The sequence below is a fragment of the Aotus nancymaae genome, unplaced genomic scaffold (assembly GCF_030222135.1).
Source record: "Aotus nancymaae isolate 86718 unplaced genomic scaffold, 86718_ANA_hifiasm-v0.15.2.pri h1tg000006l, whole genome shotgun sequence".
NCBI classification, from domain to species: domain Eukaryota; kingdom Metazoa; phylum Chordata; class Mammalia; order Primates; family Aotidae; genus Aotus; species Aotus nancymaae.
The window spans coordinates 26,072,724-26,361,081 of record NW_026988417.1 but is presented as its reverse complement, the minus strand read 5'-3'; the positions used below and the strand labels follow the sequence as shown (position 1 = coordinate 26,361,081).

The 288,358-nt window shown below is 39.4% G+C and overlaps 1 protein-coding gene and 1 pseudogene across 1 annotated transcript; one reads left to right on the top strand and one right to left on the bottom strand.

Annotated features, from left to right (window-relative positions):
- Positions 1–122,363: 122,363 nt before the first annotated feature.
- STIM2 (stromal interaction molecule 2) lies at positions 122,364–285,257 on the bottom strand. The gene is made up of 12 exons (XM_021668210.2): positions 284,739–285,257; positions 228,230–228,360; positions 192,719–192,833; positions 161,270–161,381; positions 157,434–157,549; positions 154,356–154,533; positions 153,640–153,817; positions 148,933–149,100; positions 147,781–147,881; positions 147,305–147,543; positions 128,589–128,862; positions 122,364–124,040 (listed from the first exon to the last, which is right to left on the bottom strand). Exons 1-12 carry the CDS (start codon positions 285,145–285,147, stop codon positions 123,563–123,565), a joined length of 2,499 nt encoding a protein of 832 aa, XP_021523885.2. The 5' UTR covers positions 285,148–285,257; the 3' UTR covers positions 122,364–123,562.
- On the top strand, positions 271,807–272,529 carry LOC105730914 (protein PIMREG-like; annotated as a pseudogene).
- Positions 285,258–288,358: the final 3,101 nt, after the last annotated feature.

Genomic DNA, 288,358 nt, shown 5'->3' with positions numbered 1-288,358 from the left:
GGATTTGCAAGAATAAATGATGAATATCAGAAAAGGAGTTATAAATATGTATATAAATACAAAATACCTTGTGCATATGTGTGTGTTTCCATTTTCTTAAACTATTAATTGTGTAAACCAAAATCAGTAACGTTGTTTTATGGGAGTTTTTAAATATATAGAAGTAAAATATATGATTCAAGATAGACAAAAAGATTCAGGGGCTATAAATGGAATTATAACATTGTAAGATTTTTACATCATTAATTAAATGGGATACTATTATTTGAAGGTAGCCTGTAATAAATTAAAGCTGTGTGTTGTAATTAAGAGCAACCACCAAAAAAAAAAAGAAAAAAATTACAAAACATCAATAGGGAAGATAAAATGGAAAACTTAAAAATACCTGTTTAACCCAAAATGTAGCAGGAAAGGAGAACAAAGAAACAGAAAATAGATTAGATAAATAGAATATAATTGTATTAATGACTGTATTAAATGTAAATGTATTAAACACTTCATGTAAAGTATAAAAATTGTACAGCTGGACACAAAAGGAAATCCAATTATACACTGTTGACAAGAAACATACTTCACATACAAAGGCTGGTATAGGCAAAAAGTAAGAGTGTGAGAAAAAATATACCATCCAAACACAAAGAACAAGAAAGCTGATGTGGCTTATTAATATAAAACAAAGTATATTCAAGAAAAAAAAAAAAAAAACAGAAATAGAGACATTTAGTAATCATAAAAAGTTAATTCTTTCAAAAAGATATATAATAATCTTGAATGTGTATGTAGCTAGTGACAGATTTTAAAATACATTGAACAAAATTTGACAAAACTAAAAGAATAGACAAACCCATAATCAAAGTTGGAGTTTTTATTTTGTTTTGTTTTTTGAGACGAAGTCTCCCGCTATTGCCCAGGCTGGAGTGTAGTGGCACAATATCGGCTTGCTCCAACCTCTGTCTTTTGGTTCAAGCAATTCTCCTGCCTCAGCCTCCAGAGTAGCTAGGACTACAGGCACGTGCCACCACCCCCAGCTAGTTTTTTTGTATTTTTAGTAGAGACGGGGTTTCACCATATTCTCCAGGCTGGTCTCGAACTCCTGACATCATGATCTGCCCGACTCGGCCTCCCAAAGTGCTGGGATTACAAGCATGAGCCACCGTGTCCAGCCAGCTGGAGGTTTTCATACCTGATAAAGAGGAAAAGAAGGGAATAAGATAAGGGGCCATGCCTCATGGAAAGCAGGGGTTCAGGGACATTGTACTTGGGATTATGATTTGCTTCCCAAAGGTACTTCATTTATTAATACATTGAAAATTAGCCACTCGTTTCTCTCTATTTCTTTCTTCCCTTCTTGTGGAAGTTTTCCATTCTGTTTTCCCTTCTTACAGCTTCTTGTTTCCCAGAAATCGCTTACAAGGAACATTCAGTTACCCACTGCTGCACTAGAAAGTTAGGCTTCTCCTGTGACATTCCACAGTGAATCCCTTCATCAACATCTAGATGTTACAAAATGAGGTGCCTCAGCAAGCTATGAAGAGAAAGAACGTTCTACCCTCTTCTGCTTTCTGCCACCTCACCACAACGACCAATCCTATCACCATCATCACAACTGACTCCTTCATGCCTTTAAGGCCACTTCAAAGAGGGACATCCTTGACCTCTTTCTCTAAAATATATATCCCCTTCCATGAGTATGCTTTTTCCAAAATAAAAATAATGTATCATTAATGAATTATCTGTGGGTGTTTTTTCCTCTCTTTCTCACCTAGACAGTAGTGTAGGATCTGGGACTACACTTGTCTTGTTCACTCCATTAAACTCTAGGAATGGGAATCCAAGACTAAGGGAAGCTATGCTTTTTGGCCAGCACCACACATCTAGAAAGTGACAACACCAGGATTCAGATACTGATTAGCCCAGTAGTTCTTCCCCAACATCCAACTACACGAACTTCTGCATGCCGATATGACCAATAAATTATTCAAGATTTCACGGAACTAAAAGAAATAGAAAAATTGATGATGTTTTAATGTTTTAATTTTCCTCAGTAGCGGGGAAAAGAAGAAAGTATGATGAGTAAATTCAAAGTAACCGGCTTAAAATACAACCCACAGCAGCGTTCCTTAAAAGTAATTCACTCAAGTTTCCTGAATGAGTCATTTTCCCACTCACCATTTTAATAGAGCGACACAAGCTACTGTAAAAACATAAATCCTGTAATCTCAGTGGCTTTACACAAGAGATGTTTATTTTTCATTCTTTTAAAGTATAAGATAGTGTTCCTAATTGATGAGCAACTCTCCTGCAAGTGGCAGTGTAGCAATCCATCTGCCTCAAGCCAAGAGAGAGAAAAGAACCTTAAATATCACACGTGGGAAACCTTTAAGGGGGAGGTCTGGAGATAGTATATATCAGCACTTCTCAAATTGTGACGTGCATTAGAATGACCAGGAAAACAATCATACAGATTCCTCAACCCAAGCCCCAGACATTTCTGTTCTCTAGGTCTGGGCCAGGACACAAGAATCTGCATTTCCAACAAGCTCCTAGGTGATGCTGGGCCTACTGTCTGGGAACCACAGATTGAATACCACTGGAATACATCAATTCTACTGACATTTTATTGGCTAGTGCTCAGTAATATGGCCACGATCAACTAAATATGGTCTAACTGTATGCTAAGAAAGAAGAGGAACTGGGTTTGATAAATAGCTGAACAGTCTCCCCTATATGTGATTTTTTTTTTTCGTTTCTTGAGACGGAGTCTTGCTCTGTCTCTAGGCTGGAGTGCAGTGGCGCAATCTCTGCTCACTGCAACCTCCGCCTCCTGGGTTCAAGCGATTCTTCCGCCTCAGCCTCCCAAGTAGCTGGGACCACAGGCGTGTGCTACCACGCCCGGCTATTTTTTTTCTATTTTTAGTACAGACGGGGTTTCACCATGCTGGCCAGGATTGTCTCGATCTCTTGACCTTGTGATCCGCCCGCCTCAGCCTCCCAAAGTGCTGGGGTTACAGGTGTGAGCCACCATATCGGGCCCCTATATGATTTTTTTTAAATTACTAACTTATCCAGGCAAGCAAGGAACCAGGAAAACAAACAAGAGAGATTAATAAATTAAAATTACAACTCCATCTTCCAGTCAATCTTTGACCTTGAATGAGATTTCTTGCTTAAAGAATCACAATTAAGAAAAGATCAATAGCTGTATTTTGAAACTCTGTCACGATATTCTAACAAATTAAGGCTAAGAATGAGAAAGGAAAACAAAAGACCAAGAAATGTGCACACACACACACACACACACACACACACACACACAAAAAAAAAAAAACACATGATATTAGCCAAAGAGAACCACATTTGTGTACCAGGATCTAGGCAAACCTACTCTTGCAAACAGAAATGCTAATGGGTCCTTAACTCTTGATAAAATATTAATAGTGCTATAAATACACTCACCTATCTCCAGGAGACTACATTTAATGCATATAACTCCCTGACCTTTAAGATTTTACTTATACTTATCAAGATGCCCTTAGAGTCCTTACTCTGTTCCCATTTAGCCATCGGTCATAGGATAACAATGTCCTGTGATATAAGTAATTGCTCAGAACAATCATTGCCCTCCAGGGTTCCTTTCTTTCCCAGAAAGATTGTGTCTCCGGGATTGGTGGGACTTAGAGAGGTTGTTTAGTCTCTTCTGGCCTTCTGGCTGAAATATACTTAAAAATTATTTCAGAAAATAGAAATCTGAACTTCACTCAGTAACCCTTTCCAGTTTTCATCCACTCTCCCTAACAAGGAATTCTGACTTAGTTTAACTTAAGTATCTCTCATTGCAGTGAATTCATTTTCCTCTCATTTTGCCCTCAGGGGAAATGAATATTTGGCTACCAGTATCATAAGTTCAAGAGATGGTCAAAGACTTAGGGATCCAATGCATAGATGAATTTTACTGAACTCCATACTATGTGACTCATCCTCAGCTTAGCACATGAAATAAAAAGCAGACTAGTCTATTATAGGAAGTTACTGTTAGTAATAAAGTATCAATAGTTTCAAATATTTTTTTTTCTTTTCTTTTCTTTTTTTTTTTTGATAGAATCTTGCTCTGTCACCCAGGCTGGAATGCAGTGGAGCCACCTTGGCTACCTGCAACTTCCACCTCCCCGGTTTAAGCAATTCTCCTGCCTCAGCCTCCCAAGCAGCTGGGATTACAGGCACTCACCACCATGCCTGGCTAATTTTTGTATTTTTATTAGAGATGGGGTTTCACCATGTTGGCCAGGCTGATCTTGAACTCCTGACCTCAGGTGAATCAGTCTCCCAAAGTGCTGGGATTATAGGTGTGAGCCACTAGGCTGGATATTCCATAGTTTCTCTGTAACTATGAACCTCAGAGTAGTGTAGTACAGACACAATGAGCAACAGTGAAGTCTCTTTTCCTAGGAATAAACCAAAATTAGATTCTCAGGATTAGGGGACATTCTCACAGTTATCTGGGAGCTGGTTGCAATAAAGTCATCCTCAGCACTCCCCCTAGTTCAGTGCCATTCACAATTCACTGAGTGCCACGTCAGGGCAAATGCTGAGCTATACTTTATGACTGATGTGGTTTGGCTGTGCACCCACCCAAATCTTATCTTAAATTGTTGCTTCCATAATTCCCATGTGTTGTGGGAGGGGCCTGGTGGGAGATAATTGAATCATGGGGGTAGTCTTCTCCATACTGTTCTCATGGTAGTGAATAAGTCTCACAAGATCTGATGGTTTTACAAAGGGCTTCCCCTTTTGCTTGGCTCTCATTCTCTCTTGCCTGCCGCCATGTAAGATGTGCCTTTCACCTTCCACCATGATTGTGAGGCCTCCCCATCCACATGGAACCATGAGTCCATTAAACTTCTTTTTCTTTGCAATTTACCCAGTCTCTGGTATGCCTTTATCAGCAGCATGAGAATGGACTAATACGATGACAGACAAAAATCAGGGCAAGACTTGGTTGCTGTCCTTCTGGAAACTAAGAGAGAAGCAGTCTATTTCAGGAATGGAATTACATTTCCCCTGCATGTCAAATCTCATTGGTTGGTGGTAGCTGTGCTAAGTGCTATGATGAGAATTATGAAGCTCGGTCTGTCAGTGAGAAAGCACCAGGACTAATTAGCAGTGTCTGCTCAGGTCACAGAATATGAAGGTGGCAGCATGTTTTCCAGGTGTTTTCCATCTCTATCTAGTATTTCAGATTGAGACTTTTCCCAGATAGAAGATTTTTTACCCTACCTACCACTTTCCATCATTGATGTTTCCTGCAGACAAAAATAAGATCCCAAAAAGAGGCCACTGGGTCTCCAGTACTTGGTTGTTTAGCCATTATCCTCCACTATCATCCCTGGGAAGGAAGCAAGGCTTCGTTACTTTCCTTTCTTCTCCCAAAAAGAACACTTGAGTCTCACAGAATCTGATCTTCCCCCATGTATGTTTGGTGTGATAATTCCTGAAACAAAAAGCGGGTACAAGGTGATATTACAAAAACAAACTCTCTCAATATCGAAGCGAGGATTTCTTTTTCTTTTTCCTTGAAGTTTTCTCACTCTGGCTCTACTCCCACAGAAGAGGCCTCTGTTGCTCTTCCTTTAAAAGTGTGACCTGAGAATGAACAAACATGTCTTTCCTGAGACAGCCTGATATTTTTATAAAGGGCTTTATTAACATCTGAAAGAGAAAAAGGAAATAATTACAAAAATGCAATGGTGGAAAAAATAGTTTGGTTTTTCAAAGCACAGGTCTATAATCCTAAGCATATAATAAATCTTAACTAAAAATAACCCCCCAAATTCCTCATCCTCAGGCTACTGCCCCCAAGTCCTCTAGCAAGGGCCATTGCCTGTCTCCCTTCCTATTTCCCAAAAGTGACCTTCCTGTCATCCTGACCCTAGGAAGCGGTACAAGAAAAACCTCCAACCTCTTCTCACAGTTCCCACCTCCTGTCTAGGGTCTTCCTCCTCAATTCCAGATCCTAGTCACATAACGAGGTGCTGAAATGTGTTCATGGCGGTGGTAATTGGCATTACCTGAGAGATAATTGCTCCTACCTTTGCCTGCTTTCACTGAATTCTGTAAAGATCAATTTGGTTGCATCATCCCTCCATCTCCCCACCTATACACATAAAGAAATTGTCTTACAAAAGTCTACCAAGTAGAATTTTATTATACTCTAACTTGTTGACCATGGCTTGGCAAGGGAAGCTCTGAGGGAAGAAGAGACTGAGGCTGGTCCAGGCTCAGTGGGAAAGAATGCAACGATCAATTAGCAATCTCTGTCATGAGTATGGGAAGTCCACTGGCATGATCCACAGATGTATTTAGCAGTCCCAGCTTGAATTGCATAATTATCATAACAGCAATCCAGAATTAGCAAATAAGAAACAGGCCATTCTTTCCTGCTGGCTGGCCCAAGAAGCATTCATTTAATCTGTGTGAGAATGAAGCTACAACAACCATGGAGGAGAATAATGCCAGTTTTGCAGTCTAATGATTAATCCACTGTTCTAAGTAGCTCTAGGCCTTTTCCATCATTCCTATTCTACTTTCAGCCAAAATATTGGTCATCTTTCAGAAAACTTAGACTTGTTCGCATGATATCTATATTCATCCTCTGTTGCTACATGGATATGTTGGGAATGCTGTGGTGATCACTTTCTTCAGCGTAATCAGGCCAGAACTGCTGTCACCAGGCAGCTACCTGAGCCACCTCGCTCTCTGAGTAAAATTGAGAACGGCTATTGGGCTTCAAAATGAAATGGAACCCATTGCAAGCTTATCTTCTTCTAGCTAAGTTATACATCCAATATAGAAATTAATCATAATTTCATAGATTAAGAAAAAGCGACTGTGTTAAGGAAAAAAAAACTTCTCTTCCTGAGTCCACAAGGGGAGTTGTTTCAAAGGCAGGAATTTCCCAGCGCCATACCTCCATCCACGCTCCCATCAGGGAATGTAAAGTTCTTTGTCTGACTTTCCCCATCGGGCTAGGTAGAAATTCCAGGTGAGCTTCTTTGTTCAGAAAGCCCGGGGAAAGCTCTGGGAGCAGGGTGCTCTGATTGTGGGCCGAGCAGCCAATCCAGTATCAGAGTTGAAGATCAACCACTCCAGAGGAAGTTTGTAAGAACTACTCTCATTGGACGAGAAAATGAATGGGACAGGAATAACTCCAGGGTTAAAAAACCCACTGCTCCTTACCTAAACGGATTCCTCCCTTGGATCACCTCCCACGGCAGCTGGGTGATCTCTCTCCCCACTCTCTCCCTCTCTCTCTCTCTCTCTCTCTCTCTCTCTCTCTCTCTCTTTCTCTCTCTCTCTCTCTCTCTCTCTTTCTCTGACTAATAAATCACTTCTTTGCTAAACTCTTTGGGTCCACGATATTTATTCAAATGGTAAGCTCACCGTGCCTCCAGAGTCCCTTCCCCCATTCTTGGGATAAGAGAGTTCAAGGACCTGGGCACATTGGATCGGATCGGAGAACTAAAAGCGTCTTTGGGATGCCATGCTCCCTCCCCTGGCTACAAAAGGACACTTGGTTTCACTCTAGGAACAAATATCCAGGAGTTAAAATGCAAGCACTCTCATAATGAGTATAAAATACAAGACAAGGGTCCTATATCTAGTCCACGCTTTTGCTCCTAAATTTGGCTCTCACATTGTATCAAATAGGAAAAAACAATGGGCTTGGCATGCTTATACATGAGAGGCAACCATATCAAAAAGACTGTAGGGGCCAGAAGTGGTGGCTCAAGCCTATAATCCCAACAATTCAGGGGGCTGAGGCAGGTGGATCACTTGAGCTCAGAGGTTTGAGACAAACCTGAGCAACACAGCAAAACCCTGTCTCTACAAAAAATACAAAGATTAGTAAGGTGTGATGGCACGTACCTGCAGTCCCAGCTACTCGGGAGGCTGAGGCAGGAGGATCGCTTTAGCCCAGGAGGTGGAGGTTGTAGTGAGCTAAGATCAAGACACTGTGTTCTAGCCTAGGTGACATAGGAAGACTCTGTCTCATTAAAAAAAAAAAAAAACATAGGAAATAAGGAAAAAGCATAGCAATAGAGAGAAAAAGGCAAAAAGTTATCTTGCAAATTGTTAAAACTCTCAGATAACAACAGATAATATGAAAATAAGAAATCAGGGATGTGTTATCCAGTATTTCTAGCATATATTGATACCTTATTAGCACCTTATTAAGATTCTCGTAGGAATTGCAAACTTTTCAGGATAAAAAATATTCCCATTTAATCTATACTGTAGAAAACGGCTAGGCACAAAGGAATGAAGGAAGCAAGTGTAAGGTTAAAGAATTTTGCTTCAGCATTGTGGCAAATTGTTGTCATTACTGGTTCCTGGGTTTCTGGTGAGACATTATAATTTAGAAATAAGGAAAATAAGATTGGAGTTTAGAACCTTAACCCCAATAAAAAGAAACCAGAAAAGAGATAGGCAAATTTATCTTAAAGAAATAGAATAATTCATGTAATTAACTCCCTTAATTCAGATTCCAGCTGAACAATCTTTTTATTGTGATTTCTTTCCCATGTCATCTGTAATGAGTTGAGTTGTATCTTCCAAGGAGATATTTGCAAGTTCTTATGCCTGGCACCTGTGGACACAACCTTATTTGGAAATAGGGTCTTTGCAGGTGTAACTAAAATAAAGCGGGGCATGGTGGCTCACGCCGGTAATCCCAGCACTTTGGGAGGCCAAGGCACGTGGATCACCTGAGGTCTAGAGTTTGAGAGCAGTTTGGCCAACATGGCAAAACCTTATCTCTACTTAAAACACAAAAAGTAGCCAGCATGTTGGTGGGCGCCTGTAATCCCAACTACTTGGGAGACTCAGGTAGCAGAATCACTTGAACCTGGGAGGCAAAGTTTGCAGTGAGCCAAGATCATACCACTGCACTCCAGCATGGGTGACAGAGAGACTCAGTCTCAAAAGATAAAAAATTAATTAATTAATTAATTAAAAATCTCCAGGTGAGATCATCCTTTGATTTAGGATGGGCCCTAATGCCAATGACTGGTATCTCCATAATAGAATGGAGATGGAAATTTGAGACCAGAGAGACACAGGAAAAAAAGGCCATGTAAAGCTAGAGGCAGAGGCTGGAGTTATGCTGTGATGAACCAAGAAATTTCAAGAGCCACTAGAAGCTGAAAGAGAAAGAAGGATCTCCCTTGGGGCCTTTGGAGGGAGTGTGATCCTGCCAACACCTTCAGTTTGGAGTTCTGGTCTCCGAAATTGTGAGAGAGAAAAAATCTATTGTTCTAAGTCACCAATTTTATGGCCATTTATTGTAGCAACCGTAGAAAACTAATGCACAGTCTGCTTTAAGGAAAAGATTTCCCTGGCTTAAGGACTCAAGCGTCTAGCCCTCAAACAGATAGGTTACCATTGTAAGTTTTTAAGTTGACATTCTATTTCTTTACAGTAATTTGTACACTTGGAATATTAGCAAAACAGGTTAAGTTATACTGCAGTGATAACCCCAAATCAAAGTGTCTTGACATGCTACATGCCCATCGAGGGTTGCCAGTAGATTGTGATCCACACAGTCACTCAAGAACTGAAAGTAGACCATCTTGTAGATGTGCCATGTGGAACACACAGCGTGCTGGAAGACAGCAGCAAAAGACAGTGTCGAATCCTAACAAGACAAGTAAGCTATGACAAGGTAGGGGAGAGCCATCGTTCTGAGGCTAATCACAGACAACCCACTGGCATGACATCCTGTTCCCAAATACCTCTTTCTGCAAATAGCCCCAATGGCACAACCTTATCTGCGCACCTTATCTGCACGTAGCTGCTCCAATACTACCCCATAAAACTTCCCTCCAGCCCGTCTCTTGGCAGACAGCTCCTTCTCTACCATGCTGCCCATTGCATCCTTGCAATATATTTTGTACTTTCTCTGATAAATCTGCCTTGATTTACTTACGACCGTATTGGTAAATTCTTTGACCACCTGCAATGCCGGGCCCAGCCCCAGTTGCACCCATGCAGAGAGCACATAGAAATTTCACACCAACTCACCAGATGTGGTGTCTCATACCTGTAATCCCAGAACTTTGGGAGGCCAAGGTAGGTGGATCACCTGAAGTCAGGAGTTTGAGACCAACCTGACCGACATGGAAAAACCCCATCTCTACTAAAAATACAAAATTAGTCAAGTGCGGTGGCGCATGTCTGTAATCCCACCTACTAGGGAGACTGAGGCAGGAAAATCACTTGAACTTGGGAGGCAGAGGTTGCAGTGAGCTGAGAACGCATCATTGCACTACAGCCTGGGCAACAAGAGCGAAATTCTGTCTGAAGGAAAAAAGAAAGAAAGAAAGAAATTTCACACCAACTCTTCTATCCCTTAACCCAGAAGAGAAATACAAAGTTTCTATTCAGAGTCCACCAACAAAAACTAGTCACAGGGCCCTGATTTATTGCAAGAGTAATGGTAAATGCATGGGAGTAAATAAAGTATTTTGTGAGCAAGACTTTTGTTACCACACTTATGAATCCACAAGGGTTACAAAAATGACTCTTCTCCCTGTAGACTCAAAAGGGAAGCTACTGAGATTGTAAGTTTGAAGTTTAGTCCTTGAACTGTGGCAAACCTCTTTTATGCTTCTTAGAGGTACACCAGGTGACTTTATCTGGGCCACATACTATCCTACTATATCAGCACTATGTGCAAAGAAAACATTTTAAAATTATTTTTAATGTCTACTGTACAAAAATACTGAAGAAGCTCTCTGAGGTCCAACCCAAGTCTAGCATTTTGTGACTAATTCCAGACTGACTGCAACTTCTGGCATCATGGTACAAAGGTGCAAGCCATTCCACCCCTACCTTCCTTTCAGATACTATAAAATTTTGAGGCCAGGTGAAGTGGCTCACGCCTATAATCCCAACACTCTGGGAGGCCTAGGTCAGGGGACTGCTTGACGCCAGGAATTCAAGACTAGTCTGGGCAACATAACAAGACACTGTCTCTACAAAAAAATGAAAATAAAAAAGTTAGCCAGATGTGGTGGTGTGCACCTGTAGTCTCAGCTACTTGGGAGCTGAGGCAGGATGATTGCTTGAGTCCAGGAGTTCGAGGCTGCAGTGAGCCATGATCCCACCACTGTACTGCAGCCTGGATGACAGAGCAAAACTCTGTCTCAACAAAAAAAGGATTCCCTGGAATTCTCAGGAGAGATGGTATCCTGGGACACTGAAATTTTTTTTAGTTGCAGGACCAAGACAAAGACCATAAAAAGAAATTTTATATATCAAACTTTTATTACACATTCTCCCTGAAATATCTATAGACCGTTGTAACTTACTAAGTGGAGCCATATAAACATTAAAACAAACTCTTTGATATTCTGAATCATGTAGCACCGAAGGTCATCATTCTTAACCAAACACTGTATTTGGAGTAGGATCAGCCCTCCCAAAGCAAGAGAAGACTTCACCCTGAGGGACTCAAATCACGGAACTGTTCAGATGTGTTCTCGCCTTCCAAAAATCATTTGGAATCACATCTATCCTATTTCATCCAGGTCTTAGGAGCCTGAATCCAATCCAAGTTTCCTTCTCACCATTTTCAAACAACAACGGCAAAATCTGGATCCCAATAATTACCACTGAGTATGATTTAGGGGGAAAAAAAAGTAAACAGTCTTCAAATTGCGATCTGCTGCAAATTCCAGCTGAGGTAAACAAGCTTCACAAACACAAACGTTTGCAGAAAATTCTTCCTGTGCTGGTAAAAAATGGTTTTAAATTGATGCAGGTGGTCCTGGTGAAATTCCAGCACAGCATTGGGTACTCCCTTAAGGGCATGCTCCCTTCCTGCTACTTAACTGTTATTTTTGTCTACAAATTAATAGATGCAGTTAACCCAGAGTTGGGATTTAACCAGCAAATGGGGGATTGGAACCTCAGTGATTGCTGCACCCAGGAGGGAAGCTAGGTTGCTCCCAGAAGCCCTGTCAGTTCCTTGTAAGGATGCCTTAAGTTCAGAAATAAATGTTTTTCCTTCCAAGGCAATTGGCCTGAAGGAAGAGCAAAGGAGAGCTCATTTACCCTACAGCAAACTATCCAAAGATGGTGGCACTTATTAGAAGAAATGTCGTGTCCTGTCACCAGCCTTGCACTGTGCTGCTGGCTACCCATTTAAAGCAGGGAATCTAGAGGCCTCTACTTTCTATCCTCATTCTATGGCATGATGGGACACCACAATGAACAAGGTCCCGAAGGCTGTTGCACAAAGCAGGGGAAACCAGATTCTGCCCCAAAAGGCTGGCTAAAGATGTGACGCTTATCTAGATCATTGATTAAAGAAAAACAAGTGGCCAGGCACGGTATATGGTCTTAATTTCCCAACCTCAAAATCTCTCACAACAAGATTTTCTGAACTTTAATTCTGAGTTTGATAAGGGATAATATTTACATTTATCAGGCTGGGCACGGTGGCTCATGCCTGTAATCTCAACACTTTGAGTGGCCAAGGCAGCTGGATCACCTGAGGTCAGGAGTTTGAGACCAGCCTGGCCAACATGGTGAAACCATATCTCTACTAAAAATATAAAAATTAGCCAGGCGTGGTGGTAGGTACCTGTAATCCCAGCTACTTGGGAGGCTGAAGCAAGAGAATTACTTGAACCCAGGAGGCGGAGGTTGCAGTGAGATGGTACCATTGCCCTCCAGCCTGAGTGACAGAGCAAGACTTCATCTCAAAAAAAAAAAAAGAGAAACAAGAGTGCTGCATGTGTCCATGGGTAACTTTCTCATGGTTAGTTTAGACTTGAAAACGAAGCTGTTAATACTAAAGGTTCTGAACAGACCTGCTTTCTCAAAACTTCTTAGTCCATATTGACTGAATGAAGATGAATGTGATGCTTTGTCTTAACAGACTCTATTGAGGGTTTGATAAATCCAAATGATAGCCTGAATTTTAATGATCCAGTTTAATCTATCAGTAAATGATTAACTACTACCTATTGTAATAGACTAGCCAGCATCCTTCACTGTTTTATAGAAACAACATCCCAAGTTTGTTCAGGGAAATCCTCCTTCCTTCAGTCTCATTTGACAAGTTTACAACAGTGGTTCCCAACCTTTTTGGCAACAGGGACCAGTTTCACGGAAGACAATTTTTCCATGGACCAGGGCAGTAGGGGTGGTTTGGGGATGATTTAAGTGCATTACATTTACTATGCACTTTATTTCTATTATTATTACATTGTAATATACAATAAAATAAATGAAATAATTATACAACTCACCATAATGTGGAATCAGTGGGAGCCCTGCACTTGTTTTCCTGCAACTACATGGTCCCATCTGAGGGTGATGAGAGACCATGACAGATCATCAGGCATTAGATTTTCATAAGGAGCACACTACCTAGATCCCTTGCATGCACCACTCACAATAGGGCTCACACTTCTATGCAAATCTAATGCCGCTACTGATCTGACAGGAGGCGGAGCTCAGGCTGTAATGTAAGTGATGTAGAGCAGCTGTAAATACAAATGAAGCTTCGCTTACTCACCACCCACCGCTCACCTCCTTCTGTGCAGCCCAGTTCCTACCAGGCCATGGACTGGTACTGGTCCATGGCCCTGGGCATTGGGTATTGTGGCCCTGGGCCCTGGTTTAGACAATATTAACCCCATACGTGGCCTGGCTAATGAGAACATTACATCCTTCAGCCGCCAGGATGGGCCAACATAAGCAATCCAACTAAAACCAATGACATTTGCTGGGAATACAGTGGAATAGAGAGAGAGAGAGAGTAAAACAGAGATAGGTTGTTTTGTCTTCTACTTTCTTGTCATCCAGAAGCCTGGATTAGTCAAGCCACGTTGCCACCCAAAGGGAGAGGCCTGAACTGAGTGACCATAGAGACAAACCAAGAGAAGTGGAACTCAAGGATGGAGAGAAACCAGGACCTGACAATCACTGGTGACATCATTTGAGCCCAAATCCAGCCATGTCTAAAGGTGAAGTCCCCAAAACTCTTCCATTAAGTCAATAAAATTCCTTTTTTTGAAGTTGTTTAAACATATTCAGATAGAAGGTTTTCGTTACTCCACATTGAATTAGTAAAACGTTGCATAAGTATGTGTTTAACACTGTAAAAGTAATTTTAAAATACAAAACACACAGGCTCTTCCAACAAGAAATTTGCATGCTAGTTAATAGAACACATATTATGGTACACAGGAGTAGACACTCATTGTTATGATTTAAACAACCTGCCACTCTGATAAGTGTTCAGAAAAATAGAGTCTGACAAGTTATTATAGTTCCATGGGGAAAGGAAGTGGGGTTACCCAAGGTCCTGTTTTTAATTCTGGCTATTGAGTACAAAAAGGACCCATTACAATGATGATTTGAGAGTCTTGTTAGAGCAGATTTAGAGACCTTGAAACCTCCACCCACCACCATCATTTCTTGCTTTATTGTTCAGAGTGCCTGAAGCTTTAGATTCTGAATTCTAAGTTCTTCAGGGTAAAGACCTGACATTGGAATCTCAGCTACACAAAGCACAAAGAATGTCAAAGATGCTATATAAATTATACACAGCAGCAGTGATGAGAGAAAAAGAGTTACAAAGAAATTGAGCTCCTCTGAGCTTTATGAAAATAATATTTCACATTGAAACCAGAAAATCTGGGAAACAGTTTGTACTACATAGAAGTGGAAAATTAGGAAGTTAAGATATGGGTTTTTCATATGTCATGATTAACTTAGGAATAGAAATTGGAAATTTATGATCTGGATTATTCTCCCTCAGTGAAATAATGCCTTCTGCTTATTTTTGTAAACTATATAGAAATTAATCTTTAGGTTAAAAGCCCAAATCCTTTCATGGAGCCATTTCTTCCCTTGGTGATCTATGAATTTAGAAAATTGATACATAAACTAATATATTAAGATGAAAACTATAAAACATTTTGAAAGTATTCAGAGTTTTGATGGATTTCAGAAAAAAATATATAATTACAAGGTTTTACAGGCATAGGAAATGGCACAAGCAAAAATAGAGGATCCTAAGCGATATTTACAAATGATAAACTAATGTGAGTTATAGACCAAAACTAATTGACATTGCCATCCTCTGAAGCTTTTCCTATTTTCTCTTCCATCTTCCCCACCAAAAAAGAGATTAAAATGCCCCATAATATAGATATCCAAAGGGCAATTACATGTGTTCTATAAAATGTCCAAGCTACCACTAGCTCTTTGTGACATCCAAAAATCCAGAAGGAAAAATTGATCATCAGACTTTTTAAAAATAACAGCTTTATTGAGATGTAATTCAGATGCACCTAAAGTTTACCCTTTTAAAGTTTACAACTCATTGGTTTATCATATAGTCACAAACTACTGAAACTGCCTCAGGAAAGTCTGTAAAAAGATTAGTTGTTTGTCCAATTCATTTAGGTTATCTAATTTGTTGTCATGCAATTGTTCATAGTATTTCATTATAAATCTTTTTCTGTAAATCAGTAGTGATTTCCTATTACTGTCCCTAATTCAGATAAGTTGAATCTTTTCTCTTTTTTCTTGGCCAGTCTAAAGTGTGTCAATTTAATTGATCTTTACAAATAACCAATCTTTCATTTCAGTGATTTTCTCTATTGTTTTTTCGTTCTTTCTTAATTTCTGCCCTGGTCTTTATTATTTCCTTCCTTCTGTTTGCTTCGGATTCAGTTTGCTTTTTTTTATACTTGCTTAAGTTAGAAAGTTAGGATATTGATTTGAAATCTTCATTTTTAATATAGGTAGTTAAAGCCATAAATTATGTTATAAGCACTGTTTAAGTTGCATCCCACAAGTTTTGGTATGTGTGTTTTTTGTTTTCATTCATTTCAAATTATTTTCTAATTCTCCTTGTGATTTATTCTTTGACCCATTAGTTATTTAGGAGTGTTTGGGTTAATTCCCACATATATGTAAACCCCCCAAATTTCCTTCTACTATTGATTTTATTTTGGTCAGCAAACATACTTAATATAATTTTAATCCTTTAAAATTTATTGAGGCTTATTTTATGGCCTAACATTTAGTCTGTTCTTGAGATAGTTCCACGTGCACTTGAGACAAATATGCATGTTGTTGTTATTGAGTGTGGTGCTCTATAAATGTCTGTTGAGTCTAATTGTAGTCTTGTTGAAATCTTTCATTTTCTTATTGATCTTAAGCCTGGTTGTTCTATCCATTATTAAGAATGGGTTATAAAATCCTCCAAATATTATTGTTAGATTGTCTAGTACTCCCTTTAATCCTATCAATTTTTGCTTCATGTAGTTTGGGTGCTCTGTTGTTAGGTGCATGTATGTTTATAATTAGTACATCTTCCTAATGAAAGTGCCTGATAATGTAGCCACTCTAGCACTCTTTTAAAGATTGTATGCATGGTATATATTTTTCATCCTTTTACTTTCAACCTATTTGTGTCTTTGATCCTAAAGTATGTCTCTTACAGACAGCATATATATGGATCACAGTGGTTTTGCCCAGTCTGCCAATGTCTGCCTTTAATTGGAGAGTTTAATCCATTTACATTTAATTAATTACTGATAATATAGGATTTATGTATGCCATTTGCCGAGGCAGGGGAGTTTTGTGTATTTTATGTCTGTTTTTGTTCCTCTATTCCTCTAATACTGCCTTTTTTGTGTTAAATAGATATTTTCTTGTATATTGTTTTAATTCACCTGTTGTTCCTTTTACTATATCTTAGAAGTTATTTTCTCAGTAGTTTTCATGAGAAATACAATTAACATCTTAAAACAGTCTAATCACATTAATACCAATCTAACTTTAATAGTATAGAAAAACTTTGCTTCAATACAGTCTCATTTTCTCCACTCTCCTTTGTAGGACAAGTCTGTTGGTGATACATTCTCTCAGTTTTTGTTTTTATTTTCTAGATATACCTTAACACCCCTTTTATTTGTGAAAAATAGTTTTGCTTGTTATAGAATTATTGATTGACAGGTGTTTTTTGTTCAACAGTTTAAATATGTCATTCCACTGCCTTCTGACCTCCACAGTTGTTAATCTTACTGAGGATCCCTTGAATATGATGAGTCACTTCTGTCTTGATATTTGCAAGATTCTTTGTCTTTTTTTTTTTTTTTGAAACAGAGGACAGGGTCTCTCTCTGTCACCCAGGCTGGAGTACAGTGGCATGGTCTTAGCTCACTGCAACCTCCACTTCCTGGGTTCAAGTGATTCTCATGTTTCAATCTCTTGTGTAGCTGGAACTACAGGCATGCACCACCACACCCAGATAATTTTTTTGTACTTTTAGTAGAGACAGGGTTTCACCATATTGACCAGGCTGGTCTTGAGCTCCTGGTCTCAAGTGATCCATCTGCCTCAACCTCCCAAAATGCTGGGATTGTAGGTGTGAGCCACTGTGTCTAGGCTCCTTATCTTTGTCTTTAGATGGTTTGACTATCATGTGTTTGTTGTAGATCTCTTCGGGTTTATGCTCTTGAAGTTTAATGAACTTCTTGAATGTATAAATTTTTATAAGATTTGGAAAGTTTTGGCCATTACTTCTTCAAACACTCTTTCTTCCCCTTTCTTTCTCTCCCCTCTCCTTCTAGACCTCCTACTATGCGTGCATTAATACATTTGATGATGTTCCTCGGGTATCTGAGGCTCTATTCATCTTTTTCTCTTTTTTTTTTTTTTTTTTTGAGACGGAGTTTTGCTCTTGTTACCCAGCCTGGAGTGCAATGGCATGATCTCGGCTCACCGCAACCTCCGCCTCCTGAGTTCAGGCAATTCTCCCGCCTCGGCCTCCCAAAGTGCTGGGATTACAGGGGCGAGCCACCGCGCACGGCCTCATCTTTTTTTCTTATCGTTTCTCAGACTGGATAGTCTCAATTTACTTGTCTTCAAGTTCATTTGTCCTTTCCTTGTTCTGTTCAAGTCTAGTACTTCTAATAAATTTTTCTTTTCAATTATTGTTCTCAACTCCAGAATTTCTATTTGGTTCCGTTTTGGAATTTCTCTCATGTTACTGATATTCCCTGTTTGATGAAGTATCATTCTCTACTTTCCTTTGGTTCTTCAGACACCAATAGCAGCAGAGGGCAGACAAATGCCTAGGCAGATGGGGCAGGTCCCTGGTGAAACCCTACCCTCAAGCCAAAAAACAATCAGAAGGCTGAAAGACTGGATGGCTGGTCCTGAATGAAACCCAGGACCCAGAGTGAGAACTTCTGTTTCTGTTTGCCTTCCCTTTTGTGATTGATTCTTTCTGAATAATGCCTTTCAACTAATTGAATGTTGCCTTTTCCAAGCTACCTATGGCCTGCCCTTCCCCTATTTTGAGCCCATAAAAGCCCAAGACTCAGTCACATTGGGGGGACTTTCCTGCCTTTGGGTGGGGGGACCATCTCCATGTTCCCTCTCCCCTGAAAGCTGTTTTGCCACTGAGACCCCTCACCTTGCTCACTCTTTGATTGTCAATGTATCCTCATTCTTCCTGGATACTAGACAAGAACTCAGGAACTAGTGCACAAACCAGTCTCAGCCTAGGTAGGCTAATTGGGCGGGGCACCTCCTGTAGCAGGTAGCATGCCCTAAGCAAGACCTCTGGCATTGCTGGCTGGAGGTCCCTGACTAGCAAAGGGATCGAGAAATATCCCACATCACTGTCAATCAATAAGAAAGGTTTTGTTACAATTGCATGATGAAAATAAAATAGCAATGACTTAACCTTCAAATTGTATATCTTATTCCATATCTAGAAGTAGGGTGAGGGAAGATCTATGGCCATCACACAGAGATCCAGGCTAATGGAGGTGATTTCGATATCGACACTATGTGGTAAAGTGAATCTCCCACTGGCTCTTTTTTTTTTTCCATAATGTGAAAGTAAGTTTATTAAGAAGGTAAAAGAATAAAGAATGGCTACAACATAGGCAGAGCAGCCCCCGCTGCTTCTTAAAGAGCTTGGATCTCATTGGCCCAAACAAATCACTTGACCATACCTAACTCTGAATGGATCAAAGGTGTGTAATTCTACCATATGACAGGAATAATAGAGAGGCCAGTTTATGAACAGTTAAAATGTCTATGACTGTGAGTCTTATCATTTTATTCTTTATCATTTTTAATTTAACAAGGATGATTTAGTGTTAAGTATAGATGTCATTTTTCAGAAGTCTGCTTAACAAGAAAACACAGAGACAAACTGCCTAGTAATATATTCAATTTTGGTCACCACTCAGTTTATTTCCCTAGAGAAATCTGGGAAAATAAATTCCTCTAGCAGAATTCTTGATTCCCCTGTTAGAGTTGGCAATGATGATAACTCTGGGGATATTGTGCCCCATGATATCATTTGGTGGGTAGGGGGAGGAGGCAGAGTTTCAGTGTCATTCTTAGTATCTATTCCTTCATTCAACAGACAATGATTGCTGGCACACACTAGTCTATTTCACTCATTTAAAAAACGTCCATGGCAGTCTATTATTTGGCAGATTCAGTTCTACAAACATGCATTAGCATCTGCAATGTACTAGAAACAAGCAATGCCAAGATGGATTCAATCCAACTCTACCCTGAGAAAAGTACACAGACCAACAGAAGGTAGTGGTCACTGGTTAACAGACTACAATACAAGGGTAGTGTTCGATAGTCAAGAATGCTCTCTCAGTAACTGGCCTTCCAGATCCATGGAAAGCCTCAGAGTGTCTGCCCTCCCACTCCTACCAAAACTACAGTAGATAAAATAGGTAATTTGGTAGGATAAAGTAATGGCCCCACTTCTAGGTCATTGATTCTCAAATTTTCATACATAACAGAATTACCTAGAAAAACTGGTATCAGTGTAGATTCTCAGGGCCCACCTCAAATGTTCAGATTCAGTTGATACAGTCTTTGCTGTCAGACCCATAGGTGACAGTTATGGATTTTATTGAGTCTTCCGAAAACTTCAAATGCTAAAGTTCTAACCTTCGATATTTCCATATGTGAGCTTATTTGGACATGAGATTGCTGCAAATATAATTAGCTAAGATGAATTGAGATTAGGGGTGGGCCCCAGTCCAATATGACTATTACCCTATGTATTACTCTGCTTGGGCCACCATAACAAAATACCACAGACTGAATAGCTCAAACAACAGAAGTGTGTTTCCTCACTGTCTTGATGCTGATGGTCCAAGATGAAGGTTAATTTACCATTAGCAGGCCTAGATTCCTCTGAAGCTTCTTTCAGTGGAGTCTTGTTCTCACTGGGTCCTCACGTGGCCATCTCTCCATGTGCCCACATCCCTCATGTCTTTCTGTGTGTCCAAGTTTCCTCACCATATAAGGATACCCATCAGATTGGACTAGGGCCCATCCTAACCTCATTTTAACCTAATCACCTCTTTAAAGGCCTTACCTCCACATACAGTCACATTCTAAGGTACCAAGGTTAGAGTTTCAACACATAGATTGGGCAGAAAAAGGGTAAACATAATACAGACTATACACCTCATAAAAAGGGAAAATTTAGACACAGACGCACACAGGGAGAATGCCATGTGATGAGGAAGGCAGAGATCTGGTGACATAGCCAAAGCCAAGGACACCAAAGCCTGCCAGTGATCCATCAGAAGCTGGGGGAGTGGCCTGAAACAGATTCGCCCTCATGCCCTCGGAGGGAGTCAACTCTTCCGACACCTGGATCTCAGACTTCTAGTTTCAGAACGGTGAGACAATCCATTTGTTTTCAGGCCACGTTTGTAGTCCTTTGTCACAGCAGCCCTAGCCAACTGATACACTCTCCTTTCCCGCCACAGTGAATGCCACCAGATAGCCTAATTAATAGTCCTGAATTTCTTTGCCTGAGAGCTTTCCCTGGCTGCCAGAGTTTGCTTTGCTCACCTGTGTATCAGGGCAGACAGGCTGGGGGATGAATGTTCCAGAAGCCACTTTCAACTAAGAAGTGATGGACGTTGGTGTTTAAACACCCCGGATCCCTGCTCCACAAGAGTCATAAATGTCGGAGGCACAGAGTTTCTCTAGGGTGTTAACCTTCAGTTGCCCCAGTCATAGGGGGCTTGATAACATACCTAAAATCAGCTGACTCATCTCTGTCCTCTTTCCCACTCCCCTACTGCTGTTTCCTTCACTGCCCCCACTTTACTCAATGCTGGCCTCAGGCTCTGTTCCTAGGGGTTGTAAATTAAGGTATCATTCTGAGCTGGGGCCTTGAGATTTGCATTTTAACAAGCCCCCTGTCACTGGAATGCAGGTAGTTTGTGGATCACAACTGGAGGCATACTGTTTCAGGAATCCAAGTTCTATCCCTGAAACCAGTGAGAGAAACCCAAGTCTACATAATTAGCTCCTATTGGTTCCTATTTGGCACAACCATTTTGCTGAATTGAGTTTTTATGTGACATCCTTGATCATTATAAGTGAAATAGCAATTAAAAACAAGTTCTCAATTCATCATAAAACTCTAAAAACAATTTCTCAATTCATTATAAAACTCACCATAGATATAAAACTCCTCCCCAGATTTTCTTTTTCTCCAAGAATTTTATACCAGGAAAAATTAAATTCCCTCTAAGGACCCAAAATGCTTCTCTGTAATAATGAGAGATATGGATTTGATCTTTTTCCCTTTTTGGCCTGGTGACCAGGAAGCTCTAAGGCAAATCAGATGCTCAGTGAGTGTAATTATGGAGCCCACATTCATATTTGCTTCTCATCTCTTTCACGTCTTACATTTCAATTTTACCTTGATTTCCTTTCTGAAAGAATCAAGGGAAAGGAAATAAAGCAAACATTAGCGTGTGAATGAAGAATATAAATTTTCTAAGGTTACCAAAGCACCAAGCCAAACAGCTTTTCCTCTACATTTTCGATGATGGCCTGTCTTCCAAGGACATTTTATGTGGAGCACTTCACTGGCAAAGAATACCTAGGTGAAAGGGACTCTGAGTCAAAATCATTAATGGCATTTGACCAGGGCCAGTACCCCAGTTACACCTATTTGGCCTCTAAATCTAAAAACATTCTATGCTAAAAAGATATGTCCAGGAAAAAAACAAGATTGATTCAGTCAATAGGAACCCCAAAGGGAAACTTTACCATTGCTGCAGAATTGTTGGTTGGGAAAGAAAGTACCCATGCACACTTCCTCTTGGGAAATCCCTGTTGAGAAGACAAGAGTTCTGTTTTCCTTTCAATTCAACTCCAGAGTGGCCCACTTCAAACTGCAGCTTTCCCTACTGAGTTACACTCCCCAAACCCAAATTCCTGCCAGCCCCATGGGGGCTTCAAAGAAACCTTAGAGGCGTTACTGTGCAGAGAACATGCTCAGTGGTACCCTAAAAGTGTCTCTCTGCATTAAGAGAGACATAGAGAAAAGACACAGGAACTGATACGCAAATAGAGACAGAGTATGCAAAGCACAGACTCATCTTCTCTAGCAGTTGTCTTTGCAGAAAGTTCAGCATATTGCAAAATGTTCAGGCACTCAACATTTTGAGTTTGAGACATAATTTATTATTTATTATTATTATTATTATTTTGAGATGGAGTCTTACTCTGTTGCCTAGGCTAGAGTGCAATGGCACGATCTCGGCTCACTGCAACCTCCGCCTCCCAGGTTCAAGTGATTCTCCTGCCTCAGCCTCCCGAGTAGCTGGGATTACAGTCCCCCGCCACCATGCCCAGCTAATTTTTGTATTTTTAGTAGAGACAAGTTTTCACCAGGTTGGCTAGGCTGGTCTCGAACTCCTGACCTCAGATGATACACCCGCCTCGGCCTCACAAAGTACAGGAATTACAGGCATGAGCCACCGTACCTCGTCTATTATTTAATTTTTTAAATGACATCCTCACAAGACAGATAAGTGAGAAGACCATTTTTATCTCAGAGGTGGACAAAAAGAACAGAGAAAGATTGTGACTTATTTGAAGTCACAAATGGCAAATGACTTAGGACTATTTATTCCCAACCGTTCCCTAACAACCTGCACCTCCTCCTGGGTTGGACAGGTTCTCAGTTGATATCATCACCACCCACACAACCTCTTTGGCTGAAACTCTCAGAGTCAAGCACAGCCCCTCCTGCTCCTTCCCCTCCTATATGAGCCGCCACCAATTGCTTCTGCCTACCGCAGAGTATGGGCCCCCCTCTCTGCTCTCTTGGCCATGACCTTGCTTCCTCATCAGTCATCAGGACATTCAGCTAATCAGGTGGTTTCCAATCCCTTCCATTTTGAGACCACATTTGCCATAATCTGAACTAAGGGACTAAGCAATTGTGTTAAAGGAAGGAGAGTGTTCCTTGCTCCAAAGGAACTTAGAGTTGCGAGGGGAAGACAGACAGAAAACTCCATTGTGTGAAAGTGCTATCACGGGGCCATGGGGCCACAGGGCACAGACATTCATTAATTCATTCATTGAACAAATACTTACCCAAACTTTGAACAAACTCTGTGCCAGACACCAGGCGAGGTGCTGGAGATCATCTGTGAGCAAGACCATCAAAGATCCTCTATCCATGGAGCTTGTACTTTCATGGAGGAGACAGACAGAAATATTGCATTGATGATAGACGATGAGATAAATGATAGATGAATAGAGAGAGAGTAATACAAATTGCTGTAAATAAAAATAAAGCCAGAGGGGTATCAGTGTAGGTTCTAACATAAACAGTGTAATTGAAGGAAGCCTCCCTGGAGACGGGATGGGAGCTGAGACTGAAGAAGTGAGGCAGTGCACCCAATACCTACACAAAAGCTTCCAGGCAGAGTGAACAGTCAGTACACAACCTGTGCAACGGGAATGTGCATTTCCCTCCAGCCAGAGCCAAAGCCCAGGAAAGCCTCATGGAGAAGACAAATGCAGGCTGACTTAAAGAATGAATGAAGCCGGGTGCTGTGGCTCGTGCCTGTAATCCCAGTACTTTGGGAGGCCAAGGTGGGTGGGTTGCCTGAGCTCAAGAGTTCAAGACCAGTCTGGGCAACATGGCAAAAACCCCTCTCTACTAAAAATAAAAAAAAATTAGCCAGGCATGTTGGTGCATGCCTGTAATCTCAGCTACTTGGGAGGCTGAGGCACAAGAAACACCTGAACCCCGAGAGGTGGAGGTTGCAGTGAGCCGAGATTGGGCCACTGCACTCCAGCCTAGGAAGACACAGCCAGACTCCGCCAAAAAAAAAAGAGTTGCCTCCAGATGGAACAGGACAAGGAGTGTCTAGCTGAGGGCAGACACAGACAAGCACAAAGCCAAGAAAAGGAGTGGTTTCTTCTGGGAGCTCCACATAGTTAGAAATATCTAGCCACCAAACAGCTTTGATCTGTGCCAGCAGCTTCCTACCCCATGAACTCTCCAGGCTTTTTGCCTCATCTTTGTTGAATTTGAGCCGTCTTTTTACACAAGCATTTCACTAAGGGAAGCTCTTTGAGATCAGAAGCTCCTATTAAAAGCTGGCCCACTCAGGCACCGCAGTGAAGGCTTTGGCGCATTTCCACACGCTGGACTGGCCTGAGGGTCCTGATGAGAAGAAAGTGGGTGGGAAAACCACAACCCTGGCCCACAGGTTCCCAGGGAGGTCCCCTGCAGCTTTCAGGGGTCTGGCTCTCCTTTCTGAGCATTAGCTCAGGATATGGTCTTGGATATTGCTTTGCTTCACTGACTTTTTTTGCAACACTAAGCACTGCCTCTGTTTCTCAGTCTGTTACACAAGGACCAAAAGTCTGTGCCTTCCACTTGCTTCTCAGAGCCCTGTAAGATGAATTATGCGTAGCCTATAAAGCCTGGTAAACTCCTCCAAGCACGGCTTTATGCAAATACGAGATTAAGCCTTCAGCAGCAGGCAAAAGGCCAGTTTTCATGTCTACATCAGCTCTCTTTATTATTTTTTTTTTTGCTGTAAAAGCAAATCCATCACTGTAGAATTCACAACTGGACGGGGGTAAAATTCCCAGTTTTACTTCCATATAATCCAGAAGTATATGGCTCACAGATCTATCACAGAGGAAGCCAGAAGAGGCCAGATTAAGCATCGTCAGGCAGAAGGAACACAGCAGGGGCAAGCACTAGGAGAAACAGCATTAAAAGAAAGACATAATGGCTGGGCCTCGTGGCTCATGCCTATAATCCCAACACATTGGGAGGCCAAGGCGGGTGGATCACTTGAGGTCAGGAGTTCGAGATCAGCCTGGCCAATATGGTGAAACCCCGTCTCTACTAAAAATACAAAAAATTAGCCGGGCATGGTGGCGAGTGCCTGTACTCCCAGCTACTCAGGAGGCTGAGGCAGGACAATCTCTTGAACTTGGAAGGCAGAAGTTGCAGTGAGTCGAGATCGCACCATTGCACTCCAGCCTAGACAACAAGAGTAAAACTTGGTCTCAAAAAAAAAAAAAAGTAATTAGGCCAGGCTGCAAGAGGAGAAGGGAAAGAAAGTAGGACACACAGCAGAGTTAGACAACCACCCCTACCAGGCTCTTATCCCGAGGATCAGGAGACTTAGAGGAAGCACCAGGAAAAAAACCAACAGCTCATTGCCTCATCTCATAAACAACTTCTGTGTGACCCCCTCCAATCCATGGAACCACTCGAGTCTGAGTCATCTTACTGAGAACTTGGGTGTCATCTATGGGTCTCCCTGTCTTCTCACAATCTAGGTAAGGAAGCTTATGAGGCACAAAGTAGGGCTTTAAAGATAACCCTCAAATACAAGTTAGCCAGGGGTGGTGTGGATGCCTGTAATCCCAGCTACTTGGGAAGCCGAGGCAGGAGAATCGGTTGAACCTGGGAGGCGGAGATTGCAGTGAGCCGAGGTCATGCCATTGCACTCCAGCCTGGGTGACAGAGCGAGACCTTGTCTCAAGAACTAAAAATAAATAAAAATAATAATAATAAATAAAAAGTTAAAGACAACCCTCAACTGACAAACAGGACTATTCTACCCATGAAGTAGCCAGAGCCAGACCGCACCTGTCCCCTGGGATGAGTTCTCCCACCAAGAGATGAGACTCCTGTGTCTCCAGTCGCCTCATCTGTTTCAGACCCACCCTTGGCTCCCTCCTCCCTGTTTACACGTGCCCTGTGGGACCCTTGACTTCTCAGCCAAGAACCATGTCTGGCACTGACCTCTGTATTCAGGCTTGTCATGTCTCTTGTGGAGGGAGGCATGCCAAATTCTGCCTCTCCAGTAACTACTGAGTCTTTTTTTTTTCTTTTTTTGTAGTTTAAGTTCTGGGGTACATGTGCAAAATGTGCAGGTTTGTTACATGGGTATACGCGTGGCATGGTGGCTTGCTGCATCTATCACCCTGCCATCTACATTAGGTATTTCTCCTAATGCTCTCCTTCCCTTAGTCCCCCACCCCCCGACAGGCCCCGGTATGTGATGCTCCCCTCCCTGTGTACATGTGTTCTCATTGTTCAACTCCCACTTATGAGTGAGAACATGTGGTGTTTGGTTTTCTGTTCTTGTGTCAGTTTGCTGAGAATGATGGTTTCCAGCTTTATCCATGTCCCTGCAAAGGACATGAACTCATCCGTTGGTATGGATGTGTAGTATTCCATGGTGTATATTTGCCACAATTTCTTTCTTTCTTTTTTTTTTTTTTTTTTGGTAATTATTCACATACATATTTTATTGCATGTTTTTAATTATGCTGCATTTACTCACATCTATAAATCATATATAGTATTATTTCTAATGTTTTAAATTTATATAAGCATTTTATTCTATTTATCTTCTATTTGTACATTTTATCACAAATTTGTGTTTTTAAGATTTTCCTGTACTATGTACAACTGTAGCTCATTCATATTACTGTTGTATCATATTTTAAGTCATGAATGCAATAATTTGTCCATTGTCATACTTTTAGGCATTTTGGGTGACTCCAAGTTTACCTTTTTTTTTTTGCATTTTAAGTTCTGGGGTACATGTGCAGATCTTGCAGGACTGTTGCATAGGTACACACACGCCATGGTGGTTTGCCGTTCCAACCTCCCGTCACCTACATCAGGGATTTCTCCCAGTGTCATCTCTCCCCAACCTTCCTGCCCCTCACTGTCCCTCCCCTAGCCCCTCACCCACCCCTAGTGTGTGATGTTCCCCTCTCTGTGTCCATGTGTTCTCATTGTTCAACACTCACCTATGAGTAAGAACATGCAGTGTTTGGTTTTCTGTTCTTGTGTAAGTTTGCTGAGAATGATGGTTTCCAGATTCATCCGTTTCCCTACAAAGGACACAAACTCATCATTTTTTATGGCTGCATAGTATTCCACAGTGTGTATGTGCCACATTTTCTTTGTCCAGTCCATCATTGATGGGCATTTTGGTTGGTTGCAGGTCTTTGCTACTGTAAACAGTGCCACAGTGAACATACGTGTGCATGTGTCTTTATAATAGAACCATTTATAATCCTTTGGGTGTATACCCAGTAATGGGATTGCTGGGTCAAATGGAATTTCTATTTCTAGATCCTTAAGGAATCACCACACTGTCTTCAACAATAGTTAAACTAATTTACTCTCCCACCAATAGGGTAAAAGTGTTCCTATTTCTCCACATCCTCTCCAGCATCTGTTTTCTCCAGTTTTTTTAATGATCGACATTCTAACTGGCGTGAGGTGGTATCTCAATGTGGTTTTGATTTGCATTTCTGTAATGACCAGTGATGATGAGCATTTTTTCATGTTTGTTGGCCTCATAAATGTCTTCTTTTGAAAAGTGTCTGTTCATATCCTTCTCCCACTTTTGAATGTGTTTGTTTGTTTTAGTTCTTTGTAGATTCTTGATATTAGCCCTTTGTCAGATGGGTAGGTTGCAAAATTTTTTTCCCATTCTGTTGGTTGCTGATTCACTCTAATGATTGTTTCTTTTGCTGTGCAGAAGCTCTGGAGTTTAATTAGATCCCATTTGTCTATCTTGGCTTTTGTTGCCATTGCCACATTTTCTTTATCTAGTCTATCATTGATGGGCATTTGGGTTGGTTCCAAGTCTTTGCTATTATGAACAGAGCCACAGTAAACATACTGTGCATGTGTCTTTATAATAGAATGATTTTTACTCCTTTGGTTATATACCCAGTAATGGGATTGCTGGTTCAAATGGTATTTCTAGTTCTAGATCCTTGAGGAATTGTCACACTGTCTTCCACAATGGTTAAACTAATTTACACTCCCACCAACAGCGTGTAAAAGTATTCCTAATTCTCCATATCCCCTCCAGCATCTGTTGTCTCCTGATTTTTTTAATGATCGCCATTCTAACTGGTGTGAGATGGTATCTCATTGTGGTTTTGATTTGTATTTCTCTAATGACCTGTGATGATGAACTTTTTTTCATATGTTTGTTGACTGCATAAATGTCTCCTTTTGAAAAGTGTCTGTTCATATTCTTTGCCCACTTTCTGATTGGGTTGTTTTTTTCTTGTAAATTTGTTTAAATTCTTCCACTTACTCTCATGCATTTAACAAATAGGCACACCACTCCTACCATGTGTCACACACAATCGTGAACATTAGGACTCAGGTGCACGAGCAGGAGAAGATTCCTCTCTCAGCTTAGCACTGGAGACAGGAGAATCGCCAATAGGAGAGGGGTAGTTGATGGGTGTCCAGACCACTTAAAACAGGTGGTCAAGGAAGGCCTCTCAGAAGAGGTGATATGTGAAAGATGAGCGAGAGCCGGCCATGCAGAGATGTGCGAGAAGAGAGATGGGGTGTGAGGGAGGACAGCCAGTTCAAAGGCCCTGGGGCAGAATCAAGCTACATTCAGAAACCAGGGAGAGCTGTGTGGCTGGAGCAGAGAGAAAGCGGGGAATTGGTAAGAGATGAAAGCAGAGAAGTTCCTCAGGCACCAGATATTCTAGGACCCTGTCGGCTACTGTAAGGATTGAGGGTTTCGTAAGTGAAATTGGCATTCAAAGGATTAAAACAAAGGAGTGATTTGTTCTGATTTGGGTGTATATTTCACAATCACTGTGGCTGCTATGTGGAGGGAACAAGAGGGAGAAGAGAGGTCTATAGCGGTAATCACAGGGTCCAGATGGGGAGACGATGGGTGTGGAGAGGGGGCAGCCGTGGAGATGGTGGTCCTTCCTACTGTTCACCTGCCTTCACACAGACCCTCCTCACTTCTTGCCCAGACTATTATAGCAGCTTCTGAATTCTTTATCCTTCCTCCCCAATCTCTCCCACATCAAATCAACTCTAGCACCACTACCTGGAAATGCATCCTAAATGACAGTTGTGACACCACTGCTGGATGTCTATGGAACCCCAGATTCACCTCCTCCTTATTTGCACATCACCATGACCCAATTTAATGAGAGGCACATGAGAACCTACAGGGCGGCCCCTCCCGGAAAACTATTGCTTTCCTGATATACACAGCAACAGGCTTGGCTGCTACGAGACCTTGGCCCAGTTTTTGCCTGTGGTACAGGCATCACGCCCGGAGGTGGCATGGCCACCTGTTAAGGATGGTGAAGCTCAAAGCTAGAGGAGACCTAGTTCCCAAGAGCATCTTGGAGCCTCTGGAACATCCCCTGGATAGCCTGCCTCTGAACTCTTTTTTTAGCTGAAGAAAATGAACCTCTATTTGTGTAAGCCACTGTAGTTGAATTTCTATTAAAAGCAGCTGAACACATTTTCTCAACAAAGCAAGGAGCTCAGGAAATGAATGCACGTGCAGCAATAGAATATGTTAGCCCCAAGCGTGTGGCTTGTAAAACAGAGGGAGAATGAGGTTCTGATGAGAGCTATGTCACTATCATGCAAGGATTTTCAGTAATACAAACTCTTAGTTTCTGTGGGGTAGTTGCTAGAACTCTACGATCTCCATATAGGCAGATGTGCTAATTAATAGAAGAACATTGAGCCAAGACCCAGTGACTCAGCTTCCCAGAGGAGCTTGTTCTGGACGCCCAGTTTCACTCCTCTAAACTCTGTGCATTGTGGGAGCATCCAGAGAGACCTCAGAATGTGAGCTCCGAAGCAGTCACCTAAAAACAAATCACGACTGGGCACAGTAACTCAGGAGTTCAAGACCAGCCTGGGCAATCTGGCGAAACCCCATCTCTACGAAAAAAATTAATAATTAGCCAGGTATGGTGGTGCATGCCTATAGTACCAGCTACTCAGGAGGCTGAGGCAGGAGGATCGCTAGAGTCTGGGAAGGTCAAGACTGTAATGAGCCAAGATTGTGCCACTGGGCAACAAAGTGAGATGCCGTCTCAAAAAAAACAAAAGACAAATCACTTCTGTGAATTGCTGGGTGTCAGAAAGCTAGATAGGATCTGGAGCAGAGACAATTCATTCTCCTATAATTGTAACAGGTAACCGTAACCATAACAGGTTCATTGCCTGAAGCACACAGCAAGTCCGTGCACCAAGACATCGAGTTGCAGCAAAGAGGTTTAATCATAGGGTCGCCAAACCAGGAGACAGGAGGAAACCTCAAGTGTCTCCTTGAGGACTTTGGGGCCAAAGGTTTTAAGGGTTTTGGAGTAGGCCAAAGTTGGAGATCTTTGATTGGTCTGAGAGTGCAGGGGTCAGTCACGGGACAAGGAGGTAAAGAAGCTATATTTTCATGCTTATTCGGCTCCTCTATGAAGGTCTTTAAACTGGTGGCAACAGCTGTTTTGCTGGAACTCAGGATCTGCTTAAGCAATTCTGAAACAAAAGGCTTAGGATTTTAACATCAGAAATCGTAGCTATAGACGCAACAGGGATGCAAATAGCCAGCATCTGGCATTAAGTGGCTTTCAGTTACACGGAAGTGGGTCAAGGTGCAGCCTGGTTAATGCTCACTTATAACTATATTTCTGTCCAGAATTCTTGTTAACTATGCGAGGACAGCTGCACTCCAAGATCCAAAAGAAACTCAGAGGTGGGGCCAGGGGCGTCCATGGAGGCCACCAGTCCACCTGAAGTGTAACATTACAGGCCCTGGGGTTGGGTCCAGGCACAGGTAAGCAGCATCGGAGAGGAGAGGCCCTGTAGTTGGAAGAGGAAAGGTTTCTCGGTAGGGAGGTGGCAGGGCATAGGAGTCACCAGGGAACTTGTTAAAATACAGATTCCAAGTCAGTTGGTCTGGAGTAAAGCCTGAGAATTGCTAACGAGCTCAGAGGATGCTGAAGCTGCTCAACAGGTGACCACACTTTGACTAATGAGGAGTAAGAACTCTGAATAGGGAGTGTGCCCTGTGGGTAGGACCAGGAAGCTACCAGGAGGTATGTGTGTGTGTGTTGTGCAGATGTGTGTGCTCATATTTTGATGACTGGGATGAGCAGGGAATCAGTAGGAATCAGATGAGTGAGAAATGGAGTTTAATACTGGGCAGGCTACCTATTGTTGACAACAAGAATTAAATCCTGTAAAAATATTTAAAGAAGTTTCTATTCTGAGCTGAATATGAGTGCCATTGCCCCATTTACAGTCCCAAGGGGTCCTGAAAACAATGTGTCCAAGGTGGATGGTTTACAACTTGATTTTATTCATTTTTGGGAGATATAAGATATCAACCAACACATGTGAGGTTGGGTCCAGAAAGGCAGGCTCACCTTTCCAGACTGAACCAACGTATACCTCACATGGTTTGGTAGGGGTGGGTAGGGAGGGATCGGACAGGTCACAGGTGTATTCACAGATCTAATTGGCAGTTGTTTGAAAGAGTTATTATTGGAAAAACCTGGAATCAATAGAAAGGTGTGTCTAGGGTAAGATAAGAAGTCGTGGAGACTGAGGTTCTTGTTACATACGTGAAGTCTCATAGGCAGCCACCCTCAGAGGCAATAGATGGCAAATGTTTCCTATTCAGACCACTGAAAGGTGCTAGACTCTAAGTTCTTTCAGGATTGGGAGGCCCTGGAAGGGGAAAGATCTAGTTACCTTAACAGATGCAAATTTTCTCCCACAGAACATGGTTCTGGAGGGCCATTTCAAAATACAGCAAAGAAACATCTGGGGATAACATAGTTTGATTTTCTTTTTTATCTGTCCCGTGATGTAATGCCAGAGTCAGGTTGGAAAGTAAGTCGTGTTATATAGGATTAAATAAAACTCATCGGATAAGATTTTATGGTTCATTGGGCATGACAAACCTTGGTCCCTCAGATAAGAATTCAGGCAAAAGACGAAAAGATCAGAGGTTAGTCTTCAATATGCAGAAACTCAAGACATTGCTGAAGATAGTCCCAGGACAAGAGATACCCTTAGGAGCCCTGCCCGGCCACCATCACTGCAGCTGTGAGCACTGCAGCACATGACCGGGGCCAGCATCCTCTTCAGAGTCTCAATCTGTGTGGCTGCAATACACAAACTAAAGAAGCTGTCAGTTTCTTCCCAGGCAGTTCAGGTCTTCCTATGCAGCTTGCTATGCAGCTGCCAGTTTCTTCCTATGCACTCAGTTCCAACTGTGGTGAACTGAAACTGAGGCTAGAACTGAGCAAGGTCTTTGGAGTTCTTCGATTTGACACAGAAAAAAATAAAAGACCCCAGAAAGGTCAATACATTCCTACAATAGCAAGCTGGCACTCCAGCCATGTTATCTAAATATAAAATGGGATTTGACCTCAGTTTGAATTCTAAGCCAGTAACGCCAGATTGTTTACCTTTATAACCAATGAAAACAATAAAGATATTTTCATCTGAAAGAATGTTTATTGCAGCACTGTTCACAATAGCAAAGACTTGGAATCAACCCAAATGCCTCTCAGTGATAGACTGGATAAAGAAACTGTGGCACATATACACCATTGGAATACTATGCAGCCTTAAAAAAAAGATGAGTTCATGTCCTTTGCAGGGACACAGATGAACCTGGAAACCATCATTCTCAGCAAACTGACACAAGAACAGAAAATCAAATACCGCATGTTCTCACTCATAAGTGGGTGTTGAACAATGGAACACACGGACACAAGGAGCGGGAACATCACACACTGGGGCCTGAGAGGTGGGGGCCTAGGGGAGGAATAGCAGGGGATGGGGGTATTGGGGAGGGACAGCATTAGGAGAAATACCTAATGTAGATGACGGGGTGATGGATGCAGCAAACCACTACCATAGCAGGTGTATGCCTATGTAACAAACCTACACAATCAGCACATGTATCCCAGAACTTAAAGTATAATAAATAAATTGAAAAGAAAGAGCGTAAAAATGTAGAAAGGGCCTGGCCTTCTGAAAATTGCTCTAGATTGACTGCAAAACCAAGCATGCTCACGTTTTTCCAAAACTTAACCTGTACCGGCAGCTCAAATACTTAAAGTCACAAGAATATTCTTCTTTGCTCTTAAATGTGGACGTGGTGGGGAGATGAGGAAGAAAAGGAGGCTGGATCTAGAGGAAATATAAAGGCTGGAGTGGATGTGTGCTCTCCTCTTTCAAGCTTGTTTGGAACTACGTGAAGAAAATGTCCTGGTCACCTCCATCACCCTCGGTTCTCATTTAAGCTGCACTGAGACTGTATTTTGAATAAACAGAGCACAAGAGCAGTGCTTTGGAAAGGGCTTCACAGAGATTGAATGCAGAGCAGAGAAAAGAGCCTAAAGCATGAAGATCTTGGGGCTCAGAATCAAACCTGAGCGTCCTAGGAAGCCTGTGTTTTCTTTCTCACAAGTTTCATTTTTCTTCTCGTCTCAAATTCTGATGTCCTCAGTTTGGGGTGGAAAGAGTAAATCTGGGAAGGACTGAGCCCCAGGAGGGAGCCCATTGCATCTGGTGCTGTCCCCAGCCCACCCCACATGCATACGAACCTCCAGCTCAGTCCACAGCAGCCCTGATTCTATCTTGCTGGCTGCCAGGAAGTCAACCCAGCGAGGCTGGAGACCACAAGTGCTATCTCCCTCCATATTTGTTCAGTAACTTTGCTCTGAGAGTCTCAGTGAAGGCCTTAGAATCTTGTATCTCAGGAGATACATGTAAAAGTTTTCTTAGGCTAGGCATGGTGGCTCACACCTGTAATCCCAGCACTTTGGGAGGACAAGGCAGGCAAATTGCTTAAGCCAGGAGACCAGCCCAGGCACCATGATGAAAACCTCTCTTTACAAAAAATACAAAGATTAGCAGGGTGTGGTGGTGCCTACCTATAGTCTCAGCTACTCAGGAGGCTGAGGCAGGAGGATTACTTGAGCCTGAGAATTCGAGGCTGCTGTGAGCCATGATCACACCACTGTATTCCAGCCTAGGTGACAGAGTGAGACCCTGTCTCAAAAAAAAAAATTAAGTGTCTTTATGAGCAAAATAAATTCCCTTTTATCCTTCTGATACGGTTTGGCTGCATCCCAATGTAAATATCATTTTGAATTGTAGCTCCCATAATTCCCCCATGTTGTGGGAGGAACTCTGTGGGAAATAATTGAATCATAGGGGCAGTTTCCCTCATACTGTTCCCATGGTAGTGAATAAGTCTCACGAGATCTGATGGTTTTATAAGGGGAAACCCCATTTGCTTGGTTCTCTCATTTCTCTCTTGCCTGCCACCATGTAACACATGCCTTTCACCTTGTGCCATGATTATGAGGCCTCCGCAGCCATGTGGAACTGTCTAAACCTGTTTTTCTTTATCAATTACCTAGTCTTGGGTATGTCTTTATCAGCAGCGTGACAACAGACTAATACACCTTCCCTCTTCACATTGGCATAAACCTACCTGCAGCCCTGTCAGCAGAAATCTCAGACAGACCAGAGCATGTCAGTGATTACAAAGAACAGCCAGTGAATTGCTGTTGCTCCAAGCCTCCAGGCCACCCCTTCCTGAGGGCTTCTCCTTCAGGATCCTGGGACTTACCCCCAGTCCACCAACCAAAGAGGCAGAGTGAGGCTTCCAGAACCTCAGGACCTGCTCTGGGGCTCCCATACCCATGCTCATCAGCAGGAGAACACAGTCTAGTGGAGAAGATAAACAAGCAGGAGGCTGAGGCAGGAGAATCACTTGAGCCGGGAGGCGGAGGTTGCAGTGAGCCGAGATCGTGCCACTGCACTCCAGCCTGGGTGACAGAGTGAGACTCGTCTCGAAAAAAAAGAAGATAAGTAAACAATTAGACTCAAAAACAGGAGCACAGGCCAACTGCCTCATGGGTGGGGCATGATAACTGGCTTTACCAAGGAGACACTTACTGACACCAGGCATGACTGGAAGCCACAGAGAATCAGTACCCCAGGCCAAGGGGGACAGCAGCAGAAAAGACCCGGAGGTGAGAAGGAGCAGACTCTGACAGCTTAAGAGGTGCAAGAAGCAAGATCGCAGGGCATCTGTTAAGAGTATTGTGAGGCAAAAAGACTAGGAAGGTGAGTGGGGGATAAATACTGCCCAGCCTGGGATGCAATGAGAATTCATTCAGGGATAGGAAGCTGGGGAGTGCGTTTTGATAAAATCACCCTTGCAGTGGAGTAGAAAATGGGCCAGAGGTACAAGAGGATGGAAGTAGAGAAGCTGGTGTAGGAATCGGGATAAGAAATGACAAGGTTCCCAATCTAAGGATGGACAGAGTGGGTGAAAGCCGACAGGGGAATTGCAGAAGAAGCAGAAAGGATGGGTGTCGCTGCTGAATGGAGAGGATAAGTGATATGTAGCAGTTCAAGGAAGGTGTCCAGATTTCTACCCGATCACATAGTGGATGAGATGCCACCTCCCAAGCCAGGATACCCCAGTGGGAAAGACGATGGCCAGTAATATATATGGAGGGGACAAGAGATCATGTAGCCACTGGCCCTCATGAGATGGCAGCCAGAGGAATTTTTAACAAATGAGCAAAAGATGACATCACTCCTATGTTAAAGTCCTACAACGGCCCCCTCTCCCTCAGAATAAGATCTAAGTCCTTTGTTCCCTTAACCATATAATCAGGTTCCCACATCTCTCTAACCTCAGTACCTATCCCCAGCTTACTGTTCTTCAGGGACACTGGCCTCTTTCTTTTCTTTACACCAAACTCATTCTTGTTCCTAAATACTTGTCGTTTGCTGTCCCTTTCCTATAATTTGTGTTTCTCCCTGAAGATACTGTATGTCCCATTCCCCCTCAGTATTCCTACAACTTGTCATCCAGAGCTCCTCCTAGTGGTCATCTTCCCAGAACCACTCTCTCTGGCCACATGACCTGAGGTTGCCGACCCACCTACAACCCATCCAGCTATCTGCTGCCACCTTTCTTCCTTTTCTTTATAGTCTGCATAACTATCTGAGATGATCTCAAGCATGCGTGATTGATTAGTCTTTTTCTAGTCTCCCCTACCGAGATGTAAGTACCATGAGGGCAAAGGCTGGGTCTGTCATTTTGCCCCGTACCCCTCAATGCCCAGAACAGTCCTGGCTTGTAGTAAATAGTAAATATCTCCGAATGAACGAAGGGACCCACGTGGGGCATGTGACCAGCCACAGTGTTTGGTTTTGACTTTGGGGGAATGCTGAGGGGTAATGGGATATACAGCATTATTAGTCAGGTTGCTAATAAGAAACAGACATCACACTCATGGGATGTTTGAGGTGAGCTTAGTAAAGAGACTCTTTACAAAGAGGTGTGCAGAATGGAGGAAATTTACAAGGGATGAGGAAGAACCCCAGCGTTAAGAACAGCCAGAAGCTGTAACTTTTCCTGGTGAAAGGCATAAGGGAGACAGTTCCTAGAACCCAGAGGTAGTTGTGGGCAACTGCAAGAGCTGGAAGCAAGCCACAGAGAAAGAGCCTGAGAAAGAACCTCATCCTCCCAGCACTGGTCTCCTGTTGGTGCCTCTCATTGGATGAATCCAACCGGAAGCCAAGGAGAAGAGAGCCCAGGTGATGAGGTTCCTACAGCTCAGCCTCCCAGGCAGAGAAGGTAGAAAAAACAAGTAGAATGTGGCTCTGAAGGACACAAGGGAGTAACCTGTGCATGGTTTGATCAGCACCATCAGAACACATACAATAGAGAAGGAGTGATTTACCAAAGTGAGGCTGGATAAACAAAAAAGCACTAACTTTCCACCATGCATACAGAGTGACAAAAAAGAGCCTCATTCTCCATCACCTCTTTCCTGTCCCTTTGGAGTCCAGCCTTCTCCTTCTTCCTGGAGCCCCTCCACTCCCACCCCCCACAGCTTTGCACTGTCCTTTGCTTGTCAGACATGGGAGCAGCACGGTGGCTGCAATCTGTAGAATCATGCTTTACATGTTGACATTGCCTTGGGTTGTGGTGCAGAATAAACTGGAGGCATAACAACAGATTGGTGCTCTGAAAATCTGGCTGAGCTCAAAAGCAGCAGGAAACAGAAGAAGAAGAGATTTGAATTTCATGCCTTTCATCAGCAGGGCCACGAGTTTTGAAAACGCAGAATTCTTAAAATGCTTACCTTGGAAATGACAGGACTCAAGCTTGGAATCCTCAGGAGGATTTGGCCTGCTCCGTGTGTTCCCCGCAGATCTGGGTATCTGCTTTTTCAGGACAGAGTTAAAGCTTGCAGACATGGGTGCACATATTCCGATGGTTTCGTTGAAGTTTTTTGTGTCATTTGATTCTTAGGCATCTAGTTGTGTGTTTTGTCACAGTCTCTACATCATAGGCATAATCAAGCATTACCTATTAAAATCTTTAAATGCAGTAGTGCTTAAAGTCCCCTTTCTTCATATAATAGAAACTTTGTGGAGGGGAGAATTGAAGGAAAAGTTTAAATTCCATCTTCCTCTTGTTTAAGGAGGCATACGCCCTGAGGAGATGAACGTCTTCTACCTTAGGAAGAGCTGGTGCATGAAAATATTCCTTTTTTCAGGACTTGCACTTGAATGAATGGCAGCAAGCCTGACCCCCAGAGCTTCAGGTGCTCAGGCGTTAGCATGTGCTGGGTTTCCTCATTGCTGTGAAGACACCTCCTTAATGGGAAGGCCCACCATTGAAGGATATCCGTTTTCTGCCCTTTACATCATTAAAAGCAAAGATCGATGCTGTGCTCTGGGAGGGATTTTGCAGGGCCAATCGGTGTCCCTGATAGATTAAGCAGCAGTGCCTGATAATCTAAAAGTTTTCTCTTTGCAGAGTCACCCTCAGGCTGTAGAAACAGCCTGGAGTTGGACTGGGAGAGCTATACTCAGGCCCTGAACAAGTGCTGGGCCCTGGGATAGCCCAGCTAGAGGCTGTGTGTGAACAGGTAAGAAGCAAAAATGGAAAGAGAGAAAATGAGAATACTGGGGTAGGGCGGTGGGGAAGAAAAGGAATCTGAAAAGAGAAGGGAATAAAGTGAAGATGAAAATAATGTGTCCACTGTCACTCATCTAGAAAGTAGGACAGGCAGGACTTAGATTCAAACCTGTGTCTATTTGACTCCAAAATCCATCTTCCTTCCTTTGTAACAAGAGAGGTACCACAGGCTATTCCCAGCATATGAAGGGTACTCTTATAAGCAGAATTCCCAGTTGATCTGTCTAGTTCTCCTGACTCCCACAAAAGCATTTTTAGTGTGAGCCAGACAACAGACTGGGTGTTTGAGGCCCAAAGATAAACAAGACATAGTTCTTACCCCTGAGGAATCCACAGTCCAGCAGAGAGGTAAATGTACCAACACATAACTGCATGCAAAAAATATAGTAAAAATAAGAACATAAACAAGTGTTAAATCCAAAAAATAAGAGATGGAGGAATAGCAATTGATCTAGAGAATATGGCAAAGATATATAAAGATGGGGATATTTGATCTGGGTTTCAAGAAATGGTTAGGAGTTTCAACAACAGACAATAGCAAGAAAAGATATTACCAGCAAAGGAAGAGTTATTGCAAAAGAGAAAAATGGAAAGAATATGTGGACATGATGAGGTGGCAGATGTGGTTCCATAAAAGCAGGAATGGCCCCAAAATAGAGAAACTGTCATAGAAAATAAGAAATTCCCCATTGCTGCAAAGGTTCAAGCCAAGTATAGACCGACTGGCCATTCAACAAAAGGGCATCATGGGAAATTCCGCTTAGATTCCTTGATGCTCCCTGCAGTGTTCCTGATTCCCTCTGTCTATGACTGAACCCTGGCTCACTCTGAAGTTGGAGTACGGTGCCCTGATGAAGTGCAGAGCCTTGAAATCAGACAGTCCTGAATTGGAACTTCAGCTCTTCACTTGAGTGGAGTTATGTGACTGAACCTCTCTGAGCCTCAGATTCTGCACCTGTGGACACTACCGCCTACCTCACCTGTTAGAATTAAATGAATTTGTGGTGTAGAGAGCTCAGTAGTGTCTGCAGTGGAATATGAGTTCACAATGAACAATGACACTGTTATTACAGCAAAAGGGGGTGATATGATTAGGCTTTGTGTCCCCACCCAAATCTCGTCTTGAATTGTAATTCCCATAATCCCCAAGTGTCAAGAGAGATGAAGTGCAGGTAGCTGAATCATGGGGCTGGTTTTCCCCATGCTGTTCTCGTGATAGTGAATTCTCATGAGATCTGATGGTTTTATAAGGCGTTCTTCCCTTCCTGCCAGCTTGTAAAGAGGTACCTTGCTTCCCCTTCACCTTCTGCCATGATGGTAAGTTTCTTGAGGCTTCCTCAGCCATGCTGAACTATGAGTCAATTTAGCCTCTTTCTTATGTAAACTTCCCAGTCTTGGGCAGCTCTTTATAGCAATATGAAAATGGACTGACACAGGCGGGAAACACCACTGAGGTAGAGTAGATAGCTTTGTCCTGCTTTATCCCCAAACTAAGATGCTCTTAGGTGCTGGGGTGGCAGTCACTGATAAGTAGGCACCATGGACAGGGCAAGGGAAGGGTCGAGGAGGGTGAGTAGTCTGAGTGTAGGGGTCAATCCTATCATTATGTAAAATTTTATATTTTGTTTCTTATAGATTATTTTTGCATTCATTTTGATCTTTTTAAATATTGCATTAATATATTATTTATATTGATTCTTGATCTTTTTTAGTGCTGTCTGAAATTTAGGCAAATGCTTCATTCCCCCAATCCGGCCCTAAGGTGGACCACCTACCCGTCCGCTCCCCAGGCCATTCCCTGATGCACCCTGAGACAGGCAGCCCACACAGCAGCCTGGCAGGTCTCAATCTTTGCTTTAAGATCCTCCTTCCCAGGACCCCGTTGCCCTGTACTGAGGGTCCCGTGATATCCAAAACTAAAGGAAAACAGCTCTTTAGTTTGTGTTAACACCTGACTTCACTTGGTTCATTGTTTTTCTTCTTTCTTTCTTTCTTTTTTGCCTCCCTTAATATGAATTTTGTAAAATAAAATTAAAAAAAAAAAAACTTCAGAATTGGAAGGTAGGAGCCTTCCACTCAAAAATCAGCCTGAATTGTGTCATTACTTTGAGGAACCAGAGGAGTGAATTGAAACTAATACATAAAATTTACATCACCTCCAAATGAATAGTCTTAATGCAATTTTTGCCAAGAGCCTATGCTCAGAGGGCTTGTTTCCCAGGTGTAAAGTGCAGCAGGCTTCTACTAAGCGATGGCCAGACATGTTTTGCAAAGTGTAGAAGACTTATTAAGTCTCCACGTTTGCAATTTCCTTAAGACCTGATCCTGCTGACTTCTCTCCCTCCGCACCAGGCCTAAACGATGTTGTTAAGTAATTCAGTTTGAAGAACTCTTATGGAGATCAACTTTACTAATGCACACACAGCATAATAGAGACTGAGTTACTGTGTAGAGAGGAATCTCTCTTTTTCTTTTTTTAAATCGGAGAACAAGAACAGGAATTACCGATCAGGCTGGAGCCGTAGCCTAGGGATGGCTTCCCTATGGATTAACATTTCCTGACTTTGCACTTTGCAGAAAGGTTACAACTATTTATGTTATGTGCAAGCTATGCATAGTAATTAGAACTTCCGCACAGCTTTATCCATGACACTTGGTGGAATTTCAATGCAGACATCAAAGGCCCTGAATTTCTGATGACAGTTGTCATTCAGAATTGGCAGCAAGAAGCTAGAAGAAGCCTACCCTTCTATCTGTCTCTGCATCACTCTTTCTCTCTCTCTTTATATACATATGCAATACATATTTTATATACTGTATATATACTTATGTTAGCATTCCAACATAGCTCCTATCATTCCAACGTAGTCTTGATTCCTTTCCCAATTAACCCTTCTGTTACACACTTTGAAATCTGAATGTACACAGTTGCATTGTGAAGTCTGCAACTTAGTGACCATTTGCAAGATAGAGATCTAGTTCAAAGGCAAACGTTGGTCAGATGTAATGACTTATTCAAAACGTGCAGTGGTAATAGAAAGCAGGCATCAACAAATGGCAAACTGTTAGAAACAAAGCACTTTAAAAGGTGTGGCCTTCATGCTTTTAAAAAGCATTTAAAAGATCATCTAGAAACTACTCAGGAAATCATTTTGGACAAAGACCAAGGGACTGCCTTGGTCTATTTGGGCTGCTTGAACAAAATGCCATGAACTGGGTGGCTTATAAACAATAAAATTTTGTTTCTCACAGTTCTGGAAGCTGGAAAATCCAAGATCAAGATACCAGGAGATTCAGTGTCTGGTGAGCCCCCATCATCTGCTTCATAGATAGCATCTTCTGGCTACAGCCTCACATAGTATAAAGGAAAAGGGTCTCTCTGGGAATCCCACTCATGAGGGTGAAGCCCTCATGACCTAATAACCTACTAAAGGCCCCACCTCCTAATACCATCCCTCTAGAGGTTAGGATCTCAGCATATTAATTTTGGGGAGACACAAACATTCAGGCCATAGCGGTGACCTGTGAAGTTCATGCACATTAAGCCCAGCAGTTTCTGATTATGTGAGCAATCAGACTAAGACCCTGTATATCTTCTGGAGTGCCCAAGTGTTCTATAGAAAATCTATTCTCTTAAAAGCCATGATTTTCCAGTAACAGAGCTTCCCCATTTATATGCCTCTGTGACTCAGGTTTTCCCAATATAATTTTGGCTATATATTAAGTGCATTTGCAGCTTGAGCCCATGAAAAAGTAGGACATCAGAGAAGCATTAGATCACCCGGGCTACTTCATACCACTTAGAAGATTAGTAATCTACAAGGACACACAAAACTTCTTTTAAAATGCCTTTTGCTTTCCGGCATCCAACTCGAAATAGATTTCCAGGAAGAGAAGATAAGGGGATGGGAAGCAGGATGAAAACTAACGTGAATGGGGCTCCATTAAGCATCACACACTTTCCTAGGCACTCACAGACCTTCTCACATACTGTAGGTCATGATAATTTGGAATAATCCACCTTTTTGCCTTTTTCTTTATATTCAGTGAAACCCCATTTACTGCAAAGCACCTTGTGTATCTCATTTTCATGACTCTTTGTACTAGTTTGGTTGCAAGTGACAGAATCTCCATTCAAATCAGTTTTGGCAAAAATGGAAATGTATTGGCTTTACTGCAAATACAAATTGAGACCACAGACACGGGGGAAGAGCAGGCATGCAGCCCAGTTTGATGACAACTAGAAAAGCCTGGAGATTGAATCTCATGAGGACTTTTTTTCCTAAATCTTCTCTCTTTTTTCCTTTCACTGTTGGTTTATTCTTCTTCAATGCACACTGCTATTCTCCTCATGTTAGGAAAGGGGGGACATGCCTTCCGCACCACCACCCCCCGCCACCCCCAAACACTTGAGAGTAACAACATATAGCTTCTACTTCAGGAGAGGGACTAACCAATGTCTCTTAAGACCAAAAATCCTGAAGAGAAGATTCATTGACCTAGCCTGGGTCAGGTGCCCAAAATGAGAGTTCAAGATGGACATGACCGTGTTGGTGGTCACCGTGGTGATGGGAGGTGAGCACTTGCCCGGGAGAAAGGGGATGGTGTGCATAAGTCCCCTCTGAGTTACCTCGACCCATCCAGAAAATCTCTCTCTCCACGGTAAATGCCTAGTTTTATTCCTAATACATGAAAGGCCTTCAGTAAATATTTGTTGAATGTCAAGGGTTAAAAAACTGAAAGCAGAAGAAAGGGAAATGAGCAGAACAGAGAAAATCCAGGGCTGACGATGATGCCAGTTCAAAGTAACATCTCTTTCCTGCGGGGGAGCTCGCTACCTACAAAAGTGCTGTTGAAAGCCCAAGGGGAAGTCACTCGAGGGTGTTCAGAAGGCGTGAGGATGCCTCTCCCCTCTGCTGACTCTCAGCTGGAGCAGACCCTCGGTCCATACCGATAAGACGCTCCAGCTGCCAGCGTTCCCAGGCTTATTTTATCTTCCCCCACAACAGTATTATTTTTTTCCTTTTAGCAGCTGGTACAAGAATCCTTCCCCCAGGGAGAGACCCAGTTTTGTCAGGCAAGTGCTTTGATCAACCCACGCAGGGGCTTGGGTCAGCTGGTGCTGGGATCAGAGGAGCAGGTGGGGCTGCTTCCCTTCTGAAAGGAGGGAGCGGGGGAGGATCAGAGGGAGGAGACAACAAGTCGTGGGCACATCCGAGGAAGCCTCAAAAGAAAAAGGCTCTAGTGGTGTGAGGTGCCTGGGCTCTGTATGTGAGCCCTCCCCATGACTCCCTGCATCCTTTACAAAACATCAGCAAGCCCCATTCACTCAGAAGGGTGGCCTTCTTGGAGAAGCCTGAGAAGGGAATAGATTCTATGTCAGAGTCAGAGCGGAACACACGAAGACTCTGACCGCGTGGGCAAAGAAGGCAGCACTTGGCTTAGGTTCCCAATACACAGATGTGAAAATGACCTGCATGCCACGCCACAGTGTGTACCTGCTGGGGCCCGTGCAGGGCACCACTGCAAGTGTCCGAGGTGAGGACAGCTGGCCTGTCCTTTGTGGTCCAGAGTTCTAACAAGTCCATCTGTGATGTCTAGTCCTTGTAAACAGGTCCCTGTTACTTTGCTGGGAGTTCTGACCTGAAGTCTTTGATCCTCTCCTCCTCTCTTTCTCTATTCTGTCTCTCTCCCTCTCTCCTATCTCCCTCTCTCCTCCAATCCACTGTGCTGTGACTTCCACCGTCTGTTTGCTCTTTATCCCACTGTTGTCTGGAAAACTCTTCTTTCTCCTTCAGATCTCTCTTTTTATTTTTTTAATGCAACAGAGTCTTGCTCAGTTGTCCAGGCTGGATTGCAGTGGCGCAATCTCTGCTCACTGCAACCTCCGCTGTCTGGGTTCAAGCGATTCTCCTGCCTCAACCTCCCGAGTAACTGGGATTACATCTGTGTGCCACCCTGCCTGACTCATTTTTGTATTTCTAGTAGAGACAGGATTTTACCATGTTGGCCAGGCTAGTCTCGAAGTCCTGACCTCAAGTGATCCGCCTGCCATGGCTTCCCAAAGTGCTGATTACAGGCTTGAGTCACTGCTCCCGAAACAGATCTTATCTTTAATGATCCTTTTTCTAGGGAGCCTTTCCCTACCTCCCCAAAGCTAAGTCCACGTTCCTTTTATGTGACCAGGGTCTCCTGGCTCATCTCAAACATCACCTTGACCCTGTTGAGTTATGATGGTTTACCTGCAAGTTATCTGCCTGTCTCTCCCACTAGACTATAAATGCAAGAAGGACAAGAGCTAGGTGTCTGTTTCGTTCACCATCCCATCCCTAGCCCTCTCCAAAGTACAGTGCCTGCCACATAGCAGGTGCTCAATAAATATTTGTTGAATGTGTTGAATAAATAACTAAATGAATGAGTCTCCGGGAAGACCACTAACAGCCAATTTGATCCCAGTCTAATCTCTCCAGATGGCTCCTCTCTCCTCCTCTGCCCCACGTCCTCCCACTGCTCCATATCAAAGGCATGGAGAGCCTACAGCTATGGCTCTGCCATCAATAAGTAACTCTTATGCTGCATCCCAATTGGAAGACTCCAAATAGCAGAACACCTGCCCCTAGAGTCCAAAGATCCCAACCAGGCAAGTGAGGCTAGGGAGAAGAGAAATACTGAGAAGAAACCCATTAATCTGCTAACTCCTATTATCCACCTGGCCACTATGACAATGACCAGGAAACAAATACATGGGCCCTGATGGCATCAAATATGTGCTCTCTCCAGGGCAGCTGTGTGAAACCATGGAAGCAATGGCAGAACCTTCTAGAAGCCTTTTCATTGTCCTGACTCTCTAAGCACGTGAAACAGACACAGTACGGTCCTTATATTCAAATTAGCTTGAACTCCCACTAAGAATAATGGACACACAGAAAGCCAAGGCACAACCACAAAAGACAACAGCAGAGAGAACGCTGTGAGCAGTTAAAGGCCACAGAAGAGAGGTCTCCTCCAAGAAGGGGCAGGGACCGTCCCCAGAGGACTTGGTAAACAGATGGCATCTGAAAAGCTGGATAGGATGGGCATGGTGTTGAAGAACATGAAGACACTACTCCTCAAATCTCATCAAAAAGGTAGCCGTGGGAAAACCAGAGCAGGCTTGAGGTGGGGAAAAGCCTCCTAGCTAGAACTAATCGTTCACAAAGGAAGAGGAGAAAAACCAAAAGCTTAGGAAGAACTCAGACCATGGAAGTCTGAGCTCCAGGTTCTAGAGTTTGCACCATAATCTCCAGGTACTAGAGAGCCTGGGAGAGCTGGAGAGGCATGTTTCCCTCAAAGTAGAGGCTGGGGACAATTAATCTGCCAATATGAAGGCAGTGTCAGAAGAGGGAGGCTCCGGCAGCAGAGGAGGCTGCAGCAGTGGGGTGAGGTCAGAAGGGACTCATCTCTTCCAGATCAATCTGGGCCATGAAGGCAAAGTAGGGAAGGAATGAAGTGAAGGGGAAGGAAGGCCAGGCTTGGGGGTGCATTGTGAGCCAAGAAGAATTTAGTTTATTTTTTTATTTTTATTTTTTGAGACAGAGTTTTGCTCTTGTTGCCCAAGCTGGAGGGCAGTGGTGTGACCTTGGTTCACTGCAACCTCTGTCTCCTGGGTTCAAGTGATTCTCCTGCCTTAGCCTCCTGAGTAGCTGGGATTATAGGCACATGTCACCAAACCTGGCTGATCTTTTTGTATTTTTAGTAGAGATGGAGTTTTACCATGTTAGTCAGACTGGTCTCGAACGCCTGACCTCAGATGATCCACCCATCTCAGTCTCCCAAAGCACTGGGATTACAGGCCTGAGCCACCGCACCCAGCCAAGAAGGATTTGGTTTTACCTGAAATATTTTAATCTTTTACAAGTAAAATGTATTTATGTGAAACTTAAGTGATTAAAAAGTGATAAAATAGTTTTAAAGGAACAAGGGAGATAATAAGAAAGAACTAAAGGAAGTTGAAACAAAAAGATTGAGGCCAAGCAGGAAGAAAGGAAGATGGGGAAGAAAGAAAATAAAGTATAATTCAGTCGATTCAGGAGGATTATTCATTCAGAAATATTTACTGGTGCCTTCTATTTGCCAAGTGCTCTTATAGGCAGTAGGGCAAAATAATAGGATAGAAAAAGCTCCTTCCCTCGTGGAATTTATATTTAATGGAGAAGACAGACAATAAATAAGTTGATGTGTAATTCCAAATAGTGATAAGTAATTTTTTAAAGTTAGCAGTATGAAAGGAGAGAGAATGTTCCTGCTGTCTATCTATTATTATATAAATATCAACCACCAAAGAGTGGCTTTTGATAATCATCATCCTTTGTTTTTCTCTTGATTCCACAGGTTGGGCAGGGCTGCGTGGGGACAGCCCATCTCTGCTCCACTCAGATCTCTGGGGCAGTGCTGAGGTTAGAGGCTGGAACCATCGGGAGCCTCATTCTCTCACCTGTCTGGAGTTGATGCTGGCTGGCAGCTGGCACCTGACATGGTACTGTTGGCTGGAACATCACATGGCCTCTCCATGTAACACAGGCTTCCTCACAATATGGTGGGTGAATCCCAAGCGCAAACATCCTAAGATAGATGAGAGACAGAGGGGCGGGAGCATGAGTGGCAGACTGACACTATGTTGCATCATCTAATCTAGCCTCAGGGGTCATCCAGCACCATTTCCATTCTCTTCTTAGAGGTGAGTCACTAAAGCTGGTCCATGGTGTATATATGCCACATTTTCCCTGTCCAGTCTATCATCGATGGGCATTTGGGTTCGTTCCAGGTCTTTGCCATTGTAAACTGTGCTGCAATGAACATTCGTGTGCATGTGTCCTTATAGTAGAACGATTTATAATCCTTTGAATATATACCCAGTAAAGGGATTGCTGGGCCAAATGAAATCTCTGTATACACCATGGAATATTATGCAGCCATCAAAAATGATGAGTTCGCATCCTTTGTAAGGACATGGATGAACCTGGAAACCATCATTCTCAGCAAACTGACACAAGAACACAAAATCAAACACCGCATGTTCTTACTCATAGGCGGGTGTTGAACAATGAGAACACAAGGACACAGGGAAGGGAGCACTACACACTGGGGTCTGTTGGGGGGAAATAGGGGAGGGACAGCGGTGAGTGGGGAGTTAGGGAGAGACAGCATGGGGAGAAATGCCAAATATAGGTGAAGGGGAGGAAGGCAGCAAATCACACTGCCACATGTGCACCTATGCAACAATCTTGCATGTTCTTCACATGTACCCCAAAACCTAAAATGCAATAAAAAATAAAAATAAAATAAAGCTGGTCCATATTCAAGAAGTGGAAAATTAGACTTCACCTTTTTGTAAAAGGAGTACTAAAGAATGTGTAGATGTCACAGACAGCAATGTGAGAGAATGGGATTTATAGTAGATGGTTAGTAAAGGGAACTCCAAAATCCCTATCAGTCAGGATTCTCCAGAAAAACAGAGCCAATAGGAAATTAGATAGATAGATAGCTACACAGATAGACTGATAGACAGATAGATAGCTATGATACACATATACGTATATGCACATGTGGGAAGTAGAAAAGTTCCTTTTTAAAGTTTCTTTTCTTGTTAAAAACTAAGGGTGCTAACAACTTTGTTAAGCCCTATCCTATGTAGCTGTTAGACATGCCATGCTTACAGGCACGTAGTACATTCTACGTCCGTGTACTTTAACCAAGATATCTGTGCTGGACGTGCTCACAGGTGAGTCCCAGCTCTCCATTGCTTTTACCAGTTTAGAAAAGTTTTAAGTTGTTAGCTAATTGGGTTTTGTGTAGATTGCAAGGTCTGGCTCCAGCCAATGGCGATCAGACACAGCAGTAAGGATGACCCCAAATGCGTAAGGGATACATTTGTCTGTTTTCCTTCATTCATTGTACTCTTGTGGCAAGATGGCTAGCAAGGATACCCTTCCTGCAGTCCAGGAAGTAAAAATTGCGTTGCTAAAAGGTCTTTTGTCTCAGTGCTAATTTTTCTTTGCAGCATTGAACATCTATTTCCAGCATCTATTCCCAACACACAGATATATGTAGACATGGATGTACAGTACATATTTAAGCCTATATGTGTATGTATATGTATATGCAGGCGTATGTATGTGTATGTGTGCATATATGTGTATATATAACGAGTTATATTTTAAGCAGTTGGCACAAGTAAATGTGGAAGCTGGCAAATCTGAAATTCATGGGTTAGGCCAGTAGACTGGAAACTCTGGAAGATTCTGGAAGGGGAGTCGTATGATCCACTTCACCCCATTTCAAGATGGTGCTGGCTGCCAGGGAGGGAGTATGCTGGAAGGATTGCCCAGAGTGAGCAGCTCCCAGTTCCAGGAGTGGGGAGGGATGGGGCGAAGCGGCAGCGTGCAGGACAGCCCTGAGCTTCCTGTGCCCTGATGGAGCATAGTCACCATGACACAGAAATGAAGAAATCCACCTGGGACTGGCCTAGGGATTCCGTCAGAGAAACATTAGTTTTGAAACAAAAACTGTACAATCCTCTAGAATAAAGCAGTGGGAATCCGGGCCTAAAGCTGGCCTACTGGCTCAGGGCTGCAGGTACGGTTCTCAAAGAAAGGCATGGCTTAGAGGTGGTGTCTGAAGCCATGAGGGTCTCAGGAAGGGAGAGGGGGAAGAGGGCACGTGACCTCCCAGACACCAGCTCCTTAGGATTATCTATTCACGGCCACAGACAGAGATTTTACGGGTTGAGGGAAGAAAAAGAAAACAGTCTGAGGAGAACACTTCTCTGTTCTCGGGCTCCTGAAAAGGTCACGCGTGTGATGAGGTATTAAAGGCAGACCGGGAGACAGTGGAGGGGCGAGCAGTAGGCAGGCATGCATTACTTATGAGACTCCACTGAAATGTAAATTGGGGTGAGTTTATTGGTTCCCTTGGTCTTAAATGGAATCATAAAGTATTCATTGGGTCCAGCGAAGGCCTTTCAGATCTGGAGCTCTGCAAGAAATATGTGGCATACTAAGGTTACATTAATAAAAAATAAATAAATCCGTGTCCGGGAAACTCGTGCTTGTGCACTATAAAACTGCCCATTCTGTAGATATTAATGTTTCATGTGTTTGTAAAAAGCAGTCGGCTTTGCCGACCTTAGCAACAAAAACGTCCTGCTCCTCGGTACTTAACATCTCAGCATGTCTCCTAAGTGCTCTGGTGGAGAACACGCAGGCCTGGGTGGGAAAAGAGAGTTGTGGGCAGCGCCTACTGGAGCCACATTAAAAAGCTGCTTCCCTAAGAGGAAACGTGCTGGCTCCCCCCTCACCCATCAGCCGCTGCAAAGTCAGACTCGCATGCCCACCTCCACAGACGACCGGCTCGCCGTGCTCGGGAGAAACAGTAAGAGGAGCTGGTATTCTCCACTGAATACGTAATGACTAGAAATCTGTTTAAAGAAAGGCACTCAAAAGATAACTGCTTCAAAACAAACAAGGTTTGCTTTATGGAAAAGATCTGATAAACATCCGACTCGGAGGAGCACAAATATTTCTTTTTCTTCAGACCACAAACACAACGCCACCTGTTTCCTAGACGTTTCTAGAAAGTTCACACCAATCGATGGGCATCATCGCTTTCCTAGGCACGTCCGATCGGCTGCACTTGGTAGCTGTGATGTTCTGCTTTTGGTCCCAACTCAGTGCAGAGGAATCTCTGCTTCCCCTAAGCTGATCTGCAGTCTGGAAACAGGCTGCCCACCAAGCCTTACGGAGTTACCTTTCACCCTGGGCGCCGTTTGGAACTAAATGGTAAAATCAGAATGGACAGGTACACAGAACAGAGCTGAACACTCAGGAAAGGAAACAGATACTTAAAGACAGCATCAGGTGGGAACAACAGATAGAGACAGACTTTCTCTCTCTCTCTCTCTTTCTCTCTCTCTCTCTCTCTCACTTCCTCACTCTCGGTGTCTCTCTCCACATTCTGAAACTCAGCAGATCCATTTTCATTCCGTCCATACTTCAGCACCCACTGACTGTGTCCCTGAAGTCATGGACCAAGCTCTCCCTAACAGAACAAGCCTTCTAGCTTTAGAAGTGCTGGGAGAAACCCCGGAGCCCTGCTTCTTATATGATAAGAGGAAGACAGGCTTAAGAAAGCTTTGCTTCTCACATCCAGTATTGTGGGGTCAATCATGTTCCCCCAAAAAATCCGTTGAAGTCTGAAGCCCTTGCACTTGTGAATATGACCTTATTTGGAAATAGAGTCTTTGGAGATGTAATCAAGTTAAGATGGGCTCGCCTTGGCTTAGAATGGGCCTTAAATCCAGTGACTGGTGTCATTGCCAGGAGAGAGAACTGGAGACACACAGACATACGTGGGAAAGACCAGGTAGAGATGGCGGCAGAGACTGGAGTGACGCTGCCACAAACCAACAAATGCCAAGGACAGCCTGCAACCACAAGAAGCTAGAAGAGACGAGGGAGGATTCTCCCCCAGAGCCTTCAGAGAAATGGTGGCTATGCCAACATCTAGATTTCGGAGTTTGGTCTTCTAAAACTGTAAGACAATACATGTCTGTCTCTGTAAGCCGCCCAGTTTGCAGCAGTGTGTTATGGAAGTCCTAGAACGCGAATATACCCAGGGGTACACGGGGGGAAGCTCAGGAATAAAAAAGAAATCCCTGAGGTCGGTGGCACAGATGAGAACACGGTGAACATGAAGACATTCACAACTGGCCCCAAGGAGGCCTCCTGTCAGGGCCACGCTGAGGTTACCAAGAAAGCCCATCCAGGCAGGATGTGCTCAGGACACATCTGTCCTCCCAAAATTTCCAGGCAGTGTCAGCCACAAGAAAGTGTCTCCAAGATCCTTACCAAGGCAACAGAACTGAGATGAGAGGAGCTGCCTGTCCAGGGAGGCCGGGGACAGGGAGGAGGCTCGAGCGCCGTGTCCCCAGGCAGCCACATCGCATAATGCTCTGCGCCAAGGAGGGGGGCTGACTGTCCCCAAATAGTTCCCCTCCAGCCTGCCACACAATTCTTGTTTATTTCTAAAGTGCCTCAGCTAAGAAGCACATAAACCACTCCCCACTGGTGGCATGACTCTTCCCCACTGGGACCCAGGGGCTGGAGCAGGGGCTAGCAGAGTAGACACTGCATAGTCATGTGCTGATGAACTGCTCAAGTGAAGGAATAAATGATTTGGTAAAAGCAGAGTGTGTGCCCATCCCCCACACCTGATCCCAGAAAGTTAAACGGAGGGGAATCGAGGGCTGTAGGAAGCCCAGCAGAGGAGGGGGCTTCTGGAAATGGTGGGTGGAAAAGGCACCTTGGAGGGAAGCTCTGAAATGCCAGGGTGACTTGGTGACCCAGACTTAGCTAACCCTCCATGCTACTCTCACCCCCTTCTTTTACGTGTTATGCCCAATTCCAAATTTTTCCAGCTGTCTATCACTTGCCTTGCTATTTTGGGCATCCAGGCCTTTGCACATACTATTCCCTGAGGCTGGAATGTTGTCCCTTTGCATTCTCCAAAACCACTGCTTGTCATCCCCTCTTCTAGGAAGCCCTCCTGGATAACCCCATCCAGTGCCTACTGCATGCCTTCTGTCATCTTGCACATCCCATGGTACTGCAGCAACCTGGGGCCTTCCAGGGCTCCCTCCTTAGCTCACCTCTATATCCTCAGAAAATGAGACAAACTCTAGGTCAATGTCTAACTGAACTGGGGCGGGTTGGGCTGGGATGGGACGTGATGGGACTGGATGGGACAGGATGGGACAAGACGGGACTGGACGGGACAAGACAGGATGGGATGGGACAGGATGGGATGGGACAGGATGAGAAGACGGGATGGGATGAGATGGGATAGGATGAGAAGGGACAGGACGGGACAGGACGGGATGGGACAGGACAGGATGGGATGGGTGTAGGGGGACTTGGAGAGGTGAGAGGGCAAGGATGAGGCAGTCCCAAAGAGGGGAAATACTGAATCAGGAATAGGCCATCAACCAAGACGGATTTGGGGTCTGAAGGGATTCTGCCTGGAATAAACCCAGTTTTGAGTCATCTGTGAATGCCCTCTAAAATAGAGTATGGACATATTTATTTAAGGAAGAAACTGAAGAAATGTGAATTGCCTTGTTTTTTACTCCAAAGTACTCCTGCCTTGGCTTCTGGGATCTGCTTTCCCCAGGCAGCCTCACGCTGGCCTGTGACAGCAAACAATCTTGTGGACAATTAACATCAGCCGTTCTAGAAAGTCAAACCATGACTTATTGGAATCAAGTCGGCCATTGGCTCACTGAAACAGACCTGCCTCCACCTCCTTTTGTCTCTTGAATGAATGAGCGAAGGAATGAATAGGGTTTATCATGGCAGGATAAATAATACTTGGCTCTAACAACAAGCATAACAGCGTGGAAACAGCGCAGGTTTTGGAGTCAGATGGGCCCAGTTTAATGTCTACCACTTCCTAGCTCTGTGACCTTCTGCAAATGGCTGCACCTCTGATGGGCCCCAGTCTCTCAGCCGCAATATAGTTGTTAGCAAGGACTAAAGATAATACGTAATTTTCCGGCACCTAACAGATGCTTCATGTCGAAAGTTTCCTTCCTCATTCCTGCATCCTCTCCTTCCTCTCTCCTTTGTTCCTTCCTTACAATCACTAACATTTGATAAACACCTGCCAGATGGCAAGCCTTGTGTGCAAGGGGCTTTCCTGTACATCATCTCATTTAATCATTGCTCGTATCCTTATGGGTGAAGGTTAAGGTTAAATACCTTTCTGCATTCGTTTTTTAGGGCTGTTGTAACAAAGTACCAGAAACCAGGTGCTTAAAATCACAGAAATTTATTATTTGACAGTCTGGAAGCTGCAAGTCCAAGATGAAGGTGTTGGCAGGGCTGCCTCCTTCTGAGCGCTGTGAGGGAGAATCTGTTCCATGTCTCTCCCCTCGCCTCTGCTGGCTTCTGGCATTCCTTCTCTTGTACATACATCACCCCAATCTCTGCCTTCACCTTCTCATGATGCTCCCATTGTCTGTGTCTATCTCTGTATATAAATTTCCCCTCTTTATAAAGAACACAATCATATTAGATTAGGGCCCTTCCTCATGATCTCATCTGAACTTGATCATCTGTTACCAAATAAAGCGACATTCACAGGTCCCAGGGCTTTAACGTCTTTCAGGGGACACAATTCGACCCATAACACCTCCCAAAAGGGAGAACCAAGGCTGGTGCTCGTATCCTTCTGTCTCTCCGCCTTTCTCCCCAGAATTGCCTTGGATTTAACTTTTCATGCAGAAGTTCAGGAAAAATGCAGTGTGAGCTCTCTCACCACAGCGAGACTGCTTAGGGGATAGCAGGTCAGATTGGAAAGAGAGCTTAAGTGTCTTCTAGCACGAGACTATCCTTTTGCAAATAAGGATATTGAAGTCTGAAGAGGGACAGTGACTTATCCAAGGTCACAATGCTGGATAGAAATGAGCCAGGGCCAGCTCTCAGGTGCCAGATTCCACCTGCAGACCTCCTTCTCTCCTCTGTAGAAAATTCCTCCACTAATCCCGCAGCAAGAAGCTGCTAGCTCCCATAGTAACGCTCCCCATTAGTGTTTAGAAATAAAACATTTCTTTTCTTTTTTCTTTTTTGGAGACAGAGTCTGGCTCTGTTGCCCAGGCTGAACTGCAATGGCGCTATCTTGGCTCACTGCAGCCCCCACCTCCAGGGTACAAGCGAGCCTCCTGAGTAGCTGAGGACAGGTGCGCATCACCACACCTGGCTAATTTTTGTATTTTTAGTAGAGACGGGGTTTCACCATGGTGGTCAGGCTGATCTCGAACTCCTGACTTTGTGATCCACCCAACTCAGCCTCCCAAAGTGTTCGGATTACAGGCGTGAGCCACCGCACCTGGCCGAAAGAAAACATTTCTTTAACATAAATTTCTGAATAAAAGCTTTAAACGCCGAGTGGCTTCAAATGACTGCAGTAAGCAAAGTGCCTGTTTCAACCAGACGAAGACACTATTATTATTATTATGATGATGATTCTAATCCTCGGATCAAAATTGTCAGCAAGTCCAAGAATGCCGCTTGTGTCCAGTTTGAAGAAAACAGGTGTAGAAAACTACCCACAGAAATTGAGTCACAGTTTCAGCTAAATGCATATTTAATTCCTTATGTATTTTTTATGCTTTGTTTTGTACCGGACTGTTTACCTAGTTAATGGTGAAGTGGAATGCATTGTCACCAAGTTGCTGGGGTTTATTTTTCTTACTCAGTCTTGAAGTGCCCCCTAGTGAAATGTTTTTACATTTAAAAAGCTGAAAATAAGATTTTCAAAAAGCTGAAGAACATTTTAGAAAGAAATGGAGACACAATCAGAGGCGGAGAGATGGCTTCTTTGTTTTAAGGGGATTTGAACATGATTATTTTACAATCTATTCCTGAGCCCTTTTCTATATGCACCCTCACGCGAGTTGCCTTGTAGACTCATCCCTGAGAAAGGAGGGTTTTACCTACAGAGCTCACAGCAGAGAAATCTTGCAAGCTGACTTGCAGCCAGGCAGAGCGGAGCAGCCAGCCCACCATAGACACTGTGACCACAAACGGGCCAGGGACTCCACCATCTTTCCCAAGAGGCATTACAAAACCTAGGCCAACATTAGGTTTGTGCATGAGCAATGTTAGGGAGCATCTTTTGATGCGAGGAAATCTGAGAGTCATTCTTTGGTCACTGCAAACCATGCGATGCTGTTTGTAATGAAAATGGCATTTGAAAGGGGAACTTGCAAAGGGAAGGGGAGAAGGGAGGGAGTGTATTGGAATTCTCTCTACTTTTTGCTCAATTTTGCTATTAACCTAAAATTGCTCTTTTAAAAAAGTGTGTTAATTTTTAAACAACATTTGATAGAGCAAACAAAACCCAAAGGAAGTGGTTTTTGTTTGTTTGTTTGTTTGAGATGGAGTCTTGCTCTGTTGCCCAGACTGGAGCGCAATGCCGTGATCTTGGCTCGCTGCAACCTCCGCCTCTCGGGTTCAAGTGATTCTCCTGACTCAGGAGAATTATAGGCGCCCACCACCATGCCCAGCTAATTTTTGCATGTTTTAGTAGAGTCAGGGTTTCACCATGTGGGTCAGCCTGGTCTCGAACTCCTGACCTCAAGTGATCTGCCTGCCTTGGCCTCCCAAAGTGCTGGGATTACAGGCATGAGCCACCATGCCCGACCCTAGGAAGTGGTCTTAGGCAACTAAACATCAGCTCCATCTAATGGATAGTTTGCAACCCTGACTATAAAAAATGTGCATTCCCAGGGCCCCCCTCCAGAGGTTCACATTTAATTGGTTTAGAGTGCAGCAGGCATTAGTCTTTCAAAAGCTCCCTCAAGCAAACTGATATGCAGCCTTGGTTGAGAAACATGGACCGAAATGAGGCCTCCTGCTCAGACACCAGGCTCTCACCTAGTCTCTTCTGGAATGTGATTTGGGTTCCCTTGTGGTCCTCCTCCTACAGGCAGGACAGGCCATGCAGAAGGGAAGGACATGCAGGACGCCCTGTCCCGTGAGCCCCTGTGGCAAGTCACTAATGTGGCTTCCCAGGTAAGCAGCTCACAGGAGGATTCAGCTGTCCACATCAACTCTAATCATCTGGGTAATTTTATAAATGGGGACGGGCCACAAAGCAGTTCTTCAGTGTGGGCTGTACCCCAACCAGAATGCAATGCTGGGGAGGGCAGTGTGCCTCCCAGGAAATGCCCCTGACACTGACGAGGCTGCCAGGAACAGCCTGGAGCCACAGCAGCACCACACAGGATGATTTCCTAGCCGTGCCTCTGTCCCCAGCGTGTCCTGGCCTCCATCTGTTCCATCACCAAGCTCTCAGGCCTGGGCATTCCCCTGGGTCTCTGCAGGAGGAAGGAGGAGAGGCTGGTGGGAAACCCTCCTGGTGACATCACATAAAAACAAGAGCTTCTCGGCAGTTCTCTCTTTTTCCCTTTTTAAGGAAAACTGCCATAGGATTCAGCTGTAGATTAAATGTGGGAACAAGCCAAGGGAATGTCCAAGGTCATACCACAAAAATGGTGGCACCTACCAATTTCAGCGGTTCCCAAACGCTGATGACCTTAAGAATCACCAGCAGCTCTTCAGAAAGAGTCCCAGATTCCTAGCCCCACGTAGAAATGCCAATTCAGTAGGTCTGGGCTGGTTTCCAAGGATCCATTCAATTGTTCAACAATATTTAGTAAGTTCCTACAATAAGTCAAGCTCTGTTTCTGGGTCTGAAAATATGGTATAGAACAAATTGCCTGGGTATTTTTCCTGAGCTTGGGGGCATGACACAGCACAAATAGCCCTTTGCTGTCATGGAGCTTACATTCTAGTGAATGCAATCTGCATTTTTAAACAGCCGTGTATGTGTTTTAGGTGCAGAAAGTTCCAGATCATGCTCTAAGAAGTGCTAATCATTCAACACGCTCACGTTACAGACTTGGAAGCTAAGAACTAGACAGGAAGGTAACTGACCATGAATTCCTCTATCCTGTCTGTAGGCCAGTTCTGCCAACACCAGCCCCTCCTCTTGGCCACACTGTCCAGAGCCATCCAAACACTCTGCAGATGAGATTTTTGTTTTGGTAACTCATTATTTCCGTATCAGAATCAAATAAAGGAAACACCTGCATTAGCTGCTAATCGTATATGTCTGAAAATCAAACGATCAACGGTATGATTGTCTTACCAGAGTCACACAGCAAATCAATGTCAGAGGTGCCAAGAATGTGAAGGGTTGTACTTCCTATCCTCTCTCAGGAGCACAATCCCTGCCCAGGCCGGCTACAGCCTTCCTCTGCTCTTAGGATCGCCACACTCATCACACTGTGGTGTGGGGCAGCAGTTCCTGTTCCTGAAAGGCTTCTGAAAAATGCTGATTCCCGTGCCTGTCCCAGCTGTTTCCAGGGCTGGGGCATAAGAATCTGTATTTTGGCCAGACATGATGGCTCATGGCTGTAATCCCAGAACTCTGGGAAGCCGAGGTGGGCGGACCACCTGAGGTTGGGAGTTCGAGACCAGCCTGACAAACATGGAGAAACCTCATCTCTACTAAAAATACAAAATTAGCCCGGCATGGTGGCATATGCCTGTAATCCCAGCTACTCGAGAGGCTGAGGCAGGAGAATCGCTTGAACCCGGGAGGCAGAGGTTGCAGTGAGACAAGATGATACCATTGCACTCCAGCCTGGAAAACAAGAGCAAAAAACCATCTCAAAAAAAAAAAAAAAAGAATCTGTATTTTATAAATGCTCCCTGGGTAGTTCAGATGTATTTAAAGGTGTGGAAACCACCAATATATGAGGCAAAGCACAAGATTGTATGTCAGAAAAATTCGGGGTCAAGCCCCAGTTCTGCCACCCATTGGCTGTGTGGCCAGGGATAAGTTGTTTGACTTCTCTGAAAGTCAGTTCCTTTATCTGTTAAACTGGAATAAATATACCTTCCCTCACAGAGTTGAGGATAAGGATGAAATTTAAGGGTATGTGCAGGTGTCTGGCTCAGGACCCCATGTGCAGTTGAGTGCAGTCAACAGCTACATTTATTGATAAACTGCAGCCCTGACTAGGCCTGGGAGTAGCTCAGAGTAAGGCTCTAGACCACTGATTTTGGGCAAGTTATTTAACGTCTCTGAAACTCAGCTTTCTCATCTTAAAATGAAGATGATGCTATTCATCATAATAAACAATTGAGTTGTTTGAGAATTACATGAAGGGTGAAGCAAATGTTGGCTGTTCTCATCACATCCCCCTTCTGTACCGTTGCTCATCCCGTTAACTCTTTCTTTAGTGTTTTGTTTTGTTCATTTTACTTTAAGTTCCAGGACACACGTGCAGAACATGCAGGTTTGTCACATAGGTATCCGTGTGCCATGGTGGTTTGCTGCACCTATTGACCCATCCTCTATGTTCCCTCCCCTCACCCCCGCCCCTCAGCAGGTCTCGGTGTGTGTTGTTTCTCTCCCTGTGTCCATGTGTTCTCATTGTTCAACTCCCATTTATGAGTGAGAACATGCGGTGTTTGGTTTTCTGTTCCTGTGTTAGTTTGCTGAGGATGACGGATGAAGCTGGAAGACATTAACTCTTTTTTAAAGCTTAATGATCATTCCACCACCTCTGTTTATCTAAGCCAGCTACAAGAAGCCATCAAGATGTAGCGGGCGAACCAGAGGCTAAGGAAGCCAAAAGTTCTGGGTTTGAAAAGGCACGGCCTTTGCAGTATGTGTCTTTGACTGTTTTCGTAACATCTCGGAACCTCAGTTTATATGCCGTCAGTGAAATGGGCATACAAAGTTCTCCAGACTTCAGGGATAACATTTCGATACGTGTCTAATGTAGTCTGAGTCCTCTGCTGTGGCTTTTTTGAGCTTCCTCTCCCATTGTGTTCCCAAGGGCCTGTAGGGAGCCTTTCCATGTTACAAAAGGCAGCCCTGCTACTGCTTAGCAGCCCACACTTCAGACCTCTGAGCGGACACCTCTGCTTCTCCCCTCTTGCTGTCATCTATAATCGCTTCTTCAAGCCACTGTCCTCTGCATTCTACTGTGTCCCGAGCATGAGACATCCCCTTTCTACTTTTCCTGCAAGCACCAGTAGCACAAGTTGTGGTGTTTTTGTCGTGACCAAAGGCCTGAGCAACACATCCAGAAGTCTCCATATTTAAAAAGACTGTCAATTTCAAGCAGGATTCTCAGCTGCCCCCGCCCACAGAATCCATCAGCCTTATCCCTTCTTGGGGACTCCACTGAGAAAGGAAAAGGGAGTAGAACTTCTTGGAGGATGGAGGGACAATGTCTACAGAGGCCTAGATGGTGGAGGATGGAGGGACAATGTCTACAGAGGCCTAGATGGTACAGGCTGGAGGGACAATGTCTACAGAGGCCTAGATGGTGGAGGATGGAGGGACTATGTCTACAGAGGCCTAGATGGTAGAGGATGGAGGGACAATGTCTAGAGAGGCCTAGATGGTGGAGCAACAGCCTAGAACACTCACCCTTTGATAGCTGATTCTGAGATTGCCACCCAAGGAAAAAGAGGGGTCTCTGCCCAGGAAAAGCAAAGTAAGGGGACCCAGAGAATGACCACTGCAGAGACCTTGTGGAGGAGGCCCAGTGGCCACATGGAAACCAAGACCTCGCTGCTATCAATCACCACTGGCACCACAGGCCCTGCTGTGGCTCTTGTTAAAGCAGGAGAGGCCAGAACCTTAGCCACTGACTGTCCAGCCAGAGTGACATCTGCCCATGCCACGGGTCTGCCTGGCATCATCCAAGACCCCAGGTGAATCCACAAGAAAACCCCAAGACACCTGAGAACACAAAGGTTGATGGGCAGAGACATTTAGCTGGGTAATGAGAGGACAGAAAGCCTCTCTACCTGTTTCAGGGGGAATTCTGCACCTCTATTAGCGGTTAGTGACATCCCTCTGTGTCTGGGGCCAGTTCTGCTCTTTCCTCACCCCACAGGGAGAAGCGTCATTGTTCTCTGACACTGGGCACCTGGCAGACAAGGGTTCCAGCCAGAACCAATGCGCTGCTTGGCAGAGGTGCTCAACCCCCTCTCAGGAGGCCCCTCTCAGGAGGGCCCTCGTTTCTGTAGGGTACTGGAATGGTGGATAAAAGACATCACACATTTGGCAAGACCTTTGGAACTGTGCATCCTACACAGTGAACCCTAACGTAAACTGTGGATTTTAGTTAATACTACTGTTAATATGGGTTCATCCACTGAAATGAACATCCCACACCAAGGTAAGAGGTTCACAGTAGGAGTGCCCGGGGCAGTGGCTCACACTGTTAATCCCAGCACTTTTGGAGGCCAAAAGTGAGGTTTGTTTGACCCCAGGAGTTCAAGACCAGCCTGAGCAACAAAGTGAGACTCCATATCTACAAAAAAAAAATAAAGCAAGAGGATCACTTGAGCCCAGGAGTTCAAGACCAGCCTGACCAACATGTGAGACCCCATCTCTACAAAAAGTCATGGTGCGCGGGGCATGGTGACACACACCTGTGGTCCTAGCTACTCAGGAGGCTGAGGTGGGCGGATACCTTGAGCCCAGAAGGTCGAAGCTGCAGTGATCCGTGAGCCGCCACTGCACTCCAGCCTATGTGACAGAGTGAGACCCTTCTCAAAAACAAGACAAAAATAACAGAGGGAACTGGAGAGGAGAGGGCACAGAGAATATGCTGCAATCTCTGTATTTTCTGCTCAATTTCTACAAACTTAAACTCTGTTAAATTTTAAAAAGTCAGGGAGTATTGGCCAGGCGAGCTTCCCTTGCAATGGAACGTATAGTCTTACCCATCAGAATAACAATCAGTTTAAATGTCAGCCAGGCAAATATATAATCATCCTGCACAGAAGAATGAAACCCCCCTGAGCAAATACACAGGTGTGGGCCCACCTGCTCCAGCCCTCCTGGGCCCCCAGCACAGTGGCCCCACAACCAGGCCACTAAGTCCAGGACCTGCGGCCACCCTGCACGCACTCCACCCCTGGGGTCAGAGAGGCCAGGCACCTCCTTAATCACCATGAGCAGTAAAATCTCCACTAAATGCTCAGTTTCAAGTGTAAATGAGCCAGCTGACAGGAGACCCCTGCCGGTGGGCACTTTGTATTACACCCCAGCTGTTCTCAAGGCTGGGAATGATTTACTCACAAAGGTGAATACTTTCTCTGAGGCTGCTTCCCGCCAGCTGCATTTCCCTGTGCCTGCCTCCAGATAAATGTGTACAGAAGATCGCAGCCAGAAAGCCTGCATGCCCCAGTGGGCGAGCCCCCATTAAATCTATCCAGGGCTGATGAAAACTACGTCTACCCACCCTGACTTAGTCAATTTGTCTGCTCTAGGGGGGAAAAATTACATGGAAAAGAATGGCCAATTTTAAGACAGAGGTTGCTTTTTCATTATGGTAAAACATTCAGTACAAAAGGGGTATTTATCACCCTTTGCTTACTGCATTCCACTCTGCTTGCTAAAAATAAGGAGCCAACGTTGTTCCCATTATCTTGCAGGAGGTTAGGTTTGCCTTAGCAAAGCTACCAGGGAGTTGAGTAGCATCCCCTCTTTATCGGGAACAAGGCTGAGGGAGTTTCTGTGCAGCGACCCAACCAGGCACCTTAACAAACACAAAATGACACCACAAGACAACAATGACCAAGCAGGAAGAAAGACTTTGGTGATTTTATAAAGATAAAAGCATCCGTAATGCAAAACTTGCCCTCTGCACAGAACACCAAAAGAAATATTTCTGGAAGATGCCTGTCCCCTCTGTGCCTCCAGATTACCCCCTTGCTCCCCACTCTCCCAATGCCTTGCACACATTCCAGGTGGGTATAGAATTCTCCACTCTCTGCTCACATACATGCCCTTATAAGAGAAATCAGTAGTGAGGCATTTACTACCACCTCCTCTCCCCATCCATGTCCAGGAAGAGCACTGCACCTCCCAGAAGGCCTGGCCCATAGAAGATGCTCAATAGGTATTTGTTGCCAGAGTAGAGAAGGGAGGAACAGTAGCAGAGAAAGGTGGGCAACTTGGGCTCCATATACAGGTAGGGAGTACGCAACTCTCTCCCTAAGCAATCTGGCCATGGCGACAGCCAGGGAAAAGTGATAGTGAGTAGGCGGCTAAGCTGACATGAGCAGGGCAGAAGAGGCACCACCCCCCACCTCCCGGCCCTTGGCCCCCGGCCACCAGGAATGTCAGCCACCCATCAGGAGGTGATGGCCAGTTGGCTGTTAAGCTGTTTCTCTAAAATAATTGGTTGCTGCCAGTGCCAGGGAAAGACAGTTTCCCAGTAGACAGAAAACACCTGAAGCTGGTGATCAGCAGCTTCGCAAAAAAGATCTCAGGAGTTGAGTGTGAGAGATGGGAAAGTTCTTCTTACAAGTTTATATCTTAGACTACAATATAAGGAGTTATAATCTCTTGCTCTATGGCCATTATCCACTATTAGCGTAAACATATACCCATGTATATGTATTCTCTAAATCAGCTACCTCTTAAATCAGCTACCTTGACTTGCTCCGGCATGTCTAAACAGAACTGGGCAAGCTCCAGACCCTGGTGCATGCCATTCCTTATTTGGAAACCCTCCTGACCTTCTCCTGACTAGCTTCCTCTTCTTCCTTGTCTTCTTCCTTGTCTTCTTTCCCCCTTATCTATTCAAGAAGTTTTCAAGTTTTTAGCCAATCAGGTCAAGCATAGAATGTGAGGTCCCATTCTGGCCAGTGGAAACTGGACACAGCGGTAGGGCGATTGCGTCAGGTTATGAAAGTTATAAATGTCCCCATCTCCCTTGTTCAGGTGTGCTCTCGTGGCAAGACTGCCTGGGAGTTGCACCCTTTCTGAAGGAAGAAAACTAGCCTTGCTGAGGGATCCATTGTCTCCGTGGGGATTCTTCCCAACGTTATGAACCCATTTCCAACACTGGGCAAGTGGGCTTAAGAATGCGCACTAAGAGGCAAAATGGCAGAGTGTAACTGGTACACGACCTTCCTCTGGCAACAATGAACTGGTAAGGGAAAAATGCCTCAAGTGAGCATGTACACAACTTCCGTAAACACATTGTGCATGTGGCCCCGCCCAAGCGCTGCAGGCCACCACGCCTGCAGACAGCCTGCTCCAAGGGAAGAATCAGTGGAGAAGAAACACAAATCCCAAAACCATGCCAATGCATAAAACCCCAAGTCAAGGGTGGGACGGAGCACTGGACTCGCTCACATCCATTGCCTACACCATCCTCTCCCAAGTGTACTTTGCTTCCTTTCATTCTTGCTCTAAAACTCGCTAATAAAATTTCACCCCTACTCTAAAACCTGCCTTGATCTCACCCTGCCGAATGTCCCTTGACCAAATTCTTTCCTCTGAGGAAACAAGAATCAAGCTGCTGCAGACCAGTCCATATTCGCTGCTGGTAACTGTGGAAAGGCAGATACAACCAAGAAGACTGATCTGGCCCGTGATCTCATACAATACAGCTCTCTACCTGTGGACTGCTGCCGGCTTTATAAGAAGATAAAGCAGCTACTAGCTGCAGTAATCGGTGCAGACCAGCAGATGGCCTCTAACAGTGAGCTTAAGAGGCATTCAGCCCTGATCAATTTTCTCAGGTGAATATATTAAAGGAAATGTCTAGAATTTGCAAAATATTCAAAACTGAAGTGATAGATACCAAGATCAATAATGACAAAAATAATAATTTTTATTGGTAGTAAAAGACCACCAGGAACACACTTGTGATTGGATCTGTCCAGTCATTGCAAAAAGGAAGACAACACACCACGGAGAACCAAGCACCATTTCAGCAAGACAATGAAAGAAAGGCCTGCTTTTAAGACTGAGGCTTGTACTGGGGGATGGTGAAAAGGTTTCGAGAAAGCCAGGCTTTGCTGTGGAGACAGCTGGAGGGAGCACTTGTGGAGCTCACAGCTCAGGGAATCCGGCTCACTGGAAGACTCAGATCTAATCACAGGAGTATGGAACACTGCCCCTTCCCCAACACCTTGCCACATCAATCTGCTGGAGAGTGTCAGGAAGTGGGAGTCATTCTGTGATTGGATATCCTTATCATTCTCATCCAGAAAGCAGGAAGAACAGGATTTGGTAGAGACACAACAATCATTCGCGTTGGCCATGAATGGGAATGATTGGTTGTTGATGGTGGTTTGGACAATGTCCTCACTCTGTCTGCTCTCAGTCTCGTCTTGGTCGTGATTTCTCAGGGTCTCAGCATGGCTGTGTTGTCTGCTGCTGCTGTTCTGTGAAATTGTCTGTTTACAGGGAGAAGACTGTGGCCCTGTTTGAGTGTCAGGCCAGCTTCTGGCTGTCAGGAGCTGCATTTTTGTTTCTCAGCACCACTAATTACTACCATTGAGTTATTCATTCAACAAGTATTTACTGAGAACCCACTATGTGCCAGGCACTTCTAGACACTAGGAACACAGGACCAAGAAGACTAACAAGGTCCCTGCCCTGTGGAGTCTGTAATCTGGTAGGGGAGATAAACAATTAATAATGAGCAAATAAGCATAGGTCAGTATCATGTAAAACTAAGTGCTCTAGAGGACAATAAGGCAGTATGGGACTAGACAGAGACAGAGACCATTGTCATGATCAGAGGAAGCCCCCAAGAGGATGACATTAGGCAGAGCCTAAATGAAGTAAAGCAGTCAACCATGAAAATACTAGGAAAAGCCATCTCAGCAGCAGAACAAACAAGAGCAGAAGGCCTGAGCATGGAGCGAATGTGGCACATCTGGAGAAAAGCAGTCACCAGTATGAGCAGAGGACGGTGAGACGGGGAGGGGGTAAGAGGTGAGGACTGGAGACACAGGGGGAGGCATGGGCTAGGTCGAGGCCTCAGCCAGAATTCTGACACTGCACTCAGGATCCCGCACAGCTGAGCCTTTTGTGACTTGCATCTTGTCACTCCCTGTTCTCAACTTCTAAAGATGTCCATCACAAATAAAGGTTGAATGGGGCAGGAAGTAGGGCAGGCTGGATTAACCAAAGTGCAAATTTTCTAAAGGAACTAAGAGAAGGTCCAGATGAAGTTTGTTGGGTTCAACTCTGAGCCCCACATTTAAGAAGGACAATGACGAACCAGAAGACAATCAATCAGGGAAGATGACTAGGGGTGTCACAGAGGAGTCTGAGAAATCAGATCACGTGAGAAACTTGTCCAGATGTTAGAGGCCTCTGAACCACAACAACTACGTCTTGAATAGGGGCTGGGTAAAATAAGACTAAGACCTGCTGGGCTGCATTCCCAGATGGTTAAGGCATTTTTAGTCACAAGATGAGGCAAGAGGTCAGCACGAGATACAGGTCATAAAGGCCTTGCTGATGAAAAGGTTGCAGGTTGCAGTAAAGAAGCCAGCCAAAACCCACCAAAATCAAGATGGCGACGGGAGTGACCTCTGGTTGTCCTCACTGCTACACTCCCACTAGCACCATAACAGTTTACAAATGTGATGGCAACGTCAGGGAGTTACCCTAGGTCTAAAAAGAGGAGGCATGAATAATCCACCCCTTGTTTAACATATCATCATGAAATAACCATTAAAATGGGCAACCGGCAGCCCTCGGGGCTGCTCTGTCTATGGAGTAGCCATTCTCTCATTCCTCTCCTTTCTTAATAAACTCACTTTCACTTTACTGTATGGACTCGCCCTCAATTCTTTTTTGCACAAGATCCAAGAACCCTCTGTTGGGGTCTGGATCGGGACTCCTTTCTGATTACACAAGTACCTGAGCCTACTTATTTTAAAAAGCAGAATGACCTGGGTGGTAAAAATGGAAACAATCTCTGATGCTGTGCAAGTAAGGAAGCCAGCGGACAGGAGAACCTCTTCTTTTGCATCTCACTGAAACTCTTGGCCAAAAGACACCTACACCTGTTGGGTATCAGTGGGACAACTAGCTTGAAAATCCTCTCTTATTCAGTCTCAACCAGCTATTATGATCTCCTCGTCCAGATATCAGAGAAACTACTTGAAGAAGTCCGTATTACTATAACAGCAAACCATGATTAAGCACTTGCACTATGGCAAAGCATGTTCTAAGCACCAGTCAAAAATCATTTGCTCTCTCCACTTTATGAGGTGAGTTCTTCTGCTGTCCCCATTTTAGAGACAAGAAAGCTGAGGCTTAGAGGAGTGATGACTTAGAAATAAGATATAGTTCCAGGATTTGAACCAAAGCTGTTGGATTCTGGGATTCTTATCCACAGCCACTAAGCGATACTGCTGCCCATAAGTGGAAGGAGAGTGTTAAATTTGGAGCCCCAGCGTAGCTAGCCATGGTCCCTTCACTCCTCCATGCTGCCTTCATGCCAAGTGACTAGCTAGTCATCATCTGATTCTAAGAATTCTAGAAAGGTTAGTAGTCAAGGAGAATGGGAATGGGAGACAGAAGAAGGAAAAGAAATTTAAAAAGAAAAATAGAGAAAAATAGCCCTGTATGGTTAGTGGTGGCGCAGGGCTGAATGGTGTTCCATGAGCGTGGGGTTTCCTTCAGGGATGATGGAAATATTCTAGAACTAACCAGTGGTGATGACTGTACAACATCGTGAATGTATAAAACACCACTGAATTGCACACTTGAAAATCGTTTCAATGATAAATGCTCTGTTGTGTGTATTTTATCACAATTTTTTTAAGCATAGCATGCACTCGTTACTGAGAACCTTTGAATTCCTGCCAAGTCCCTTCTTGCCCTGTAGTTCTTCTCCAGTTCCCTCCTTAGACTGCGAAAGAGGAGCAGTCGAGTCTTCATCAGGTTGCCTTCCACACTGTTTTAGTAGTCGCCAGTACCCTAGGAGAGTGGGCTAATGTGGGCTGGACAAATGCACAGAACAGGAGCCCTGGCTTTCTTCCTAAAATGTTTTGAATTTGCTTCTTCGCTTAATATGTCATGAGCGGTTTCTCCCATCCCTTTAATCTTTAATATCTGCATAATATTCCATTTCCGGTTATATCTTCATATGCCTTAATGTTCTCGTTGGTCCACTTTTGCAAATGCACTGCTGTGAACATCGTCATATATACATCTTCGTGCCCTCCTCTGGGTATTTTTTTTTCTGAGACAGAGTCTCGCTCTGTCACCCAGGCTGGAGTGCAATGGTGTGATCTCAGCTCACTGCAACCTCCCCCTCCTGGATTCAAGCGATTCTCCTGCCTCAGCCTCCCGAGTAGCTGGGACTACAGGCACCCTCCGCCACGCACGGCTAATTTTTGTATTTTTAGTAGAGATGGGGTTTCACCGTGTTAGCCAGGATGGTCTTGATCTGCTGACCTCATGACCCACCTCAGCCCCCCAAAGTTCTGGGATTACAGGTGTGAGCCCCCGCATCCAGCCTCCTCTGGATATTTTTAAGGCTCTTTTTAGTGTCCATAGAACAAGCCAATCTCCTTGGATTCTGTCATCAGTCTTCCCCAATTCCCACTCAACAAGGATCACAGGAGCTCACTTCCGCTTGCTGCACACAGCAGAAGATCCTGAGAGGTTTGTGCAGAATTTCCTCTCAGCCCTAGATCTTCGCTGACAAATATAGTCATTCTTTTAGAGGGCATGTATTGACCTCCATTTGCAATTTGAATCATTCATTTAGAAAGCATTTGCAGACATTGTTCTAGGACTTGGACATTAAACCAGGGTATGGGCAGCAAGGAAGGTAAACCCACTATTTAATCAAAGGGATTTAATCAGGGGTGGGGGGAAGAAAAACATTTTACTGGGAGCTCCCTAAGCTCACTGGACGTTTCTTTCTTTATAATAAATTCATCTGAGAATCGTATTTAGCCACGGTCATTTCTGAAGCTCTTTTTCTTTTAAAAAGAAAAAGGGAAGGGGATGTGTGTTTTATGCAATGAGATCGCTGCAGAAGGTTTGTATTCGTTTTGCTCAGCGCTAATCCCCACATTCAACCTCCACGCTGCTGTCGCTGAGTCAGCACCGTTCCTTTAAGTGACCTGATTCTGTAATTCCATTATTAATATCATGAAAATGGCTTTCCTCTACACTATTTTGTGCTATCAATGGAAAAACCACACTTCCAAAATGCATTAGCCGTTGCAGGCTCCGGCAGGATTATTTGCATCAATATAAACCGACTTAATCATCGGCCTATTTGAATAATCAGTCACGTGGCGCCCGCCCCTCTCCGGTGGCTCTGCGGCACCCGCCGCCGGGAAACGCGGAATTTCATTTGGGTCCCTTTCTTCTAAGCACTGCAGATTTTCCTGCTCGCTATCGCGGCAACATCTTACCATTTACTTTGCAATTTTTCCTCTCCTGACCTGACAGCGATGGAAGCCGGTTTCCAGCCCCCTCATCAGCGGGTCGGAGGTGGTAAATGGCATGTGTTAAAACCGATAAGCATAAGGAGAGAAAGAAACGTTCATTAGGAAAAATAACGAGTCCGGGCATCATAAATGTCAGAATAGCAAAGATGCCTCTTATTTTTCATAGCATTAAATTGCCCTTGCTATCTGAGGCCTTGAGCTAATACTTAACTGATTTACAATTTTCAAAACCAAAATGAAGGCAGAGGGGATCTGGGGCAGGGTGGAGGAGCAAATTAGACGCCGAGAGAGAGGCTTTTGATGCCTTCCGACCTATGCGTCTCTCCTTGCCTAAGCATCCCTGTATTGCTAGGGAATTCCCACAGACAATATTGTTGGCAATTATTACAAAATTAGGAGGTTGAAGGCTGGGGAGGTTAAAAAAAAAAAAAAAAAAAAAACAGGAGACAAAGAAATCTTTTTAAAATGCAAATCAGATCACTTTATTCCACTTAAAACCTTACTGCAAAGTCCCATCGCTGCCACAGTGGAATCCAAAGCTCTGCACAAGACCGCATGGGCTGCAAGATCAGAACCCACCTGCCTCTGTATTGCTCCACTGTCCGCCCTTCCACGGCCTCCACACCTCCTCTACGTTCCAGCCATGCTGGGCTTGCCTCCTGCCCTGGAGCTGTTTGCTCTCTTGGGCCTCTGTCTTTCTTTGGGCCTATCTGCCTGTCTACAATTTAGCAGGGGCTGACTCAGCCTTCTGCTTCCAGATGATGCCACTTCCTCTTATGCCTAAAGAAGAGGTGGTCACACCAATATTTTGAGCACCCTGTGAGTCCCCTTTGTAATATTCTCCACACTAACAAGTGTTCTCCCTCTGTAGTGGATGGAATGGTGGCTCCCAGAAAGATTTGTCCATGTCCTTACCTCTGGAACCTGATAATGTGACTCTATTTGGAAGAACAGTCTTTGCAGATGTTTCTCTTAAGGAACTCAAGATGAGATCATCCTGGATTATTGCAGTGGGCCCTAAACTCAATAAAGTGTCCTTATAAGCGACACACAGAGAGAAGAGGGCAAACACCATGTGAAGTCAGAGGCAGCGACTGGAATGATGCAATGACAGCCAAGGAATCTGGAGCACCAGAAGCTGGAAGAGGCAAGAGAGGATTCTCCCTAGAGCCTTCAGCAGATTAGCCTTGCTGACACCTTGATATTGGACTTCTGACGTCCAGAACTGTAAGCAAATGCATGTCTGCTGCTTTAAGCCTCCAAGTTTGTAGTAACTAACTTGGCAGCCACAGACAACTAATCTATCTCTCTTCCACAGACCATAAGCTCCCTGAGGTCAGGCTGTGTCTACACTGCTCACCAGTCCCTCCAAAGAGACTAGCACAGTTCCCAGCAAATAGAAGACCTCAATATATGTATGTTAAATCGATAGATGTGTGACATGGTAAAAGCCCCATAAAACTGCATACCTCAACCATACCTCGGCTTTCTGTTGAAACTGCTCTCTGTAACCCTAATGTGACAGGAAAGCAGTCCAAACCCACACCATCTTGGCCCCTGCGACTTGAAATAAGTAACTAAGGTCTGTAATTTCCACCCTACCCAGACAATGTGTAAACTAATGCTTATCTTGACTTCTGTGAACCACTCAAGTAACAATTGGAATATCCAAAGTCCCCTGGCCCTCGGAATGTCCGGAGCTCCTCACCCTCATCTCCGCCCAGGAGATGATTTATGGAATCCACTGGCCCTCGGAATGTCTGAAGCCCCTCATCCCCACCCCCGCCCCTCAGCCTCACCCCTGAGGTGGTTTACGGGCATAAAAGGTCTTGACACCCTCCTTTTGGGGCCACGGGTTAGAGAGAAGCGAGTCCTCCGTGGCCACCAGCAATAAACACCCTGCAATTTGGCATACTTTTGTCTTGGTGTTAACTTTCTATGCTCGCTCCAGTACAACAGATGGATGCATGAATGAATGAATGAATGAACGGTGGTAAAGTGCACAACAGTACAGGAAAAAATAATTTTCTTCAGTAGGCCTCTAGCCCATGCGTATCTAAGTAGAGTGATTGAGTACCCCAATGCAAAGAGCTATTTTGTTTGCTAGTGACAGAAACCTAAGCTATGGGACAGTGTCTTGAGAACAGAAATGCAGTCAGACCTCAGAGGACCCAGAAAGAGGAACTGGGAGCAGTGTTACTGCTCTAGCTCTCATCTCAGCACCACCCCACCCAAAAGACACACACAGCAGCTTCATCCTTCTCTCTTGCAACGTAAGTTTTTTTCTGCTTCTGCCTGGGAGAAACCACCAAGCAAACCTTGTCTTTGGGGCAATCCAACTACCCAAAAGGAGTGATTCTCTTTCTCCATCCCAATGTACATTCTCAGGGAAAAATCTCTGACCGGTTAAACTTAGGTCAAGTGTCCACCTTTTGTTAATCAGGGGCAAAGAAACAAACATGGCTGTAAGGAGTTGCCCGCCTTTGCAGTTCTTAAAACATTGAGAGACCGAGCAGGTTACGCAATAGACACCCTCTCCAGCTACTCTGAGCTTGTCCTGTATTGCAAATATCTGGGTGGCCTGATGTCTCTGGAGGCACCCCATCCTTCACGAGCCGGCAGCCTTGTGAACAGATGATCATTCGATACATGAGAGTAGACTGATAGCTTGTGTTCAGCCCTAACACACCCAGACTTGTACATGTTTCCTTTGAATAACTGCCAACCACAGCTGCACATGCAGTGTGGCCATGTTTCCTGGGAAATTTCAAGGAAGCTACACGCAGAGCCGCACCAGCCTGAGCAGGAACCGGAGGCTGTCCCCAAAGCTAGAAGATGATCTCGTCATGCACGGCACGCTCACTGCTAACTGCCCAGCGCAGAGTGCAAGAAACAGGACAGGACATGCTGGAAATGATGCCTCCCTGAGAAACGAAAGCCCCGACAGCCACTGCAAACGGCTAAGAGTGAAGTTAGTTTTCTTCTGTACAAGCTAGAGACTCAGGCTTCTGCAGATATGATTATACCATAGGGAAAAGCCACATTTAAAAAAATCCAGAATAAGAGAAAACTACTTAGGGGCATTTACCATAATGAAGCTACATTAAATTACAACAGACATCCTCTTGAAAGAACTTCGACAGATAAAAAGCCTCAACTGGCTGAGGCGGACTGAAAGTGTCAGAGCCAGAAATGTCAAAACCAAAAGGGAAACTAACAGGAATCTAATTCAGCGACCTCGCTGGACAGATGGTGAATTTCCAAGGGGATGAAAGAACTTGCCCTGTCTCGTGATAGCTAGTGAGAAAGCCCTGGTTAGAAGTTAGCTCTGCCAAGTCCCTAGTGGGTTCCATCATTGCCTCTCTTTCCCCGGACAACAGTAAGTAAAACCAAGAGAGAAGGTAACTAGAGTGTTAAAGCAAAGGAAGACCAAAAACCAGGAGAAAGCAAACACACTCATCCAAACAAACCCGAATGTAGTAGTCAGGAAATAACCTAGTTGTTCCCTCTGAAACCAGCCTGGGATGTGGTGTAAGTGTGCAGTGAAGAGCATCTAATCAATTGCCAATTGCTGGTACAGGGCAGGGCTCACTGCAGGCACACAACAAAGTCTCTCTTGAAAGGACAGCAGTCAGTTTACAGGAATATTCCATAAGGTCATTTTTCTCATCGCTTCTTTCACAAAACAACTATGTTCTTTCATGTGTGAAGACAAAGACTAACAAAATCTTACTAGAGGGAGGAGAGGCCAGCAGAGGGGGCTGTGAGGGAGTCCCCAAGCCATCCTCCCAGGATGCTGATTGTTGATGACCTTCCCAAAGAAGCTGTCAGGTCTACAGTGTGGAGAGTTGTTCTACGTTAGCTGAATTAACACATGAACACCCCCACCCCAAGCCTGTTCCGGCTGGTCATCGCCACTGGAATCATGGGTCAAGCTGAGCTAGCCAATAAGCTGAATGAGCCAGGCCTAGACATGAACTAAGAAATGTGTCTGTAGAAATTAATACATATTTTTTCACCAATGAAAATTTCTCCAGTCATCAAATCCATTTGGTACACGCTGAGCCTCTTCCCTTCCAATCCAAACTTCCGTCACTTCTCTTCTGATCAACTTCCCAGAGTGCAGCTGTGGTTTGGGGAGAACTTCAGAGAATCAGCTCCTCCCCAAAACCTAAACAGAACACAGGCTGAGCTCTCATGCCGAGTCACTGCATTTTGCCTGTCTACGGGTCAAGACTGCACGGATGGAGATGAGAAGGAGAAGCCACCACCGGGCCCTTTCTGTCTCATGTTGCAAAGACACTCAGGGTATTTGGGTGCCATGTGTGTGGAATAGGAAGGCGCCATTCGTGTTGTGCCCGCTGCTCTGGAAACAGCCCTCTTGCTTCTGTATCTTGCTCCTAAATTTCTAGGTCCCATTCTCTTGGCACCTTCTTTTTAATTAAAGGACTAAAGTTAATGAAGACCCTCAACATGGAAAGAGATAGGACCCCAAGGAAACAAAAAGAAAGCAGATGCATTTTGATGGGCAAGGAGAAGTAGGGCCAGAGGATGGGAGATTAGCAGGCACAGGAGGGAATGCTCACAAGAGAGTGGGAACAGACAGAGTTAACGGGGTTGAAGTTGTGAGTCTACCCCGAGGCAGACGGAAGAGTCTGGATGTCAGGAATCCTCTTCTGTCCTGTGCAGAATGGAGGTGATAATCTGTGAGGCCCACTGGGGCCCTGGAAGACCACACACAGGCAGAAAGATTCAGAGGAAAAGTGAATCTCACTTTCCTGCCATCCACAATAGGAAGGCAGAAGATGGTGCTAACTCCCACACAAGTTCCAGGCTGGGTTCCAGCAGCCATGACAGCTCAGATCCAGGACGACCACGCCTGACTCTTCCTTCCTGATCCTGGGCCGGACTACTGATCCCAGCTCTCCAGTCTGATAGTAACATTTTTCAAGGACTCTGTTGCCCTTCACTGTCCCCGGGCCTTGATTGGAATCACCATCCCCTAATGTCAACTTCTGGGCAGCAGAGGTTGAGGTATGGGTGCTTTAATGCCCAGAAGGCAGCTGGACTTCTTGTCCATGCAGGCACCTTCCCTCCTAGAACTCTGAAGGAGGAGGCAACATTGGCCAAACCCACCAAGCAATAGTTATAACCAACTCCCAGGAAAATGGGAGTGCCATTCCATGAATGGTTCTGTGATCCCTGGATCGATCAAAAAAAAAAAAAAAAAAACCCTTACTGAGTCTGTTTTCTTTCCTGCCAAATGAAAATAATAATAGATAGTACCTACCTCCTGTGACTTTTGTACATTTAAATGAGGTAATCCATGTAATCACTGAGCATACACATGCTCAGTGAATGCTGGGTATTATATAAAATGCTGTATCAGGCCAAGTGCAGTGGCCCACGCCTGTAATCCCAGCACTTAGGGAGGCTGAAGTGGGTAGATCACTTGAGGTCAGGAGTTCCAGACCAGCCTGGCCAAGGTGGCGAAACACCATCTCTACTAAAAATACAAAAAAATTAGCCGGACATGGTGGTGCATGCCTGTCATCCTAGCTACTCAGGAGGCTGAAGTGGGAGGATTGAGTGAACCTGGGAGGTGGAGGTTGCAGTGAGCCGAGATCACGCCATGCACTCCAGCCTGGGTGACAGAGTGAAACTCAATCTCAAAAAAAAAAATACTGTATCATTATCATTCACCTACAGTTGCATAAATAAGGATTTTCAAAAGATGCTCAGCGAATGAAGATGTGCTTCAAATAGACTTATGCCCCAGTCTATTCTTTTGGCAACTGGAATCTTCTCTCAGCTGATGCCTGTCCTCTTCAACACATGTGCCAATTAATGGCCCCAGCACCCTGGCTACATCAAGAGTGAATGCAGGCTTTTCACTAGATTGCCGTCTGGAGATTATCCTGCACATGGATGCACTCCGCCTTTCATTCATCTCTGACCCCCTTCCACGCTCACAAGCACAACAGCCATTTTAAAAAGAAAATAAATAAAAGGCTTTTAGAAGACAGAAAAAATGTCTCGTGTAATCCCCGTTCTAGTTTCATGATGCACTGATGCAGAGGACTGTACTGGAGCCCATGTTTAAGTCCATTTTTATCAAATTGTGCATTTGCTGTGTCTCTGTATTACCTAGCACACAAGGGTCTCTGTCCCGTAATAAAAGGTGCCCACACTTTTGTAGTTCAAGCCTGGGGATAGCAACCACTTTGTAAGCATCCAGGATCACTTAGGCATTCATTTATCTCCTTGCAAAATAGGTCCTTTGCACTTGTCACTTAAATCTGATTAGAATGGGAAATAAAAGAAAGCCGGGATTTAAATAGGCTAGTGAGCTTAAATGAGTTTCTATCGAACACACAAAATCATTAGCAAATGTGAATGTGATTGATGTAATATTGCATTAGGGCTGTTTTTAAAAGGATTCATTTTGCAGTGTTTATTTGTGGGAAGGCCGTTGGTCTCTTTCCCCACACATTTCCTCCTCGCTACCCACTTCAGTATTTGATTTGTTTTCCCTTTAAGATGTTGATACAAGACAAGCATCATTCATTCTAACTACCTTCCGTTAGGCCCCTGTGATGTGCCCTGACTGCGCCAACACTGAGATCCAGAAATGAAAACCTCATGAGACCTTCCTTACCAGGACAGTGGTGGAGTGTGCAGCTGTGCAAGCCAAGGGCTGGAATGCAGACATAGGGAAAATGTTCAGGGTTGCATACAAGAAAGAGTGTTGCTCATTTCAGAACCCTGAGAAGACATCACCGAGCACACATTTCAGAAGAGTTGTTAGGGATGAGGAGTTCACCAGGGAGAGAAGAGACCTTGGATGTGGAGGAAATAGTAGAGATTTGAAGGAGAGAAAGGGCTTAATGTTTTCATAGATGGAAATCCCAACAATAAGTCCAAGAGGAAAGCGATTCATGTAACGTATCAGGTAGGTTATTGACCGCAAGCAACAGAAAGCAATACCAGCAGTAAGTTGCTTAAACCATTAAGACCATTACTGTTTCTTTAAGAAACAATACGGGGTCTGTGGTTTCTACATGGTTCCAGGGTCCATTCTGTGGCTCAGCTGTCATCAGATACTCAGGCTCTGACAGTTCTTTTCTTTTCTTTTCTTCTACTGTGCTCAGCGCGTTGGCTCTCTGCCCTCTTGCTTTTAATTGCATTTGCCTTGCTGGTCACCCCCATGATTTCAAGATGGCTGCCACAGCTGCAGACATCACATCCTCACGCTAGTGTCCCAAGAAAAAAGGAAGTGGTGGAGCCAATAGAATTTTTTTAAATCAGAAAGTAAAAGCTTTCCCGAACCACGTCCTCCTCCTGCAACTGACTTCTTCTTAGGTCTAAAAATAGATCATTGTCCACTCCTTACAAATAAAGGGAGAAGAGATAAATGAGTATCTGGCAAAGGGAAATGGAAATACCATGACTGGATTGGATCAATCCTGATTTGTCCATAAGGAATGATGCATGTTTGGGTTGAAAACCAACAGCGCTGTTGAATTTATTGTGGAATGTCTAAGACATACAAAACAGTGTAAGGGATAACATAATAAACAGCTAGCCTAGTATTCATCGTGCAGCTTCAAAAATAATTCATTGCCAACATCCCCCATATAGGACCCTTCTAGATTCCTCCCCTGTTTCTTTCCTCCTAGGAAGAACCCCATCCTAATTTTAGAGATTCATCATTTATTTGCATTTATTCTTTTCTTCTGTCTCTCATTGCATAGCTCTCTCTCTCTTTCCACCTACCTATTGAGAGAGATAAAGATCTCTACTCAACTTACAGAACTTGCTCATGTATTGAACATTCATGTAGATATTATACTACAAATATTTATTTGCAAATTGCTTTCTTTGATCAACATTATGTCTGTGGAATTAGTCCACATTGCTTCATGTAAGCTCTAGTTCATTCTTCTTCACTGCTATATGGAATTCCATTGTAAATGAAGCATAATTTATTTCTCCTCCGAATGGATACTAGGAAGTTTCCAGTATTTCACTATTGTAAATCATACTTCTATGATTATTATTTTTCATGTTTCCTGACATATATGTGTTTGTATATATGTCTGTCTATATGTAGATATATGTATGGATATGCATATATATGTATATGAATGTATATATGTATGCATGCATATTGTATATATGAATTCATATCAGATATGTATCTAGAAGTATAATTCTTAGTAATAGTGTATGTATATTTTCAACTTTATTGGATGTTACCAAATTTTTCTCCAAAGTAGCTGTAACAATTTTTATTTCTAACAGCAATGGGTAAGAGGTTCCATTACCCTACATCCTAACTAAAACTTGGTACTATCAGACTTTTTAGTTTGAGTTTTTGTCAATCTCATGGTATGAAATACTGTCTAATTTTAGATTTATTTATTTATTTGTTTGTTTTTATTTATTTTTTTTTTGAGACAGCATCTTGCTCTGTCACTCAAGCTGGAGTGCAGTGTCACAATCTTTGCTCATCACAACCTCCACCTCCCGGGTTCAAGTGATTCTCCTGCCCCAGCCTCCCAAGTAGCTGGGATTACAAATGCACACCACCACGCTCAGCTAAATATTTTTGTATTTTTAGTAGCGAAGGGGTTTTGCCATGTCGGTAAGGCTGGCAAGAACTCCTGACCTCAGGCAATCCACCTGCCTCAGCCTCCCAAAGCGTTGGGATTATAGGCATGAGCCACCACCCTGGCCTAATTTTAGCTTTAATTTGCATTTTCCTTACTACTCAAAAGGTTACCCATCTTTTCATGCGATTATTAGCAATTGATGTTTCCACTTCAGCAAATTATCTCTGAACCATTTTGCCCATTTTAACTAGCCTGTTTGTCTTTTGCTTTTTGAATTTGAGAAGTTCTTTGTGTATTCTAGATATAATTCTTTATTTCTTCTTGTGAGTTATCTTTTTATTTTCTTAAAGGTTTTTGACAAACACATTTTGCTTTAATGCAAATCAAATTTTTCCATTTTTGCTGTGGTTTGCGGATTTGGAATATTATGAAATTCTTTTCAACATTAAGTTTACAAAGATGTTCTATTTTCTTGTAACCATACTTAAAGTTTCATATTTCAGTCTTTCCATAATTAGGTCTTTAAGCCACATTATGTTAGGGATCTCATTTGATTATTCTCCATATTAATAACCAATTGCCAAGAAGTAAAAAAATTACTGATTAATGCCCGGTTTCCCACTGATCTGAAATGCCCACCATGCATGCATGGAATTGTGTCTGGGCTCTCCCTCCTGTGCTAGTGACCCACTTACCTGTGCCAACACCCTTTATCTGTTCTCCAGCTTCACCTAGGTCTTGACATCTGGTAGGAAAACTCCCCATGCCTCATTCTTCTCCTTCATAGTTGTCTTGTCCAGGCGTGGGCATTAGCAGACTAGAATGTGCAGGCACCTGTTCCCATCCAGCTTCTTCCAGCAAGTCTTCACCATTCTGGCTTCTTTACCGTTTAACCCATTAAGAGCATCTCTTGGCTGGGTGCAGTGGCTCACACCTGTAATCCCAGCACTTTGGGAGGCCAAGGCAGGCAGATCATGAGATCAGGAGATCAAGATCATCATGGTCAACATGGTGAAACCCCTTCTCTACTAAAATACAAAAATTTATCCAGGTGTAGTGGCACGTGCCTGTAGTCCCAGCTACTTGGGAGGCTGAGGCACAGGAATCTCTTGAACTTGGGAGGCAGAGATTGCAGTAAGCTGAGATCGCGCCACTGCACTCCAGCCTGGCAACTGGCAACAGAGCAAGACTCTGTCTCAAAAAAAAAAAAAAAAGCATCTCTTACCTTTTCATTTGCACATTCAGAAAAAAGTGGATCGTTTTGTACTTCATAAAGCTGAAAGATTCGTTTCCCATTTGAAGCCCCATCTGAAGACCTATCCCATAAGCAGAATTGCATTTACCAGTACGCCAGTGTAGCAGTGAAACACGGCCTGAGCTCACTAGTGAGAATTCAGGAGGGTGGTCTGAATTCTCTCATGCTTAACTGCAGCATTTTTGCTGTGGTTTGCGAGTTTGGAATATTATGAAATTCTACAGAAGCCAAGCAAAGCCACGTGTAGGGGGACTTCAGGAAATCTGAGAGTCCAGTGAGCAGCAGGAAGGAATCGAGACTGAAGTGGAGGAGTTTTACTGTGACTCCATGTTTTTCGTCCTTCATCAAGGGCAAGCCCGAGCTCGGCCAGCACCCTCAATTCACTCTCTCCCCATTTCTTCTGTTACCTGATAGGACAAGATAGAACTTTTTGGCCCACCTCTTCCAGGCCTTCCCAGGATGTCCAATGTCTCAGGATCTAATTTAATGTACAGATTTTCTAATCCCAGCTCCCTCCCATTAATCTCTCTGTTCGATTCTCCTAAGCACCTCCTCACTTCTGTTGATGTATTTCTTATTTCTACTTGACATGTATTCATAAGCATCTTCAAAAATGTTTTAGGGGAAGGCATCATCTAGGTATATGCTCCATTTCAGAGAAGGCGCTGAGCGTCAGGGACATGAAGCAACACGTTCCAAGATTTGTGCTGTATCTGATGCTGGAATGTCCAGGCCAAGCTCTGTTCCTCTTCTTATGCATCCCTCTTCTCTCATTGCCCTTCTGGCCCAGGGAACTAAAACTCTTGTACTCTATTTGGCTGACAGGGACCTGCCATGCCCTTCTTTGCTGAGAGCTTTCCAGGAAACCACAGTGAAGCGGAACTTGACTTCAAAGAACAAGGAGCCTGTTGCCCCAGCTGTGCGGGGTGTGTGCATGTGTGCCCTGTGTACGCACTTTCATAATTAAGTGTGTGCCTGGAACTCTGCAGCAATGATGACCCCTCACGCCAATTCCCTTTTAATTCCTATGCCCTTAGCACTCCACCTAAGGCAAGGAGTTTTTTAAGCTTTTCAGGCAAGGAGGAAAAATCTTGACGCCAACTTAAAAGCTGTGTTCACCCAGCAGGAACCATCATTTTGCTATCAGTGCAGAGACTTGGCCTGATAAGCAGGGCCAGCCGCCCTGTCCAGAGTTCAGAAGCAAGAATTACGGAGTGTGTTAGCACAGGTGACAAGGGTCGCAGGGCAGGCTTGCTCAAAGACGGCAGATTCTCCCAAAGGGCAAGTAGGTCAAGCTGGTTGGAGCATGTTCATTCCAGCAAGGGCGGGGTGGTGCCTTCTTGTTCGTGTGTGTGCAAATGGTTATCAGGTTCCACAGCCCCGAGTTCCCTCTTCACATGTGCAGCTACTGTCAAGTCCAAAGGGCTTGGGGTGAGGCCCAGTAATTTGAATTTCTAGCCTGTTCCCAGGAGAGCTCTGGGAGATGCTACTGGAACATGAGCCACCCTGTGAGGACCACAGCTCCGATCAGTTCAATTAAACATGGTAAGCATCTCAAGTCTCATGATAGGTCTCAGGCTCCGTGGGGTCAGAGAAATAAATAAGACACAGTCCATTTCTCCAGGAGCCTCAAGAGTCAAACACCTCCCCTGTCTGTTTATGGGGTTGCTTCTTATGCTTTTGAGATAAGCCTGTGTTTCTAAATCCCAGCTAATCAAAAGAGCAATCCAGGAAGCTTGAAAATATACAGAAGCATAGGTTTCTTCCAAAAAATACAGAATTAGTACATTTGTGATGGAATCTTGGAATCCACATTTTCAACAAGCCCCCCAGATAAATTTCATGATAGTGACAATTTAAGACAGACAGTGCGATGTCTCATGCCTATAATCCCAGCACTTTGGGAGGCTGAGACAGGTGGATTGATTTGAGGTTAGGAGTTCGAGACCAGCCTGGGCAACATGGCAAAACCCCATCTCTACAAAAAAATTAGCCTAGCATAGTGGCTCACGGCTGTTGTCCCAGCTACTTGGGAGGCTGAGGCAGGAGAATTGCTTGAGCCTGGGAAGCAGAGGTTGCAGTGAGCCAAGATCGTGCCATTGTACTCTAGCTTAGGTCAATACCCTGTCTCAAAAACAAACACAAAAAAAAGACAGACTGAATTAAGTGTTTTTAAAAGCCCAGAACTCCTACAATGAGGAACGTCTTAAAGTAACCCTTTAGTACTCTCACTTCTGTTATCTATTACTTGGCATAAATTATTTCTAAAATAAGCTGACTCCTTCCCATAAAACATCTTGAATAAAGAGAGCTGGAATAACATGGAAAAGACAAAAAAAAAAAAAATGAGTGAGACCAAGGACAGGTAACTCTTAGCAGGCCTGGGCAGAAGGCACTTAGAATGGCGTCCACAGGCCACGAAGTAGATTGCAGATGGCCACAGCGCTCCTCCCCAAACGAGGTGAAGTCTACCCACCTCTTGAATCGGAGCTGTCCTTGTGACCTACTTTGAGCAATTGAATGTGACAGAAGGGACACTGGACAAGTTCCAATCCCAGGTCCCAACAGTTCTGACAGCTTCACTTTTTGCAGGACTTGAAAGGTGCTGTCACCCTGGGAACAAGGCCAAGCTAGCTGCTGGAAGATGAGTGAGACCTCATGAGGAAACTCCAGTCAGAAACCATCCTGATCCTTCCTAAGCCAGCAAGCCCAAGCCTCCAGCCATAAATGCTAGAGCAAGATGGACCAGACAAGCTGGAGCCCAGTCCAAATTACCCGCAGAGTCAGGAGCTAAATGGATGACCATTATTTCAAGCCACCAAGTTCTGGAGTGGTTGTTACATAGAGTAAGTTGACTAATACAGGAAGGAAGCCAGAGAATGCCAGGGCAACCCTGAAAACCAGTTCCATCACTGGACCATTTGTCTTGGGCCAGATCTAAGCATTGTGCCTGTTCTGTGTGATAAAGTCGCCCTCTGGTTCCCCCACTCCTTGCTTCCCCCAAAGTTTAAAGCTTTTCTCTGAGTAGTAACCCAGAAAACTCATCCTTCTAATACTCCAGGTTTGCTCATTGCCCCATTGCCCTAAACTCAGCCATAAGATTCAGGAGAGAAGGGAAACAGCAGCCATTCCACCACGTGCTTCAATTTCCATGTAAGAAAACAGAGCAGGTCTGTCCCCTGTATACATACCTCTATGTCCTACAGCATCTAGTGTATAACTGAACCCGCAAAGATTCTCCATGCAGTGGGGCATTCATGCTGAGCTAACTCTTAGCAAATGGGGTTGCTGCATAAGCAGGTGGCAAGGTGATATGGTACAGTAAGCAGTGGGCCAGGGATCTGGAAACCTGGGTTCCAGTCCTGTCTCTTATCTTTGGGCTCTCTGGATAGTTACTTATCCTCCCTGAATTCCAGATCTTCAATGGTTTTATTTGATCACCAACACATTTCTAGGGTACCATAGAACAGGACATGAATCTCAGGTAAGAGATGTGGGCCACAATTCTGGACAGGGCTGACTTTGTGTATGTGTAACTACCATGCAAGATCTCTATTGATTCCAGCAGGGATAGCACCATGTCCAAGAGACCAAGAAAGAGGCCAATGAGACGTAGGGTTCACTGGGGACTTATACACAATGTGGTCCAGGATCGGCGAGCTGGACAGAAAAACTGCTCCTGTTTGTAAAAAGCATGAAAGTTCTATGGCATTTTCACTTAGGAACCTCCACCTGGCAACCGCTATTTAACCCAAAACAAAGGGCCTCAATCCCCTGTCCAGCATGTGTTCCAAGGGATGGGCCCTAGGAGTTCAGATGTCCTTAAAAATAAGGAGTGAGTTTCTGGGTTGGCCACTCCCAGATTCCTTAGCTCAGAGCTCTGAGCACACATCCTTCTGAGACCATAGGGTCATTCTCAGGATATGCTTGAGTTATTGCTGTCAAGTGTGTCTGCCATACAGCCACCCCGGCAACTTGCACAGGGCTTCGGGCTCAGAAGATCCCCATACTCGGCTTAATACTCAATTGTTGCCATCTTATAATCTTAATAATTTTATCTCTGAACTTAGATTGGTTTTTTTGTTTGTTTGCTTTTTGAGATGGAGTTTCACTCTTGTTGTCCTGGCTGGAGTGCAATGGCGTGGTCTTGGCTCACTGCAACCTCCACCTCCCGGGTTCAAACGATCCTACTGTCACAGGAGCCCACCACCACACCCAGCTAATTTTTGTGTTTTTAGTAGAGACGGGGTTTCACCACGTTGGCCGTTGGCCAGGCTGGTCTCCAACTCCTGACCTCAGGTGATCCACCTGCCTCAGCCTCCCAAATTGCTGGGCGTCCACCGCCCCTGGCCTGAACTTGCGTTTTATAAGTGAGGTTTGAAGAGAGAGTAGAGCATGCACATGAGCCCAGGAAACACATGAAATATGCATATCTGCCTCTGTTCCTTGACAGCACATTTGCATACAGTGTTCACGGCTCCCTGTGAGCACAGAATTCAAGTGCATCCAAGGTGCGTGGCACTTCAGCAAAACTCAGGTCTATGACTGAATACGGGAGACACTGACAGCCCTCAGAAGTCATGCTTTCTGTTCAAAGCAGAATTTGCTTCAAGTGCAGAAGGAAAGCAATAGTGTTTTATGACACACGAAAAACCAAGGAGCTTGCCATGGGTTAAATTGTGTCCCTTGCTCCTCCAAAATTCTAAGGTTAAAGTCCTAACCTTGAGCACCTCTGAATGAAACCTTATTTGGAAATAGGATTTTTGCAGATTAAGGTGTAAGGTCTTTTAGGCTGACTGACGGCGCCATGGACTGACGACCCCCGTGACCCACATGTGCACCTCTGGAGGGCCTTCCGGAATTAGCAAACCTGAAGTAACTGGAAGACCATGAAAAGTAGAAGAACAATCAACCCCGTGGCACCTAATTTGAGATGTTCTTCTGTTGTTTCTTATTCGGCCCTCAACTGACAAGTCCAGTGGACTTTGTAACCAACCTTGGTCAACCTCATGACTCCAGACCCTACAACCCCCTCCCAGCTTGCAAACCTATGACCCCCTCCCAGCTTGCAAACCTATGACCCCCTCCCAGCTTGCAAAAAAACGCCCTAAACTGTAACTTCTGTAACTTTCCACTGCCTACCCCAAACCTACAAAACCAACTCCTATCCCACCGCCCTTCACTGACTCTCTGTTCGGACTCAGCCTGCCCGCACCTGGGTGAATAAACAGCCATGTTGCTCACACACGCCTGTGTGGGGAGTATCTTCATTCAGAGTGCATGTTTCAACAGGATAAATTCAATCAGGATGAGATCAAACCAGGATAGGAGGCACTAATGCCATATGGCTGGCCTTAGGAAAAGGGGTGGTGTGGGCCCAGCACACAGACAGGGAGAACTCCATGTGAAGATTAGAGTTATGCTACCACAAGCCAACGAACTACCACGAGCGAGGAGAGAGGCCTGGAAGATCCTTCCCTATCCCCTCCAGAGGGAGCAAGATCGTGCAAACACCTTGATCTCAGATTTCCAGCTTCCAGAATTGTCAGACAGTAAATTTCCGTTGTGTAAGCCACCCAGTTGTGACGCTTTGTTATGGCAGCCCCAGCAAACAGATGCAGAACTCACTACTTTTTCGTCCTCACATTACTTCCCTGTTAGTCAACCACTAATGCAGAAAATGATGACGCAGAAAAAAAGGGAAAGACATGAATCCCATAAATCCTCTTCCTTTCTGTCCTTCTTCATTCATCAGTAAGCAAAAGGCGGAGAGTGTTGGTAGAATGTGTATCTATTAAACAGTGAAACGGCCAGGCGCAGTGGCTCACACGGGCAATTCTAGTAATATGGGAGGCCGAGGTGGGTGGATCACTTGAGCCCAGGAGTTTGAGACCAGCCTGGGTGACACAGAGAGACCCCATCTCTACAAAAAAATCAAAAATTAGATGGGCATGGTGGCATGTGCCTGTGGTCACAGCTGTTCAGGACGCTGAGGCAGGAGGATCACTTGAGCCCAGAAAGTCAAGGCTGCAGTGAGCCGTGATCCCACTGCTGCTCTCCAACCTGGGCAATCAAGCGAGACCCTGTCTAAAAAAAAAAAAAAGTGAAATAAAAACAATTGAGTTAGTTTTGTACTGTATTTCTACTATACTGTTAAGAACAAAGTATATATGCATTTTACACGCTATGAATGAGTTATATAATTTTAGTGAGTCTGCATTCAAGTTAAATGCATTTAAAAGTGGCATTATACAATATAAAGATGAACACTGAAATTCATGTGAATAATGCAAATTTTAATTTTTCTTTCCTTAGAACAACATTGAAGAGCAAATATGAAACATTGTGACAAGTTGAAAAAGAGACGAGGGAAGACAGGAAAAAGCTTTTTCTATTTCACTACTTTTAACAGCTCGTTTGCCCTGCTTTTGAAAAGGGGGATCTGCGTTCCATTTGCACTAGGCTCTTCACATTATGTAGTCAAAAGCTGTAGGAGGGCTGCGTAGGGTGGTTCATGCCTGTAATCTCAGCACTTTGGGAGGCCAGGGTGGGCGGATCACCTGAGGTCAGAAGTTTGAGACCAGCCTGGCCAACATGACAAAACCCCGTCTCTACAACTAAAAATACAAAAGTTAGCCAGGCATACTGATTGGCGCTTGTAATCCCAGCTACTCAGGAGGCTGAGGCAGGAGAATCACTTGAACCCAGGAGACGGAGGTTACGGTGAGCCGAGATGGCACCTCTGCACTCCAGCCTGAGCAACAGAGCGAGACTCCATCTCAGGCGATCTAAACTTCGCTCTTCTCCAACTCATAAGTCTGGTTCTTTCTGATTTTACCTCTTAATAACTTACATTCACATAGAAAACATAAATGTCATATAATCACAATGCTCAGGTGTGCAAAAATTCACATTTTTTATTTTTCCATGACTGACACTTAGCTCTTTAGACTCCATTTACCATGTAATGATAGAGGAAAAGATTTCTGAAAACTCAAAGAAACTCAGTGACTTTGAAATTTGAGTTTGGTCAATTCAGGATAATCTCTTTTATTATTTACATGAATTTCACTGCTCATCTTTGTATTGTAAAATGCCACTTTTAAATGCAAATATAAGAGCATTTAACTTGGATGCAGAATCGCCAAAGTACAAAATTGTTCCCAAGGGAGAGATTACAATCTGAGATGAAATCCCTGGCCTCCCACATTTATTCGTGCTGATTTCTGTTGAGATCTACAATTCTAGTAAGTCTTTGGTGATCAGTCCTCCTACACTGCAGATGTAGCTGAAATGCTCACATCCCGGTCAGCACTCCAGTCCACCGGGGTCTTCTGCCTCCTTTCCTCACTCACTGTAGCAGTGTGTCTCAGCTTCTTGCTTCTCTTGACTCTGTTAGAGATTCAGGGGTTTGACTTAAGTCTTCCTAACCTGGACCAGGGGTTGGGAGACTATTGGCCAGGAGCCAAATCTGGCCCACTCCCTGCATTTGTAATAAAGTTTTAATGGAACACACTCATGCCCATTCATTTACATTTTGTCCATGGCTGCCTGCACTCTACAGCTAGCGTTGCAACTGAGACTGGAATACTTATCATCTGGCTCTTTACAGTAAAAGTTTGCTAGCCCATGACTTAGATACACTGGCTGTTATTTTACCTACTGTCACTTCTATGAAATAGCTACCATTTTCTTTAGGAAGCTTTCTGCCTCCTTGAGAAGCAAGACTTAAGTCCTTTTTTCTTGGCAGAATCCTACAGACTTCCAGGGTAAAACCATCCTCTCATCAACTGCAGGGACATTTCTCGATGTCCCAAGATGAAAAACCATCATTGCCTTAACCCAAGTGCCATTATCTCTGCCTGTCATCGATCACCAACAAGTCATCAGGGCTTTCTCACCACTTTGGACAAGAAAACTGACTTTACATCATTGTGCACTGGGCACTTGTATTAGTTATCTATCAATATATAATACATTCACCCCAAAAATTAGCAGCTCAGAAAAATGAACACTTATGATCTCACGGTTTCTCTGGGTGACGAATTTTGCATGACTTGGCTGGAGGCCTCTGGGCTCAGTTTCTCTCAAGAGATTCCAGTCGATCTGTTGTTGGCCCTGCCACCATCCTCTCAGGGCTACATTGGGTGAGCATCTGCTTTCGAGCCTATTAGCCAGTCTCAAAAGATCTGCTTCCAAACTCACTCACATATCCCTCTCCACAGGGGTGCCTCCTGACACAGCACTTGACTTCCCCCAGAGAGAGACAGACAGCTCCCAAGATGAAAGCCACAGTCTTTTTATACTCTACTCTTGATGTGATGTCCTATCACTTCTGCCATGTTCTGTTTGTTAGAAGAAAGTCAAAAGTCCAGTCCACACTCAAAGGAAGGGAGATTGAGCTCCCCTTCTAAAAGGGAGGAGTATCAAAGACGTGTGGGCGTGGTTTTAAACCACCACATCCCAGCACTCAGGCTCGTGACAAACTCTGGCCTCAAAACACCTTTTCCAAAAAAGCCTGGGCTATCAGGGCAACCGTGTCTGCCACTATCTCTAAAACTCCATTCAGAAACCTGTTTGAAAATCATTTGGGACATTTTTTTTCCCCTTTTTTGAGACAAAGTCTGGTTCTATCACCCTGGCTGGAGTGCTACGGCACAGTGTCGGATCACTGCAACTTCTGCCTCCTGGGCTCAAATCATCCTCTCACCTCAGCCTCCCAAGTAGCTGGGACTACAGGCGAGCACCACCATGCCTGGCTAATTTGTTGTTGTTGTTGTAGAGACGGTTTTTTTTTTTTTTTTTGCTTTGTTTTGTTTTTTGTAGAGATGGGGTTTCACCAAGTTGCCAAGGTTGGTCTCGAACTCATGAGCTCAAGCAATCGGCCCACCTCAGCCTCCCAAAATGTTGGGATTACAGGCATGAGCCACACATGCAGCCCATTTGGTAACTTCTTAACGCTCCCTTCTTCTCACTGTTCCCATAGAAGCAATGAATAGTTTGGTGGCAAAAAAGAAGAGCCAGCAAGAAAAACCTTGGTAATTATCTTCTATGGTATTTACTTGAAAAAGCATTTTGGATATCTAAAATCTATCTGCTCAGACAAAGAAATCAAGTGGATAAGATGAAATAAATGAATACAGGTAGCTATAGCAATGCACCATAAATTCTCCATGGTTCTAAGCACATGACTATTTGAGTAAACATTTAGATCCACATAAAAATATTAGCAAGCCAGTCTTTCAGAATAAGATCACTGGAAAGCATTAACTATCAAAGCCACTGCTCAAATAGAGTCCATCTTTTGCAAATATAGATATTTTCTTCTCTCTGGCAATTCCAGGGTCTTTGCTCAATCCCACAACAAGGACCCTGGAATTGTGAAACTTTCACAATGTCCAATTTTAAGATCCCAGCCATGATTAACACTAGAATCATCAAGAAGATTAAAAATATTTCTTCTCTTTCATCCTTCTAAGAATAAGCATAGAAGCAATAGCCGCTAATTCGTATGTGCCTGTCATCAGTTACTTTGCTGGGCACTTTACATATATTATCTCAAGTAATTCTCATCGTCACAACACCCTTGCCAGAGACATATTGCTATCTTGTTGGTTTTGTTTTTTTTTTTTTTTTCAGAATAGAAAAGCTCAGAGAAATTAATTTATTTTCCCCAGGTCATATGCTATAAAATAATGAAGCCAGATTTCAAACCCATGTCTATCTGACTCCTGATGAGGAAGGACACCTAAGCATCTAAGACCACCTCCCCCTTGACTTCCACATTGCATTTCAATAGGAGAAGTACAGGCTGCCAGACCGGGTGCCACCTTAATCACCCTCCTATAGATCGCAGGCATGGTATGGAGGAATCTTTCCGGAAGGCATTGTTTTTACTTAAACAGGATCAAACCCCCACCTAAGCTACATACCCCATATCTATTCCATGGCCCAAGACCCTGTCACTTGCAATTTCTGGAGTTGTAAGCCCAAGACCCTATCCCTTGTAATTTCTAGAGTTGTAAGCCTTTATAAGGGCAGGGATTTTCTTTGTTAGGGGGCTCAGCTATTTGGGGCATCCAGACCCACTGCAGCCCCCAGCTGAATAAATTACCACTTCCTTCTCAGTTTGGTGTTTGAGAAGTTTGTTTCAGGCCTTTCCTGCTTTACTGAGTCTATTCTCTTTACAGTATGACCACACAAGGAATAAACCTGATACGCACCTCTTCCTGGAACATCGGTCATATATGAAGATGAAGGGGAAATACTGTTTCCATATTAAAATAAATATCACTATATTATGTATAGGAAAAATTAAAAAGCACTGTTAAGATCAATTAAATGTCATGCTTTTGATCTGGGGTTTTGGACCACACATCAACATCTCTGAAAAGATTGATTTTCTCTTGGCTGCAGTCAAGGTTTCCTGCAAGAAAAGAAAGTGCAAGAAGCCCAGCACCCCACACCTCTCCCAAGTCAGTGAATAGCAGACTGAGAAGAATGTCAAGACACTACATAAAGTTTCTTGATTTTTCATTTTTAATGCTGTCTTAATTCCTCGTGGGACTTCCCCAACGCAGCAACAGCGAAGACTGTGCAAGGGAAGCAGATGATTGCTTTGCTCATTCCTGTCCCACCTTGCCCTCCTTGCCTTTGAGTTCTTATGCAATCCTACTGGGATCTTTCCAGGGGAATGAAACATTTTGATTTACTTGTTGATTTCAAAGGCAACTCCCTGGGAAATACCACCGCGATTGTGTTCAAATTCACCTGAGTAAAAGGTTTTTGCTTATTAGAAAACAATCTTTGCAACAGGAGCAAGCCATACATGAGATGCAGAGATCAGAAATGAGAGTCTTTCAGAAGGTTGCTAATAATTTCCTGAGATGTGCTAATGTGTCATATTTGACGGGAAAGTGAAGAGAGCAAAGTGGGGCCAACAGAAAGAGCACAACTCAATCACTTAGACCCCATTCACTGACAATTCAGACATACCTGAGCTAATAGACAACTGCCTGCCGTTTAGAGAGTGAGGATGTGTTAGAAACGCTGCAGGCGTGGTGGACTTCATCTATTCCTCATGACAACCACTGTGGGGAAAGAACAGCCATCCCCATTTTGCACATGAGGAAAATCATGTGTAAAAATGACGCAAGAGATCTGGGAATTTCCATAGGTCACTGAGCTAAAAAGTAGCAAGGCTGAGCCCCTAGTTGGTTCTGAGGGGCCATCAATCACAGAGGCCCCACTAGACCCCAGAAGGTCCTGTATTATAACTGTCATGGCGTTCTAATTTCTGATTTAAGTGGAAATCTTTCCCACCAGCGGCTCTCACACCCCTTGGAAGGACTGGGGAAGCAGAGGCCAGTGAAGCATCTGCTTGACTTCCTGAGCCCGTGAAGTGCCAGGGCCATGGAGAAGCAGCAGGCAGTCCCTGGTATTGTCCCCACCAGGGTGGTGTATCTTCACAGTAACATCCAATTCAGAGATAAATGCAGATTTGCTTTTCTAAACAGAATGCACTTACACCGACAGTCAGCTCAACTTCCCTTAGCAGCTGAACAAATTCTCAGAGAAAGCTACTGGCTACAGAGAAGCCTTTGTGATCACTTTCAGGTATTGTTTGGTGGGTGATTCCTGGAGACTCAGCCAGAAGCTACTGCAAACCTTATGCCAACCCCACGCTTCTGCTCGCAGTAACCCTGAAGGATGATAGCTTCACCTTTTCTTCTACTTTCCAGACCTCCTTCCAGTGCCTCTGATTGACTGAATATAACCCATCCAATTGACTGAATTTCCATATGCATGGAAAGGAATTGTGGGGAATATAAGGAGTCCCTGCTTCTTCCTTGCACTGCAGAAGAGAATGGACAAAGGGGTAGTAATGGTATTGAGCTGACCACAGCCAATGGTATTAATAAATAGCATATGCATCACCAACTTATTATCCCAATTTATAGACCTGGGACTATTAAAGGAGATTTTTTAAATGGTTGCTGTAAGGGTTGTTAGGTTCTTGCCAAGTTTAAAAGGAAGAAACTGAGGCCAGCACAAGAAGATCCAACGTGAAGAATTTATTCGACTCCCGGGAGAGGTTCTGCCGTCTGACAGGATGAGCCAGAGAAGTCGCACGGACTCCTCTCAGACGTGGGGTTTTATAGGGAGTGGAGGCGTTTGATTGGTTGTGCCCCAGGTGAGTGGGGACTGGATGGGACAAAATGCTAGGTGGGCAGTGGGGCTCGGATGGGACAAAATGCTATCAGGTAGGTCCTGGCAGGGCTTCTTTTCCGGGCTCCCGGTGAGGGGGGGGGGGTGTGTGTCCAAGCTCCTGGCCAGGGAAGGGGGGTGTCCGAGCTCCTGGCGAGGGAGGGGGGTGGTGTCTGAGCTCCCGGCGAGGGAGAGGAGGTGTCTGAACTCACGGCCAGGGAAGGGGGGTGTCCGAGCTCCTGGCGAGGGAGCGGGGGTGTCCGAGCTCCCGGCGAGGTGACCGGCCTTACAGTTGCCACCATTGTATCATTCATCTATGGCTGCATAAGAAACCACTCAAAAATGAGTGCCTAAAGCAACAACTGTTTACTTGGCTCACAGTTCTCAGGGTCAGCAATTCGGGCTGTGCTTAGCTGGTCCCTCTTGTGTGCCTGTGGTCGGCTTCCAATAAGTCAGGCGGCTCCATTTCTCGAGGCGCACGGCTGTTGGCTGGGGCAGTGGGGATACCAGGCCACATGTCTCTCATCTTCCAGAAGATTACGCAGGCTCGTTCCCATAGAAGCTGGCAGACTTCCAAGGATGTGAACAGAGGCTGCCAATCTTTTGAGGCCCAGGCTCAGAATTGCTATCAGGTCATGTTTGCCATCTTCTACGGCACAAAGTGAGTCACAAGGCCCACTCCACTTCAGAGGACAGAGAAACAGACTCTGCTCCCTGAAGGGAGAAGCCACAAAGCCACATTCCAATGGGGCGGCATTCACAGAGTGGAATCTCTGCAAGTTTTGCAAACATTTTGGGAAAAAGTATAAGTTCAACATGTTTTTCAAGCCCCTTGCAGGACTTTACTACCCTGAAATTGTTTATCAGTCTCCAAGAGGAAGGCGTATGTAGGGCCCCCGCAGCGTAGGTAGCCACAAAGCCCTTTTGGTTTGGGGCATCTTGTGGGCCAGTTGCTCTGGAAATCATCTCTGCAAAATACCACTCAGCCCCATCGTGAATTTCCAGTCTGAATCAAGGAAGAGGCGTATTTTCATCACTGAGGGGATGGAACGTCATCAATGGGGAACCCATTGCTGTGTGGAGGCGAATGCCTTGTTTTATAGCTGGGTAGAGTGGGGTAATCAAGTGCCATCTAGTACCTTAACCTTTGATTTCCAGCCTGGAAAGACCACAGCATGTGTTCAACAGCCTCCCCGAAGTCATTATTTCTTCTGAGCCAGCTGAATTGCTCGATAATAACAATTCTTTGCACTTATGGAATGCGTTTCCTCCAAGGAGTGCCAAGTAATTGAGAATCACTTATTAATTAATCCTCAGCCCGCACATGAAATGAGGATGGGTTATTACGCATCTTTAACAGATGTGTGAAGTGGGCAAAGGGAAACAAAATGACATTAAGCTTCTGTCCAAGGTCACTTTGTCGTCAAACTCACTGGACACGCTCCCAGCTCCACAGACCTCACTGGTCATTTTGGGTGCCTGGCTCACAGTGGCAGCAGAATTCCTCAGAGCTGGACTCCCACCATTTCAGCAAAGTCTGTGTTGACTGAATCAACCATGAGGATTTTGCTGTTTCATTTCATGGGGGGCCGGGGGCTTCATTTTTACTATTCTGCTTTTGAGTTTAGTGTTGATTTGAAAATCTAGTGTTAGATGTCCAAGAAGAGCTGGTTCTAATTGCACTGATCTTGGCACTTTGCTCACACAGACGTCACTTACTCGGGGAGAATGTACGCTCCCCAGGCTGAAACAGGACGCTGCTGCTCACACATGCGAGAGCGGGACTGAGAAAGGAGGAGGGAAGCATGTGCTGTCCCCACCAGGGCAGTGTATTTTCACAGGAGCATCCAGTTAGGAGATACATGCAGATTTGCGTTTCTGAACAGAATGCACCTACGCCAGCACGCAGCCCCACCGGGGTCCTCTGCCCTCAGCAGCTGAACAAATTCTCAGGGAAAGCCACCGACCGTGGAGGAGCCGTCTCGATCACTTTCAGTCCCTGTTTCCCGTCTGTTTTCAAAGGAGTTCTTCTCTAAATATGTGTTTTCCACACATACAAACCAAACCAACCTTGGCGGGTTTGTTTTTGTAAAGAGAAGAGAGAAACCGTCACATCGAAATAGCTACAAAGCCCATCGAAAACTTAGACTGTCTGAAGCAAATATCCCCCCATGGCCAGGTAATGAGAGCCAGGGCCAGCCTTCTGAGCTGCGCAAAACCAGCTGCAGCTACCCCTGGTGAATGAGAATAGGAGACAAAAAATTCCGGGGGTCAGTAAGAACTTAGTTCTTGCACATGATAACTTCCAGGGTCAACTCCAGGGAAGAAAATTGCGTAATGTTTAGAACTTGGAGAAACACTCTTGATTCAATGCAGTTTGAGTTGTGCAGAATTATGGAACTTCATCTGTCCTTCATTCATTCCCTCTTTCATCATATGTTTATTGAGCACATATTTTGCTGAAGGCCTTTGTTCTGGGGTCTTGGAGGATGTGCCCAAAGCCTACGCCCTTTAATGAAACATTCAATGAATTCCTTCTTTCTCTCTCTTCAGGCCTGTGTGCCATTTAGGCTCTGCCTGGGTACCTTATGAGTCCCGCTCTTGGCAGCTTAGGATGTAAATCAGAACTGTCTAGAAAGCAATCTAATTAAGGCTTCCTGGTGGACCCAAATGCCCCAGGTCTCAAAGGAAGAAGGCCACGATGGTGGAGCAGCAGTTAGAATAGGAGAGTCCCCGTGCATCCAGATCACGGCGTGTTGTAAGAGGAGATCTCAGGCAGAAAGGGGTACTAGAGGCCCAGAGGACAAGTGTGTCATTGTGCCTGAGGACTGGCCTGCAACTGGCAGCTGTCGGCCCGCATCGTGAGATTCCCACGGGACTACGCCAGCACCCTTTTGTGCTTTCTCTCGTTGTGAGCCACAACACTGCTTTTTTTTGTTCCTGGACCCTGAAATTAATCTTACATGTCTGTGTGTGACAGGTGGAAGTATGTCCTTACACATGTTTTAACTAATGACTCATTACTGGCTGAAATTTATCATCTTCAGCCCATCCTTGTCCCTCCCATCTGCCTTCACCTGCTAAATCCTCTTGATCATATTCCAAAGCCATATTTTACTGGTTTGAATCTCATCTCTGCCACTGCATGGCCATGGGTAAAAGACTTAACTTCTGAGTTTCACCGCTTGCATTTGATACCATTGTGAAAAAGGAATGAAATAACCTACATCAAGCACTTGGCACAGAGTTGACAGCCAGTAAATGCTAATTCTTTTTTATCCCCCTTCCAACTTCTTCCTCTGTGTTCCCACCGCGGTTTGCTCAACCAGCTATATTTGACTTAGGTTAGAGGCTGCTTTGTATAAAAGTTAGTGACAACCAGCCCTTTAAACTGATGATGAATAATTTAAAGGGAAGAAGAATCTATATTGACTATAAGGTAACAGAGATAGAAATAAAAGCACAGCCTTGGAATGGAGGCGGGGCGGGAATCGTAGCTGATTTGCATATGCACATTCACCAGGTAGTTAAACGCAGTCATTTGTTTATAACCCAGACCTGTAATTTTGAATATTTACAAAGCATTCATCAAATCCTACACAACCATATTTTAGAAGAAAATCTTCCAGGCATTGGCCACATAAGAAATTCACTCGATATTCCAAGGTACAAAGGTAGTTGATGGATGATGATAAAACAAATTGCTACCAAAAGGGGATATAGATGTGAAACCAAAGAACCCACTAGAGGATGAACATGTGACACTGATAAAGGGTTTGCTGGCTTCGGCTGGATTCTCGGGTGACTGCCAACGTCAGTGTATATGTAAGTTACTAAAATATGTACCACAGAGAGTGCAGAGTCTGACAGATACCTGAGAAACAGCAGCTCGTAGATAATGAATTAACACATACACCATTTAGAGACAGCTCCATTTTTTTCTGACCCATTTGGAAATGAATGATTAAAAAGGAGATCCGGTACGAAGTAAAGAGAAACGTCACCTCTTTACCAATGTTCTCTTTCAAGAATTCTTCCCAAATTTAGTGTGGTAATGACTTGTTAAAAATCAAGTGACCCAATATAAGACTTCAGTTATCTACTGAGTCTAAGTTTTCAAAGACCACACATTTTGTGAACCAAGTTGAAAAATATCTGTCCCTTATGCGCAAATAAGACTATTCGGGGAAAGCAATAAGGGAATAAAAAAATTTACATCTTGAATGTTTTTGCATCTTTAGCAGGCGGTTCCTGGTCTAAGTCACCAACCAAGTGCCTAAGCCTCAAAAGTACCAGAGAAGGACTAACTGGCACCTAAATTATCCATCAGCCACTCCCTGTAACTGGCTGGAGAAAAACCAGAAGCAAATCTTCAAATATCTTCCCACTCTGAGCTCTGCTCGGCACAACAGTATTGCTATAATTCCATGCTCTTAGGGGAAGAAATGTACCTTCATCTGTATTTTATTTTGAGCCAAATACACTTCGGGCAATCAAAAAGAGATGATTATTAATTGTCCCCACCCTGGCAATGTCTTGGGGCTTAATTAAGAACAGTAATGGCTCTGGCGATAGATAACATGTTAGAACTCTAAGTCAGCCCTAGCTTAAAAGCGTTCCCTCACCAAGCAGGAATCAGGAAAAATGGCGAGCCAGCAAGACAGGCCACAAGGTCACCAGGAAGCAACCTTTCAGTTGGGGGATGGTGATCACTTTCCAGTGGTGGGGGGAGGTGACCACCTTCCAGTTCTAAAGAGAGTGACCGGAAAAGCACGAATCAGCAGCTGTTTATCCACAGAGCTGTACTTACATATGACCAGGGAGACAGAGACATACAAATTACAGATATACTCACAGATGCAATACACACGCTCAGCAGTGTGAGCCACGATGAGGATATTCCTGTTGGTAAGATGAGTGGGCTACACACACACACACACACACACACACACACACAATGGATGCTTTCTGATCTGCTCTCATATGCACAGATCAGAAACATTTTCTTTAAAGAGATGTTCATAAATGAAGAAATGTGCTTTTTCTCCACAAATTTGGACCTCACTGACCTTCTGCATTGAAGGCCTGATATGACTAATCTGAGCTAACACAAGACTGCTCACGTTAAGGGTGTGTGCCAGCCTCAGTTCGGCCAACCTCCACATTTTTTGTAATAATAATAAATCCTCACATCATTGCAGCTCTACTTAGCATTCGGGGTGTCAAAATCCCCTGGGACCCTCAAACCCCCCGTCACTTATCACAGTGTAGTAGGGCAAACATAATAGGTTTCATTCAAACCAACTGCACAATTGGGAGATGGTTTTTAAATTTTATTCAGTAATGAGAGTGGTTTTATTGTTGCCGATACTGGAGGAATACAAATTGGCCAGATTTCTCCTCCATAAAAAAAAAAACCGGCATTACAGTCAGGAGGAATGTGAAGTTGAAAAGAAGACTTTTTCTCAAGATGTATGTGTAAATAAAGTTAAAGCACAAAACGGGGACACTGGACTCTTTAATACAGCTCTCTATTAGAAATATTTATACAAGCCTTTGAACCGAGCCCAACAATTCAGAGTTGATTCCATGCGGTGTTCGAAACATTTTATCAAATATTAAAAACCCCATTCCGCAGAGCAACGACCCTTTACATGCTGAAAAGGCAAAATAATATTTAAGCAAACTCCCCTTTCTTTTCCACCAACAGAAACTCGAGCACTTTTTTTCACCTTTTACATTTCCAGAAGAAACATCTTTTCCTTTGCTGCAGAATCCATCGGAAGCTGGCAACCTGGAAATGTTGATCGCACTCAGCCTGGATTCCTCCCACAGGATCTCAGGCTCTGAGCAGTGGCTGAGCACAATCTCAGGGCCTGGGCCAGATATGGAGGCGGCAACTTGTCTCCGTGGGCCTCCTGTCTCCTCTCCTGTCTCACTTGGTAAGAATGAGACAGGTGGGCTGGGCATGGTGGCTTAGCCTGTAATCCCAGTACTTTGAGAGGCAAGGCAGGAGGATCACTTGATGTCAGGAGTTGCAGACCAGCCTGGCCAACATAGTGAAACCTCATCTCTACTAAAAATACAAAAAGTAGGCTGGGCACAGTGGCTCACGCCTATAATCCTAGCACTTTGGGAGGCCGAGGTGGACAGATTGCCTGAGCTCAGGAGTTCTCGACCAGCCTGGTCAACATGGTGAAACCCTGTCTCTACTAAAAAAAAAAAAAAAAATACAAAAAAAAATTAGCCAGGTGTGACGGCATGCGCCTGTAATCCCAGCTACTCAGGAGGCTGAGGCAAGAGAATTGCTTGAACCTGGGAGGCAGAGGTTGCAGTGGGCCGAGATCACGCCACAGCACTCCAGCCTGGGTGACAGAGCGACTCTGTCCCCTAAAAAAGAGAATGAGACAGGGAACAATAGTGAAAGTCACTGTGGCCTGAGATGATCTGTGAAAGCTTTCTGAAGAAGGCAGGAATGTATAGCTGAGCCTAGAAGCAAAGGGAGTACATAGACAGCTGTTTGGAATTTCATGCCTTGCATATGCTATTCCCTATACTGAACGGCCTCTCTTCATTTCGTCTTCTCAGAAAACACCTACGTAAGTCTAAACTCAGGACATCTTTCCACTGACCTACCTCTCAGCCCAGCTCTTCTCCTCCTGTTCCCTCCAGCCATTCAACTTTTGAAAATTCTGCCGATGACACAGTGAGCATTTTGACAGGAGAGCTGGATTTCACGTGGGACTTCAGACCTGAGGTGAGATGAGAGTGTCTCCAGGTGGAAATAGAGAGCTGGTGCTTTTCATAACCAGTTCTCATTACCCAAGGGCTAGAGTGTTGAATGCTCTGTAGAAATGGTGGCTTGTCTTCAAATTTTTCTTGTAACTAGAAAAGTTGCCAGAATTTGAAATGTTCCACCAGCCTGGCCAACATGGTGAAACCTCATCTCTACTAAAAATACAAAAATTAGCCAGGCGTGGTGGCACATGCCTGTAGTCCCAGCTACTTGGGAGGCTGAGGCAGGAGAATTGCTTGAACCCAAGAGGCGGAGGTTACAGTGAGCCGAGATCACACCACTACTGCACTCCAGCCTGGGCGACAAAGTGAGACTGTGTCTCAAAAAAAAAAAAAAAAAAGAGAGAAGAATGTGGATATTTGTTTGCTTGAATTCAGAATCCATTTACCCGGAGTTGAGGCCTATGAAAACCGAACAGAAAGATCACCAGGCCTTGCCTGTCGGGGGAATCTTTGGAATGAGCGCTAATGGGGTAGAGCTGGGCGCTGCAGGCACTGAGCGGCCGGAGAAGTTCTGTCATGGAGACAGAGGTGGGTCCAGGAAGGCTTGGTGAGAGACACACAGACTCAGCATGTATCCTGAAGGATGCAGAGGGGGAGGGTGGTGGAGAGGAGGTGAGAAGGGCATCTGGAAAGGCCAGGAACAGTGTAGGTCAGTGCGATCCCTGATCAGGGGTGAGGCGCAGCCTGTGTGACAAGACTGGGCTGCTTCTCCATTTTGGCAGAGTGGGCCCCTGCTCTTGCTAACAGGGGAGATGAACGAGAGCAAAAGTTACCTGTGACATTTTTCCAGACATCAATACGGGTGTTGCCCACTTGAACCAGAGGCCAGACTCCAAGTAGGCTATGGGAAGAGGGGTATGGCCGCAGTGGAAGAATGGTAAAAACCCAGCGCCAGCCAATGGAACATGAGATTTTGGAGGTTTTTTTTCTTTTTGAGACAGTCTCACTCTGTTATCCAGGCTGGCGTGCAGTGGCACCCTCTCAGCTCACTGCACCCTCTGCCTGGTAGATTCAAGCAATTCTCCTCCCACAGCCTCCCAAGTAGCTGGGATTACAAATGTGCACCACCATGCCCGGCTAAGTTTTGTATTTTTATAAAGATGGAGTTTTATCATGTTGACCGGGCTGGTCTCGAACTCCTGATCTCAAGTGATCTGCCTGCCTTGGCCTCCAAAGTGCTGGGATTACAAGCGTGAGCCACCACACCCAGCCCATGGGATTTTATTGGATGCTGACATACAGGGGAGAGGGTCCAGTGGCCGTGTGCTGGACAAGATATCTGCCTTACCTACAGTAAATTGGTGCCGGGCTGCGCAGGAAAACAGCAGCTGCTTGCAAAAAGCACGCAGTTTATGTAGCATTTCCACTTAACACCTTCCCCCAGCAACCTCCACCTGGCAATCCTCATTCACCCCAAATCTCAGGGCCTGGATCCCCGTGTTCCATGGGATGGGCTGGGCACTCAGATGTTCCTGATAGACATGGAACGAATCTCCGAGTTCACCACTCCTGGATTCCCTAGCTTAGAACACACATTCAGGTGCATCCGCCATACAGAGTCCTTCTTAGGGTCTGCTGAAATTATTGGTATCACGTGCGCTTACCTAGGAGGAGTCAGGGCTCAGTAGAAGGAAGGCTGTCTTTCTCATAATAGAAGGGCCAGGTCATGGCAGACTTTGCACTGGGTTAAGTCGTTTTGATGAGCCCAAGAAGGCAGAGTGGTTTCCTCTCATGTGCCATTTTTTTTAACCAGGGCGTTTCAACCAATGGGTGTTTATTTTATTTTATTTTATACTTTAAGTTCTGGGGTACATGTGCAGAATGTGCAGGTTTGTTACCTAGGTATACACGTGTCATGGTGGTTTGCTGCATCCATCACCCCGACATCTACATGAGGTATTTCTCCTAATACTATCCCTCCCCAATCCCCCCACCCTCTGCTATCCCTCCCCTAACCCCCACCCCCTGGTATCCCTCACTTATGCCCCCCACCCTCAATAGGCCATGGTATGTGATGTTCCTCTCCCTGTGCCCATGTGTTCTGATTGTTCAACACCCACTTATGAGTGAGAACATGCAGTGTTTGGTTTTCTGTTCTTGTGTCAGTTTGCTGAGAATGATGGTTTCCAGCTGTATCCATGTCCCTGCAAAGGACATGAACTCATCCTTTTTTATGGCTGCATAATATTCCACGGTGTATATGTGCCACATTTTCTGTATCCAGTCTATCACTGATGGGCATTTGGGTCGTTCCAAGTCTTTGCTACTGTGAACAGTGCCGCAATAATCATACATGTGCATCACATGCCATTTCTGAGGGAATCATAGCACCTGCCTGGAGCGCTCTGCTGAGAAGGACTTCAGCTCCACAGAATGTCCTACAGACCTCTTTGAGAACAGCCCTGTGCCCCTGTCTGACTGCATTTCCCACTGCTGCACTCAGCTGAGCCCACCATGGAGAAAACTGGCCCAACAGTTAGCCCTACCCCTCAGTGGGGCCATCTTCACATTGACACAATACCAACCACGACATTTCCATCCCTGAGCAAGTTTATGCAGCACCTGTAACGCTTGAACCCTGACTGGGAGAGGCTCTTGTGGAGCTTTTCCAACTCTAACATTTGAGGATGGAATTCAGGTGATAAGAACAGGAAAGCTTAAATCCTACTTAGATGAGTCCAAGATGAAATTGACCAGCCCTTTTTTTTTTAGATGGAGTTTTGCTCTTGTTGCCCAGCTGCTGACGGTATGATCTCAGCTCACCATAACCTCGACCTCCTGGGTTCAAGCGATTCTCCTGCCTCAGCCTCCCGAGTAGCTGGGATTACAGGTATGCACCATCAAGCCCTGCTAATTTTTTATAGTTTCAATAGGGACAGGGTTTCTCCATGTTGGTCAGGCTGGTCTGGAATTCCAGACCTCAGGTGATCCACCCGCCTCGGCCTCCAACATGCTGGGATTACAGGTGTGAGCCATTACACCCATCTGACCGGGTTTCTCTAACACAGAACTGCAGGATCCCTGTTTCACACTGAGCTGTCAAGTGGATTAACCAGTACTCAAAAAGTGTTTCAAAACCCAAAGCACCACACCAAAGAATTCAACCAGTGAAATATTAGTGGGTTGTGCTGGAAGATAAAATTGAATACTTAGTATTTGTCAAATACCAAAGCAAATTATACCAAATAACTCAAAATGAAATATTTAATTAGCTGCTCTGAAACGGATTTCTTCTGAAACCATTAATCTCATTAACACACACAACTTCCCTTTCGCAGTACCTGCTTTGTTTTTGCATGAGGCTGACACGCAGCTCACATTTGTCTACTTGTGTATGTGGATATCTCTAAGAGCCTCCTCGTAATACAAACTGTGTTTCTGCTTCCTTGCTTCCCATATTTGTGGGTAACATTCATTATCCACAAAACAAAATAAAGAAATTGCTCCAAATGAGAGACTGTCAGTGTTTCCAACTGTACAGAGAAGGGGCTATTTTTCCAACGTGCACTGCAGATGTGGCAGCTGAATGCACGTGCACACGCAAATGCTAAATGAACAGCCCGCATAATCGTGACAATTATACGTTGCAATATGTTCTGTTTCTACTCATCAACTCGGGAAGTTCCAAGGAAGGGTAAAAAGTCTGTCGTTCTGTTCTCTTAAAAATTGCAACTTTGTGGACTCTACCTACTTACTAATAAATTTGACATTATTGAAAAAACACTGTAATAAATTTAGAAACAAAGATTATTCCCACTGAAAAATTATATAATTAACATTTTGAAAGCAGCCGGAACTGGGGAGTATTGGAGAGAATAACAATACAATGGTGCCATCTAGAGGAATCTAGGAGAAACTACAGCCCTGTTTTATTCTGATTGCTATCTTCCAAGTTGTAAAATCAACATAATAAAAGGGTTTGCTGGCTGGCATACGTGATAATGATGGAGAAGGGAGACTCACAGTTCCAAATAAGGTAATCCTTAAATCAGAGATCTCAAAATTTTTTCTTCATGTCCTTAAACCCTGAGGTGTCAGACAGGTTGAGGAGGGGCATGTTCACCCGAAAAAGAGGGGCAAACGCAGACCTCCACAAGACCTGCCAAAAACCTGAATGTATATGCAGCCAGGCTTAGGATTGCCTGGCTTTACTTTTTTTCTGCGTGTTTTTGGTTGGTTGTTTAAGGAAAGCTGAAAATGTGTGCATGTGTGTGAAATCTCCAGATATTTTAATTTGGCAACTTCTAGAAAATTTAACTGTGCAGTCTGAATAAAACATGTCTGAGGACCAGCTTTGGCTCAAAGACAGCCGGTTTATGATCCTTGGGATAGAAGGAAAAATATTGCCAGTGAATACTGACCAAATGAGAAAGGAAGAGAGAACCTAGGGGCTGCTTCCAGCGCAGAAGTGTGTCAAGTGATTGTGTGCCACACTGAAATGCCAGTCTAGTCAAGTGAGAAGACAAGATTCGAACACAGCATTAGCTCTAGCTGTCCTGCCCTCTGTAACTCATAGACCTGTGCAGTGTCAGACTTAATGAAAACGTGCACTGCCTGTGTGTGTGTGTGTGTGTGTGTGTGTGTGTGAGAGAGAGAGAGAGACGGAGTTTCACTCTTGTCCCCCAGGCTGGAGTGCAAGAACGCGATCTCGGCTCACTGCAACCTCCACCTCCTGGGTTCAAATGATTCTCCTGTCTCAGCCTCCCAGGTAGCTGGGAATACTGGTTCCTGCCACCATGCCAGGCTTTTTTATGGGGTTTCACCATGTTGGCCAGGCTGGTCTCGAACTCCTGACCTCAAGTAATCCGCCCATCTCAGCCTCCCAAAGTTCTGGGATTACAGGTGTGAGCCACCACACCCAGCCTGTGCACCATCTTCTATCTGCAAATGCAGTAAGCAGTTTTCCAACTCACCACGCATGCTGATTCATCAGTAAGTTAGGCCAGTCCTTTCTCCTAACCCTGGTTACAACTGAGAAATCTCCCCCAAGAGTTCTGAACCAGGTGATGGAAGACACAATGGGAGAGAAAGAGATGAGAAAAAAGCACTAAAATAATGTCAAAAGACAGAAATTACCAAAGACAGGGGCTGTTGTTCTGATGTTGTTTTAAATAATCACAGCAACGAACAAGGAAAAAAATAGTAACTAATGATGGTCCCAATGTCAAATAACCAAAGCAGACTTAAAGAAAAGTGATCCCAGGCCCCCTATATGTCTCTATTGAGTAAATACATTTTTGCAGATAGTAAACACAGCTCCAAGCACACTGAGATGTTGCATTGATTTGCACTTTCCAACTAACTTGCCCCATGGTGCTCCAGCTTGTTTTCCCTCTTGGTTAAATAACAAAAGGGTTATAACTGTCACAGGACAAAGAAAACCATGACATGTGCATCACAGTTTTTTTAGCTGATTCCAGATACTTCTGACAAACAGATTAAAGAAGGACATTTTAAATATGTGTATGGGAGAGACTGGGAGGAAAAGGGTCATGAGCGTGAGCAGTCGGGGAGGTGAGGGAGGTGCAGCCTCCCAACTCGCCTTTCTCTTTCTTGTTCTATTGTTTCAATGTATGAAAAAGGAGTATTGAAATGTACACTTGTAATTGTGGATTTGTCTGGTTCTTGCCTTAATTCTATGAGTTTTTGTTTCATGCATTTTGAAGCTCTGCTATCATGTACTTATTATATAAACACACATATTTAGGATGTTTGTGCACTGCTGGTGAATTAACCCTTTCCTCATTATGAAATGTCCCTCTTTATACAAAGTAATAGTCTTTGTTTTGAAGGCCACTTTGTGTGAAATTAACGTAAGCATACCAGCTTTCTTATGTCTACTATTTCGTGATATGTAATTTCCCCTCCTTTTTTATGTGTGTGTTTATACTTAAATTACATAATTTATGGGCTATACACTGTGGGTCTTACATTTTTATGCAGTCAGAAGATCTTTGCCTCTTGAAGGAAGAGTTTTGTCAGTTCACTTTAAGTAATTATTAATATGACTGGGTTTAGTAGTCTTATCTTACTATTTGTTTTGTGTTTTTCTAGTCTTTTTTCTTTTTTCTTTTTTTTGTCTGGCTCTGTCACCCAGGCTGGAGTGCAGTGGTGCAATCTCGGCTCACCGCAACCTCCATTCCTCAGGTTTAAGCAATTCTCCTGCCTCACCCTCCGGAGTAGCTGAGATTACAGGCACACACCACAGCACCTGGCTAGCTTTTCTATTTTTAGTAGAGACAGAGTTTCACCGTGTTGACCTGGCTGGTCTTGAACTCCTGACCTCACGATCTGCCCACCTTGGCCTCCCAAAGTGCTGGGATTACAGGCATGAGCCACTGTGCCCAGCCTTTCCAGTCTTCTTTGTTTGTTCTAGTTCCTTCATCTCTCCTTGCTTGTTTTCTTTTGAATTAACCAGAATTTTAATAGTCTATGTCTTCCATTTTGGTTTTAGCTATGTCTTGTTTTTTATAGTGGCTGCTCTAAAGAGTACATTTACCCTTACCTTATCTCACACTACAGAGTAATACTCCACTTCATGGGAAATGCAAGGTGCTTTCAAGAGTATAGTTTCGTTCTTGTCCCCTGAGCTATTATTGTCATACTTTATTCAACATATATTGTAAATTTCAAAATGCAACATTACCTTTGCTTCAAAGTATTATGTGTTTGTTAAAGAACCTGAGAAATAAGGCCGGGCACAGTGGCTCACTTCTTTAATCCCAGTACTTTGGGAGGCTGAGGCAGGAGGATCACTTGAGGCCATGAGTTCAAGACCAGCCCAGCCAATACAGCAAGACCCTGTCTTTAAAAGGAAAAAATTTCTTTTCATCTTCTGATTTGTCTCAATTTAAAAAAAGATAAAGAAAAAAGAAATTGAGAATAAAAGTCTTTGTTATATTTATCCATATATTTAAAATTTCCAGTGCTTTGCTTTACTTTCCATAGATCTGAGTTTTCACCTAATATCACTTCTTTGGAGGCTAAAGAACTTTTGTTGGCATTTTTCATAGTGTAGATCTGCTGGCAACACATTTTCTCAGCTTTTTAAAAATGGATCTGAAAATCTATTTTATTCTAATTTTTGAACGATATTCATGCTGGATGGATAAAGTTAGTGTGAAAACACCTGTCTTTGCTGACAGTTTTCCTTCTTCTTTCAATGTGTTTAAGTTCTTACACATCTTCTGTCCCTCATCGCTTCCCAGGAGAAAACATTTATCATATGCATCATTTTTCTCCTGTGTTGGGTTGTTTTTTCCTCGGCTTAGTTTAAGACTTTCTGTCTAAGTGGAGTTCTCTTTGTACTCATGTTGTTTGGGATTTACTGAGTGTCTTGGATGAATATTAATTTTTTTCTACCCAGTTTTGGGAATTTTCAGGCATTATTTTTTCAAGTATTTTTTCTGCCCATTCCTCTCCTTTCTCCCTTTCTTGAATCCCAGTTATGTGGAAGTTAGACAACTTAAGAATCTCACATGATGGCTGATTCTCTGTTCATTATTTTCATCTTACATCTTTTTTCTCTTTCTTCAGATGGAATAATTTTGATTGATCTCTCTTCAAGTTCACTGTACTTTTTCCTGTGAAGTCTCCAATCTGCTGTCAAACCCACCCAGTAAAGTCTTCATTTCTAACACCACACCTTTCAGTTACAGAATTTCCATTTGGTTCTTTTTATCATGCTCATTTCTCTACTGAGATTTCCCACCTGTTCACTTCTTGTGTCCGTTTTTTCCTTTTTATCCCTGAACATATTTGTAATGACAGTCTTAAGCTTTTGTCTTTACAATGTCTGAGTCGTATCAAACTCTGTTCCCATTGACTCGGTTTTGTTCCCTTGATCGTCGGTAATGTAATTCTAATTTCTTATATGTCTAGAAATGTTTTTGTTGTATGCTGGGCATTATGCGTGATACATTATGAAGAGTCTGGACTATGTTGTCTTCTTTAAAGAAGGTTAGTTTTGTTCTGCAAAACAGTCAGTTGGTAGCAAGTGTCCTTACTCTGGCTTGGTTTTATTCCTTCTTTAGGGTGGTTCTGTTTTATATATATTCCTAGTTCAGGACATTATTGCAGGAGTTGGTAAATATTGTCTGCACAGGACTAGGTAGTAAATCTTTTGGCTTTTGTGAGTCAAATATGGTCTCTGTCTCACTTTCCTGCTTCCTCTCCTTTTCCCCCCATCCTCTTCCTTCACCTTCTCCTGATGCTGCTCCTTCTAAAATGCAGAATTATTATTGGCCTGTGAGATGCACAAAAGTAAGCCCATAAGCCACATTTGGTCACAGTTTTCTGACCTCTACCCTGGAACATGATTCTACTCGTAGCATGTGGCCTTTATGAGGTCTGAAGTATTCACTGAAAACATTTCATCTTGGAATGTTGGATTGGCCAAAACTCCAATGTCTCACAATCCCATACAACCCCTAGCCAGTCAAAAGCTACTCCTGCTAAGCCTCATGAAGACTCACTCTGTGTATGTGCCACTTAGCCCTGAGCAAAGGACCCATAAGAAACCCACATGCTCCTCACCTGCACTGAAGTCCAAAAAATGCACCAGACAGAAAGCTACAGTGACTGTGTGGTTCACTTGATGTGTTTCTCTTCTCCCAAGGAACATGGTCTCGCATTACTTATTTTTCAGTGCTTGAAACTAACTTTCTCATAGTTATTGACCTCTTTTATGTTTGCTTATGGCAGATCACTTACTCTTATCAGAGCCAGAAATGGAAATCCCTATATGTTCTGCTTTGAACGGGTTGCATTTTAGTGACTCTGAAACCTACAAGAGGAGCTATATAGGAAGCAGATTATGAAGAATGGGTGGGATGTGTAAAATTTCAAATTGTTAGTACAGAACACTTGATATTACATCAAGGGGTAAAACTTCTCAGAGAAAACACACAGCTGGTAAGAGAAAAGGGTTAAGGACTGGACCAAGGGTAAACATAAAGATGAGAGCTACCTGAGACCTAAATGGGGAGAGCCGTCCTGTGGAAAAGAGCTCAGCCTTCCCTGGCTTATTTTTTTCTCCGAGATTTTACATTTTAGGAAAGTCCCAAAGAGTTGTCAGTGTCCTCACTGTCTGTAATATGTCCTTACCCTCAGGGGACATATTGATTCAAATCTTATAAACTAGTTATTCATAGCATCTTTGTAAATAATTTCACTCTCTTCCAATCTATATGATCAATTACTGTAATAAAAAAAAATGTCCCACCACCATTGCGTCCTCTCATCGACTTCTGGCTTTTCTCTCACACTTACTTGAAGATTCTGCTACAAGCTACAAGCTAAAAAGTAGTCTTTGAACAGACAGACATCCTCAGAACCTCAATGGAAAGGACGAGGTACTTTTACCCATCAATACTGTAAGTAATAGGCTCATTACTTAAATGAGTACAAACTTCCAAACTGATACCACTTAGACAACTACAGATTGCAGCAAGGGAGTGGGTCGGGATTTCCAGGGTGGAAGCAGCAACTGTGGAGAAGCAGAATGTAGTCTCAAGAGCCAGTCAGTGCGGTAATCATTGCATGAGACTGAATGAACTGACAAATGAATATAATTGTGGTTGTTTGTGATATTTTTACTTTACTTGTTGTGTATTAGCATTATTTTTAATATTCTATTTTATTACAGGCATACAGTGAACCCTTTCTTCTTTCTTCTTGACTTATCCCTAGCCTTTAAACTGAGGGTCACCAAACTACGGTCTGTGGGCTAAATTCAGCTCGCTACAGGTCAAATGCAGCCCATGACAGGCAAAATCCAGAGATGCCCACTTTTTACACATTGTCTTATGTCTGCTTTCATGTTACAATGGCAGATTTGAGCATAAATCTTGCATCAGACACCTATGGCCTACAAAACTGAAAACATTTATTATCTGGCCCTTTACAATAAAAGTTTGCTTACCCTATTTTAGACTATGTTTTTGCATGCTAAAATGAAATATTATTTAAATAATGTTTTATTCTCACTGACACCTCAAAATGCAGAGACAGAATTTTACATCTCTTTGCCTTTAAAAGCAAGGTAGTTTTTGCAAGAAGCCAATAAGAAGCTCTTGTTGTTGTTGTTGTTGTTAAGCTGAAGTCAGGAAAAAAAACACAATCATATAATCAAAGCCTTAAAGTGTTGTATTAGAATAAGTCTTATTTAAGCAGGTATGGCAAGCCCCCATTGAGAACAGGAGTTGTGCTTCATATGTGGAACCAAGGCTCACAGAGCCCTCCCAGGAGACTGGGCTATTCTGCGGCTTTTGGAGTTCTGGATGTTTAGGTAGAGGAGAGAATCACTTCCTAACAGACTAAGTACCTTAGCAAATTGGAAGTGGAAGGAGGAAGAGGCCAAGAAAATAAATTCATCAGCGTTTACAGGTACTCCAAGCAACACTGGTAGAAATGAATTTCTTGGGGTTGGTTTTCTAGCTTCAGAACATGTGCACAAATAAGAGTAATACAAAGTTCTCTGGAATAATGTAGCCTGTTGAAAGCACGACATTAGATTCCCTGTTAGTTCTTATGACAAAGGTTAATTTTTTGGCCTTATTAGTTGCTTAACAGTATATGACACTGGATTTGCTGACCATAGTTCAAGGAGATTTACATGTATTAACACTTCTTGCTGCATTGTCGATTAAACAGAACAAAATAAAATAACGGCTTTTAAGATCAAGAGTAATATTCAGGGATTATTTATGATCACAGAAGATGGCTGTTAGAAAAAGTGTTCAAGGAGGAAGAAAAATGGCAGCTAGGAGGCAGGACTATCAGCCCCCACTTGGACAGCTGGAACAGTGTGTGGAGACTCACATTGTGACCTTTTGCTCCAAGAACTACTGCAGGTACATACCAGGGAAACCAAAGTAATTCACAGACTTTTTGAAGGAAGCAGCTTGCTGCTGCAACCTCCATAAGATAGCCAAAAAACTATGAGTGCCCAAAGTGTGAGATGGGGAAGGCCTGCCTCCAAACACACATCCTTCCTGGAGGACCTGAAAATTCTAATCATGGGAGAAGGATTTAACTTTACCTAGAGCTGAAATAAACTTAGAGAGCCCAGTGAAATATAAAGGTAGACAAAGCAGTGAGAAGAGCCCTGTGGGCCCTCCCAGTCCCCAGGGAAGCCATTTCTGGCTGTTTCTCACAGGGGTCCTTGGGGAGGGCTGCCAGTAGAACTGAGGAAGGGCCACAGGCAGAAAGAAACTTCCAGATAAATTGTGTAATAATTTCATTAGCATGAACCTTCCTGGGCAGAAACTTCCAAGGCAGCAAACAGGAAGTGCAGATATGAACACAGAAACTAGTGGGGAAGGGTTGGGCCTGAAAGCCCTGCCTGCATTCTCAGTGGGGAGGCTTGTAGCCTGGGGTGAGATCTCAGCCCTGCTTTCCCTCTGCCTAGATATAAATTTGGTGCTGGTGGTGAGAGTCAGAATGGCCTTGCTGGCTGTGTGGGAACTGGGTGAGACCTATTACTGCTGGCTTTCCCCCACTTCCCTGGCAACCTGTATAACACAGCAAAGGCAGCCATAATCCTCCTGGGAACATCATAATCCTCCTGGGAACATAACTCCATTGGTCTGAGAACCACCCTCCCACCCCCAACAGTGGCCACAGCAAGCCCCACCCAAGGAAAGCTGAAGCTCAGGCACACCTATCCCTGCCCCCACCTGACGGTTTTTCTCTACGGCTGTGGTAGCTGAAGACAAAAGACATAATCTCTTGCCGGTTCTATGGCCCTGCCCATTACCTAAGAAACCTGAATACTTATCCAGGTGTTCTTAGGGCAAGCTTGTATCAGTTGATGCTGTCTTGAAAGCATCGCTTTCTGGCCTGAGGTCAACCAACCGCTAGCACAACCAGCATTTGAGAAAACCAGTGCATGAAACAAAACTACAACCAAGGACCCTCACAGAGTCCACTTCACTCCCCTGCAGGTGCTAATATCCATGGCTGAAAGACCCAAAGACGAATCACATCACAGGACTCTTTGCAGACACAGGGCCCTGTAGCTTTGCTGGGTGGTGGGCCCTGTAGCTTTGCTGGGTGGTAGACCCAGAAAGGCAGTAACAATCATTGCAGTCTGGTTTTCAGGAAGCCCCATCCCTGGTGGAAGAGGGAGAGTGCCACATCAAGGGACCACCCTATGGGACAAAAGAATCTGATCAGCAGCCCTTGAACACCAGATCTTTCCTCTGACATAGCCTACCTGAATGAAGAGGAAACAGAAAAACAAATCTGGTAATATGACAAAGCATAACACCCCCAAAAGATCAGACTAGCTCACCAGCAATGGATCCAAACCAAGAAACCTGAGTTACAATAAAAAGAATTCAGAAGGCTGTTTATTAAGCTTTTCATAGAGGAACTAGAGAAAGGTGAAAACCAATTTAAAGAAATTTTTTAAATAGTACAGAATATGGACCAAGAAAATCTCCAGAGAAATAAATAGCACCAATAAAAAAACAGTCACAACTTGTGGAAATAAAAGACACACTTAGAGAAATACAAAATACACTGGAAAGTTTCAACAATAGAATTGAACAAGTAGAAGAAAGAACTTCAGAGCTCAAAGACAAGTCTTTCAAATTAACCCAATATGACAAAGACAAAGAGAAAAGAATCAAAAGAAATTAACAAAGCCTCTAAAAATTTGGGATTATGTTAAATGACCAAACCTAAGAATAATTGGTGTTCCTGAGAAAGAAAAAAAAAAGTCTAGAAAACTTGTTTGAGGGAATGGTTGAGGAAAATTTCCCTGGTCTTACTAGAGAGCTAGACATCCAAATAGAAGCTCAAAGAACATCCAGGTAATTCATTGCAAAAAGATCATCACCTAGACACATAAGTCATTAGATCATCTAAAGTCAAGACAAAGGAAAGAATTTTAAAAGCTGCAAGGCAAAAGCGTCTGGTAATCTATAAAGGAAAACAGAAAACCTATCAGATTAACAGCAGATGTCTCAACAGAAACCCTACAAGCTAGGAGGGAACAGCATCCTATCTTTAGCCTTTTTAAACGAAACAATTATCATTTGTATCCAGCGAAACTAAGTTTCATAAATGAGGGAAAGATAAAGTATTTTTCAGCCAAACAAGTGCTGAGACAATTCACTACTACCAAGCTAGCACCACAAGATCTGCTAAAAGGAGTTCTAAATCTTGAAACAAAGCCTCAAAATACACCAAAATAGAACCTCCATAAAACATAAATCCCACAGGGCCTATAAAACAATAGCATAATGAAAAATAAAAAACAAGGTATTTGGGCAACAATTAGCACAATGAGCAGAATAGTACCTCACATCTCAATACCGTGTAGAATAGCAGAATGGATAAGAATTCACAGAAATTCACAAGTATCTGCTGTCTTCAAGAAACTCACCTAACACATAAGGACTCACATAAACTTAAGGTAAATAGAAACCTAAAGGTAAAAGTGGAAAAAGATATTCCATGCAAGTGGACACCAAAAGCAAGCAAGAGTAGCTATTCTTATTTCAGGCAAAAAAGACTTTAAAGCAACAACAGCTAAAAAAAACTCAAAGAGGGACATTATATAAAAGGACTAGTCTAACAGGAAAATATCACAATCCTAAATATATATGCACCGAATACTGAAGCTCCCAAATTTATAAAACAATTACCACTAGACCTAAGAAATGGGATAGATTGCCACATAGTAATAGTGGGGAACTTCACAATACTCCACTGACAGCACTAGGCAGGTCATCAAGACAGAAAGTCAATAAAGAAACAATGGACTTAAAGTATACCCTGAAACAAATGGACTTAAGAGATATTTACACAACATTCCACCCAACAACTGCAGAATATACATACATTCTATTCATCAGCACATACAACATCAGCATATGGTCTCCAAGATCGACCATATGATAGACCACAAAAACAAGTCTCAACAATTTAAGAAAATCAAAATTATATCAAGTACTCTCTCAGACCACAATGGAATAAAATTGAAAATCAACCCAAAAGGAACCCTCAAAACCATACAAATATGTGGAAATTAAATAATCTGCTCCTGAATGATCACTGGGTCAACAATCTTGAAATCAAAAAGGAAATTTAAAAACTTCCTTGAACTGAATGATAATAGTGACACAACCTATCGTAACCTCTGGGATACAGCAAAAGCAGAGCTAAAAGGAAAGTTCATACCATTAAATGCCTATATCACAAAATCTGAAAGAGCAAAAACAGGCAATCTAAGGTCACACCTCAAGGAACTAGAGAAACAAGAACAAACCAAGCCTAAACCAGCAAAAGAAAGGAAATAGCCAAAACCAGAGCAGAACTGAATGAAATTGAAACAAAAAATACAAAAGATAAATGAAATAAAAAGCTGGTTCTTTGAAAAGATAAATAAAATTGATAGACCATTAGTGAGATTAACCAAGAAGAGAAGACACAAGATCTAAATAAGCTCATTTAGAAATAAATGGGAGATATTACAACTGATACAATAGAAACATAAAACATCATTCAAGGCTACTATGAACACCTTTACATGCACAAACTAGAAAACCTAGAGAAGATGGATAAATTTCTGTAAATATACCACCCGCCTAGATTAAACCAGGAAGAAATAAAAACCCTGAACAGGTCAATAACAAGCAATAAGATTGAAATGGTAATAAAAAATTGCCAACAAAAAAATGTCCAGGACCAGATGCAGTAACAGCTGAATTCTATCAGACATTCAAGGAAGAATTTGTACTAATCCTATTGAAACTATTCCAAAAAATAGAAAAAGAGGAATCCTCCCTAAATCATTCTATGAAGCCAGTATCACACTAATACCAAAACCAAGAAAGGACTAACAAAAAGAAAAGAAGAAGAAAGAAAGAAAAGAAAACTACAGATGAATATCTTGGATAAACATAGATGCCAAAGTCTTCAACAAAATACTAGCTGAGTCCAACAGCATATCAAAAAGATAATCCACCATGATCAAGTGGGTTTCACAGCAGGAATGAAGGGATGGTTTAACATATGCAAGTCAATAAATGTGATACCCACATAAACAGAATCAAAAACAAAAATCAGATGATCATCTCAACAGACACAGAAAAAGCATTTGACAAAATCCAGCATCACTTTATGATTAAAACCTTCAGCAAAATCAGCATAGAAGGGACAAACCTTAAGGTAATAAAAGCCATCTATGACAAACCCACAGCCAATATTACACTGAACTGAAAAAAGTTGAAAGCATTCCCCCTGAGAACTGGAACAAGACAAGGATGCCCACTTTCACCACATGTATTCAACATAGTTCTGGAATTCCTAGCCACAGCAATCAGACAAGAGAAAGAAATAAAGGGCATTCAGATAGGTAAGGAAGAAGTCAAACTGTCACTGTTTACCAATGATATGATCACATACCCAGAAAACTCCAAACACTCATCTAAAAACTTCTAGAACTGTTAAATGAATTCAGCAAAGTTTCAGGATACAAAATCAAGGAACACAAATCAGTAGCACTGCTATACACCAACAGCAACCAAGCTGAGAATCCTATTAAGAAATCAATTCCTTTTATGATGGCTGCAAAATAAAATAAAATACTTAAAAAATATATCTAACCAAGGAGGTGAAAAACCTCTACAAGGAAAACTGCAAAACACTGTTGAAAGAAATCATAGATGATACAGACGAATGGAAACACACCCCATGCTCATGGATGGGTAGAATCAATATTGTGAAAATGACTATACTGCCAAAAGCAAGCTACAAATTCAACGCAGTTCCCATCAAAATACCATCATCATTTTTACAGAACTAGAAGAAACAACCCTAAAATTCATATGGAATTAAAAATGAGCCCGCATAGCCAAAGCAAGACTAAGCAAAAACAACAAAGCTGGAGGTATCACATTACCCAACTTCATGCTATACTATAAGGCGATACTCACAAAACAGCATGGTACTGGTATAAAAATAGGCACATATGGCTGAGTGCAGCGGCTCATGTCTGTAATCCCAGCATTGTGGGAGGCTGAGGTGAGTGGATCACCTGAGGGCATAAGTTCAAGACCAGCCTGGCCAACATGTTAAAAGCCAGTATCTACTAAAAATATAAAAAATAGCCTGGCATGGTGGTGGGCACCTGTAATCCCAGCTACTCAGGAGGCTGAGGCATGAGAATCTCTTGAATCCAGGAGGCAGAGGTTGCAGTGAGCCGAGATGTGCCAAAATCTCAGAAATCACCACTAAAGAACTTATCCATGTAAGCAAACACCACCTGTTCCTCCAAAACCTATGGAAATAAAAAATATATTTTAAAAAGAAATTGACATAGGAGCCTAACACCTGCCCCAAATTTGGAGTATAGACAGACATTGCGTATAGACAGGTGGAGAAATGGTTTTCTCTAAGTGGCTGTTTTCGTCTGAATTCAGGTTTCCTTTATTGAGCAGGGGACTTTGGCCTGTCTGCTAGGATTCATGGAGTAGTTCAAGTCTACATTTCATTCATAAAACTTGCAAGGTGCTTCATCTCAGAGAACTTTAGACTGGAATGAAGCCTATGAGGTCATACCTCTCCCTTACCCCGTGTCATCTTTTCATCTTTTGAAAGAACTTCCATTTAGTGGTCTCTGACCTAGAGTCACCTGTACTTTCTTCTAAGATCTTCCTGAAAACTGAAAAACAGCTGCAAAATCAACAGCAGTGGCAGCAACTTACCTTTCTCCTGTCCACATTGGTACCTGTTCGAACATTTTACTGAATAGCTCCATAGCTATCCTTTTATCTGAATTAATTTTTTATTTTCCTAAAAAAAGAAACAGTGTACAAAACCTGGAATTAAGCAAAAGAGATTTTTACATGTCCTTTTAGTGCTGTGTTGAACATAGTGTAGCAGGCCTGCCCGGAGTTCTGATTCGCTGGGAGTGTATGCCTTTATTTGAATTGTTATTTACTATTTAGGATATTTTTCAACTTTGGGATGGATGTTAATTGTAGAAAACTTATAGCAATATAAATTATTCTTAGTCAATAGGAAGGAAAATGAAACTCATCCCTGGAGAGATGTAAATGAAAATATTATAACCCCAAGGTTATGTTTTATTTTGTATGTAATTAAACTATCTATTCCCATGACTTTATATGCCCAGTCCTTTACATTTTCTTTAATTCAGCTTTACCATGCTGCTGGCCCCTTCATTAATGAGTTTAACGATTATTTGACACCAGTTCCCTTAAAAAAAACCTTGATACATAATCATTGGCTATCTTCCTAGATGATCAGATAAGATATGAAAGCAATGGAGTGAAGGTTATTTTTTTTAAGATAAAGATTTGAGCTTATTTCATAATGTGAAAAAAAGTCATGGAAAGAGAGATGTTAGAGAAACAGTAAATGAGACAATTAATGAGTCAAACCCCAGAAAGAGCAGGAGGGCAAAAAATTCAACACACAAATGGCTGGGTGACTCTTGATTACAAAAATAACTTTTCCTCTGATAATGAAGAAAGGAGGAAAGGCTGTCTATATGTTCACACACGCATACACACAATTTTGCAAGGTAAGGGCAAGAATGTGAAGACGTTCATACCAAAGGAGCAGTCTGTTCCTGAAATTGAGGGTTGGGTGGTGCAGTAGATGATTGGAAGAGATCGGATGGATTTGAATTCACTGATGGAAACAGAAAAAGGACCTTATTGGAATAACCTGGGAGTCACGGGTAAAAAGGGAGTTGGCTGTACTCATCTGTGGTGGGAAATCAGGGATGTGCAGGAGAAAGCCCAGGTGATTGCAATGATGTACTGTGGGATTGCGGTAGGTCAACGTAGGAAGGAAAGCCAGCTTGAGGCTACTGGACACAGAAAACGTGAGTGATATCAAGAATCCATAACAAGGCTGCAAAGGAGAAGTGGAAGCAAAGGAGTTGGCCCCCTGAAAGAGTAGGCAATTTTGGCCAAAAAGGCACAGGAAGAGGTTAGGGATAATGAGTCCTCAGGTAGACACTTGCAGAAGATGATAAGATTTCCATATGAGCATCATTGTTGTCTATCACTCAAGTAATACAAGGGTCTCAACTCAACCTCTCAAAAGACTTTGGATGCGATGCAAGAACAGGCTGGTAAATATGACTTCATTGAAGAACGTCAGTGTGCCATGGGGCTCTCACACACTGGTAAGGAGTAAAGAGTTCTTTTTTTGTAGAGTCAGCACTTGACATACCCGCCAAGACATTCCATGTGACACAGGGCAGAAGATCACAAGGAAGGGGAGAAGGGTCAGGAGACTTACTTACAAGGGAACCGCTTGAGAGGGACCCAGCACTGTGGTAAGCCTTTCTCAGACATCATCTCATGTAATGCCCACAGCAACAGTGAGGCAGCATTAGCATCCCTGCTTCATCCCTGAGAAAACAGGCTCTGAGAGGTAAGCTAGTTGTCCCATGTCATACGTAAGAAATACCAGAGCTCATGCTCACAGCTATCAGACTCTGAAGTCCATTTTCATAATTATTACAGCACATAATCCCCCCCAAAATAAGGAAACAGGATTCAGGAGAGGGAAAGAGGTGGGAAAAGGCACTTAACAATGTATCAAGATGAGCATTCAGGCACTTTGTCTTTTCCAAAGGGGGAGGAAAGCCCTAGGTACCGCTACAGAGGTGCCCTTTCATGTAGTAAAACTGTACCCATGTTCACAGGAAGAAACCAGATTTTTTAAAACTGAGAATCCATTAAACAAACATATACCAGGAATACAAAGGAAACCCAAGGCCTTGGTACCTGTTGTTCCTGACTGTTCCACTTCTGCCTGGGATGTTCTTTTCTAGGCATTTCCATGACTGTCCCTCACTTCCTTCCTCTCATTACTCAGATGCTACCATCTACTTAACATAGGTCTTCCCTGACCACCCAGGTTAAAGCTGAGACCCACTGTCTCCCCCATCTTGGGCACTCCCTATTCCCTTCATCTAACATATTGCATATTTTATTTATTTGTTTACAGTCTGCACTACTAGAATGTAAGCCCCATGGGTGCGGGGTTTTTTGTCTGTTTTGTTTACTATATTCCTGGCCTCTAGAAAGATTTCTGGCCCATGGTAGAAACACAGATATTTTAAAATTTATCTCAAGATCAAGCGAGTGACACCCCTCCATACACATGCACAGTCATGCACGCGCACACTCATACATGCACATGCACACACACTTGTCCTGAAGAGCAGTGTTCCTGGGTAAAGCTAGACGTGAGAACTTGGCTTGTGCTTGTAGCAGACATTTCTAACTCTTCTCAAAATCCACTCCCTTCTTCTTTCTTATCAGTGGAACCCTAATAGTGTTTGAGGGCAGAAGCATACAATCAATCAATGAATCAGTGCTAACCCGCTATATTTATCAGCTTCTCTAGCTGAAGATGACTACATGGCATCTCAGTTCTGGCCAATGAGCTGAAAAGTGAGGTTGTCGTGTAAGGCTTCCCAAAAAACTCTTTATAAGGGAATAGCATCCACTGGCACACACCGTCTGCCTTTGCCCTTCTTCCTGCCTGGCATGTGAATGTGATGTCAGCGGTTACCTTGGGCCATGAGGCAATTCAGGATGGGTAAGTCTGCTTCGTTGTGTTTTCTGTGACTTGCAGCTGAATGCAATCCTGTCAAAAACCCTGAGGTCAAAGTTGTGCTTTCCACTCTTCTCTCTTTAGCTCAAATGCCACTTTCTCAGCAAAGCCCATCCCCGCCTTCGGGTTAGGCCTCCTTTAAGTAGTCTCACAGCCCTGTGAACCCTTTTTTCATAGCACTAATAACAAGCTCGGTAATTTAAATTACTACTTATGGATTTGTTCCACAAAGTAGGGAAGAACTGTGCTTCTTGTATTGTTTGCCCTCCACACAGCACACTGTATTCTCTCACTATACAACTGTTGAAATAAGATCTAACAATATAAGAAATCACATTAATTACCAGATATGTAGTATAGCCATTAAATGCTGAGTGTGGGAGAGGTGATGGAGACCAACACTGGATAGGCAAAATCACTTGACTAAGCGAAAACCTGAAAGAAAGAATGTGTTCCTTCTATTGGGCCTATTCAGACATCACTCATCCTTCAGCATTCAGCTCTAAAAATATGTTTCTTCAAGAAAACATGCTGGACATACTAGTCACTTCATGCCACTTTGATCTCCTCGTTTCTTGGAATCCTCCTATAAGACAATGAAAATAGCATATATACAAGTGAAAATAACACTCACTTGTTTTGGGTAGTACTCTCGAACTGTTTTCTAATCATTGCATTTGTGATGGCCTTTAACAACCTGGGACTTGAAGGCAGCAACAGTGTCTGTTGTTCATTCATTCACCCATCAGGCATGCAATGTATTCAGTGCCTAAAATGCCGGTTCTTGGGAGTCTGAAGCTACACAAAGCCAAGTCTCTGCACTTATGTAGTGAAGACTATTGGGCAAACAAGTAAACAGGTCACTGCAATATGATGTGTCAAGTGCCACAATAAATACAGAAAATTCTGCACATTTAATGGCTTCAGCACATTCAGGACTAGCCTGGACAGCATGGAGAAACAGCTCTACAAAAAAGAAATACAAAAGAAACTGGGTATAACAGCACACACCTGCAGTCCCAGCTACTTGGGAGGCTGAGATGTGAGGATCATCTGAACACCTGGGGACGCTGAAGCTGCAGTGTATCATGATTGTGCCATTGCACTCCAGCCGAGGTGAGAGTGAGACCCTGTCTCAGAAAAAAAAGAAAAGAAAAAAAGGGAAATGGAAAGGGAAAGGAAATTCTGCACATTCACAGAAGTGGATCTCACCCAGGTTGGGGGCATGTATGGAAGGCTTCCTAGAGATATCTGAGTTAAATAAAGGTTTAGCATTAGTTGCCTAAGTAAGAAGAGGACATTCCAGGCAAAAGCAGCAGCCTGCCGTACTCCAGAAATTGCATGAAGTTCTATGTGACTGATTAGGCTATGTCCACAAAAGCCATGAGGCCAGAGGAGTAATCAGGGCACAGAACACCAAGGATCTTTGCTAGTCTTGGTTAAGTTTGTATTTTATCCCACAGGCAACAAAAGACATAGAAAAATTTTATTCAGAGAAAATCCACTGTGCAACTTAGAGAGCTCACCAATGAAAGGATGAAGCAGGTGGTGAGGCTGGGTTCAGTTAGCTTTTTGAAGTGAGTAATATGACAAATGGAATGCAAAGCCCCAGGGCGGTAAAGAAGTGGGGCATTCCCTGAGATATTCAGGAAGGAAATTGACAAGATTTGGTGAGTTGACAACAAATGCACCCTTCCCCTCCTCTCTCCTTCCCTCCCTTCTCAAGATCTCATGCCCAGGCCTTTTTATAGTTCATTTTCTTACCTTTAAGTCAAAGGCAACATCTAGTATAGCAGTTCACTATTGCACCCAGGCTTCCTTTTACACCCTTTCCCCCACCGCACACACAACACCCCTTTTAATTTCTTGTCATTGTAGTTTTTGCTACAGATACACATCTTGAATGATAACAGAAAGCTTTTTCGTGGAGAATAATCAAACAACAAAGCCACATTTCTTATTTTCGAAACATTTTCCAGTACCTTAGAGCTAGTGACCTTAAATTTCCTTAAAATCTGATGCCACCACACCCTAGAAGCCAGAGGTCTGTAGAAGTATTTCAGCAGTTGATATTTTCACACATGGGAAAATTAGCTTATGTTGATATTTTAGAGCTAAGATGCTTCCATTAAAGAGGTGGTGCTTACAGAGTACACAGAGGATGTTCTTAAGAATGAGGATTGCAACACTGGATGGCTGCTAATGATAGAACCAAATCAAATGAAGTAAATCTGAAGCAAGAGGTGAACTATTTTGATCCACATAAGATTTCTTAGAGTCCTACTTTTATAGGGAACTAGAACCTGGCAGGGCAAAACAGCACAATGTAGGAAGCGGAAGCTTGGCCATTGCTTCAGGGACTTGAGATTGAGAATGGCTGAGCCACTGTGACTTCCTGGGGCTGAGCAGCTCTCACCAGGTGGAGGTGAACTGCCCCCTTACCTTCAGCTCGCTGCTCTCCCTCACTCTTGGAGGTTGATGAAGATACTGCAACATATCCAGTACAAACTGGATCACCTGGATGCTGGAGACTCTGGCCATCAACACCACAACTCATGAGAGAACGTGAGGCATTTGTCTCAATCGCATCACACTAACTGGAAATCAAGATGTGAACTGAGGCTTCACCATCTCCTATCTGGGCCTGTAAGAAACACTGTTCTAGACAGGACCCTTTGAGAGCCACTTCAGAGACTCTGTAGGTACCCAGAAAAGCCCAATCACGGGACTAAGGTCAAATCCTAAAACTTGGCCCGATGCTCACTTGACATCAGCTGATTGAAGATAGCATCAGACCTACCCTGATAAATCTGAAGGGTAGTCTTTAAACAAAGCCTACCCTGTTCGAGAGCTGGGGACATGGGGAGGAAACTGTCTTTAATGAGTACTATCTGGGCTTACATGAGATTGCTCAAATGCAGTCTTTCTGGCAAACACTTTGCTCCAAATAAGCACCCTCACAGTTAATAGCAGGTGTTTCCCTGGAGCTCAGTAACTGCAAGCTCATTTGCTGGAACCAGACCATTGGTGAGTAGAAACCTTAAAACTAACTTGCGCTTGGTCCTATATGTTTCTGTCACAGCCAATCTCTCCATGTCCTTGACAAAACAGCGCCGTTAAATTATCCTTGATTTAATAAATTTATTTCTGAACTGTACAATCCCTCTCCCCGCCCCACCTGCCCAGCATTTACAACATTCGCTTTTCATTTCTATCACTCGCTCATTACAAGGACTTTTGACTGATCTGTTTCCTCTATTAGATACCAAGTTCCTTTAAAGCAGGCACCTGTCACCTTAGTCTTTATACCTAAGGCCTAGTATGTGATGGGGGCTATTAAACAATTTGCTGAATGAGTTAAGCAGATCCTATAGTCCCTTGTCTAATTTTTTGGGAAAATCCACCTTGACCATATAAACAAGGTGAAACTCTCCCATTCAAGACTCCAAATCAGGAGATCAATAAGACTAAAACTTAAATCTAGCTTTTTCCATTTACTTTTAAAATCAGTATGAAAAATACATGTATCATTTTCTGAAATCAATGGTTAGTAAATGAAGAATACAAGAATAGCTACATTTCAAAGACTATGTTAACTGTGTAAAAGACTTAGAGTAACAGTAGAATCCCAAGAACTTAATGGGGGAAAAAATAAATAATTCACTAAAATAAAAAATACATAAGGCTCAGAAAACGTGAAAGAACTTTCCAACCTTACTAGACATTATTTACCTATTAAATTAACAAAGTTTTAACCAAATGGTAATTCAAAAGGGTAATGGGAAGTCAAAGGGCACCCATATACATTGAAACATAGGATGGAGGGTGGTTATCAACAGTTATATGAATAAGAAACCTTAAAAAGTTATGTCCAAGGCATGTGAGACTACGTGTGTGTGTGTGTGTGTATATATATATACATACATATACACACCTATGTAAATATACATTAACATTTGAACTAAAAATCCTTATATTTTTCTGTAAAAAACTGTATGCCCTAGGAAATCAAAGTGTTGATTAGAATTTATGTAGTATGACTTAGAAATTAAGAACATGGCTCTATCACTAGCTATATAATCATCAGCAAGTTGACTTTTTGGGTTTAAGTTTCATCAGTAAGATGGTAATAATAATAAAAGTACCTACCTGATAGAGTTGGTGTAAAGATTAAATGAGAATATAGAGTGTAGAACGGTGCCTGGCATATACAGTGCTCAATAAATGTGAAATGCTCTTACTCCACATATCAGAAATTTAGAAACAGCCAAATGTTTAATGACAGAATACTTAAAAAGATTATGGTGAATCCATACAATAGCATATTATAATACAGTCATTAAAACGTTGTTCATGAAGTTTGTTGATGTTGGGATAATGCTTATATTAAGTGAAAAAGCATGATATAAAATTGAATATATAGCATGATTTCAATTATGTAAAATATACATCAATATGTAGAAAAAGATCTAGCAGAAAGCATACTAAAATATTAAAAGTGATTATTTGGGGTAGTAGTATTTGACCTGCTTCTATTTTCTTCTTTATACTTTTCTATCATCGATTTTTTTTTTTTTTTTTTTTACAGTAAGGAAAATATTACTTTTAAAGTCAGGAAAACACCATAATTTTAAAATGTCAAAATAAAGTAACAAAAGGGTAATTTTAAAAACTTATAGAAATGCCCAACTTTTCACATATAAATGATATAATACAGAAATTACTGTAGCTTTCCAAAACTCAATTATTTCCTGTTGAATTTACAAATGTGTATACTGTAGTAATGCAAAATAATTATCACAAGCAACATAAAGCAGTAAGTATCCCTTGGTTAAATCTGTTTATAAATGAGTGTCTGAAATTGAGCACAAACAATGCATGCGCTCCCTGACTGAGTACGGCCCACAGTCCCTTTGGCCAGCTGCCTCCGCTCTAAGCAGCAGTGCTGGCCCCCAGCTGGTTCTGCTGCAGACCTTCTTCCCTCTAACCCAGGAGCAGCAGTGGGCTTTGCTGGCAGCTCCTCCCATCTTCACTCCATGCTCCAGCAACTTTTCCCTTTTCTATTCCTCCAATTGCAAAGTTCTCATACTTTTTTTGCAATTTTCAAAGGGAAGAACTCCTGTCTGGTTATAAGAAAAAGGAGGATAAGGTTTTCCCTTCACTCTGAATGAACACTCTGGAACCCTTTTCAGTTCTTCATGCACAACTTTTCCCCTTCTTCAACAGCCTTCAACCCTGTGCTCCTAAACCCTACCTCTCAGGTTATCTTACTTTATTATTAGTACAAAACACGATGTTCATTTCAATCAATGTTTGTCCTTACGGCACTGAATCTAGTAAGTATATGAAAATCAGCCAATATAAATATCATTCAAGTTTTTAACAATAGTAATAGAGAATAAACAATCACAATTTACAGGAGACATCAGAAATTGTTCGGGTTCTTATTAAAGCATTTCTTTAAAGCAAATCTCAAAAGAAATTTCTTGTTTATCAGTTAGCATTTTCATCTAAACAGCACTGGGTTAGATATATATTTTAGCCATAATGCTGAAAAAGCATTCTAACTAATATGTATCAGCTGTTCACCCAAACATCTATCTGCACTGTGGTAACCAGATCATTTATGATTGCATATTTTTTAAGTGGTATAAGTAGAAACTCCCTAGATGTTAACGTATTTTGTTGCTATATGAAACTTAACTCTCTACTGTTTTTTTAACAGTAAAAGCTATCCTTATACAACCCACCAATTTAATGAACATCATACTTACAAATTAATACAACACAATCTAAATACACCATAAATTTATATTTGTTAATCTTGATATTAGAACATTTATACATTTCAAACTACATAAAAATATGACAAACAATATAAAATAGAAATCTGTTGACAACTTACATCCAAAACATCACTATTTCTTATATTGCAATTAAGCAAGAAGACAGCTTACACAGCTCTCCAGAAAACATATAGTGTTTTTTTGTGGAGTGTTATCAACAAAAATCAGCACAGTCCCACACAGTAATGTCTCCAATTTATTATCTTTTCCACAGTACAAATTTTTCACAAACCATAAATCCTTTGCAGTTATTCAAAGTTTGTAAACAATTGCCTGAATCCCCATATCCCCCCACCTCGGCTTAAGGTTGTGAATGTCTTAAGTCCTTCAATCAATTTTCAACTCTTCCACTTGCATAAGGAATCAAGAACCTTCTCTCTTTAAATTATTTATATTTTATCATACAGCCTGCAATGCAGTAAATCACAGTGAAAGCCCTGGGGAAACAAAACGATCTTTACAGCGGGACTTGAAACTTTACAATATTAAATGCAGTTAAAGAAGCTTCCCATAATAAAAGCGTGGGTTTTCATTTCCAGAAATCAAGTCAATTAGAAACCCTAGGTTCTACTTAAAAACCCATTTTGATCTAAAAATGAAAACAGTCCCCTATCCATAGTCATTTTATAAACTCTATACAGTTTCACTTGCAGAGATTTTTTTTTTCCAGTCTGGAAAACAGTAGTGCAATTAGTTTTACTTCTTTTAAGTTATTTAGTCCAGGATGTAAATAGCTCTGTGGAAAGATAAGAAGATGCTCTGGTAAACAAGAAATTTTTGCAAGCCCATGCTGGCTTACGAATCCATTAAAGTTTGTAAGTCCATAGTGGCTTTCAACAAAATGTTGTATATACATCACTAATAACAAAGCAGAAATAAATAGGCAGAAATGACTGTAAACTGTCTCATTTCAATGGTTTTTCAGTAATAACTGGCTTGATGAATTGATTATATATAGTCACTCAAATAAGCAGACAGTAGACAGTTGCCCTTCTGGACGTTCCACTATGGCATCCGGCCTGGAAAGTCCCAATGGAGTTACGTTCCTAAAATTAACAGAAACCAAAAAAAAGGTGGGGAGTGGAGGGTGGGGGATAAAAGTTTACAGATGCCACTTGAAAGGGATTCCATCAAGTCAGCCAGTTCACTTAGATTTCTTCTTAAAAAGGCTTTTGATTTTTGATGGTTTTTTGCTTTTCTCTCCATTATGGCAAAGGTCATGTGGGATGCTGCTTATTCTGGCAACACTTGGGGCTTCCTGAACTGGGTTACTGTCATTGCCAGCTGAGGAACATGATGTGTGGCGAGGTTTAGGCACCGGGATGCCACTGGAAAGCTGGTTCATGCTACAGGATTTCTCCAAAATGCCATTGTACACTTTGCTTGCAGGACTGAAGATCATACTCTTAGTTTCTGTCAGACCTACACAGTCGGGAGAACCCCAAGACACATCCACAGTTACAGGCGAATCCCCTCGGGAGGAATCCTCTAGGGACACCTCATCTCTTGATATCTTTCGCGGAGATAATGTTTGGTATATCTCGAGGCTTAAAGGAGGAGACTGTTTCCTTCCAATGGAAGAATTTAAAGAGTCACATTCTGAAGCTGTGTCTGGCACTTCCCTGAATGAAACACAAACAAAGGTAAAAATTTTAAATCAGTCTAATCTTAAGATTTCTAACAGACATTCTAAGTAAAACAACTTTCACTGCTCACTGAAATTTAAGAGAGAAATGATACAATTCTATATACATTTCAACAAAATTAGAACATTTCTTCTTTAAATAATATAGCTTCTCAAAACTCAATGTTTGATTTTTAACACAAACCATAATAATGAAATCTTACCACACAGACAAGTTATACCTTGTTTTTGGCAAATAAATTAAAATGTTTAGATTTTACAGGTAATTCAGCTACCATCTCAGCTACTTTTATGTTTTGTTTCAATACTAGTTTTCTAAGTCAGAGTTGACACTATTTTAAAAGATGAATTCTAGTCACTGCCTCTCCCTTTGTCATTAACTTGATGAACTATAGCTTTGTTAGGAAGGAAGAAATATACATTAAAGGAATTACACTAAAATGTAAGTTCTACCAAATTTAAAAGGAGGGCAGGGAATCGAGGTACATCAGAGTATGGCAGCAGAGGGGAAGGGCAAAATAGATGATGCTATTTTTAAAAAACAGACATTCAGTAAATTCTCACAGCATTCTTACTTTTGAATGTTTTCCTCCTTTTCTCCACAGTGGAAAAAAATTTCATAACCTCACAACCAGCATGTAGTAAATGCCATCAGCCATTCCTTCAAATCTCTGTCAAATCCACCATTCCTTATTACACCCCCAGCTACCATCCTTCCTCTGGAACCACCAAGAACTCACCTAAATTATTGCAACGGCTTCCAAATTGGTCTCCCTGCTTTCATTCTTGTTCTTCTCTCCTAGTTACTTCTCTACACAGCCATTAGCAATTTTTAAAAACTTGAGCAAAACACATCATTCACTTACTTACTTGAAACTTCCCAGTGCTTTCTCTCAAACTCAGAGTAAGATCCAAAGTCCTTGTCAAAGCCTACCAGGCCATGCACATACGGTCCCTGGCTATCTCCAACAGCACGCTCCCCTGTGTTCCTGTAATACGCCAACCTCAAGACCCCTCAGGGCCCTGCACCTGCTGTTCCCCCTGCTTGCTGTTTTCTACTCTCCATCTCCACAGGGCTTACTTCTCCAGGGCATGCAGGTTACTGCTGCCTCTCCTAGCCAACCTTATCTCCCCTAGCCACCTGTAAAACAGCATTCTCTTTCCTTTTACAACTGTCTTTGTTTGCCACCCCAAAACTTACCAAAACCTAAAATGATATTTTATATTAACTTGTTTATAGGCAGTATTCCCAGAAAAAAGGCAATTATTAAGGACAAGGAGCCTTATTAACTTCTGCATTCTCTGCACTAGAATAGTGGCAAACTCACTTTGGGTACTTCATAAAAATGTGTTGGACAAATGAATGGAAGGGTGGGTGAATGAATGAACGAACAGAATGAGATCTTAAGGAACAGGAATCACATCTTACTCACTCTTTTTTTTTGAGAGCTTCACCACTTAGTCTCATTCACTTTATGCACTGAGCCTGAGGTGAATACTAATACTGTTCACTCCATGAAAGGAAATGATTAAGAAGTGAAAGGAAGAGTCAAGGTAAAAGTGGCAAAAGAAATACAGTGTGAGAAGGAACAGAGAGAGCTGAAGGCAGAAGAGAAAGGCAAGAACACATATGATTATCATCCAGCAGCTGGAGCTAGGCCAGGGCCCTCTCTCACTTGTCTTGGCAGCTCATGTTATTGGCAAATGCACCTTTCATAGCAAGGACTAAATTCGTATTTACAGAATGAATAAACTGAATGATCTCTTACCTTATATGGCCTATGATTACTATCATTTTCATGTTATTGACGTACACATTTACAGGAGGTCTGGCATTTGCTTTTGATGAATATTCTATGTTAATACCATATTTTAGATAAAGACTGCTGAATTTAGTCAATTCTATGTACTTTACTCACACATCTATATGAAGATTGTCTTTACTACACTATAAGCTCCCCAAAGGTACAAATTCCCCTAAATAAAGACCTAAGTAATGGTTTCATAACATACACCTGCGTGTGCTGCATAATTCTCAAACGTTTTTACAATTCGATAATGGGTAGTGCTAATGGAAAGCAAGAAGCAGTTCAGATATGAGGAAATAATTAGACTCAGAAATTAATCACTGGTAGAGGCATTTCTGCAAAGCTTTTTTTTTTTGAATGGCTATCCATTAATTGAACAAATTGAACAGAATATATCACTGTTCCTAAAGCTATTCAGCTTCCAAAGTCAAAAGCTGATTTAGTTATAATTTTGTGAATTTATTTTCTTTTCTGTTGTGTGGCTTGGCTGTTTTTTTGTGTGTGAAATTCTAAGCTAGGCTAAAAATATTTTAAAAACTAGCCTCTAAACTCTAAACAATGTGTGAAAAGCATACTGATTTAAGTCAGAATACTTGGGTTCCTAAGCTGGTCCTACCATTAATCAGTTGTACAAGCCTCAGCAAATCATTTGATCTCTCGAGGTCTCAATTTTCCTATCTGTTAAAGTAAGAAAATTTGATTAATCATTAATGTTACCTTCTAGTTCTAACATTTGAATTCCGTAATGACAATAATCTAAAGCACTGCCTATTCTGCATAAGCAATCTGACTTGGATAATTATAATACAACTTCAAATTTTATTTTCTTGCAGAGTACATATTCTTTGGAAGCTTGAACTTAAATTATGTGTGCCACTTACGCTATATTTTCTATTTCTTTTTTCCCCAGAGTGACATGGAGTCGAATTCATACTTGTATAAGAAAACTCAAAGTGAGGTTTAAATGATCATATATTTGCATAAGGCACAGAATATTAAAAAATCAGTAAATATTCAATATTGTTATTTTGTAAGGATTCTGGTGGTTTAATAGAGGAGAGACTGAAAATGAAGAGGAAGAAAAGTTTTCCAAATTCAAATTCCTCTCTTATTTATGAGAGCTAGCTATTAATTTTTGACATTGCTATTGAAATGAGAACTGAATGTTCCATCAATGCAAAAAGTTTTATTAGACAGTGAAGCTCTCAAGTTTTTCTTCTCATTTCCAGAAACCACACAAGACCAGTACTGTCAGTAAAGTCATCTTGCTGGTGACTATGATCATACTGCAAAGACAGACGAAAAGCTAATCATAAAGTGTTAACCAAGCAAAGCTGTATCAGAGTCTCCAACTGCAATGAGGATACAAAACCTGCATTATCTCCTTAGGAATATGCTACACTGATCACTTGCAAATCATAACATTTTCTTTTACTACTAAATAATTATGAATGAAAAATGATTATCTGATAATAATGTCACCTAATGAGTCACATAATAGAGCGTGGACCACTCCCTTTGCTTCTCATAGAAGAGGGTAAAGCCTTTAGGGCCACATGGCTACTACGTGGCAATACCTGAAACTAACATTCAATACCACACTGCTTTTAAAGGGGAATGTGGTTTAAGAACAGAGCTCCTCAAAGTAACAGGTTTCATGGAGCATGGATGTCATTAAGTTGAACTGGAATACACTGCTGTAAGCCCATTTTGTTAAAAAAAAAAAAGTAAGTTATTAATATAATTTTATCCTTTTAAGTTCTGGACATTTTCTTAAAATTTTGGCATATGATACTGCTTGTGTGTTAGCAAGTACTAGCACATAACAGAATAAATCATTAAGTGGCAACAAATATCTTTAGGTCAGTCATATTTGGTATTTCTTTGTGTTCAAGTATATTTAAGCTCATACTTTTCTGTTTTACATATAAAATTGCTCTTAACAAGTTTATGATCTGACATCTGAGTCAACTGTGTCCAGTGACCTCTAAGCCGTTATATCTCAAAATATCTACCTACATGTCTGTGGTAGACAGAATCCAAAGATGGCTCCTAAATTTCCACCCCTTGGTGTACACACACCTTGTTCCAGTTATCCAATCAAACATAAATACAGATGCTGCTGTAAGAGGGATTCTGCAGATAAAATTAAGGCCCCAAACTAGGTGATCTTAATATAGCGAGATTATTATCCAGGTGAGCCTTTTAAATTTTAGTCTAGAGATCAGAGAGACGGAAGTCAGAGACTCAAAGCAAAGGAGGAATCTACAGCAGGGAAATTCTGTGTTGCCAGCTTTGAAGATGGAGATCCCGTGGCAAGGAACAGTGGACAGCCTCCAGGAACTGAGAGCAGCTGCTGTGCAGCTAGCTGACAGCAAGCACAGACAGGGGACCTCAGTCCTGGAGTCAAGGAAATGAAGTTCACCACAACCACGTGAGCTTTGAAGAACTGCAAGCTCCAGATGAGAATGCAGCACAGCCAACACCTTGATTTTAGCCTTGTAAGGCCCTGAGCAAAAAACCCAGCCACACCAGGCTTGGAATTCTGATGTACAGAACTAACAGCTAAAAAATGGGTGATGTCTGCAGCTGCAAAGTCTGTGGTAATATGATATGTAGCAACAGAAAAAGAAACAATGCACCACTCCCATCCCCCTCCTCACAGCTCACCCCCAACCCAGCCCCAACATGCCCTGTAGATTATTCACTGCCAATACCATTGCTTTTCAGCAGAGAAGTAAATGGCCTCCTCCTCCTCTTCATTTCGATAAAGCGCGGGGCAGCTTGACACTGAGAGGATATCTGGATCAGGGGAAGCCAAGGAGTGCGGTGTGTGCTGGGGGTGGTGAGGGTGCCGAGACTGTGATGAGTGGGGGGCGTGTGGAGGGAGCTGAGCTCGCTGAGGCTGAGGCGAGGACGGCACGATGCTGCGGCGTGAGCGGCACAGGCTGCTGCTTCTGGCTAATGATCCAGGCGGTTTAGCCATGGTCCCTGAAAAACATCAAGACAGAAAGATGCTCATGAATCCAGGGTTCCCTTTACAGTCACCACAAATACATACACAGAAGAGAACTGATATCACTAATATGTCACTATTTCACCTCTCTTTATTGAAGTTACTCTACAGTTATTACCATTCTCTACCACCTACACTGGGAGAGTTAAGAAATAGAAACAAAAAAGATAACAGGTTTAAAAAATAAACAGAAGTGAACATAAACACAAGGCTTTAACAGAAAATCTAAATGTTTTAACCAAAAAGGCTTAAAAATTTACCCAAGACAACAAATCTTTAAATTTAAAAATCAATACAGCATACTTATAAGAAACCTGTATTGTATCACAAATTTTTTTATGACTATTAACATGAAGACAGGACAACTATCAGAATAAAGTAGGCTGGACTTTTATCAATGGATATCTCTTGAAATATCACAAGTTATTTGAATGCCAATCAGTTTCAAATCAAAGAAATCACTTAAATACTCTATGCAGAGTGTCACAGCTGTTTAGGCAGATCTGAGACCAAAATTTGTTTCCTGAACACCAACTACTGTGGAACTACATAGAAGTCTTAGATCCTACTGTGTCTGCTACCAGTCTCAGTCAAGACTCATGTAGGTTGGTGAATAAACTTCCCCTACATCCTCAATGTCCTCACTAAATGGGCATTCCATTTCTTACTATTAAATGAATGAACATAGCTCACCCAATAACAACCTTCTCAAGTTGAAGCGTTTGCTCCTGCATGGTTCAGATGCTATAGCATCAGGACAGAAGGCGGGTGGCTTCACTCCCCACTTCTGTCTGCACACCCTTACTTCCACATCCTTTCATACAAATGCATTCTGCTGAAGTGAACACAATTAAGGGACATGACTGAATCTTCCACCTCTACTTCACTAGTCACTTCCCGAACATTCTCTCTCTTACCCATCCTTACAACCCCTCATCAACATGGGCAGCTTCACTTGTAAGACCTATCCAACACTTTGACCAATCAAGGTTTTCATCTCTTCTCCCCTGACCTTCACTTCTACTACACCACACACTCTCATGCCTTGACCTGCCATCATTCAGAACTGTTCTATTTTTGAATATAAGTCAAGGCTGGGCAGGGTGGTTCACATCTGTAATCCCAACACTTGGGAAGGTCAAGCAGGGAGAATCACTTGAAGTCGGGAGTTTAAGACCAGCCTGGGTAACATAGTGAGATCCTGTCTCAAAAAAACAATTTAAGTCAAGATATTAGACATTTAGATTCTGATCATGGTCCACCTTTCCAGTTCATACACTGTGTTTCTTCCACTTATCCATCCTACTGTCGACCCAAGCTCAAGGACTCAAGGATCTTACTCTATTGATTATTCCTTCTCTTGCCTTAATTGTCATCATCTGCCCTTCCCCTTCCCATAGCATTTAAAAGCAAATGCTGAAAAGACAAACGTAAAGAGCAAGCAAATAACAATAGAGCAACAAAAAGACCCTCTATCTCAGACTGATTTTCAGCTGACATATCTCTGCTCCTTTTCATGAAGAATTGTCTATGTTACTGTCTCTACTACATCATCTTCACTCATTCACCAAAGAAACTGTACAGTGCTTACTCACATATTCACAATTTCACTGAAACTATTCTCAACCAGATCATGATCTACCTCACAGCTGCTAAATTCAATCAGCACCTCAATACTTCCTGACATCTGACCAGCACCTGACAGTGATTATTACTTTGTCCTTTACTTGTCTTCTCTGAGCATATTCTCATCTCCTCTTTTACCCATCCCTTAACTGCTGGTCTTCTTCAAAGTTCTGTTCTAAACCTTGTTCTATTCTTGTTCCACTTAATTGTCCTGAGCAAGTTCATCCACTCTCATGACCTCAATGATCATTTGTAGTCTACAGAAGCCTAAATCTGTAACTTTAGGTTTAATCTTTCTCCTGAACTCTTATATCCAACTGTCCAATCAACACATGAATGTGCCACACATGCCCAAACTGAATTCAACATTTTCCTTCCCAAGCTCACTCCTCCTTCTGTTTCTTAGTTCAGCAAATAACATCACCACCTACCCAGTCATCAGAATTGCAGACACAGATATTCTTGACTCTTCCTCCTCTACCATAATCCACATCTAGTTAACCATAGGATTTCTACCTCTACCTCTCTAATATCTTTCAAATCTGTCTGCTCTCCTACACCCTCACTGCTGATGGATTATATTGAACTACGGTACCAGCATTATATTATAAAATCCTGACTTTCCCCCTCCAATTTATTCTCCACACTGCACCTGCAAGTTCCCTCTAAAATGGGAAAGGAAAATGAAGGTATATTGCTTAAAATCCTTAAAGTGAAACCCCTTACCACGGATCAGATTGCCCTCCTTACCCAGCCTCTGTTTTGGAGCTGGTGTCCCTCTGTTCTGTTGCAGGAATATTAGGAGTAGTATCTCTCTCAGCTCCTCAGAGGTATCACATTCTCTCTCATCTCCATGCCGCCGTTCCCCAACTCTCCCTTGACCTCCCATTTCAGGGTCTTTGCTTAAATGGCATTTGTTCCAGGAAGTTTTCCAATCCCTCCAAGTTTGAGGTCAGTGTTTTAGCTTGTGTCCATGAAGTAATACCACAGTATATTTCCCTGTTGCATAAGTTATCTCAATGTATGGCCCCACTAGACTCTAAGATCCATGAAAGCAATCACTGTGTAATCATGTTCAACTTTGCATCACAACACCAAACTATCATAGTGCTGGGTAAAAAGTACATGCTCAATAAACATCTACTCGGTAAATCAATGAATGATACTAACAGAAATAGCCACTGAAATAACATGATGAATTGAAACAAAGAAAAATAAAATAAAATTATAAGGCTTTTTCCAAAGACAAATAAACACAATATGAAAATATTTGTAATTTAGCTGACAAATAGAATTTTTTCTAACTTATTTATAACGATTCATAGATTAGAGAACTATAGGGTTTCTGGAAATCTTTAGTCTGTTTTCACTTTGCCAAAGAAGAAAATATGTCTTGTAAATACTAAAAAAAAAAAAAAAAAGGGGGGGTCCAATGTCACATAGAAAAATAAATTCTACAATTCTCAGCATATGTTGCAGTCATTTGAACAATCACCCATTATTTGGAATATGCAATAAAAGCAGCAAGAATCAGTCATGACTGTTAGTATGCTGGGAGAGAAATCAGGTCTGAAAGGAATCAGGATTCGCTACTTGGAAAAATGAATACTATTCACAGAGATTAAAAAAGATAGATTGCATAAGGAAGTTTTAAGAAGGAAGTAAATAGCTTATGTAAGAAAAATTCTAAGTAATGCAATAAAGAATATAATAAAGATAAGAATCAGTAAATTTGTCACATCTGTAAGTTGTTTACAACTTGACAATCTTTTCCAAAAATATCTTCTTACATATGCTGCCATCTCTTTTGCCTTAAAAAATCTGTCCATTAGAGTTATGTACACTTGGAATTGAGGGTTGTCCTTCCTCCTTGTTGCTTGAAGAAGTCCATATAGGGCTGAAAACAGTTGCAACATCACAAAACTTATGGAAGATTAAAAAGCAGTGCACTTTGGCCTTGTAACTAGTTATCCTTATGTAATGTGAATATGAATATCTTATAATACTTCCAGGCCATTAATTATTCCTAATGAAGATAAACATTCATTCACATCTGTGATTTATCCCAGTAGGTAAATGACACATTAAAGGTCACTGTATAGAAATCTATTCCTGGAATAACTTTTCATTCTAATATTAATAATTACCTATAGAAGCAGAGCAGTTTAATATGACCCTATATTTACAAATTATATTTTGTGATGTTTCTTATGGTGGAAAGGATAAAATTTTGTTTTCAATGAGGGATTTTCCTACTAACAACCACCAAATATAAACAATGTATGTACTTCTGGTTCTAACAACATGGCAGTCAAAGGCAACCTGATAACTATCTCCCAACTCTCAACAACACAGTTTAAATACCCTCAAACATTCTGATATAATGGATAAAATATAATTGTTCTAAACACATAGCTGAGTTTGTAAGAAAGAAGAGAAAATTCTCAGAGGTCAAAACGAAGACTAAAAGTAAATGGTAATGGGCCTGCGAGTGACCACTGTTATAGGAGGTTATCAGTCTCAGTAATCTATGGGTTTGGGGTTAGTTTGGGGATAAAACATTGGGCTTTGGGCCTACATTAGGTATTGGAATAGTAAGTGAGTGTTTTGGATAAAAAGCCTGGATAAGAAGGGCTACATTCCTCAGTGAAAGGGTATATTAGGGAAAAATTCTAACCAATGAGCAAGAAAATTTCTTTTATTTCAAGATTTCTAAATATAGGGATTTTAAAAGGCTTCTGTGAAAAACTCAGTACTGTGAGCCTATATCTCATATTAGCTTGGAGTGTAAGTTCATAATACCAGAAGGGTCTATGAAACTGTATTCCAAAAAGTTAACATAAAAAACTGGTCCTAACTTGGTGATATCCTTAATACTACTGCCAGAAGAAAAGAAAGGCCTTTAGAGGGGCACTTTACCACTCATACAGTATTTTTCAGGGTGGAATAATGCCAATCTCCTTAAAAATAGCTAAGTAGAAAATTATAAAACAGGAGAGAGAAAGCAAGCCACTATGCAAACACAAGAAACTGCTGTAACAATTTACCAAGAATATCAAATAAGGGGATTATCAAATGAAAACTAAAAAATCTGTTTTTTACATCATGATACTATATAACAATAAATTGAAAATATGACAAAAGAAAGCATTTTATGAAGAATCAAAGACAACTCATAGAAATGAAAAACAGTAATTAGAGTTAAAAATTCAAAGGATGTGTTAAACAAAACCAGAACTAAAGAAATAATTAGTAAGCTAGAAGGCAGATCTGAGAAAATGTCTCTAAATGCAGCACAGACAGATAAAAAGTCTACAAAAAGAAAGATTAAGAAACGTAGAAGACAAAAAAAGATGCAATACATAACTAACAAACTAATACTAGTCCTAATATTTCTACGTAACTAATATTCCAGGAAGAGTAAATAGAAAAAAGAAAAAAGAATATTCAAAGAGATAATGGCTAGTTTTTTTTTTTTTCAGAACTGATAAAAGACATATTTTCAGCAAATATCAGCAAAAAAACTCTTTAAATCCACACCCAATCATATTATAGGGAAACCACAGACAACAAAGACAATGAAAACATTTTTCAAGCAATCAGAGAAAAGGCAGCTCATCTACCTGAAACAAGTTGACTGACTACAAACCTCTCAACAGCAACAATGACAACCTCAAAATAACTGAGAAGTAATTACTCAAAACTAATTGTTAATCTGGAATTTAATATCCAGTTACATCATTACTCTAAAGTGAGGGTGAAAATAAAGATATTTTCAGGCAAAGGCTAAGAGAATTTATCACTCCTAGTTGCTCACTGAAATAGTTTTTATTGAAGAACATATTTTCAAGAAAAAAAAAGAACAAGCAAAATGCAATAAGAGAAATAAACACATAAGTATATCTAAATTATGACTGGATGAAACAACAAAAGCAGTTATTGTTTTGAGAGACATTCAAAACAAAACAAAATACTAGACAACGTTAACACATAATTTAAGATGGAAGAGCAGTGGCTAAAATTAAAGCCTCTTAAGATCCTGAATTATTCAAGAGAATGAGAGAAGATAAGAAGAGGTGTGAAAAACAGAAACCATAAAACAAGATTCCAGAGATAAATTCAAACAGATCAGCAAGGAGAGTAAATATATTTGGATTAAAATTGCCTTAGCTGGCAACAGATTCTCAAGTAGGATGCAAAATAAAACCAGTTACTGCTATTTCTTATAGAGATATATCTAGTGGCTAATAGTGGAAAAATTTAGAAATGAGGAAAATGAAAGAGATACACTAGGCAAATATTAATCAAAAGAAAGCTATTATAGGTATTTCAGTATCAGGTAGTATTAACTTAAAGGCAAAAAGTATTAGCCATAAAGCAGTGTCCACGTAACTATAAAAGGAACAGTTAACCTGTAAAGAAGATATTATACCTGAACTGGTATTCACCAAATAACTTGGTACAAACTACATAAAACAGAAATGGGTAGAATTGTAAGGAGAAACTGACCAATATAGGAGATTTTAACAAACATCTCTCTGCAACCGATAGAAGAACAAAAATGTGTAAGTATATAGAAGATTTTATCATAAGTAACACTTGATTTAACAGACTGTATAATACCTTGTAACCAACAATTAAGAAAATGTAATTTCCAGATATATACAGAACATTAAAATATATAACCAATAAATATTAAATCACAAAGCAAGTCTCAGGGAATAAAAAAAAAAAAGTCACATTGACACTATTCTCTAACCATGCGCAATTAGAAATCAATACGCAAAGATGTTTTTAAAAACCAACAGAGGTTTTTTCGGATCCAAGATGGCCGCTTAGGAGGAAGTCGGGATTGCAGCTCCGAGAGAAGGCGCAGAGGGTGAGTGGACGCCGCATTTCCAGACGGACATTTACTGCCCACAGACCAGGCGATTCACAGGAGGAAAAGCCCCACGGGTCGCCAGCACCGCTGGTTTGAGCGGAGTGGCCGCTCAGCCTACGCCCTGGAGCGGGGGGCAGTGGCTTCTTATGCAGAGCAAGAGAGACAGAGTTCCCTCTGAGCCAGAAAGGGGAGCTGAAGCAGGGAGCCAAGCCAGGAGACCCCCGGGCAAGGGAGCGCCAGGAATCTCAGAGCCGCTGCTTCGGCTGATGCAGCGGCACACAGGGCAGCGGATTTTAACTGCCCACAGACCAGGAGATTCACACGCGGTGAAGCTCCCTGGGTTCCCAGCGCCGCTGGTCGGACCGGAGCAGCCACTCGGCCTGCACGGGGGGCGGGGAGCAGTGGCTCCTTGAACAAAGTGAACGAGACTGTGTCCCCTCTGGGCCAGCAAGGGGAGCTGTGGCAAGGAGGCAAGCCAAGAGATTGCCGGACAAAGAGGGCCCCTCTGGAAACACGGCTGAACCCGGGACGGTCCAGCTCTGTGGGGGAGGGGCGTCCTCCATCGGGAAACACCCTGCAGTTCCGGGGCAATTTTCCGTAACCAAGACAACCCGCCACTACAGAGACTCCGTCACTACAGGGGCGGGCCAGCATAGCAGAAGCAGTTCTAACTACACCCACAGGACTGCAGGAAAGCTCACACGGAAGCTGGGCGGAGCCCACAGCAGCTCAGCGAAGCCTCTGCAGGCTGAGTGTGACTAGACTGCCACCTTGTGGGCAGGGAAAACGGTAGCAACACAGCTGAAAAACATAAAAGTGCTAAACCCCTGGGCCAGAACACCTGGGGAGAAGAAAAGGGGGTTTATGAGTTCAGCTGCTGCAGACTTAAAATTACCAAAATCAGAAAGACAGCAACTACAAAGTCAATAGGCGGATAAATCCACAAAGATGGGAAGAAACCAGCGCAAAAAGGATGAAAACACCCAAAACCAGAACACCTCTCCCCCTACAAGGCAGCATAACTCCTCACCAGCACGGGAACAAGACAGGACGGAGAATGAGTGTGATGAAATGACAGAATCAGTTTTCAGAAAATGGATAATAAGAAACTTCTGTGAGCTAAAAGAACATGTTCTAACCCAATGCAAAGAAACTAAGAACCTTGAAAAAAGACTTGATGAAATGCTAACGAGAATGGACAACTTAGAGAGGAATATGAATGAATTGATGGAGCTGAAAAACACAACACGAGAACTTCGCGAAGCATGTACAAGTTTCAACAGCAGAATTGACCAAGCAGAAGAAAGGATATCAGAAGTTGAAGATCAACTCAATGAAATAAAACGAGAAGGGAAGATTAGAGAAAACAAGGTAAAAAGGAATGAACAGAGTCAACAAGAAATATGGGACTACGTGAAAAGACCTAATCTACGTTTGATAGGTGTACCAGAATGTGATGAAGAGAATGCATCCAAGCTGGAAAATACTCTTCAGGATATTATCCAGGAAAACTTCCCCAACCTAGCAAGGCAGGCCAATATTCAAGTCCAGGAAATACAGAGAACACCACAAAGATATTTCTCTAGAAGAGCAACCCCAAGGCACATAATCGTCAGATTCACCAGGGTTGAAATGAAGGAGAAAATACTAAGGGCAGCCAGAGAGAAAGGTCGGGTTACCCACAAAGGGAAACCCATCAGACTCACAGCAGATCTCTCAGCAGAAACCCTACAGGCCAGAAGAGAGTGGGGGCCGATATTCAACATCCTTAAAGAAAAGAACTTTCAACCCAGAATTTCATATCCAGCCAAACTAAGCTTCATAAGTGAAGGAAAAATAAAATCCTTTGTGAACAAGCAAGTACTCACAGATTTCATCACCACCAGACCAGCTTTACAAGAGCTCCTGAAGGAGACACTACACATAGAAAAAAACAACCAGCACCAGCCACTCCAAAAACGCACGAAACGGTAAAGAGCAGCAACACAATGAAGAATCTGCATCAACCAATGGGCAAAACAGCCAGCTAGCATCAAAATGACAGGAGCAAACTCACACATAACAATATTAACCCTAAATGTAAATGGACTAAATGCCCCAATCAAAAGACACAGACTGGCAAATTGGATAAAAAGCCAAAACCCATCAGTGTGCTGTATCCAGGAAACCCACCTCACATGCAAGGATACACAAAGGCTCAAAATAAAGGGATGGAGGAAGATTTACCAAGCAAATGGAGAGCAAAAAAAAGCAGGAGTTGCAATTCTCATCTCTGATAAAATAGACTTTAAAGCAACAAAGATCAAAAGAGACAAAGAAGGACATTACATAATGGTAAAAGGATCAATACAACAAGAAGAGCTAACGATCCTAAATATATATGCACCTAATACAGGAGCACCCAGATACATAAGGCAAGTTCTTAAAGACTTACAAAGAGACATAGACTCCCACACATTAATAGTGGGAGACTTCAACACACCATTGTCAATATTAGACAGATCAACGAGACAGAAAATTAATAAGGATATCCAGGACTTGAACTCAGACCTGGAACAAGCAAACCTAATAGACATTTACAGAACTCTCCAGCCCAAATCCACAGAATATACATTCTTCTCAGCACCACATCACACCTACTCTAGAATTGACCACATAATTGGAAGTAAATCACTCCTCAGCAAATGCAAAAGAACGGAAACCATAACAAACAGTCTCTCAGACCACAGTGCAATCAAGTTAGAACTCAGAATTCAGAAACCAACCCAGAACCGCACATCCTCATGGAAACTGAACAACTTTCTCCTGAATGTTGACTGGATAAACACTGAAATGAAGGCAGAAATAAAGATGTTCTTCGAAACCAACGAGAATGAAGACACCACATACCAGAATCTCTGGGACACATTTAAAGCAGTCTCTAGAGGAAAATATATAGCAATAAGTGCCCACATGAGAAGAAAGGAGAGAACTAAAATTGACACCCTATCATCAAAATTGAAAGAGCTAGAGGAGCAAGATCAAAAAAACTCAAAACCTAGCAGAAGACAAGAAATAACTAAGATCAAAGCAGAAATGAAGGAGATAGAGACACGAAAAACCCTACAAAAAATCAATAAATCCAGGAGCTGGTTTTTTGAAAAGATCAACAAAATAGACAGACCACTAGCCAAACTAATAAAAAAGAAAAGAGAGAATAACCAAATAGATGCAATAAAAAATGATAAAGGGGCTATCACCACAGATGCCACAGAAATTCAAACCATCATCAGAGATTATTACAAACAACTCTATGCACATAAACTAGAAAACCTGGAAGAAATGGATAAATTCCTGGACAGTAGTCTCCTCCCATGCCTAAACCAGGAAGAAGTCGAAACCCTGAATAGACCAATAACAAGGTCTGAAGTTGAGGCAGCAATTAAGAGCCTACCACCCAAAAAAAGCCCAGGCCCAGATGGTTTCACAGCCGAATTCTACCAGACATACAAAGAGGAACTGGTACCATTCCTACTGAAACTATTCCAAATAATCCAAAAAGAGGGAATCTTTCCCAAATCATTTTATGAGACCAACATCATCCTAATACCAAAACCAGGCAGAGACTCAACAAGAAAAGAAAACTACAGGCCAATATCCATGATGAACATAGATGCAAAAATCTTCAATAAAATACTGGCAAGCCGATTACAACAGCACATCAAAAAGCTTATCCATCATGATCAAGTAGGATTCATCCCGGGGATGCAAGGCTGGTTCAATATACGCAAGTCTATAAATGTAATTCACCACATAAACAGAACCAAAAACAAAAACCACATGATTATCTCAATTGATGCAGAGAAGGCCTTCGACAAAATTCAACAGCCCTTTATGCTAAAAACCCTCAATAAACTAGGTATCGACGGAACGTATCTCAAAATAATAAAAGCTATTTATGACAAACCAACAGCCAATATCATACTGAATGGGCAAAAACTGGAAGCATTCCCTTTGAAATCTGGCACTAGACAAGGATGCCCTCTATCACCACTCCTATTCAATATAGTACTGGAAGTTCTAGCCAGAGCAATCAGGCAAGAAAAAGAAATAAAGGGTATTCGATTAGGAAAAGAGGAAGTCAAATTGTCTCTATTTGCAGACGACATGATTGTATATCTAGAAAACCCTATCGCCTCAGCCCAAAATCTCCTGAAACTGATAAGCAACTTCAGCAAAGTCTCAGGATACAAAATCAATGTGCAAAAATCACAAGCATTCCTATACACCAATAACAGACTTAAAGAGAGCCAAATCAAGAACAAACTGCCATTCACAATTGCTACAAAGAGAATAAAATACCTAGGAATACAACTAACAAGGAACGTAAAGGACCTCTTCAAGGAGAACTACAAATCACTGCTCAACGAAATAAGAGAGGACACAAACAGATGGAGAAACATTCCATGTTCATGGTTAGGAAGAATTAATATCGTGAAAATGGCCATACTGCCCAAAGTAATTTACAGATTCAACGCTATCCCCATCAAGCTACCAATGACCTTCCTCACAGAACTGGAAAAAACCACCTTAAACTTCATATGGAACCAAAAGAGAGCCCGCATAGCCAAGTCAATTCTAAGCAAAAAGAACAAAGTGGGAGGCATCACACTACCGGACATCAAACTCTACTACAAGGCTACAGTAATCAAAACAGCATGGTACTGGTACCAAAACAGAGATATAGACCAATGGAACAGAACAGAGGCATCAGAGGCGACACAACATATCTACAACCACCTGATCTTTGACAAACCTGAAAAAAACAAGCAATGGGGAAAGGATTCCCTGTTCAATAAGTGGTGTTGGGAAAACTGGCTAGCCATATGCAGAAAGCAGAAACTGGACCCCTTCCTGACACCTTACACTAAAATTGACTCCAGATGGATTAAAGACTTAAACATAAGATGTAACACCATAAAAACACTAGAAGGAAACCTAGGCAAAACCATTCAGGACATAGGCGTAGGCAAGGACTTTATGACCAAAACACCAAAAGCATTGGCAACAAAAGCCAAAATAGACAAATGGGACCTAATCAAACTCCACAGCTTTTGCACGGCAAAAGAAACAGTCAATAGAGTGAATTGGCAACCAACAGAATGGGAAAAAATTTTTGCAGCCTACCCGTCTGACAAAGGGCTGATATCCAGAATTTACAATGAACTAAAAAAGATTTACAAGAAAAAAACAAACAAGCCCATTCAAAAATGGGCGAAGGATATGAACAGATACTTTACAAAAGAAGACATACATGAGGCCAACAAACATATGAAAAAATGCTCATCATCACTGGTCATAAGAGAAATGCAAATCAAAACTACATTGAGATACCATCTCACGCCAGTTAGAATGGCGATCATTAAAAAATCTGGAGAAAACAGGCCGGGCGCGGTGGCTCAAGCCTGTAATCCCAGCACTTTGGGAGGCCGAGGCGGGTGGATCACGAGGTCAAGAGATCGAGACCATCTTGGTCAACATGGTGAAACCCCGTCTCTACTAATACAAAAAATTAGCTGGGCACGGTGGCGCGTGCCTGTAATCCCAGCTACTCAGGAGGCTGAGGCAGGAGAATTGCCTGAACCCAGGAGGCGGAGATTGCGGTGAGCCGAGATCGCGCCATTGCGCTCCAGCCTGGGTATCAAGAGCGAAACTCTGTCTCAAAAAAAAAAAAAAAAAAAAAAAAAAAAAAAATCTGGAGAAAACAGATGCTGGAGAGGATGTGGAGAAATAGGAACACTTTTACACTGTTGGTGGGAGTGTAAATTAGTTCAACCACTGTGGAAAACAGTGTGGCGATTCCTCAAGGACCTAGAAATAGAAATTCCATTTGACCCAGCAATCCCATTACTGGGTATATATCCAAAGGATTATAAATCGTTCTACTATAAGGACACATGCACACGAATATTCATTGCAGCACAGTTTACAATAGCAAAGACCTGGAACCAGCCCAAATGCCCATCGATGATAGACTGGACAGGAAAAATGTGGCACATATACACCATGGAATATTATGCAGCCATTAAAAAGGAGGAGTTCACATCCTTCGTAGGGACATGGATGAACCTGGAAACCATCATTCTCAGCAAACTGACACAAGAACACAAAATCAAACACCACATGTTCTCACTCATAGGTGGGTGTTGAACAAGGAGAACACATGGACACAGGGAGGGGAGCACTATACACGGGGGTCTGTTGGCGGGGAGGGGGGATAGTGGGGGGGTGGGGAGTTGGGGAGGGATAGCATGGGGAGAAATGCCAGATATAGGTGAAGGGGAGGGAGGCAGCAAATCATACTGCCACGTGTGCACCTGTGCAACAACCTTGCATGTTATTCACATGTACCCCAAAACCTAAAATGCAATAAAAAAAAATAAAAAAATAAAAAAAAAAAAAAAAAACCAACAGACAATAAGAAATCAACACAAACATGTATATTTGGAAATCAAAACATATACTTCCACCAGATAATTCATTTTTCAAGGAAGAGATGTGTTATTAATTGGAAATCTTTTAATATTTGATGATCATAATCAAATTAATATATCAAAACTTGTGGAGGTGGCTAAGGTGGTTCTTTTTTTTTTTTTTTTTGAGATGGAGTTTCGCTCTTGTTACCCAGGCTGGAGGCCAATGGCGCAATCTCGGCTCACCGCAACCTCCGCCTCCTGGGTTCAGGCAATTCTCCTGCCTCAGCCTCCTGAGTAGCTGGGATTACAGGCACGCGCCACCATGCCCAGCTAAGTTTTTGTATTTTTAGTAGATACGGGGTTTCACCATGTTGACAGGGATGGTCTCGATCTCTTGACCTCGTGATCCACCCGCCTCGGCCTCCCAAAGTGCTGGGATTACAGGCGTGAGCCACTGAGCCCGGACCTAAGGTGGTTTTTAAAGAGAAATTCATAGCCTTAAAATAAGAGAAAACAAAGACTCAAAATTCATGTGGGAGGTGTATAAATACTAAAACAAACAGGTAAAAAAGTAAACTCCAAGAAAGGAAATAAAAGGGCAGAAATAAACAGACAATATTAACAAAACGAACAGGCTTTTGGCAAGAGTGAAATAAAATAGACAAACTGCCAGACTGATGAAGGAGACAAGAGAAGGCATAGATAAGTAATCATTAGGAACAAAAAGATTTAAAAGATGTAACTGAGATTTTTAAAACCATATAAAATAGTATAAACACCTTTAAGCCAACAAATTTTAAATCTCAGATAAAACAGACAAGATTCTAGAAACATATAACTTAACAAATCTATACTGTTCATCATTAAAGAAATTAAATTAATACTATAGTTTAAAAATCTGCCTTTTGCCAAAACATAGCTACATCAAGGTCAATTCATAGGCAATAATCCATACCTTATACTATTTCAAGGTATAGAATAAAAATCATACCATTTATTGGGGTGATTATTATAGACCAGGGGTTGGTTCCAGGTGTTTTACAGGTTATTATTTAATTTAAATTTAAAAGTATCTCCACAATGTAAGCTACAACCTACAGAAAAGGAAGCTGAAACTCAGGAGAGTGCCTCCCACTCAGTGCCCTGAGTAAAAAGTTATACAATTACAACCAAAGTGCAGTAAAGAATCAAACCCAAGCAGTCTTGTTCCAGAATTCCACATCTTAACCACTACTTTATATCGCTGACTCTCTAAAGGTATAAAAGAATGGATTGAAAGAATTAGGAGTATAGTATTCCCCTCTAGTCTTGGCAGATACATTCCAAGACCCCAGTGGATGCCTGAAACCATGGATAATCCCAAACTCGATATTTACGAGTTTGGGATTATCCATGGTTTGTATGTATAGGTATGTATGTTTTTCCTATACATACACACCTATAATAAAGTTTAATTTATAAATTAAGCACAGTAAGATATTAACAATAACTGATAAAAACAATTATAATAATACACTGTAATAACAGTTATGTAAATGTGGTTTCCCCTAACCCCCACCTCAAAATATCTCATTGTACTGTACTCACGATTTTCAGACCACAGTTGACCACAGGTAACTTAGAAACCATGAAAAACAAAACCACATATATAGGTGGACGGGAACTACTCTTTGATTTATTTTATGATGCTAATATAATCTTGATACCAAAATCCAAGATAGTGTCAGGAAGAAAAATTACTGGCTAATCCAATGTGTGAATAAAGATGGAAAAATCTTAAATAACAAACCAAATCCAATTCATCATAAAAAATAGTATATTGTGACAAATACAGTTTCAATGACATTTAAAGGATTTATTTAAACAGATTAAAATCCAACAGAATAAAAAACAAATGATTACCTCAAAGTACAAAGAAAAATAATTTGGTAAAATTTAACATCCATTGATTAAAAAAAAAATTCTTAGCAAAACAGAAATAGAGATAACTTTCCTTAACTTAAAAGCAATCTACCAAAAACATAAAAAATAATACTTCCTGGTGATATTCTGGCAGCATTCTCTTTAAAGTCAGAAATGACAATCCCTATTGCCTGTAGTCACCACTTCCATTTAGTATTTTACCGGAGGTCTTATCTTGGGCAATAAACAGGAAAAAACTTACTAGTGTTATTATGAAAAATCCAAGGCTACCATAAAATACTTAAATAATGTTTCTGTATTTGGTATTCTGTATTCAGCCTACAAAGCATCAAGCAATGTGAAATATAGTTTTATAAGAAAGACAACATAAGTAACTACCAAAAATTTAAGGTATCTAAAAATTAGTAATTTTAAAAAAAACATGTAAGACCTGTACAGAGAAAATAAATTATCAATTTTATTTAAAGATATAAAAGATCTCAACAAATGGAATTAATAATTCTCCCCATATAAATTCATAAATTCAATAAAAAAACAATTTTTAACCCAATGGAAACTTTCATGGAATTTCATAAGCTGATCCTAAAATTCAGAAGAATAATTAGTTGAGTAGAAATTTTGAATTTGAATAATAAAGATTTGGTCTGATCAAATTATCAGTACTTTTTATAAAACTCTAGAAACTAAAGCAAAGTGGGGTCAGTGAAACAAAATGGAGAGCTAGAAGCATTTATGTGTCTATGGAGAAAAATGGTATTATTATAAGTCTCAAGGAATGAAGCTGGGACAACTGTTTACCCATATATTAAGAGATATATTTAGATTCCAACCTCACACTATGAACAAAAATAACTTTTAGGTGGATTAAAGGACTAATGGATTAAAGAACAACTTAAAAACTCTAAGGAGAGCAAATAATAATCTATCAACTTCTGAAAAATACAAAAAACACAAATCAGATTCACAATTTGCCATTAAAAAAGCCAAAGTCTAGAAGATATCTGCAACCCTCAAATAACCAGAAAATAGAAAGAACACTTCCACATCAGTATGGAATCTTTCAGGGATTCCACAGCAAGAACAAGTAACTCAGAGAGGAAGAAATCTGAACAACAAATGCCAATAAAGGAAACGGTACTCAACCTCAATGGTCATCAAGGAAATAAAAATTTTAGTAATAGTGAGGTATCATTTCAAACCCACTCTAGTTGCAAAACAAGTAAATCGGATTATTCCACATACTGGTGAGGATACAGGCACACAAGCACTCTTATAAAACAGTGGGTATGTAAATCATTTTGAGAGGAACTTATCAATGACTAGAAAAAGATGCCTTCCCAATGACCCAGCAGTCCATTTCTAGGTGTTCACACAGAGAAACTCTCAAAGTTATGCACAAGGAAATACAGGTAAAGATGCTGGTTGCACATTGTTTGTAAGGGGCAAGAAAGTAGAAAGAACCTATGTCAATAGAAAAATAGAAAAACTATGGATTTTTTAATACAATAAACAAACATATAAGTTATGGTTAATTCATTAAGCAGTGACTTTAATTCATCTCTACATAAGCACGAAAAATTTCTGAAATGTAACTTTTGAGCAAAAAGAGTTGTAAAATAATACCTAATTTGATAACATTTATGCAAATTTCTAAACACAAAAATTGTACATAATGCTATGGATATATATGTATGTAATAAAAGTGTAACAGGCTTTAGCATAAGTCACAACTTTAGAACAGTGGGGAAGGCGAGGCAATGTGGTTTAGGTATATTTGTAACAGTTTACTTCAGAGTAAAAGACAAATAAAAAAATGTTAAAATCTGTTTATCTTTTTGGTAGGTGGACATATGGTTTTCAGTCACTTTTAGTATGTGTGAAGGGCTTTATAAGAAAGTTTAAACAATTACCACATTCTCACCAAGGAAAGCATTTAGCAGATATTAACAAAAGTAATAGGAAAACAATGATCACCCATTCCCCTATCCACAGAGCTAACCATTGATATTTTCTGTGTTTTTTCTTTCCATATAATTAAACATAGACAATATTATTCTGTATATTGTTAAAACCTTTTACTTTGTTCTTAACATACTACAGGCATGTTTCTTTGTCATTATTTCAAACTTGTAAAATTTACACATATCCATGGTAAAAAAAATTTTTAAACTGCACAGGAGGATACAAAAATGAAGAGCCATCGTCCTTCCCTAGACTTCCATTGCCGAGAGTTTCCCATTCATCAGGTCCAGAAATTAGGCTTTTGTAACTTAGCAGAGTAGAGTACCTCTGTCGTGCCTCTGGGTGGAGGCAGAGCTCTCAAATTGTAATCTTTGGCGTGAGTTATTTTTTAGAGATAATACATTTGTTCACAGCATTTAGAAAACATTAAATTTAAAATCGACTCATGCTTTTTTCTTATTTAAAACTTTAAATTTGTCTGTATACTACAATCACTTAAAACTAGAATATTCACATTTAGTACAAGTGTTTCCTTTTAACAGACATATGGGTATCCACTCCGCCCCTGCCCCAAAAAGTGTTTTAAAAAAGCAAAGAAAAAAACTATTTAATCTAGAGAATGCACCTTCATGTACAATTCAGATATTAAACATGGCTTTTAAGAAGGAAATGCAACTTTTAAAAGCTACAGTTTTCCAACAAAACCATATACTTATGAATCAGTGTTGCATTTGGCAAGCTTAAGGGCATATAATTCAAATAAACAAACACAAACTGACAATATTCAAACTGCAGAGCCAGTCCAGATCTAGACATAACTTTGCAACTATCACTACCTTGCAGTGTGGAGCAAGTGAAATGAATGCAGTCCCACACTTCTAGTGTTCACTGTATTTACAATCTGTCCACTATTCCCTCCTCCTTTAGGAGTTGAGTGCCTCCTCACTCTCCTTGCATTAACTGTCTGCCGTCAAACCAGAGAAGTAAATCCAGCAAAATAATACAAGTACATATCTAGAGTGAGTTAGTGCAAGAGCTAGGATTCAAATCCTTGTTTACAAGATCTTCCCCTAATTTTTATTTTTACTATACATTAAGTAACTATTTAAAAGGATATTTTCCCTGAAAGCTCAGCACTTCATTCCCACACTGATTTGGCATTTATAGTATGCTATCTTTACTGTCAGTTATGTTTTTATGTGACTCCTCATTTCAATTTAATTATAAGCAATGTTTTAAAAGCAAAGTCTTATATTCAACACTTAACATAATGTTATATGTAACAGTTGCTCAAATAAACATTTAATAATTAAATTTATAAAGCACTCAGATTTCTTTAAACTGTGTGTATAAATACCTAACATAAATATATATAGACAAAGTATTTATATATGCATTCCATATGGTATTCTCAGTGAATATTTAAATTATTAACAAAAAGAAGAAAGAGAAAATGAAGAATAAATGAAATTTTTTTCATAGATTTCAAAGTACATGACTTCTAAAGGGACATGGGAGGAAATTACTTTAAAACCTGTACCAAGACTTTTTGTTGAACTAGCCACTTACCGGGAAATTGTGACACTATTGGGGGTGTGTCTTCATCTAAGTCATCAACTCCTCCAGCAATTGGATAGGGTGGAATGGAGACTCTGGGCATCACCACCCAGCTGTGATCAGAATAAAGGGAAGAGGTCAGGCTGGGGAGTCCTGAGTTATGGGCTATCTGAAAGCCACAGATCTTCTCAATTTGTTGCCAGCGAAAAAGTCGTTCTCGTAAACAAGTTGTCAACTCAGAGAGAGCTTTCCTGGAAAAGCCAATGAAGAAATTACTTACTGCATCAAAAAGTCTTTAAAAGGCAATACATGAACAGATTGTGGCAATTAACTAATTTCAGGAAGAAATAACTCACTCTTAAAACTAGCATAAATTATGTAATTACATAGTTAAATGATAAATTTAAATATGAATTATCTATAAATTACTCATTTCAACACAATAAACAATAAAGCAAATAAACAAATAGCTAAAATAACATTCTTACTTTGCTTCCAGAATTTTGTGGTCTACCTCATCTAGGGAGGAGCTGTGTGCAACGTGTAGAGTCCCAAAAACTGTGCTTCTCTTCTTTTTAATTTTTTCTGCCTAGAAACCGAAAAGGAATAAAATATCCTAGGTTTGAAAAAAATACAAACATTTTTGCATATATAAAATAATAAAGTTGGGCTGGGCGCAGTGGCTCACGCCTGTAGTCCCAGCACTTTGGGAGGCAGAGGTGGGCGGATCACGAGGTCAAGAGATAGAGACCATCCTGGCCAACATGGTGAAACTCCGTCTCTACTAAAAATACAAAAAAATTAGCTGGGCGTGGTAGTCCCAGCTACTCGGGAGGCTGAGGCAGAGGAACTGCTTGAACCCGGGAGGTGGAGGTTGCAGTGAGCCGAGGTCGCACCACTGTACTCCAGCCTGGTGCCTGGTGGTGGAGTGAAACTATGTCTCAAAAATAAATAAATAAATAAACAAACAAATAAATAAATAAATAATAAAGTTTATTTTGGTTTTGAACATATTAACAAATCAGAAAACCAGTAGAGAATTATTAGCCAAGATATCCCTGAATTCCAAAAAAGAAAACAGATGAAGGAAAAAACATGCTTTTCCAAGGCAATCGATGTAACCCAAAACTTTATTCTGGAGAATTTTTTTTCTTATTTCTATGGTTCAGGAAGACTTGAATCTTCTACTAAAAGTAACAGAAAAACATTAACAATATCCTACTAGAATGGTGCTAGTGCATGAATCGAACTTTTAAATATTTTTTGCTAGAATTCAGACTAAGACTTATTCTCATTCCACACAATTTAAGTGTCAAAATTAATTTCCAGTAACTACTAACCTGAATCAGATATGAAGCAGCAACCTAGAGGGAAAAAGCTCTGTATAAAACTTTGATAATGATAAAAAAGAATCTTTAAATCACTAAGGTCACTTTCAAAAGTATACACTTCTCTAGATACAGTAATTTTAATTTACAGCTTATGATTACTAGAGTCTATTTACACAGTAAGTTCCAGTTCAAAAAAAGAATCTGCAATAATAGAACTTTTATTTAGATCTGTGTACCCCAGTTGAGTAATTCCTCTAAGAAGGCAGCCTGAGGAACAAATTTAGTAAATTTTGAAATACAAGAGAGTACCTCATCTTTAGCAATAGCTAGTTGCATTTCAGCGTTTTGCCTTTTAATATTGTAGTACTGCACTTCTACTTCATGTGTTAACTGAAGCCATTTCTGAAGTGCATCTGGAACAGACCAGCTGCTTCTCAGTTCAAATTCTTTTTCAGCCTTTTTCAGAGCCATGCGAACCTAGAAGAAGAAAAGGAAGGAGGCAGGAAAGGAGAGAGAGAGGAAGAAAGGGTTAAAATATTTTTTAGTACCCCAACTAAAAGAAAAAGCTATTTTAATTATGCTTTTTGTAGACATCATTTTAAACTGCAAAATCTAATACAATATATTACTAGCATTAAAATTAAGGCTGAAATTTCATGTGCATCTTAAATCCACTAAGCAAAGTTGTGAAGCCAAGGTGGGTAGAGACAGCTTATTTATATCTTAAGTTGCAATATTTAGTTTTTTTATGTTATGAAAACCAGACTCACTGAGGGGGGAAAAAATCAAGTGGTATATACAAATCAAAACTGATGACACTTTTCCCATAATGCATATTTCATTTATGAAGTATTATATAAAGAAGTGTCCAAAATCAGGTGGATACATGTTCTACTCCTCCTAATGTTTCCAGAAGAGCCTACTGTAGCTCCTTCACTATATACTCATTTTTTAAAATTGTATTTTTCCGTAGTTTTTCATGACATCTTCTTTATGGCCAGTTATTTCTTACTGTTGCAAGTATATATGCCTATTATTGTCTGTTTTACCACTTCTGCTACAAAATTCACTGCTTTGAATATACCAGAAAGTAGCTAAGTGAACATCTGCAGACCATGTACAGATTTTGAGAAAACAGATTCTGAGTGAGAATCTACTTGATTTTTTTGATGAGAAACTATGCATAGTCTTCAATATAAGGATGTCATAGTATTTCTTCCACCTGTCCTTTAATGAAGACAGACAATAAACAGAGAAAAAACAAAAATGTTTGGTGGTTAGGTGATAAGTGCTAAGAAAAAGCATTGTTAAGGAAAGCCTCACTAAGGAAATGACATGGAAGGGAATAGATAATCCATTCTTGGAATGATTTACTTAAAAACTAGCAAGTGCTTTCAAACTAAAGCTGTGTAAAGATACAGGATGTAATTTATGAAATCGTGCACATACACTCACACTCAAGACCTTCAGGCAAAGCGATGAGTGAACTACGGAGCATCCTGCGTGCTGAGCACCACAATGCAGATTGGTTTTCCCCAAAGCTAACTAAGGAAGCTAAAGAGCAAAGGAATGTTTGATATGAACAAACCCAACTTATTTGAATAAACTTTATCGTTTGCCAGAATAAACTAACAAAAGTACTATACACAAACTTCTGATAAAGAAATAGAACAGCTGTCAGATAGTGTGAAAACAAAGAATTGTGTAGAAAAATCTCTTTTAAAATTCCAAAATTAAAAACGAAATCCACAAAGCAACAATAGGTGACAATTCAAAAAGACACATTAAAGTAAGGGGAAGAGCACTAACTCACTGAAAACAAATCCCAAGCAACATGTACCTACATGACTCACTGTTCAATGGCTTGGGACAATACTGTGTTTAATAAGTCGGTTGGGTAAGCTGTGTGGCGTCCCTGCTAATCTCTCAGGAAGAGAAAATTTAAGCTCAGGTTCCGTAACATGCAGACCTGCACAACACCACAAAATGCATGTCCGCAAGCCCTTGTTCTCACAAGATTTTAAAGCTAAAGTTTCTATACAATTTTCACTTCCAAGGAATTATACAGAGAATCTCAACAAAATTCATTCAAGTTATTCTCTTTAATCATAGATTCTCCTTAATGACATTTCCACAAACGTATTTCCCCTAAAAGAGCTCAGTGGAAACACTTTTAACATAAAAACTACTTATATATTTTTAGCATAAATTGAAGCTGAACAATGTTTAGATTGATTGCCAAATAATGACTCAAAATGACTTGTGGAAAGTCTGACCTTCCAGTAGTGGCTACTACTTAACTGTTTTCTCTGCTATTACTCATAAATGTTTCATTTGATTTAAATCTCAACCCTAAGTTTAAATAACGTTGTTTATAGGGGAATTAACACAGTTAAAATTGAGTAATTAACAGATTTTGCAAACAACAGATGTTTAAAATGTAATAATAATTTACATTATTTCTGTATCTCAGGAATAAAACAACAGTAAGTAAAAACATGATATCATAGAAAGAAACAGACTAAATATCTGAAAACTTGGTTTCTAGACCCAACTGCATTATTTATCATCTCTGTGACCTTCAGTAAGTTCTTAAGGCTTACACCAATAGGGGTACTATCACTTGTTCTAATTAAAGGCTTCCTGAAACTTTTTGTAAGAAACTAATTTGTGAAAAATATTTAAATCATACAAAATATAAAGTAGTATTATTAGTTACCCAAAAGTCTCCATTCTAGGAAAAATAACACTATATAAAAAACATACTAGATTTTCCTGACTTCTAAATTTATGTTGATTATTCTCCAGACAAAATACAGTAATTCTCTGAACTATGTGGCATTGTAGGTTATGTCATATTATACATGATTTCTCAGTTAAACTTACTTCTACAAGCAAAGCTTTTAATAGCAGTATGACAAAATACACACTATATTTAAATACAGACAAAATATAGTAATTCTCTGAACTGTGTGGAATTGTGGGTTATGTCACATTATATATCATTTCTCAGTTAAACTTATTTCTACAAGCAAAGCTTTTAATAGCAGTATGATAAGCCATAGACTTTGGAATATGACATGCAAAATCTTGCCTTTACCAGCAAATAGCTGTGGAACCCAAGGCAAGTTATCTAACCTCTCTACACAGCTCATCGGTAAATGAAGACAGTATCTGTGTGTTGTGAGGATTAAAATATATGAGCAAACCACTGGCAATGTGTGTAGCATACACTTCCAGCACACAGTAAGTCCTTAGAAATTCTTGTTTCTCATTAATATAATCATGCCAGATAGTGTTCTTCTTAAAATACCAATTTCCTTCCTTTAAATCACCTTTTATTGACCCAGGATCTAATGAGATTACATTTGTACCAATACATCATCTCTCGGAAACTTTAAGGTCTACTGAGGTGTGCATGGTCTCACTCCTAGAGCTTCAAGTTAGAATGTCCATAATTCTTAGACCCTTTTTTTAATATTGTCTCTTCTTCCTCACTGTGAGGCAGTCACCTGTGAAGTAATACCATCAGTTTACATCTCTGTAGAAGAATTCCAAACTACTGCTTTCTGATTTGCTCTTTCTTATCTACAAAGTTTAGAAAGACAGAAATATACCAGAACAAACCGAGAGTTGGACGTTTTGGTGGAAAAAAGCAAGGGGTTCTTAACAGAGTGTAAAGGGCATAATACCCAATTCTTGGATACAGTATAATTTCGACTAGGCCTTTTTTGTCAACTCCCTGATCCTTTGCCACATTCTGTGCTGATATCCTTTGTTAGATAAATGGGGCATGACTATAAAATATGCCTAAGAGTCCTTAGAGGGAAAAGATCCAAAAAACAGATGTCTGGGGGTGTGAGAGGAGTGGTTAACAGTTATAAAAAAGATGGCTATGTTCAGTCAGACAAATTCTTATAAATTGACCATCTTGAAGAAAACAGTAATGCATAGTACATCTTTCTCATGAGTTGGCCTTAAGTCATTCATCACTTAATTTGCATTTCTTATTTAGCATTCAATTAAGAAGGCAACAACAGTGCATAAAACAAAGTGGAGGCAGAATACCTAGGTTCTTGCCTCTGCTTTATAACTGAGTCACCTCTAATTTTGAGCAAGTTTTACAATCCTCATTTTGTTCTTCAGTTTCATCATCAGTAAAGAAAGCATCACAGTCAGAAGGAGGAGAGGGGACCACAGAAGTAGAGGTTAGAATGACGCACTTTGAAGACAGAGGAAGGGGCCATGAGCTGAGAAATGTGAGTGGCCTTTACCAGTGGAGAAGGCAAGGAAAACAGGTCCTCCCCTACAGCCTGCAGAGCGAATACAGTCCTGCAGCCTAGCCTTACCTCGCTCTGACCTCCAGATCTTTACAATGATAAATTTGTGTTTATTTAAACTGCAAAGTTTGTGGTATTTTTTTTTTTTACAGTAGGAATAGAAAACTAATGCATCTGCCTATAATTAAATTCTCCCAGAACCTCACCTTCTCTGAAGGACTCTGTGCAATGCCTAAATGCCTATATTCTATCTTAAGTAACTGAACAGGAAAAGCAGGTATTGGAAAGGACATCTTTTAGACAGCTTCAGAACTTTTAGCAGATTATGTTCTAAAACCATTTAACAGGATTCAATGGATGTTTAATAGAGATCCTTTATCTTTGCAGAAAAGTTCAACATTAGATATACTTTATCTTACTACATTATAGTCAGAAACTTCAACATATTACAGATGTTAAACAAACACCTTAAATTTACTCAAGACAATGAACATGGCAAGAGATAAGATTTCATGAATGAGTGAACATGATGGTAACTTTATCTTTCAGTTACTACCGTGTTATTTTGCTATATGAAGTTTGATCAACCCTAATAACATAAACAAATATTTCTTTTATCAACTGAGGAACAGTATACAATGGAACTAAATGTAGGAAATTGAAGAAAAACAGGACCTGGCTCCTCAGAGTGGCAATGTTAACATCCTTACAAATGATTTTTTTTTAATGTAAATACCTGTTCCAATTCCTGTTCTGCATACTGACGTCTACTCAATTCACATTCAGCTCCCTCCCTCAGCTCTCTCAGCCGACAAGCCTCCTCCTTTGCGTAATTGATTTCATCCATCATTTTGCGCTCTAAATTTTGCTTTTCTACAGCAACATTTCTGTTTTCTTCCTGTGCCTTTTCAAGCCTTATAGAACAATAAAAATAAAAATTCCTCAAAAAACTTCCAAAGGTTTTTTTTTTTAACAAAATAATGAATACTGTCAGGCAATTAAATACATATTTCAATCAGAAATCATAGCATTTTTCATTAGCCTTAAGCTTAGTTAATAAAAATATCAGGCAACTTACTATACAGCTATTTTGGTTATCATGGGCTCAAAAGACAGAGAAAGCAGAGAAGTATTCTTCCTCAAAAAGCTTTTTAAAACTTCCTAATTATTTAAATCAAGTTAAAAATAAAATGTAACTACATATCTAATTCCACTACATTTGACTTACCTCCCCTGTTCTTCTACTCATTTATTCCCAAGTATTTACATTTATAATAAATCTGTAATTATGACACAAACACACTTTTCTAAAAATGTGATATCAAATATGCATATATTACTGATGTGTAATAACCTAAATATAAGTGTTTAAGCACATGCCCATAAATTTTTTTACAAACTGTATTTGCCTACATAAATAACAAGATTTATGTTTTTTCTTTTTTTACATACCTCTCTTGTAAGTCCATTAGACTTTGCTCTGCAGTTTGTAGGCTCTCTAAATCTTTCATCATTTTTGCAACATGTTCTTTTGATGTCTTATTCTGCGTATAAGCAAACCAGCACCCTCCAACACCAATTACTATAGAAACTGTGAGGATAAAATCCTTCATCCAGTTATGAGGTGGGCCTATGAAGAGAATTATAGATGATTCAATTAATCTTTGAATATGACAGGCCCTCAATACAAAAAGACACTTTTAAGGTAGTATTTAAAACAAAACGAAAAATTGGAGATCTCTTTCTCATGCACAAGCTCTAGCCTTTTAAAAATTCTTTCTTCAAATAATGACAGTGCTTCTTATAACTCTTTGACATATGAGACTTATAGAAGGGCAGAGAAAAACCCATATGGACACACCATGGCCCTGCTGGTGGTAGAAGGAGTGGCCAAAGTCGTGGGGACCCTTGAAAAAGCAACGGCACCTCCAATCATGTGCTGCCAGAATGGTCCTTTGTGGGGTGAAGGGAGTCATCAAAAGTATCACCACCATCATTCCGACTCCCTTCCTTCAGTCAAGTCAGGCAGCTGTCACGTTTTTAGACACACCTACAAACCTGATCACTCACCAAAAAGTATTTTCCCAATTCGGTGAGGTTAATCAGTGGTTAATCTCAAGGTTGGTGATAATTCCTCACCCACCCCCAGCAGACATTTGACAATTTTGGGTTGTCTCAACTTGGGGGAGTGGTTACTGGCATCTAGTGGGCAGACACCAGAAATACTGCTGAACAACCTACAGTGCACAAGACAACTCCTCCCTGTGGCCCCTCTGCTGATAACAAAGACTTATCCAGGAACTATCCAGCCCAAAGAGTGACTAGTGCTAAGGCTGACAAAACCTGGGTTAAATAGTAGTAACAATTATCAATTTTAGGAGTTTATTTGCCAAAGATATGGGGGTTACTGGCATGATATTAATCCCCAGCCTTATGTCCAAAATAAAGAGTGGGGAGCCAAGGCCTATTTAGAAGCGATACTGTGTTTTGTATCACTGAAGGTAGTATCGCTTCTAAATAGGCCTTGGCTCCCCACTCTTTATCACTAAGGTAGTGATACAAATACAGAAATCACTATTCAAATTTCCTAATTTAGCCCCTCTGGAACAGAGACACATGATAGCTAATATATTATTTTAATGCTCCAAAGAGATACAGCTCACAGTGAAAGACCACCTAAATGCCCAGGCCCCTAGTAGAAACATATTTTGCAGTTTGGTGACATAAAGAGTCCTACAGACTGACAAGTCTGGGGTTTGGCTATGTTTATGTAGTGTGGTGTGATACGTAGCATGCTCTATGTCAGAGATGCTCAGTTATCCATATTGCCAGAGTGCACACCCTCACCCTTCCACCTGTAGTTGAAGAAATGTACTGCTGAAAGCTACAATCTCAAAAGGATTTTTTATTTCTGCCTCACACTGAGACGTTCAGCTCAGGTTCTACTTCAGCTATAAGCCCTATTCTCTGACTATAAATAACATTAAACAAATACGGTCTCACACTCAGTAATAAGCACCACAGACTGGAAAAGATTTTTAAAAAATAAACACTTTGAAAATGTATCTCTGTTCATTTGACAATGCTGGTTTTTAAAATAAATCTAATGTAAGTGTTCTGACTAAGGGGTACATTCACTCAATCATCTTAAGAAAAGCATATTTAAAAGGTAATATATGATTAACTTCTTAATTGGTTTATTTAAATATTTGTTTACAATCTTCTTTGAGACTAGCTTGATTTCTTTTCAAATGACTTGGTAATATAATTTTCGGGGCTTGGAAAGGGGTGAGATATGAGATTAATATGAATACTTCTGATCAAGTTGTAAACAGAAACAAATTCTATACTTTAATTCCTATTTTCACTAACCACTCACATGAGAAACATTGGACAGAATCCCACAGAAGACAATCCCCTATTGGAATCAGTCTAGAAGTGAGGACAAGGAAAAGGTTGGAAAGGGCATCATCTCTATGGAACGCTCGGCATTTCGGTAGTGTTCTATTTCCTGGGGTTTGTAATTTCCACCAACAGTGCATTTCCACCAGCTCTCATAAGGGGAGTTCCAGCTGTTTCACCAGCTGCTCTTTTAGCCCAAGCCAAAAAAGAACCATCAGTAAAGTCATAAAATCTATTCAACCAATTCTAGTAACCCTTTTTTAGAAGGGCCATTCCCAAGACAGTATCACAGAAACCTGAAAATCTCCTAACTCCAAGAATCCAGGGAGAATAAACATTAGTTTCCTACTTTATAATTTGTGGAAGCCATTTTTCTCATATTAATTTTGTTATTCTTTTTTGTCTTTTAAAAAATAAAACATAATTCATTTAAAATGTGTACTCTTCGAATACTTTCTTCCAAAGCTTTCTGAAATTTGAAATTAAATAAAACAAACATATTAAACATTTCTTCTGGGGAAAAATACTCCTGTCAAAGTAAATAATTATAAGGTTTATTTTCTTTACAAATATTGTGCAACACTTAAATATTTCTCTTCAAAACAATCAAATAACATTTTCTACTTTGTGCTTCTGCCAGTATATATAGTCTGTTACTTTATAAAGCTTCAAGTGAGTCTTTGCTTTCTATCTATATCTAAAAAACCCTTTTCTTGGTATTTGGTGAAACTGTTAGGATCTATTGCTTCATGCCATCATGATGGTCAGATTGTATTATTTTTTAAAAGATTCCTCAGTGAATATCCAATTATAGTAACGTCAACATTAAAACTACTTCAAAAATCTAAAGTTTTAAATCTAAAAATTCTAAATTAACAGCTAAGCATAGTTTTTCTTTTTTTAACAACTTCTTACATTAGTAACCAGCTTTAAAAATTTCACACTCAATGACAGAAAATCCTGTTCTATAAATCTTTTGTTTTAAGATAGTGTTACACTTCTATCACAGCTAATAGATGATTCTTCTTAGATGCCTACTACCTTTCTTATTTTTTTCTTTCCTTAAATAGCACAGAGATGATCAGAATATTCTTTTACATCATCTTCTGAGTGAGAGAGAATACTAACGTGTTATAGGTCCAAACAAAACCACATCCAATGCCTTGAGCTGAAGTTTTTGTCTGTGACTCCGGTCACTGATTTTCAACTGGGAGATCATAAATGAAGGTTCGTGCACTGCTATCCTGTTTATTTGAAAAATACATACATATATTAAATGAAAATATTTCTAGCATATAAATTTAAATATTTGAGCAACACATTTAATACTTTACATATTACTGATGATCACTGTTGGAGCTCATTCATGTGTGATTTAATAATTTGTTATGTTTCAAAAGCCTTTTCAATGCAAACTTTGCTGTAGAAAGACTCCTGTATGTTAATCATTTAATAGATACATTGAAAAGTTTCTGTTTTCTAAGGTTACTTTCTATTATGACTTACTATGATTTAGAAATTTATAAAGTTGAAAATATTTTATAATCATTAATTACTTCTGACATTTATTATCCTTTCACAAAAGATAATAAAATTGTAAGTAACTTACTTTAACATCTATAGCAGACTTTTAAAGTTTTCAATTTAGATCATATTGCTTTTCTTTAAAAATATCAAAAAATCTATACCTTTACATTCTAATGTTTAAACTGTCTAAAAATTAAACAAAGAACACCGAAGTCACAAGTGGGAAACAAAAGCCTTCACAGATTGAAGTAGGTAGTTAGAGGGATTTATACAGTAAGTAGTATGAAACCATTTCATTAGCTATGAAGAAAGCATGTAGGGGGCACAGGTAAAATGAGAAAATAAAATTACTTTATTATGGACTGTAAATACAAGCAGCCCAGTACTCACAATTAAGATTTCTTAACAACAAAGTATGATGCTAGTAAAGATTTTATTACACAAAGTATAATAATAATAATAAAATTAATAACAATGACAATAAAAACAAGCATATAATACATGCTGGGTTGTGTACCAATGGCTTAATACTTATAACAGTATTTCCATTTTATAGGTGAAGATACTTGTGAGAGGTTGAGTATCTTGCCTAGATATAATTAGTAATAGGTAAGGTAAGGATTTGAACCCAAATGTGTATGATTTCAAAGACTACTCTGAAACACAACATTTTGTGTAGAAAGATATCAGTACTCTCTAAGTATGGAGAAATTACAGGAACTCCTATGAGACTTCTATAAAACCTTAAAGAGCAAAGAATTCTAACATTCCCTCTCTAAAATGCCTTCCTTTATCTTCTCCACAGATACCTTTCCTATAATGCCTTCCTTACACCTTTAACATGACACTTACCAGACTTCATGAAGGCAAAGACTATGTCTTATCTCTGTATCCCCAAAGCCTAATGCAGTACTTGCCAAAAGTAGAAGCTTGAGAAACGTTTGTGTAATAGCTAAATGAACGCATAGATGGATGGATGGATGCATGAATTAACAGCAATACTATCAACAGACTAAGACAAGGAAACGTAGTAAAAATGAAAATATATAACAGAATTTTATGCAAGGTTCAGTATGAGTCCAGAGGTAAAAATAATTCCACCTGAGTGCGTTAGGGTGTCAGGGAAGGCCAAAAAGCCCTAGGCCTGAAAGAAATGAGGTGGTATGTGACAGGTGAAAAGAGCCTTAGTATAATCTTTGGTAGTAAAAATTAAAGAGTATAGAAAACACAGTAAAAGGTTTAAGATAACTGCTATAACCAACATAAAACTAACACAGTTTTGGCTACCTTTAGCAGATGTAAAGGGTTTTAATGTCACAGAAAAGAAATATCGTAATGAACTGTTGTAGGCCAACTACCTAGAATATGTAATACATTTTCTTATGCATTCTTGTAACTAGCTCTTATGTCTACAGATACCATACAAAGAGTTCTGGAACTTACATAATAATCGAAATTAACTGATATTGCCCCTTCGAGTTGACTCATCTAATTTCATTACTATATAACAGGGGCTTAAGGAAGAGTTAACTGTTTTCCTTTCTCCTCCACTAAAAAATGTTCCAATGGGCTGACCTGAGAACTGAACTTTTATATTTATAATGTTTTTCTATAGTAACCTGTGCACTATTTAAGGAGTTGATCTTGACAAGTACCTGATGTCTCCACAATTTTACCAGAATTGGAAGCATCTCTGATTAATCTTTACTGAACCAAAAGAAGTAAGTAGCTACAACACTGACTGTCAAAACACAGATCAGCCTATTTTATTTCATGTTGTTATATAAAGAAATTTCTCAAAAGACAACAAAAAAATTCCTATTGTTCTTCATACCCAGAGCAATATATATAAATCAAAAAACTCGAATCTCATTTTAATGTTCTACTCTGTTGTAACTTAGGAACTTGTTTTAATTAAAAGCAAGAACTATATTTTATTTAACATTTGTCTTCTTTCTAGTGTCTAGTTGTACCATGAACATAAAAGATATTCAGTAAGTACTTACTAAATTGACTCTTATTCCCATAATTTCATCATTCTAGTCATGCGTATAATAAAATCAGAAATACTAATGTTGATATTCAGAATACATTTAGGGGAGATTTGAAAACTTCCAACTTGATCCAAAATACAAACCACAAAGCAACAAAGGATACTTATTTAAATAGGTCATGTAAGGAAGTTGACTAGGGACACAATGTATATATTTCATTACATATAATGATTAGATTGTAAAAAACTGATTGGAGTCTTTTTTGATGTAGGAAATCATCCAAGGAAAAATAAAACTTAAGAAGCAATCTTGTAAGGGTAAAAAGTTCTGTAGAATCATTGCAAATTTTGACATTTAAATCCTTCAAGTTTATTAAGTTAATTAAATTAATTAGAAATTATAACTGTATATATTGTATAATTAGAAATCATATGATTAGAAATTATAATTGTATCATTTGCTATTTGCAACACACCTGCTTTCAAGAAATACATAATTCTATAATTTGAGACTATAACGATGTTAGATTGCATTTTCAATTTAATCAACAGTAAGTACTAAAATTGTATCTAGCACTCTATGAGAAGAAAAGCTTACAATCAAAACCAGAAGAGACAGATAAAGGCAATTAGGACAAAGATTAGCATGCTATTTGCAAACGATACAATTTAGATATAATTTAGAAAATAAAATTTAGAAAACAACTGGATTCAGACATCTAAGTGATAAACTGGCAACCTGGACTTTGCTATCAGACCTATCTGGGTTTAAATGCTGCCTTGGGCAAAATGTTTAACTTGTCTGTGACTTGGTTTTTTTTAACCTGTAAGATGGAAATGACAATATATGCCTCATTTTAATCATGAGGGTTAAATGAGATAATATAAAGTACTTCTATGTAACATAAATTTTATTTTTATTAGTTTCATTTTAAAAATTCAGGTATAACTTATAGACATCATAATTAGGTGGTTATTGTCATTTAAAAAGTAACAAGAAAGAGATGAACATTAATACATTCAAGAAGGTACGCCCATAAAAATGAATCAGTATCAAACAAGAAATTTTTTCTTAGGTTGGTCAAAAGTTGACCCTTTATGTTATTTACAGATACAGTTGATACTTTTCCTCATACCGAGGACAACATATATAAATCAAAACACTCTAATCTCATTTTAATGTTCTACTCTGTTTCAACTTGAGTATCACCTTCTGATACTCAAATTACGTTCCTTGGAAATATTTTTTTTCAAGAGCCTGATTATTTAGACAAGAAAAATTGATTAAAACTTGAAAATGCATACTTAAAAAAGATTAAATAATAGACATATTTCCTTTGTGACCTCAGACACAGAAGTAACTTGTAGACTCAGTACTAGAAAATGACATCTAGCATGTAATTCTCCCTGAGTGGAAAAATACATTTGCATAACGAAGATTCACCTGGGAAGTGTCGTTCCTTTGACATTATTGTCTCTAAAATTCTTCTCATATTGGGGTAATTCAACAAACTCTATCAACCACTGAAGAGTATCTTCAAGGGTCCAATTATGAACTGTAGGAGATAAAAGGGGAATGTGAATAAACACACCTGCTTTCAAGAAATACATAACTATAATTTCAGAGAATATAATGATGTTAGATTGCATTTTCAATTTAATCAACAGTAAGTACTAAAATTGTATCTAGCACTCTATGAGAACAAAGGCTTACAATCAAAAACAGAAGAGACAGATAAAAGCAATTAGGACAAAGATTAGCATGATTAATTCTAAAATAAACACCTATACAAAGTTTGTGCAGGATGAAATAATCTATCATTTCTCCGGTTGTAGAAAAATTACCAGATACATATTTGTTCAATCTTTCATTTAAATACTGTAATACTGAAAACATTATGAATACCAGATTCCATTCTAAGCACTAGGGATACGGCAGTGAACACAACAGATAAAGTCCTTGCCCTCATGGGACTTAAATTACTTTGGGTTTAGGGAGGGGCACTTAATGAAAGAAGAAAGAAGAGGAAGGGAAATTTCAGATAGTGATTAACTTAAGAAGGAAAGATGTCAGGGTAAGCCTCTCTAAGGAGTTGACCTCTGAGACCTAAAAACTGCAAGGGGCCACATTGTGAAGATTTGGGTGAAAAATATGCCAAAGAGAGAAAAAGGCTAGTAAAAAAAAAAAAGAAGAAGAAGACGACGACGACTTCAAATGGAACTAGCAGTGTTTGAGAAACTGGCAGAAAGTCAGAGAGGAGCTAGGTCTTGAAAGGCTTTCAAGAACTCTGGATAGTTTTCTAATTTCAATTAAAAAAAAGGAATAATCTATTTTTAGAATATTGTTCTTCAATGTGGAGAATGGATTGTGCACGATAAGACTGGAAATGGTCCAGCCTTATCGTGAAATACGGAGAAATAAGGAGACCACTCCTTACATAACTGCCTAGACAGGAAAGGGTTATTGTCTTAGCCTATGGTGGTAGTAGATAAGATGACAACAAGGAGTCAGATTCAGGATATATTCTCGGGATAATGCTATTAAGATGTGCTGATGAAATGGACAGCGGCTGGTAGCTAAATGAAAGCCAAAAGTACAGAGGGTGCTGCCATTAACTGAGATAGAAAAGAATGTGGACGAACAGATTGGGGAAAGGAGCAGGGCCAGGTGACAGAGCTCAAAAATTGTTTAAAGACATGTTATGTTTGAAGTATGTATATGACGTTTAAGTGTAGATAATACACTAGCAGTCAGATCTGCAAATCTGGAGCTTAGGAAAAAGTGAGGTTAGGAACAGAGGCTAGTGGGAAGTCATCAGCATACAGGTGATCTTCAGACTGAATGACATCAACCAGAAAAGACAGCTATTAATAGATTCCAGGAGATTGGACCTAAATCAAGAATAAAATGATAACTAGCAACTCTTCTCCTAGATACTTATTTTAAATTAAGTCCTTTGTATGCATTTTCTTCTTTAAGTCTTGAAAAAAAAAATTAGGAGATTCTAACATAATTATCTTTATTTTGGAAATTAAAAACTAAAAAGCGAACTGAACCAACAAAGTAAGAAGCAGGACTGGATTTAAGCTCAGGCAAACTGCACAGAACACACCTCTATACTACTCTGAAAGTAATAATACTAAATATCAGTAAAGATATAAACAAGCAGTTAAGCACTGGAAGCAGTTCAGAGGTTTCTGCTTATGAAGAGTAATGATGAGTTTAGGCAAAGAGAAAGATGCAAGTGTGCTTAAAAAATGAGAAGTTCTACACTGTCTGCATTTAATTTGAGGGTCTGGGAAAACACGATGCTTACAGACTACAGAAGAGGTCAAAGGAGAGTGAAGAAAATGTGAGCAATAAAAGCAGGTCTGGGAATCCATCTGTATATAAATAAATCTGAGAAAAATCTTTCTATAAGCACTGTGAATTCACACTTGCAAGCAAAGCTAGGTTTCCATCAATCTGCCTTTTTTATTAAGTGTTCTTTAGAGAAAAAGCTTAAACAAGCCACAAACAAAAACCAAAAACATTTAAAAACTAGATGTGGTCATTGATAGTTTTATACTGAAACAAAGCTTTGACTGTTCTCCCCTTTATGTGTTCCTATCATAAAACCTGGACATGAGCCTGAGGCTGCCATATCCATTTAACCAAATAACAGGATGTCAGTCGAAGGTTCAGGCCCTGGGTGTTTTCCACTGAATTTAGTACATTCAAAGTAGCCTTTTTACTCTTAAGTTTTTTCCTATTCAAGATGAACTGCATTGAGAATTGCCCTGTCCTGGCTGCCAAGAAACTCATGGTGCAGCTGCACCTCACACGCCCACATAAAATCCCCAGCCAAGAAAACAAGATAAGATTCTCTCTTTCTATGACTGTTCAACAGTGAAAATTCCTGATCTAAACACATCAAAGTCATCCCTCGATTCCGAATAAGCCAGTTTAGAAAGAAAAATCAAATAAAAAAGAACATATTAAAACTGCCCAAATCTCAGTAACACTCTACCTAGCAAATTAAAAATTGTAGTGGTCTTGACGACGAAGCTTTAAAACAAAATTCTAACAGAACAGTTCATTTTGGGGGGAGGTTCACTTCTCCTTTTGCTGTGGTTTCCCTGGTGATACTTAGTAAACACCTTCACTTCTCTTCTCATGGCCAGGACTTGCATTTTTTATTAGCCTTCTCTGCTCCAAATACTCTAGTTGTCTTTCAATTCTTAAGACAGATCATACTATGTCCTTCAGGGCCTCTGTATGTGCTGTTTGCTGAGTATAAGCTCCTTTTCTCTGTCTCTCTGCCTTTTTGTTTTATTAAACCTTCATATCTCAGCTAAAACTTTAATTCCTCAAGTGAGCCTGTCCGAACATTGCTATATAATCTTTTTCCCCCTTTTTTTTTGTAGCGACGGGGTCTTGCTATATTGCACAGGCTGATCTCCTGAACTCCTCAGCCTCGCAAAGTGCTGGGATTACAGGCATGAGCCACTGCACCCAGCCTCTGATTATTAATCCCTTGTTAGCTTTTATGCATAGCATTTAAATAACTGTAACTACTTATTTGTATGATTATTACTTCAACAACTGTTTATTTCAGTAAAGTATAAGTCTTCTACTCATCACTCTACTTAACCAAGTAACAGGATGTCACTTGGTATAAAGGTGCTCAACAAATTATTTGTTGGACGCTGCTGAATGTTTAATTAGTAAGTCTTATGAATATCTGTTTTTACATTTTAGTGGTGAGACAAACAAGGATTTGTACGTATAAGAAATTCTTTTTTAACATTTTTAAAATTTCAATAGCTTTTGTGGTACAAGTGATTTCTGGTTACATAAGAAATCCTTGAGGGTAAAAGAGTTAACTCATTTGAGAATTATCTGGTTCCTTATTACCTACCTCTCACTGGTCTTTTATACATATTGTTGCACTTCCATCAGAGGGCAAGCAGAGCAAGATACATCATTCCTTTTAAAGGTTTATTTCCCAATCTGCAGAGCTACAGAAATGCCAATCTCTAAAATGTTAACGTTTCTGTTTGAAATTGTGGCCAGTGCTATATATCAGTGTCTCAAAGTGATTTTTGGCAATTTAATTGAAGACCAATAAAAATAACTCTGGAATGGAAACAGATACTTTGATACACATATACAATGTGTGATGATCAAATCAGGGTAATTAGGATATCCATCACCGCAAAAATTTATCTTTTCTCTATGTTGGGACCATTATAATTCTCTTCCAGCTATTTGGAAATACACAATAAATTACTGTTAACTTTAATTTCCCTACTTTACTATCAAATCGTAGAACTTATTCCTTCCACCTAACTGTATTTTTGCACCCATTAACCAACTTCTCTTCATTCCCCTCTTCCCTTCCCAGCCCCTGGTAACCACCATTCTACTCTCTACTTCCATAAAATCCACTTTATTAGCTTCTACATCAGAGTGAGAACATGTGATATTTGTCTTTCTGTGCCTGGTTAATTCACTTAACATAATGACCTTCAGTTCCATTTTGCTGCAAATAATCAGATTTTATTCTTTTTTATGGCTGAATAATATTCCATTGTGTATATGTACCACATTTTCTTTTCCCATCAACCTGATGATGGACACTGTGGATGATTCCACATCTTGCCTATTGTGAATAGTGCTGCAGTAAACATCAGAAGGCAGGTATCATTTGAAACAATGATTTCCTCTCTTTTAGACATATATTCAGCAGTGGGACTGCTGAATCATATGTTAGCTCTATTTTTAGTTTTTTTGAGAAAACTCCATACTGTTTTCCATAAAAGCTGTAGTACTTTACATTCCTACCAACAATATATGAGTTCCCCTTTTTCCACATCTTCGACGGCATTTGTAATTTTTCATCTTTTTGATAATAGCCATTCAAACTAGGGTGTGGTGATAACTCACTGTAGTTTTGATTTGGATTTCCCTTATGATTAGTGATACTGAACATTTTTTCATCTACCTGTGGGCCACTGATATATCTTTATGCCTAACTCAGGTCTTTTGCCAATTTTTTACTTGTTTTTCTGCTATTGAGCTGTTTGAGTTTCTTATATATTCTGGTTATTAATCACTTGTCAGAAGGATAGTTTGCAAATATGTTCTCTCATCTCATAGGTTGTCCTTCACTTTGTTCATTGTTTCCTTTGCCATGCAGTAGCTCTTTAGCTTAATACAATCCTATTTGTCTGCTTTTGCTTTTGTTGCCTATGCTTTTGAGTTCTTAACCCAAAAAACTTTTTGTCCAGACCAATGCCCTGCAGCCTTTCCTATGTTTCCAGTAGTTTCAGATCTTACATTTCAGTCTTTAATCCATTTTTAGTTGATTTTTTTATATGGTGGACATCTAGATTCATTCTTCTGCATAGAGATATCCAGTTTTCCTAGCACCATTTATTAAAGAGGCCATTCTTTCCCCAATGTACATTCTGGGTGCCTTTGTTGAAAATGAGTTGGCTGAAAGTGTATGGATTTATTTCTGGGTTCTCTATTCTGTTCCACTGGCATATATGTTTGTTTTTATGCCAGTACCATGATGTTTTGGTTATTATTGTTTTGTAGTATTCTTTGAATTCAGGTAGTGTGATGCCTCCAGCTTTGTTCCTTTTGCTCAAGATGCTCTAGATATTCATGGTCTTTTGTGGTTCCATATGAATTTTAGTATTTTTTTTTCTATTTCTGTGAAGAATATAATTGATATTTTGATAGGGATTATATTAAATGTCAAAAGAGATGAAGTATTCCGATCCACGAGCATAAGGTATCTTTCCTTTTTTGTGTGTCCTCTTCAATTTCTTTAATCAGTGTTTCATAATTTTCCTTGCAAGGATTTTTCACCTCCTTGGTTAAATTTATTTCTAAGTATATTTTTTGGTACCTATTGTAAATAGGATTGCTTTCTTGATTTCTTTTTCAGATTGATCTCTGCTAATGTATAGAGATTTGTAGGTTGATTTTGTATCCTGCAACTTTACTAAATTCATTTATCAGTTCTAAGAGTTTTTTGGTGAAGTCTAGGTTTTCCAAATATAAGATCATGTCATCTTCAACCAAGAATAATTTGACTTCTTCCTTTTCAATTTGAATGTCTTGTATTTCTTTCTTTTGCTTAATTGCTCTGGCTACGATTTCTGGTATTACACTGAATAAAAGTGGTGAAAGTGGGCATCTTTGTCTTATTTCAGATCTTAATGGAAAGGCTTTCAATTTTTCCCCACTCAGCATGAAATACACAGCTTCTGGGCTTGTCCTATATGGCCTCCATTGTGTTGAGGTATGCTCCTTCTATACCTAATTTGTTCAAAGTTTTTATCATGAAGGGATGCTAAATTTATTCAATGCTTTTTCAGCATCTACTGAAAAGATCGTATGGTTTTTGACCTATGGATGTGATGTAGCACATTTATTGATTTGTGTGAACAGTCCTTGCATTTTAACACGTCAAATAATAAAATTGATGTAGACTGCCTTTAAAATTCATTTAAACTAGGCCAGGTGTGGTGGCTGTCTGTAATCCCAGCACTTTGGGAGACTGAGGCGGGCGGAACACCTGAGGTCAGGAGTTTGAGACCACCCTGGCCGACGTGGCAAAACTCTATCTCTACTATAAACACAAAAATTAGCCAGGTGTGGTGGTGCATGCCTGTAATCCCAGCTATTCAGAAGACTGAGGCAGGAGAATCTCTTGAACGCAGTAGGCAGAGGTTGCAGTGAGCCAAGACTGCACCAGTGCACTCCAGCCTGGGATACAGAGCAAGACTCTGTCCTTCCTCCAAAAAAAAATTTTTTTTTCATTTAAGCTGTTTCTATGATTCCATTATAACAAACAAAAGTTGGTATTAATAAAACATTGTTAACTAAAGTGTTAGCCTACAACGGTAGATTACAGAATACTGAGAGGGAAAGAATGGCCCTAAGAACTTTCAGGATAGCCATGAAAACTACTAACATTTATTAAGTGTTCATTAAATACCAGGAAATTTGCAAGCACTATTTCAAATGATCCTTGCAATAACCCTTTTAAGTAGATACTTTTATCATCACATTGAATCTAAAAGTTTATGGAGGCAAGGTTCTTAATTTGGTATAAAAGATTAGCAAATGGTCAAACCAAGTTTCAGACCAAACCTGTTTTTAGAGTTTTGATGTTAAAACATTGTGTTTGCAATGTTAAAATATTATGTAATTTTAAAAGCTTTCAGATATATAGTACTAACAGTAATATCAAAGTTAAATGTTATATATGAGCAATCTGCCACAGGCAATTACATTAATGGACTCAGGATTCTCCTAGAAATCAGGTATACACTGGGGCCTACTAAAGGCTCAGAGGGAGTAACGGAAAAGCTCAACAGAGCTATGTCAATTCTTCATCATGAAGGTGATTCCTACAACTTGCCAGAGGGGCTCTAATAGCCTGAAAGACAAGATTTCAAACAGCTAGGAAATTCAGAACTGCAGCACAGCTCTGGAACAAAGGAGATGGTGGGGGATAGGAGAGTGGGGACAGGATGGTGTGTGGAACCAAAATTCCAAGAGATGAGAGGGTATGGGGAGGAAGAATGTGGGGAAGGGCAGGACCATACATTTGTGGATTTTCACAGGAACAGAGGGTTCACCTTTTCATTATTCCTCACCCATGCTGCTGTCAAAAGGGCAACTTCTACAACAGAGAATGAGGTTCCTGATTCTGCACCCAAACAGTTTCCCTTTCTCCCCATCTACTTGCTACTTTTAGTCCCACCACCATGTCACTATTTTGGATCAGCACTTTAAAAAGGATGAAAACTGTGCCTAAGAGCAGAAAGCTTTTTGACAGCAGTGGGGTCCTAATCATGGGGAGAATGAAGGGATTGTAAGGGCTGAAAATAGCCACCAATAGAGAAGAAAGGCAACTGACTGTGGCCACCCAGCTGAAGCCGCCTTCCAAAAAAGACACAAGTCATGCATAGGTACATCCCAGTTATACAACTAGGTTATAAGTAGATGAAATACTCTAGCTGAAAGCAATCTCTTCCTCCCCTGAATTGCTATAGTGCTTAACTATTTCTACCAAATGGCACATCATATGGGCTGCCTTACTTCGCAACTATTTGCTTAAATCTTATGTTCCTACTATATTGCAAGCTGCTATAAGACAAGGACTGTAGAAAACACATCAAGTTGCCATTTAAGTATTAACTGAATAGTATAACTGACTTTTTTTCTTCCTTAAATCAAATAATCTGTTTTGTTTTGTTTTTAATTATCTATCTGCTACCCCATAATTGTGTGAAAGATAAACAATACTGTCTGCCTGATATCTCACTTTAAAGCAGCAGTGGTGAATCCTAGGCTCCGGAGAACCAAAAAGACTGTAACGAAGTGAGGTAACAATTTAAAGTTGTGTGGTTGACAGTGGTTTCAGAAGAGAGTTTGTGTGCCTTGCTTTAAGCAAACCTGATATAAACAAATCAGTATAAAAGATAAACTTTCAGGCGGATCACAAGGTCAGGAGTTCGAGACCAGCCTGGTCAACATAGTGAAACCCCATCTCTACTAAAAATATGAAAATTAGCAGGGTGTGGTGGCAGGCACCTGTAGTCCCAGCTACTCCGGAGGCTAAGGCAGGAGATTCACTTGAACCCCGGAGGCAGAGGTAGCAGTTATCCGAGATCATGCCATTGCACTCCAGCCTGGACAACAAGAGAGAAACTCCGTCTCAAAAAAAAAAAAAAAAAAAAAAGATAAACTTTAAAAGATTAAAATATATGTATTTACTTGTTCACCTATAAAAGGCAATCTTATAAAACTAATGTACCCAGAGCACTTAGCCATATGTCTGTATTAAGTTACAAGCCTAAAAATACAAAACAGCCTACTGAAGTACTACTACACAACTTTTTATTTGTTATGTTTAATATAAGTACATACTATCCAAAATATCTTTAAAGATGATCTGTGAAATCACCTAAATACTGTGGGGGAAGAAACTAACTTCTAATAATAAAGCATTTTTGTGTATGTAGAGACATGTTAATAGTAGTACTACTGAACATTTTGTGAGCACTTGGCAATTTCCAGTAACTGTGCTACATGCTTTACATAAATTATCTCATGAAACTCAAAAACCCTATGAAGCAGATATCAGATATAATATTATAATCCTTGGTTTATAGATCAGTAAGCTGAAGCTCAGAGAGTTTAAGCCACTTGTTCAAATTCACACACCAAGTAAGTAGTGGAAATAGGATTTAGAACCATGTCCACTGAGTTTAAAGCCCAACTCTTAACCATTTCCTGAGTTCTGAGAAAATCTCAAACCTCAAGATACAGCTGAATTCACCATCAGCTGTGGCAGACCTTGGATATAACAAACATACACATTACATTTATTCTGCTTTTCTTTCTTTCTTTCTTTCTTTTTTTTTTCTGAGATAAGAGTTTCACTCTCGTTGCCCAGGCTGGAGTGCAATGGCACCATCTCGGCTCACTGCAACCTCTGCCTTCTAGGTTAAAGTGATTCTCCTGCCTCAGCCTCCTAAGTAGCTAGAATTACAGGCATGTGCCACAACACCTGGCTAATTTTGTATTTTTAGTAAAGATGGGGTTTCTCCATGTTGGTCAGGCTGGTCTCGAACTCCCAATCTCAGGTAACCCACCCACCTTGGCCTCCCAAAGTGCTGGGACTACAGGAGTGAGCTACCGCGCCTGGCTTGCTTTTCATTTTTTAATAGCTTTCATATTACTTTTTTAAAACTGCTATATTCTAAATTTATAATTTAAAAACATTTGTAATGTCTTTCTTAATGTTAAGAATGCAACCGGCTTGTTAAAAGATTTTTTTTTTTTAATTAAAAAAAGCAACTGGCATAAAAGTTTCTTTGGGAAAATTAATGCATTTTAGGGAAATCAACTTCTGATATCCTGAGATAGGAGAGTAGAGTTAAAAACAGTACGGGGCTGGTCGTGGTGGCTCACACCTGTAATCCCAGCACTGTGGGAGGCCAAGGCGGGCAGATCACAAGGTCAAGAGATCGAGACCATCCTGGCCAACATGGTGAAACGCTGTCTCTACTAAAAATTCAAAAAACTGTCCGGGTGTGGTGGTGCCTGCCTATAGTCCCAGCTACTTGGGAGGCTGAGGCAGGAGAATTGCTTGAAACCTGAAAACGGAAGTTGCAGCAAGCAGGGATCGTGCCACTGCACTCCAGTCTGGTGATAGAGCAACACTCTGTCTCAAAAAAAAAAAAAACAACAACAGTACAGACTGTTGCAAACAGTATGTGTTACAAACACATACTGCCTTCTCTTAAAGCATAAAGACATCTTTATATGTACCAAAAGGTTTGGCAAGATGGTCAGGGAGAAGAAAGACTAAACATTATTAATAAAAGTAACTATATTAAAGTTGGCTATATGAAATGTTTTTAGAAGCTAAAAACTTATTAAGAGTTTGAAAATATTCATGTTATTGGAATGTTTATATAAAATATCATATTCTAAAACAACACAGGTATACACAAGTATTCACTACTTTTAAATCCAATTTCAACTGAGTTTTTCAAGTTACAAAAATCTCAATTTCTCTTTACACTGATACACGTAACTTATCATAGGAAAACTCAATTAACCTAAGGTTCAATATTGCAGGGATTTAAAAATAAGAATTTTTTAACTAATACAAAAGAAAGAAAATAACTTTTCAAATGTAGAAGTTGAGTAAGTGTGAGGCCTTTCACATTTCATCTGAACTCAACTGGTTTGATAGACTTTCTGGTGTCACTTCTGAACGAGACTTTAGATGCTCAGCTGCTCAGCCCAGTCAAGACAGGCTTATGTTTAGAACAGTGCCAGAATATGAGCTCCTCATTTGAACAGTGGTCAGCAAGGCATGTCTTTGTAACATGGACTAAATTCCTGCAACATGCTATATTTGGATACCTAAAGCCACACCCTGAACTTGAGTTCAGATATTGGTTGTACCAAAGAGAAATACAAACTTTTGCTCATGAGCTCCTTTTCTTTAATTATGCAAGAATTACACGTAATTTTTAGAGACACTAGGTAAATGCTGGCAAATGTCTGAACATTCAGAACTTAAAAATTACCAAGGTGTTTTGTTCCCACAGGGAACACTAAGGGAAGGCTTTATTACCTTTTCTATTATAAACTGCAATCTTATTATCAATAAAGCTAAGTATACTATCAATACCTAGTTCCATTAAGATGGTGAGAAATAACAAAGATATATATTAAAAGTAGAAATTGAAGGGTGGGTGTAGTGGCTCACATCTGTAATCCTAGCACCTTGGGAGGCAGAGGCAGGCAGATCACTTGAAGCCAGGAGTTCAAGACCAGCCAGGCCAACATGGTGAAACCCCATCTCTACTAAAAATACAAAGAAAAATTAGCTGGGTCTGGTGGCATGTACCTGTAATAGCAGCTACTCAGTAGGCTGAATCAAGAGAATCACTTGAGCCTGGGATGCGGAGGTTGCAGTAAGCCAAGATCGCACCATGGAACTCCAGCCTGGGTAACAGATGTGTGTAACTCCATCTCCAAAAAATTAAAAATTAAAAAAAAACTGGAGAAATGATGGGTCTCCAAATCATATGGCTGTCCTGAAGATTAACTGACCAAATGTATGTGAAAACAACTCTTATGAATGTATTCTACAAAGGGTAAATTATCATCATCATACAATAAATATGGGATCAGAATGGTTGTATATTCAAGGAAATTCAAGGAATATGCTTTCTTTATAAATGATTCAACAAAAGCAGTGGACTCAATGGCCATAAAAGAACTAAATAAATGTTGAATCAAGTTTTCCTTAACAACTCATTATGGGTGTCACTGAAAATATTTATCACTTTATACTCATCTTTCTTTTTCTTTTTTTTTTAAACACTGATCTGAGAAAAAAAAAGAGTATTTCCTGTCAAATGAAATTAAGTTCTTTAAGGGCAGAACTTCTTCATTTTGCATTCCCTTAGATGTTATACAATGTCAAAAATACAGAAGGCACTTAACAAACGTGGAATGGCAGATACATAGCAGGACCTCAATTAGTATTTACTGGATGAGTGAATGGATGACAACATGATTCTGTTAACCAAGACTGCAAAGGAAAATGTCACTTTCATTGATTCTTTTTAGAATCATTTCTAGACAAAACAACAAACTTTCAAAAGTATAACTAAGCTTCATAAAATGAAGAGGATGCTATTTTCCAAAGTATAACAATAAAGAAACTTTTCAATTATAGCTTTACAATTGTTTGCTTTAATTTTCTGCTTTTAACACTTTTTTCTCTTAGAATTTGAAAGTTTCTTCAAAAGATTTTCTGTTGGCAACTTGGAATTCCTTCATCCAGCAAATATTTACTGACCACACAGTAATTACTTTGGGCACTGGATTAAATAAATAAAACAGCAGAGTCAAGGAATTATTACCAAGACTACCAGAAAGCATGATGTAATAAAATGCATTAACTTTTAGAGGGAGTTCAACAAAAAAATGAATACAAAATCCTAGTTAACAAATACCTCCTTTATTATATTAAAGGCCAGCTAAAAATTGAGCTTTCAATTCTAGTTGCCAAACAACCTCCAGCTAAGAGGACACATTCAAAACTTGTAAACCTTGGTTTCTTCAAGAATAGAAAAATTTGCCAATTCCAATGGTAGAAATAATTGAAAAGAAACTCAGATATTTCTGTTTGATTGTCAATTACATATGATTTTTCCTAGTGCATTTAGAATTTAAAAAATAATAATTCAAACACTATTAGCTACATTTACCTAGTATATAACATTTTCCAACTTGGGCTTCAGCTGGTATACATAGTAGTGATTTAACTAATATTATTAGTGGCAAAAATAACTTTTAGGAAAAGTTTAACTATAGTACTGACACACTGGTTAAAGGAGCAAATTACTAAATAGGTGTCCCATTCATAAGAGACCTTTGTCAACAGCCAGAGAATTACATGAGAAAGGCAAAATATTAATAATGTGCTTCAGTAATCAAAACAAACTCACAAAGATGAACTCATTTACACCAACTCACTGGATAGTGTTCATTCGGATTTTTTCTACCAAGTATTTTTCATTCAGCTTTCAAATTCATTTCAGTATCTTTCAGTTGCCCAGAAGTAATCTGGTCCCATATGGGGATGAGACAGGCTAACAGTAGCCAGTGTCTATATAATATGGACAACAGAGTCACAGCCTTGTGAAGGCAGAGAACCACATAAGGCAGGCTCCTGAATGAGGTAGCAGCCCAGTGAGGTCAGGACCCTGGCTATATACAGAGGGATTGAGCAAATAAGTAAACATATTAAGATAATAGAGCCAAATTTTCACTGTCAGTGAAGGGAACTACATATAGAAAAAAGAGTCAAGCTAGAATTAACCCAATAGGGTTGGATTGAAATTGGACTTTACCAGATATCAGTGTGAATTTATCATTTTCAATACAAAAAAAAAAAAAAACAAACAAACAGAAATCTAAGGTGTGTGTATGTTTCTTAACTCTGTCCACTGAGGTCTGGGAACAATATCTCAGTAGCGATGACTATACCTAGTGCACAAATCTTGGTTTCTAAACACCACTTCAACTAAAAATAACTAGGACTCCTTGGAGAAATGGCTGTTTCCAGGATTGAGGCTAAGAAATAACACAATGAGCCTGGAACACCTTTTTGTGCCAAAAAGTAGGGAAGACCTCAAAAAATGATGGATATAGAAGGCTATATAAAAGAATAAAGTATATCCTTTGTCCTTATAAAAGAATATACAAGGATACAGAAGCCAGTTAGAAAAGGATATTTAAAAGGATATAGAGGCCAGTTAGAAAGAATATAAAAAGATAGAAGCCAGTTAGAAAGGCCTCCCATTAACTAAATTTGAGACAATTTGGGCATCAAAATAGTAACAACTGACTGAATAAAATAGGATATAAATGAATAAATGCAGAAGATCAATCTTTGAAGCAGTCATAAGATTTTGAAAATCAGTCTTTCTCTGATTCCTAGTTTCAAAATAATGTCTTGATTATCTCCCATCATCTTCACAGGGCACTCTGTTCAAATCTCTTCCTTATAGAATGCCAACTAATAAATAGAAGGAATGATGGAATTCAAAAAGTTACCATTTTGCAACAATCTGAGTAATAATTAAGTCAGGCAAAAAACATTTATAGATGCTAAAACTAAAAAGTGAAATGAGGAATTCTATTTTAAATAGACTATCGCGCCACAAAAATAAAAAGTATTAATTACACATTTGTTGGGTGTAGGGGAAATACCTTTATAGCTATGGAAACACAGCAGACACTATCTTCATCAAATGACAAAGATAACACCATTAGTAATAAGGCAAATGAAACCAAGCGCCACCCAAAATGATACGATAAAAAGAATCACTCCTGTGACAGTCCAGTCCAAAATGCATAACCTGGGTCTAACAATGTAAAAATATCAAACAAACCCTAATTTAGTTATTTACTACAAAAAATGATGTTTTTCAAGATTACTGGCCAACGTCATGAAAATCCAGGCAGTATTCTGGAATTGTTCCAGATTGAAGAGAACTACAGAGACAGGACAACTGGGTACAATGCATCATCCTGCATCCTCTGGCCATAAAAGGCCATTATTAGGGAAAATGGCAGCATTGGAATGGGAAGGGAGGGTATCTGGACAAAGTGCATATGGCAGTTCTTAGCTCTGGTCCTGCAACTTTTCTCTAAATTTGAAATCACTTTTAATTAAGAAATTAAAATTTTAAAAAGAAATCTTTCATTTCCTCTTCAATTATGTAGGTAGATAATTCTATTAATTGCTAGCTTTCTCCATTACTTTGTAGGTTGTGATTTTCTCCAAGAAAGTATGGCAGCATTTACCAACATTAACAACAGCAAACACTAGGCATTATTAGCTATCAAATACTGTTCTAAACTCTATATACTTGCTGACTCATTTAATCCTCAACACAACCCTAGAAGGTGGGGGGTACCATTATTGGCAAGATTTCAAAAATAGGGAAAGGTTAGGGACAGAGAGATCAAGTTATTTGTCCAATGTCACAAATCTAGTAAGTGTTATGTAGAGACTTGAATACAGGCAGTCAAGCTGTGTATTACTCACTTTTGGATTTTGTCTATCTGGGCAAGAATGGCTGTACCTTGAGGTTTCTCTAGGAGGTTTCTCTAGGTATTCGTATTTAAGAGACCTCAGAATCTACAAGTTTACTTGTTGCTGGATATTCATTTAGTTCAAACATCTTTTCGTGCCAGAAAGTAAGGAAGGGCTTCTTATCCACAATATTAGAAGTAAAGCTTCTAACATGTAAGCTCCTAAACCTACAAAATTGAAAAGCTTCTAATATGGATTTAAGATGTTTATCTAGCAAAAAATTAATAAAGCACTATAAAAGTATGATGCTTTTTGAAAACTAGCTTTTAAAGGAAAACTGATTCTTTTCTGCTTGCATTTGGGAATAACTGAAAATTTTAGTAGTCTTTTTAGAAACACAGTGATTACACTAAATTACTAAAACACTACATTAAATTACTTTTCTATTTCTCAACTTTTATGGGCTAGAGTTTACAACAATCTTCCCTCAACCTGTTTCAGAATATTTTTCTTTTCTAATTGTCTATTCAATAATTCCCATTTCTATTCCTTGGTTAAATCTTTGTTCTCTGTCAGTTTATTTATTTCCCAGATCCAGAGGCAGGATCTTGTTTTAACTTTTTTTTTTTTTCAGGCTCGCAGCTATGCCAATGAGGAAGAAAGTATTCCGCTTACTCTGGTCTAACAGTGTTGCAGACAAACCACCAAGTTTTTATCAAATAATTAAATTCAGAGTCCTTTTTAAATTATAAATTTCTCTTTCTTATATTTGATGTTATATGCAAACAAAATACTTTATTATCTAGGAAGTAATGATTATTTGTTTTAATGGAAGTTTTGACAAACAAGAAATAATCTCTAAATCCTGCCTAAATAATTTACTTGCAAAATAAACAAATTCTTATTCTAGAAGGCAAATATAAGACCTATTTGTAATTTATACATGCCTTTAGTCTACACTAAATACTGTGCCCATTTGGAACATTCTGCTCTTTGCATTCTATTAATTTAAAAAAAAGTGAGGCTGGGTCCAATGGCGCACATCTGTAACCCTAACACTTTGGGAGGCCAAGATGGGAGGACTGCTTAAGGCCAGGAGTTCAAGACCAGCCTGGTCAACATAGCAAGACCCACACCTCTATAAAAATGAAATAAAAAAGAAAAATGCAAAATGTTCATAATAACATCAAATGAATTTTCAAAAACATACTACCCATATCTTTCATTAACAAATATAGACAATGAAGACAGCACCATAAACTATAAAACTACCATTTCTTATAGCAGCTGAAGTCATATAAAAGTATTGCTTTTCCTGTATTTGATAATGCAAATTATTACCTATATCTACTTGTAATTTAATAAAACTCTTCATAATTCCATAAAGACATACCCTCCTAGATAATTTTATGGATGCCTTTATATGTTTTAATTACACTTGCTTTAAATGAGTATATGTAAATATACTCATTTAAATACATTCTCTAATTTAATTTGGCAAAAATTCACCAGTAACCCAAACAACAAGAACTGTAGTATAGTATGAAGACATGGCACTGCAAAATCCTTCCACATTCTTAAGCTTTATAGTAAAGTATAACAGTAGTTGGTATTCTTGGATATTACTATAGTGTGACAAATACTATTTGTCTTTTGAGGGCAGTTAGGTCATGTGTCAAGAATAATCTACTCCTCAAATCTACAGGTATTCAGAAAGCTTCTCTTTCTCAAGGTTTCCAAACTAACTCATCACAGACAGCGCCTACTTTTTGCTGTCTCAAATTCACTTTTCTCCTCTCCAATGACACTTTTTAAAATACTTATGTTTCATCTTTAACAGTATAGACATGTTTGGAGATTCTAGCTAAACTCAGTCAGGGTTTCAAAGTAAAAAGCACCAGGCTGTAGAGAAAATCTGTAATAGCCAGGAAGATTTTGGAAGTTTACAGTGGTGAGAGTTATATTAGCTCATTTCATCAAAATACCTAAATGGGATTTAATAAAATGTCTCTATTTAGGAAATGATACACTCAATTACTGTAAAATTCAGAGTGAGGCCAAAAGAGACCTTTAAGAAAATCCACTTATAGTCCAAAAGTTTTGAACTCGAAGTTCCAGGAACTTACAGATGTTCCGAAGGAGTAGCTATATTTAATATCACATGCCCCATGCTGCCAGATACCACCCACCCAACCTGGATCCTTTCAAATGTTTCTTCTACCTGCTCTTCTCAAAGTCTAGTGATTCTTGGTCATCAATCTGTACTGGTTGACTGTTAGGTTACTCCTTCTCTCTCTTCCTTCTTTGGAGACAAGACTCCTAATCACCTGGGGGAGGCAAATGGGGAAAGAAGTAATCATAGGACCCCATTCTGGAGGTCACAGCAACAGATCTAGATTTGGCCACATGACCTAAGCCAGTTACTTTCTGGCATTTCTCTAACTACAGCAGGCAGAGAAGACTCCTAGTTCTCTTTAGCCATGATCCTAGGAAAGCATAAGCCTACAATCGCCACCAGCCACAGAACTAGCCTCTAGGAAACACAGGAGAAGAAAACATCAAACTCCAGAAAGAAACAGAGAAACTCAGGACCTGGCCCAGGGTGGGTTATGGATTAAGCCCCTGACTATACATCAGCACTCTCCTATTAAATAGGGATAGTTTTTAAATTAAGGTAGTTTAATCTTCTCCTGTATCAACTGTTTCTTAACTGGCTCATTCCATATACATATATGATTTGTGTGTGTGTGTGTGTGTGTGTGTGTGTGTGTGTGTGTGTATGATTAAAATCTATCATTTAAAAAAAAATCCTTCACATCGTTATCTCCCTTCATGTATCAAGAGTCCCATTTTTTGACTCTTTAAAGTTAGCAATATTTATTGTCTTTACTTCCTGTTTAATCCATTCCAATTAGACTTTTACTTCCACCCCTACAGTGACTCTGTCTCTGTTAAGATCAACAACCTTAACTTAGACCTTGCCAAGGTCTCTGTTGTCATCTTAATCAGATTTCTGGAGCATCTGACATTGCTTTTCCCTTTTTCTTAAAATGCTTTCTTCACTAAGCATCTAGGTCCCCACATTCTCCTGGTTCTCCTCCTATCTCACTGGCCATTTCTTCCCAGCCTTCTCTCCAGGGTCCTTCTCTACTTCTTGATCTCACAGCACTCAGTCCTTCACTCTTTGCATCATGATCACAACCAGTATTTTTCAGCGTTTTCCCCCATTATTAACAACCTCCCCCTAGCCTGTTCAGATTTCTGGGTTTTTTTCCTAATTATCCCTATTCCCAAGAAATTACAATACCACATAAAATCAACTTTTATTCCTGTCCCTGCCTCCCACCAGTATACTGAATTCAATTCCACAGCAAATCCTGCCAGCTATTTCTTCAAAATCTGTCATGAATCAGACTTCCCAGCCACTTCCTTCTCACCAGATTACCAGCACCTCTCACCAGTTCACTGCGGAGCCCCAACAGGTCTCCTACTTCTACTCCTGACCCCTTCTCCTCAAGAGTCTAATATTCACAGTAATTATAATAATAACTTTGAAAGATCAATCATATTACTACTTTGCTCAAAACTCCTAAATGGAGTCATACTTGCAATATTATCCTTACAATAAATCTCATATTCCCTATTGGCCTACCAGGTCTTATGAGATCTGGCCCTGTCTATCTCCCTGATCCAATTTGTCTCCACGACTCTACCCATTCCTTACTACCTTCTAGCTACACGAGCCTTCTAACAGTCTCCTAAACACTTTAAGTTTATGCCAGCCATAAGCCTTGGCCTGGCTGTTCCCTAAACCTGGAATATACTTCACTTAGATTGTCCCCTGGGCTCACTCTCTAGTGCCACTCAGATCTATAGCCAAAAACCTCTTCTTGGGGGAGTCCTTCCTTGACCATATTATCTAGCCCTTGTTCCATCTGCTCACTAACTATACTGTTACCCTATTTATTTTTCACATAAATTACCTACACCAGCAGTTGTGTGAGTATATATTTAGCTACCACATACATACATGCAAACTTGTTCACTGTCTCTTTAAAAGAGCGTTACCTCCGTAAGGGCAGGACATCTATTTTATTCAATGTTCTATCCCCAAAGCCTAGAACAATGCCTGTCCTATTTCACAGGATGAATAATTTTTATTTTTTGAGACAGAGTTTCATTGTCACCCAGGCTGGAGTGCAGTGCTGTGATCTCAGCTCACTGCAACCTCTGCATCCCAGATTCAAGCAATCCTCGTGCCTCAGCCTCCCGAGTAACTGGAATTACAGGTGCACACCACCACATCTGGCTCATTTTTGTATTTTCAGTAGAGACAGGGTTTCATCATGTTGGCCAGGCTGGTCTCAAACTCCTGACCTCAAGTGATCTGCCTGCCTAGAACTCCCAAAGTGCTGGGATCACTATGTAAATTTTTTGTTATATATAAATAGAGAAAGCAGGTGAGTCTGATTTTTGTAACTTGGAATCAATCAAACCATTGGTGATCAAGTATCTTTACAATGAACTTCTCATTACTTGAGGTAATTTGAGTCTTCGTCTCTTGCCACTAAAAAAAAAAAAAAAGACTTAGACAAACTGCTCAAATTTTCAAATAAAGCTTTGTAGTAAAAAAGATCTATAATTTCAAGCCACTCAACAAAGCGTGTTGAACAATCAGTTATGCACAGGGATTTATTAAGCGTTTAGTTTTGTGATAAATTCAGCCTCTGTACTTAATATACTACAGTTTCATTAGAACCTAGAGTGATTACTCTTTTGGGCATTCTTGAAAACCACTCAAAGAATCCAGACACAGTCCTAAAGCATATATTCACTAACTTAAAACTTCACCTTCCCTCCTTCAAAAGCTTCCAGTTACACGTCTAAAAGACAATGCAGTCTAAGTTCATCAACAGATTCATGCAGTTGAGCATGCTCATTAAAAACAGATGAGAAATTTAGACAACTACCAAAGCAGATCAATCTTCAACTATCTCACACTGCAATCTGGGATATGCTTACCTTTGCTAAGGTCACAGGCTCTGGATCAGTGGGAATGCAGCTAGCACACAGAAACCTATTATTATTCATTGCAGCAGAGCTGTAGTACTATCATTAAAAGTCTCCCACAAAATACTTGGTACTGGTCAAAACAGGGAAAATAATGATGTTAGAATTCTATATGCTTACAATATATGATTCAGAAACTAAACAAATGCATAAGCCAATTTAAAAGTTAAGGAATCTCTTGGGCCTTCTCTAATTACTTGCCCCTCCATTACCATTTTCCCCATCCTGCCTCCATCCCCTTCCACAAAGTTCAACATTGTTCAACAAGGATTGTCACTCAAATTCATCACAGAAAATCAATTCTAAGAAGGATTTAAAAATTGCTATTGATATGCCTGTGAGTCACTGCCATCCAGCAATGGAGAATTATTCTATCAACAAATTTCTTGCCTGTCTGAGCCTGTTTTCTTATTAGCCTAACAAAAATCTTTTCAATCCATAAACTGACACAATTATCCATGAAGAAAAAGAAAGCTGACACGAAACAAAATAAGTAATAAGGCTGACATGAAACAAAATATATAATAAGACTACTTCTAATACATAGAAGGTGTTCAAAAAGTAATTGCTGAATCATATTGTAATATTCAACTTTAAAAATGTCAGTCCAGTGCTTCCCTTTTGTCTTTAAAGCAGCCCAGATCTACCAGTTCTTAAGAACACCTTCTACTTGATCAGACTACCCATTTATAACTACCATTACATTTCCCTCCATTTTCTTGTCTCTTTCTTAAATAGGGAGTTACCTACTGTTTCTACTTTGTGCATACTCATTCTCTTAAAGCCTTTCATTGTAGTGAAATACCCATAACACAAAATTTCCCATCTTAACCATTTTAAAGTATACAATCCAGTGGTATGAAGTATATTCATATTATTGTGCAACCATCACCACAGTCCATCTCCAAAATTCTTTTCATCTTATTACACAAAACTGAAATTCTGTGTCCATTCCACAACAACTCCCTGTTCTCTCCTCTCCACTGACTCTGGCAACCAACATTCTACTTTCTGCCTCTATGGTTCTGACTACTCTAAGTACCTCATGGAAGTGGAATCTCACAATATTTTTTGTGACATTAGCTTTTTTCACTTGGCACAATATCCTCAAGGTTTATCCATGTTGAGCATATATCACAATTTTCTTAATATTCCATTGTATGTATATGCCACATTTTGCTTATCTATTCATTCATCAATGGACACTTGGGTTGCTTCCACTTAAATCTTCCTCACGATTAGAGTGTGTGTGTGAGTGTGCATGTGTCACTCCATTTCCCATACCAATGTTTAATTTCTTGAAGGTTAATATTGATATTTTTGTTGTTGTTGTTGTTACAGGGTCTCAGTCTGTCATCCAGGCTGTAGCGCAGTAGCACAAACATGGCTCACTGCAGCTGCAACATTCTGAGCGCATGTGATCCTCCTACCTCAGCCTCCTGTGAAGTAGGGAATACACGTGCGTATTCCCAAGCCTGGCTAATTTCTTTATTTTTTGTAGAGATGGGGGTCTCATTTTATTGGCCAGGCTAGTCTTAAAACTACTGGCCTCAACTGATCTTTCTGCCTGTTGATAACGATTTTATTCTTGCCAAATCTAACTTTTTTTTTTTTCACATATCTCGTATTTCTCTGTATCAAGCTTCTAGCCACTTTTCATCTTTCCTCTCTCTAACCCCCACTGTGGGAGGAGAGAGGAGGGGGAGAAGGAAAGGGGAGAAAAGAAATCACTTATGAAGATGTACATAATGCAAAGAGAATAAAAGATGAAAGATGTTCCTGGACCATGAAGATAAAATGAAGTTGAGCTAAAGGCATTTAAGAAATATATTACAAATCTATTACAGTTAACTAAAATGCTAGTAACATTCAGTTAAATGGGGGGAAAAGACTCAAGTAAGCATAAGACTTGTCAGAAAAGAAAAAAAAATTGACCATCTTTGAAGACAATGTCATTCACAACAAACAAGTCCTTTATTCAAAAGTAGCAGAAATCAACTATTTGTTCCATGTAAAGTAGAATTTAATATAGCAACTCTCCTGCAATAGCATACATTTGAAAATCTAGAACTATTTCCTGAATCCCTCCTTCCCACCCCTTTCCCAAAACAAAACGGATAAAGGAAAAGGTAACACACATTCATGTGCAACTGATTTCCCACTACTAGGAAAAGGGAAGAATAATATGACGTTCAAAAAACGCTACTGTTTTCTAGATAGTCTATCACAGTGAAAACTGGACAGAACTTTCGGCACAAGGTTCTGTTACTGTACTCCAACTTTGAGGTACCCCTTGAGTCTGTAAACATAGCAGAGGAGAAATGTAGAATAATGCAGGTGTATAGAAAACCATAAGAAGGCAAACTTACAAACAGTCTTAGGTACTTCCTTAAATCATAAGAAAAGCTTCGTATCACACTGGAAAACGTGTTATGTGAGAAAAAATAAGGCTGAAAACACTTATTTCATGTGTTCCTACAGAATAAAAATTGTCAAATTTTCTACAGGACAGAGAGATGTGATTGGTAGTTGGTCTCTGCATCTTGTTCTGAGAGAGGGTCTCTATTTCAGAATAAAACCAAGAATAATCTATAAAGAAGGCAGGATTGTCTCAAAGTTAAGTATCTTCCACAAATTAAAAAGACATTATTAGTCCCAGCAAATCAGCATATGCAATGATCCAAAATCTCCAAAACTCAAGTGTACTTAAAAGAGGAAGAATTGACAATAACAAAACAGAAAGAGAAATAGAAAAAGAAGAAAATTAATAAAACCAAAACAGCCCTGATGGGTAGATTTGAAATGAAGGGAAAAGAGACACTAAATGCTAACTTAAGATCATGATTAAGAGTAATCAGCAACTTACTGTGATTGCTCTGAACTCATGTGGATTATTTTATGATAAAAAGAAAATCACCTGACAATCAAACTCTGTATGAAGCACAAAAATCAATTCTAACTAATGATTAATACAGAACAGTGTTTGCCAAATTTATAAATTTACCAAGAAAGACTTACATTATTTTTCTAGCAAAACCCATGTTAAGCTCCCTTAAATGCTGGTTGACAGAGTGAATGAGCAACATACTGGTGTCGCCTATTCTCTTCAAAGAAAAAACTCAGACTATAAAAGACCTTTTGTTAGTGGCACAAATGATGACATCTGTCATTCTGAAACTACACTCCACCTCAAGAATCGGCTTCCCTTGTATAAGCTGCTTTCTGTGAACAATTAAAAACTCAACCCCTCCACTGTAGCTATACCAAGAGCTTCTCCCAAAGCTAAAAGCACTGTAGGAAAGTTGAAAAGTGTTAAAACCTGATTTACTAAAATAGCACAGGTATTTGTAGCATATTAAGAGCCTTGTGTTTTTACAATGCACTATATTAAGTACAAACATCCTCCTAGCTATTAATCTAGCAGAGTGTCTCTCACTGAAGGAGTGACAAGAGATGAAAAGTAAATGTCCATTAACGCAGCTCCTCTGACTTTACTTGACTTCTGTAGGTAGATGGACGTGCTTTTCCTTTTATTATCCCACAGTGCCTTCTACATAATTTCAGTTACAGATTGTAGCACATCACTTAATTACTTATTAAAAGATCTTTCTCCAACAGACTGTGGACAGGTGGAGGACAGAGAACACATTCTTCATCTGTGAATCTTTCGTACCTAACAAGGGCTTGCTCATAATACGCATTTACTAGAAAATTTTTCTTGTATGAACCAGTTAAATAATCCCCCTCTTCAAACCCAGTGGGTCCAAAAATCACAGGGAGAAAGAAACTGGAATTCATTCTAAACACAGGGGAAAAGCTAACCTAAATTTCCCTTGAAAACACTGCTCAGAATTCATGTTTCATTCTTCCCACTCAGAGCCACATTATATTCAAGTCAATGCTAATGTTTCTGCCAATAGAGAATTTGTCTTCCTATAACTCTTCTATATTACAAGGCTGTCTAAAGCAAGAATCTGTAGTAGCTCTTAATACTTAATGCAATGATGCTAAAATACACTACCACCTCCCACACAATAAATATTGCTAATTGATAATTGCTAAAATAATATCCTTTTTTGCTATCAAGACAGACAAAAACCAAGCTTCCTTAATACAGTGCTCCAGGGAACCACTATGGATTGGTAAGCATTGGAATATGAGTGGAATCACACTTGCCACTCTTGGAGCTGCTCATCAGGTTTACACAGAGACTCACTATAGTCTGGTCTCCCTCTCTGACTCAATCTCCCAGTATTCTCCAACTCAGCTGCCTCTTCCAGCAATATGACTCTGCAATAACCCATAAATGTGCATGGTCACATTTACCTTACAAAAACAGTAAAAATAGATATCAGTTCATCACTTACTATGTGGTAGACAACTTTTACTTCCATTTAACAGATGACAGAACTAAGACATGAGATGGTTACATACTACATGTTAAGAGCAAAAGACAAAATTTTTAAAGCATTTATTATTATCTCATATACACTAAAAATGTATTATGTCTTGTACAAATTATTCTTATTTGAAGGATTTAGCATTTACAACTGGACTCATTTAATGTGCTAACTTGTATATCCCTCTCTCATTTCCACGAAAATTTTATCTCTCAAAGTCTTACTGAAGAGCCACCTCCCTAATGAAGCCTTCCCCATAATAAATCTGTCCATTCTCTTAGACTCCTACAATCGTGTCATTTATACAGTATTTAATCAAACCTTCTTGAATTGTTATTTAACATTTCATCTGCATACATGCAAAACATTGTTAAGCTCCTGCAGGAGAAAGGTTGTCTCTCATACTTCCTTATTTTCTACTAATGAGTGTGATACCTATTGTAAATATACAAATAAATATTTCATTGATGGATGCCACAAAGATAACACTACCTTATTATCTGCAAGGCTTACATTTTTAGTTACTCTTCTGATAATGCTGAACAATACACACTTATCTATTTACAGGTTTTTTATTCCAGTCACATCGTAACCAATATCATACACTTTAAAAAGCTGGTGGATTTTATCAACATTTAGAAATTCACTTATACTTTCATACCTAGAAGAAAAACCTTATGGATATAAAGGTTCTATATATTTTAAAAACATTTATAACCTCCCTTACTTTTAGGAATTTTATATCCATGGTCAGAAATTTTTTTCTTTATATTTCCTTTTATATAGTATTTATATTTTTGCTGTCCTAAACAGAAAGAAAATATTCTTGGTCATTTAGTCTCTGGCTATCCTTTAGGTACACTTGAAAATAACCAAAATAACCTATTAAGTGCCTATATCTTTTTTCTCTCAGACTTTTTCAGTTCCTTTAAATTTTTATTTCTTAAAAGAATAAATAAATAATCATTCACTTAAATTTCCAAATATCTATTCAATTTGTAAAGCCCAAAATTAAACAGTGACCTCAGGTAGGATAAGACTTGTGCTGAGCAGGATGGAAAGATTATCTCATGGCTGTCACATGTTATAATAACTAACCCATTGAGTTTTCATTTTAAAAACAGGGTATTACTTAATCAGTTTTTAATGCATTATAGTCCCTACATCTTCTAGATAATCAATAATTTTCTTTTTTTTTTTCTTTTTTATTTTTATTTATTTATTTTTTTATTGCATTTTAGGTTTTGGGGTACATGTGAAAAACATGCAAGGTTGTTGCATAGGTGCATACGTGGCAGTGTGATTTGCTGCCTTCCTCCCCTTCACCCATATCTGGCATTTCTCCCCATGCTATCCCTCCCCAACTCCCCACCCCCCCGCTGTCCCCCCCACTCCCCCACAACAGACCTCCGTGTATAGTGCTCCCCTCCCTGTGTCCATGTGTTCTCCTTGTTCAACACCCGCCTATGAGTGAGAACATGTGGTGTTTGATTTTGTGTTCTTGTGTCAGTTTGCTGAGAATGATGGTTTCCAGGTTCATCCATGTCCCTACAAAGGACGTGAACTCCTCGTTTTTAATGGCTGCATAATATTCCATGGTGTATATGTGCCACATTTTTCCTGTTCAGTCTATCATCGATGGGCATTTGGGCTGGTTCCAGGTCTTTGCTATTGTAAACTGTGCTGCAATGAACATTCGTGTGCATGTGTCCTTATAGTAGAACGATTTATAATCCTTTGGATATATGCCCAGTAATGGGATTGCTGGGTCAAATGGAATTTCTATTTCTAGGTCCTTGAGGAATCGCCACAGTTTTCCACAATGGTTGAACTAATTTACACTCCCACCAACAGTGTAAAAGTGTTCCTATTTCTCCACATCCTCTCCAGCATCTGTTGTCTCCAGATTTTTTAATGATCGCCATTCTAACTGGTGTGAGATGGTATCTCAATGTAGTTTTGATTTGCATTTCTCTAATGGCCAGTGATGATGAGCATTTTTTCATATGCTTGTTGGCCTCATGTATGTCTTCTTTTGTAAAGTATCTGTTCATATCCTTCGCCCACTTTTGAATGGGCTTGTTTGTTTTTTTCTTGTAAATCTTTTTTAGCTCGTTGTAAATTCTGGATATCAGCCCTTTGTCAGATGGGTAGGCTGCAAAAATTTTTTCCCATTCTGTTGGTTGCCGATTCACTCTATTGACTGTTTCTTTTGCTGTGCAGAAGCTGTGGAGTTTGATAATCAATAATTTTCTATCTACATTTTCCTTCATTAGGCATCTGGCTACTATTTAAGTACATTCAGTAATTCTCACAACGTATGCAGCTATCAAAATCTATCAGAAATCTAATACTAGTTTTTAAATGGCTTTCATTTGCATTAGACAGTTGCCATGTGCAACTTGACCAAGCATTCTCTATACACACACACACACACACAGAGTGCATTAAACTCTGTTGAAATTCTATTTGAGGTCAGGATCAACTTCTGCATAAAACAATTTTACTTTCTCGTAGTTGACAACATTCCAGAAAGATCTTGGGTACATTTCTCTGTCCAGAGTTTGCACACAATGATGGTATATATATAGCCTAATCTGTTCATTTTACCAATGAATATTGTGTGACTAAGTCAAAAACAGTATAAAACTTTAAATGTGGCTAAACTTTTTAGTTTATTTTACATTATTACTGAATAAGAAAATCAACCTTTACTAAGTGCCTAACAGGTGTTGCCAGAAATTATGCCACATACTTTTACTACATTACTCATTTATGTCGCACAAGAATTACATTTTATGTGAATTTTCAAAATGTGCCCAACGTCTCACTGTTCATAAATAAAAGAGCCAGAATGTAAAACTATATAGTTTGAAAGCCTACATACTCCCTATAGCATGCCACCTCCACTTTCACTTTTAGCAAATTTTCAGGTAACTAAAGAAGAAGGCTGGGCGGGGTGACTCCCACCTGTATCCAAGAGCTTTAGGAGGCCAAGGCAGGAGGATTGCTTGAGGCCAGGAGCTTGATACCAGACTGGACAGCATAGTAAGATCTTGTCCCAACAAAAAATAAAAAATAAGCCAGGCATGGTGATACATGCCTGTAGTCTCAACTACTCCAGTGGATCACTTGAGCCCAGGAATTTGAGGCTGCAGTGAGGCATGCTCACACCACTGCACTCCAGCCTGGGTGACAGATCAAGACCCTGTCTATTTAAAGGGGAAAAAAAGGTGCCATGGGAGAGCTACCATTTATGTTCTACTTCTTGTCTCCTTCTAGAGCTCCTGGATCAACCTTCAGAGCCTATCCCAAACACCATTTTCTGTGTATAACAGTGAGCTAATCACTCCCTTCAGTGAGCTACCTCCATACCCTACACTAACTTTTATTATTTCCTATCACCTTATAGTGTAATTATTTGTTTTCTTTGTCTTTCCTACTCAGCAATTTGCTCTGTATACCCCAGATCCATGTTTAACTCATCATTAATCCCCAGGATCCAGTGCAATGCTTATTTAGCACCTAACAGAAACAGTATATTTTGCTGAACACACTTCTGTAATATGAATTAGTTTATGTGCCACTGGTAATCAGGGGTCACGTCAATACAAAAGTCACATCATTTCATATGTGACTTTTCCAAACATGCTATCATTTCACATCACCAAGTAGTATCAAATGGATGCAAAGTATACTAACTGCCAATACAGCAGGCTACAAACAGGAGCTCCCCATTCACCCCTCCTTCTTCATCTTTGCTCAATTTGGCCAGAGCCTGTGTCTTGGAAATGCTTGTTGCTCAGTTCTCATCTTCATGCACTTTGCCCTTGTCTTCATTTTTTAGCAAACTTCAACTCTACTAGTACCCCCCAACCATCCTCCTGTAAAGTTATCTTCACTATTTTTTAATGTAAATTCCTACATCTAAGATATAGTATGTATTGACTGGGAATTTAAAATTCTTTTTACTGGTACTAGTATTTTTTTTTTTTTTTTTTGAAACAGAGTCTCACTCCATCACATAGGCTGGAATAAAGTGGCCCAATCTTGGCTCACTGCAACCTCTGCCTCCTGGGTTCAAGCGATTCTCCTGCCTCAGCCTCCCGAGTAGCTAGGACTACAGGAGCCCCACCACCATGCCCAGCTAATTTTTGTATTTTTCATAGAGACAGGGTTTCACCACGTCAGCCAGGATGGTCTCGATCTCTTGACTTCTTGATCCACCCACTTCAGCCTCCCAAAGGGCTAGGATTATAGGCATGAGCTACCATGCCTGGCCTGTACTAGTATTTTTATTTATACTGTTAATGTTATGGCCAATAAGTTAGTTGTATAGGGTTTGAGTAGTCAACTTCGATATCATTCTTCCCATAAACTCTGTCATTTTTAAGTTCATGATTTTTTAAAAGATAAATTTTTATGAAATGCCTTATAACAAAAATGCCTGTACTCAAAATATTTGATGCACTAAATTACTGAGCATTCAATACTCATCAGGCATTACACTTTCATTCATTCAACAATTATTTACTCAATATCAAAGAGAACATTCACTGTTGAATACAAAGTGAATGCACTGCGCTAGGCACTGGAGACACAACAATGATGGGCAAAGAACAAATACATATATTTGCACGTGTATGCATATGTATGTCATAGATACATGCATACTTTGTGTATATATACATATACGCAGTATATGTACATACATACACATATACCCCCACACATTTTTGTACATATTCAAGTAAACAACCTTGAATTACATATTATTGTTAGGGGTACATTCTAATCTCTACTTCAGCAGTTTTCAAACTTTTTCAGAAGAACTACTTTTTGTTTCTCAAGAGAAATCTTAAACAGAAACGAAATATAACAGAGGACTCCTCCAGGAACCTGAGTGCTTTAAAAAGCAGTGCTCTAGCAACAATGCCCCACCCTTACATGACCCCTTTAATAAACAGAGTCTGACTTGGGTTGACAAAAATCAATTAGGTCATTACAAAGCTTCTAGAGAAAGTTTATTATCATTTGACTCCTCTCTCTTTCATCCCATACAGCTGCATTAGTAGGAGTCCTGAGACTACTTCTCCCAGGCTCTGTAAGGTTATGTAGCCAACTGGGGCTTAAAGAAAAGGAAGCAGAGAGCAGACAACTTAGGCCAACTGTTTGAACTGGGGAAATCCCTCATTATCATAATGGTTAGATCTCAGATTAAGGTGAAAGCCTAGGGAAAAAGAGGTTTAAGAGGTCATTCAACTTGAAAAGTCCTTAAGCTAAAAAAAAAAAAAGAAAAAAATCAAGCAAGCAAACAAACATTCTCATAGATCACAAAAGATCTCACCAAAGTCACTAGGGTGCGAAAACAAAAAGGAGTTTGAGAATAGAGTCCTCTCAATTTAGGATACATGGATAAACAAAACACACAAAGTTCCCCTGCTCTATAAGACTTACATTCTTGGGGATGAGGCAGAGAGAGAAAGGAGATATAAATAATTAATAAGTCAATTGTATAGTATCTTACAAGGTGATACATGACAGGGGAAAAGGAAACTGTGAATCCAATTAAGAAAGGTCAAAAAAAAAAAAAATGGGTAACAGGGGAGGTTAGCAATGTGAAATAGGGTGGCCAGAATGGTTTCACTGAAAGTATATCTCTTGATAAAGTCAACAGAGGAGATCAAGTTAGCCATGAGGACATCTGCATTCCTGCATCTGTGGAATAGCAACAGGTCCAGAATGAATGGGGCACAGTGAGCAAGAGAGATGGATTGAATATAAGAGGTAAGAGATGAGAGAGAGGTGGGAGTAGAAGGCAGAACATGTACAGGCTTACAAGTCTTCATAAAGATTTGGACTATTACTCTGAGCCACTACACAGTATGAGCAGATCTAATTTACATTTTAAATAGCGTGCTCTGCTAGATGAAGAAGAGACTACAGCAGAGCACAAACACAGGAAGACGAATTAGGCTGCCAGACTTATTCAGGCAAGATATAATGGTGGCTGAACAAAGGTAGTACAAGAGCTAAGCGGCCAATTTTTTTTTTCTTCATTCAAACATAGTCAAGTGAGTTCCAATCAATGTATTACGTATTTTAATCCTTAAAAAAATACTAATAGCAATAGACTCTGTAATGGATCTCCAACTTCCTTCTTAATATCTAAGGACTGCTGAGCTATTGCATGTCAATAAACTAAGTCTGTTGCTGAGTTTCCCACCATTTTCACTTTTCACCATGAAACTGTTACTTGTTTACCAAGTTCATGTTATTTTTAAATGGTGTAGGGAAGAGAAATGGAGAGGCTTTTTAAAGTCTATGTAATCTTTAAGTCCATAATTGTTTTCTTCTTTCCCCCTACCCAAGTATATTTCAACAGAAAAACACATAAGCAAGCTATATACCATCTTCTATACTAAGAAAAATACTAAGCATTGGTAGGACAGTTTTCTTTATTTTCCCACTTCTAAATGTTATCATCATAACTCAAGTAAACTTTATTATTTCTTCACACTCTTATTGGTAATCTGTCCCTTTCATTTCATTTCACTATTCAGAGAAGAATACATGCTTACAATATAATTGCTGACTTTCATGAAAGAACAGAAGTGTTAGAAAAAAGAAATTTTAGTTGAGTCTTACTGGAAAAAAAAAATGTAAGCTCAGTTGACTTGTAAAATTTTTTTAATTTTAATAACTTACTAGTATTAGAGACCAAGATGAGGTTTGTAGATCACAGACTTTTCTTGTCCTAAAGAATTACTGTCCATAATACAGCTTGAGAACTTCACAGTAGAAAAGGGAATAAAATACCAATTATCCAATTTTATCATGCAACTATTACGAGATGTCATGAAGGATTTACTTAAGATAAACCTTAACGGTAATAGCCTCCTAAAAACATCAGAAACTATTCTCCACAACTAAAAAGAAAACTTTGTGTTTCCATATGTTTATTTGCTAAGCCTTTTATAATAATGTTATTGAAAAGCTGAAATAATCCTTTACAACTTTAGGCTCTCAGATATGCATTATCTTATTTATTCTACTATAATCATATGAGAACAGCCTGATGCTTAATGACTCTAAGAAAGATAAAAAGAAAACTTTTAAAAACAAGAAGGGAAAATTATTTACTGAAATATAAATATCCTCACAGAAATGTTATTTTGATTTTTTTGGTAAAAGCATAAATGAGTTAACAACAACTCAACAACTAAGTAGGCTAGATGCACAGAAGGGAAGAGAGCCAGATCACGAAAGCAGTCTTACCTTCTGATGTTTTCCATTGTTTCCATAAATCCTCAACCGTTATATGTTTATCTTCTCTGTGCAGATGGCTGTGTTTATTAGTAGCATCTTTATATTTCATATCTTCTCTGATAAACTATAGAAGAGAAAACACTAAGTTAAATATATATTCACTATCTTAGTCTTGATAACTGGAGAAAAAGATAAAATCTGATATCCAGTGGGTGACTATTTCCAAACAGTAACTAGTAAATTTTTGGTACTGCAGTCACATTATTCTTACATATTTGTAAAATGTAGTTAATGAAATGTCTTCTGCTACTAATCATAACAATGCTAGAAGCAGCAACAAAAGTACTTATTCAATGTTTATTATTTACCAAATATTATTCTAAGTTACATAACAAAAAGGTCTATACAGTCAGCCTTCTCCATATCTGTGGGTTCCATATTCGTGGGATTGAGAATATTAGGGGGGAAAATAGATGGCTGTGTCTGTACTGAACATGTACAGAGTTTTTAAAATCATTATTCCCTAAACAATATAATACAGCAACTATTTACACAGCATTTATACTGTATTAGGTACTATAAGTAATCTAGAGACAATTTAAAGTATATGGGAGGATGTCTGTAAGTTATATGCAAATACTATATCATTTTATATAATGAATTTGAGTATCCATGGATCTTTGGTATCCACGGGAAAGAGGGAGTCCTGACACTAATCCCCTACAGACATCAAGGGACCACTGTGTACCTGTCTAAACAGAGAAAGTCATTTAACTTTATGACAGTCCTATAAGGAAAGTATTATTTATCCTAATTCTGTAGATGATAAACCAAGGCCCAAAGAGGTTAAGTAATTTGCCCAAGGTTGAAAACATAATGAATATCAAAGCTGAGATTTCAATGGAAGCCATTTCATTATATTCAACAGCACAACATACTGCCTCAATATCACTGTATTCATTTTTACCAAATACTTAGTGAGAGGGATGTTTCAAAACATAATAAATAATAATCTTCTCAATTACTGCATGATATTTCTATGTTCTCCTGCCTTTTTTAAGCTACTACTTTTAATTCAAAGACATTTGATTATGGTGTAGAGCTAAAGTATACTTTACAAAACTGAGGTATACCTTCTATTAATCTTACTTTAAAATATATAAAGAAATAGGCAGGAGAATTGCTTGAGCCTAGGAGTTTGAGGCTGCAGTGAGCTATGATTGAGCCACTGCACTCCAACCTGGGCAACAAGGCAAGAACCTGTTTCTTTAAAAAATAAAATAAAGCATTAAAATTATCTTTGCTAAAAACTAACCTGTTCTATATTACTTTTTTAACTGTTTTCCACTGTCTAACAATAAAAAGCAAACTCCTTTTTATGGCTTAAATCATTAATTAATCTTATCTCTGACAATCTTTTAGGCCTTATCTCTTGACACTTTCCCCATATATGTAGAGTAATACTCTAATTATATGAAACTAATAGTTTTTAAATTATTTATGCTTTTTCTACCTCAATATTTCTGATTTTTCTTGTTTTGTTGTTATTTTACATAGTATCTTTATTGTTTTTCTATGGTTCTAAAACTATAAGATAACGTAAAAGATTTCAGAAATCCATGATGCAGAGACTGAAAATCCCCCACAACTACAAATGCCAGAGGCATACTTTTCTGACTTTTACACTGGCAATGAACATTATCTTCAGATAAATGACCAAATTTTGCCTGAGTAGAGTTGTTTGCTACTGAAACTAAAACAGAAAATTTTAACAGCTCTATAATATTGAGCAAATCATTTAACTTTTCTGAACCTCAGCAACCTTGGCAGCAAAATAAAGAAACAATGTTCGAGAATCAACAACACTGTTCAACATGTAGTCAGCAGAGCAGTGTCAGCATTATGGCAATTAGAAAACACTTTCACAGCATCTGGGCCAAGCATGTGATATATATGCTCACCTGGTCCACCCTGTCCATATAGACCAGAAATTAAAACTCTGGTCCTTCATCATCAAAAGTTTGCAAAGTACTAATTTTAAAAAATCTACATAATCTGCTGTTTGTTCTAAAGACTGCCTTATTCCTTTTTTAATAAATGCTGCCTTAAGTTATATTTAAGGGGGCCTGCCTGACTGCTCCAACTCCTCCTGTCACCTAGCTCTTCTTGACTGACACCTTCAAAATCCAGTAGAGACACCTGGAAAAATCACTACCAAAGAGATGCTCAGAAATTATCTCTATCTTGAAAAAGGTCCAAGAGCTGGAAAGAAATTCTAGACTGAAAATCATGATGCACAGAACAGTTAGGAAATCTGTCTTGCAAATGGTCCAATCAGTTGGAACAAATGGCAACTGTTTCATTTACGTAATATATATTAAAGACAATGTCCTAAAAAATTATATTCACTACATGAACACAAACAATCTAAAAGTGGAGTTCTGTGGTTTCAGGATCAATGTATTTCAGAAAATAGGCACATTTCTACATGACTACATGTGGTATTCTAGCCACTTAACTATTTTAGAAAAGCCGGAATGAGTTTATAGACACATACCAATATTGAGCAAATCACTGAACTTTTAAATAAAAGATTTTTAATTTTTTTAAGCTTTTGAAGATACCTATAGCTCATTTGGTATAAAAAAAACTATCTGTTCCTAAGAAAGTTGTGTGAAAATTGAATAAACACAATGAATTATATTTTCCCTGGAATTACCATCTAAAAATACTTCATGTGGTTTGTTACAAGTTATTGTGATATCATACTTCTGACACCAGGATATCACAGTAACTCATAACAAACCACATAAAAGTATATTCTGTATCTTAGAGATCTTCAATATGCTGATCACAGAATGTGACTAGAAAACAGTACAATTAGAAATATTTTTGTACAAAAAAAAACAAAAAACAATAAAAATAAAAGAAATATTTTTGTCTGGAAAATGTTTAAATGAACCAAACACACTAAAAATCATCAGGTTCTATGAAACCTTTTCCCAATATCCTAAAGAAGAAAAAAGCATATAATTCTGACTGTTTGGACTTTTCTAAAACCTTATTTAAAACTGCTAATTTTAGCAATGAAGTAGGGTAACTAGAGAAATTTTTAAAAATCACCAATAACTGTGACTGTTATTAAATAATGCATACACAAAAGACAAATACTTATTTGTATTCATTTGTTAAAAAACAAATACTTCTTATTTGGAATTCATGAATTAAGAAATCTGAAAATAGGATCTGAAATTCAATGAAGTGAGTCTTCAAATAATGTATGGCAAATAATGTAGAGTTCCCTGGTAAATACATCCAATTATATGCAAACCTACTATAGGGAATCCTAAATTGACAGGGTACATAAAGGAGTGCTCAGCAAACAAATGACTATTGAATATTCTTTTTAAAAGATTCACTCAGAAGATTCTTTTAAATAAACTCTTCTAGTACCACTGAAAGTAATGCTTTGCATATCCAGTTAGGGGAAGTTAGTTTTCATATAATAAACTGATTTCAGTTTCTCATACCTGTAACTTAAATGTTTTATTTGTGCTGTTATTTTTATGATACTGCTTTAACAAAATGTGATATATGTTATTATAGACATATTCTGGGGCTTGTTCAGGCCATATCCTTTTACCAGACAAATACTCACCATTAGTATAGATCCTTGCATGTGTCTATCACCCCCTCTCAATCTGTCACCCACAACCACAGCTATATTTGATCAAAGGATAGACAGACACCTCTCCCAGATGATAACAACCCTGAGCCTGTGCCAGGATGGCAGGATTCTTCTCAGAAGAAATTATAATTGAGATCAAAAAACAGGACCACTTGGCCATGGCACTGGACATTTAGGGTGATAAACACACTGATGGTGAATGTACCATTTTATGAGTAGTCAAGATGAGCTAAGTGGTAAGGCAAACAGATGAAGCCAATAAATATGCAGAAAGAGAAATGAAAGAGAACAGAGGAAACTACAGGGAAAGACATAGCACCAGGAACTGCCTCAGTTCTTGGTAACTTTCTACTTTTAGTTCCTCAGGAGGCCTGTTTTGTACAATTTTTATCCTAATTTCCATGATATAAGTCTCTATCCTTCTATTTTTAAATATATAATCTTAAGACCTCAATACTCAGGAGAAGTGATTTATCATCATAGTTAGGCATGCAGACTCGAGTCTGACATATATTCAAAATCTGACTCCACTACTTATTATAAGACATTTGCCAGCACTTAACCTCTCATTAGTCCCATTTTTCTCTTCTGTAGAATGAGGAACATAAAATTGTCTACTACATAAGGTTACAAAGATTAAATTAAAATGCATACATAGTGTATGCAGAAGTTAGACAAAAATATTTTGAGTAGTTTTTATATGTCGATGTTGGATTCATGTTAAAGTTTAAAACAGAGCATCACTCTGATTATATTGGAAGGTTTAGTACATGTTTTGGAGAATATCAGACATTTATGTAAGGTTGCCCAATACACCCATTTCAGTTACCCTGAAACAAAATACGTAACAGACATGGAGCAGAAAACCCCAGTTTCTTAACTGACAATGTAAGCAGAGACTTTCCCAAACAAACAACACAAGATCCAAGGTCTGAGAGGTGAGTCAGTTAAAACATGAGTTCTTAGCTGGGCGCGGTGGCTCACGCCTGTAATCCCAGAACTTTGGGAGGCTGAGGCAGGCGGATCACGAGGTCAGGAAACTGAGACCATCCTGGCCAACATGGTGAAACCCCGTCTCTACTAAAAATACAAAAATTAGCTGGGCATGGTAGTGGGCGCCTGTAGTCCCAGCTACTCAGGAAGCTGAAGCAGGAGAATCGCTTGAACCCAGGAGGCGGAGGCTGCAGTGAGCCAAGATAGCACCACTGCATTCCAGCCTGGCAACAGAGTGAGACTCTGTCTCAAAAAACAAAACAAAACAAAACGAAAAGGTGGGTTCTTCATAAACAATTGCAAGGTCTGTCTTGAAAATACTACTAAAATAGCTTAGTATAAATGTCTCAGAGGAAAAAATGCACAAGAAAAGTTTTACTATTATATCTACTTTTAAAGATGAAAAAGCTAAGGCTAAGAGAGAGTCAGCAATTTATTCTATTTCATTTAGCTATTTAAAAGCAGACTCAACTCTGGAAGCAAGTTTTAAAGAATTCTAAAGTCTAAGTTCTTCACCACCATGCTCACCTGGATCTCTGTAAAAATTCGTGGATTCCTAAAGTCTTAAGATGTGATAACATGTTAACTGCCATGTTTCAATCTTCATCTTAAAACTGTTATATCAAACAGATAGCACAGTGTTTGAGAGCACAGACTTGGGCTAGACTACACAGATATCCCAAATCTCCTATTTGTTATATGACTGTAGTAAGTTACTTGACTCTCTGTGCTTCAGTTTTCTCACCTGCAAAATAGTCACCTTCAAAGGATTATGAAGATTAAGTTCTTTATTTCACATGAATTGAAAAAAAAAAAAGAACACATTGCTTGGTACATAGTTGACACTCAATGTCAACTATTTTAATTTTATTGTAAACCATTTATATTTCAAAATAATGGGCTAAATTTTTAACCTTGATTTGCATATTCTGTGTTATTTCCTGGACACAAATGAAGACAGTGTGAGGTACTACAAACACCTGCTGATAATCACTGATCTAAGAATTAAATCTACAAAGAAACGCAATATCAAATCTTGATTGAGACTCGCAACTCAAGACCCTGTAATTGGTATAGAGATAGGGGTTACTACTAAGACATTCCTTGTTTTAATAACCGTGTTCTTATCCTCTGATATGATTTGGCTGTGTCCCCACCCAAATCTCATCTTGAATTGTACTCCCATTATTCCCACCTGTTGTGGGAGGGACTTGGGGGGAGATAATTTGAATCATGGGGGCAGTTTCCCCCACACTGTTCTCATGGTAGCGAATAAGTTTCACAAGATCTGATGGTCTTATCAGGGGTTTCTGCTTTTGCATCTTCCTCATTTTCTCTTGCCACCACCATGTAAGAAGTGCCTTTTGCCTCCCACCATGATCCTGTGGCCTCCCCAGCCATGTGAAACTGTAAATCCAATTAAACCTTTTTCTTCCCAGTCTCAGGTATGCCTTTATCAGCAGCATGAAAACAGACTAATACATACTCTAAAATGAATGACACTGACACAAAACACAAGAAAATGCAGACAAAAAGGAATATATTTTCACAAAAACAAAAACCAAAAGCAAAATTATTTAACGTCTGAAAAACATTTCTTGAGATGCCTAAATTCAAACATTTAAACTCTATATTAACAAAAATTTTGAGTTGATCTGTCCAGTTTCTATACTTTATCACAAGCCAAACCTGACATTCTGCTCCACCTATTATTGTAACTCTGCATACTCTTGCTATAGCACCAATTCATCTCTGACTCTCATTCCCTGAGCTACCAACATCTGAAAATCCATCAGTCAATCCACCAAAGTGACCTCTTTAGGATTCCATTTTCAGGAGAGATCAGGATGTAATAGGCTTCACAATTACTGTCAACACCATTTACCTAAATCATAGCCTTTCATGAGCTAACCAGAGAACTTAACCACTATTTCGTATACTGATTCAACTGACTGACTGGTCAACAGACAGACAAATAACAGATGACTGATATAAATAATTTACAAAGAAACTTGTGAAACATAAGGTTTTTATAAGTTGGACTCCTGTATCATTTTTTTTTTTTTTTTTTTGAGACGGAGTTTCACTCTTGTTACCCAGGCTGGAGTGCAATGGCGCAATCTCGGCTCACCGCAACCTCCGCCTCCTGTGTTCAGGCAATTCTCCTGCCTCAGCCTCCTGAGTAGCTGGGATTACAGGCACGCGCCACCATGCCCAGCTAATTTTTTATATAAGTAGAGATGGGGTTTCACCATGTTGACCAGGATGGTCTCGATCTCTTGACCTTGTGATCCACCCACCTCGGCCTCCCAAAGTGCTGGGATTACAGGCTTGAGCCACCGCGCCTGGTCCCATTTTTTTTTTTTTGAGACAGAGTCTCACTCTGTTGCCCCCAGGCCGGAGTGCAGTGGTGTGACCTTGGCTCACTGTAGCCTCCACCTCCCAGGTTCAAGTGATTATCCTGACTCAGTCTCCTGAGTGGCTGGGACTATAGGCACGTACCACAACGTTTGGCTAATTTTTTTGTATTTTTAGTAGAGATGGGGTTTTACCATGTTGGCCAGGCTGGTCTCAAACTCCTGACCTCAAATGATCTGCCTACCTCAGCCTTTCAAAGTGCTGGGATTACAGGTATGGGCCACTGCGTCTGGCCCATTTGTTTTATGAAAACCAATACAAGACCTATATAACCCATATCATGACTACTCTTCAAGATGACTGATTATAACCCAAAATCTCTAACAAAATTACCCATGAATCCATCAGTCTGTTCTCTGTCCACTAATTTTTTTTTTAAAAGGTACTGCAATGTTAAGAAAAAGACTACCACAATAAAAGTCCTAATACCTGAGAAAACAACTTACCTTCTATATTCTCACTTGGAAAACAAAAGGTAAAAACTAGTCCACAAAGTTATAAAAGATTTTTTTTTAAATGAGCATGATTTTACAGAATATGGTTTAAAAATACCTGTTGCTATTATTAAGGTTAAAACAAGTAGGAACCATGGCAACTAGAAATATGCCTAAGTCTAGCATTGGCCTTAGGATCCAGCCAAAATCTACCATTGTGCTTTGGCCTCTGATGCCAGAATTCTGCATACCTAAATACCCACTTCAGTATTTCTTGCCATCCATTACCTATACATGATCAATACTCACATAATCACATAAGTTAACATTATATCCAATCACCATTACATCAATAATATATATAGCAAGTTATGTGGAATTAACATTAATATTCATGTTAATATTAATATCCCCTTTAAGTAGAGCTAAGCATTTCAGATTTAACAAATGAAAAAAAAAATCTTCTGTGTTTTATTTGCTACAATTATTAGTAAGTCAGAATTTGCACTTCCAGCAAAGATAACATTACAGGAACCAGATTTACCATACCCCAGGCCCTCAAAAAACAACTAAAAAACAGACAAAATATATAAACAACAGTTTTCAAGACAATGAGCACAGGTAACAAAGAACAGTGATCCCTGAGAGACCAGAAACAAACAACTGTGCCATATGACTGCCCTAAATTAGTTCCTGGAGAGAATGTCTAGAAAAAGGTGCAAGAGGGAATCCAATAGTGCCATGCAGTTTCCCTGAGTTGAAAAGATAGGACTTTGAATGTGTGGGAAATGGCACATTCATATGTCTGTGGAGTACAAACTAGTGTATGTAACCTTTGGTGGGGAGGGCAAATTTTAGCAATATCAATTAAAATGTTAAATGCTCATTGCCTTTAACCAAGAATTTCTACTTTTCAGAATTTATTCTATAGTAACACTCCCATAACTGTATAAAAAGCTCAAGATTTTCATTGCAATGTTATGAATAAAAATTTTATGACTATCCAAACTGCCCACCAGTAAGAAACATTTGACAAATTATGACACCATCAGGGCAAAATTTAAAAGCAGGTATATCCATTTACCCTTAATAAAAAAAAAAGCTTACAATATAGCTATCTGATATTTAATATAATTATATCATCAGTTGAGTTTGATCACTCTGGAATTTTTTTCATTCTGATTAGAAGTTCTGATGCCTGATCTAATACATTAAAAAAAACCAAAAGAACAACAAACCAATAAAAGCTTCTAATGTACATTTTCATACTGTTAACTTCCATCCTAATGTTACTTGGATTCACCAATGCACTGTTTGATAACTCCCAAGAACAACACAGAACTGGATCAAGCATTCCCAGAGTCATAGGGTAACATCAGAGGAGGCATTCTATAGAAAGAACAGCTTTGTCTTGGTCCATTTTGTGCTGCTAGAACACAATAACTGAGACTGGGTGATTATTTATAAAGAACGTAGTTTATTTTTCCTCACCGTTCTGGAGGCTGGGAAGTCCAAATCAAGGCATTAGCATCTGGTGAGTGCCTTCTTACTACTTCCTCATATAGCAGAAGGCTAAAGGGCAAAAGAGAGCACCCACTCCCACAGGCCCTTTTTGCATTAATCCCCTCATAGTCTAAGCACCTCCCATGAGGCCCCACCACCCAACACTGTCGCATTGTGGATTAAGCTTCCAACACATATATTTTGGGGAATACATATTGCTTTTTCCAATCTGAATTCATGGTTTAAGAGAGGATCAAAATTTCTATATAGAACAGGAGTTTGCAGATTGTAGTTTTTGTAAATAAGAGAATACCAATAAGACAAAAATTATATACTTAAGAAGCTTTTAATTTCAACAGAATCAACTGAAAGCTGTTTCATCTCATAAAAACATAAAGACTATATAGTTAGTCTGAATGCTTAAAATATGAAATAGCTGTCACTGGTTCTTTTTGATACTGGAGCTCTATGCTGTAGAGCACTAGCAGTGGAAATCAACTGCAGATAAGATTATGTGTTATATGGAGGGCTACGCTGAGAATACTGTGTGTTATGCTTACTTTCACTGTTTAATGAGTACCTATAAGCACTTAAAACAAAGCTATAGTGTATTTATGGGATACAATAATTTAGAAATGTTCTTCATTAAAACACCTTAAGTATTCAATTTGATTAATATTTTTATAAGGCAAAAATGAAAAAACATGTATATGTTTACATATGACTTTATGAACATAAAGGATGTTATGAGAGAAAAATCACAAGTAGTAACACGGGTTAATGAACAGGGGATGGGATGGGCCATCAGGAAGATAAAGGAGGAGCCAAGGAGCAAATACAATACTTACACATTAAACTGTGAGCACCTGCTTAAGTTAACATACACATATGCAAATTCAACAATAAAGACCCTGAAGCAAGACGGAGGCATTTCAGAGGGAGACATGGGAAGCAGACCTAAAACAGTATTAGAACTGTTCCGCAGGCACACTGATTAGAGATTATTACCACTTTCTTTGGAAAGAGAAGCTGGATACCAATTTCATAACCACTATAAGGCCTTTATTTCATTATACACAAATACTGTAATAAACCACACATGATTCTCATTTATATTAGTACTCGTCATTTTAATATAGGTCCTTTTCTTATATAATTCATCTAGTCACCAATAAGAATTTTCCTACTTAATTACGTCAAAATACATATATGACTGTGAGATAAAATAAAGGTCTATAATTTAGACCATAAGACAGATTATACCAAAATAAATTCTGGAGTTGCTACTTTAAGAAATATTTTGAATGAACACAGACATTGATAATTATGAGAAAGTTTTGTGGCACTTAGCATTCAGAGAATAACTCTGGCTAAAAATCTGGATAATATTAATAAAACCCAAAATATAAAGTATAAAAATTAATTTGTCAAGATTTACTGTGTAGTAAAATTGATAAGAAAAAATAAGAGACTATCTAAACAAAAAGAAAAGCAATTCTGTCCTAAATCTATAAAAAGTTATATTGGAAGATTAAGATTGAAGAAAAAATAATATTCTACAAAGAAACAAAATGAATACATTCTATGTACTGTGTCAATTCACTAGGGTGTGCCTTACCTATCATCACCACTTAATTAATATTCATTTTTCTGTAGTTCTCCTCATTTTTACTTCTCAAGGAAGCTAACAAGTATCTTCCATCAAGCAAAGACTCAGTTTCTGAGAAGTCACTAGCCCTTTGTTACCCAATAATCTAGACTAGTCATGTTCACTGTAATATTAATTAAAATTTCCTTTTTTTTAAAAAAACTATAGAATTAGTAACATGTAATTTATCCAACAATGTCAGAAAATACAGGCATTTCCAGACTACTGAAGACTGCCTCTTTTCGTACCAAAACATTCTAATTTTAAGCAATTTTAATGGAAAACGTTCTAAAATAAACTGCCTTATCAAATGAAGTTTTGGGGAGACTTTTTTTTTATTTTTTGAGATGGAGTCTTGCTCTTGTCGCCCAGGCTGGAGTGCAATGGTAGATCTCAGCTCACTGTAACCTCTGTCTCCTGAGTTCAAGCAATTTTCCTGCCTCAGCCTCCCAAGTAGCTGGGTTTACAGGTGCCCATCACCATGCCCAGCTAATTTTTCTATTTTTAGAAGAGATGGGGTTTCACCACATTGGACAGGCTGGTCTCAGCCTCATGATCCACCCACCTCAGCCTCCCAAAGTGCTGGGATTACAGGTGTGGGCAACTATGCCCAGCCATTTTTTTTAAATAGAGACAGCATCTCACCTATGTTGCCTAGGCTAGTCTCAAACTCCTGGGCTCAAGCAATCAATCCTCCCAACTCAGTCTCCCAAAATACTAGGATTTCAGGCGTAAGCCACTGTGCCTGACCAAATGAAGTATTTTAAAATGTGTTAACTTTACTGGTAAGTTCAAGGCCATCATTTTGAACATTATTTCTTTTTGTAGTCATGTCATGGTCTCCCAGTTCCTCCCCTCTGTGGAGATGTATGTTTGAATTGAGGAAGCCTAGCCAATAAGAATATCCCTATTCCTGTGGTCACAGTGAGGGACTGGAGTTAGGCACGTGATCATGTCAGAACAGTTAGAATCAATATGAATCCCACTCAGGACTTTCATTGGAACACCTGGAAAAAATAAGCTCTCTTTGCTGTGACCAGCAGGATTAGTTGACCTAGAGATGCTGAGAGCTATACAGTGAGAATCAGTCTGAGACTATGGCCAGTAAAGAAAGCAAAGCTGAGAGAAAGTGTCAGAATTCTAATGACATGTGTTCAAGCACAAGAATCCAATCATACCTGAACAATTCTAGATCGTTCAGCTATGTGACCCAATACATTTCCTTTTTGCTTTGGCAAATTAGAATGGAATTTCTTTCACCTACAATATCCCTATTATGGAATGTTTACAGCATATAAAAACTTTCCTGATTATAAAGACAGATAGATGAACATATTTTTGCTAACTTCTGATGATTTCTTTTGGATAGGTTCTTAGAGACAGACACAGGATTATAAGGCTTTTGATACACAGAGTCAAGTTGCCTTCTGGAACAACTTTTATTTATATTTTTTTTATGTGTGCGAAGTATAGTTGTTACTACAGTTGATCTTAGTCAAAAGGCTGAGAAGTGATAGTATAGTTGTTAAAAACAAAACAACAAAAACAAAATAAAGAGGCTGTGGCTTCTGCGGGGCAGTGCCAAAGCAGAGCCCCACATACTTAGACCTAAGGAGGAAGGGCTTTATGCTCCTACAGGTCTAGAGCTGGCAGGCCGGGAGGTGGGGTCTCATGTGTTGGCCCTGATGGCAAAGAATGAAAATCAGGTGGGGATGATGGAGGGTTGAAGAAAGCCTGATCAAGATGCAGCTGTGGCCTCAGGCCCCTCCTCTGAGTCCCACACCTCTGACTGCAGATAATCAGCAAAGAGAGCCTTAGCCTGGCCAATTTCCCACCACTCCCCACACTGGTATTGTGAGTACCTAAATCAAGACATTTTCACCAGCATTATCACTTTTATATATATTTGTACCATTTGAAAAATAAAATGTAGTAAGTTTAGATATAAATTTATTATAATTTTAAGATTATAAATTCTTAAACATATTAAATATTTGTATTGCTTATGTAAAATGTTTATTCCATACGTATTTTACATATGAGAATCTGTCAGTGTCCTCTCTAATAAAATAGAGAAAGAGACAGAGATAAAAGAAGAATGCCATCCCTCCAATCTCCTACGTTCTGATGTTATCATGGGAGAATACAACACTTGGAGCTACTGCAGCCATGTCCAACCCTGAGTAGAAAGCCAATGAAAGAAAAGCTAACATGGAGACCTACACATTTGTACTAACCTTAAAACCACTTAGTCCCTGACTTATGGTAATGCATTTTCAAATATTAAACTCCTATTGTTCAAGCCACTTGAACTTGGGTATTCTATTAGTTGTAGCCAAAATCATACTAAAATACAGTCAAATAACAAAACTCTAGCTTGCTAGACCCCATCTCTTAGCTCTAGCATACAGAGTCTGGAATCAGTTAATGACCAGTAATAAGCAAAGATGGTTTTTGACACGGGGAAACAATGCAACAGACAGAGAATTATAAGTAACCACAAAACCAAACTGGTAAACTGATGTGAAAAACCAGATTATCCAACTGCATTTTTTATGTCTATGCATCCTTTTTCTAAAGATTAAAGGATATAAAGCCATCCAAAATTTGTTTCAGCTTTGTAGGAAGCAAAAGGAAAGGCATATGCCACCGGAAAGTCAGAAAAAAAGAGTGCACAGAAGTGCAAGCACACAGCAGCATGTGCATGCACATGCATACACATACATGCACACACATGCATACACATACACACAAACTAGTCAGGCAACTGCAGCAGCAAATAGTAAGATGCCTCCCACAGAGAAGAAAAATATCTGGAAGTAAAAGCCAAACATATAACTTGAGCAGTTCCTCTCATCAGATTCTTCCTCCATTACTAATCTTAAAGAATCAAGGTTTGATCAAACTACATTAAGGGAACTGATAGGTTCTCACCAGAGGTTCCAATATGTTCTACTAAGTAATCACCTATATTTTCTTCTAATTTTGGTACAGTTTCACATTTATCAGTTTTTTAATACATCTGGCTTATTTTTGATGTAAGGTGAAAGGTTAGAATCTAGTTTCATTCTCCAAATCCTAACTCATTATTCAAATATTACTTATTGAAATAATTTTAGTATTCCCAATAATCTGCAATGCTATCTTTATATAACTTCAATATGGTACGACATCAATATTTTCCCATGGTGCAACCTAACCACACATACACAGTTCTATTTCTGGGATATTCCATTTGCTTGTTTTACTTTAATATTAATTGAAGAAAAATAATAATTTTTGCATGTGCAACAAACATTAATGACATCATATACAAATGCAACAATTTTACATGTAAGACACATAGCACAAATCTAACTGACATAACTACAGTGCTGTAGGCATGCCATGGATTCCAAGACTTTATTTTCTAGAGCAGTTTTAGGTTAACAGGCTTGTTAAGTTCACAGCAACATTGAGTGGAAAGTACAAAAAGTTCCCAAATATGACTTAAATTTACAAGAAAAAAACAACCCCATTAAAAAGTGGGCAAAGGAGATGAACAGACACTTCTCAAAATAAGACATACATACGGCCAACAAGCATATGAAAAAGGCTCAACATCACTGATCATTAGAGAAATGCAAATTAAAACCACAATGAGATACTATCTCACACAAGTCAGAATGGCTATTATTAAAAGTCAAAAAATAACAGATGCTGGAGAGGTTGTAGTGAAAAAAGGAACACTTTTACACTGTTGGTGGGAGTGTGAATTAGTTCAACCATGGTGGAAGACAGTGTGGCCATTCCTCAAAGACCTAGAGGCAGAAATACCATTCAAACTAGCAATCTCATTACTGGGTACATGCCCAAAGGAATATAAATCATTCTATTATAAAGACATATGGATATGTATGTTCACTGTAGTACAATTCACAATAGTAAAGACATGGAATTAACCTAAATGTCCATCAATAATAGACTGGATAAAGAAAATGTGGTACATTTACAACATGGAATACTACACAGCCATAAAAACAACAAGATCATGCGTTTTGCAGGGACATGGATGGTGCTGGAGGCCACTATCCTTAGCAAACTAACCCAGGAACAGAAATATGGTATGTTCTCATTTATACATGGGAGCTAAATGATGAGAACACAAGGACACATAGATGGGAACGACGTATACTGGACCCTCCCAGAGGGTGAGGGGTAAAAGGAGGGAGAGGATCAGGAAAAGTAACTAGTGAATACTAGGCTTAATGCCTGGGTGATGAAATAATCTGTACAACAAACCCCCAAGACATACATTTACCTTTGTAACAAATCTGCACATCCTGCACATGTACTCCTGAAGAAAAGTTCAAAATAAAAAGTTGCCAAATACTCTCTATTCCCACAACACATACTTTATTCATTTAAACATTCATCATTCACTATTAGATTTAAAAATCTTTACTGAACCACCTTCACAAATCCATGTACATAAGAATACATATGCAAAGACTTAACAGTGTTGGGGAAAATACTATTCATATGACTGATGAGAAAAACAGATATTCAGTGACTGTTAATTTACAAAGAACATTTTGTAACTCTGTGTAAGAAACTTTTCACAAGTTACTGGGAAAGATTATTACAAAAAGAAAAAATAAACGTTTACAATGCTAATGTGAGCTCTTTGGTATTTTGTCACTCTTAATTGGAGTATTTAGTAATGGTTTCTATTTTAATGAATTTTAATTCGCATTGAGATAAAACACCATGAATGCACAATGCAATTATTTACAAAAATATTTACTGAGTATCTATTATGGACCAATGGTGGAAATATAGCAAAGCAAAAGAAACAAAAATCCCTACCCTCAGAGAGCATACTTCCTAGCATATGAGACCCAGAAATTAAGAAAAGAAGTCAAATCAAAAGTATATTGTTATTTGAAGCAATTAAGATTAATTTGCTAAGGAAATAGAGAATAAAAATACTTAAGTATTTTGCTTGTATTTTAAAAATTAAAGAACAAGTAAATCATAAAAGTAGGGGGGAAAAGGTTATCTTTAAAGGGATGGAGAAAATACAGCATATGAGTCAAGGACAGAAGTGAAACTTTTTGCATATACTTTGTTTCATAGATTAGACTGTGGAACCATGTATATATTTGCATAAAACAATAATTAGAAAAACAAAATTAGTTTTAAAAGGCAATCCTTAAAAATCACAAGTAAAATAAAACAACTGAACCTAGACACATTATCTAAATAATGGTATAACCATACAGTTGGGAACTATGCTCACTGATTTTAATCATATTTGCCTACAGGGATATGTCCCATAAACAAAAAAAGAACTGCAAGAAAATTAAACAGCTTTTGGTAATTATACAAGTGGTTTTAACATTAGTATTCTTATCCTAACTAGTTATGCTGGTATTGTTAAGAATCAAAATTTTCAGTGTGATTGTAGGAAAATACAGGGGTAAGATCAATCAAGTTAAATTAAAACCCTGTAGTACTAAATTTGAATCATAAATATCAGACTAAATTCATAGTGTATATAATCTTTGAAAAGAAAAAGTAACACAAAATATTTCTTAGCTCCATCCACAGAGAAGACATAGAAACAATGACTAACGAAGCACTGCTATAGCACTTGAATTGGGGTCTATAAAATACTGTTTCCCACTAAATAAAAGTAAAGCTCCTTGAAGAAACAGCTGAAGAAAGTAGAACTCTGGGGCCAGAAATGAACAAGCTGGACATGGAACATTTTGTCACAGTAGAAAGCAAGAAACCTATCAAAGGCAAGGTTGTGCCTAAAGAATCCAGGTGCGAGCCTAAGTAGTTTCCACTGGCCAAAACTGGGACAATCTAAACAACAACAAAAAAGATTAGATAGCCTGAAGCTCATTTAAAATCATGAGTCCATGATACTAAACATACACACAAGCATGCCTCTTGTTGCCTTTTGAGGATCCTTGGAAACTAACTACCTAATTATTTTGAATACCTGTAAACAAGGGGAATCAATCAATGATTTTTCTTGCCTTTCCTATACAAACAGAAAACCAAATAATTGATATGCTAAAATGTCTCTTTAAAGAATATTCCAATTAATGAAAAAAAGAATAAAAATACTGGCATTTTTCAACCATTAATAAATTAATGAATCCCAGCAATGATTAACAACGGCAGATGAGATCACAAAACATTAAGGATGATGCCAAATTTTTGGGCCCACTCAAAGATTGTTATAATGCAGCTGTTTAAACAGCAACTCCATTGTAAAAAACAAAGACAAGAGAGAAGAGATTTGACTCAAGCAGAAAATCAGGACTCAATTTTAAACCTGAAATTTATGATGACTACTAGATACCTAAGTGGAGATGTTGATGCCGTTGGATATGTGAAGCCAGAGCTCAGGACTTGATTAAAGGGTATGTAAAAGCCTCAAAAATAGGTAAGATAACCAAGAAGGGGCGTATAGATAAGCAAAGCAGTGTACAGACTAACATTTGTGGTTCAAGGAGATAAAGAGGAAACCAGCAAAGAAACTGAAAAGCAGCATGCAATACGGTAGAAATAAAACAAGAAGGGCGTGGCTTCCCGAAGATGAAGCTTTTTAGAAAAGTGCTTTAAAAACGAAAATATATTCAACTGTACCATGACACTAGTAAGTGATATAGAGACTGAGAACTGACCACTGCATAGCCACAGGGACATCACTAGTAAGCATAGTAAGAATAATTTTGGTGGGGTAATAAAGGCAAAAGCCCAAGTGAGCTCAAGAAAAAACAAGGGGACAGAAACAGTACACAAGTCCTTTTGAGAGTTTTTGTTTTATAATCAAAGGAGGAAAGAATGAGGCAATAACCAAAGGGAGAAGGAGAGTCAAGAAGCTCTTTTGTTGTGTGTAAAGGTAAGAAAAATAATGGCAGGTTTGAACACATGAGTAAGTTACAGTAGAAAAGGGAAAATACGGTTGCTGAAGAGAGAAGAATTGCAAAAGGACTGCCCTAGAGTAGGGATAGGGGATGAGATCAAGTACACAGGTAAAGAAATTCACTTTGGAAGAGCACAGACAGTGAATTCACAGTAGTGGGAGAGAAGACAGCGCTTATGGACACAAATGTGGATGGTGAACACCCAGTGGTTATCTGACTCAGACAGTGAGAGAATAATCTTCCCAACCCCAATCACAACATCTACAGTTAGTTGTTAGATCGCTGGGATAACATTTTAAACATATAACAAAATGTGGAAACTAATCTAGCAATAGAATTTTTTTTTAATTAGTGACCAAACAATACATAACAGGTTTTATAATAATATAAAGATTTCTCTTCATTGTCTTCTACAAAAGAAAGTCAAAGTTTTAAAATATGAGAATCAAATGTTCTACATCTCAACTGGGGTAGTGGCTACATGAGTGTGTAGTTTTCAAAATTCATCAAACTATATACCTAAAATCTCTACATTGAATTGTTATAAAGTATAACTCAAAAAACTGTAAGCCATTAAGAATTCGAAGAAATTCATCATCTTACCTAGGCACAATTTTATTCATTAAAAAGATACTTACCTTTAAAAGATACTGCCCATCTCTTAGGATCTTTAAGAAAGCTAATAATTAGGAGATCCCATTAATTTGCAACAATTTTTTTTTTTTTTGAGATGGAGTTTCGCTCTTGTTACCCAGGTTGGAGTGCAATGGCGCGATCTCGGCTCACCGCAACCTCCGCCTCCTGGGTTCAGGCAATTCTCCTGCCTCAGCCTCCTGAGTAGCTGGGATTACAGGCATGCGCCACCATGCCCAGCTAATTTTTTGTATTTTTAATAGAGACGGGGTTTCACCATGTTGACCAGGATGGTCTCGATCTCTTGACCTCGTGATCCACCCGCCTCGGCCTCCCAAAGTGCTGGGATTACAGGCGTGAGCCACCGCGCCCGGCCTGCAACAATTTTTAAATGTCTTTTTATCAGTGGAGAAAATAGAAGTTTAAATCTCACTCTCACTCCCCTCAGTGAGATTCAGGGTAATAACTATAACCCATTTCTTTTAATGTGAAAATCCTGTATCAATATTCAGGGAATACTGGCTTATTAGGCCTTCTGGTTATAATCTACAGAAAGAATTTCATTTTCCCCATCACCACACATATGCTCTGTAATTAATGTGGGACAGGTAAAGCTCAGAGTGAACTGGATAAGGGATAGAAAATGGAAATATAGGTCAAGCTAAACTAGAAACCAACAAATGCCATAAAAGAAGAGTGTAATGCAAGAGAATATTTTGGCTTGGAAGAAGAATGATAGAAAAAAATACAAAAATCAAGGAACAGAGAAAAGATTTCACTTGAACTAAATATTTAATCTTAAAAGATGGCCTGACAAGCAAGATGAAAAAGAAGAAACTGAGAGAAATCCTAAGGGAAATTCCTGTATACATATGAGAATACAAGATGTGTACAAAAAGCTGACTGTCAGTAGTTCACTTTGGCTAAAGTAAAGACCGCATAGAGCAGCTGCACAGTAAATGACCATGGCTAGAAAGGCAGAATATGACCAGACTGTAAAAGACCATGAATGCCAAACTAAGAAGCCCAGACCATATTTGGAAGACTATGGCAGCAGTTCTCAGAGCATGGTCCCTGGACCAGCAGTATCAGCATTGCCTGGGAATCTGTTAGAAACACAAATTCTTGGGTCTCATCCCAGACCTTCAGAATCAGAAACTCTGAGGGTGGGCCCAGCCATCTGTGTTTTAACAAGTCCTCCTGGCAATTTTAATGCATACTAAAATTTGAGACCATTGGACTATGGGGCTTTAGTATAAATTTTTGAGTAGGGGAGAGAATAACAAAATAGTATGTTCTAAAAGTATTTTAACCAAGTAATAATTGTCAAAATGGATTTACGAAAAGGAAAAGATTAGCAATGGCAAGACCAGTTAGAAATCAAATAATAATAATAAACTCAACTCAGAGAGGCAAAGCCAGCAAACAAAGATGAGGCCGGAGCCCTGAGCCTTAGTTGTAGATAAAACAGTGACACCACCAATAAAAACACCACCACACTTAAAGAGAAATAAGAATCAGTGTTTTTAAAGAAGGCAGTGATTGGTCCAGCATGAGACTTTCTAAAAAGAAAAGCACAGAGAGAAAGCAAAGTATTTCGTTAGCACTTAGGACACTGAGTTGGAGATCTGCACAGGCCAAATATGAGAATGGAATTGTGGACAGAAGGAAAAACAGAATGTATGCAGAAGTGATCATTAAAACCATGAGCCTGAATAAAATGTCACAGAAAGTGAAAGAAAGAGGCCCAAAGACAAAAATCTTACAGAAATACACTTAGGATGTAGGAAAAGTAAAATCAATGACTAAGAAATCAGAAAAGTAGGCAAGAGCAGGAAGAAGAAAAACCAAGCAGGTTATTTTCAATCCTATCCTCAACAACCTAAGACTCCAGTCAGACCAAATGATTCGCTACTGAGTAAATTAGTCCTCTTGGGGCTTGCTGCAGTACTTTTCCCTGTCCTGCCCCTACGTCTTGGCATGTGCTACCTATCATCTAAACCCATGAAAACTATTCCCATTTCACAAAGTCCAACTTAAGGACTCTCTGCCGAGCTTTTTTTGATGCTCCCCAAACAAATGTGAATCACAAGAGCATGCCACGATTCACGAGTATTACTAGGGCATCATTTGCCGTAACACGTCTTGTGGTATACATACATGACATTATATGTCCTACTATACAGTAAATTCATGGGGTCTATATTCATTTTTTTTAATCTGCCCCATATTTAACAGAGTGCTAAATATATAAACTACAACTTCAAAACCTTACATGTGTTTTGTTTTTAACCAAGTGGTTACCAATGCCCTTGGTCAGGCCTATTTCCCAAGCCCTTCAGGGGGCCAAAGAAAAGAAAACAAAGGGAAAATGAGAACAAAACAAAAAGTGACACATAAACATTTTCACACATCCCTAATTAAGTCTAAAAAGAAATTTTAGGTACTTGTATGATATTAAAAAATAATAAAGGTCAGTTAGCAAGGACTGACAAAGTAAAGCGCTCTTAAATATTCTTATCAATTGTCTGTAACATTTTCAGGATCCAGGCAAAATATTTTTTAATTTTAAAAACTTCTCTTTATCCGATTCAACCCTTTAGACCCAGTAAGATTATTAAAAGGCCAGTGGGGTGATACAAAGCATGTCATCAGTATTTGGTAGGACCAATGCTAAGTCAAGAACAGTATCAGGCCAGACCCAGAAAGGCCAAGACAGAAAGTCTAATACAGATTTAATAAGCAGGGGAAAGAAGCAAGTGAATTATCCAGCCAAGCTCAAGATAAGACTCAAGATAACACTTGGTAGAGTCCTTAAGATGGACTTTGTGAAACGGGAATAGTTTTCATGGGTTTAGATGATAGGTAGCACCTGCCAAGATGTAGGGGGCAGGTCAGGGAAAAAATACTAAAGCAAGCCCCTTGAGGACCAATTTACTCAATATGGTAAGATTCAAAACAAGCTATAGAAAACAAGCAGGATATGAGGTCCTAGTGAATGAACTAAAATGAATACTCAGAAGTTTCCAATACTAACATTAACAGACCATCCAATATTAACAGAAACCCAATTCAAAAATGTATGCAGAGAGCCTCTTTTAGCTTCCAGGGCTCAAAACTGAATACAAGTTAAAAATTAAAAAATTTAAAAAATAACAACTGGAAATTATGCCTAAACATGTTATAAAGAATGAACAGTAGTTGGGATAGTTGGACTCTAATCCTAGTGCTCCTTACATACACTGTGTAACCTGAATAACTTAATCTCTCTAAGCCTCTGTCTCCTTATCTATAAAAGAGAGATAACACTTCTACCCATCTCAAAAAAGTATTGCTGAAGATAACGTGAGACAGCATAAATGTGAGGTTATGTGATGCTATGAACTATTTACCTTACACCTCCCTGATATAGCTTAGCACTTTACCTTAGGACAACCCAAACAGCTTTCTAGAGCAGAACTGTCTTCTGAGACTATGTGGTCAGTGACTGCAGCAGTCAGTCCTTGGAGAAATTACTACAAGCTAAATACTGGATAGGTTCATAGGAAAACTTAAACTATTATATAAAATTATTCAGATATGAAAACTTGGTTACCTTTGTTTTGTGGTTAAAAACACAAAATATCTACTCTCCTAGCAAATTTCAAGTATATAATACAGTATTATTAACCATAGTAACCAGCTATACATTAGAACCCCAGAACTTATCTTATAACTGAAAGTTTGTACCTTTTGATATGAGAGGTGATGAGACTGTGATAATCATTTCACAATGTATACATATATCAAATCACCACATCATACATCTTAAATATATACAAACTTTATATGTCAAATATACCTCAATAAAGCTGGGACATTTAAAAAAAAAAAGAAAGAAAGAAACTTTGGGAAAGCCAAGAAATGTACTACTAAAAAAAATTCTAGAAGTCAATGAAAGAGTCAACATTACTTTAATATAAGAAAAAGTTTAAGCTATTTAAGTTTATTTCTGGAGAATACACAGACAAAAAAAAAATCACTTATCTGCAAAAAAAAAAAAAAGGAATGGAAAGTTGCTGAGTGTTTCTGTCACGTTAGTAAGAAAGCAAGCTGTACAATACAAAAAGACTCAGACTGATAAACCAAGCTGAAGTGAAGTCAGGTTTTAGCAGTAGCACAAATCTTGGCACAATACGTAGATCAATTTAATAACAACTTAAGAGAGGGAGCAAGACAAAGATAAAGGTAAGTACAACTGAAGCAGGCTGATAAGCCATACGGTGAGGGTAATTATATGGCCCATTTGCTTAGGACACTCCTTGTTTACACCCTTTGTCTGGATGTAATTACTAACAGCACTCTCTTTCACTCTCAAAAATATCCCAGTTTGGATAATAAATTATATGGCCATCCTACCTATAATAACAATACAAGACTAATAATGTTATGTTACAGTAAAAGCACAATTTAATTCATTTGTGAAATGGGAATAAATAGGTCTGTACTCATCAAAACTTAAACATCTTTTAAGGTGAGATACTATGTGAAGTGTCCTAAACTCACACAAAAAAATATATTAGATAATACAGTGCTGTGATGCTGAAAACGCTGAGGGGAGGAGAGGGGAGACAGCAGGACTGGCAGTACCATCAGGCTGGAACTGAAGAAGAGAAGTGCAGACGCCCAGTCCTGTCCTGATTCACACTCCTATTCCCACTCCCCCACCCACTTCCGGTCTGTAACGAAGTTTAATAGGAAATTCTTGTTGAAGGAAATGAAAAATAATTGAAACAGAAATGAGAAATAATTTTTTGATAAAAATATGTACTTAACACATGGTCTAATGAAAGCAAAAATAATTTAGGAAAGGGGCTAAAAGATTCTCTAGTTGAAGGAAGGGTCGTGGCAACTCTCAAAAAAAGGCAAAACTCCCAGAAGAAGGCAACTCACAGAAAAAGGCAACTCACAGAAAAAGCCACCAGGCACGGTGGCTCATGCCTGTAATTCTAACACTTTGAGAGGTTGAGGCGGGTAGATCACATGAGCCCAGAAGTTCCAGATCAGCCTGGGCAACACGCTGAACCCTGTCTCTACAAAAAAATACAAAAATTAGTCAGGCATGGTGGCTCACAACTGTAGTCCCAACTACTTGGAAGGCTGAGGTGGGAGGATGGCTGGAGCAGGCTGCAATGAGTCATGTTCGTGCCACTGCACTCCAGCATGGGTGACAGAGTGAGACCCTGTCTCAAATAAAAAAGGCAAAAGGCACTGACTCGGTTAAATGTTTCAATGCTCCATGATACTATAAAATATTTTCAGAAGTTTTTGGCCCTTCATACACAGATCTCATATTCCAGTCAGTCATTTTCAGTTTATAAATAGGTTGCATTTAAGAGTATATATCCACTATGTGAAGGATATCTTTCCACAGAAACTATGTTAGGCTGTTTAACTTCCTAGTTCACCACAAAACCCTATTTTATCTGTATATAACTGAACTAGATATACAATCAATGGTGTTTCTCAAATGGCCTATGACACAGCCTCAAGAAGAGGGAACCCACTATAATAAATCAGAATTCCAGCATAGACATGAGGTAGTCTGGATGGTAAGAAATAGTAGGATAAGAGAAAGTTATTTGGTTTCTATGGTGGTTGCTTTGAGGGACAAGTAGATACATGACTAGAAATGATCTGGGAGAATCAGCTCTTATCAAATGCCATTAAAAAAAGATAATAGCAGCTGGTAAATGAACCGGAAAAGCAAGAGACAGAGGAGAAACTCCAGTAAACAGGTTACTATAATTGTCAGGACATAAGGCCATAAGTACTAAACTAAATAAATGCTAGGATCAAGTAGAAATAACACAATTTAAGTAAGAAATATTCTAAGTATAATATAAAATCATGAGACGTTTTCTTCAGATCTGTCTCAATAATGTGCACAATGATTCTTAGTCATCTAGGTTACACAACCATCTTACTTTAAAAAGCGAAGATCCTCCCCCCATAAAAAGACAAACAAAACCCTGCTTTATAGTAATTGAATGTCAATGACTTCCTTTAAAACATACAAAGAAATTTTTAAGTGGAACTTGGCAAAAGTAAAATCACAAAGTACAGGAGCAGAAAACAATGTATCTTGCAAGAGCATCACAGTAGTATTTATAAATACTGAGATTATTTAAAAAACTACAAAAGTATAATGCAAAACAACTATAAGATTTATCAAGGTACAAAGAGTAAGTCATGATCCATATTTTCAAAGACCTAATCATAAAAAAATAAAAGGTCAAGATAAAGAGCTTCCACCTACTACCAGTGTTTAGGTTTAGTGGTTCTCAAACTTCATCAGAATCGTCCAGAGGACTTGTTAAAATGGATTGCTAGGTTCCATCCCCCAGCTGCTGATTTAGTAGGGTTGGAGTGGGGCTCAAGAATTTGCATTTCTAACAAGTTTTCAAGTTAAGTTAATACTGCTTGTCAAGGGAGTATACATTTATTTACTCCTTAGAGTAACTTCTTGGAACTACACCAGCTTTCTTTTCAGTTACTTCTTTCCCTCCTTTCTCACTCTATAAACTAAATACAAATTATTAGGGTGCCCTAACCTTTTTCTGTTTAATATCTTGCTTCTAAAGAATGTATAGAGTGCCTATCTCATTTTGAATAATTTAAACTATAGTTACATATAGGTAAACAAAGAAGAGGTAATCAAAATGAGAAACAAATATATAATGCTCAGCATGCTTTGGTGAGTTGCTGAATATTAAAATACCTTACAAATACTGTATAAGATGACTTCCACCTACATGAGAATCTTCCTTCCAGACTCCTCATTAATGGTGTCCAAAATCATTACTTCTTGGGTCTCTTCAGATCAATAGACATCCACACTCCAGATATATATTAAATTTTAAAATAGAATTTGCAGCTAAAATATAACGTCATAATGGCAAATTTACAGGAAAAGGTATTTTTCAAAAAAAAAAGTTTAATCATGTCTTCCCTTATCAAAATAATATCCACATTTTCTGCCTCACTCATTCTCTGCTTTTTCCCCTAAATTAATATAAATAAATGAGTTCTGTTATATTTTTTTTTTAATGGAGTTTCGCTCTTGTTACCCAAGCTAGAGTGCAGTGGCGCGATCTCAGCTCACTGCAACCTCCGCCTCTAAGATTCAAGCGATTCTCCTGCCTCAGTCTCCCAAGTAGCTGGAATAACAGGCATATGCCACCATGCCCAGCTAATTTTGTATTTTTAGTAGAGACAGGGTTTCTCCATGTTGGTCAAGATGGTCTCAAACTCCCAACCTCAGGTGATCCGCCTACCTTGGCCTCCCAAAGTGTTGGGATTGCAGGTGTGAGTCACCATGCCCAGCCTTGTTCTATTCTTACATTATCACTTCTTACAAGTATCACAATTGTCAAAGCTAATTTTAATCATAAAATGCACAGTGGACATCATTAAAGGGTCAGCAACTGAAGTGCTATATGAAGAAACGTGCAAACAGTGACCATGGAAATTAAAGAATAAACACTAACATTAGCAAGTGCCTCTGGAACTTGCTTTGACAAATTCTCACAGTTGTCTGTTCTTATAAAAACAGAATAAAATCTGTGTGACTTATAATACGACATTGCTTTACAATTCATTAGCACAGTGGTCTCCAAATTTGGGTTGCCCACACCCAACAGTAATATATAATCTAATCCACTTGAGATTTCGGGAAAATATTAGAATTTACCTTTACCTTTATCTCATTTTTTCAATTTATATTTTTGTGGGTATTTTTTTCTTTTTTTTTTTTTTTCTTTTTTCTTTTTTTGAGACAGTCTTGCTCTGTTGCCCAGGCTGGAGTGCAGGGGCATGATCTAGGCTCACTGCAAACTCTACGTCCTGGGTTCATGAGATCCTCTGGCTCAGCCTCCCAAGTAGCTGGTATTACAAGCACGTGTCACCACATCTGGCTAATTTTTGTATTTTTAGTAAAGACAAGGTTTTACCATGTTGGCCAGGGTGGTCTCAAACTCCTGACTTCAAGTGATCCTTTCCCCTCAGCCTCCCAAAGTGCTGGTTTTACAAGCATGAGCCAATGCACCCGGACATATTTTTGTGGGTATTTTAAAAACATGTAACATTAGTATAATAGTTTGAATGTGTTTATATATAATATGTAATATATATGTATATATACATACTACTTATATACAGCTATTTCTTTAAAATTTTTATCAGGAAGCGCATACTCAAAAACGTATTTTTCTCTTTTTTTTTTTTTTTTTTGAGATGAGGTATCGTTATAATGCTGACCTCAAGTGATCTTCCTACCTTAGCCTCCTGAGTTAGCTGAGATTACAAATGTATGCTACCACCCTCTGCAAAACCTGAAGCATATAAAAACAGTCTGGAAGTTTTTATATTATATGATAATATAAAAACAGTTTGGAAAAATGTGACAGTAGGGCCACTTTTGGCCTAGAGAAAGTCATTTTCTTTTTTGCTGCGATCAGAAATGCTAATTGATTCAACAATGCTATTTGAAGGATTGTAGTTGAACCACAGGTCTCTCCACATTTGCATCAAATCTACTAGCCATCCTTTACCTCTTCCTCAACTTGTAAATCTGTTCAGCAGAAGACTTAATTCTGTATCTAAGAATCCTTAATATTTTTCATCACAGAATAACTTTTCTGTTAATTTTCCAACTTCCCCTTAACATTTACCTTTAAGATAAAATGTTTTTATAAGAACAGATACGAAAAAATGAAGAATTCCAGACATTAACTTTTTTTTTTGAGTTCTCAATAGCAGTTCTGGAGACTAGAAGAGCTGGCCTATGACGTGTGTGCCCTCTGCATTAAGCAATGATATATCTGGGGTACAGAGACCTCTTAACCTCAGATTCACTCTTCCACCAGCTCTTTTGTGTTTTCCATTATTGCTTACTTTCTTGATATCCAGAGATCACATCAGCATTAATCTGCTGCTTTCTCATGTCTTTTCTCACTTCTAGTCTCTTACGTACACAATGATTCTTTATTACTTCTCAGTTCTTTCAGGACAAGTCGATATGTATTTTTTTCCATGAAATGACCAGATGCCTTTGTTTATCTTTGCAAAGCCAACATCCAACTCACTGTCTGGCAGACAATAGGTGTTCAATAAAAGATAGCTGAACTGAAGTTTGTTTCTTCAGCTCCTAATTGTTTTTCTGTTGTTGACAAGTACTACAGTCACCATAGGCTCTCCATGGTCACTTACATGCCCAGGCCATTCCAAAAGTTTGACTTCCCAATATTCATTCATTCAACAAACATTTATTAGATGCCTAAGTACTCTTTAGACATTTATAGCCAAGATTTACTGCCATGAAAAATTTAATAAATGCAAAACAAAAGCAACAAATTTAACAAACAATGTTCAATTTATCATTTGCTAAAATGACTTTATCTTTGATCAGATGCTGAAGTAAGTTTAGTGACAGTTCTAACTAGTTATGTTAAAGTCACTAAAAAACCTATATGGTACTATTCTGGTAGCAATTATCAATTTTCAGGAAAAAAAATTCAATTAAACGAAAACTGACCACTTACACTATACCAAACTTAAAAGATAGTTTGTATTACAAAAGTTCCTTGTCAAACGAACTTAAGATTTACCATCCTTTTGAAGATTAATGACCTACAGTAACATAGAGAAACAATACACACTAGAAATCAAGAACATGGGCTGCCTAATCTACGAAGCTCTGTTTCCTTATCTGCATATAAGATAATAAGAGTAGATTCTTGGCTAATAGGGTTGCTATAAGGAGTCCATACCATATACCTGCAAAAGTGCTTACACTATGGAACAAATAGTAAGTGTTATTTTAGCATATAAATTTATAAATTTAAGTCTAAGAAGTACTACAAAACTAAATTAATCCAGCATTTCCCAATTTGACTATGGAATTCATTTTCCTATAGAACACTTACTAACATTCTCTGCTACTTTAGTTGTATGCTGATTGCCATTATTTTCCAGAAAGAATTTATGGTATCAAGTTATATGAACTAAACAAACCATGAAATTATGAAAATTTCAATATACAGGAAAGTGCCTCTAATTTAACAGGAAAGTAACTGCAATTTAACAGACAGCAAGACTTCTCTAGTACCTATCCCCTTCCCTTACCTTTGCCCTGTTTGTTCTTTCATAAGAATGTCAAGTGATCCCTAATTACACTGGTACATTTGTGCATGTAATCAGAGTCACCATTCACTGCAAAGCACTACGCAACAGATAACTTTTAATCAGGCTTTAAAATTCTAAACATATCTTCTTACAAAGATGAACACAATAGGTTTTATTGTGGGTCATTTCCAAAACAAAGCCCTTTAAAGGAAGTCTTATAAGTTTACTGCTTTTATACTCTATATTTCTATGGCTTGAGAATCTCCCATCAAATATTTCTAGTTAGCAAATTATCAAAACAAACTGTGGCAAGCAGTCTCTGAAATGGCTCCCAATGATCCGCACATCCTGAATTCATGCCCCTGTGTAACTGTCTCCCCATGAGGGTTGACTGGACCTAATAACTCACTTCTAATGAGTAAAATGCAGCAAAAGTGATGGGACATCACTTCCAGCATTAGTCACAAAAAGACCAAGACTCCACAGACTTCTCTCAGAGCTCTCTCTCACTCTGAGACAGTGAAACAAAGGGCTGAGGGAAGCCCATTGTCATGTTATAAGCTGCTTACAAAGAGACCTATATGGCAGAAAACTGATGTCTCCAACAGCCAGTGAGGACCTGTGAGAATAACAGCTACAAGAGTAGGTTCTTAAGTGGATCCTCCCCTAATCAGGCCTTGAGATGACACAACCCCAGCTCAATCTTAATTGCAGCCTTGTGAGAGACCCAGAGCCAGAAAGAAGACCCACCTAAGCTGCACTAAGATTTCTGACCCACAGAAACCATGAGATGAGAAATGTGTGCTGCTTTAAGCCACTAAGTTTTGGGATAAACTAATATACAAGTCAAAAGTTAACCTTAGAAAACTTCAGCAAAAAATAAATGTATTTAATCTTTTGGACACAATACCTCAGATCATTCAAAACACACTGTTCGATTTTAAAATACATTTCCTTCTTTTTTTTCTAACCCTAATTTTGCCTATTTTCTTAAGTGACTCTCCACAGATACATCTGTGTTGTTAACTAAGCTTTCCAAGAGGTATAAAAATAATGGTAAAGGTATTGTGAAGGCAGAATACCTAACATAAAGAATACTAAAATACTAGGTCCAATGGACTTCTCAGATAAGCAGGTCTTAAAGTTGATTTTGTTATATATATGTATGTATATCAAACAAACTGATAAGAAAACAACCTCTAAAACTACCTATTCCAGGTGGTAAAATGAAAGAGAATAAATAAAAAAAATAGAAAAAGGAAAGGAACGAAAAAAATGTTCATTCAAAGAAACAGAGGGAAAGGTAAGAATAGAAGACAAAATTCAAACACACTAGAAACTATGATAAAACTTTTCAGTCACAAAATGAGCAGTAACAATGTGAACTCCACTGCTATGCTCAGGGCAACAAAACCACTAATTTCTCTTATTTAAATTATTTGTTGATCAAATACCTACACTTTACAAAATTTCACTAAAATTGACAGAACATGCAACCTTGAATGCAATCAACATCTCAATCTAAACAGGTCACAGATTCTGCACACACTGACATCTAACCTTTTTTATGTTGGCCCAGAAGACAATGACTTAGAGAGCAAAAGCTTTATATCCTATTCCTGATGTGAAACACCCCAAGCACTCCAAATTCAGTTTTAGCATAGCCCTGGAAAGTTACCAGGTATTTATTCTCTTATTTGCCCAAGTACTGTACACAGGATACGCTTTAAGTGTTACCCTCACTTTGCCTACCACTCCATGGAACATTACGGCCCCCATCATCTCTACTGATAATGATCCCCCTTCCCCTGCTTATTTATTTTGTTTAGTCTCCTTCCCACAAGCCCTACGAGAATGTTCACCTAAAGGCACAGATTTTGTCTGTCTTGTTCCTGATCTATTCCAAGCAACTATTTCAGTATCTGTATAAAATAGTCCATCAGATATTAGCTCAATATTAAATTATAGAAATAAAGAATTTCTCATATGACCAAAATACAAAACAGAGTGTACTAAAGAGAAAAGAAAATAAGTTTTTTAACCAGAATTTTCAAATATTAAATATTTTTCTGAATTTTTTTTTTAGAAAAGCAACATTTCAAAACAAAACCAAAAAAACACAAGAAATTAAGTACTTTAAAATTTTGGCTAAGGTTTCCCATTAAACTTAGAAAGTTTCCTAGTGAAGGCCAGTAAAGGTCCATAAAAGAATTACTATTTATGTCTTTTAAAAAGACACTTTAACAAGAAATACAAATCAAAATGCACCTATATTGAACTGAAGGCACCAAACTAGTCCAAGAACTGCAGAATTAATAATTCATCCTTTAAAGCATACAAACACATCAGACACAGAGTCTAGATCAATGCTGTATAATAGAAATAAAATGTGAGCTACATACCTAATTTTGTTTTCTATAAGTTACACTGAGTAAAAACAAGGAAAGTGAATTTTAATATTATATTTCATGTAACCCAATATGTCTAAAATATTATCTCAAACAGGTAATCAATATTTTCAAATTAGATATTTAACATTATTTTTCTCATATAAGCCTTCAAAATTTCAAGTGTGTTTTATACTTTATAGTACACCTCAATTTCAAATGCTCAACAGCCAACTATGGCTAGTGGCTACCACACTGGACAGTGGATTTCTATATTCTTTTAGGTAACAGTAAAATATAAAGGCATGTTGTGTTTGCATTTAAATATTAAGAGAAATATAGAAAGATATCTTCTGTTTTAAATACTAAAATTCATATCAAAGAATTCTAAGCTCTACTTTTTAAACATAAGTTTTATTTAGTTATAACTCTTATTACAAAATGCCTAGAACTCCACTGAAATTTAAAAGACTCAATAAGACTTCCAATGAAATACAAATTACACAGCCATGTATGCTTAATTTGTTTCACAGAGTGGTAATAACACTTTGCACATGTGCATTTAATATCTGATAAAGGCTGGTTCATGCCTGTAATCTCAGCAGTTTGGAGGCTGAGGCAGGAAGACTGCCTGAGACCAGGCTTTCGAAACCAGCCTGAGCCACGCAGCAAGACTCTCATCTCTACAAAAGTAAAAAATTAAAAATTAAAGAAAAATATCAGATGAGGTAAAAAAAATTAAAATAACTTATAATTCTAAGAATAATAATTCAATCAATGACATATTGGCTGTCAAATATCTGCAAAAGCTTCCTTAATACTTTTTCTTATATATATTATGTACAATTTTAACTGCTTTTTCCTTTGAGGAAATTTTTAATGACTCAGGAAATGTGGATTTCTGCTATTTTTCATATTTAAATATTTTTGTAATTATGGGGTGTTATGATTTGAATGTTTGTCCCCTCCAAAACTCATACTGAAATTTGCCATTGTGATAGTGTTAGGAAGTAAGAGGTAACAGGGAGGTTTCAGGAGGTAATAGGGCCATAAGGGCTCAACCCTCAGGAGAGGAACTAATGCCCTTATAAAAGGGCAAGTTAGACCCCTTTTGACTCTTGGCCCTTCTGCTTCCAACCAGTAAAGAGAAACTGTCCTCCCTCTGGGGAATGCAGCATTCAAGGAGCCTTCTTGAAAATAGAATCACCAAATCTGCCAGCATCTTGATGCTGGACTTCCCAACTTCCACAAGTGTGAGTCAATACATTTCTGGTCATGATAAATTACCCAGTCTACAGTACCCTGCTATAGCAGGACCAGACTAAGAAATATATGGATATATCTATATTATATATTAATATATGTTATTTATGTAATGATCATATATGTATATGTTTATATAATATTTTATATATGAATATATTAACATATAATATTAATATATAATATTTATATATGAATATATTAATATATAATTGGAAATATATTTGGTCTGTCCTGGGTTCCAGGCACAGAGATCCTAAACCCCTTGAAATTTCCTGATAGGTGTGAGTCTTTTGAGTTTATGCTAACAAAGTGATTTAGGATGGGACCCTACATAGCTTCAGGATATGGCTGGTTACCAGAAAGACCAAGTAATTAGAGGGCTGTAACTTTCAGTCCCACCCACTGACTTCAAGGAAGATTGAGCTCTAAAACAACTCTGTTACAAGGTTCAGGATTGGAAGAGCTTCTAGGCTGGTGAGCATACCAAGGTGCTGGGAGAGTGGAGAGGAGAAGAAGACACGGAAGCTCTCTGAGCACTGCCCCCATTTCTTTCCCTGGGATGTTCCTGAGTTATATACTTTATAATAAACCAGTAAATGTAAGTAAAGTGTTTTCCTGAGTTCTGTAAGCCATTTTAGCAAGTCACTGAACCCGAGAAGAGGCTCAGGTTTTGGGTTAAAACCTAAAACTGCAGAGTATCCATCTACTTAACACTGTATATACTCGGAGTTGATGTGGAATTTGTTTAACAAAGCTAATCCTGCCATACTGTAAATGACTAAGAAAATGTATGATAATAATTTTAGAAAGTCTCTTTGGCTTAGAGAATAAATTACCTCTATAAATTACCTCTATTTTATAAAAATATAAGAGAGAAAAGGAGTAATGATAATGATGTTGTGAGAATGAATTATCCACTCAATATAATAAAATGGCCCACAATAACTGACTAGTTTACATTGTTTTCCAATAATGGTAAAGCTCGTTATAATCCATCAATTTTACCTCACTCACTCTTCCTTATGACCAACAGAATATATACTTCAAATACTTTTTAAGTTGGAGGCTCTGTAAGATAGAATTATCATATAGTCTGTTTCTATTTATTAATAAATAAATAAATTGATCTACTTAGAATCAAAAGTCATGATTTTGGTATCACTGGTACTGACTGAGCTCTAATCAAAATGACTGTAATCAGAATAAAAAGCAGAATCAACTGATGCAGAGACATTAAATATAAGACTGAAAATTTAATATCTGATTTAACAAGCAATTAACAATCACTAAGTTTCTTAGCTAGAAATCACTAAGTTTCTTAGCTATCACACTCTCAAAGTGATAATCATGATGGATTAGAAAAGAAAAACTTAGAGACAATAATCTAGACACAAGATAATAAATACCTAAATTAGAAGAAGCAAATAACTAGAATAGATAAGAGGTAGTGAAAAAAAGGAAGAAAGAGGAACAAATTTTAAGAACACAAGAGCTTAATTTACAGCAGGGGTTGGCAAACTATAGCATGTAGGCCAAATACAGCTGGCTGCTTTTTGCAAATAAAGTTTTACTGGAAAACAGCCAAGCCCATTGATTCTTGTATTGTCTATGGCTGCTTCACACTATAGTGGTGGAGTTGAACAATAGCAACTACATGGCCCACAAAAGCTAAATATTTACCACCTGGCCTGTATTCGTTTCCATTCATTATAGGACTGCCATAATAAAGTACCACACAGTGGATTGCTTACAGCAATATAAATGTATTCCCTTACAGATCTGAAGGCTAGAAAGAAATTCAAAACCGAGGTGTGCACAGAATTACGCTCTCTCAAAGGCTTTAGGGGAGAATCTGTTCCATGCCTTTCTCTTAGCTTTTGGTGTCGGCAGCAATCCTTAGCATTCCTTGATTTGCAGTTACATAAAACTAATCTCTGCCTCCACTATCACAGAGTCGTCTTCTCTCCTGTTCTGTGTCTCCATATGGTGTTCTCTCTTAGCAGAATACCAGTCATATTGGATTAAGGGCCCACAAGACTCCAGTATGACTTTATCTATCCGCAACGACCCTATTTCTAAATAAGGTCACATTCTGAGGTGCTGGGGTTTAGGGCTTCAACATACGTTTTTAGAGGACACATTTCAACCCGTATCTTGGCCCTTTACAGAAAAAAATCTGCCAACAATTACTTTAGAAGAATAGAATCGAGAAGTAGGCCCAGAGGTACATCTGAACAATAAGAGATTTAAAATAGCAAAACTGGGATTTTATTTTAAACATACTAAGTTTAAAGCAACAGTAATTGCCCTCTAAAAACATCAGGCAGAAAGCAATACATATAGGTCAGGGATCTGGATTGGCTTACAGAGAGAGGAATCAGGAGTAACCTGAAAATGGATGGGCATTCTCAAATAAACGTGTATAGCAAGCCAAGAACTGATCTTTAGAGAATGTCTCCGCTAGACAACAATGTTACTACAGACTGTCACTGTTACATCACATGAGATAATAATGTAGAAAATAATATAATTTAACATTATATAATCTGAAAGAGAAGCAACTCAACAGTGACAAACCCAGCAAAGGAATTGAAGAGGCCTATGACCAGGAAATTTGGTTGAATGAGACAACACTCAAAGAAGACAACTTTCATGGAGAAACTAAGACAGAAATCAGACCAATAGGGGAAACAGGAATGCTTAAAAACTAAAGACAGTAGGTACAGTAAGATACCAGATTGGTGGCCTCCATTGAACCACATTTCCTGGTTATCTATATCCTTGTAAAATCTTCTTCCACATAGACTCTGAGCTTAGCTAAATGACTTGTTTTGGCCAACATATTAGCAAGCATTGGCAAGCAGAGGCATGATAAACACTTGCACATGGGAACTTGCCTTCTTGGAACACTAACTGCTGTGCTGTAATAAAGCTTGGGCTAGACTCCTGAATGATGACAGGTAACATAGAAAGAGATTGTGCAGAATAAGAGGCTGTCTTAGATACTCCAGCCCCAACAGAGCTCCCAAGAGATTGCAACTTCCATAGTGACCTCAGCCCACATCTAAGGGAACAGAAAAACTGCCCAGCTGGGCCTGGTCAACCCATAGAATCGGGAGAAATAATAAACTGTTGTCATTTTAAGCAACTATATTTTGGAGTGGTTTGTAAAGCAACAATAGATAATATACGGTCAGAATAGGATACATGTTTGAGAAATACAAGAACATGAGAGTGAAAATTTTTATAAAACTGGGAAGACTTGTATCCAAATGGGGGGGGGAGCAGAAAAACCATGTAAATATTTATAGAGGGTAAAATTATCATGTTAAAAAAAAAAAACTAAAGATGTTGAAGATGAAGGCAATGAGCCACACGAGGAAAGAGAAATTTTACGACTAGAAACAGAAATGCAGTCATTCTGTTCTAAGACAGTAGCAGGGAAAACATTTCTACCTACTTCATCACTTTCATCTACTTCAATTCCACCATCTTTGTCGTCATCCATTTGTTTATGTATTGTTTGAAGAGCTTCTAGACTAAATCTGTCTTCTTCTGTAAAGCATGGTGGACTCAGTGACATGCAGGGATCTGAAAGAGAACAAAGGGTAATTACTAACTTGCCATACCAAAATAAAGGCTATAGTTACTGGAATTTAAAAGAAAACCAATAGAATTAAACTTCAGACTAAGAGGCTTTAAGATGTCTAGCAGAATATTCTTTACATCAAAAGTATAATATATGAACACAATTGACTAAAAATAAATCCAATTTAATTAATATTAGCCAACTACAACCAGGAGTTATGCCAGTATTAACTTCAGGTTATCTAAAATCTCCACATGTTTAACCATTTCTTCTTATCCAACCTCAATATTTACTAATCATGATTTACTAATCATTCCCCCCACTCAAAAAAAATGATGGTCTCCTTCCATTAAAAAAAAAATACTTAAAAAAAAAAAATCACAGAATACAAAGTGCTCTGTTTGCACAATCCAGTTTAATCAAAATGATTCCCAGAAAGTATCACCCAAAAAAAGGAAAGGAAGGCCGGGCGCAGTGGCTCAAGCCTCTAATCCCAGCACTTTGGGAGGCCGAGGCGGGCGGATCACAAGGTCAAGAGATCGAGACCATCCTGGCCAACATGGTGAAACCTCATCTCTACTAAAACATACAACAAAAATTAGCTGGGCGTGGTGACTCGTGCCTGTAGTCTCAGCTACCCAGGAGGCTGAAGCAGGAGAATTGCTTGAACCTGGGAGGCGGAGGCTGCAGTGAGCCGAGATCGTGCCACTATACTCCAGCCTGGCGCCTGGCGACAGAGCAAGACTCTGTCTCAAAAAAAAAAAAAAAAAAAAAAAGAGAAAGGAAATGTAAATAATCACGTGACCCTTTTTGCTTTCATTTTTCTATTTAAGATAATCCAAGAGTCTACCCATATTTCAAAATACGTAAGTTCTTAGATTCAACGACGACAACAACAAAGAAAAGAAAAAGACTAACCAGATTTTTTAAAATCTTGTTCTTCATGTTATCTTTAATATACATTTATTGGTCAAACCTCTCCCTGTGGAATAAATGTGAATCCTCACATTCAGGTTGTCAAAACCTAAGTTAGAAAGCATGAAGCATTTTTCAATGGCTTAAAATTAGACTGATGGAAATTACTTCCTCTGCACATAACTAGTAAACAACCTATATATCAAAATGGAAAAGGACAGCCAAAGCTTAACTTACACCCAATCTGGCTGACTGGTGGACTGACAAATTCTAGGAACTTACTTCTCTTCTACCAAGTCACTAAAATAATATTCCTTTAAAATGTCATCAGAACCACATATATTTCCAGAAATAGTATGGCCTTAAAGTTGAAAGTGGTTAACATAAGAGAAGGGATAGACACAGTTTAGTTATCTCATCAATTGTTAGCCTATCATCTGGCCCTACTATGAATTAGCTATCATCAGTTACTTGTGGACAAATCACTTGTCTTTGTGTCTTAGTTACCTCATTCTTAAAATAAAGCAAGTAGCAACGCTTACTAAGATCTATTGCAGCTAGAAGGGCCTAAAGAATATCTAATTCTGTGCTTGGGGAAAAAAAGCTGGGAGAAGAGAAGCCAGTATTTGAGGCCCACAGATAATTTCATTTTCTAAAAAATAATTCAAACTGATATTACCTAACATGTTCCAATTACAGCTGAAAAAATATTTTGGTGATTTAACATTTTTAATAGTTTTAATTTAAAATCTAATTTTAATTTCTTTAGCCTTGGAAGGAAAGTAAACAGAAGAGAAAGAAACTATAAAAGTAGGAAATGTAATTATAAGTTTTGTGTGATATATGAACATGTTTACATACAAATATTTAAACCACCAGTCAAGATTTGCTAAAAGCCAAGAACTTACAGGCATAATGGTCTATTTATATAATCCCTGATTCACAAAACAATCAAGACCCTGATATGCCCATAAGTTTGAATTTATCTGCAATTGTTTAAAAGATCCAAAATAAAAGATAAGATCTCAGGTATCAAAACAACATTTAGTGTAAAGATCTGTATATAATGTGTAATTGCCTCCAGCAGACCTATTTTTTACACATAGTTTATTCTGCTATAAAAAAGAAAAAAAAGTGAAGGTGTTCACTGCAACTTGTATATAAGGAAAGGGCCAGCATCTCTCACTCTGATTAAACAGGCTTTGTTGTTAAAGTCTGTAATAGGAGTCAAAAGTGAGGGATGTATAACCACAGGAAGCTTTAAGAGAAATTAGGAGCAATATGACTTGAAAAAGTCATATGAAAATAAAATTGGTAACTATTCACTTAAATAGGCATATTTCAGAAACACTTATTAGCTAATCTAATAAATACGGTCTCTCAATTCTACTTCAAGATGTTATTAATATTTCTCCATGAAGTCTTTCATAAACACTATCTCCTAGTGATCACTTCCTTCTCTGCACTCTATTCAACCTACTCCACAAATATTTAATGGGCACCTAACGTGTCAGGCACCGGAAATACCATAGTGAACAAAAGAGACAAAAATCCTTATAAAACTTATATTCTACTGGGGACTATGAACCTAACAAGATAGATAAGTAAATGGTATAGGCATGTTAATAGTGGTAAATATTAAGGAGAAAGTGAAAAGCAGATAAGAAATGTCAAGGGATTTGAAATTTTTGATTATATCTTCATTTTCTAATCATTCTCCCTCAGCCCTCACTTAATGCTATACTTGATTAATCTTTAATTGCCTTATGTGTCATTTTTGTCCATATAACTAAGATTATGAACAGGGCAGGGACCATGTCGCTCCACTTCTCACATAATACCTAGGACTTAGCTGAACATATTTTAAGCCTCTGATAAATTCTGTTATGTCATATATTAACCAAATCACAAACTTCTAGGTTTCTATCCTGTTCAAGGCAGTGACAGGCATTAGGAATTAAAGAGATAGGGAGTATCCAAAGTCAAAACTCACAGTTTAGTGAGAAGGAGGACATGTAGACTCCTACAATGTATTATGTTAGGTAAAAGTTTTCTAGAGGTAAACTTGAGGAATTTTAAATCAGCTGTAGTTGATGACCTAGAGAAGAGATAAAAGCATGCCTAGAAGCAGCATCATATGTTCAGTGACATAAAAAAATACATGAACATTCAGAAAATTGCAAGTGGTTTACAGAGACACCAATATACAGAAAACAAGATCAGGTGGAGATGGCTAAAAGGCTAGATCTCTAAAAGCTCTGTTTTTCATACTAGAATATTTGGATTTTTATCCTAAAAACTTTGAGAAGCCATTAACAGATTTCAAGGAGGGAACTAACACAATCAAATTCATTTAAAATCTGCTAACTCTGGTGACAATGGAAAGGGATGATGGCAATTCACCAGATCCCTCTGGTGACACTGGAATAAGATGGTGGCAAGACTGAAAGACACAGCTGACACTCATCCTGGCAGCACTCTACAGACCATGCCTCCAAGGAACAGAAATGGTAGATGATGTTTCTGCTCTAGGGTTTGGTGTTTTGCCAAGTTGGAGCAGCAGAAGGAAAGACAGGAGTTGAAATTATGGCAAGAGTGATCCATTTCTTCACATAAAATTGTATTTCCTTTGCAGTATGACTTAAGGCTGTTACAAATCTAATTTAAAATAGCTGTGAATTCTGAACTCTATTACCTATTCTAATGTCTCTTTTCATTTCTTAGTTGTTTACCTTCTAGGTTAATTCACCACATGTGATCATTTTAACTCAAATTAGCTGGCCTATATTTATTTTAAAATATACAACCTGCTTAGAAAAAAAAAAAGAAAAAAGGTCTATGCCTATAATTATAATGATTTTAAAGACAACTGCTAAAATACCAATCTCATTCTCCTTTGCTTATATTTTACAGACACTTTCTTTAGCTACCCAAAATACCCCGGTATACATCAGGTACTCAATACCAGTACATCATCCTCATCTAAACAGAATTCACTTGCTAATTTAAATACGATATGGGGTGCCTATAATATGTCAGGCTCTGTGCTTGGTGCTGGGCACACAAGGCAACAACTAAGACAAATGTCCTCGTGCTCTCACCTTGTGTTAAATGCAACATGGTGTGACACAGCTTTTGATTTTATATGCTAAGCATTCTTTCTTTTCTCTGGATTAACAGCAGCACTTTGCGCTGAGGGAAAAGGAACCAGCTGCAACAGAATGAAACCTAACCCAAGTCAGCTATCAACACCATTATTAAACTCCACCTTGTTTTCCTGTAATTAGAGCCAAATGCTCAGCATGGTTCTAAAGAAATAAAGTAAAATTAATTAAAATTATTTCACCCATTAAGAAATATCTACGACAGGCCAGGCACAGTGGCTCACGCCTGTAATCCCAGAACTTTGGGAAGCTGAGGCAGACAGATCACCTGAGATCAGGAGTGCGGGACCAGCCTGGACAACATGACGAAACCCCGTCTCTATGAAAAATACAAAAATTAGCCAGGCATAGTGGCACACTCCTGTAGTCCCAGCTACTTAGGAGGCTGAGGCAGGAGAACTGCCTGAGCTTGAAAAGTGGAGGATGCAGTCAGCCAAGATCATGCCTCTGCACTCCAGCAGAGTAAGGCTCTGTCTCAAAAAAAAAAAAAAAAAGGTGGGGGGTGGGGAGCTGGGGAGAGATAGCATGGGGAGAAATGCCACATATAGGTGAAGGGGAGGAAGGCAGCAAATCACACTGCCACATATGCACCTATGCAACAATCTTGCATGTTCTTCACATGTACCCCAAAACCTAAAATGCAATTAAAAAAAAAGGAAGAAACATCTACTACATTCTAGAAACCAATACTATTTTACGTACATAATTTATTTTCTGCAACCTGTATGGGGCAAATGATATCTCTATTTTCCAGATGAGGAAATAAGACTCATGAGTAACTTGCTTAAGATAATGCTCCTAGAAATGACAACTGGGATGCTAAGTCTTTACAACTCCAAATCCATACTCAAGCATCAGAACATAAATGGGTCAGTGTTACCAGCATCAGAGAATTAAATACTGCTATCATAGATATTGTCAGGACCTGGCTGAGGAGCCAACTACACCAAAAAGCATAAAGGTGCCCAATGGAAGGAGATCATCAGACACTTGCAGAATAGTCACAATCTAGAATACGTATCTATACTTTCTGCCTTACTTTTCCTTTAGATAATGTATCTCCACTTCAATTCACACTCCCCTTGAACAAACCATTATATTAAGTATATTATATTGTATCATAACTTTACCCTAAACTTGATTGGGAACATGCATTGTAGTAATTTTTTATTCTCAGTATCCACCACAGTGACATATTTATTGAATGGTTTAAGTATATGTAAATTAGAAACCAAAGGAAATCACTTCCAAATACAATTCATTTATGTAGCAAATATCTAAATGCCAGACTTTAGGTTAGAAGCCGGGTATACAAAAGGTAAAAACAAATAAAGTTAAAGATGGCAGATGCAATGACAGATATAAGTAATAAATATATAGTGGTGGCAAAACTAAGGGAATAGTCATGTCTACATGCATAGCAAGAAAGGCTTCAAAGAGAAAGTGACATTTACATTGATTCTTGAAAGATGAGCAAGTGTTCTCTAGAAAGATAGGTACAGGAAAGAACATAAGCTGCTAATGATTATTATATAACAAAAAGGTAATAATAACTATCAATATGGAGCATCCTTGTATTTATATTGCATAAAATATACATATATAAAAAATTAAGTATTACACATTTCACTTTGCCTACAAAGTAGGCATTATTCTCATTTAATTAGATAATTAACGGAAAAAATATAAGTGAAGGTCTACAGAGTCTCCTAAAGTGACAATAAAGGAGAAAAAAAGTTAATAAATTATTCACTGAAAGACCTAACTTGCAGTTTCCTCCATTTGCAAAGTTCTTTCTCCTTTCATTCCAACTTAAATGATCCTCCTCAGAGGCTATCTTATTTCCCTAAGATAGTCTTTTCCTTCACTCTACTTGTTTAATTTTTCTTCAATGTGCTTTATCACCATGCAGTATTTGAGTTTATTCATTTGCTAACTCTCCTGCCATAATGCAACCATGACACCACAGACTTGATCATTCCTCTTTGCCCAGTGCCTAAACCAGTATCTGACACACAGTAAGTGCTCAAAATATATTTGTTTCTTAAGTTACTTACCTAACTGGATTTTCAATATAAATATATCTATTTACTAAATTACTCACCTAATTGGATTTCCAAAATGTTTGAAAGAGAAAAGATTTTCAAGCAATTATTTGGCTGATCAGAAAAGCAAGATGGAGAAATTAACAAAACTCCCTTTCGACATTCAATTCAAACCTAAGTAGTTAGTAGAAATCTAGTAACATTACTCTTCTGCTTCAGTACTCCCCTAGGTCTAAAGTATGAATTCTATTCATTGTCAAATTTTATTGTTTAAATACTTATTGAACAAAATATGCAGCATACCATGTAAAAATAACCAAGGGGAACTTCAAAATATTGAAGACAGTCCTTAAGGCTCTTATACTCTAATAATAAAGTGAAAACTCCATGAAGTCAAAAATTAAGTCTGTTTTGTTGATTACTATACAAGTAATCAATAAAATACATAGTATAATACTATACATAGTATATTACTATACACAAAATTGCTACACATATTACTATACATAAAATTACTATACATAGTATACTATATTACTATATAGTATTACAACTGTTACACATCTTATATGTAAATTATTATTGTATGTTACGAAATCTACTAAATAACTTGCCTGACTAAATTTTACTTGTAAGCAATTGCATTTTCAGTGACCTTATGGAAAGTGAAATTGGATTTTAGTAATTGGGGTTAGAAAAAGAGAAAACAAGAATAAACAGAAATAGGAAATAAGATGAGCTCTGGAACCCACAATAGTCATAGACTGGCTAGCAGGCTGGTTCTCAACTGAGAGTGCTAGGGCCTCCTCCCTGCTCGTTCACCCTCTCTCAACTGCTACTGGCGGTCAACGGCGGGGGTGCTGTGGAGGGCAAGAATACCGAGTAACTTTAATGCACAAGCCTGGCAAGTCCCACACAATAAAGAACTATCCTCTGCTATCTCAACAGTACTCCCTAGTGGAAAGAAAAAACACTAGCAAAAAACAGGTGAAGTAGCAATCGAAGGTGAATGTGTCATTTTCATTTTTAATCTATAGTATATGTTTGCTACCAAAGAATGCCTATCACAACAGTCTAGGCAGGAAGTAACAGAATTATAAACTACAGAAATTGCAGCGGGGATAGAAATAAAAGATCCTACTCAAGTGAGAACTAAATATATTGAAAAAAAAACCAGATAAATATGACTGATATTTCAGGCCTAAAAGTCATTCTAGGCAAGACAAAGGTACATTTTCATCTATCTGGCTGAGCCACACCAAACATAGAATTACAAAATGCATCAAATGCTATTCCCTTTGCCTTCACTAGAGGAATAAATATGCCTTTTCCATACTTTGTCATCCTAGTCAATTGATCTATGTGGGGAACACAGTTCAGAAACTAAGAGCTTAAGAAAGAAACGAAGCTGAAAAAAGTAAGTGAAGTCTTTAGAGCTAGCTTCCCTCCTGTAACATTATTTAAGTCAGCAAATTTCATGCAGAAAAGAACAACCAAGAAGGGGAGCCAGGTGATTCTTAATCACAAACCAAGGACTACAGCCTGCTAAGTGTTTAGCAGCATATGCCGCCAAGAACTTGGCTTATCACGCTGGCAGCTATTTAATGAATCTCATGATTAGGATTTTAATTACTACCACTGAGAGAAATAAATGTTGTTTGTATTTACTACTTTCACTAATCGCTCAAGCATTTATCAAATCAAATACTTCAATATTTCAAATATTCAATATGAGTATTTTCAGAGTAAATTCTCCAGAAAATTTTCAGAACAATTCTTTGGTGTTATTTTTCAATATACCAAAGACCTGATTCAAACTCAAAAGAAGAGTGAATATCCTTCCTTCTCTTCTGATATCCTCTCTAGGACAAAGTCTATTTCATATTCCTAGTATTCCCTTTTATTTCCAGTATCTAGCATACTACCAACACCTAGCACATAATAGGATTAGTGGATATTTCTCCAAGAAAAAGCAATGCATAAATAATAAAAGCTGCTGCATATTTTTTAGAGAAAAATGAGTTTCAGTCTTTTATACATGTTACCTGTTACATGATGATAGGCATTCAAAAAATGCTAACATTTATTGAGTGCATATATTACATGCCAGAACAACAAATGAGAAAGGGAAAATTGTAACTAAGTATATACAATGCTATACCAGGAATGCTATAAAAAGGTACGCAGAGGACTCTAGAATCTCTGATATCTATTCAGACTTTTGAAAAGTTCAACAATTAAAAGAGACAGACCTTACCAACAGAGGACTGAGATACCACTGCAGATGTTCTGTCATTATGGCTTAAGTATTATTCTGAAAAGAAAATACAGAACCTTTGCTGAAAACTCCTTCTAACTGATGACTGCCTCTTGGAACTCTGAATTTCTGTAATCACTCACTTCACATAAAAAACACCTGCTAATTTACCTAGACCCTAGCAAAAACAAAGTAATTTACCCTGATTGTTAGCTAAAAGTTCCCCTAAATAATTGCTAACTTCATCTATACCTTTCAAATGTTTTAAATCTACTATCACACAAACTCAATTCCTTAGATCCCTTGCCACTTTCCGGAGACATTTTTAAATTTATCATATTCTGATTATTTCACTCCTACGTATTTCCCCATCTGTCCCCCACCACACTACCACCAAGCAACTTAAGTTCCTGCTAATCTCAGAGCCCCTCTAAAGGTGAGAACCAGAAGGTAATGCCTCTATCTCAACAACTGTCATATTAATATGCAATTCATTTACTAACACACTCCTCTATCCAAAAAATAGCTACATTATATTCATGGTTAGCCAATATGTTCCTTCAGTGTATCTAAATAAATGAATAGGTGTATTCTTACAGCTGTATTTATCTCTATATTCAGTGACAGCTATCTAATTCTTTTTATTTATTTATTTATTTTATTTATTTATTTTTTTGAGACAGAGTCTCACTCTATCACCCAGGCTGGAGTGCAGTAGCATGATCTCAGCTCACTGCAACCTCTGCCTCCCAGGTTCAGGCCATTCTCCTGCCACAGCCTCTTAAGTAGCTGGAATTACAGGCATTTGCCACCAAGCTCACACACTTTTTGTAGTTTTAGTAGAGACAGGATTTCACCATGTTTGGCTAGGCTGGTCCTGAACTCCTGACCTCAACTGATCCTCCTGGCTTGGCCTCCCAATGTGCTGGAAGTATAAGCATGAGATACTGCGCCCAGCCCCACAGCTATCTAACTTTTTCCACTTTGTTTTATACTATAAATTCCTAGAAAGCAATAATGTATCTGTATATAACATTGTAGCATCTGTCATATCTTGGAAAATAGTTGACTAGGTGCAAAAAAAAGAAAGTAAACAGGTGCATGCATATTTATTGACTCCTGGTTTCCAGGGATGCTACTGAAAATTTGCTAAAAAACGTCTTAAACAAAAGATATGGGTGCATACATATGTATAATTCACAGAAGCAATTCCCAACTTTTCTCCAAAGGTCAGAAAAATCTCATTGATATACACAAGTGAAAGCAAAGTGACTAAAATAATTAAGAAACAGGATTCCAAGCAGCAATGGCCCTTTTGAGACCATATCTCATGCCATTAACATTTTGATTAACAATGTTATGAGCACAGAGTAGTGGAAGAGATTTGCTTATTTCTATTTATTTTGTGTTGTTTTGGAAGGAAGAATATGGTAATTCCAAGCTACAACCACAACATTGTGAATGTACTCAGTGCTACTGAATGGTACACTCAAAAATGGTTAAAATGGTCAATTTTATGTTATGTATATTTTCCACAATAAAAAAAGCTACAACCAAACACAAGCTACAGTGAACAATGATGATTAATATTATCTTAACTATATCAACACTAGAGAAATAAAGAGAATACTGTTAGTTCCAGGCACTGATCAAAGAGCTCTGTTGTACTTCTCTCTCAGTGCAAGAACTTTTAACAACCATTATGCAAAATAAAGTAAGGATCACAATTTTACAGATGAGAAAGGCTAAACACTCATATATAGAGGGGAAAAAAAAGCTTTCAAATCATTCTCACCCTGCCACTTACTGCATAACCTTAGGAAAGTTGTAACTACTTTGCCTTAATTTCCCCACCTGTAGAATGGAAATGATAGCATCCTTGCAAGGCTACTGTTAGAATTAAATGATATATCTTTGTATAAAACACCTAACAGTATGGCACATATTTGTAACTCAATAGATAACTAAATACTATAATGGAGAGAGTATTTAGTTATCTATTGAGTTACAAATATGTGCCATACTGGTTATTAACTAATTATTGTGGGCACCTTACCACAGTAAGTGGGTAAGGTGCCCACAATAATTAGTTAATAAATGACACAGTCGCAATTCAATGCTAAGTCTCCTGAAATCTAAGTCTAGCTTTTTTTTTATTACTGCTACCTTAACAGTTATCAAAAATATCTGTTATTTTCCTAAGAGACAAGGTCTCACTCTGTTGCCTAGTCTGGAGCACAGTGGTGCAATCATAGCTTACTGCAGCCTCACGCACCTGAGCTCAAGCAATCCTCCTGCCTCAATTTCCCAAAGTGCTGGGATTATAGGGATGAGCTAATGTGCCTGTCCCCAAAATATCATTCTTTCATTTAGAATGAAAATTGGACTTTGTTCTAACTCTTTGGACTGATTCCAAAACTAAATATAGTCTAAAATACAGAGAGAGGATAAAAGTGAGAATAGAGCATTTACTGTGTGATTATTATATAAAACAATGATTGGGGCCGGGTGCAGTGGCTCATGCCTCTAATCCCAACATTTTGGGAGGCTGGGGTACATCACTTGAGGTCAGGAGTTCAAGACCAGCCTTACCAAAATGATGAAATTCTCTCTCTCTACTAAAAACACAGAAATGAGCCAGGCATGGTGGCACGCACCTATAATCCCAGCTACTTGGGAGGCTGAGACTGGAGAATCATTTGAACCTGAGACGTGAAGGCTGCAGTAAGCTGAGATCGCACCATTGCACTACAGGTTGGGCAACAGTGAGACTCTCAAAAAATAACATAAAGACTGGATACTTTACTTGATTATCTAATTCAAATACCCTGTTAGTCTCATATTACCACTTCTCATGATGACACCAGGGTTCTCATAGGAAAAGTAATTTGCCCAAGGTTAAACACCTGGTTAACTGTTTTGCTGCAATTCAGACCAGATCTGTCCAAATCCAAAGAGCTCTATCTCTCCCTATATCTCTCAACCTGTCAAGAAAAAGGTTTACTAGTTTTAAAAATACCCAAAAAAAAAAAGAATATTCTGAAAGTAAATTCCAGAACAGGAACTCTAAAAGGAGGTTCATTAAAGCTATCACTTCCTAGAAGTGATAGAAGTATATAACCTCCAAAGCACTATTTTCAAAAAGGAAACGCTCATTTAAGACATAAGTTTTGCTACGTGTTCATTGGATTTTTTTTTGTTTGAACAATTATTTTAGAAAGTTCTTAATGTTTCTAAGTCAAAACATTTCCAACTGAGAAGCAGATTCCCACCAACTTGGTCTCAGCAACAAAAATGGGTAATTTCCCTTCCATGTACTGTTCCAAACTAACAGATTTGCAAAGCTATGCTACAATCATAAGTGAAGAGGGGAGAACTAGACATACGTGCACTGTGCTGGCAGCACAGCAAGGGAAATGAGGCCAGACCAGAGATTTGATGTTCAGTGATATTTGTAAATTAAGTATTTTTAAGTTGGGAACTGCTTATACAACATGTAAAGAAACAGCCAACCAATACCTTTTCTTATGAATAAACCTCCAAAAACGGAAAGCCTCTATTTTTGTTTTGTTTTGTTTTGTTTGGGGAGAGGGAAGTCTTTTAAAACTCTTCCGTATTAAAGTTTTGATAATTTAGCTTCTAACACACAGGTCTCTAAACTAATGTACAGTTGCAAAGTGTACTGAAATCTTTATTGGTAATTAAAGCATCAAGGCAGAAAACATAATTGTGTCTCTGAATTTTAAAGAAACTATCTTCCTAGTTTTTTTTTTAATAGCCTCTTTAAGATATCCAAAAGCAAGAGAGAGAAAATGGAGACTTCAGTACTTGTTAACAGCCTGCAAAAAGTCTTCATGCAAAAGCTGAATCAGGCAAGGCATCTGTTTAAGAGTGTATGAGAGAAGTGACAGCTAACTCTTAAGATCATTAACTTCATTCTTCACTATGGTCCTTTCTACCTATTCTAAAATCCATGATTTTTTTAACACCATATAGTTCGAACTATATAGTTCTAAGTGTTTACTTCAACTCTTCCATGATAATGATTTAGGGACTCACTCTCTCTCAACACCAAGTTTTATTGAAAATCACACTAAAAATAATGAAATGATTTAATTAATATATCAAAATATGCATAGAAGTTAATATTGCCCTTCCTATTAAAAAAAACATTCTCCTAAGGAAAATTTCGCACTTACTCCAACAAATCAACCACTTTCCCAAACTCATGACACTATTAATTAATGAGTATTAATTACCCAAAAGAATTACTCCAAAGCACGTGCAATGTTTTCTGCATATTCTTAATAATAGCGTAATTTCTTTTTCTTTTCTTTTCTTGTTTTTTTTGAGATGGAGTCTCACGCTGTTGCCAGGTTGGAGTGCAGTGGCGCCATCTTGGCTCAGTGCAACCTCCGCGTCCCAGGTTCAAGTGATTCTCCTGCCTCAGCCTCCCAATTAGCTAAGACTACAGGCGCACACCACCACGCCCAGCTAGTTTTTCTATTTCTATTTTTAGTAGAGACAGGGTTTAACTATGCTGGCCAGGATGGTCTCGATCTCTTGACCTCGTGATTCGCCCACCCTGGCCTCCCAAAATGCTGGGATTTACAGGCATGAGCCACTGTGCCCAGCCAGTATAATTTCTTATATTTAGTGTGCCTTTAAACTTTGGAAACTGTTCAGGCGATAAAGCTTCAGAATATCATTTCCAGTCCAAATGAGGTATCATGTGCTATGAAAGAAAAAAAGATATTCTCATGTGGTCCACAAACTAGAAAATAAATTCCAATTTACTAGCTCTCAAATGTACTTTTATTTTAAATTTTTGTAATATACTATTAATATCAAATTTTTTTAATGACACTGCATTGTCATTATTATTGCACTAGTTCAATCATTATATTGCCTACCGCTAAAACACTGCAAGAGCTTTTTAAAATAAAATAAAAAAACCTTTATTTTGGGTTCAGGGATACATCAGCAGATTTGTTACATAGGTAAACTCTGTGTCAGAGGGGTTTGGTGTACACATTAGCATAGTACCCAGGTAATAAGCAAAGCACCCACTAGGTGGTTTTTTGATCTTCAGCTTCCTCCCACCCTCCACCCTCAAGTAGACGCAGTGTCTGTTGTTCCCTTCTTTGTTTCCATACGTACTCAATGTTTAACTCCCACTTATAAGTAAGAACATACAGTATTTGCTTTTCTGTGTCTGTATTAGTCCACTTAAGATAACAGCCTCCAGCTCTATCCATGTCGCTGCAAAGGACATGATGCTGTTCTTTTTATGGCTGCATAGTATTCTATAATACCTCAATTTTTAAAAATAATTATGATCTAAAAATAACTTCATGATAAGTTTCTGGATTAAAGATAAAAAACTGGCCTTACATATTTTTACGTCTATATATTTTATGTATATATTTTTATGTGTGTGTATACACACACACACACACAAATAGCCAACTAAACCAGTTATTAATGGTTAAATACAAGAACAATATAATGTAAGATACAGTAATCTCTTTTATCTCATACATTTTCCAAAATACTATTTTCTCAGTGGGAACTAAAAGTAATGCAAGTTCTTGATGTATGTGTTTGGTTCAGTGCTATATTCCCACCTAGAACACCACTTGGCACACAGCACCCAATAACTATTTACTGAATGAATAAATCAGTATAGAAATTTAATACGTGGCCATGGATTTAGCTGATTTATATTTTCCTGTGTTAATTATGCTAGAAAATGTTCTCTTTTCATATGGAACAATCAACAAAACACAACCAAGACTATAGGAAAGGACTAAGCACTTCAGCTGACAGCCACTCCATTCCTAAAACTGCTCAGGCCAAAAACTCTTTCTTGATTATTCTTCCCACACACATCCATCCAACTTCAGGAAATCTGGCTCTGTCTTCAAAACACTATCCAGACTCTGCCCTATTCTAAGCCACCAACATCTCCTGCGTAGATTCCTGTCCCTCACCCTTTGATGTCCTCTCCCGCTTCCTTTCACAGCTTAATCCATGACCACTCATAATCACTCCCCTGCAAATACTCTCGACTTCCTTGCCCTTCTCTTATTTCATCATACTTAGTTAGCAAAGCTAACCTGGTTAAATCTAATTCTTCACCTACTCTGCATCTCAATATGGCTAATCATCATGCTTTAAATTAATAACCACATACAGCAATTGCACCCTTAATGCTGCCAGCCAAACATAACCTAACTCCCTGGCCTATTCACTCACCCACTCTATTTCACACCCTCTTCATCCTCAATTCCAATGCCTCCTTCCTCACCTTACTCACAGTGAAGACTTTGCTTCCTATACTTTACTGAAAGTAAAGATTTTTAATGAAGCTATTTGAAGAGAACTTCCATAAACTCCCACAACCCACTCAATTACCTTCCACTGTCTACTTTCAAACTGTATTTCTGCCCACTGACACAGATAAATTATCCAACTTTCTATGTAATGCCAATCCCTGCACTTGTAAACTAAATCTCTCAGCCCCTCAAAAGCATCACTCCAGGAATTAATTCATCCTTTACATTTTGCTCACAGTGAATTGTTGCCATTGGCATACAAACATGCTGGGTTTTCGCTCCCATCCTTGAAAAAAAAGGCAAAACACTCTCAACCCCACTTCACTACTTCTCCATTCCTTTCTTCCTTTTGAAGAAAATCTTAAAAACATTCCCAACTGACTGTCTCCAATTTTTCTCCTCCCTTTCTCTCTTAAAATCCATTCCAGTCAGGCTGCTGCTCTCACCTCTCCACCAAAACTGGCCTGGTCAGGATCACCTGTAACCTCAACATTACTAAAGCCAATGGACAATCTCATTACTTATGTTATTGTGCCTATGAGTAAGCATTTGCCACAAGTTGATCACTTTCTTCTTCATTTAGTTTCCAGGAGAACACAATATCCTTGTTCTCCTCCTCACTGACTGCTCCTTCTCAGTCACCTCTAAAAAGTGCATGAGAAAACTTTTAGGAACGATTAATTATGTTCATTATACTGACTATGGTGATGGCTGCATGAGTATCTACATATATTAACACTTAGCAAATTGTACACTTTAAATAACCATTTATTGTATGTCAATTATACTTGAAAAAAAATGCTTAAAAACAAAACAACTGCAGGCCTGTACATGCCATCCCTCGTTTCCAAGATTGCTCAGAGATCATGAAAACAGAATCTTTAAAGTTGTGTTTAAACCCTAGGATTAAAAAAAAATCTTAGCCACTGAGAACAGTTAGTTCCTTTCTCATCCAATTACCTCTCAATAACTTGGCTCTACCATTTTCAATTAAACAATTATTTTCCTAACAAAAGAGACAATCAGATGGGTTGCACAGAATTTGACATTCTTTGTGTCATCTATTATCATCACAGTATCAGAAATAACCTGCTGCCTTCCTTGCTTTTTCTCCAAACCTAACATTAGAAAAGTATTTTATTATTCTTAGTACTCTTTGCAGGTCTCAGCTGAGCCTAGCCATTAATATTACAAAGACAGCTGTCAAAAGATTTGTGCCATTTTCTTATTTACTATAAGTTATATATGTTCTTTTCCATCTTTTTATAATTTTATGCTCTGTCTCAATTAACCTGCATCAGGTACTTCAATAAATGCCATTAAGAAACAAGCAAATAAGTAACAAGAATACTTGAAGCATGTAGAAATAATTAGTTCATTAAAGTGTTTTATAAAAATCAAGTACATTTATGCATGTGTGTATACACAAAACTGTTGAGCTAGTGAGACTTCATGGAAATCAAATAAATGTCCCAGGAGCCTCTCTGGTTACAACTCAAAGCATTTAACAGAACTCATTAGCCATAAGAGATGCAAGGGGACATAGGTTGGAAAGTGTCAGATTTGTATTTCGTAACAAATATTCATACAGTTGCAGAGTATGGCTTTAAGGATAACAGACTAGAGACAGGGAGAGAGGTTATTTTATTACCCCAAGCAATAAAAGTCTAACCTAAGGCTGTGCTAATGAAGCAAGATCAAAAAAAAAAAAATTTACAAGGCATATTTTACTAATTCCTAGAACTCTCACTAGGTCCACTATAGTATGCAGCCTCCATAATACAGAGATGTCACCAAGCAGGAAAAGACCTTATTCATTACCAAGCATAAAGACAGCTACTATTTTCCTTTGTATTTTGTAATATTCGAGAAAGACACACCTAGGTATTTTAATTTCTGAACGATTAGACATTAAAAACTAAACACATACTATCACAAACTTTTATTTTTGGCCCCATAAACAACAGTAAGACTGTTCTTATAGAAAATTCAAGAAAACTCCACCTAACACATGGCAGATTAGAACACTGCAACAGTTCCCCTCCAGCTCAGGACATGCGGAAAGGACAAGATGCAGTGTGGCATCAAATGGATAGAATGGGCCTTGGAGGACACACTGTCAAAAAGACTGACAATTACTGCATTCTTCCTGCCTGCAGAATTCAAATCAGAAATTTCTAAGAAATGATTTTGAATGATCTAGAATGAAAGAAGTCATTCACAAAACAGTACGTATCATTTTTAAGTAATATTAGCTTTGCTTCCTGTACCGCTGTTACTGTGTAGGTCCTATACTGAAAAGTCTTATTCCATTATTACCATAATCCAGGCATAAATTTAGCTTCCATCTAGAGACACGGCTTTGTCAAGAAGGATGGGATTTCTCTCCTAAATGTAGGTATACTCTTAAAACCTAAGATTAAAGTTCTTGGCAGATCAGTAATTTGAAGATAATCCAAAGACTAGGACAATCTTCTAAACACAAACATTTAGCTCTTACTATTTCTGACAGGGAGAGAAAATTAGTGAGAACAACATCTGCATATTGTCTAATTATTAAAAACTCAAAGCCAGTTCCCTCCTCTCCGTATCTCTGCCACTTCCCTAAGAAAGAACCTCATCCCTTCTCCCAAAGTGTTCCTGTAATGGCCTCCTTATCTCTAGCACCACCACACTACAAATGTATTCCCCTTTACAGCTACTATATCTCTTCAGAATATGAATCTGGTCACATCACCACATCTGTTGAAACCCTTTAGTGCCTCCCATTCCCCCGAAAAGGATAAAGACCAACCTGCACAGCATGTGATCCCTAAAGAATCACTTTGCCATGATTCACTCTATAAAGCCATCCTGACCTTCCTAACAGCTAGATGCTTCCTACTCTCCACTCTTAATAACATTTTATGCATAAATGTTATAGTTGCAAGCAACTGTTTACCTATCAACCCATATCCTCCTCCAAATAGTCTCTCAAAGGGATAAGCAGAATTTCACAAAGACTACCAAGTCTGGAGTCAGACCTAAGCTCAAATCTCAATTCCACTATTTACTAAGGAAGTAATCTTCAGCAAACTTAACATCTTTGGATCTTAGCTTCCTCCACCGTAAATCTGCATAAAATATTCACCCTCATGGGTTCCCGCAAATAATTTTAAAAATAAAGAATAATAAATATTTCTAGAAAACCACAGACTTAATATCGCCAACAACATCTGTAAGGCACAAAAAGGAACATTTCTTTAAAGGACAAACTCTTCTCTGTGGCAGACACAAGTTACACCTTTGCAATGGGGATATATGTAATAAATGTTTTTAAAAGAAAATGTTCTGATTTTCAGCCTGGTATGGTGGCTCACGCCTGCAATCCCAGAACTTTAAGAGGCTGAGATGGGCGGATCACGAGGTCAGGAGTTTGAGACCAGCCTGGACAATACGGTGAAACCCCATCTCTACTAAAAACACAAAAATTAGCCGGGCATGGTGACACACACCTGTAGTCCTAGCTACTCAGGAGGCTGAGGCGGAAGAATCATTTGTACCCAGTAGATGGAGGTTGCACTGAGCCGAGATCATACCACTGCAGTCCAGCCTAGGCAACAGAGTGAGATTCCATCTCAAAAAAAAAAAAGTTCTGATTGTCAAAGGAAAAAAAGTGACAAGCCTATAAAACAGCTAAACCAACATTAACTCTGTCCTTCAGCTTTAAGTCAATAGAAGTGTAATGAATTTAGTATGTTTATTGAATCCTCATAGAAATGAGTATTTAAAAAGAAAGAACGCAGCCTCAGTTCCTAGAAATTTTTTATCCAAAACACTGACAAATTTAGCATGTGATGGTGTTACCTCCAAAAAAAAAACTACAAGTGTGATGAAAATTACCTAAGTAAAATTTTTTAAAACTTACTGAAAATGGGCAAAACATATTTTATATAAAGCTACACAGACAAGCACACTTGGGATTTTAAAACTGCCTCTGCAAACTTGGGCCCCTCCTTGTAGCGTGTCCTAGGTATCTCCCCATCTCACAGGCAGCAAACATCCTGGAGAGGAAAAGCAATAAGGGAAGGAAAGAGGAAATTCTTAAATGAGATCAGACACAGACCGGGGGACAAGGATCAGCTACTGAAATACGTGCTGTGCCTTTTGAAGGTTGTAGGGAGAAAAGACAATGCTGGAGGGAAGAGGGGGCTGCAGTCTGGAATTTCCTTTTCCTGCTCTTGGCTTCAGTAAACTACAGCAGTGAAAAAGAGAGGAAAGAAGTCCCCTTCTGTGCGATAAGACACCACAAATCCTGTGAAATATATTAATTGAACCTTCAATGCCCAGATAATAATATGCCCTTCCGTTTGTAATATCAACTTTAAGAATTTGAAGAAAATATTAATTTTCCACAGTATACCTGAAGAAAACAAGAATTAAGTAGAAAAACTGGATTCCAAGAAACTATCTCTAACAATTAGTTTGAAAGTTCTCATGCCAATTATAAATTAAGATTTTACTAATATTATATTGAAGTAATAGGTTTTAAAGTAAAATTTCAACTGAATTTCTAGTACAAAGCCATGCAGTAACCACACAAGATTTTACTTCTTACTGTATTAGATGAATTTTAATCCCTGAAAAGTATAACAAGGCTCTCTTTGTCTAGATTCTGAGCAGGAAAAAAATTCAATAATTACTTTGACAGCAGTTTTAATTACTAGTAACTTAAGAAACTAAAGTCTTAAAATTCCTCTTTCCCCCTAATGTCATGTATACTTTTCTACTAAACTCTTAAGGATAATCCACTCAACTATGTACCTGGAAAAGTCAAAGTTTCTCTCAATTGCCTAGTATTTCATTTGAAGAAAGGCAAAACTGAAAAAGCCCACTGCTTTGGAAAGCAGGAAGCCTGTGTTGCAAGGTCAGCTCTGTACACTAGCTACTTAGAGATAACCTTGGGCATTTTCCCTAGCTTCTGTGGCTTCTGTTTCCTATGAATTGGAGGGACTCACACAGATTTCAAAGGCTCCCTCTAACTCTCTCTCTTTGAACATTTTGCCTACATTCCCAAATTTCAAAACCTGCCATTTTTATAGTTTATGTTTTAGAAAGGATTCTCAGTTTATCCTCATGAAAACTATGTGAAATAGATATTTGTTTTACAAATGCAAAATGTGAGGCCCAGAAAATAAGAGACATACTCAAGGCAGTAACTAGTCAAGCCAGTAGAACCTAGACTCAAAAGCTCTTCAAAGATTCCTTAGAAATTCATTACTCAGAAATGTTACAAATGTGAAAAGCTTAAAACACAAATCTAAACAATTGTATTAAAGTAATACATAGCACAAAGTCTATTTTTAAAATGTAATTTTATTCAATATGCTAAACAGCTGTTTACAGACAAAATGTATATAGCATGCACCTCAAAAAATAGACACAAAACAGATCAACTCAAACTACTCAGGAAAAAGTACTCATCAGGGACTGAATTTTTCACTTATAACTACCAGCTCTGTCATCACAGAAAGATGACTTTACTGTATAATCTTCAAAGAACTAAAATCTAAACCATCTAGGAATTTCTCCCACAAAGTTCTAAACCTTGATTGTTTCATTAGTGAGTTTTAACAATACTCAAGGAAAGAAGAATTCCACTCTTAGACAAACTCTTCCAGAGATTAGAAAGAAGAAATTTAATTAAAAAGGTAGTGAAACTCTTATACCAAAACCAACAGAAAAGTACTAGACATGAAAATTATAAAGCCAGCCTCACTCATGAGCATATATGTAAAGCTCTAAAAATATTCATAAATTAAATTTAACCACAAAAAGGATAGTAATACATTATGACAACTGAGTTCATCCAGGGACAAAAGATTGGTTTAACATTAGAAATAATTTAACATAATTCACATTAACAGGCTAAAGGTAGAAAACTCATGTAATCATGGGAATAGACGTAAAACAGTATTCCATAAAATTAAACATTAATGCTTGATAAAATGTATAGAAATATAAGGGAATACCTCGATCTTGATAAATATTCTATAGCAAACCATACTCATTGGTGAGGAACAAGAGAAGGGTTGTATTATCTTCATTTCCATTCAAACATTTTACTAGAGTTCTACTACAGTAAGAAAAAAAAATGCAAGGTAATAAAGACTTGGGATTAAAAAAACTGTCATTTGCAGAGGAATAATCTAGAAATAAAATTAACAAGAATTCAGCAAGATTGCTAAATGTTTCTAAATTTAAAACATTTAAATTTTCTGTCTGTAGGCATTTAGAAATACAATTAATGTTTAATTAATACATTTAATGTATTAATACAAGTCAGTAAAACAATGCATTAATGTTTAATTAATCACATAATGTACTATATTAATGTATTAATTGTATTTTCAAATGCCTACAGACAGAAAATGAATTTTTAAAAATGTCATCAAAATGCATCAAATGCCTTTTTAAAAATTCAGATTCAAAATGATACACAAAGAAAATGAAGGGGAAAATATCCCATTGGTGGCTTCCGTAGATTGCTAAAACACAAACTCAGTACTCTGAAAATTGATACATAAGGGTAAAAAAAATAAGCATTTCTCCTGCCTTTTCTTTATCAACTGTATTTTATGAAAACCAAAATGCTGATGAAAATTCTTGACAGTCCAGCTAATAATGCAGAATAAATTGGAAAATCACTATTTTGCAACCTCAAATATACTGGATCAAGGCAACAATCATCAATATGATGATTAGATGAAAGACTATTGAAAAACCATAGCTACTACATGAAGGATTGATGAAAATTTTTTAAATGGAGGAATGGAGCTGATAATACCTGAACCCACTGATCAAACTTAGTAATTCAAAAAGTGGAAAAACCAAACATTACGTGACTCATTATGTAATCTAACAGGAAGTATACAGTACTTCTATGAAGTATTCTTGTCTAATAACTTAAGCCCAAATCTAACCAAGCTGCTAAATCTATCAGTTTAGAGGAAATGAGATAGAACAAGTTAAATGACACAATAGGGAAGGAATCAGCCAAATCCAAATTAGTCCAGAAGACAAATCAATTGCTGAGGAAAAAAGAAGTGCTGTCTGAAAAGTGAACATAACTAAATGCAATCAACCTTATGTGAATTCTGATTTCCATCAACCATATTTTAAAATACAAATTTGGGACCAAGCACAGTGGCTAACATCTGTAATCCCAGCACACTTTGGGAAGGCAAGGTGGGGAGATGACTTTAGCCCAAGAATTCAAGACCAGCCTGGGTAACACAGGAAAACCTCATCTCTACAAAAATTTCTCTAAAATTAGTCAGGCATGGTAGTGCACCTGTGGTCCCAGCTATTCGGGAGGCTGAGGTAAGAGGATAACTTGACCCCAGAAAGTGACACACTAAGTTTGATTATTACTTTTCTTCAAACATGCTTACAAAGAGAATAACTTTGAGGTAGTAGATAAGCCAAAAATAGATCCACTTACTTTCCCAAACTAATTTAAAATCCGTCTGAAGCTTAGACCCTCATGTTCCGGCTGAATGTTTCACGAGAACAAACTACCCAAAGAAGTTCCATGGTTTGGGATCATAACTCTAGTTTGCTCTCAAAAATGACAGAACAAGATGGAGACTTAAAACTGATGAAACTGGATTATGGCCAAATTCAGGATTAAAAAAAAAGTTTTTTGCATTTCTCATCCCAACTTAAGGTCAAAGTCTTGCCTTTCTCTAGCCATACAAAAAAATTTTAGGAAAAAGCAGAAAATATTTGCAAGTTCATGCTTCTTAACATGTAAAAAAAACCCTCAAAACATATGGATCCATGATAGTATTTGTTATTGTAAAGATTGGAGACTGGCAAAACCATTTTGAAAATAAAAACACTTATGTTTTGAACCAAAAGATTAAGTACCTATGAAAAAAATACAGTACCAAGGAATAAATACAACTATCTGCAAGACCTCTAGGGAAAAAAATATAAAACTTTATGAGAGCCACTAAAACAGACTTAAACAAATAGAAATAATTATCAAATATTCATATATATTTATTCATTTATTTTGGAGACAGAGTCTCACTCTGTTGCCTAGGCTAGAGTGCAGTGACGCAATCCCAGCTCACTGCAACTCCACCTCCCAGGTTCAAGAAATTCTCCTGACTCAGCCTCCTGAGTAGCTGTGATTACAGGCACATGCCACCACGCCCAGCTAATTTTTTGTATTTTTAGTAGAGATGGGGTTTCACCATGTTGGCCAGGCTGGTCTCGAATTCCTGGCCTCAGGTGATCTGCTCATCTTGGCCTCCCAAAGTGTTAGGATTACAGGTGTGATCCACCACTCCCGGCCAGAAATAATTACCAAATTTTTAGACTGGAAGACTGAACATTATAAGTATGTCAACTGCCTCCAAATCAATTTAATATAACCAGTGCAGTTCCAATAGGTTTTTCCCATGGAGTTTGACAAGCTAATTACAAAATTTTCATGAATATGCAAAGGGCAAAGAATAGCCAGTCTTGAAAAAGAACAAACAAAACTTGCTATACCAAATATTAAGACATATGACAGGAACTTAAAAACACTATGAGTATTGTCAAAGCAACAGAAAAATATATCAGTGGAAAAAATAAAGTGCCCAGAACAGACCCACACACATACAGACACTTGCTATATGACACAACTAGCACCACAGATTGGTGGAGAAAATTCAAACTTGTTAAAAAAAAAAAAAAAAGATGCTGGAATTGGCTGAACATCCACATGGAAGGAAAAAAAAAAAACGGAAATGAGACCTGATTCTCAAAAAACACAAAATCAATTCTGGAATAAAAACCTGAATTTGAAATACAAACTAAGCTAAACTAAAGACAATGAAAGAGAGTATCATCAGAATAGAAAAGCATTAACTATAAAGGAAAAATCCAGTTATTTGTCAGTACTAACATTAAGAACTTCTATTTATTAATACACCATAAAGTATATAAAAAGACAAGGCAAAAATTCGGAAGAGATACTGCAAATGTAATTAAATATAGTAGAAATATAAAGAATTATCTGTAAGAAAAAAATACACCAACTTAGTAAGAAAATAGAAGACTTAAATAGACAATCTCCAAAAGAGGAAATCTAGATAACCAGTAATATAAAATGATGCTCAACTTCAAAAAAAAAAAAAAATGAATGAATGTTTAATACCAATGTTCGTGACACTGGGAAAGTAAACTGATATACATCCTCTTTGGCAAATAATTTGGCATTACTAAGTAAATCTGGTAAAGCTGATACCACCTAACCCAGCAACCTCCTTGGTTATACACCCTTGAGAAACTCACAAAAATGTGCAATAAAGAAATATTCACAGAAATTCTGTTCATAAAAGGTCAAAACTAGAAACAAAATATTCACTTAAAAAGTAGATAAACTACAGTGTATTCAAAATTGGAATATAGCAATAAAAATGAATGAGCGCAGCTACACAGAACAAAATGGTCAAATCCCACACTTTTTTTGAGCAAAAGCAAGACAAGCAAAAAGCACATACAATGATTTTATTATATACAGTTCTATTTATTGACCTGATGGTGGTTTAAATGGTTCCCTTTATTATTCATTAGACTACACAAATATTTAATGTTCTTTTCTGTATTTCATACGTCACTCCAAGTATGTTTCACTCTAAAACTACATACATTAGTGCCACCATCAAGGGCCTAAAGGACACAGGGATAGTGATTCTAACACATCCCCATTCAACTCACCTATCTACCTCATGCAGAAAACAGATGAATTCTGGAGAATGACAGTGCATTATTATAAACTTAACTAGGCGACTCCAATTCTAACTGCTGTACCAGATGTGGTTTCATTGCTTGAGCAAACTAACACATACCCTGGTAATGGTTTGCAAATATAGATCTGACAAATGCTTTTTTCTCAACATGTATTAATAAAAACTGCCTGAAGTAGTTTGTTTTTAGCTGGCAAGGTTGAAAGGCAATATACTTTCAGTCTTAATTCAGGGTTATATCAACTCTCCAGCCCTACATCATCATTTAATCCAGAGACCTTCATCAACTTTCCTTTCCGCAAGACAACACACCAACCCTTTACATTCATGACCTTATCCCAACTGGACCTAGTGAGCAAGAAACTGCCAATTACTCTAGGCTTATTGGTAAAACATCTGCAAGTCAGAAGGTGAGAAATGCATAAGACAAAATCCAGGGGTGTCATGGACTCAATATATGCGTCCCTCCCAAAATTCATATGTTAAAATCCTAACTCCCAATGTAATAATAATAGGAAGTGAGACCTTTGGGAGGTCAGTCAGTTCATGAGGGTGGAGCCATCTTGAATAGGATTACTGCTCTTACGAAATGGGAGCTCACTCCCTCTCTCTGCTCTCCACCACATGAGAATACAAGAAGACAGCTGCAAAACAGAAGAGTGCCCTCACTAGACAATGAATCTGCCAGCACCCTGACCCTGGATTTCTCAGCCTCCAGAGCTGTGAGAAATAAATGTCTGTTGTTTAAGCTACCCAGTCTTGTGTAATTTCTTATAGCCTGATGTATTAATCCACTTTCACACTGCTGATAAAGATAAACCCAAGACTGGGCAATTTACAAAAGAAAGAGGTTTATTGAACTTACAGTTCCACATGGCTGGGGAGGCCTCACAATCATGGTGGAGGGCAAAAAGAAGAAAGTCACATCTTACACAGATAGCAGCAGGCAAAGAGAGCTTGGGTAGAGAAACTCCCGTTTTTAAAACCACCAGACCTCAGAAGACCCATTCACAATCATGAGAACAGCATGGAAAAGACCCACCCCCATGATTCAATCATCTCTCCCATGTGTTTTCCCTCCCATAACACATGGGAATTATGAGAGCTACAAGATGAGATCTGGGTGGGGATACAGAGCCAAACCATATCACCTGAGCAAACAAGGAGCCTTCCACCTCAGTGAAATTTCTAAGGGTCTAGTGGTGTTGTGCATGTTGACATATCCCTTCTAATGTGAAGGATAAGTTGCTGTATCTAGGACCTCCTAAAATCAAGAAAGACAAGTAGTCCCAGTTGAAGCAGGAGAATCGCTTGAACCCAGGAGGTAGAGGTTGCAGTGAGCCGAGATTGTACCACTGCACTCCAGCCTGGGCAACAGAGGGAGACTCTGTCTCCAAGAAAAAAAAAAAAAAAACTTGAAATGTTTTCCATAAGGCTGTGTATGCTCTAAATCAGCATCCAATATATGATACTATTTCTCCCATGGCCAGGATTCATGGATCCCACAATCAAGAGGCAGAAATAAGAGTAGTGTCACTCATTATTATCCCTATTGTTTCACTAGCAAAATTTTTCTTGCCTATTCCTACAACCTTATGCTCTGCTGGTCTAGAGGTCTTAGTTCCAAAAAGATGAACGTTTCCACTGGGAGACAGAGTGATTCCAGTGTACTGACATTAAAACTGCCACCTGGCCACTCTGAACTTCTCATGCCTCAGAACGAACAGGCAAAGAAGGAGGTTCACTAAGAAGAAATTCGACTGCTACCATACAATGGAGGTATGAAAGACTAAATCTGGAATACGAGAGATCTTATAATTACTACCATGCTCTGTGATTAAAGTCAATGGAAAACTACAACAACCCAATTTAAGGACTACTGTATGACCAGATGCTTCGGGAATAAAGTTTTTGATCACCCCAACAGGCAAAGAACCACGAACGGCTAAGGTACTTACTAAGAGAAGGGGAAAAAAGAAATGGATAGTGGAAGAAAGTAATCATAAATAAAAACCAGTTACAACCATGTGACCAGCCACAGAAAATGGTAATTGTTATGTCTTCCTTATTTTGTAATGAATGCATTTAAATATTAAGCAAATCTTTGTTTTCTTGCCTCTTTAATCCCTTTATCATCTGACATGAGATATATTAATAATAGCTAACTTTACATCATGATACTTAAGTTATAGCTTCTCAGGGAGAATGAACATTACCCAGGGACTCTGGATCCTCTTCTGGAGAAAGGGTTGGCATGTTTTCAGTTGTTTGAAGGATATTCATATTATGTTAGGCAGAAGCATGACTTTGTTATTGCTTTTATTTGGAGATTAAGTATCATTTAGGATGTGTATGGGCACCAAGTTGACAAGGATGGACTATGACAGTTTTGTTTGTTGTTGTTGTTTTGTTTTTTTAGATGGAGTCTCACTCTGTCGCCAGGCTGGAGTGCAGTAGAGTAATCTCGGCTCACTGCAAGCTCTGCCTCCCAAATTCAAGCGATTCTCCTGCCTTAGCCTCCCGAGTAGCTGGAACTACAGGTGCGCACCACCACACCCAGCTAATTTTTTTTTTTTTTGTATTTTTAGTAGAGATGGGGTTTCACCCCATGTTGGCCAGGATGGTCTTGATCTCCTGACTTGTGATCTACCCGCCTCAGTCTCCCAAAGTGCTGGGATTACAGGCGTGAGCCAACACACCTGGCCGACAGTTTTTACATGTCAATTTGTCTAAACTATAGGATCCAGTTATTCAATCAAACACTAATCTGGGTGTTACTGTGATGGCATTTTGTAAACACAGTTAACATCTACAATCAGTTGACTTTGAGCAATGGAAATTATTCTTGGAAATGTGGGCAGGCCTGATCCAATCAGTAGGAAGGCCTTTTCTAAGAAAGAAATATTCTGCCTCAAGACTGCAGCATCATCTCCTGCCCAAGAGTTTCCAATCTGCTAGCCTGTCCTATGGATTTTGGATTTGGATCTCTTCAATCACCTCAGGCAATTCCTTGAAATAAATCTCCATGTTTTATCTATCTATGTAGATATGTAGATACATATATAAAACAATGATTTTAAGTTACATCTTTGAGTATTTTAAGTGCAATTAAATAATTAGTAATATAATGCACTATATGAAATTGTATTCTTAATTTTAATAATGAACATATACATTCATTCTTCTGGTTATATTTCTGTAAACAACCCTAACTAATACACGGTCTTTTAAAACATTAAGAGAAAAAATAGCCACTCTTTGCTTCAAAGAATACATCTAGAACCCAAAGAAAGTACTGAAAGATTCCAGTTTAACGTAATAAAAATGGAAAAGTCTGTTCAGAAGCAGTAAGTTCTCAGCCACCCAAAGTATTTGAGGAGCTAATGAATGACAATCTATGAGGGTTACACCAGGGAAGTTCCTGTAATTAGCAGAAAGTTTGAGCATTAGGCTTTGTCTACCACTTCTTCGAATTCAATCAAAGTCTGTAATTCTATAACAGCATGACCTGATCTTAGATTAGCAAGATATATCTCAACCCAAGTAGAAAACGAAAGCAGTATGAACCAAAACAGTAAAGATAAAAAAAAAAAACTCAAATAAATCCTAAGTTTTAAACAGATCAGAAATAAGGCAAGAGGCAAAAAAAAAAAAGTTTCACTATTTGGTTTGGTGCTTATGCTATCTTACAACATTCAGAATGTGAACACTATAAGAAATCTGTTCCAGTGTCCTAGCTCTTTAAATTATATAATGTAAAGACATAAGCTTTTATGTCTTTACTTGACAATAAAGTTCATATGACAATGAACCTGATTTTCAGGACAACTGAATAGAAAGGCTTTCACTGTATTCAGTATCCACATATAGCTCCACCCATACTACCTATTACCACCTCCATAGCTAATGAGGGAGCGCTAGCACTTTCTCTCCCCTGCAATAAAAGCCTACTAATTGGTTTCCCTGCTCTAAGACTACACCTTCTAGAGCGTTATCTCAATGAAACAGCTGAAGTGATCTCTTCAAAACATAAATCAAATCATGTCACACCTCTTCTGAAAAACCCCGCAGTAGCTCCCCATCTCAGAGTAAATGGCATACAATGACAACGTCCTTACATCTTGTAGATGACATCTACATGACTCTGTACATTCTAGCCTAGAAAACCTCTCTATTTTATTCTATTCTATTCCTCCATCCATTGCTTACTCCACATCAGCCCTGTGGTCTCCTGGAAGTTTCTCCAAAAACCCAACGATGCTATACATCAGGGCCCATGCACATGTCATTCTCTCCTTCTGAAGGGTATCTCATCACTCTGTCCCTTCCTTCCCTCTTCCCAAATGTCAAATATGAAGATTTCCTGACCACCTTAAATAATAATGGCAAATATGCATACACTTTTCCTTGACATTCTCTACCTACTCACCTATTTTTATTTTTCTTCATTGCATTATCATCTCCTGATATTTGTCTACTTGTTAACTGTCTTATCCTCACTGAAATACAAGCTCATTGTTTTCTTCATTGCTCCAATACCTAAAACAATGCCTGTAAGTGTTCAGTGAGTATACATTGAATTAATATATTAGCCTTAAGCTAAAATTTTAAACAATCTTCTCAGTTATATGAATATGCTCCTAAACAATAAAAGCTTTAAGAAGAAAAAGTTCATATACTGTCCTAGTTCTCCTTGCATCCTTCTCACTGATTTGGTTTTACAGATTATGAAAGGAAAGTAAGTGCTCTGCCTGTCACAGTTCTCCTCTGTTCCACTTAACCTCAAAGTATGAACTCACACAGCCACGACTTCCTTGTTTGCCAAATAAGAGGAACTGGCCCATGATGATCAGCTTCTTAAAAATCTAGTATCTAAAAATCAGATTTGAAGTAAGGTTCATATGTAATTCAATAAGCCATAATGGAATGTCTCAGTAATTAGGATAAATCAACTCTGTATGTTTACATGAATAGACATATACATATACCCTGTATATAACCTGGGTGCTAAACTTAGCTTCATTCTCATAATGCAACTAGCACTGGACGCTATATTTTAAGTTTCACTGCTCTTATAAATTACATAGCCCAATAATCAAGGTAAACAATTTGTGTATCTGAAAGTTACATTCTGACTTCACTCAGGCAAAACATAAACCTGAAAAAATACTCAGAAATGAAAACTGTATCACAGATATCATACATTAAAATGCTATATGCTTTATTCAAAGGAGGATCCTTTATACCATCAACACTTACTACTCAAGCCTTGATACCCCTATTTTCCAGTCTTAGCAGATACCAAAAAATAAATAAGCTGATATAATCATATGCTGATGACTCCATTTATTTACATTCAAAAACAGGGAAGCAAATTTATGGTATTAAAGTAAGGACAGTGGTTAACCTTGGGCAGAGACACATGGTAATTTCAAGAGGGCATGAAGGACTTCTGGGTAAAGGCAACGTGACGTTTCTTGATCTGGGTGCTAATAACATGTGAGTATTCACTTTGTTAAAAATGGTTGAAATGAGCTGTATACTGATGATCTGAGCCCTTTTCTGTATTGTTATACTGTATTTAAGTAAAAAGCTTTTGAAAAACTAAATATTACAGGAGTTCAAAACCATGAAAAATAAGATTGAACATGAATAGCTCAACACAAATCAACAGTCCTTAAGAACATCTGTGTTTTTGCACATGCACTAACACTAATATTGCGGCTATTAACTGTACCCACTACATTCTAACTAAGAAAGTAGGGAAATAAGAAACATATTTTAGATTTAATTTGCATCCAAAATGTTTGAAATAAAGCAACTTTTATAATTCAAAAGAGTCAAGGTTCAATTACTCAAAGGCAAGAGTACCGGTTAAGGATGTGAATCTTGTTGTGAGAACTATCTCACCCACTTGCCAGTTCCGTGAACTCTTATTTAACCTCTTTGGTTCTCTGTTACATAACCTATAAAATAGGGATACACCCCATAAGCTTGTGAGGACTAAATCAGTTATTTCATGTAAAGCATTCAGAACAGTTGCACGATATATGTAAGTACTCAATAAATGGCTGTTCACTCAAGTGGGATACTTAATCCCCCAATGGTGCTAAACAGAGTGTTTCTGTCATAGCCAAGTGACAGATGAACACTGAAATGCAAATAGTCCCTTCTTAAAATAGCTTGTACATTACCCTGTCTATAAAATGAGACAATTTCCTGTTAGTTTTCTTTATATTTAAATTTCCTAAAGTAGTTGCAGTAGTACCAATAAATCACACTCCAGCCCTATTCTGATTCTTTTCTAAACCTTTATTACAAACAGGTTTAAGAATTAAATAACCATTTAGAACAGAGCATCATCATAGAAGGAAAGGTGTAGGATTTTAAAATATAGTAACAGCTAATGCTTTCTAAGAGTTACTATGTGGCAAACACTATACCAAACATTTTCCTATACTGATCTTTATTGCTCACAACAACCCTATTAAGTAGGTATGTTGTTCACCCTGACTAAAATGCCTAAGTCTCTTTTATTAGAGAGCACATTTTATTTCATTTTTTTCACCTTCTTGACCAGGCACACACAGTCTCCCACAGAGAAGGGACTCAGGACTGTTTGCAGGAACTGGTTTGTTAAAGATGACAGGCTGTAACTCTCAAGCCCAACTTGCATTTGGGTGAATTCTAGAGAGAGCACCTTCTTCTTTTCCAGAGAAATATAAGAAACTCAGGTACCTCATCCCATTATTTCAGTCCCATTTGAGGTAACTTCCTTGGTTTGCTGAGAGGCTCACCCATTTGTGACATCATCCAGGTAACAATCTGGTAATATTATTGTTCACAGTAACTTTTCAAAGAGTAAGATGAATGCTGAGGATAAATTTCATGGCTATATAATATGAAGATAAGCTATCACCATCGTAACAAAACACACAACCTTGTAGATTTAAATGGCTCACTCAGCACAGCTACACACTCTAATACTGTACATGGTGCTTTGTTTCTGTCAATTACAAAGGAACATTTGATACAGCATTACATCTCCTTCAAAGAGATTAATAAATATGGCAGTAAATTTTGATTTTTTTTTTTTTACAGTATTTTAATTTTTTATTTCCATAGGTTTTTGGGGAACAGGTGATGCTTGGTTACATCAACAAGGTCTTTAGTGGTGATTTCTGAGATTTTGGTGTACCTATCACCCGAGTAGTATATACTGTACCCAAATTGTAGTCTTTTTTTTTTTTTTAAGAAAGAAAGAAGGAAGGAAGGAAGGAAGGAAAGAGAGAGAGAAGAAACACAAAACTACATATTCAAGGACAGACAAGTTCTTGGGTAGTGATTTTATTTATTTATTTATTTATTTATTTATTTTTTTGAAAGAAAGAAAGAAAAAGAATAAAGAAGAGGAAGAAAAAGGAAGAGAAAGAGAGAGAGAGAATGGGAGTATTGCTTTCTTGCCCAGGCTAGAATGCAGTTTAGTAATGGGCATTGAAAACTTCTTTTATACCAATAATTATACTTGATGTAAACAGGAAGGAATAAGGGAAGAAAATAACAAACGAGCAGCCAACCAATATTTCATTTAAACCTATGAAATGCTATGCGATTACTGAGGAGTGATTTACTTCCAATTATGTAGTCACTTATGGAATAGGTGTGAGGTGGTAATGTATGTTTTATGTATTTGAAGTGGAGAGTTCTATAAATGTTTATGAAGTTTACTTGTTCCGGGTCTGAGTTCAAGTCCTGGATGTCCTTGTTAATTTTCTATCTCGTTGATCTATAAAATCGTTAGCTCTTCTTGTTACATTGATCCTTTTGCCATTATGTAATGTCCTTCTTTGCCTCTTTTGCTCTTTGTTACTTTAAAGTCTACTTTATCAGAGGCGAGAATTGCATCTCCTGCTTTTTATTTGTTTATTTTTACTCTCTGATTGGTTGATAAATCTTCCTCCTCTTTGTTTTGAGTCTTTCCGTATCGTTGCATGTGAGATGGGTCTGGATGCAGCATACCAATGGGTTTTGGCTTTTTATCCAATTAGAATATATATAACTTTAATACTAGCATTTGATGCTAGCTGGCTGTTTTGCCCATTAGTTAGTGTAAATTTTTCGTTGTGTTAATGTTCTTTTCTTTTTGATATATTTTTGGAAAGGTTGATATTGGTTGTTCCTTTATATGTATAGTGCTTCTTTCAGAAGCTCTTGTAAAGCAGGCCTGGTGGTGGTGAACTCTCTAAGTACTTGTTTGTTCGCAAAGGATTTAATTTTTCCTTCGATTATAAAGCTTAGTTTGGCTGGATAGGAAATTCTGGGTTGAAAGTTCTTTTCTTTAAGGATGTTAAATATTGGTCCCCACTCTTTTCTGGCTTGTAGGGTTTCTGCTGAGAGATCTACTGTAAGTCTGATAGGTTTCCCTTTATGGGTAACCTGACCTTTCTCTCTGGCTGCCCTTAGTATTTTCTCCTTCATTTCAACCCTAATAAATCTGGCAATTATGTGCCTTGGGGTTGGTCTTCTTGAAGAGTATCTTTGTGGTGTTCTCTGTATTACCTGGAGTTGAATATTACCCTGCCTTGCCAGGTTGGGAAAATTTTCCTGAATGATATCCTGAAGAGTATTTTCCAACTTGGATTCATTCTCTTCATCACATTCAGGTACACCTATCAAACGTAAATTAGGTCTTTTCACATAGTCCCATATTTCCTGGAGACTTTGCTCATTCCTTTTCATCCTTTTTTCTCCAATCTTGTCTTCTCGTTTCATTTCACTGAGCTGGTTCTCGACTTCTGATGTCCTTTCTTCTACTTGATCAATTTGACTGTTTAAACTTGTGCATGCTTCCCGAAGTTCTCATGTTGTGTTTTTCAGCTCCATCAATTCACTTATATTCCTCTCTAAATTGTCCATTCTCGTTAACATTTCGTCAAACCTTTTTTCAAGGTTCTTAGTTTCTTTACATTGGGTTAGAACAAGTTCTTTTAAATCACAGAAGTTTCTTATCACCCACGTTTTGAAGCCTGCTTCTGTTATTGGAACACACTCGTAATCTATTAAGCCTTGTTCCGTTACTGATGAGGAATTGCGATCCCCTGTAGAGCGAGAGGCATTCTGATTTTGAGTATTCTCTGCCTTTTTACGCTGATTTCTTCCCTTCATTATATATTTATCTGTCTGTTGTCTTTGTAATTACCGACTTTCTAACTAGGTCTCTGAGTGAGCAGACGTCCAACTTGTTGATTCCCAGCGCCGAAATCTGAGCAGTCCACTGCGCCGGCCGAAATAGCGGTGTTAAGATTGATGGTGCTTTTCTGCCCGGGAATCTCCGGACTCTGCACCAAACACCGCCGCGCCGGCCACAAGAGTCGCCCTGGCGACACGTGGGGCTCCTCTGCTGGGAATCTCCTGGTCCGTGAGCCACAAATATTCGTCTGAAAGTGTGGCGTCCTCTCGTTCTCTGCGCTTTCACTGGGAACCAGGAGCCCGAGCTGCTAGTGATCAGCCATCTTGGATCTTGATTTTTAAATTAATCTTCAAAGAGTCTTTTCATATTTTAATTACACAATTCTACTTTTACAGCAGCTGCATTACAAATAATGGATCGGTTAAACTGCTTTGCCCACCATAATGTAACTTATTGTACACTTTCGGCATCTCAGGCAATGTCCTAGCATAGACTAGCATACCTCATTCCTGTATTTCTATATATAGTATTCTAAGACATTGTGCCAATCCTTCTATTTCCTATGGAAACAAAATACCTAATTCACTGAACACCAAATTATATACAATATAAGACAGGTATGTAAGTGCATACATATGTTTGCAATTTAATCCTTACCATGACCTTGAAAGACAGTGATTATCTCTTTATTTTTAGCCCAAGGAGACACTGAGGCAAAGAGATTCTGAGTTAGTAAATAATGTACCATGTACGTGCAAGTTTATTTATAAAGCCTAGCTCATTCCTTTATTTCACACTATGTTTCCCTTCCAACCCTCCCGCCTCTTTCTCATGCTTCACGGTAGGCTTCTCTGATCATCAGTCCTCATGGTAGAAAAGACACATAAGGCCAGTGCAGTGGCTCATGCCTGTAATCCCAGCACTCAGCCTGGCCAACATGGTGAAAACCTGTCTCTACTAAAAATACAAAAAAAAAAAAAAAAATAGCAGGTGTGGTGGCACATGCCTGTAATCCCAGGTACTTGGGAGGCCGAGGCATGAGAATCACTTGAACTGAGGCAGCAGAGGTTACAGTGAGCCAAGATCATGCCACCGCACTCCAGCCTGGGCGACAAAGTGAGATTCCATCTGGGGGAGGGGAGGTGGGGAGGGGAGGAGAGAGGAGGGGAGAGGGAAGAGGGAAGAGAGAGGAGGGAAGGAGAGGGGGAGGGAAGAGGGGAGAGAGGGGGAGGGGAGGGGGAGAGGAGAGGGGAGGGTGGTGAGGGGGGAGGGGAGAGGGAAGAGGGGGGAGAGGAGAGGGAAGCGGGAGAGGAGGGGAGAGGGGAAAGGGGGGAGAGGGGAGAGGGGGGAAAAAGGGGGGAGAGAGGAGAGAGGAGAAGAGACATGACACGACACAGAGATAGCACTTGTATTTACATATTATAGTTCAACCCATAGAAAGAGACTAATGGGCCGGGTACAGTGGCTCATGTAATACCAGCACTTTGGGAGGCCAAGAGAGGATTGCTTGAGCCTAGGAATTCAAGACCAACCTGGGTCATATAAGGAGATCCCGTCCCTACAACAAACATAAAAATTAGCTGGATGTGGTGGTACATGCCTGAATTCACCCCCAGGGAGGGATCCTGTCCCTACAACAAACATAAAAATTAGCTGGATGTGGTGGTACATGCCTGAATTCAACCCCCAGCCTACTAGGGAGGCTGAGGCAGGAGGATCACTTGAACCTGGAAGGCAGAGGTTGCAGTGAGCCAATGGCACCATGGCACTCCAGCCTGGGTGACAGAGCCAAACCCCGTCTCAAAAAAAAAAAAAAAAAAAACATGAAATTTAGGAAACTAGGTTTCTAGATAAAACCAGAATTACAAGGGGGCATTGCTTCTTAGCCTTTTGGCTAAGATCAAGTGCGGAAGTACAATTGAGGAGAAAAAATAACATCAACTGTAACTTTACAAAACTGGAATAAATGAAACCACAATTAACTTATTATTAAGAGGAAGCTCAACTCTTTTCATGATATCACATTTTTACAAAAATCACCATAAGAGAATCAGAAAAGAATCAGTCTTCATCCTCTCATTAGAAAAAGATCTTAACAGAACTTTTGCCGAGACAATCTCAACACCCAATTACAAGGGATAGTATATTTAACAACACAGAAAAAAAGAAACCAATCAAACTCTTTAATAATCAAAAAAAAAAAAACATGGCATTTCACTGAAAATAGCAAAGATTCCTTTTCAATTAAAAACACTAATGAGCACTCAAAAACACAATCCTTCCAGAAAGCAATCTGTCAGTAAATACATACAAATATATATTTTTTGAACCTTAAAATATTTATATCTTTTGACTTAATAGTATGCATCTAGGAAGGTGCCCTTAAAATCCAAAGGGCAGAAAAGATTTATGTGAATAAATGTTTATAACAGTATTTTTTAAAGAAAAACTGAAAACAATCTACTCAACAATGGAAATCTACCTGACAATGAGTAAATAATTTATATCTTCCATTTCATTTAATAGTTAAGAAAAAGCTCAGGATATGTTGGATTTTGAAAAGATGCAAAAGTGCATCTAAAAGAACTGCAACTTGTCTTACTTAGTCCATCCAGGCTGCTATAACAAAATACCTTACACTGGGTAATTTATGAAGAATAGAAATGTTTTTGCTCACAGTTCTAAAGACTGAGAAGTCAAAGATAAAGGAACCAGCAGATTCAGCGTCTGTTGAGGGCTCTCTCGCTTTATAGATGGCACCTTGTTGCTATATCCTTACATGACAGAAGGGAAGGGCAAAAGTGGCTAAAATTCCCTCTGGCTTCTTTTATATGGGCACTGATCCCATTCATAAGGGTTTTGTCCTCATGACCTAATCACTTCCCAAAGGCTCTACCTCTTAATACCATCACCTTGAGGGTTAGGTTTCAACATATAACTTTTGGAGAGACATATACATTCAGAACATATCAAAACTACATAAAATAATACTACCTGTAAAAAAGAACAATACCAAAATGGTTCTTTCTGAAGAGTGCAATTTGTTTTATTCTTGTCTATACCTGTATATATTTTCCAAGTTCATAAAAAAAACCTATGTATATAAGAGAAGAATAAAATTTGAGATAACATAGTACCCATTTTAAGAATCCTAAGATTTTTGGGAAAAAAATCATTTCTAAAATATTTAAGTTAGTGTATCTAGTTTAAAATGCATTAAATATTTCCTCTAGCTTAATTCTAATTTGGCTGTCTATCCTCAGGAAAAAAAAATTACATATATATGTAAATATATATACACATACACACACAGGCACATATATACACATATATATGTGCCTGTGTGTGTATATGAAGGTTTATATATATATAAAGGTTTATGCACAAAAGGTATGAACCAAGGCATTCATCCAAAAAGTTTTATGGAGTACCTATGAGACACTGTGTACTATGTAGATACTACATGAGTACAAGGGCCCAATCCTTTTACAGTTTATATTTCTGTGGATAAGTACAGATAACAAGTTAATAAGCATATTAAAATGTGATTTCTGGTTATAAGTATTATAAAGAAAATTAACAAAATACTGTGTATGTTTATCAGGGACAGCAAAGACAGAGCCTGCTCCTATAGGAAGTCACCAAAAAAAACCCTGAGAAAAAAACAAAACCAAAAATATACCACATCCAGACATGCAAAAAGCTGAGGAGAAACAATCAAGACATGGGAAACTTCAAGTGCCAGGGCCCAGAAACAGGGAAAGAGTTTCACATACTCCAGCAGCAGAAAAGCTGGGTAGATGGAAATGGTAAAAAGAGATGAAATCACAAAGTTAGGCAGGGGCCAGATCATGCAGGGATTTGCCGGCCAGTTTAAAGGGTTTCTATTCTATCATAATTATGTGAGAAGTCACTAAATGGGGGGAGAAAAGTATGTATACAAGCTTCTGAGATTAGATTGCAGAAGGTCAAGAATGGTAACGAGAAGTTAGGAAGGTACTGCAGGAATCCCAGTAAGAGGGGATGGTAGCCTAGAGTGATGGCAATGAAAATAGAAAAAAAAGCAGAGACGATCAAGACATAATGTGCTGGCAGTAAAAACCTCCTGCCAGTAAAAACCCGTAGTATTTACTGGCAGGAGGTTAGAATGTGGGAGATGCAGGCCCAGAACAATCAGGTATACCTCTTAGGAGTCTGGTCAAATCATTACTTACAAAGCTAAAACTTAAAGTGTGTTTCTAGTAACAAGGAATAGTTACATGTATTATGAAGTATCCATGAGATGGAACATTACTAATGTTTTGGAAGGTTTGCTTCTCTCTACTATCTACGAGGTAATGACAGATATCTCAAATTTTATTCTTCTCTTATATACATGATACATAGTCCTTCAGTTCCTGAAATGATTACTACAAATAATACCTACTGCTCTCATAGAGTTGTTGGGAGAATAAAATGTGAACCTATGATAAACACTTAATACAGTGACTATATTCAATAAATTAAAGCTATCAGAAGTCATAGTAACAATATCTCACCAGCCAGAATAAAAAAGGTATTCAATAACTGTTTTGTAGATGAATAGACAAGCAGATAAAAGAAATAATGTAATATCCAGGTCACCTGACTCAATCCCATAATCCTTCTACAAGACTATGCACTCTTCACCACAGGCGGGTAAAAAAAGATCAACAGTTTCACAACCGTTAGTTTGTGAAATCAACTAAGTGAAACCAAGAAATCCTCATTAGAGATTTTTGGTACAAATTATACAACAATGTAAGATCTACATTGTCACGTAGATTACATAGTTGAGTAAATATACAGTCAAGTGGATTAACTAGAATAATAGGTAAGTTTCTGAGTCACAAAAATAATGGAAAGTTTACTGGCCTACTTACAGGCTGATGAGTCAATCTGAATACAATACAAAAAGAGTACATGACAGGAGAGACCAAGAAGAAAGGAAATATTAAAATGAAGTCAAAAGTTAGATGGTGATATGGTTTGGCTCTGTGTCCCCATCCAAATTTCCAATTGCAATCCCCACATGTGGAGGGAGGATCTTGATTGGAGGTGACTGGCCCACAGTGGCAGTTTCCCCCATGCCATCCTCACGATAGTGAGGAAGTTCTCATGAGAGCTGATGGTTTTAAGTGTGGCACTTCCTTGCTCTCTCTCTCCTTCTCCTGCCACCATATAAGATGTGCCTTGCTTCCCTTTCACCTTCTGCCATGATTTTAAATTTCCTGAGGCCTCCCAAGCAAGGCAGAACTGTGAGTCAATTAAACCCCTTTTGTTTATAAATTGCCCAGTCTCAGGTAATATCTTTATAGCAGTGTGAAAATAAACAAATACAGATGAGGAATACCAGTGAGTACCTAAATAAGAGAACAGAACCCAAAACCTGGAAAGAAAGGAAAAAGAGAGATACCAAAAATCAGGATAAGTCTGAAAGACAATTACAGACTAAGTGAAGCAGATATTTACCTCTCCCATCCCCAAGGCTCAGGCAAAGATCCACTGCTCCTAGGGGAGAGATAGAAGTAAAAGCCTACTACACCTCAAGGACACAGAGACCCTCCTGACCCATGATCCCACACCAAAACTAAGCAGAAGTACACTACTGCTAGGGGAAAGACACACAGAAAACTCTCCGTCCCAAATACTACCTCAGACTTGAGGCAGAATTTGGCTGCCGTGGGAGGGAAAAGGTCAGAGGCAGAGGAGAAGACTGAAAAGGTCCCACTCTCAAGACTCAGGCTCACGAGCGCTACATAAGACTGAGGGTAGACCATGAAAACCAAGAACTTCTCCACCCCCATTACAAACCTAGCACATATAAAAAGGAATCCACTACAGAACAGGATGATGTTGCTGATACCTGCCAATAGAGCAGTGTCTTAGTCTCTTTGTACAGCCATAACAGAATATCTGAGACAGTGTAATTTATAAAGAACAGCAATCCATTAATATTTCCTCACTGTTCTAGAGGCTGGGAAGTCCAAGATGAAGACACCAGCATGGAGCAACAGTCTTCTTGCTGCATCACCACATGGCAGAAGGGCAAAGAGAAAGAGACAAAAGGGAGCTGCATTTGCCCTTTTATAACTATATTAACCCCACCTATGAGAGCAGAGCCCTCACGGCCTAAGCACTTCTTAAAGGTCCCATTTCTCTACTGTTAACAATGGCAATTATATTTCAACAGGAGTTTTGGAGAGGACAAATATTCAAATCATAGCAAGCAGGAAGACCAATCAGTCCGTCCAAAGCACAAAATAACAGTGACCTGCCGCCAGAGAAATTTCAGGTCTATAGTACACTGAAGGTGATGATAGTAACAACAGAGCCATACCCAGGCCAACTAACTTAAAACTAACTCAACCTACCATACTAACAGTGTGACAGAGGAGGTGTACCTACCATACTAACAGTGTGACAGAGGAGGTGTACCTACCATACTAACAGTGTGACAGAGGAAGTATACCCATTTCTAGACATAGCTTCTTCTATCATTCAAAAATTATAAGACACATTTAAAGAAGGGAAAAAAAAAACCATCATCAAGAGATAAAGCAAACAACAGAACCAAATAAAGATTATTCAGATGTTGGAACTAATCAGAGATGCTAAAATAACTATGATTTATAAATATGTTAAAAGATCTAAAGGAAAAGATTAATATGCTAAAGAATCTGAACAACATAATGAACAGATAGGAAATTTTAGCAGGGATACGAAAACTGTAAGAGAATCAAATGGCAATGCTAAAATTAAAAATAAAAATGTATCAAAAATGGAGAATCCCTTTGACAGGATTATTCATGAACTCAGGTTAACAGAAGTCACCAAACTAAAACAGAAAAAAGGGGGGAGGGGTATTTTTTAAAATAAACCGTAAGAGGACACCATTATCAAATAGTCTAACATATAGTTAATTGGTGTCCCAAAGGGAGAATACAGAAAGCAAAGGACAAAAGAATTATCTGAAAAGATAATGGCCACGATTTTCCAAAATTAACAAAAGACAACCAAAATCCAAAAAGGTCAGAAAGCCCTCTTAAAATTGGTTAAGTTATACTTACCTTAAATCAGGCAAGTCAAAGAAAAGGTTAATACAAAAAACATAACTTGAAATTACTAACTATTGGAAAGTACATATGTAACAGATATTGTAAAAATATTTTCTATTACGTATAAAAAGACAGCATTCTATCTACCATCTGCACATGAAAATAAACTCAAATGGGCTAAAACCACAAAAAAAGATGATAAAAGACAGAAAAAAAACCTGAACTGTAAAGTATAATCCAATAATTAAACACATACTATAGTTTTCTGCCAAAAGCCACTAAACCAATGAAGACATTGACTATATCACTTTGGCCAAAAAACTGTCAATTTTCAGTAAGTACATTAAATAAAAGCATTCAGTTATGAGTTACAAAAACAATTATTGTATATGAATTTAGTAAATCCTCTGGATGACAATTCCACTTTGTAAAAATTCTATTACCCACAAATTTCTTTATGGTTTTTCATTTCCATTATTGTGAGAATTTATGTTAGAGTAACTGGAAAAAGAAGGGATCTAGAGATTGATAAGAGTAAAGCAAGGTGGATCCAGTTTTAAGACTTTTAAAATGCAACCCTGAGTTGAAGGAAACCTAGGTAAAGTCCCACTTGGCCTTAAAAGTGTACCTCTGTGACTGAAAAGTGGGAAAATGCTACGATCCAAAGACCTACCTAAGTGGTGGGAACAGAGCCAGGAAAGACTGTCCAACATCCTCATGTCTCTTAATATAAAGGCCCTGGAGGAAGAATTCGAATTTTACCAATACCCTGCTCTTTGAGAGGTTTCATTCATACTAGTGGGGAACATTCAAAGACTTCTTAAATAAGTTTACCTCAAACCTTTTCCATTTGATTCATCCAAATCAATCAACATGTCTGAGATTGTGTGGACCCCTAAGACATGTGAATCAACAATTCCAAGTAACAAAAACAAGACACCTAGCTTTTCATGGACTGGATGCTCCTTTGTTTACACACTACCTACTACAAGCGGAAATGGGTTTGCAAACATCTCATAAGCTACAAAAGGAAATTCTGAACTCTTCCTAATAATAAAAGGATGATAAATGGAAACTAACTTTTCTGAATTACTAATTCAAAACATGCAAATTATGACTATGGTATTTTCTCTTAGCAAATATAAATATTAATAAGGGCATTTGTGGGGCTACAGACTCTCACTCTGAAGTCTATTTTTCCTAAAGGTCTGTTTTCCAATTTGAAATTTTGCTAGGCTAAGATTTTTCAGAAACATCCCCATAAAAATTAGAAAAGAATTGTCTACAAATATATCATGTCTTGCTTGGGAAACTGTATTTAACTAAAAACAGTTCCCATTTATCTAGAAATCTTGAAGACTAACTAAATACAAAGACTTATCTTTTCATTCCTACAGAGTCTGTTCTCATGTCGTTACATTATAAAGTAGAGGCCTGAGACTCATAACAGCTTCTTACTCCTCTACTAATCTAGAATATGAAGAAAAAATAATCCTAATTATTAACATATTCAGGACTTATGATGACTATAATCCTATAAGACTATAAGATGAATACTAATCTATTCAGGGCTTATCATGACTACCAGCCACCTGCCCAAAAACAAGCTTAAAGATTTCAAAATGTAAAACTAAATTTTTACCTTACTATAAAAGCTACCAGATAATTTTATAAACATGTTTAAACAACTCATAGATTATTCATATATAAGTTTGGTTAAATTCAGAGAACCAGCCTATGTGCATACTTCTATAAGATTTTAAAACAGATCTCATAAAAAATACTATATAGCATACGGCAAAAATAACACAAAACTAGGAGTTAATAGATATGAGTTCTAATTCTAGGTCTGTTACACTAAGTTAAAGTTGATACTAAATTAAGAATATGGATATGCTTTGTATAAAACTCAAAGAGATTTATCATTGTGACTGTATAACTGATATTATAAATGAGTTAAAAGATTAATAAATAAAACCAATGTGGCATTCAGCTTCAATTAAAGGAATCTAGAAACTAGTGAATACTGGAATGCATAGCAATCATAATATGAAGAAGCCACCAATTTATTCTAAGATCATATATGCCTGTAACAAAACTACAATTGCCCAACAAACAACTACAGCATTAAAAGTAAAATCATGACAGCAGCAACTTCATTAGTTTAGTTTTCTCCTATTTCTCCAACACCTAAAAAGTATCTGCTGTCTAGCACATAGTAGACCTTCAAACATCTGTTGAATAAATATCCCCCACAACTAAGTGGCACAAGGTAACCTCACAGTCTATGCCTAATACCTGCTGATTTTACTACTTCCAATTTCATATTAACCAGCACTTGTTTAATGTTCTAAAAATCTGTGAGACTACGAATCAAATTGTAACCTTTTAAATAATCCCATTCTTTTATTTCCCTAAACTCGAGAAGATATCAAATTATCAATTAAAAGATGAGAGTTAATAACTTAAGCCAAATGAGTAATATATTAATAATAACTACTCAGTTTATGTAAATGAAGAACTGAAAGCTGATCTTATAACATTTTTCCACTAGGAGTTATCAGTCACCAATAAAGATGTACCACAGTTCCTCCTAAAACTACTTACCAGTGGTTGGCGTTGGGTGGACATTGCGGGTGCCGGGGTCTAGTGGTCAGAGAAGACTCTTGGGCAGGCAGATGGCTTCTCAGTGGCAGAGCACAGGGGATTCTGTGTGCCGGAGATCTCTCCAGCACCAGGAGCAACTGGAGGACACCAAAGAGCTGCAGCCTGTGGCCAGCCATCCAGGAGACTTCTGCCAGAGCCCTGGGTTCCCTGTGCAGACAGTTTCAAAGGAGGCTGCCCCTGACAACTGTCAACCTCAACCTCAGGGGAGGTCCTTCCTGGAAACACCTGGAAACCCCAGTAGAGCCTCCAGGCTGCAGCTCGCTCAGCTAAGAGTGCCTTGGGTGCCATGCCCCAGAGAATCCAGGAGGCCTGCCAAAGTGACACCAAGTGGCTGGTGGAAACCCAGGTGAAGGCCAGGAGAAGGAAGGGAGGGGCACAGAAAGGCAGTGGATCCTCAACTTACAGCCTGAGCCAGAAGAGCACCCAGCTGTCTGGAGGCACCCCTGCCCACTTAGCCGCTGACCCCTGGGAAAAGGAGCATCACCGCCTCTCTGCCCAGATGGGTTCATATACCCACCCACTATGGCAGTTAAGGTGGGAGGCTGCCTTCCAGAGCCCCCTTCCAGAGCCCCTACTTCTCAACAGAGCCCCTCTGCTCTCCCAGCGAGACTGACAGTGACCTACAGCCTATGGAGTCAGGAATTCAGCATCTCCAGAAGCTTTCCCAACAGCTAGACGAAGCCATTTGGGCAGAAGAGAGTGGTGACATGACCGTCTCTCTCATTCATGACTGAGGAAGCGTCTGGCAGAAAACAAGCCCTGTCTGATCACCAAGACTTCATATCCAAGGATGTCTGTGCTTCCCTATGAGCTTCCTGGAGGAAGGAGTCATTAGTAACCCTGGGCCACTGCTAGCAAGGACCTAAAAAGGGGCCCAGAGCCCCCATGCTCCGGCCACATCTAGCACAAATGATTTCGTTCAAAACTAATATGGTAGCAATGAGAATGTAAACAACTTTTTTTTTTTGAGATGGAGTCTCACTCTGTTGCCCAGGTTGGAGTGGAGTACAATGGTGCAATCTTGGCTCACTGCAATCTCGACCTTGAGGGTTCAAGCGAGTTTCCTGACTCAGCGTATCGAATTCCTGGAATTACAGGTACCCGCGATCATGCCTGGCTAATTTTTTCATTTTTATAGAGACAGGATTTCACCATGTTGACAAGGATAGGCTTGAACTCCTGACCTCAGGTGATCTGCCTGCTTCGGCCTCCCAAAGTGGTGGGATTACAGGCATGAGCCACCGCGCCTGGCCTGTTACCCTCTGAATTAAACCCAAACAATGTAACAAGGTCTATGAAGCTCTGTACCTTCCCTCTTCTATAGCCAGATCTCATCCAACATTCTCCCTCCCTCAAGATGCTGGGTCAAAACGATACTCTTTCACTTCTTCAAATAATTCTAATTCTTTCTTGCCTCAAAGTCTTTGTTTGGAATGGTATTCCCCAATTCTTCAGACTTGGCTCCTTACTGTCCTTCAAGATGCCACCTTAAATGTGCCGTTCTAAGAAGTCTTCTCTAACTAGCCTACCTAAATTAAAAAGTGTCCCAACATTATTTTCTATTTTATGTCTCTTTCGTTCCTTAATAGCATTTCTCACAACTCAAAATAGTATTTGCATTTTCTGTCTTCCCAACTGAAATGCAAGCTCCATGGGAACAAAAACGTTAATCTCATTCATTTTTGTGTTCCCCAATACTCATCATATGCCTGTAATATACCTGGCATTCATATATTTACTAAGTAATTTCACATTTTAAAGAAATCACTCTCTAAGCCTATTGTTAAATATATCAATAAACAAACTTTTGATGTTATCTTTGTTATCATTAGCTGCTGAAGCAGATGTATTTTCTAGATTTACTTTTCAGTATGTTCTAAATTTTTTAGAATAAACCTTTAAACTCTGAAATTAAAGATTTTAAAGTCTAACATTTCAACTGCAAAATGCTTTTTATCTTTAAATTGTATAAAATAATGAAGGTACAAAATGACTCAGGCTAATGTTATAACTAATTTTTTTAAAATATCATGTAGCTTTTCAATGTCACTGTCTATACTTAGCTTCATATTTCTACAGTTTTAACTAATCTCATACCATTTCATGGTCTGGTTATCTTGATCAACTTACTGCTTCCAACTATGTCTTCATACTTTTTTAAATGCAACACAAAATACATTAATAACACTCAATAAATAAAAGCACATTTCTACAACTATTCTACCTCTGTATATGCAGATAAAAAGAATAACATTAAGTCAATAATACCTAAATACTTACCGTTGCCAGTCTCTATTCTAGGCATACATAGGGTAATTCATTTATTCTTCACACCCCATTTTAGAGATAAGGAAATTTAGGTACTAAGAGACTAAATTATCTACCCAAAATTACAAAACCACCATCAGACTGGGATTCAAACTCAGGAAATCCTGCTGTAGTCTAGAGGCTATGCTCTTCATCACACTACACCAAAGTGGAAACAGGCCAGGCATAGTGGCTCACACTCATAATCTAAGCACTTTGTGGGGCCAAGGTGGAAGGACTGCCTAAGCTCAGGAATTTGAGACCAGCCCTGGGCAACACAGCCAGACTCTGTCTCTACCAAAAAATAAATGACTATTGTGAAAAATGCTGAAAAGAATATAGCAGGAAAAAAGTGGAAACAGATTTATGGCCCCGATAAAAGTTCAAGATATAAGATGCTATGCTTCTTAAAAATTACATTCCATCATCCTTATATTTATGAAAATAAAGCACAAATTAACGCACTTATTGAAAAGCATTGAACAAACTGAGTCAAAGTCTAATTTTTAAAAGGCATACTTAGTATAAATTACTGAGCCTCAGATATATTTTATAAGAGTTGTATTCCAAGATTTCAGAATATTTAATAGCAAAATTTTGTTTTTTACCAAAAATAAATGAAGCAGAAACTCATAAGGCCATTGGACAATAAAGATCTAGAATGTACCAATAATCACAATGCTATGTCTGCTACTTCTCCAGCCTCATTTCCTGATTCAACTCCAGATATACCTTACGCTTTGACATAAAGATCCTTGGCACTGGTTCCCTTTAATGTACGAACTATTTGAGAGCAACCCTAAATTTCTGTTATACGTACTAATTCATGGAGACCACCTCACAGGGATTCTCTAAGGATCACATTGGATGAAACATGCAAAATGCCTGGCAAAAATTTAAATCCCACATACAAATACAGATGATGCTGCGCTGCAAACAGGCCTAGCACTAACTCTGTCATCCTGGGTATTTGGTAATTTACAATCATATTTAGCATTCTCAAATGGCAATGCCTATAATGATCATCACTCCCACTCAGCTTCCTCACTTCACACCTATGGCTTTCCACCATGCCTTTCTCTATTGGATAAACTCATACATTCTCAGCACACACTTCTACTCTGGATAGTTTAAAAAAAAATTGTATTCACTAATGACCTGCCTCTCCACATCAAAATTAGTAACCCCATCTTTGTAATTCAGTAAAATACTGCTCATAGCCTTGGGCCCTTTTACCCTTATCACAATGTATCATTACCCTTTAAATGGGTATGCCTTCTAGTAGACTACAAGGTAGGGTGAATATCTTACTCATCTTGAAATTCCAAACACCCAACTGGTGTCTAGCACACAGGACTCACTGAAAGTTTTTGTTTGCTTGCCTGTTCTTTAGTAAACTATACAAAAGAGTGAGCAAAAAGGAATGATACCTGAAAACATGTACATTATATATCAGTTAACAATTTTTTAACTATAATTATACTTTGTTCCAAAGAAGGGGGAGAGACTTTTTTTTTTTAATACTGCAAATATATAACAAAAACTTCCAATAAATATTCTTATATTTTTTATAACTTTAGTGAGGCATAATGACAAAAAGTAGATATATTTAAGGTATACAATTTGATGACTTGATATATGCATATATTATAAAATATTCACCACAATGAAGTTAATTCACCTAAGCCATTACATCACATGCTTACCTTTTTTTTTTTTTTTTTTTTGATGTGTTAAGAACTCTTAAGGTCTACCCTCTTCACAAATTTCAAGTACAGTATATGATACTATTAACTATAGTCACATTGTTGTACATTAGATCTCCAGAACTTATCTACGTTGTATAACCGAATCTTTGTACTCCTTGAAGAACACCTCTCCATTTACCCCTTTCCCCAGCCCCTGGTAACCACCATTCTACTCTGTTTCTGTAAGTTTGATATTTTCAGATTCCATGCAGTATTTGTCTTTCTATGCCTGTGTTATTTCACTGAGCACAATGTCCTCCACATTCATCTATGTTGCTGCAAATGGCAAGATTTTCTTCTTTTTTAATGCTGAATAGTATTTCATGGTGCAGGTGCATGTGTATTTTCTTTACGCATTCACTGATGAATGTTTAGGTTGTTTCGGTATCTTGGCTATTGTGAAAAATGCTGAAAAGAACGTAGCAGTGCAGATATCTGTAACAGACATTTTCAGTAAATGTAGCAAGGATACTAGATAAGCTAACACAGTATTGACCTTTTAAGAAACAAAATATTTATACATATTTTTAGATCATGCAATCCACTCTCAGGCAATTTTCAGGTTTACATTAAAAATACTTTTTTTTAATTAGCCATCTGTGGTGGCTCATACCCTGGGAGGCTGAGGCAGGAAGATAGATTGAGCCCAGGAGTTTGAGGCTGCAGTGAGCTATGATCATGTCACTGCACTCCAGCCTGGGCAACAGAGTAAGACTATATCTCTAAAAATATATAAATAATAAATGTTTTTAAGTGGGCAATTTCAACTTTACATCTCTAGTTACTCACACCATAGCTGGCACAAAGGAGTCACTAAATAATGTTTAAAACTCTATGCACATGTATACATATTCATGAACAACTGGCTTTTCTCACTTTAACCCTCCATGGTTATTTTTAGGACTCATATAACAAACGTAGAACAAAACAAACTTTTTTTTTTTTTTTTTTTGAAGACAGGGTCTCACTTTGCCCCCTTCTCCCGAGGCTAGAGTGCAGTGGCCTATCAGGACTCATTGCAGCCTCAACTTTCGCCAAGCTCAGGTAATTCTCCCATCTCAGCCTCCCAAGTAGCCAAGAATACAGGTACATATCACCACAGTCAGGTAATTTATTTAATTACTATTTTTTGAGGAGATGGGGTTTCACCGTGTTTCCCAGGCTGGTCTCAAACTCCTGGGCTCAAGCAATCTGCCCATCTTGGCTTTGAAAAGTGCTGGGATTACAGGCATGAGCCACAACGTATGACCCAAAACAAACATGGAATAAACATCAGAGGACAGAGTTACAAAAGTAAATTCAAAAACAGCAAGGTGTATCTACAACTGCAGTTGAGCTGTTTTTTCTTAATTTGGTACCCAGAAGAAGTAAACAGCGAGGCTTAATAGAGTCTGAATATGTGTGGCAAAGCAGAAATAAGAGCCAAATATGACAACAGTTCAAAGCAGTGGAGAAACAGAGCAAAAATTACATACACACCATGAATTAAAAGGTTAGAGATTTATTGCTAAACAATAGGAATAAAGAAGACAGATTAAGATTATTTAGTTATTCAACATCAGATTTTTTTAAAAAAGGAAAAAAAAAGACAGAAAGACAGTAATAGAAAACACGGACCTGTGCAACTTGCAGTGTGCTGAGGAGTAGACAACAACTTCAAATATGGGTTTAAAAAGCCTTTTTTACTTACTGAGAATATTTTAAGAAACTACAAATCACTTTTACTACCCTACACGGTTTTGATGAGGTTGTTTATAATGAGGTTGTTTAGTATTCCGCAATCACATAAACAAGATATTCACTTGAAGTATTTTTTTAAATTAAAATCCCAGCACTTACTTCAATAAAATAGTTTTTGAGGTGTTTCAGTTCCACATAATGTCAAGTTTAGGAAGATCAAAGAGGAAGAGAAAGTAAAAATGACTAGAGAAAAAAGAGTAAGTTACACAGAGGCCAAGATCCATAAGCACACATGAAACCAAATTCATACACAAAAAGAAACACTGAGACAGATACAGATACTTGGGCTCTGAGATGAATGTTAGTCCAAGTAAACTGTGCTTGCCAGGTTCTGTGGCTCCATTAGCCTGGGTGTACTGAAGGGGAGTTACCATTATATTACGAAAACACTGAATAGACATTATTAAACATTCTTCAACTGCTCCTAGCCTTAATCCTGAAATTGTTTCATTTTAAAGGATAAGACTGACAAAAGCTAGTAGAAAGGAAATTACTCTCAGGACTGCAGCCATGATGCTTGTGCTGTATCACACCAACGGCCAAATGAAATAAAGCCAAAAATCAAATCAATCATTGGCTTCGGGTTCCTTATCCCCAATGTAGAACTTTCCTAGTAATGAAGTTCTCCGAGGAGGAAATGTTCAGCTAGACTAGAGGAACAGGAGGCTGAGAACAGACTTAGGAGGGAACCAATCTTAAAATCAGCAACAATGAAACTGGTTAAGGAAAAGTTACTAAAGGTAGAATTAGAAAGTGTCTAGAAAGACTGAATAGCCAATGGATACTAAAATAAAGATCTAGATGGATAAATAAAAGAACAAACCATTTAGATTTGGCATTAGAAATCATCATCTATAGATTAAGCTTGAAATTCACACAGAATGAAATTTAAAAGTTAATATTGACACAAATTATATGCCAGTTGTCTGAAAAATTGCTATTCACAGCTGAGAGGTAGGGAGAGACTTGAACTTTGACTTACAACATTAGTTCAATCTGGAAACACTTATTATTTTTACACATGGAATTCTAAAAGCTTTATATAAGCATTTTGTGGCAAATATATTGTCTTTGGATATCAAAAGTTTTTTGGTTTTATTTGTCAAACAATTGACAAATATATTTGCAACTGTTTTTCTGTTAGCAATTTTGTGAATCATCACATAAGCCCAATTACATTTTTTTAAAAACTAACCTTTATATTAATAAATAGGCATATTTTAAATAAAGAAGATTGTCTATCACAAATAGTATGTTTCTTCTTGGATTTTTCAAGGGCTTATACTAATTTAAATCATTCTATAAACTCTGTATATTTAAAACTAAATGTAATATTTATTTCTTAGACTTCATATAAAATAGCCAGATTCCTTTCTAAGCTAAGAATAAAGGCGATTTTATAAAATTTCCTCCAAACATTTTCATTGTCACTCCGTAATCTGAACTCTCAAGACCTCTTCTTTTATAGAGTTTCCTACTGGCATCCTCATCTCTGTTATATCCTCATTGCCATCCACTCAGAATTAGCTTTCTCAAACACAAAAGATATGTCACCCTCATCTTCAAAAACCACAATGTCTCTCACCTCCTAATGACAGGATATAGATTTGTAACTTCAACAGTTTATTAACAAAATACTCTGAAAGTTCAAAATGCCTTTTATCTTAAAAACTAAAATAAATGTACACTTCCCCTAACATGTGCACATTGATAATCTTTTAAATAGTATTATATCTCTCAAATAATCTAATAAGATGGACATGCCAAGAAAATGTACCATATTTGTCCTGGGTTTCCCATTCTTCCCAGTATACAGCTGAGTACCCCAGTTTTAGATGTACTGACATTTTTATACATACTAAATACACTAGGGAGTTATAAAGCTCTTTATAATTTGGCCCCAACCTTCTTCCTTCTTGCATTCTCCACTACTCTACACACACCTCATACTTAACTCTAAAGAAAAGTATTTACCCCTATTCTTGCATATGCCTCCTCCCAGAAAGCCTTTTCACTCATCTCCACAAGAAGTCCTAGCTATACATCAAGGTCCAGCTCAAATCCTGCCCTCCTCCAGGTAATACTCTGTAACAGCCTCTTCCTTTCTCCTACAGTTTGCAGTCCATTGTGGTGCATCACATATTGTTTGTATAAAAATGCATACAACATACCAGCTAAGAATCCAAGCTTTGGAATCAGAGAAACCCAGGTGGACCTCTAACTCCGCTACCTACTGGATGTGAGCTTGGACAAGTTACTTACAACCATCCAGCATGTTTCCTAATCTACTGTATGAAGATAAAGATGGCAACAATAAAAAGTGAGGACTACTTGTGGAGGAGGTAAGAGGAGGGGTAAGGGTTGAAAAACTATTGGGTACTATGCTCAGTAGTACCTGTGTGACGGGATCATTTGTAACTAAAGCCTCAATATCATGCAATATACCCAGGCAATAAACCTGCACGTGTACCACATGCATCTAAAATCAAAATTGGAGGGGAAAAAAACAGTAGTTATCTAACAGGACTAGTCTCAGAATCAAAAACAGGGATGTATAACATAAAAAGCACTTAGCACAATACTAACACATAGAAATAGTTTAATAAATGTGCCTGTTATTACCTCGTCTGAGTCCAAAACATCAGACCTACATCTTACTCTTTTTTTTAATTCTTTCCCACTTTTCTTTCGTGGTATTCTGCTTGTGCTTAATAATTATTTAGTTAATAAAACCTGATCAATTCAGAAGTAAACTCCTAAGTAGATCTTAACGAGGTAGGGTCCAAACTCTAGTAAATGTCAAAAAATGGCTTACTATCCGTATTATTAGCAGTTAGTTTTAGTATTAGCTTAGGCAGCATATACATTAACTATCACAATACATAAATATAGATCTCTGAGGATCATTGTGAAAGTGTTCACACCACAATACCGTCAATGATTAGGCCACTAACAAAAATCCTTGATATCATTATGCAAAAAGAGCCTAAGTTAATCTGAAAATACTAGCATGTATCCAGCCGCAAAGCAAGACTTTGCCAAGCTAAATGATTCTTGTATCCTCCTTTTGCGTAAAAGTCAGCTGAATCTGGACCCACTTTTCCAACTGGCCCTCTGAATTCTTCCTGTGCTATGAGATTCCCAGTAGAGGTCAGTTCTGCCATGGTATTCTTAAGAGTACCACAGGATGCAATGTTTCCAGACCAATTAGATGACTACTAATTCTTAAATGTTCAGAATTGACTAGATCAAACAGATACAAGCAGATTCTTTAATCCTGTAGTTAGCAACAATAATACAAGTACAGCAATGGCCAAAGACTGGTGATGAAAAGCACTGGTAATGATACTAAAGGGAAAGAAAAAGAGGATACAGCCAACAATGGCTTTAGGAAGTTCAGAAAGAGCAACACCACAAGAGGAACAAAGGTTTCTCATGCTATCTGAATCCACTTTGAGTTTACTGTCACAATGTAAATGCTAACTTGTGTAAATTGTTCGTAAAATATTACTGGAAGCAACATATATATCCCACAGGCAAGCCAACTACTAATAAAAATAAATAAGGCAATAACATTTACTGGGTAAATGTTAGGAATACGACTAATTTCATTAAAAGTCCAGTTTAACATTTTCCCAATGACCATCATGCTAATTAGAGATATTTCCATCTAAATTAATGAAAGCCCCACAACACAGATGTGTGTAAAAGTACTGGGTAAAGTAGCCATTGTAAATGGTATCATACGTTGAACTAAGAATATATTACATTTTAATTGAGATTTTAATACTTCTGAGACATGTTTTTATATATGTATATTTCCAATAACATGCCAAATCAGTGAAAGGGTAGTACCGTTAAGATAAAACCTTGATATAGGCACTAAAGAATGCTACTTTAGTCCCTTCTTTAAAAAGGATAGAGGCAAATAGTTTCAGTTAAAATTTGTTTGTAAAAATTCTGAACCAATTAATTCCCTAAGAAAATAATTTAAAGTTTCAATTATTCTGCAAATTTTGTTCATTTCCCTTTTATACGCTATTTCTCAGGGACCCTATCTAGATAAGATCGATCACTCCCTACCAGGATCAATTCATCAACTCTAAATCTGTTAGGCAAAGAAGAAAAAAAAGGAACATTTTGAGTTATTAAAGCACTACTTTAGAATACACTCAGCAAGCTCCATCACCTATCCCTAACTTGCTTTAAATTTCAATCACTTTCAAAGTGCCCTAAATATATAAGTGCTGTATATGTAATTTAAAACCTTTACTATATAATATTACAAATATTGGTTCTGTCTCATCAAAAACATTTGTACACTGAATTCCAAAAAGGTAATATTTAAAAAGGAAAAGAAAACATAAACCTGTATTCATTATGACAATGGATCTGTTTATTTGGATCTGTCATAGCTTCTTGCTCTATAAAAACAGTTGGCTTGCTCAAATAATTTTCAGCAGTAATAGTTTATTTGAGCAAATAAACACAGGGCAAATAATTCAAAGGCAATTTATTCTTAAAATACACTAAATCTCTAAAGTAAAACACTTAAGAGGCAAACTGCAGTGAAAAAGAATTTTTTATAGATTTTATTAGTAAAAGGCAAACTCTTAGGAAGTTTCTAAAGGTAAGTATTAAAAATACCAATCTCGAGAGGAAAACAGAAAAGTGATTTTGGCTGTCATTTTGCAGAGCTATTAAGAATACTCACAGCTAAATCACAACTTTAATCAGGAGCCAAAGAGATCAATTCTTTTCAGAATGCTTTCAAAAATTTACAATTTTCAAAATTGATGTGAAATTTAGTTCTCTTATTACTGATGCTCTACTCCATCTCTATCCATTAACGCAGACTAGAATCTGACACCACACCACAGTATTTTGTAAATTCAGTCTACGGTTTTACTTCCTGAAGTGTACACTAACACTAATAAATTAGGTTCTAGGCTTTGCATACCATTTACAAATAGAACCATAAAAGAAAGCACTATTCATACAATCTTAAGAAATGGGAAAGAGCCCTGTAGATGCCATATAGTTCAAAGAAATTTTCAATATTTTCTAACTTCAAAGATTTTCAATTTACGTTTACCAAGATATGAGCTATTGACTGTATTTACATAAACTCATTAAAATAACAATTTAATTTATATATTGTGTAGTTTTATGATTTAAACTTTAAGTGGAAATGTTTAACTTGTTAAAAATCAATATTCTGACAAAAGGAAAGGAAAAGAACATTAGAAATAATTCCAGGGTATTTTTCTAGTAAACTTATTTTAAAGCTCTATGGCACAAACTTATTTTGTGTGATACATCGGATTTTTTTCCAATAAAAATCACCTTTTCCCCTAAAGCCTTAAATAAATACAGAGAAATTTAAGTCTTAAAAAGGAATACAAATAGCTTATTAAACTAAAATTCCATCTGAGCAATTTTCTTGATGTGACCTACACAGTATATACTTTTAAGTCAATAAACACTAAATTTTCTGAATTGCTTGCCTTTTTACCAATTATTTTTGACAAAGCATTAGCCAATTATTTATTAACCAAATTTTTCTGCTCGAGAAACCTAGAACCACTCTTATACCTTCTAGAAGGCTATATATTTCTGCTCCTTCCCTTCCTGCATGAGGCATTAAATCTTCAAATTATAGTCTTATCTAGCAACTTTCCTAATAATCACTATTCTTCACTATACCGTTATTTGCCACACTTTTATTTGGAGAATATATACTATTCAAGCATAAAGCTGTCTTCTGACCTATCTTCTCACTCAAACTATACTATGCTCCTAATACTGATTATTCTATAATCACTCTATCCCAGTTAACCAATTGGTAGGTTTGACGTATCAAGTTCCATTTAATAGGACTTGATATACTTCAGGGTAAAGTTAAACATGCTGATCATTATGTTCTATACGGTACATCCTCCAAAGCCTTTCAAGTTTACCAACATCCTTCTCTCTAGAATAGTAAATATCCTATCATAGAACCCAAAGAATACTGCTTGGCTTTAAAGAATACAGTTCCTTAGCACTTTTCAGAGAAGCTGTTAGTAACTTCCAGACGCCCGCTGGACTATCACTTTGGTTAAATTAATCATGGGTCATCTTGTGCCACTAACTTTTTAGTCTTACAATTATTGTAGGAAATCTACAGATCTACTTTAAAAATAAGTGAAATACTTAAAAAAAGAAAAAAAGCACTATTTTAGCTCCATTACTTTTCCCAAAGAAATCATTTCAGGGTCCTTATGTCATTACTTTTACTTAAATCACAATCAATCAGTCGTACATAACGGAAGGCTTTTAAAAAGATATAATTTTGCACTTAACGTTATGAAACACGTTTCCAAGTTTTCAATTGCGAGAAGGTTCCATATTAAAAAGGTGCTGGTGCAGTCATCAGAACTGTGCTGCTAGCTGCAAGCTCCGAGTATCCTGCACTTTGCAAATTTTAGGTATAATTTCTGTTACCTGCTGAGGTTTCTGCACCCTTTGTCACCTAGTGATGCTCCCACCACCAAACACTTTCCATCATTTATAACGGCCTCCTTCCACCCCTCAAAAAATGCACAGTAAACTTAGGCGTTTCTGCACACTAACACGGAACCACTAATATCACTAGGTATTAGGCTCTCAAAGAATCCTCTCTAGCAGCCTCCCCTGGGACGCTGTGCTCAGCGGGGCTTTGAACCGGTGAGACTCGCTGCCAGCTGCCTTTGCAAAAGCAGCACCAGAGGAAGACTCAATACCGCAATGCTGCTGCTGCTGCTGACTTTTTCTACAGCTTCAAAAAAAAAAAAAAAAAAATCACCCCAGTCCCCTGCAGACCCTGCTGGCTCTTCTGCAGCAAGAAAGAGAAACCACCGCATTGCTCAGCTTGCAAGATCAGAGAGCTCGGCTGAAGGGAGGGGAATCAGTGCCGTCGAGAGGCTCCGAGAGGGCGGGGTGTTGGGGTGAAAAGGGAAGACATCCGGAGTGCAGGGGACGGCGACAAAGCAGCAGCCAGGGCTCCGCATCGCGCCCTGGACAGGGCCGTGGAATAGCGGACGTCCGGTGGAGACTCTGGCCTCAGCCGGGGATGGGGGTCCCGTCGCGGCCGGGCAAGCCCCTCCCGCCACCCCCCGGCCCCTCACCTGTCACGAGCGCCGGGCTATCGCCGGCTGCCGCAGCGAGAGAGGAGGCGGTTGCTGCGGCAGAGCCAGTCGCTCGCCGCCCGCGGAGGTGCCGGGGCACCAGCTCGCATCCGTCCGCTGTACCGGCCACCAGCAGCCAGAGCACAAGCAACGCAGCCCAGCGCCGCCGCCGCAGCCAGCCCCAGGTTGGGCCGGGTGTTGAGGCAGGATGAGGGCGCGGAGGAAGAGCCGGGTGAAAGCGCAGCGGCGCTCCGGCCGCCGGCCCCTCGCCCGCTTCGCGAGGCGCCGCCGCCGCCGCCGGCGACTCCGCCGGCCACCCCCGCCGCCTCAGACTCCGGCTCCCGCCGGGCGCCAGCCTGGTCCCGTCGGCACCGGCGGCCTCCGGAGCTCTGATCCTGGCTGCGTTCATTGGTTCCGGTTATTTTTTTTAAAAAAGTGGGGGGTAGAAAGGTACGGCGTCTTCAGGCGGTGCACGACACCCGCGCTGCTGCCGCGGCGAGACCGGGATCCGCTGCTCTGGCGCGGCCAAACACCAGCCCCAGCGCCCGCGCCGCCGCCGCCACCGCCGCCGCCGCCGCCGCGGCGCATCCCCCCGCCCACTCCGGCCCGCGCTGGTCGTAGTACCACGCTCCGCCGGGACGCCTCCCTCCCCTCGCACAGTCGCTCGCATACCAATCCCCCGCCTCCCTCAGGTCCTCCACGGCGCAGGCGCGGCGCTGCTGCATTACGCGTGCGCAGCACCCCAGCTCCGCCCCGGAGGCGTTCCCGGACGGACCGGAGTAGCGCTGGGTGGTTGCTAACGCGCCAGCGAGCCGCGAAGATAGAGGGCGGGGAAGGAGGACGTGTCCCCTTCCCTCATGCACGTCACCACCGCGAGAGGGTGTAGGGGGATACTAGAGACGGGGAGAAGAGTCCAGACGTCCCACATCCTAAGGGCAAGTTACAGCCCCGAGGACGGCAAAAAAAGTAATTGCATGGGTCAGGAAAATCTTGCAATCGGAAAACAGCGGCTTCCCCGTAATTTCAATATAGGTGGGGATTTCAAGCGGCTGGCTAAGTAGACGCGGTTAGCCTAACCTAGCGCTTTATTTACTTGCCAAACATTTCACAAAGCGCGTGCTATGTGAGTGTGTATCAGGCATCGCTGTAACCGCCTTATACATTTACACGCTGTAACTGCAAATTATCCTTTATCATCCCCATTTTACGAATGAGGAGACGAAGTCCCAGAAATGTGAAGTAACTTGTCCCCAATGTCCCACAGCTAATTCACGGGAGATGAGCCAGATTTAGCAGCCACTGAAAGGGCCGATTTAGAGAATCTGCTCTAGCTTCTGACTCTCCCAGATTCAGACATTTACCTGAACTCATCACCCTCCCACCCTCATCCTATCCCATCAAGTCTTTGCTCTATCCGGAACCGGCTGACAGAACATTGGTGTACACTTGTTTTCGCCAACTGGAATGAAGCAAAGTTCTTGTGCACCCAAGATCTGCTCTCTGTTGTAAATCCTGCTCAGACCCGGTCTAATTGGTTTGGATAAAGAAAGAACCGGAATCTTTCTCATCCAAACTAGTTGCCAGCATATTTTTTAAGGCTACCTCCCTTCAAGAAATAAAAGGAAACGCTGAATGTAATCGCAAATAAATTAAAAGCCCTGGAAGTTTACACACAAGGAGGCATTCTCTCTCCCAGGGACACAAAATTGTTTAAAATTTGCAGATAGTGTTCTTAAACACAAAGGTCCTTTTAATATTGGGTTTTGTTGTTGGCTTGATTCTGTTTATTAGTTTGTTTGCTTGCTTTCCCAAGTCAAGAAGATACTCAAATTACATTCTCCTAAAGTATTTCTTAGGCAGCCTAGCCAAGATAACCACAAATAAAGTTTATTGTGGAAAGGCAGATGCACACTTTAGAAAAGAATCAAGGATGCCTTTGAGGCTAAGTCAATCTATCAACAATTATTTCTCAGCAGACTTCTTGTGGGCATGGTGTCCAGGTGGCAATTCTTTATAGGGCAACAGGGAGATTATATTTCCCCTGCTAAAAGGCACATCGATGAAGTCACACCAGAGTGCTGAGGGCCCATCAGAGAAGATAATTTTGCTAAGGGACCAGAACAATATAAATAACAGGCTTGTTCCTGCTCTCCAGGAGGCATCATTTCATTTATTAAATGTTTACTGAGTGCCTAGTATGTGCCAGGCAGGGTATTGAGTGGTGAGGGTTCAGCAAAGAATGAGAGACACTTGAAAAAGGCAATTAAGTCAGCAGTCAGGGCTATGAGATAAACAGCACAGTCCTTGACAGAGGCATCTTACAATCTTTTTAAGGAGATAAAATTTACACCCATTAAACAATTAGAGGCTAATACAAGGTAGTAATCAGTTCCTAAATGGTGTAGTGCAAACTGTGTTATAGCAGTAACTGTATAAAACCACGAACAAATTAACAAATCACATGGGCCAGGCTTCTTTAAACAGAGATGATTTAGTATTTTTTTTTTCTTCTTTTAAAGATAGGAAGGGTATTGACACTGAGAGGTATTGGATTTGGAGTTATAAGTGTTTATTTCTCTCACTACTGGAACCAGAAAGGAACTAGAGAACCGGCAAGAACTAAAGAGACTATGGTCAGGCAGGCCAGAGGCCAGGAATAAACCTCCACCGCAGATCATCTTTGCCACAGGTACAGAAGTTTCCAGCTGTTACATGAATAGCTGGAATGCACCTTCCTGAACAGAGGTACGTGTCACTGTTCATCATAGCATAAACCTAAGAACAGAAAGGAGAAAATGCATTCCTTTCCAATAAAAGCCCAACCCTAGAATTATACATGTTTCTATTTGCAAGCCAAACATAAACACAAGACTCCAAATGAGGCAACCGCTTACCTTTCTCCTCAGGTTTCCTGTCCCACCTCCACGCTTTTGTTTTCCCCTTTCCTTTCCCTTATTCTCACTACCCCAAAGCTTTCTCGTCTTCCCTCTAGCCAAATCCCATTCAAGATCTACCCTGAGGCCCGTTTCCTTGGCACTTACCCGACTCCTACCCGACTCCTACAGCCAGCCTATACCTCTTAAAGTCCAAACCTCATGATGTGCCTTTTTTTTTTTTTAACAGAACGTCTTCACCGTCCCATTTTCACCAAATCATGACTTCAAACACCTGATGGGCAGCATTGAGCTAGCTCTATAATCAGGCAAACCTGAAAGAAACAGCAACTCCATCACTTTTCAGTTGTGTTACGGGTAGACAGGTTAATCTGTCCTCAGTTTCCCCACTTTTAAATTGGGGATCCAAAAATGCCCGCCCCGCAGGATTGTTAGCGGCAGCGGGAGAAGAAGAGAACAGGAAAAGCCCTTCCCGAAGCCCGGCACACAGGTACGTTCCCATCCCTCGGGGAGAACTGGCTCTTGGCATGCATTCTAAGCGTGTTCTTGGCTTAGGGGAAACGCATCGCACTTTTTGTCTGCCCATGTTGTTTGAGTTCATCTTCTTATATATACAACCCAAACTACTGGGGCGCGCCCGGCACAGACGCACAGCAGGATCCGTGCACTAGCTCCTCCCCATCCCAGAGACAAGCCTGCCCTTCCCAAGAGTCGGGCTCCCTCCCT

What these genes read in the sequence shown, in the direction of transcription:
- STIM2 (XM_021668210.2), bottom strand. Translation starts at nt 285,147, where the DNA reads ATGAACGCAGCCAGGATCAGAGCTCCGGAGGCCGCCGGTGCCGACGGG. An exon ending in AATAGTGTCACAATTTCCCG is followed by an intron (nt 128,863 to 147,304) that starts GTAAGTGGCTAG and finishes GATGTTTTTCAG; the next exon opens with GGACCATGGCTAAACCGCCT. An exon ending in TTCTCTGCTGAAAAGCAATG is followed by an intron (nt 124,041 to 128,588) that starts GTATTGGCAGTG and finishes TGTTTCATTCAG; the next exon opens with GGAAGTGCCAGACACAGCTT.